The sequence below is a fragment of the Schistocerca gregaria genome, chromosome 1 (genome assembly GCF_023897955.1).
Source record: "Schistocerca gregaria isolate iqSchGreg1 chromosome 1, iqSchGreg1.2, whole genome shotgun sequence".
In the NCBI taxonomy this organism is placed as follows: domain Eukaryota; kingdom Metazoa; phylum Arthropoda; class Insecta; order Orthoptera; family Acrididae; genus Schistocerca; species Schistocerca gregaria.
In genome coordinates this window covers 377,059,116-377,347,473 of record NC_064920.1, presented here as the reverse complement: position 1 = coordinate 377,347,473, position 288,358 = coordinate 377,059,116, and the positions used below count along the sequence as shown (strand labels likewise).

The following is a 288,358-nucleotide window of genomic DNA, read 5'->3' as shown; positions in this document are numbered from 1 at the left end:
CACGAAATCACCTGGAATTGATTCCCATTGAGCATTTATGGGATGTAATAGAGAGGTCAGTTTGTGCACAAAATTCTACACTGGCAAGACATTCGCAGCTATGGACTGCTGTAGAGGCAGCATGGCTCAATGTTTCTTACTGGACGTCCAACGACTTGTTGAGTCCATGCCACATCGAGTTTCTGCACTACTCCGGGCAAAAGGAAGTCTGACACGGTATTAGGAGGAACCCCATGACTTGTGTCATCTCGGGGTACTTGTCTTTCGCCAAACAAGCTCATTTCCTGCCTCTGACAGTACAATTCTGCACAGACAAGTGGGCAATATATATATTATTGACCGCACACTCAATGACGCATCATAAGTGAGATTTCAAAGTGAGAGGTTGTGTAAATTACAGTGGAACCAATGCACTGACAATCTTTTTTCTTTAATATTTCACTCATATTTCACTTTGTTGACATGCACAATACGATAGTGTGCCTTGCTTCTTTCCTCATTGCATACGCTTATACCCTAACAAAGAACACACTCACCTAAGATTTTTGCAAACGTGAACATTAGAAATGTCGTGGATACGAGCTTGAAAACGTGACTAACAAGAAGCAGTATCAGCAAGCAAACAAGCATTAGCTTCGGAAATCCAGCTTCACTTGCTACCGATACAAATATAGTAAAACAGGAATAAAACCCACTATGAAAGTATCCTTTTTACGTCGCATCCTTCTCTTCTTGGTTATTCGAACTGCGACAACGAAAACAAGTTACATTCACAAGGCCAAATCTGTCGTGTTACTAGAGCAAATACTCATTCAAGAACAGAAAAACGATTGAAAGTCCTTCCTGACACTTATTCGAGTAAGAACTGTAATTTTAGTATTTACAATAGTTGTTGTATGCACAGGATGTAAATAATGGGCAACAAGCAATAGCAAACAGTAGTCTGCTAATGTTTTGGGCTACTTAGAATGGGCAGGCCCCGTTCACTCTGTCTTCAAAACAGCATACTGCGTAAGTCTGTGGTGCCATCTTCCTTCATTTTTTACGTCCATGGTTACGTTAGCACTGTGGTATGTACAATGATGATCCCCACAGACACTCTGCACAGGGAACGATATTGCTGCTTCCGCTGACGCGGCAGCAGAGAGACCGCCGATAATGGTATGCCCAGTAACACCACTGGACACACCAGGCGCCACATCGTTGTTTCGGACAATAGAATAATGGATGTATCCGATGCTGCCAGACTGCATTCGTCATCATCGTAATTTGGGCAGATGTTAAATTTCTGACGTTTTTAGGGCAGGGGTAGCGTCCAGTATTCAAGGTTTCCGAGACAGCATGTTGCTCGTGCTGCCCTGTCCTGGCACAAAGCGTGTTTGACTGTCGTTGTGATCAGCATGTTGATTCTCATCTTCTGACACTGGACACCGCCACTCACCAGCCAGCGTGCCTGGTGAATTTTCAGTAGAATTCAGTCAGCATTAGAGTTATAAAACTGCCGTGGACTACTGCAGATTACCACGAGTAAGTATAAACTATGGTAGTTTTCCTGATAACTTTGGTCAGTTAGGATTGTAATCGCGTTACCTATACATTTGGTGTGTTACATACCAATGCTAAAAACACAACACAAAAACGTGTCAAACATAGCTTACAGTGATTTAATACAGCCGCGAGTGATTAGCCGAGTGGTCTAAGGCGCTGCAGTCATGGGCTGTGAGGCTGGTCCCGGCACAGGTTCGAGTCCTCCCTCGGGCATGGCTGTGTGTGTTTGTCCTTAGGATAATTTAGGTTAAGTGGTGTGTAAGCTTAGGAACTGATGACCTTAGTAGTTAAGTCCCATAAGATTTCACACACATTTGAACATTTTTTTGATTTACTAGATACCCCTAGATACCGGAAGCAGTGAACCGTTTAGAAACTGAGTGAGAATATTAAAAGGGCTGCTTAATCTATGGAACATTTTCGTTCTACGAGGGTAACCCCAAAAGTAAGGTCTCCTAATTTTTTTATAAGTACAGAATTCTGTGTGGCAGTTGGTCACACTGTTATGAAGAGTGCTTCACGCGCAGTGTGTAAACATGCGCACGCCGCACTGAGGCGCTCAGTCTTGGCTTGGCAGCCGTTGAGAATGGAGCTCCCGTTGGATGTCACCGCCAAGTGCGAATTGCGCGCAGTTATTCAGTTTTTGAACGCAAAGGGCACTGCGCCGATTGAAATCCATCGCCAATTGACGGAAGTGTATGGTGAGTCGTGCATGGATGTCAAAAATGTTAGTAAGTAGTGTAGGGAGTTTGCAGCTGGTCGGACCGAAATTCACGACGAACAAAGGAGCGGGAGACCGTCAATTTCTGAGGAGACAGTGTTGAAGGTTGAGCAAACCATGTGTGAAGATCGGCGGATCACCCTGGATTATCTCTGCACGTTGGTTCCTGGGGTTTCCCGAAGCACCGCTCGCAGAATTTTAACGGAAACATTGAACTACCGGAAGGTGTGCGCAAGATGGGTGCCACGCATGCTGACTGAAGACCACATGTAGCAAAGTAGCAACGAGTTGATGCTTCCTGCGCATTTCTTCACCGCCTTGCAGCTGAACAGGACAACTTTCTGCACTCAATTGTCACAGGTGACGAGAACATTTGGCCGGGAAGCGATTCAGCTCAGGCAACGAGGTGAAAGAGGAGGTTCATAACTTTCTGAAGAGCATGGCGGCGAGCTGTTATGACAAGGGCATACAAAAACTGCCACAGCGTCTACAAAAATCCATCGACAGGAATGGTGATTACGTCGAAAAATAGCTAAATGTTCAAGCTGTAAACTGATGTAAACCATTGTAGAAATAAACAGGTCTATGTACTTATAAAGAAAAAGAGACCTTACTTTTGGGATTACCCTCGTACATAGTTATCTTCATATCTGTTACTTACAAATAAATAGTATTTATAGTAAAATTGAAATTCTCAATATTTCATTCAGGTTGAAACATGAAACAGAGATTTGTTGCACTGGTAGCAAATATAAAAAAAAAAAAAACATTGCAGATTTATCATACAGCGCTAGAAAATGTAATTTCTTCAAGAATGCTAAAAACACCAAACAAAAACGTGTCAAACAGCTTCAGGAATTAGTCAAGCTTATATAAAACATATTTCTGTACCTTTCACACTTGTGAATAATAATGGCAAACTCTTCCTCTTGATCATTATGAAAAACATTCTATTGAGTACAAAAGACAACAACAACAGTATAATTTTTTTATGTTTGTGCATGTAAACTGTACTTGCATCAAAAGTAATTGCTTTGGTTAGATAAAAGTGCAGAGGTTACATGATCAATTTATTTTTATTACTTGTAAAATGCAGTTTAAATTTTATAACAATATAGAATACACAACAGACTAACCCTGAACGATGTGCGATTCTAATTATGTGCAAAACAAACAGAAAACCAACGGGAAGTGGTCAGCTCTCAGTTTCGCTCTCACATTCATTTACATTTCTTTCACTACCAATGCTGCCAGTACTACTACCAGTAATCCTACCATTTACTACATAATTTGTGTATTCAGCGCCATATCAACGTTATCTCCGAACCGGGCCAAAAACTTGATGGTCCATCGAGCGTTTGAGATAGGACATTAAAAAAATCTATTTTTGAAAAATAAGTTAATTTTGTAATGCACGCCTTTCTGAAGAGTATAACATATAAAACAGATATGTTCGATGAAATGCAAGACGTGTTATTTGGTCTTAAATTCACCAAAATGTAGTGCTGCACCTCTTCACGCAGGATTCTCCTATGCCTCTACACACAGGATTCTTCTATCGCACGTCACTGTATTTCGCTGTGTGGAATTCAAACCTGTATGTTTGGTAATGTAACCCATCAAACCTATATTCAGGACAGTGGAAATTAAAATGTCCTGTGGTGCTTCTGTTGCTTCCAGTCGGCAGGTTTGACATCCTATTCCCCTTACAAAAAACTCACAAATAATGTTAAGTGGGATTATTTGTGACTGGGAAAATAAGAACTCTTCAGGATATGTGCCCTCTCTATTGCCTATTTGCTAATAACTTTCTTTTTTGTGTGACATAAAATTAAATATAGGAAACATAAAACCAGGAAAGAGAAGAGCAATGGCGGATACATCACCTTGCGGGAACGGCCGCATTGCCTCCCACACCGCCCCGCCAGTCAACCCGCACGTTATTCGTTCGTTTCTTTGGTCAGTCGACTCGACTGAATCCAGTTACCGAGTAGTTGTACTTCCCTATGTAGCACATACCATGTCAAAGACATCAGCTCAACCTCGTTGTTTCCCACAGTTGCAAATTTACAAGTGTGAAAAACTCACTTGGTGCTATTAAAGAAGTAGTATCGTTCTTTATTTCATAAGATGGCATTGTCTTGTATACGTGTGCAACCAGTTTAGATAAAACTTTCTTAAACTTTGCATGTGACTTGATTATTTTTTATTGCGGTAATAGTAAAGGTAGCTCACTATGTCTTTAGCGCCCACTCCACGAGGTCTTTCTCTATCTGCCACTGGACAAGAGACAAGCAACACAGCACCCATTTCTTCAATCCTTAGGTGTCAGAATTTTTCCTCTCTAATTTCGCTACAGCTTTACATGGTGTGCTTTCCGTTCTATGAAAGAATCTATTACCTCATCAAAGTTCGTCAAACGTTTTGTGTAATTCTGAAGAAGCTGTTCATTTATTTAGTACTCAAGTCTGGTGTGGTGTCTCGATTTGATTACGTCCATTTTGTCACTGTCTGCTAGATAAAACGAAATGCGGCTTTTTAATGTTGCAGCAATTGTAACAAACGCCAAATAAGTGACTCTTGTTTTGTCACAAATGGTCATTTTCGTGTACTCATTTACGTAACTAACACGACAGAATATAATTCTCGAAGTACCAATTTCAAATGCTACTTGGCCTAATACAAGCAAGAAGTTTTATGTTAGGAAACAAGTTTCATTTTTCATTCATATTCTCCAGGTTCTCAACTGTGAGATCGAAAAGTAGTAGTACGAAATTTTTATCTAAATTTGGAATTGTTGTATTCTGCCACATAATTTGTGTGATGTCTCCGTTTCTTCGCCTTCCTCGTTCTAACAAACAATCTTGTCATCACTAATTCTGTAACTACTCCTGCCATTGTGAAAACATATTCTCTGGTTAACTTTACTAACCCTGCCAGAATCACCGGTTCAGTTACCCCGCGTTTATTCTCCGTTTAGGCTTTATTACGAGTTCGTATAATGCGTTTTCCGCGCTATTCCCAGACCAGAACTTAAGCAGCTGCCAACCAGGGACTATACAACTGGCTCTTAGTAGTGAGGTGATCTGGCAAAAATTTTCTTTCAAAATTTCATTCTCTTGGATGCACCGAGAAGATAATATATTATCTTTCTTAAATTTTATTCCTGTTAATCATTTATTTCCATTCTGGATAATGATTATAACAACGCTGATTATTTGCACATCCTATCAACCACATAAACAAACAACGATTGGCATTAATCTATTTGGTTTTATTTGGCTCAGATCGTTTAGCCAGGTCCCTTTTTGTCTGCGTGACAGTTTTCTATTTCTAGAGGCTACGGGGATTCCTCTAACAGAGACATTACATACACTATGCATGCATTCAAAAATTAACGTTTGATTCGTTCGGAAATCAACTTGGAACGTGTTCAAAAATGTTCAAAAACTAACATGGATGCATCTCAAAATCATATGAATAAACAACTGACCAATGTGCGCTGAAACAAGATATGAATTTGTCGCCGCCTGAAATTGCTGCCCCCCCCCCCTCCCCCCCCCCCCCCCCCTTGATATGGGTCTGTATTGTACCAAAACGACCTAACTATAGTTTTGGTAGAGCGCAACTCTAATCAACGTAGAAAGAAGTACCCGTATCTCTCACCATAGCTCAGTTGGACTGGACAGCCAGGCAAGTTATTGCCGTTTCTTCCCACCACGGTTGGCAGCTCTGTGAAAGGCTTAATTTCGGCAGGAACGCTCTTGAACGTCGTTCTGGCACCTCCAGGTGATTTTCTTTAGCTCACTGGAATAAGTCGGCACCAGAGATTTGAAATTGCACAAATGTGTTAAATTGCATCTATAATTTGCCGTTCCGCCAGCATCAGTGAACGTAACAATGAGTGACTAACGTGAAACGACGGTCAACAGGGTGGGGCGAGCTACTGTAGGTGAAAGTTCGGCAGGCACCAGTAGAAAACATGACGTTCTAGTCACGAAAACTACCAACTTCTGCTGACAAACATCGAGCAGAACTAGGAAACTACGTTTTAAAAACCTAAATTTCAAGACACTATTTTGTAAAAAAGTGATTTCGCGTGATAAGTGTTATTGCAACTCTTAAAAAATCGATTTTTTTATGGTTTGGGGGTTGTTCATTGTGTGATTGAAGACGTGCGTTCAGGAACCTAAGATTTTAGAAATTAAGGACTTGCTCTATGTACTAAATTTCGCACTCTCTATATCTTCAAACCACCTATAATTTTAATTATGTGTTCTTCGTGCTATACTGTATACTCACGATGAATAAAATTTCTAAGCAAAGAAGGGAAAGCAGAAAGGTGGAAGGAGTATATGGAAGGTCTATACAAGGGCGATGTACTTGAGGACAATATTATGGAAATGGAAGAGAATGTAGATGAAGATGAAATGGGAGATAAGACACTGCGTGAAGAGTTTGACAGAGCACTGAAAGACCTGAGTCGAAACAAGGCCCCCGGAGTAGACAACATTCCATTGGAACTACTGACGGCCTTGGGAGAGCCAGTCCTGACAAAACTCTACCATCTGGTGAGCAAGATGTATGAGACAGGCGAAATACCCTCAGACTTCAAGAAGAATATAATAATTCCAATCCCAAAGAAAGCAGGTGTTGACAGATGTGAAAATTACCGAACTATCAGTTTAATAAGTCATAGCTGCAAAATACTAACGCAAATTCTTTACAGACGAATGGAAAAACTAGCAGAAGCCGACCTCGGGGAAGATCAGTTTGGATTCCGTAGAAATGTTGGAACACGTGAGGCAATACTGTCCCTACGACTTATCTTAGAAGCTAGACTAAGGAAGGGCAAACCTACATTTCTAGCATTTGTAGACTTAGAAAAATCTTTTGACAATGTTGATTGGAATACTCTCTTTCAAATTATGAAGGTAGCAGGGGTAAAATACAGGGAGCGAAAGGCTATTTAGAATTTGTACAGAAACCAGATGGCACTTATAAGAGTCGAGGGACATGAAAGGGAAGCAGTGGTTGGGAAGGGAGTGAGACAGCGTTGTAGTCTCTCCCCGATGTTATTCAATCTGTATATTGAGCATGCAGTGAAGGAAACAAAAGAAAAATTCGGAGTAGGTATTAAAATCCATGGAGAAGAAATAAAAATGTTGAGGTTCGCCGATGACATTGTAATTCTGTCAGAGACAGCAAAGGACTTGGAAGAGCAGTTGAACGGAATGGGTAGTGTCTTGAAAGGAGGATATAAGATTAACACCAACAAAAGCAAACGAGGATAATGGAATGTAGTCGAATAAAGTCGGGTGAGGCTGAGGGAATTAGATTAGGAAATGAGACAATTAAAGTAGTAAAGGAATTTTGCTATTTGGGGAGCAAAATAACTGATGATGGTCGAAGTAGAGAGGATATAAAATGTAGACTGGCAATGGCAAGGAAAGTGTTTCTGAAGAAGAGAAATTTGTTAACATCGAGTATAGATTTAAGTGTCAGGAAGTCGTTTCTGAAAGTATTTGTATGGAGTGTAGCCATCTCTGGAAGTGAAACATGGACGATAACTAGTTTGGACAAGAAGAGAATAGAAGCTTTCGAAATGTGGTGCTACAGAAGAATGTTGAAGATTAGATGGGTAGATCACATAACTAATGAGGAAGTATTGAATAGGATTGGAGAGAAGAGAAGTTTGTGGCACAACTTGACAAGAAGAAGGGATCGGTTGGTAGGACATGTTATGAGGCACCAAGGGATCACCAATTTAGTATTAGAGGGCAGCGTGGAGGGTAAAAATCGTAGAGGGAGACCAAGAGATGACTACACTAAGCAGATTCAGAAGGATGTAGGTTGCAGTAGGTACTGGGGGATGAAGAAGCTTGCACAAGATAGATTAGCGTTATTGCAATTTCACTGGCTGATAGTGAACTTAGGCATAAATGTAACTTTCGTTCTACGGATTATACCTAAGACTGAACTTTAATTTACTATACACTGCATAGGAGACAAAAAATTCTGTAATGGCGATATCATCTAATCCAGTTGACACCATATTGGTTGCCTAAGCGCCAATAGTTATTCTGGTGAAGTATTGCTCATCCTACACGCAGAGCATAGCAACATGTTACGAAAAAATATCTCGAAACTTTCTCTGCATAACTTGAGTTATCCTCGTGGAACTATGTGTAGTCTTAACTACATGTGTTCACAGTTGCCTGTGTGAAATGACAAAAGCAGTGGGCAATGTTAGGGTCGGCACTGCTGTAGTGTAACTGCAATTCTTTAGTAGCAGTAAGTGAGATGACTTTTTAATGTAATTCAAATAACGGGAGACAACGGTTACTCCTGATGTAAGTATGTCAAAAGAATCTATGCCAGCTGAACAGGTTCATTTTGCCCGAATGTCGACTGATTTGCCACGATAAATTGTTCGCAAAAGAACAGGAAACTGACAAGGCGTATTTTTATCTGAAGTAATCTGTCAGGTCCTGATGAGCTGAACTCCGGGAGTAAAGAACACTGCAGAAGCTCTGATAAGAAGAAAAGGCTGTAAACAAGTACGAGTGTCGTCACAAAACTTCATTTAACTTTTAAGAGCCCACAGCGAGCACATTAAGCACACTCCGCTCTCCCTGAATAAAGAAAAAGTAAGTCAGCAGTGTTTTGCCCCATGAGGCTTTTGCATGTTATGTTTCTACGTAAGTTCCTGCTAGCAAAAAAAAAAGGATAGTCACCTCTCATGTGTGGTTTTGGCCACTTATCAGGATAAGACGATTTTTGAAACTAAATAGAAATGATCACAGAACCTCATCCTCAATCAAAAGCTGTGGGTGATACGTTTTCCCAACAAAAAGGATCGTTCAGCTTTCTTCATGGGGAAATTACATTTCCTTAAGGTTCTTTCTATCAATGTTACCTTACTACAGTTATTTTGAAGTGGGCATTACACTTTAAATCGCACCAGATGAGTGCTCCTAGGTATTTATCGATTTTAACTATTTCTTGTCACTTATCCTGAAGTACTTGAACAAACAACAATGTGCCCTTCAACCCATTTATAGACGATAAGTTTCAGTTCAGGGTCAACTGCCAGTTATTGTACCAAGAGGTGATTCTCTCCAGGCCTTCCTGCAGTTGAACTGCCTCTTTGCTAGAAACAGTTCTTACTAAACTTTATAGAAACAATAGTAAAGTCATCATATGTAGTGACTTTAACATAAACTTACTCACAAAAAATAACTATCAGAAACTATTAGAATTGCTACTGTTAACCTTCAATTTGCTCCTCATGATCTCATTCCCAACAAGAGTATATGGGCACAGCAAGACCCTGATTGATAATCTGTTTCTAGATCCCACAAATTACAATGAAGTGATGACACTGGCAGAAACAAATGGTCTGTCTAATCACTATGTTCAAATTACAACCCTAAAACTTTCCAGCAGAAAAACAGCACATGGACATAGTAACATAGTTAAACATGTTAGAACAATAAATGCAGAATCTACTTGCTTGTTCAGAAGTAGTTTATGCCATGAACAATGGGAGGAAGTATACCACACTGACACAGTGAATGAGGAGTTCAACTCTTTCCTGAACTTATTCCTTAAATATATTGAAGTTTTTTTCTCCCAAAGACAGATTAAAATCAAACCAACCTGTAGTAAAAGGAAAGAGTGGCTAACTACTGGCATAAAAATATCATGTAACAAAAAGAGAAATCTGTATGCACAACAATGGTCTAGTACAGACCCAGCAGTAAAGTTACATTACAAGAAATACTGTAAAATTCTAACAATTGTTATCAAGAGGGCCAAACAGTTGCACTACACACAAAAAATTAGCAACTCAAACAATAAAATAAAAACCATATGGGGCATCATAAGAAGTGAGGCAAATAGGAACATAAAACCTGACAATAATAAACACAAAGTTGCAGCCTCAGATATCAACATTTTTTTCTCACTATAGCTGAAAAAAACAGTGAACCATAATAAACAGAGTCACACAGAATCTATTAAACTACTTAACCACATGCAAATAACATCTAAAGTAGCACTTCATTTCAGAAGTACAACCCCTGAAGAGATTGAAAAAAACCATAAAATTACGCAAAAACTCAGATTCCTATGGATACGGTGGCATATCAAGTAGGATTTTAAAATCATGTAAAGACTTAATCAGTTATATATTGTGCGATTTGTGCAACCAATCTATGGAAACTGGTGTGTTCCCAGATAGATTAAAACACGCAGTAGTAATGCCCCAATCCACAAAAGTGGAGCAAGGGATGAAATATCCAGCTTACGGCCCATCTCTCTGCTGCTAGTGTTTTCAAAGGTATTTGAGAGAATAGTTTATGATAGGATTTATAGTCACTCTACACAAAATGTCTTACTGGCTACTGCACAGTTTGAATTTCGTAAGGGCTCCTCCACAGACAGAGCTATATTTAACCTAACAGATGAAATTTTAGGTGAACTAAATTACAAAAGGTATCCAATAGGGATATTCTGTGACCTTGCCAAGGCATTTGATTGTGTAGATCACAACACACTCTTAAAAAAGCTTCCAAATTACGGCATTAAAGACAAATATTTGACTAGGAAAGAATTATAGTTACAGAACAGGAAGCAAAGGGCTCTCTTAAGAGGGACAGGTACAGCACTAAAATCAGACTGGGTAAATATAAAGTATGGAGTCCCACAGGGTTCGATTCTTGGGCCACTAATTTTCCTGATCTACATTAATGATCTACCAATCACAATTAATAACAGAGCAAAAATAGTAATGTTTGCCGATGATAAAAGTATCCGCGTAAAAGGACCCAACTCCACAATGCAGGTTACAGCAATGAGAGTCTCTACTCAAGTACACAGATGGTTCACTGCAAATAGCCTAATCTTAAATCTTTCAAAAACTAGTATGATACAGTGTCTGACAAAAAATAAAGTTCCTGAAATACATGTTAACAATCACAAAATTAATGAAACTACACATACAAAATTCCTAAGTATCCAGATAGACAGTCACCTAAGATGGAAGGAACAAATTGATCAGTTGGTCAAGAAACTCAGCTCATTGTGCTTTGCTCTAAGAGCTCTCCATCAGTTAGTGAACAGAGAAATAATGTTGTTGTCATATTTTGCATATTTCCATTCTGTTCTTTCCTATGGCATAATCTTCTGGGGAAATGCTGCAGGTGTTCAAAAAGTCTTCAGAATACAAAAGCAAGCAGTGAGGCTAATATGTGGGGTCCCTAATGGGGCATCTTGCATGGGTCTCTTCAAATCTCTCAGGATACTTACCATCACAGGTTAGTATATATACATACTGATGTTATTTGTAGTCAACAACAAGGAACTGTTTCAGAAAAATTGTGACACCCACAACCATGACAGAAGACAGGTGAAAAATTTCTGCAACTCTCATTAAAGTGCATTGGGGAGTTACTGAGTCATGTACAAAGGTCTTCAATAAGCTCCATATCAATATAAAAAAGGAAGTAAATAATGTACAGGTTTTCAAAACAAAACTAAAATTATTCCTCATTGAACAAACTTTCTATAAAATGAATGAATACTTAGAGTTATAAGGTATAAGAGTGGGGGAACCTGCCTAAGAAAAGCACTCCCTTAAAGATAAAGTGTGATGCTGTTACTTGTAGTTTAACTGAAATTGTCGTGATAAACTGTAAATTTATCTATGTCATTATGAGAAAATGTGAACTCCCATGTATCCCACACTCCTGAGCATTCACTTAAACCTCTTCTTAAGGAATGCAGTTAAAATTTGTATTCAATGCAAACCATGACCATGAAGCAAATTTACCTGCTTATATATGTCAGTAGCACAAAAATATGCACTATCACTTATTCTACTATTTTAAACAGTCACTTAAACTGTTTTCGGCATAATGCAGGCTGTAATACTGAATACAAGTAATTGTTCTTGTTAAATAAACAAATGTCTGTGCAATGTGATGAATAAATGTTCATGTACTACTGTAATTGTATCAACTGACTTGTCCTATATTACTTGTACACTGGTTGTATAACATGTAATCAACAGGACCAAATAAATAAATAAAAAAAATTGAATTTTGCATGTTATACACTGGGTTCCTACTCACGGCATCTTTACAGTGTCCTCAGAACATTGCATGTGTTAGTCGTTTTCAGAACAGTGTTCTTTGTAGCTGTGAGTACATTATGTTGGAACTAAGTGAATTCTAACGTGCACGAACTGTTGGTGCTTATGTGGTGGGTGCTTTCTGAATCAAGGTAGCCAAAGTGTATGGTATTTCAAGAGGCACCGTATCTATACAGCAGAGAGGAAAACGCTAAAACATCATCAGCTAAATCGTAACATGGACGACAGCGTGTGTTGCGTGATCTTGACAGAAGGTCATTGAAGAGGTTTGTGACGAAAAACAAGAGGACGACAGATTCAAATGTCAGTTGAGAACTAAAAGTCACACTCACGGACCCTGTCAGAACCAAAACAACCAAAGGGAGCTCCATAAGCAGGGAATTTCAGGGCAATTGTGAATTACTGAATCATCCATCAGTAATGCAAATGCCCATACAGGAAAATGTGGCACTGGAGCTATAAAACCCGTACTACAGAGCAATAGAGGAAAGCCATTAGGTCGAATGAATCTTGTTGCACATTGTTTCCAAATTTTGGACAAAAGTGAAACATGGCGGTGCTTAGCATTGATTTGGGCAGCCATATCATGGAATTCCGTGGTGTTCCATAAGTACTTTGCAACATCACATTATTGATGACCATTACGTAACCAATCCGGCTGATCGGGTCCACCCCATTCTACTATGTTTGTTCCCCAATGGTGAAGCTGTCACACAGCTCATATCATCCAGGACTGCACAACTGCCAGATGTCCCCCAGCTGTCACAGTCCCCAGATCTCAATATTATTGAGCCTTTGTGGTATGCTTTGGAGAGGAGGGCACATTATCACCGCTATCCACTTGTCTCATCATTATCTGAAGATGTCACAATTTTGCATGAAGAATAGTGTAGGATTCCCTTGAAAACCACACAGAACTTGTAATCATCCAGTCAGAAACGATATATGCAATGAAGGAAAAAGTTGCACCACCAACAGATAATTTAGAGTAATGAAGTTTCGTAAATACATTCGTCTCGGTAAAATACAAACATCAAAAAAAGTTTTGCATCACTCTGGTTCCCAGCACTCCTAAAGACTGACATTGACTGTGAATATTGTACCACAGAGACAGTCCCTTTGGCTGTTCAGAGATGTCACTGAACCTGGCCAAACAAGTAACCAACCGTGCAGGAGCAGCATCTATTAGATGGAGAGGGTCTGGCATCCAACCATTTCCAGTCATTCCACCAGGAAGGAAGGACATGGATCATGTTGTCTGTAGTTCAACCATGCGTGGATGGTCAATACTGCAGTTCGATCGTGTTCTCATTGTTACTTTGTGCCAGGAAGGGCTCTCAACAAGGGAAGCGTCCAGGCATCTCGGAGTGAACCAAAGCAATGCTGTTTGGACATAGAGGAGATACAGAGAGACAGGAACTATCGATGAAATGCCTTGCACAGGCCACCCAAGGGCTACTACTGCAGTGGATGACCGATACCTACAGATTAAGGTTCGGAGGAACCCTAACAGCAATGCCACCATGTTGAATAATGCTTTTTGTCAAGCCACAGCATGACGTGTTACGACTCAAACTGTGTGCAACAGGCTGCATGATGTGCAACTTCATTCCCAACGTCCATGGTGAGGTCCATCTTGGTAACCATGACACCATGCAGCACAGTACAGATGGGCCCAACAATATGCCGAATGGACCACTGGAAATTGGCATAATGTTCCCTTCAACAACAAGGGTCGCATATGCCTTCAACTAGACAATCATAGGAGACATGTTTGGAGGCAGCCCCGTCTGGCTGAACGTCTTAGGCCCACTGTTCAGCGCGTGCAGCTAGGTGGAGGTTTCCTGCTGTTTTGGAGTGGCATTATGTAGGGCCGACGTACACTGCTGGTGGTCATGGAAGGTGCAGTAATGGCTGTACGATATGTGAATGCCATTCTCTGACTGATAGTGCAACCATATTGGTAGCATATTGGCGAGGCATACGTCTTCAGGGATGACAATTCGCATCCCCATCATGCAAATCTTGTGAATGACTTCCGTCAGGTCAATGACATTGCTCGACTAGAGTGGCCAGCATGTTCTCCACACATGAACCCTATCAAACATGCCTGGGATGGATTGGAAGGGCTGTTTATGGACGACATGTCCCACCAACCAATCTGAGAGATCTGTGCCAAATCGCCATTGAGGAGTGGGACAATATATACCAACAGTGCCTTGATGAACTTGTGGATAGCATGCCATGATGAATACAGGCATGCATCAATGGAAGAGGATGTGCTACTGGGTATTAGAGGTACTGATGTGTACGGCAATCTGGACAACCACCTCTGAAGGTCTTGCTGTATGGTGCTACAACACGCAATGTGTAGTTTTCATGAACAATACAAAAGAGTGGAAATGATGTTTATGTTGATCTCTATCCCAATTCTCTGTGCAAGTTCCGGTACTCCTGGAAGTGAGGTGATGTAAAACTTTTTTTATGTGTATATTTAAGTGATTAGCTTTGCAAGATCACGGGTTAATGTATGTGCAAGAAAAGCTGGTACATTAATAACCAATGTAGCTGCCAGACTGTCATGCAACGAGCATGCATTGTGTTGTACAGGTGTCAGATGTCAGTTTGTGGGATGGAGTGCCATGCCTATTGTACTTGGTTGGTCAATACTGGGACAGTTAATGCTGTCTCTGGGTGATGCTGGAGTTGTCATCCAATGATGTCCCATGTGCTCGATTGGAGACAGATCTGCTGATAGAGCAGGCCAAGGTAACATGTTGACACTGTGGAGAGCAATTTGGATTACAACAGCGGTATTTAGGCAAGCGGAGTCCTGTTGGAAAACACCCCTGGAATGCTGTTCTTAAATGGCAACACAAAAGGTCAAAACACCAGACTGACATACAATATGGGATAACTACAAGAGTGTTCCTGCTGTCATACGAAATTGCAGGATGGATGGATGTGGGCCCTCAACTGCCCTCCTTCTAGCCAACACAAGGCAATCACTGGCACTGAGGCAGAATTAACTTTCATCAGAAAACACAACAGACCTCCACACTCCCCTCTCATGAACTCTTGCTTCTCACCAGTGAAATCTACCAATGCTAGGGTAACTTTTCAGAAATCAAGTGATTTTGAGCAAGAAATTTGTCAAGCCATGTTCAGAGTGCATTTTTATCCTGAACAAAATATCCTTGAAGGTTGTTCAATAGAGAGTGGAAAAGGGTGCAAATCAGGTGAATAAGGTGGGTGCAAAAGACTTCCCAACCCAACTTCCATATAGTGTTTTTTGCCAATCTAGCAGAATGCATGTGAACACCATCACGGAGTAGCATCACTTTATGCAGCCTTCCCAGTCATTGTTCTTAGATTGCAACTACAAGCCTTCTCAGTTGTTGACAATAAATGACAGAAGTGATGGTTACATCTCGGGGAAGCAATTTGAAGTATGCCACATCATTGTTGTTCCACCAGATACATAATATTATCTTTTGTGGATACAAGCCTGGAAATAGAGGGGCAAACTGGCTATCTACCCTGGGTGGCAATTTTTTCTTGAAGGAAAAACAAAAACAAAAAAAACAAAAAAAAATTACACAAAGCGCCTAGCAACCAGTGCATGTTGGCCTATTGACTATTCATATGATTTTGAAATGCGTCCTTGTTGGTCTCTGAACATGTTGAACACACCCTAGTTAATTTCTGAACAAATCATAAGTTGATTTTTGGATGCTTGCATAGTGTAGGCATACATGATGACTCTGTCAGGGGAACCTCATCACATTTAAAAGTGAAATCTTTCCTGCAGACAAAAGGGATGGGACTATAAGAGGTGAGCCAAATAAACCTGAGTGAGAGAATGCCAATTGCTGTTTGTCTGCATGGTTTACTGGGTTTGTGAATGATCAGTGTTGTTGTAATTACTAGTGAAATTCATAGGTTCAGACTAGCAGAACAGAAATAAACAAGAAACAAGAGTAACAAGTAAGAAATCCTACATATTAATCTTTTCAGTGTATTCAAGAAAATGAAATATTGTCAGAAAATTTTTGCCACGTCACTATACTACTAACGACCAACTGTACGGTGCCCGGTTATCAGCTGCTTAAGTTCTATTCTAGGAACAGTGCGGCAAAGGCTTTGTATGAAGATGTAATAACACCTTGCCAGAAAATAAATGTGGGGTAACTGAACCAGTAATTCTGGCAGGGTTAGTGAAGTTAACTGGAGAATAAGTATTGGCAGTGGCAGGAATAGTGACAGAACTAGTGATGACAATATTGTTTGTTAGAATGAAGAAGCAGAAGAAACAAGGAAATCACACAAATTATATGGAAGAATATGATTATTCCAAATTGATATAATAATTTTGTACTCCCACCACTTTTTGATCTCATGCTTGAGAAACTGGAGTTTATGAATGAAATGTGAAACTATTTCCTAACAAAAAATTTTGCTTGTAGTGGGTCTAATAGGCATTTGATATAGGTACTTTGTGAATTGTATTCTGTTGTTGTTTATGTAAAAGTATGTAAATGAGTAGATAAAAAGACCATTTGTGTCGAAAAAGTGTCACTTATTTGGAGTGTGTTTCAGTTGCTGCAATAAGAGAAAGGCCTGTTTCATTGTATCTAACAGACAGTGACAAAATAGACATAATCAAATTGAGAACCACACCAGCCTTTGATTCTTCATGTAACTAAATGTTTGACAAACTTCGATGTGGTAATAAATTCTTTTGCAGAGAGGAAAGCATGCTGTGGAAAGACGTAACAAGATTGGAGAGGAAAAAAGACTGGGACCTAAGGATTGAAGAAATGCGCACTGTCTTGCTTGTCTCTTGTCTTTACTTGTTTTATGTTTCCTATATTTAATTTTATGTCAAAAGAGAAAGTTATTAGCTAATAGGCAATAATGAGTGCAGATTTTCTGAAGATTTCTTAATTTTCTGGCTACAAACCATCCCACCCAGTATTAAGTGTGAACTTTTTAAGAGGTGTAGGATGTCAAACTGGCCAACTGTCCTGACTATAGGTTTGATAACTTCCATTACAAAATATAGACGTTTGAATTCAACAGAGCAAAATACAGTGATGTGCATTAGAAGAATGCTGTGTGAAGAGGTGTGGCACTTCATGGCGTCACACGTAAGACCAAATAACATGTCTTCCATTTCCTCGAACATATATGTCCTACATATCAAACTCTTCAGATAGATGTGCACTACAGAATGAACATATTTCTGAAAAATAGATTTTTTTAAAATCCTATCTCAGATACTTGATCAGGGGCTGGGTACCATTATCAACTTTTTGCCCTGGTTCAGAAATATCGTGGATCCAGGGCTGTGTGGATGCACACAGGTCTTTGTACGGGGAGTTGATGCATTCCTTTCTGTTACTTATGTTAGAATAAAGACACCATTTCTTGTCACCAGTAATGATACAGGATAGGAATGGTCGGTGTTGGTTATGAGCCAGTAAATGACAAGCAAACAGAGAGGCACATATTGTCACCCACAGATTTTTGTGATTTTGGCTTAGAGCATGTGGTAGACATACACTCAATTTTTGCACGTTGGTGGAATGATCACAGTTAATCATATTTTCCAGTTCTCAAGTACACTGACGTGGATAATTGTAGATTAATATGTTTACATGATCCTCATCAAACCCAAAAGTATTCTTGAACATGGAGAGTCATCAGTGTCAACATAATTCTCCTTAAAACCATTCTCTTGTTGTGTTCTGTCCAGTGGCATTATTCTCAATGACAGCAAAAGTTTTTTCTGGTTGTGTCCACAGCTGTCACCCCTCTATTGAACTCAAACACATGAGCCAGGTATCCTGCATTATGAAGTCCTAACTAATACACAGTTACAGATAAACTAGCCTCTGGCTGCAAGGATAGTTTTTAATTTCTTTAATGCATAATTGACTTCAGGACTGCCAGCTCATCTTCAGATGCACCTTGAAATACTCATCTACTCAACATTATGTATCAATTCATGTGATCATAGCTGGCTGTCATTACTGACCAGCAAACACGCATGATCCATGTCCACAACACCACACAAAAAGTCACCTCAGCAGTGAGCAGCAGATTGTTGTTCTTTGGGTCTTTAGTCCAAAGAATGGTTTGATACAGCTCTCCATGCAACTCTATCCTGTGAAAGCCTCTTCATCTCTGAATAACTGCTGCAACCTACATCCCTTTGAATCTGCTTACTATATTTGCCTCACCTCTTGGTCTCCCTCAACAATTTTTACCTCACTTCCCACCAGTACTGCTTTGGTGGTCCTTTGATATTTCTGAATGTGCCCTAACAAGCGGATCCATTATTTTAGTCAAGTGGACTAGTCTGTCAACATAAAAAAATTTAGAGACTAGATTACGACATATGGCGTGAGCTCCGAGTACATAGTCTTTACCCTGGGAGGGTATGTGACTACTAGAAAACTGTGTGACTCATTCCTCAGTAGGGGTTAGGTTGGACCTTGTCACCTTTTGGTCCGAATAACACTAAACTCATGTGGTGTGCAGACTAATCAGTCAAATTATAAACTTGATGGCCAGTACACAGATAAAGAATCAATAAAATAGTGATAAAAGAAAAATGTATCACAAAGGATAAATAATGTTGGTAAAATGCACTGAATTAAATATTACCTTGCAGTGTTCATTTCAAGTAAAAACACCCCCAAAAAAATCATGTACGAACTGTGGCTATGCAATTCCATTATGAATAAGAGTTTCTCAGTGACTGATGAAAATAAATAAAACAATGAGTAACAAGCAGAGTGATAAGAAAAGTTGTGTGTGCTATTGATTGTTGAAGTTTGTACCACAAATAAGTCGCTATAGTTACCACCAGCTACATAAGAAAAATGATATTCACACTCACAAATATAACATTACTGAAGTCTGTCACTAACAGAAGTACTACCATTCACATATGGAGCCTATAAAAGTTCAGTGCAATAACTGAAATTTACACAGAATTCAAAATATGCAAATCACACCAATCCTACCATCAGCGAAACACCTCAGTGAAACAACATCAGCCTAAGGCCTTAAGACTTGCTCTGCCTGATTATTTAAAGCCTTGGTAATATCATTTACTTCTGTGTGCAACACACAAGCTTCCTTATGCCACAGTATCATAACATTTGCAATTTTTCCGTACTCCATTTAACTTATATATACATATAATAAACATACTCACCATTTCTTACATACTTACATTGTTTTTATTATTCAAATAGTTGTAAGTTTCTGACAAAAATTATATAAAATTTCATTTGAAATGCGCCTATGTCCATCTCAGTATGACTAACTTCTCCACACTATTGCAATACCATACTGGACAAATCAAACACTGTTAACATTAATAATTACAACAAAATTTATTTGTACTAATAGTTACTACATGATACTTATTGAAAATGGAACAAGCTGCTGCCAATAATTTGTGTAAATGTGGATAATTCAGTTTTGGTCAGTGTTTCAACAACAACAAATAATGATTTGTTTAATAATTTGTACATACAATAATTGCATGAACTAGCTGTCTAATTTTGCAAATGATATCAACACCTTTTCATTGATGTGCCATATGTGCCCTTAATTTGTCTCTAAAAAGTTGTAACATATTTATAAATATTAAATGTTTAAACAATAATCGCTTATGCTGATTTTAAAACTGTCTTTAGATTCTCTCTAGCGCACTTGCAAGTAACATCGACAGTTTATGTGAATGTATAGTATTTTCAGCCTAACATTTCAATCATTAATCCATTATGGCTTCTGTGCCCCACTTACGCAGATCCTTTCAGCCAAGCAGGTACCTGTAAAATACTGTGGGAACTCAGTGGCTAGTCATTTGTCACCTCATATCCATCACACCTCTGCAACCAGATCTATATAATAATCCAAAGAAGCTACTCATAATGCCATATACAAATTATTAAAGCAGCAGGGACAGCATAAGAATTAGCCAAGAATAAAAAGGAAGACATGGTGTATGAAGAAGCAGAGAAAAAAAGACCTAAAAAATGGAGAAAATAGAGATGTTCAAGAAAAGAAAACCTAGAACAATTCAAACAAAAATGGAAAAATTAGAAAAACTTTTGTAAAATTTCAACTTAGAGAAATACAAAAAATGTAACTAAAAATAATACTAGAAAATTTTAACAAACATTTTAAACCCATTTGTAAAGGCTATCAAACCTGGCAATTTGTTTAAAGGGAAAAACAGACTTATACAAGGAAAATTGTGAAATATTAGCAACACTTTTTGACAGGCTCTTAAACTGTCCAGTTCCAACATTGAAATAAGTTTCTAGCAAAACTAGAATATCTTGAGTAAGATTTCTCACCAACAGAGCTATAAATTCATGAAGGCATCAACTCAAAAACAACGAAGAAAGTGGTGAAGACTCTGTTACAGCAGAATTATTGAAATGGTGAAAACCAAATGTTATATGTGATCTCCACTTGCTCTTTCAGAACATTTGGGAAACAGTAAAGATTTCAGAAGAGTTGAAAACTAATGGAAAAATGTTCCTATCAGAGCACAAGAAGGTGAATATGTTTCTGTTTATCTAAAGAGCTCTGACTGAAAAGTCGGGTACCAGGTACTTCATTCTACCTTCTTCAGGACCTTTATATATTTTCTGAAAATTTTGGCATGAGAACATATTCATACCCTTTTTAACATTCAACTCGCCTGTCACTCCCATAAGCTACTATAACTGTAACCCATTCACATTCACTAATCACTGATACCCATCCACTCCTAGCTGCTCATTCTCACCCTCTCATTCAGCCCATCACATTGTCATTATCTCTTTGTGTCTCACTGTCATTGTCCTCTCTTTCATAGCCACATATCCTTTGTTCTGTCCTACTCCTACTGTCTCCTCTCACTGTCATTGTCTTCTCTTGCTCTCTCTTACAGCTACTATCTCATGCATTCCTTCCCACTGCTGCTGCCTCTTCTCACAGTCACTATGTCTCTCTTCCTTGTTATCATTGTCATAGACCTTGTCTCTCATTATCACTGGCTCATGCCCACTTCCACTGTCCCCTTCTCTTTATTCCTCTCTCACTGGCACTGTCTCCTTCACTCTTTTCCTAGCATTGTTCCATCAGTGTCAACTATGTTCCTTGGTCACTGTGTCCATCTCTTTCTTTCACACTTCCACTGTCTGCTAGGATATCATACAGTATTTATTTCTTTTCTGTGTCTTTCTTACTGACACAGTCTCATTCTCTCTCAACAGAAAAAGAGCACAAATATGTTCGTACGACATAATTTTTAAAAATGACGAGGAAAGTGGAATGAGGCAGCTGTTATCCTGTTTCTCAGTCAGAGTCTTTTAAACTGCAACATACTCACCTTTTTGTGCTCTGATATGAGCATTTGTCTGCTGTTTCCATTTTTCCCTGTTGTAGCAAGGCATTTCACTCATATGAAAAGATCTTTATGGATCTGTAAAGTTTTGATTGTTTACTTGTCTGAAATTGAAATAACGCAAAACAAATTTTACACATCACTGGATTTTGTTACAAAACTCCCTCCAAAGTTCCATCTATGAATATGATATGTATATTTTTTGTCAAACATTCAAACATTGGAATTTGATACTAATTAATGTGTGAACTACACATCCATTAATAAGGAAGTTCTGGTTAGAAGCCAAATACAAAGCTCATGCCTACATCAGATTCAAGTATATTTAATATACAGACTCTGTAATTGACAGGAATATTTTTTGTTAATAATGATGCTAGTAATTAGCTAAATTCTTTAATGACTACCAATGTTCACTAGAATTCATATTTGACTATTATTGTGTTTATGTTGTGTGCATAATTTCTTCAAAGTCTGCAATATAATATGTCAGTAATGTAAAACACAACAGTGTTTGTAATTAATGAGAAATTATGCAGTCCTTTATTGTAAATGTAAATACATACTGATTTTCAGCCCTAGCAATCATTTTGACCGATGTGGCTACTGTTAAATGTAAGCATATTTAATTTGTGATTCCAATTTATGTTAGGAAAACGATGTAATTTATATTTTGCTTATAAATTAATCAAATATAATTAACATTGTTAATTTCTGTATATTCTCTTGTTTCACAATTCTAAATTGTTTATTTGACAAACTACCTATACATACTCATCAGGAAATAATGTACCTAAATTACGTTGTCCACAGTTTATCTCTGGGTATTAATTTTTTATTGTAATTTAGTAAATTTGTGTCTTAAGCAGTACTATCGATTGTTAGTAAAAGTATACATAGATGGGCAACAGCACTGTCATTATGCAAATTGTAGCCAGTTTTCAGAGCATCAAGATGTAGTGAGTATGTAATGCCAATTGTTCAGTGTTGCATGCCTCCCACACACTAATAAAAGAATTCATTGCAACTCCTGAGCTTTCATTCATGATTTCCATGATGTGACAAGATTGCTACAGCAGCAAAGAATAGATTGGGATCTAAAATTTGAGTAGTAAATTCTTCCACCAAGTTTACATCACCTAAGAACTTTATTGATATTTTCATTCTTATTAGTTTCTCTTGAAATTTTTGGTACAAGCTCATCATGTTCTGTATCTGGTGGACAAGTTGGGATCTGTATGAGACTGTTTGAGGGCTGATGTTGCCTGAAAGTTTCAGGTTTGCATATTTTTTAACGATTTTGACTGAGGACAGTTGTGAACAGTTACCGAAAGGACCTGTGGACCACTGCCTGACATCACAATGCAACAAGAAAGAAAAAGTACTTTCATTAATAATGGTTTGTTAGGGCTTGTTAGGCCACATGTAAACTTGTGTTGGAATTGCAGTGTGTTTTTAAAAGTTATAATATGATGAATTTGTGATTTTTTTTTTTTTTTTTTTTTCAAAATGAGCATCAACAATATAAGTGAGATAGGTGTGGGTGTTAGTGCAGATAATAATAACTACGAAGCACAGTAACTACAGTTGTCAAATTCAGAGTTAATTACCAGGGAGGAAGAGGATTGAGAAGATAATGCAAGCAGTATTTGTTTGTTGCTTAGGGATTTCAGTAACCAGATTCATTAAAAAGCTTTATGATACACTTGATAGGTACTCAGATAATATTGTAGAAACCCCCCCTGGCACCTGTGCTGTTCTAGAAAGCCAACATATAAATTGGCGAGCTTCTCAGTGACGGGACAGTAGCACCTGAGGATGGTGGGCAGTTGTCTTGCTGAAATATTGTGCGGTTTCTACCATATTATCCAGCATAATTCCCAAGAACCTATCAAGCAGATGCAATGCCGGGAAAGCCTCAAAGAGCACAATTCAACAAAACAAAATAAGAGCAGAAATAAAAATTTTGTGCAAGTGGGTATAGTTTAAAAGAAATAAAGGAAGACTTAACAAACGCTAAAAAAATGTAATTGTACTGCTGAGACAGTTGATAAAGTAGAAGCTGAACTAGCTGTGTTTCAGCTCCAAATCTATGATATTTTCAAACCGGAGCAAAGACTTGACGGTCCTCCCCCTCCCACCCACCCCCCTTTCCCACTCAAGCTATGAGACACGATGTCAAAAATTTAAAAAATATCAATGTTTCAAAAATATATTCATTTTGCAGTGCACATTTTTGTGAGGAGTTTGATATAAAAACTATAATCTTCGGGGAAGTGTAAGACATCTTATCTAGTCTCAAGTGTGCCAAACTGCAGTGCCATGCCTCTTCACACAGCATTCTTCTGTTGCACATCATTGTACTTTGTTCTGTGGAATTCAAATATGTATATTTTGTAATGAAATTTATCAAACCTACATACACAACAGTGGAAATTAAAATGTCCTGTGATGCCTCTCCTACTTCTGGTTGGCTGGTTTTACATTCTAACCCCCTTCAAAACCACTCACAGTTACTACTGAGTAGAATTAATTGAGACTGCGAAATAAGGACTCTTCAGAAAACCTGCACTCTGAATTGAATCATATTATTTTTTGTTGTTTTCTTTTCTTATATATAAACTATATGTAAGCTTAACGAGTTATAGACGCCACCAAAGGTAAATTAACAAGTTTTTTTGTGCCAAGGATAATGTTTTGATACATGAGTAAATATCTGTATGAAACAAAGTAAGAAATACGATCTTCATTTTATTAATTCCCGTATCTTCACACTTTTGTTTCAAGAAGTGGTAACTTACAGACATATGCTTCGATCTGTAGTACTGCCTAGTTAAAAATGTATATTTCAACTTTACTTTAAAGTGTTGTAAAAAGTTATTAGAAAAGTAAAATTTAATCACATCGTTAAGAGGTCAACACCTATATATTCATCATTTCACTCACCATCAAGATCCTGCATCAAGAAGAATTTATGCAGTATCTGGAGAAGCATTCCTGCATTGACATTGTCACAATCAAGACTAAACACACTTCATCCCTAGAGTATCTGTTTATTTATTTATTTATTTATTTATTTATTATTTGTCCCATAGATCACATCAGTACAATGGCTTGTACAACTGATATGGGATAAGTCAATACAAATATACAGTTTACAGGAGTCTAAAACAGTAAACAAGAACACAGAAGAATGATTATTTTACATTACTTACAAAATTATGTTACTTAAAGTTACGGCTTTACAGAGAATTGTTACATGATGTGACAAAATTGACTTAACAACATTCAGCTTTGATACATTATCATGCACTAAGACAATTTTGATTCCAAATATTCCTGGATGGTATAAAAGCAGTCTTTTATTAAAAGAGACTTCACTGTCTGTTTGAATTTATTTATTTCTTGGATTTCTTGTATAAAAGTTGGAAGATGATTATATAATTTTATTCCCATACACTTGACACCGTCACTGTACAGTTTTGTTGAGTGGGTAAGTATTCTTAGAGCTGTTGAGTGTCCAGACACCAGAATTCTTCAGTTTGAACCATACCCTATGCATAAGCATACTGAAGAGCACTGTGTAATGTGAAACATCCCATTTAACGTCCAATCTTTTCTCTCCAGCTTCTGAATTCACTTGTCCACATTGGTGCTGACATTCACCATTCATCACTGTATATTGCAACATTTGCGAATAATGTTAATTCAGTATATACAGTAGACACCCTATTCCTTTGTCAAGGACAGAGCTGGGACAGTATTAAATATCAAGTTTTTTTTAATGTTCATATACTCACTTGAGCAGTATGGAAAGGATAGATTGCTATTACCCTTAAAGATGATACACTGAATTGCAGACAGGCATGACAAAATGACTGTTACACATTACACTTTCAGCCAATTTTTCATCAGAAATGAGAAACACACACAGTTACACATGTAAACACCTCACACACACAACTGCTACTTCTGCCTGCTTAGACCAGTCTGGAGTTGAGTTTTGAATCATTGATGTTTTCAGAATGAATGTTGTTTGGCTTGGAACAGGTTTTAGGGATACCTCATTATAGTTGAGCTTAGGATATATTCTAAGATTCTGCAACAAACTGATGTCAAGGATATTGAATGATAGTTCCCTTCTGTAAATGGGTGTGACCTGTGCTTTCTTCCAACTACTGGGCACATTTTTTGTTTGAGGAAATTACAATGGATTATAGATAGAAGTGGGGCTAACACAATTCCAAATTCAGTCTACAGTCTTATAGGAATTCCATTGAGCCCTGGAACTTTGTTCAATTTTAACAGTTTCAGCTGTTTATTGACACCACTGACACTAATACACTAATACTTATTTCACTCGTGTTTACAGTGGTACAATGATTAAATTGGGACAATTCTCCTCAGTTTTCCTATGTCAAGAAACGTTTGAAAACAGAGTTAAGGATGTCAGCTTTTGCTTTGCTACTCTCAGTTTCAGTTCCTGTCTCATTCCTGGACACAAACTTTGATGCCACTAAAAGCCTTTACGTATGGCAAGGATTGCTTTGAATTTCCTGAAAGATCATTTGAAAATATTCTGCTGTGGTAGTTGACATTTGAGTTTAACGTCTGCAAATATTCCTTTACAAAGCAAACCATATCAAATCTAACAAAAACAAATTATGGAAGTGTTAAATAAAGTAACAGTATCCTAATGGTACAGTCTGAAACATTTGTAAAGTTTTTCATTTTGCAGATTATTTGTTTAATGTTGATGTAAATCATATTCTTTTCACTGTTCCATAATGTTTATGGATTATGATACACTTCTTTTGATTTATTAGTGTACAAATATATTCAGCTTCCTGGAATATTATGGTCTATTTTGAGATATTCTTTGATACTATTCATGCAAGTTTAATGTCAGTATCATTGAAATCTTTTTTTCAAGTCATTGATGATTATCTTTTAATGCTTTTAGTAGTTTATTGTCTTATATATATCCTGTATTTTCAGTAAAGAAGTAGTAAGTTAGGCCATTTTATTTCTATATGATAATCATTGATGCATCTTATACTATAATAATGTATATCTCTGTTTAGCAAAGTGCCCCAAGTAATATCAAAATGTATATTTATTTATAATGTGTGTGGTGGGGAATAGCTGACATATTTAGTTTCCTAAAAAAACTTTTGTAAACTTACAATAAAATCTATTGCTGTCTTCTGCAATTTTACACAAACCCCTATACATGTATCTGCAGCAGTTTCCAATATTAGAACACAATATTCAGTAGTGATCTACAAAAAACGTTATTTGTAACTGCCTAATTAATTCAGAATGGATTCTTTAAGCTCGAGACAGGTGTGATTTAAGTTAAGTGTTTCTGTATTTGAAACTGACCTTATCTTATTTGATAATTATAAAAAAATAGTATTCTCATTGAAGTACCTGTTTGCAAAACTTATAGCTACGAAAATATATTGTATTGCCTTCTCTACCTGGATCTGTGTTTGTATGAGATGTGTGTCGTCAGTATACATGAGTACAGCAGTACACAGAAACTGACTGCATGCAGTAACTCACCTGCTAAACTACAGGTGGAATGAAAGCTCAGTAGTTGTCAAGCTTTCTTCTCCTTAATTCTACCTCTGAACAACCCAGTAAAAACCTGCAGAAGGTGTCTATATTTTTAATTTTCATAATATTATTTCATTACCTTTAACTTTACATTCAATCCAATACAGTTAGGAGTGACCATATAACTATTATCTTTAATACACTATGAGCTAAATATGAATGTGAGTTTAGAACTTCATTGGTTAACTAGACATGATACTATTGTGATAGTAGGCCATTGCCTTCCTCCAACCTTTAAACTGACGACCCTATCCAGGTCTAGGCAACATACAGTTTAACATAGACTATGAGGCACAGTGTAGTTGGACATTTAACATGTACACAGGCTTTGCCATAGTAAAGGTTTAAATAGGCAACAGAAAAATTCTATGACAGATAGAGGATTGAACCCCACAACGTCACCGCAGTAGCCATACAGTTAACTTACTTAGCCACTAAGTCACACAAGTTACTAGTTTAAAAAAATCAAACACTTGTTTCCATACTATCCATATAATGCATTATCAATATGCACTGCCAAAAGATAACTTTAAATTTATGCTGTTCCCAATGTAACTAGGTTTCTCTTCCAATATAGCATGTCTGTCATGATACATACCGATTCCTAAGGAATTTCAGAAATAAATCATATTTGTGTTTTTTCTACTAATACCTGTGCAATAGATGCTGTAAAATCAGCTAGTGTTGTACTAAAAGCCCTACACTACTTACACATATGCAGGCTCACTCAGTGTTCTGTTCATTTCTGTAGCATTGATCATTACACCATGGAAGCGCTGTAAGAAATCTAAAAAGACTGCATGCAGAATTGGAGTTTTGGGGGGGTGGGGGAGGGGGGAGGGATAAAAAGTTTTTGATTTAACCCAAATAAGCAGTCATTTGTGCAGCCATTTGAACATCTTTGTGAACCTTCGGGAGTCCATCTAGTCTAGGCGGTACCGGACCTTGGGGTAACAATTGCTTAGCGCCTAGAACCGCTCGGCCACTCCACGCGGCTCAATCACATCACAATTATCGGCAGCGTGAGGTGCACGCTTGAGTGTTAGGACGTGCACTAGCTGTGCACTTCATTTATGCAATTAGTAACAGCAAACGATTCAGAGTTATTTCCCCAGAAAGTCATGCCTTATCCAATAAAAGGCTCCAATAGGGCATTGTACACAAGCTTTAAAGTGTCTACATTAGTTGCATTTCTTGTTAATTGCAGTAAACGTCTTTGACAGCATGATGGTATGCAGTTTCCACATTATTGTGTCATCCATGTACAATCCAAGACATTAGCTGTCTTTTACTGTGAATACTTTGTTTCCATCAATATGTACATCTCAAGAAGATGGACTGACTTTTTTTCTAGTTTGGAAGCTCATTTTTATTGCTTTTTGTGCATTTATATGTTTGCCTCAGACTAGGACTGCTGGTGAGCAGTGTTTTCCTGGACTGTTTCTTCGAGACTGTCCTCACTGTTGGTTATTAGTATATTATTGTTGTCTGAATACCGGAATGAATTTGGTTGGGCTATGTTTTCCGGAAGATCATTTACGAACACTGTAAAGAGAAATGGATACAGAATAGAACCCTGTGGGACACCATAACCTGCACTAAGTATTTTTGATCTGTAGGATGTATCTTCATTGTTCTGATTTTTATAAAAGTTTTTTTCTATTTTAGATAATCTCAAATTTAATTTTTAAATTTTATTTGCCCAACTTGATTGTACATGCTACTAATGTCTCCATAGTTTGCACAAAGTGAATGGTAAATAATATTAAGGAAAACAGTGTTAGATAGATGTAGTAATTGAAATTAAAAGAATCAGGCAGATTAACATACAATTACAAAGAGCAAAAATTGAAATTTTAGGTCATTTGTACAATCTAAGAATTCATCAATTGTATAAAATGACAATTTTGTATGGAATTCCTGAAAATATTTAATAAAACATTGAGTAATTGTAAAGGTAGTGTATTGAAAAGTTCCTGAGATATGTGAAATTATTTTCTGTTTTGTAAGTCTAGTAGTGGGCTGATCCATCATTTGTTTGTGAAATTTATTATGTTGATGAACTTGTGGTGACCACCAACATGGTGATCAGCTTTGAAAACTTCTTTGCTTCATAATTCTATGATCTTTGACTCAGTCTAGTATGAACATCAATGGTGTGTGCATGCTTGTAGCGGTGTATGTCATTTATATTAATAAAGTGCTTCATTTATAAGTTCAATCACGGTTTTCTCTGCCCAACGATTCACTGTAGTAATAGGAATTGCCATATTGGTGACCCCTGAAACTTTCATTCAATCATGTTTTTGTGTGGCACATTTATGCATTCACACTTAAACTTACACAATGGACCAGCTACAGTTTTTTGACTCGGTCTCTGCAATGGGCACATGGAGAGTGTTTTTTTGTTAGTGATACACCTTCTGTTCAGCCTATACTGATCACACCCTCATGTGGGCCTACCAGCTCACATCTGTCCATGAATATGAACTCAAACCTCTCCAGGTTGCTGACATCTCAGTGGTTACCACATGCATAATAAAGTATACACTTCCACAACATGCCAAAATGCCTCATTTTTATCTCATGCCAAATGAAGTAAGAGATGTCTTTGCCTTTCCCACTGCCACTGCCACAGTTGTATGCACATAACAGGACTAGCTTCTTCCTTCCACTAAACGTGGACTTGTCGTTTCATGCATTCCTCGCACTGACAACAATCTGAGTTGTCAATTAGTCACCACAGACACATCATCTGGGCCAATCATATGCTCCTCCACAACAACCACACTGTGTAACGTGTGCGAACAGAGCATCATTACACCTCCATTTAGAACTTGGGCGACATACCCCTTCATCAGCCCACACTACCATCACCATCACAACTCTGCCACTCATCCCTTCCTGTGATGCCACAACAGGTGCCTGACAGGCGTTTCCTTAAACTACCCTTCCTGTAGAAGGAGAATCCTAAAACATGATTTACCTTGGTCAATAGCCTGTTGGACATTCACAGAATTCTCACCGATGATGCACAATTCATAAACCTTGTTAGCTACTTAAATGATGAACCAGACTTCATCAGTGACCTTCTGCTGGAACCAGTATCTCAACACAAAGTTCGGCTGCACATTACTGAACAGTTGTCCTCCCTCCTGCTGAAGCAAATCATTACATCATCCATGACATACAGCTGCAGGATAGGACATCAACTTGATTTTTGCAGCATCTCTTCTCCCAAGTTGGATGGGAGGAGCTACCTGACATTGTGCTGAGGACTCTTTGGCTGGTTAAATTGCCATCTGATCTTCAACTATATTTCTTGTCCCACAAGGCTGCTGTTTTAGAAGAGAAGCTCAATCTTGCTTACCAAGCCTGCAGTATTATCTGGCATCACCATCTTCTTCCATCTGGCCGCTATCCCATGAATTCAAAGGTTGGCAACACTCCTCCGTCCTCCGTTTAGATGCCTCCACACCTGGCAGGTGGGGATCATGTGTGCATTCCACACTCCCAGTTGTTACCTCCAGTGCCATCTGCTGATTAAATTCCAGCATTACCTGTGTGTTTAAAGCCTGCATGCCACTCAACTCCTGTAGCTGAGCAAGCACACCAAGCAGCTCAGGTGAAGCACAGCAGATGTCGCAACCTGCGTACCCACTATTTTGGTACCATGTAACTATCAGTGACTCAGCAGTCTTCTTGTCCACCATGTGCATACCCCAATTTCAGCTGTTAGTCAGTCTACACACTGTGACTCACAGTGATGCTACAGCATGCTGCCCCTCTTATCAATAATGCAGTATGCTAAAATTTCCTGCTGGCAGACTCTACATTTTTTATTCTGCCAGCACTCTTCACTTCCTCATGCACATCAGGGCTGATGTCAGCATCATTCCTATATAGTGCACACCTTCAACTCTTCTTCCTGCAACGCTGTTCCTCCTTGCAACCAGCAACTCTCACTTACCTGTCCACAGCCCAGTGGACCTTCATCTCCAACTCCCACTTTTATATATTTATTTAGCCATCTGTGGACATTTTAAAATGCATGCATGTTGTCAGTTTGTGTGCAGTTATATATTTATACAGTTTGTTGTTACATGTAGTTAAACATTGTGACATATAAGTTATTTACAATCTTTTTTTCCTTATCAAAATGTTACATATAATGTTAAATATTGTGAAACAAAAGTCACTTACAATCATTTTGTCCTAAGGAATTCACTTATAGTGTAAAAGCAGTGTTCCTGCAAAAACAATTTATGATTTTTCCTAAAGCAGTACATGTTAACCGTTTCTTTTATTTTCTGTGGCAGTTTATTATACAGTTTTACACCTTCATACAAGAAGCTATTTTGAGTCTTATGCTTATTCTTGCTGTCTAGGTAGAGACAGTGACTTGCTTTTATACTATAGTTATGAAAACTGCTATTTGTGCTACGATTTTCTACATTTTTCTTGATGTACTCTATGGTTTGCAATATAGATTCACAAGGAACAGTTAGAATTTCTAACATTTTGAAAAGTTCTCTGCATTGGGCCCACTTGCTGTTTTTTGTTATAATTCTTACTGCTTTCATTTGCATTTTAAATACTGTTTGTAAATTATGAGCACTGTTTCTCCAGAAACTCATACCATAACTGATTACTGAATGAACATAATTAAAGTACACAGTTCTCAAATATTCATTACTGTATGCGGATACAAGGACTTCTTAAGTGCATAACATGTTTTGAATATCTTTTTTGAGAGATTCATAACATGTTCATTTCACTTCATATGGCTGTCAGTGTGCAGCCCCAAACAATTTTGTTCTAGGTACATCATCTATGGAAATGTTATCTAGTTTTAAATTCAAGGGACTCTGTTTTCTGTTCATTCTAAAGAATATTGTATTTATATTCTTTATGTCGAGAGTTACTTTGTTTTACTGAGACCATTTGTGTGCATCCCTCAGCACTTCAGTAGAATTTTCCAGTATTTGTCTAACTAGTAATTATTATGTTGCTGTCATCAGCAAACAATATCTTCTCTCCATGGTTGATATCCCCCCATGAACCATGGACCTTGCCATTGGTGGGGGGCTTGCGTGCCTCAACGATACAGATAGCCGTACCGTAGGTGCAACCACAACGGAGGGGTATCTGTTGAGAGGCCAGACAAACGTATGGTTCCTGAAGAGGGGCAGAAGCCTTTTCAGTAGTTGTAAGGCCAACAGTGTGGATGATTGACTGATCTGGCCTTGTAACAATAACCAAAACGACCTTGCTGTGCTGGTACTGTGAACGGCTGAAAGCAAGGGGAAACTACAGCTGTAATTTTTCCTGAGGGCATGCAGCTTTACTGTATGGTTAAATGATGATGGCATCCTCTTGGGTAAAATATTCCGGAGGTAAAATAGTCCCCCATTTGGATCTCAGGGCGGGGACTGCACAAGAGGACGTCGTTATCAGGAGAAAGAAAACTGGCGTTCTACGGATCGGAGCGTGGAATGTCAGATCCCTTGACCGGGCAGGTAGGTTAGAAAATTAAAAAAGGGAAATGGATAGGTTAAAGTTAGATATAGTGGGAATTAGTGAAGTTCGGTGGCAGGAGGAACAAGACTTTTGGTCAGGTGAATACAGGGTTATAAATACAAAATCAAATAGGGGTAATGCAGGAGTAGGTTCAATAATGAATTTAAAAAAATAGGAGTGCGGGTAAGCCACTACAAACAGCATAGTGAACGTATTATTGTGGCCAAGATATACACGAAGCCCATGCCTACTACAGTAGTACAAGTTTATATGCCAACTAGCTCTGCAGATGATGAAGAAATTGAAGAAATGTATGATGAAATAAAAGAAGGTATTCAGATAGTGAAGGGTGACGAAAATTTAATAGTCATAGGCGACTGGAATTCGGTAGTAGGGAAAGGGAGAGAAGAAACATAGTAGGTGAATATGGATTGGGGGTAAGAAATGAATGAGGAAGCCATCTGGTAGAATTTTGCACAGAGCATAACTTAATCATAGCTAACACTTGGTTCAAGAATTATAAAAGAAGGCTGTATACATGGAAGAATCCTGGAGATACTAAAAGGTATCAGATAGATTATATAATGGTAAGACAGAGATTTAGGAACCAGGTTTTAAATTGTAAGACATTTCTAGGGGAAGATATGGACTCTGACAACAATCTATTGGTTATGAACTGTAGATTAAAACTGAAGAAACTGCAAAAAGGTGGGAATTTAAGGAGATGGGACCTGGATAAACTGAAAGAACCAGAGGTTGTACAGAGTTTCAGGGAGAGCATAATGGAACAATTGGCAGGAATGGGGCAAAGAAATACAGTAGAAGAAGAATGGGTAGCTCTGAGGGATGAAGTAGTGAAGGCAGCAGAGGATCAAGTAGGTAAAAAGACGAGGGCTTCATCCAGTCCCAAACATGCTCAATGGGGGACAGATCCGGAGATCTTGCTGGCCAGGGTAGTTGACTTACACCTTCTAGAGCATGTTGGGTGGCACGGGATACATGCGGACGTGCATTGTCCTGTTGGAACAGCAAGTTCCCTTGCCAGTCTAGGAATGGTAGAACGATGGGTTTGATGACGGTTTGGATGTACCGTGCACTATTCAGTGTCCCCTCGACGATCACCAGTGTAGGAGATCGCTCCCCACACCATGATGCCGGGTGTTGGCCCTGTGTGCCTCGGTCGTATGCAGTCCTGATTGTGGCGCTCACCTGCACGGCGCCAAACACGCAGACGACCATCATTGGCACCAAGGCAGAAGCGACTCTCATCGCTGAAGACGACACGTCTCCATTCGTCCCTCCATTCACGCCTGTCGCGACACCACTGCAGGCGGGCTGCACAATGTTGGGGCGTGAGCGGAAGACGGCCTAACGGTGTGCGGGACCATAGCCCAGCTTCATGGAGACGGTTGCGAATGGTCCTCGCCGATACCCCAGGAGCAACCGTGTCCCTAATTAGCTGGGAAGTGGCGGTGCGGTCCCCTACGGCACTGCGTAGGATCCTACGGTCTTGGCGTGCATCCGTGCATCGCTGCGGTCCGGTCCCAGGTCGACGGGCACATCGATGTACTGTGGAGACCTCACGCCCCACGTGTTGAGCAATTCGGTGGTACGTCCACCCGGCCTCCCGCATGCCCACTATACGCCCTCGCTCAAAGTCCGTCAACTGCACGTACGGTTCATGTCCACGCTGTCGCGGCATGCTACCAGTGTTAAAGACTGCGATGGAGCTCCGTATGCCATGGCAAACTGGCTGACACTGACGGCGACGGTGCACAGATGCTGCGCAGCTAGAGCCATTCGACGGCCAACACCGCGGTTCCTGGTGTGTCCGCTGTGCCGTGCGTATGATCATTGCTTGTACAGCCCTATCGCAGCGTCCGGAGCAAGTATGGTGGGTCTGACACACCGGTGTCAATGTGTTCTTTTTTCCATTTCCAGGAGTGTATCATAGCAACTGCCTGTCCACAGCGATACTGGTAAACTGCCAATGCCTTACATCATCACTGTGTCTGCAGTTTGCGTGCTGATGCTACACTCAGCTAGTCCTCCTGCCAGGAAACCACTTGCAATAGCGACCAATTATGCTGCCTTGTGCTTTGTTGAGGTAGTAACTGCTGTCTGGGGACAAATTTTGCCCTTGCGTCACTGCTAACAGCAATTTTACCAGCATCTCAATGAATAAAGAATGTATTTGCTAATGGAGCATATCATATTCCATGACTGCTGAGTAATTGCTGGTATATACCCAACATACTGCACGCCATCAAGGAATATAATAGTGTCTGCATCTCCAAAACTATTACACTCTCAGAAGTAGCCAGAGACTGCAAGCAGTGTTGTGGGTCATCATTCAGCATCATCATCTCAACATGGTGAGCAGAACAAACAGTTTCTTACTGCTTCCATTTGAGTGATTGGCAATGGCAGAATGATTAGACTGGAGAGTTGGTTTGAAAGTTCAATTTGTGAAAGTGGAATTGTGCATTGCTTTGAGTGAATTTATGGGTAACACATATGCTGGTTTGCACCCAGTTAGGTTTGGGCAGTGTAATTTGCTGGAGCATAGTACCCCACGCACTCAAGAGCAAGTGGTGCAAATAAGGACAGATAACATAGACTTGCATAAGTAATTAGATGCATTAAAAAAGGACAGGATTTTGTCCAGTTTATTAGAGTCCATTATATATGCTAAACCACTACCATAATTTCTCCTTTTTCATAAAGCATGTGAGGATGTGTTAGCAATTGTGATCAGTCTGTTCATAATAATGAAACAGAGCTGTTGACCAGATGGTCATTTGTTACCTACAGATAGATTACATTTAGTAGGAGATGTGAAAATGTATAAGATGTAGCAAGAAGAATTAAGGAATGCTCAGACGTTTGAAGTTCTGGGGAAAGGCTTATTGCAACATTTAAATAGAATGAATAGTTGTAGGTATTATCAGGAGCAATGAAACAGTGTGTCATAAAGGCAGTGTGAATTTGTTGAAAGTTTTATAAATAGAACAAGAAACTTAATATCAGTAAGTATTAGTTGATGGGAAGATGACATGAATAAGCTCCTTCTGCCAGAAGAAGAACAAAGGGCATTTGATACATATTTGCTGGAGTTGCCACCTGATGTATTGAGAAAGTATGGGCAGAGTTTCTGAATGACTTATTAGGAGATTGCAGTGTCACCTACTGGTGAGTGCACAACCTATAGAAGGCTCATCTTCACAGGGGTTTGGTTGTACACCATTGCTTTGAGCTCTATACTAATTCATGAAATAATATGCCAGCCGCTGAACAGTCAATAAATAATTTAAAGTACATTTGAGTATGAAAACATCAAGTAATCTGGGAATAGTCTGTTTGTACAATGGTATATTTTGATACAAGACCAGATTCAAAATCAGTTTTATTTTAGTCAAAACATGTTCTCTCAGTTTGTGGCTGTGTTTCTACACTGCTAGCAAATAATTCCTACATATTCAGTATTTCACATTTGCAAAGGCATGCCAATGTAAGTTATTTCATCACAAATATTGGGTTAACACAGTCTAATATAAAGATCAGCAATTTTTGTTCAAGCTGCCTCAATGAATAAACACATCGTAATTGCAAACTGTTGAACCAATATTTAATAAGTCCAAACTATTGACCACATTATTACATGCTAACACCAGTTTCATAGTCTGCGCCATTCTTATCCTCATGACAAACACCAACAAAAGGCCGCGATCGTGCACTACATTCTCCCTTTACATCTTGGTCATGTGATCACTACTTGTGTATTAGCATTGTTTAGCTCCTAGACCACCAATTAAAACTGCTTACAGTTTTAAAACATATTTTACATGAAATACACAAGTTAGATTTCTACACTACTTTTGCAGTTCATTGTTATGTAGATTAACAGATTAATTCTACACCCAGCAGACACTTTCTTTTATATACTACTTTTTACACTATTAATCAGAACTGCAAGAACCTAGTGAAATTCACTGTGCATTTCTTTATGCTCTTAGGTTACTACTGTAGTCAAATAATGACTACACAACATATTTTACGAGAATGTCTCACTAATACATATAAACAATAAAGATAATTGTATAAATGCTTATGCAGATGCTAACCTTTGATTGAAAATTATATATTTGCAAGTAATTTTATCATAAACAACATATCTAAACTTTAATAACATAACTAATGTCTGCATTACATACTTGATGGAGAATTTATTGGACTTTTTATTTACTTCCTGTAGTTATTTCTGTTCTTTAGTGAATATATAGTTTAGCTGTAGACACACTCAGAATCTCGCCATGTTAACATGCCATCCACTAATGCTTAGCCATGCAGTGTATTTAATTATGAAGGATTTCCTGAAAGCATTCGCAGACTCAGCTGTGGCTCAGTCACCAGCAATACAGCACTCAACTTCACGCATTGATAGATCTGTACTTCCACAAACTTTAGAATTATATGCCACAAGAATGTTTTATGAAGTATCCCAATCACTATGATGGCTGTTTACATAATGATTTAATATCTTCCCTACCATACAATGCACTCACTCCATTCCTCCATTCATCTGTTGATGCAACGCACTAATCCCTAACTTACGAATATGCAATAGATGACAAAGTTGTTTCATTAATTTCCACATAAAATTGGTACCTTGATCATTAATTATCATTTCTGGACCATCATACTTCAACAATTAATTATTTATCATGCTCTGAGCTGCATGGTTGGTTTGCTGATTTGATGTAGCTGCCAATCCTAAAAAAAAATCTGTTATTGTTAGCACATATGGATTCCCTGCTGGCAATCATTCCAAATAGTAAAATTAGCGTCCAATAATCATTGCAGGAGAATATGCTGGTGGCTCCATTCAGCCTGCTGGGCACATAGCACACAGTTCTTCACATCCTGTTTACATGTATGCCACAAGTACTTCTTGGCTACAATCTGTTTCATTGCTCTTTGACTCCTGTGACTTGACAACTTATCATATGCCAGTATAAACACTTCCACACACATCATGGCTCATACCACAACAGGCAGGCCTAGTTTTGTCTTCTTGCATAACACCCAGTCATGCACAATGAAATGTGGCTTCATTGCAAATAGTTTACAGTTCTTGTCAGCTGGAAACACTTCCTGCCACTCCACAATAGTATGACTCTTTCTTCATAACATACAGACCCTCCTGCTAAGGCCATCTGCATTCCTGAGATTCTTGTATGTTCAATTTGCTACTTCAAAATCGAATTCGCTAAGTTAAAGTACCCAATACTTTAATCTACTTGATGGATCTTAAAACCATAGAGGTCATTTTAATATCACATGATCCATTACCATTTTAAACTTCTTACCAAACAGATAACATAGGAAGTAGGTCTTACCTCATATGAGACGCAGCATTTCCTCCTCTGTGGCAAAATAGTATCTCTCCACTTTATTTAATGGACTTGAGGCATAGGCAGCCAGATGCACCACCCCATACACCTGTTGGCTAGCCAAGCAAATGACTGCTATCATTACTGGCCAGTATGAATTCTTTCTCATAAGTTAAAGAGAGAGAGAGAGAGAGAGAGAGAGAGAGAGAGAGAGAGAGAGAGAATGGACCAGTTTTTCGTACAGTAAGTGAATGAGAGGTTGTGCTGTTGTTGTTGTTGTTGTTGTTGTGGTCTTTGGCCCCGAGACTAGTTTGATGCTACCCTATCCTGTGCAAGCCCTTTCATCTCCGAGTAACTACTGCAACCTACATCTTCCTGAATCTGCTTAGCATGTTCATCTCTTGGTCTCTCTCTATGATTTTTACCCTTCATGCTTCCCTCCAATACTAAATTGCTGATCCCTTGATGCCTCAGACCATGTCCTACCAACTGATCCCTTGTTTTAGTCAGGTTGTGCTACAAAGTCCTCTTCTCCCCAATTCTATTCAGTAGTTCCTCATTAATTACATGATTCACCCATCTAATCTTCAGCATTCTTCTGTGGCACCACATTTCAGAAACTTCTATTTTCTTCTTGTTTAAACTGTTCATCATCCATGCTACACTTCCAGACATGGCTATACCTGAAACAAATACCTTCAGAAAAGACTTCCTGACTCTTAAAAACTATACTCAATGTTAACAAATTTCTCTTCTTCAGAAAAGCTTCCCCTGCCATTGCAAGCCTACATTTTATATCCTCTCTACTTTGACCATCATTAGTTACTTTGCTCCACAAATAACAAAACTCGTCTACTAATTTAAGTGTCTCATTTCTGAATCTAATTCCCTCAGTATCACCTGGTTTAATTTGACTACATTCCATTATTCCCATTTTGCTTTTGTTGATGTTCATCTTATGTCCTCCTTTCAAGACACTGTCCATTCCATTCAACTGCACTTCCAAGTGCTAAGCTGTCTCTGACAGAATTGCAATGTCATAGGCAAATCTCAAAGATTTTATTCCTTCTGCGTGGATTTTAATTCCTGCTCCAAATTTTTTTCTTTTTTTTTGTTTCGTTTACTGCTTGCTCAATATACAGATTGAATAACATTGGAGATTGGCTACAACCCTGTCTTACTACCTTCTCAACCACTGCTTCCCTTTCATGCCCCACAACTGTAATAACTGCAGTCTGGTTTCTGTGTAAGTTGTTGTAAGTAGCCTTTTGCTCCTTTTATCAGTGCCATCTTCATAATTTGAAGGAGAGTATCCCAGTCAACATCATCAAAAGCTTTCCCCAAGCTTACAAACACTAGAAATGTAGGTGTGCCTTTCCTTAATTTAGCTTCTAAGATACGTCATAGGATCAGTATTGCCTCGCATGTTCCAACATTTCTACGGAATCCAAACTGATCTTCCCAGAGGTCAGCTTCTACCAGTTTTTCCATTTGCCTGTAAAGAATTCGTGTTAGTATTTTGCGGCCATGATTTATTAAACTGTTAGTTCAATAGTTTTCTCACCTATCAACACGTGCTTTGTTTGGGATTGGAATTATTATATTCTTCTTGAAGTCTGAGGGTATTTTGCCTGTCTCATACATCTTGCTGACCAGATGGTAGAGTTTTGAGATGGCTGGCTCTCCCAAGACTATCAGTAGTTCTAATGGAATATAGTCTACTCCCAGGGCCCTTTTTTTTACTTAAGTCTTTCAGTGCTGTGTCAGATTCTTCATACAGTATAAGATCTCCCATTTCATCTTCAGCTACGTCCTCTTCTGTTTCCATAATCTTTGTCTCAAGTACGTTGCCCTTGTATAGATCCTTTATATACTCCTTCCACATTTCTGTTTTCCCTTCTTTGCTTAGGACTGGTTTCCCATTTGAGCTCTTGATATTCATACAGGTGGTTCTCTTTTCTGCAAAGGTCTCTTTAATTTTCCTGTAGGCAGTATTTATCTTGCCTCTAGTGACATATGCCTCTACATCCTTACATTTGTCCTCTAGCCATCCTTGCTTAGCCATTTTGCACTTCCTGTCGATCTCATTTTTGTGACATTTGTATTTGTGTTCACCTACTTTTTTTACTGCATTTTTATATTTTCTGCATTATCAGTATCTCTTCTGTTACCCAATTATTTCTAATAGTCCTCATCTTTTTACCTACTTGATCCTCTGCTGCCTTCACTATTTCATCTCTCAAAGCTACTGTATTTCTTTCCCCTGTATTTGTCATTCATTCCCTAATACTCTCTCTGAAACTCTCTACAACCTCTGGTTCTTTCAGTTTATCCTGGTCCCTTCTCCTTAAATTCCTACCCTTTTCAGTTTCTTTAGTTTTAACCTACAGTTCATAACCAATAAATTGTGGTCAGAGTCCACGTCTGTCCCTGGAAATGTCTTACAATTTAAAACCTGGTTCCTAAATCTCTGTCTTACCATTATATAATCCATCTGAAATCTTCAAGTGTCTCCTAGCCTCTTTCACCTCTACAGCCTTTTTTCATGATTCTTAAACCAAGTGTTAGCTTTGATTAATCTATGCTCAGTGCAAAATTCTACCAGGTGGCTTCCTCTTTCATTCCTTACCCCAGACCGTATTCACCTACTACTTTTCCTTCTCTTCCTCTCCCTACTATCAAATTCTAGTCCTCCATGTGTGTTAAATTTTTGTCTCCCTTAACTATCTGGATAATTTGTCTTATTGCATTATATATTTCTTCAATCTCTTCAACATCTGTGGAGCTAGTTGCCATATCAACTTGTACTATTATGGTAGGTGTGGGCTTCATGTCTATCTTGGCTACAATAATGCATTCACTATGCTGTTCGTAGTAGCTTATCCAAGCTTCTATTTTTTTATTCATTATTAAACCTAATCCTGCATTACCTCTATATGATTGTGTATTTCTAATCCTGTATTCACCTGACCAGAAGTTTTGTTCCTCCTGCCACCAAACTTCACTAGTTTCCACTATATCTAACTTTAACCTATCTATTTCCCCCTTTTTTTATTTTCTAACCTACCAGTCTGATTAAGCGATCTGACATTCAATTCTCCGATCTGTAGAAGGCCAGTTTTCTTTCTCCTAATAACGCCATCCTCCTGAGTAGTACCTGCCTGGAGATCCAAATGGGGGACTATTTTACCTCTGGAATTTTTATCCAAGAGGACACCTTAACCAACCGGTAAAGCTGCATGCCATCAGGAAAAATTACAGCTGTTGTTTCCCCTTTCAGCCATTCGCAGTACCAGCACAGCAAGTCAGTTTTGATTAATGTTACAAGGCCAGATCAATCATTCAGACTGTTGCCCTTGCAACTACTGAAAAGGTTGCTGCCCCTCTTTAGGAACCACATGTCTGTCTGGCCTCTTACCAGATTCCCCTCCATTGTGGTTGCAACTATGGTATGGCTATCTGTATTGCTGAGGCACGCAAGCCTCCCCACCAAGAGCAAGGTCCATGGTTCATGGGAAGGAGGGTTGCGCTATCTCTGCAGACAAACTTCCTATATTAACTGGCTAACCCTAACAACGACTGTAACTTCCTCTATGCATGAGACATTTGAAAATTCTGTATGGCTCTCACTAATTCAAAATCCGTCTGAACTTCATCACAACTAATCATACTACCTACTGTAACTACTGTACTTCTTGAAGCACGAAGTGGCAGTTCTCTCTACTAGGAGTCAACCTCTTAAATACCTCGCTTAATCACAGCACTTGCTCCTTTATGTCATTTGTAAAGACAGTTCTCCTTTATGTCATTTGTAAAGACAGGTATGTCAACGAGGTATACCAAATTTTGCCTTGGTTTCAACCCTCACAAGACAAATGCTGAAATGTGTTCAGTATATTCTTAAACACAAAGTGGCATATGATGATAATGGTAGCATCCTGAGAGAACTGTAAATAATGTTTTGGCTGGTTCTCTTGGGCCACTTCTAATTGATAATAGTCACTCCACAGACCCAGGGTGGAAAAGTACTCGTACATTCCCAAATTGTCCTAAGTCTGTATTATATTTGGTATGAGATATACATCCATAATTGTACAATTATTAAAATGTCTCTAGTCACAGAAAAACTGGTACACTTTGGTTCCGTTCCTACTCTTCTTCAACAGAATTACTAGTTGTGCTCCCCAAGTAGTGATAATTTCCTGACATGTGCCATACTGCAAATGTTGGTTAATGAACTCCTCCATCATCGTTTATAGGTGATAAGATTCACAGTACGGTATACCAACACATATGGCTTATTTTAGCTAGGATATTGTGTTGGATCGCTACGGTCACTTGGAAAAGATCCACAAGAATTAAACACATCCTTAGAAATCTAAGAACAGCTCCTCGATTGCCAATTTTTCTTCCATTTCTTCCAACTGTTTCTCTCTATCCCATAACGCAGTTATTCTGGTGGCTTGCTTATTCTTAGGATCTGAATTCATCATGTCCAGAATCATCTTCCAAAATCTTCAAATTGGTGGCCAAACTCCAAAGACAAGTTCATGTCTTTGGTCTCAAAATTGTTTGTACCCTAGATGACTGAAAAAACATGGCCTGCTCAGATGAGTCTGAATTTCGGTTGGTAAGAATTGATGGTAGAATTCAAGTGTGACACAGGCCCCACAAAGCCATGCTTCCAATTTGTCAACAAGGTGCTGTGCAACTAGTGGTGGCTCTGTAATGGTGTGATCTGTGTTTACATGGAATGGACAGGGTCCTCCAGTCCCAGTGAATTGATCACTGACTAGAAATGGTTATGTTCAGCTATTTGCTGAACTTCAAGTTCCTAAACAAAGATAGAAATTTTATGGATGACAATGTGCAATTTCTCTGGGCCATAAATGTTCGTATTTGGTATGAAGAACATTCTGGACAATTTGAGCAAATGATTTGACCCTCCCAGATCACTCAACATAAATCCCATCAAATACATGTGAGACATAATCAAAAGGTTAGTTCATGCACAAAATTCTGCACTTGCATTACTTTCGCAGTTATTGACGGCTATACTGTAGGGGAAACATGGCTCAGTATTTCTGCAGGGACTTCCAGCGACTTATTGAGGCCAAGTATTGAGTTCCTGTACTACACCAACATCATATTATGAGGTATCCCATGAATTTTTGTCACCCCACTGTATGAAAAGAAGTCTTATCAACTACCACAATGTACTGAACAATGCCAATTTTAGCGTGATGTTTACAGGAAATGTAACCCAAAGATTGCACAGTAACCATTAAAAATATGTGGCCAAACTTTCATACATTCATGGAAATGTTTTGTCCCCACCTAAAAACTCAATAATATCACTGATTCCCATGAACAGGTGTCAATATTACTCACAGCATATAACATATCATAGCAAGCCCAAACCTCCCCCCATGAACCATGGACCTTGCCGCTAGTGGGGAGGCTTGCGTGCCTCAGCGATACACATGGCCGTACCATAGGTGCAACCACAATGGAGGGGTATCTGTTGAGAGGCCAGACAAACGTTTGGTTCCTGAAGAGGGACAACAGCCTTTTCAGCAGTTGCAAGGGCAACAGTCTGGATGATTGACTGATCTGGCCTTGCAACAATAACCAAAACGGCCTTGCTGTGCTGGTACTGCGAACGGCTGAAAGCAAGGGGAAACTACGGCAGTAATTTTTCCCGAGGGCATGCAGCTTTACTGTATGATTAAAAGATGATGGCGTTCTCTTGGGTAAAATATTCTGGAGGTAAAATATTCTCCCATTCGGATCTCCGGGCAGGGACTACTCAAGAGGATGTCGTTATCAGGAGAAAGAAAACTGGCGTTATACGGATTGGAGTGTGGAATGTCAGATCCCTTAATCGGGCAGGTAGGTTAGAAAATTAAAAAGGGAAATGGATAGGTTAAAATTAGATATAGTGGGAATTAGTGAAGTTCGGTGGCAGGAGGAACAAGACTTCTGGTCAGGTGACTACAGCGTTATAAACACCAAATCAAATAAGGGTAATGCAGGAGTAGGTTTAATACTGAATAGGAAAATAGGAATGCGGGTAAGCTACAACAAACAGCATAGTGTACATATAATTGTAGCCAAGATAGATACGAAGCCCAAACCTACTAAAGTAGTACAAGTTTATATGCCAACTACCTCTGCAGATGACGAAGAAATTGAAGAAATGTATGATGAAATAAAAGAAGTTATTCAGATAGTGAAGGGTGACGAAAATTTAATAGTCATGGGCGGCTGGAATTCGGTAGTAGGAAAAGGGAGAGAAGGAAACGTAGTAGGTGAATATGGATTGGGGGAGAGAAATGAAAGAGGAAGCCGCCTGGTAGAATTTTGCACAGAGCATAACTTAATCATAGCTAACACTTGGTTCAAGAGTCATAAAAGAAGGCTGCATACATGGAAGAAGCCTGGAGGTACTGACAGGTTTCATACAGATTATATAATGGTAAGACAGAGATTTAGGAACCAGGTTTTAAACTGTAAGACGTTTCCAGGGGCAGATGTGGACTCTGACCATAATCTATTGATTATGACCTGTAGATTAAAAGTGGAGAAACTGCAAAAAGGTGGGAATTTAAGGAGATGGGACCTGGATAAACTGAAAGAACCAGAGGTTGTACAGAGTTTCAGGGAGAGCATAAGGGAACAATTTACAGGAATGGGGGAAAGAAATACAGTAGAAGAAGAATGGGTAGCTTTGAGGGATGAAGTAGTGAAGGCAGCAGAGCATCAAGTAGGTAAAAAGACGAGGGTTAGTAGAAATCCTTGAGTAACAGAAGAAATATTGAATTTAATTGATGAAAGGAGAAAATATAAATATGTAGTAAATGAAGCACGCAAAAAGGAATACAAACATCTCAAAAATGAGATCGACAGGAAGTGCAAAATGGCTAAGCAGGGATGGCTAGAGGACAAATGTAAGGATGTAGAGGCTTACCTCACTAGGGGTAAGATATATACTGCCTACAGGAAAATTAAAGAGACCTATGGAGATAAGAGAACCACTTGTATGAACATCAAGAGCTCAGACGAAAACCCAGTTCTAAGCAAAGAAGGGAAAGCAGAAAGGTGGAAGGAGTATATAGAGGGTGTATACAGGGGCGATGTACTTGAGGACAATATTATGGAAATGGAAGACGATGTAGATGAAGATGAAATGGGAGATACGATACTGCGTGAAGAGTTTGACATAGCACTGAAAGACCTGAGTCGAAACAAGGCCCCCAGAGTAGACAACATTCTATTGGAACTACTGACGGCCTTGGGAGAGCCAGTCCTGACAAAACTGTACCATCTGGTGAGCAAGATGTATGAAACAGGCGAAATACGCTCAGATTTCAAGAAGAATATAATAATTCCAATCCCAAAGAAAGCAGGTGTTGACAGATGTGAAAATTACCGAACTATCAGTTTAATAAGTCACAGCTGCAAAATACTAACGCGAATTCTTTACAGACGAATGAAAAAACTGGTAGAAGCCGACCTCAGGGAAAATCAGTTCGGATTCCGTAGAAATGTTGGAACACGTGAGGCAATACTGACCCTATGACTTATCTTAGAAGCTACATTTAGGAAGGGTAAACCTACGTTGCTAGCATTTGTAGACTTAGAGAAAGCTTTTGACAATGTTGACTGGAATACTCTCTTTCAAATTCTGAAGGTGGCAGGGGTAAAATACAGGGAGCGAAAGGCTATTTACAATTTGTGCAGAAACCAGATGGCAGTTACAAGAGGCGAGGGACATGAAAGGGAAGCAGTGGTTGGGAAGGGAGTGAGACAGCGTTGTAGTCTCTCCCCGATGTTATTCAATCTGTATATTGAGCAAGCAGTAAAAGAAACAAAAGAAAAATTTGGAGTAGGTATTAAAATCCATGGAGAAGAAATAAAAACTTTGAGGTTCGCCGATGACATCATAATTCTGTCAGGGACAGCAAAGGACTTGGAAGAGCAGTTGAACGGAATGGAGAGTGTCTTGAAAGGAGGATATAAGATGAACATCAACAAAAGCAAAACGAGGATAATGGAATGGAGTCGAATTAAGTCAGGTGATGCTGAGGGAATTAGATTAGGTACTGAGACACTTAAAGTAGTAAAGGAGTTTTGCTATTTGGGAGCAAAATAACTGATGATGGTCGAAGTAGAGAGGATATAAAATGTAGACTGGAAATGGCTAGGAAAGCGTTTCTGAAGAAGAGAAATTTGTTAACATCGAGTATAGATTTAAGTGTCAGGAAGTCATTTCTGCAAGTATTTGTAAGGAGTGTAGCCATGTCTGGAAGTGAAACATGGACGATAAATAGTTTGGACAAGAAGAGGATACAAGCTTTCGAAATGTGGTGCTACAGAAGCATGCTGAAGATTAGATGGGTAGATCACATAACTAATGAGGAAGTATTGAATAGGATTGGGGAGAAGAGAAGTTTGTGGCACAACTTGACCAGAAGAAGGGATCGGTTGGTAGGACATGTTCTGAGGCATCAACGGATCACCAATTTATTACTGGAGGGCAGCGTGGAGGGTAAAAATCGTAGACGGGGACCAAGAGATGAATACACTAAGCAGATTCAGAACGGTGTAGGTTGCAGTAGGTACTGGGAGATGAAGAGGCTTGCAAAGGAAAGGGTAGCGTGGAGAGCTGCATCAAACCAGTCCAGGACTGAAGACCACAACAACAACAGTAAACCCAACTGCCTCTTTCCCGTGAAGTCAAAACTTGTCACAGACATGTGCAACACAAGTGTCCAACAAAAACTTGTGTATGTTCCATCCACAAAAACTTGTGTTTCCTTCCATCCTCAAAGACAACTGAACGGAATACCGCCTCTGCACATGTTTCAGTTGTGCTAAAATTTAGTGGGAGTGCCACTTCAGGCCATGGAGCCCCCATTTTTGTTTCAGGCCCGGATCTACGGGGTGGCAACTTCAGGGGGCGTCAAATTCATAGCACAAGTGACACCCAATCACCTGACCACGTTCGAAGTGCATGAATTGCGCGGAGCGCCCTATGCTGCTTTCTCGAGGTGTCTAATGACTCCTGAGGTCGCTGATATGGGGTTCGTGGCAGTAGGTGGCAGCAAAATGCACCTAACAGGCGTATACCAACTGATGTTTGTTTCTGTGGTTGATTGGGCGTGCAAAATGACCAGCTTCGTCATAATTATTAGCGAAATCCATAGATTCAAGACTGCCAGAATGGAAATAAACAACTAACAGGAATGACAGATAAGAAAGATTACATATTACCTTCTAAGTGAACCTAAAAAAGTGAAATTTTGACAGAAAACTTTGCCAGATCGCTACACCACTTGTAAAATCTCTGATTAGCAGTTCCTTAGTTCTATTGTCGGAATATCGCGGAAAACGCGTTGTACGAACACGTTTAACGCCAAACCCTACAATAAACACGGAAAACTAAACGGTGATTCTGGCAGGGTTAGTGATGTTAACTGGAGAACTAGTTTTGACAATAGCAGGCATAGTTACAGAATTCGTGGTGACAAGATTGGCAGAACAAGGAAGGAGAGGAAAAGGGGACATCACACAAAATATATAGAAGAACATGACAATTCCAAATTTATATAAAAATTTCATATTACTACTACTATTTTTCGGTCTGTGCTTGAGAAACTGGAGCATACGAATTAAATGTGAAATGTTTTCCTAAATAAAAGTTTTAGCTTGTTGTAGGCCTATAGGCATTTGATGTTGGTACTTCATGTTATTTATGTAAATGAGGTAGATAAAAATGACTATTTCTGCCCAAACAGCCTCTGTTATCAGGCGTGTGTTACAACTGCTGCAATGTTAGAAAGGCCTGTTTCGTTTTATCTAGCTGATAGTGACAAAACAGACGTAATTAAACCACATCAGTCGTTGGTACTATTCATAGCCGGCACCGTAGCTCAGCGTGTTCGGTCAGAGGGTTTAGCCACCCTCTGTAACAAAAAAACTGCGTGAACGAATCAAAGTTCAACCTGTACAGGCGCCATCAAACGTCCGCCACGAACCAATTCAACGAACAATCTAGAACAAAATGGGATTTAAAAAAATCGTATTAACAGCATCTTCAATATTAGACACATTTCGATTTTTCGTGTAGCAAAATGTTTGACGAACCTTGACGAGGTAATAGATTCTTTTGCAGAGAAGAAAGCACGCCGTGTGAATCTATAGCAAGATTAAAGAGAAAAAGTTCTGGTACCTAAGGATTGAAGAAACATGTAGTGTTTTGCTTGTCTCTTGTGTTTATTGGTCTTATGTTTCCTATGTTTCACTTTATGTCACACAAAAGAGAAATTTATTAGCTAATGGGCAATAAAGAGTGAAAATTTTATGAAAAATTCTTATTCTCTCGATCACAAATAACCCCACCCATTATTAACTGCATTTTTTTTATTTTTTACGGGGGCTAGGATGCTAACCCGGCCGACTGGGAGCAGGGAGGCACCATGGGACATCTTAATTTTCAATGTCCTATGTACACATTGAAGTGCGATGGATGAATGCTGTGTGAAGAGATGTGGCACTACACTTTAGCATACTTAGGATCAAATAACATGTCTTACGTATCATACTCTTCAGTAAGATGTACGCTACCAAATGAACATATTTTTGAAAATCGATTTTTTTTTCATTTTAACGTCCCTATTTTCAAACGCTCTAGTGTTGGGGAGCGCCACTATCAACTTTTTGTCCCGATTCGAAAATATCGTAGATCCGTAACGATGCGTTACTCACATCCTGTACTTTCCTATATTGTCCTCCATTCTGTCAACAGTTCCATTATTGGTGCCCTACAACGATGTTGCCGTCCTTACAGCTTGTAACGCTACAGGCTGTGGGTTTATACGCGTACACCAGTCATGAAATGTGAAGGCTAGGTTCAGTGGCGTGGTACCGTGGCTGCTGAGCGAGATGGCTATGACCACGCTACAGCTGGCTGTCCAACCGTTTCCTGGAAATCCCGCATCATTAATACCTAGCATGGCCAAGTGTTAGCAGATGGCGTCCTAATCATTGCTACATTCTGAATGTTTTACGGTCAAATTATATAATCACCAAAGAACACAAATAACTACAAAGAGCAAATAAAAAAGTCCAAGAAAGTCTCCATCGACCACGTAATACAGGTAGTAGTTATGTTATTTAAGTTTAGATATGTTGTTTATAATAAAATTCCTTGCGACTACGTACTTTCCACGAAACAAAAAAAATATCGTAATATAAAGGTTATGCCAAGGCAAAGGTTAGCCTCTGCATAAACAGTTATATAATTATCTTTATCGTTTATTTTTATTAGTAAGACGTCATAGTAAAAAAAAGTTGTGCTATAGTCATTTGAGTACATTAGTAACCTACGAGCATAAAGAATTAAACTAGACTAGTTTCCTGCAGTTCCAAACTTCGGAATATTCGCAAAATATATCGGTAATAATAAAAATTTAAATAGAAATTTGGGGAAAACAATTTCTGTAAATGATAAAATATTGTGAGAACTTACAGAATCAAAAATTTAGGTTGTAACTGTAAATTTTGTGTGAATTACATTACGCGCTGCACTCCAAGATGTGAATTAATTCGCAAGAGTAAGATGCACACATAATGGCACATACGTGAACACACATTTTTTAGCAGCCAAACAAATGATAACAAAGATATAGGTGTACTCTTAACTACTTCGCAAGACGATAGGACACTATTTTTAAGCAAATTTGTTAGACCGTTAAAGTGGCAAGGGATGTTTGTGGGTGCGCTCTAGCCTTTAGAAGTCAGTTGAGATATCTACCTCTGTTGGGTCCCAGACTGATGATCAAGACTCAAGAATCAATCTGATTGTATTTAAGCTTTCATCTCCGTAGGAATGTTAAATTTCCGAGATTCATCCAGTGGTTCTTAATCTGACATGCCTTTTTCGTACGACTTGTTTTATGTTGTTGTTTCCCTTTACGTCGCTACAGACGTGTAGTCGTACATATTTTACAGTTACGGATTTTTTCCCTGACTAATGGCCTGCAGTACAGTAGAACAATGCTGTGACTTTTCGTATATTTATGTGCAATATAGTTCCTCCATCATGCGACGATCCTCTGTCTTCATGCAGTTCGTTACAACTTTGTGGCATCGCATACAACACGATCATCTGTGAAAGCCTCACTTTAGTTCCCGACGTTACAAGAAATATCAAATTTATTAGTGTAACCAGGAGACTTTTCAGGGGCGTATAGACTACGTGGAGAAGTCTCAGCAGTTTTCAGTCCAGTCCGGTCTCCTTACAAAGAAAGAGAGTTGAATAAAATTATAATCGAGTTTCCGGTCAAAGAGTTCATTGTTAGCACACACTGATCTGTAAATGAATTAATCAAAAAGTCAGTGAAATTAATCTGCCAATTTATGCATTTAAATCAATTTTCCTCGGTCAGCCGGAACCGGCGACATCTTACGTGACTAGAGGACTATCGAATGGTGGGAGTGAAGCCATTTTCATTACTACAATTGGTTATAATTCATACTTATTATAAACATGTATGTATGTATGTGTGTGTGTTCCACACCTTCTACTAAACCATTAGACCGATTTCAACCAGACTTGGTACACATGTCCCTTACCGTCAGGCAACAATGGCTATTGGGGAACCACCTGCCAAACATAGTTCAGAAGACATGACTTCATAAACAATAAGATGGGTAAAAAACTGCCACATTTTGCACGACGTTTAAAGTTATTATTTCTTTGGTGCTACCTCTATTTGCATTATAATCCGTGGACAGTATCCACATATGCCGGTAAATGAACGTACACAAATATATCATTGTACGGCAGATAATTCAAGAGATGTGGATTTATAAACACAACGATGCGTGAAAAATTGCTGCATTATGCACGAAATCTTAATACATTTATCCTATAATACTGAGCCACTCGTATAGTCGAGTCAGCTTAAGGAAATCCCTGATACCTGGCAGCGCCATTGACATTTTTCAATTGCAAGGGCAAATCACCGCCGAAGGCCATACAATAGCTGTCTATAGAGCGATGAAGAGGCGTTGACTTAGAGAAGTTGTAAACACGCGAAGCAGCTGCGCCCAGCATTCAGAAATTGCTTTACAGTTTCAAATGTGATTTCATGAATACGTGGATATAAATTTTTTCTGTATTACAATATAAACATAGTCATTTTTTGTTTTAACTTGGAACAGAAAATCGGCAGAATCAATAGACGGACAATGCGAAGTTTGTCAGCTAGTTTAATTCATAAAATACACAAGACGGCGAAAATCAGCTGAAGTTATTGGAGCACTGCTTTCAAATTCAAGCCACACCAACACCAGCGCATAGGAACACTGATCCTCGCACGTTCGGAGAGCTGTCTCCAGCACGGGATCACAACAGGAGGCCGAGTGGCCCCCACGGCTGGTATCAGCGGGAATGGCTTGCACTGCCTCCCCACTCAGGGTGGCTACAGGTACCTTTTTCTATCGGAGGACGAGCACTTCTGTGCTGAGTCAGAGGTTACAAAATAATGAGAGACGCCGTCTCAGCTCCATTTCATTGCCGTTCTTAGTCGGCCTCACTTCGTGACTACTAGTAGCAGTGGCGTAGCGAACGTAACTGATGCCCGGAGCAAAACAGTTCCTCACAAGCGACTTCTAATCAAGCTGCGGAGCTATGGGGTATCGTCTCAGTTGTGCGACTGGATTCGTGATTTCCTGTCAGGAAGGTCGCAGTTCGTAGTAATAGACGGCAAATCATCGAGTAAAACTGAAGTGATATCAGGTGTTCCCCAGGGAAGCGTCCTGGGACCTCTACTGTTCCTGATCTATATAAATGACCTGGGTGACAATCTGAGCAGTTCTCTTAGACTGTTCGCAGACGATGCTGTAATTTACCGTCTAGTAAGGTCATCCGAAGACCAGTATCAGTTGCAAAGCGATTTAGAAAAGATTGCTGTATGGTGTGTCAGGTGGCAGTTGACGCTAAATAACGAAAAGTGTGAGATGATCCACATGAGTTCCAAAAGAAATCCGTTGAAATTCGATTACTCGATAAATAGTACAATTCTCAAGGCTGTCAATTCAACTAAGTACCTGGGTGTTAAAATTACGAACAACTTCAGTTGGAAGGACCACATAGATAATATTGTCGGGAAGGCGAGCCAAAGGTTGCGTTTCATTGGCAGGACACTTAGAAAATGCAACAAGTCCACTAAAGAGACAGCTTACACTACACTCGTTCGTCCTCTGTTAGAATATTGCTGCGCGGTGTGGGATCCTTACCAGGTGGGATTGACGGAGGACATCGAAAGGGTGCAAAAAAGGGCAGCTCGTTTTGTATTATCGCGTTATAGGGGAGAGAGTGTGGCAGATATGATACACGAGTTGGGATGGAAGTCATTACAGCATAGACGTTTTTCGTCGCGGCGAGACCTTTTTACGAAATTTCAGTCACCAACCTTCTCTTCCGAATGCGAAAATATTTTGTTGAGCCCAACCTACATAGGTAGTTATGATCATCAAAATAAAATAAGAGAAATCAGAGCTCGAACAGAAAGGTTTAGGTGTTCGTTTTTCCCGCTCGCTGTTCGGGAGTGGAATAGTAGAGAGATAGTATGATTGTGGTTCGATGAACCCTCTGCCAAGCACTTAAATGTGAATTGCAGAGTAGTCATGTAGATGTAGATGTAGATTCTGCACTGCATTACATGAATATGAACACGCTGGATATATAATTTTAAACAGAAGATGTTATAAATTCTGTTCAACGTCCAATAAAACTAAAAAAAAAAACATAGCAATTCAACATAAACTTTCCGTAAGCCCATTTCAGTTAACGTCTTCTTTCAATTAAATAGAGAAATTCGCGCTCGTCTTCTCCGTGTGAGAGAATGTTGGCAGCAACGGCTCCCATGTGACTGTGTAGGAGTGGACTTTCAACAGGCACAACATGAGCTTCTCCAGTCGGGAAGCACGCTGATAGGAACATTAGCACAGTGTGTGTTACACTTGACAACAGTTCCGTGCTGCCGGGTGACGTCACGGTAACCTATAGGAGCTGCGAACAGACACTCTCACAATCAAAGAAAAACGGTAAGCCCTTTTTCTTTATTGTCATAGTACAATAGCAAGACTAGAATTGTTCACATGAAGAATCTGTGTGAATTTCAACAGTGCTGAATCGTATAGGAAGGCAATATGTGTAGTTTGCGGTGACTGATAGTTCTGAAATGCACCGCAGAGGGAACACTTATCGCAATGAACTTGGCCTTGACGTAATTAATAGGAGGCTTGGCTGTTCCAAGGCTGCACTCCGAAAAGCCGGCGTCATTGTGCGAATTAAATACTCGAATCGCAACACTAATTTTTATTTTTTTAATGTAGCTACTGCCCATGGGAAGCTGAAAAATAGTTTTAGTGAAACGTCTCAGCTTGTTTTACTATACCTTGTGTTCCCTAACACCCTTGTTTCTGTCACGTACATTATGCAACCAGCGAAAACACATGATAAAAATAAGCAGCGCTGATAAGCTACTCTCACGCTTGCCGCACACAGAAGTGGAAACGAAGCCGTTCTTGTCAGTATCCGACAAGTGAGCAACACGGTGTTGTGCCATAAACATCGTCGGTCACTTTGTGTGGATTATCTCAGAGGTATGGAGCGCTACAAAGACTGTAAATATTTGGAAAAAATCATTAATAGTTAATTTACCTGGCGCTTATATTTCTCATTTATGTAGCTTAGCTGTGTTTTATAGTAATTTATCAAGGTTACTGCAAAAATTAGTGTAGTGTAGTATAGCACGCACGCTACATATAGGCGCAAACAACTACTACAAAAGTTTTTGTAGATTTCGTTAGACAAACTCGTACACAAATTATTGACTCAGGGTAAATTTCAAAAGATCTTCTGTCATATAGTTAATAAGACGCAAAGAGGATGTACCGGCATTGTAGAATTTAACAGCACTAGTCCAATAACTATGTTGGATAAATGCTCACATAAAAAGCAAATAAGTCGGGTTACAATTATGGTTATTAATGTTCGATATTCTCATCACCTTCCATCTGCCAGTATTAGGGGGAAAACACCAAGTTTACCTCTAGTAACTCAACCAGAAATGCCCCCATCAATATAGAGTGTTATGGTAAAGACTGTATAACTTTCAAAATATTCAGAAATATACAAATATAACTTCTAATATAACTGGTTGAAGTAACATGACTTTCTTCATAGATCATAATTTTCCTTTCCCTTCAGTAACATTTACATAGCGACGTCCCGCTTTATTACAATTTTTAACCACACTCTTCTGGACACATCGGATATAACTTCCTTAAATTCGAATGAGTAGGCATCTTTAATACATAGGCACTACTCTCTTCCTGTATTGAAGAATCATAACAAACCCAACGAAGAAACGAAGGATTTTGACCTACTCAAAGCATATAGGTGCAACATAGCACCGCGTGGTCTTAGGCGTCTTGTCACGGTTCGCGCGGCTCCCCCGTCGGAGGTTTGAGTCCTCCCTCGGTCATGCGTAAGTTAGTTTAATTTAGATAACGTATTCGTTAAGCTTGGGGACCGATGACCTCAGCAGTTTGGTGCCATAAGATCTTGCCACAATTTTCCAAATTTTTCAAAACACAGCGTCACATGCAGTCACAGAGCTACACGTTCTGTTTTCCAGCTGGTACGCTGCGCAACAGCGTAACAAGATGGACAGACGAGGATTACCTTAGTGCTGTCCTAGGCTGCTGAAAGTTCTCAGTAATAGCAAATTTAAGGCTGTTTTCGGAGGTTTCCCACATCTATCAGGTTTTATATTGGCCCAAAAAATATAGCTTTCAAAACACGCTTTATTCACTTCAGTTATTCCAGACGACACTAAAAATGAGAAACCATGGAATAGATGTGTAGTTTTATAAATAAATAAAGTGTTCCAGATCGCTTCAAAGTTGGATCAGATTTTTTAAAAAGTTTATTCCCTGTTTCTCTACTTCGAAGGCAATTAATGCGTCATTTCCTGATTCCGCATTCAGTTTTACACGACTGGCCGGTTGTAGTACATTCGGAAGTATTGTCATGCTTCTTTGTACATGTTTACATCTATACTTAATCTCAAACACATAGTCGAAAACAGAAAAAATAATTGTCTGCGCAAGCATTTTCTCGATCATCCTTTTTTATCCTATTTCACAGTTTTAATTGTTTTGTTCAGCCTAACATTATGGGGTACGAATAAAATATTTTTATGGATATTTTCTAGCTTTATTTCATAACGCATTGTATTCCCTGGACTTAACCATATGTGAATATAATTTCAAATGATTGAATCAAAAGTTGTACCAATATCCATCTTAATAACATAAAATTAAGTACATTGCATGTACAATTGAAATTTGCTTACGGTTTAGGCACAAAGATAATGTACCTTAAAAGAACTAAGTAGATAACTATCAATCGTTTAAGAAAGAAGTTTGTGTGTACTTCTCGCCATTCTGTGTTCTTGGAAGACGACACAGTTTCAAACTCATCGAATCAATTATATATAATAAATGACAAGCTTTCAATTTGGTCCCCACTTGGAAAAATGTTTGCGGACGCCCATGTGCCTATGCCGGCCGGAGTGACCGAGCGATTCTAGGCTCTACAGTCTGGAACCGCGCGACCGCTACGGTCGCAGGTTCGAATCCTGCCTCGGGCATGGATGCGTGTGATGTCGTTAGGTTAGTTAGGTTTAAGTAGTTCTAAGTTCTAGGGGACTGATGACCACAGCAGTGAAGTCCCACAGTGCTCAGAGCCATTTGAACCCATGTGCTTTGGAGATAGTGTGATACACGCTGCTGATATTCCGTATCCAGAAGGTACAAACCACTTTCCAGGCACTCTCAGAGAACTGTAGTAGGTGCGAATTTTAATGATAGACTTACAAATCCCACTCAGAAGTATCAATTTTTCAGCGCGTACGTACATGTCTGCGCTTTTTGAGACATAGCGCGACGCGTAATGAAAAGTACTTACATGGTGTTACAGAATCGTCTTTTCTCTTCAATGTAGTTCTCAACATTGTCCGGCATTTTATGTGGGTGATTTTGCTGATGTTTCGGTTTTAGGGGACTTAACTTTCACAAATGGATGTACAGATCGTTGCCGATACATTTTATGTGGGGATGTTAGATAATGTTACTAACTGGTTGCTAATGTGAAGTATGTTTGTTGTCCTTCTGAAGAAACCATCAGGCAAGGCGCCCAATGTGGCGTCGACTGAAATAAGACTCACTTGGGGACCGAACTTCCCCGGATGGGGTCTCCCGGGCAGCAATGCCATACGATCATTTCATTTTCTTCCGAAGAAGACGGGTTTAAATCCGCTGAAACCGTGCTTAAGGTTAACTGAATCTCACCCCTTATTGCAACTGATTTGCCGACTTATTCATCTCGTATTGTGTACCGTAGATAAAGTGCAGCCAAGTTCAGAATAATGTAACTATGAAGGCTGTCCACGTCCTGTCGTATACAATTTTTTTCCGCGTATGAAAGATCATGTTATTGGGTTGGTTCATAAGTTCCTAGAGTTTTTCCGTAAGTTTAATAAAGACAACAGATACACATAACAGACACTTTAGACATCGTTAATGGATTCTACTTTACTATTTACACAATAGTCTGCCAAGGTTGGGGTAACTTTTCGACTTCGCTACTGTAGGGATCACGTGGTTTTGAGGCGAGATTTCGCCGAGTCATGTTCGGAGAGCATTTTCATGCGGAAAGGAACGTTGGAGATTGTTCCATAGAGAGCGAAAAGGTGAACATCTTATGATGATGATGATGATGATGATTTATGGTGGTGGGCGCTAAACAGCGCCCTTGCATTAATGTTATACTGAAGAAGGTTTTCATAATCTGTGGAAGGAGATCACTAAACTGGAAAACTACGTTTGATCCCACCACGGGAAACGTAAAGCAACACCACGAAGGTGAGGTTCAGAAAAGCCTGTAATAAAACCCCAGCGAGACACAGCGGGATAGCTAAACGAAATCATGGAGAAAATACTTGTAAGGATGCTGCTAAAAAAGCGATAAATAACCGTGGCTGGATGACCACTTAGAAATAATACGTGACCCAGACACTCTGTAACACTTTAACATCTCACACCCAGTATTTTGGGAAGAATTCCGGACACCACACAAAATGTTAAGACACGAGTAACACTCGCCTCGTTATCAGTTAAAATAGAGGGAAGATCCTGTGGGAGACCAGTTCAGTCCTCAGGTCGTCAGATAAAACGCACTCACTTAATATATGTCGCGCTGACAACAGTGTACCGCATCGTAAGAGGAAGCCGTGTGACAATGGACAATGTCTCACTCTAAGCCGAGTAAGGGCTACTTCTTCATACCGTCGCTATCGGACGGAGGTGATCCATGGTAGCACTGAAGTATTGATGGAACGTAGTTTATTGTTCCTAACTTCCAGCCACTGTGACTCCCACCAACATATGGCCTTCCTGGACACAAATGAAGTGACAGCCCGCAGAGGGACCGAACAGCTGGCAGGAGGGGGAAGGGAGCAAGCCTCCTAAGCAGCAGCATAAGCGAGTTCGCTGCCTTGGATGCATATGACCCTGGAACTCAGCAAAAAGTGATTTCCTTGTTTTTCCCGTGCAAGAGAGGGAGAGCGTCCTGCTCTTGTTGCACCATCCGATCTGCTGGGTACATCTGTCCAACAGCGAGAAGGGCACTTAGAGAATCAGAACAGATGATAAATTTTTTGTCACGGTGCCTTCTCATCTGCTCCATTGCCCTCAGGACAGCACACAATTCCGCGTAATAAACTGAAAACTGCTCTGGGAGCCCCATTCTGAGGATAGTGTCGGGGAACTCGACAGAACAATTGAAAACGCCCCCCTGCTTAAAACCATCCGTCTATACGGTAATAAAATCTGGGAGGCTACGTAAAATTTCATTAAATTTAAGGGCACAAGACCAGGTGAATAAGGCTGGTGCGGGATGCCTTCCCAACAAAATTCCTGTTTATTGTTTTTGGTCAGTCTAGTAGAATGCGGGTGGGCATTATTGTGGAATAGCATCACTTCATGCACTCTTCCTGGTCGTTGTTCTTGGACTGAGTCTGCAAGACATCTCAGATGTTGATAATAAATGTCAGCAGTGATGTTTACACCTCGGGGGAGAAATTCGTAGTACACCAAACAATCGCTGCTCCACTAGATGCATAACATTATCCTTTGTGGATGTACGCAGGTCTTCATATGGGGAGTTGTTGCTTTGTTTGGGCTCAACCGTTCCTGTCTTTTCCTTATGTTAGCATAAAGATACCATTTATCGTCACCAATAACGATACACGATGGGAATGGTTGGTGTTATTGACGAGCAAATTGATGACGAGCAAGCAGGTATACACATATAGCCGGCTACCCGCTAATTTTTTGATTTTGGCTTAGAGCATGCAGTACCCACACATTTGATTTCTGAAACTTACCCATTGCATGCCACTGCCACGCGATGTTTGAATGATCATATCGCACGATGTTTGAATGATCATGGTTCATCACATTCCTCGCGTACGCTGACGTGGATCATTGTAGATTAATGATTTAAACGATCCTCATCAAACCACAAAGATCTTCGTAACGTGGAGAGTCACTAATGTCGAAACGATTGTCCTTCAAACGAGAAAACAATTTTCTAAGCATGTTCTGTCCAATAGCATTATCCCCATACACAGCGAAAATGTTTCTGGCTGCCTCTGCTGCTGTCGTCCTTCTATCGAACTCAAACAGAAGAATATGTCGAAAATGTTCTGATATCTTCACTTGGCACTCCATTTTATAGCCTTCGCAGCTCCACTCATTATCTCCAAATGACAAAATGAGAATATGTAAACTCATATAGCAACAGTGAACTACAAATAAAATGACACTCGATAAATAAACTCATAGCAACCGGAATTCCAACATACAAAACTGAAGCTCTACGGACTATTGCACCAACCTAATATTTTGTCACATAAAATTAAATGTATGTCCTGCTGTTTCCGCTATTAACTTCGTTGCGGACCAGAATTTGCATTCGCCTCTTTCAGCAACAAGCTTTCTACTAAAACAACATAGAATCATTTAACGTTGTGACATAATCTTTGCTTAACTAAGGAGTAGATCCTCTCACTGTCGCATCGATCGCTGTTGTCAACATAGAACGAGGTACGTCGCCAAGTTCCACACTACATGAAAACGACCGAATTGCAAGCAATGATGACAATGACTCACTTATAAAAGCCTTCATTAGTATGTATGACAATGATTCTAACAGCATGACAATGCACCCTGTCATAAAGCAGCATCAGATAGGCAATGGTTTGTGGACCATAACATTTCTGAAATGAACTGGGCAAAAGAGTTCCGAACTGAATCCAATAGAACACCTATGGGACGAGATAGAACGTCAACTTCGCTCCAAACCCCCAGCGTCCAATATTTCTGCCCTCTGTGATTTCGGCTCTTGAGGACGAATGAACTATCATTCTTCCATATACATTCAGACATCTCATTGGAAGGGTTCCCAACCGAGCTCAAGCCATCATAGAGGCATATGATGGAAAAGCCCATATTAATTTCCACTAACAGATGTCCAGATTCTTTTGATCAGATAGTATTTATGCATTTAGTAACTTGTATTTCTAAATCTTTTCTCGAATGCCGGAATAGTTGGTCAGAAAGAGTGCTTCCCACTCATAGCTTGTGCTCTATCCCTAATGAACTCTCCAATGATGGGGCATTAATATTGTTTTCTTTTTTCATCTGTTTTCTTAAGTGCTGAGTCAGAAAGGCACAAGCTCGTTCTTGCATTTCTTAATCTTTAAGGGTCCTTTATGCACGACCGTGCACTCATCTAGTGATGAAAACACTTTCGTCGGAGGTATGCTGAGCCTCGCTTAAGGACGAGGTTTTTTTAATTACAATAAAGTTATATCTGTCAGCATACTCTATATGCACTCCGAGTTATAAATAATCTTTGATCTGGCGCACTTGTCCCACTGACTTGCCCACTAAATATCTTTGTTCTTGTTGAAATATCGTGCCTATTAGTGATGGGCTTAACTGCGATTTTCCGATATCAGTGATTTCTGTGAATGCTACTTTTCAGTATCTGTTATTCTTAACTGTGATTTGTCGCAGTTAAAGAACGTAGGTCGTGTATCCCTCCGCCACTGCTATTTCTGCGATTTCTGCTACTTCCGCGATTTCTGTGACTTCTGCTACTTCTGCGATTTCTGCGACTTCTGCTACTTCTGCGATTTCTGTGATTCCTGCGATTTCTGCGACTTACCACCGTATGAAAAAGTTACATCTGCCCACACAGAAAACTGCATCTCAACAAACCTGTCATTGGTAAGTAAGTTTTACGTTTGTTCTTCCGTTGGCTTTAATTATGTATTAAAGAAAAAACTGTGAAAATATTAATAGTGTAATTAATATGTAAGTAGCCATACAGTAGCGTAATAGTTCGTGTTTAGAAAATGAATTCTAACATATTGTTATGTTCACAGGTACCCGAACTACATTTCAATCACTCAGTAAATTGATAACTCAAAATATCATTGTCACCAGATCTGGAGAAATTGCCACTGCGTCTTTAGACAGTTTTCGTCAGACGAGAGGTTAGTTTCTAAGTGTTTCGATGGACTTAATTACTTCAGTGAGATCGTTCTTGCAAATGTGAAATATACCCCACTGAGTGGCTTTCATTACAGCAAATATTAGCAATCTACTCTGTCAATTATATTTCTTGTAATTAGTGACAGCAAAATTTGTTTAATAATTCTTGTGATTTTGCAGACACAGTTCTGGCTCTTGATTACTGGCTGCTGTACGTATTTATCCACATCAAGGCTGTTGAGAGAGACTTGTGAAGATTCAAGACAGCTCTTAGAGGATTTGCAGTTTAAAAGTGACATAATTGTGAAATAAGTGTGCAGATGAGTGATTAAACTGTGTTTTATTGAAGTTGTTATGCAATTTTAAAGGAATAATAAATGTAAAATAGAGTGAGTGAATAATGAAAATCTCATTTTCCACATGTTTAAGCCGTCCTATACCCGTAATTTTCTGCCACTTATTTGCTGGTAAACACTAGTTGGAGAGTGACATGCCCCCCGTCCCATGGTGTGACACTGACCTGTAACATGCATTTTGAGGCTGTTGATATGAAGGTGGGAAGTACAGATCTTCAGTTAAATCAGTAACAGCTTAAGTGCAGTACTTGAAAGTAACACAGGAAAAGCTAACTTGTGTAGGTGGTAGTAGTGTCGGCAAAAAGTTCGTGTGTGTGAAGTTGCCATGTAGAACAACAGGTGTAAAACTTTTATCCCGAGTCTTGAACTGTGTTGGAATAAAAGTGAGGCATTCATATGACTCAATAATACTGTTTTCATTTCGCTACACTTATACAGATGTCTGAGTTCTGCTGTGTTAACATTGGAAAGTCCTGTAGGCATATGGAGTATTAACCAAAACTGTCATATTGGAAGCAGAATCACATTTGTTACGTTACTTGATATTTTCAGGAGAAAAAGGCAATGTTGCTTCTTATTAATATAATACATTCAGAGTCACAGCTGTGTTTGACCAACAATAACTGATGCTGAATGTGCATGTCGTCATATAATGTGAAGGGCTTATTTCAATAGTGGCACATGTCCATTTCCTCCACTTTTCTATCTATACATAATGCTTCTGAAACTAATGATCCAAACAAACATTAATAAAGGTTCATTTCTAGCAAGAAGCCATATGCTTGAATATTTCTGGTATCTCAACTGCAGATTTTTCAGCGCTCATTTAACTTTACGACTCCGTATCTCAAAATGAACAAAAATGGACTTGTACCACTAATGAAATAAGTCATTCATATGCACACACAGCACACCGATCTCGTGAGGCACAAGGCTCTCATGACGAAGTATGTACGTCGTTCAAACAGATGGCACTAGGAAAAGAATGTTAGCTGCGCTTTTTAGTTGCTACTTGCGACTCTTTGTTGCGATTTGTCACGAAAATCGCAGTTTGACTCGATAGTGAATAGTATAGTATGAGCTTTGCTCAACAGGTGGCACTGCTAACTGCGCTTTTTAGTTGCTACTTGCGACTTCTAGCCGCGACTTGTCACTGAAATCGCAGAAACCAGTATGGAATTCGGCCAACAGATGGCTCACGCGTTGAATGTGAAATGCTACTTGCGACTGCTAACTGTGACTGAAATCGCAGTTAGATTTTGTAAAGTTGTTATTGTGATATCTGTGACTTCTCAATCACTGTGATTTCTAACAGATACGCGATTTCCTGCACACCACTAGTGCCTATACGTTTAGCTTTCACTTGTGCGTCTTGTTGATGTGTTTGTCCTCATATGCCACAACAGAAGACAATTTCGCTGCACAACGTGTAAGTAAAAAAAAAAACAAAAAAAAACAGTAAGGTCATTTTATTTTTGGAAACCAACTGATGTGTATTGCTCTTATCGTTGTGTGTTTCTTTTCTGAGCGATGTCTTCGAGACTCGAAAATATCTCACAGCTGACATGTAAAAAGAAATGTAAGTGTAGTACCATCTCACTAATGTGAAATTAATGTAGGGGCAATTGAGATTGGCAGACTGCACTAAAAACTAAAGAATGGGGTACAACCCGTCGAGTTTGAAAAATGACGGCACAAGTTACCACAGATGATTCATTGGAAAGACATAGAGAAACTATGAAATGTAGCACAGAAAAAACAGATCGTAGACATATATAACTTATATCCATATTTCGAAGGTATTTTTACACATATCACTTTTTCGCAGTAGAAAGTTCTAGCATCATATTCTTCGGTTGATCTATATTGTTCACCTGAAAAAAAAACCGACATACGAAACACTGGAATGAAATACGGCATTTGATATATATACGCTATTTACCGTACTTAAGTTGCCCTATTCCAACTGAAGTGTAGGATGCAAATTTTACGTATGTTGGTTTTTCCATCTTCGCTAGTACTAGTACCAACTGAAGAATAGGATGCTAATAGTAGCGAAGGCGAAAAAAGCGAAAAACGTAACATTTGTATCCCGTACTTCAGTTGACCTATATAGGTCAACTGAAGGGCAGGATACTAGTACTCGCAAAAAAAGCCGCTTACACAACACTGTCATCATGTATCCCAGTTGAACTACGAAGCTTGTATCCCACTCCTCAGTTGCCGTGTATAGGTCAACTGAAGTACAAGATATAAATTTTACGTATGTCGGTTTTCTCACCTTTGGGAGTACTACTATCAGCTGAAGAATGAGACACTAATCCTAGAGAAGGCGAGAGAGCGATAAACATAAAATTCGTATCTCGTACTTAGTTGACTTTTATAGGTCAACTGAAGAATAGGGTACTAGTACTAGCGAAGGTAAAAAACGGGAACAAACACAAAATTTGTATCCCCTACTTCAGTTGACCTATATAACATACTAGTACTAGCGAAGGCGAAAAATACGATAAACTTAAAATCTGTATCTTATGCTTCAGTTGACCTGCATAGTACAGGATACGAATCAACTGCAAATTAAACAGCAATTCGAACGACCCACTATCAGCAAAAGGTATAATTCAAAATGTGTACACAAATGATTTAGAAATTCCCATAAGCGACAAAAAGCAGATACAATATCTATCTCTTAATAACACATTCATTTATTATTATTTATGATTATGATGCCTTGCCACAGAAGATAACCGATTTATTATCTACAGCTCGAAAATAAACAACTAATATGTACGACTAAAATACGATATTGTTGATCAAACGCGACGAGTTGTCTCTCATACTTCAGTTGACCCTTCTTCTCCGAGCTATGTCTTCGAGAAGAGAAAATATCTCACAGCTGAAATTACGTTAAAACTGAAATTACGTTAAAAGAAATGTAAGTGTAGTGCCGTCTCACAAATGTGAAATTAATGTAAAGGCAATTGAACCTGGGAGACTGCTCGAAAAACGCATAGTGCTATGAAGAATTGTAATTGAAACAAAACAAACATTTATATTCTGCAGGGGATATAAATTCAGCCATTGTCATACTCCATTCCCATAAAATGAGGTTATTAAGATTAAATGACTTGTCGTTCTGCGATTTTGCAGCACACGTAGAAAGCATACATGCGTTTAGACCACCAATGATATTAGTTTTGAAGAATACCTGGGCTTCGTTTCCTAATGTCTGAGTTTGATTCTTGAGTGTCTTCTTTTGAAAGCATTCTTCATTTTTTTAATTATTCTAAATTGCGAGTGGGCCCTTACCACTGCACAGCGCGTCCCCAGGTTGCGGATGAGGGATACGGCTTTCAGATATGAAGTGTAGCTGCGAATACAAAAAAATAAGCAGTCGCGGACAGCCGGTGGGGTGCAGGCGATGACATGAACCATCCCTGTTTCTTCTTCTCTTACTATCAAATCTATTCATCAAGAATCAGCAACATTAATGGGCATGGAACCCTTTGAAGTAAAATATTCCGGAGGTAAACTAGATTCCCATTCGGATCTCCGGGCGGAACCTACTTCGAAGAGATTCAGGCCGAAACGAACTTTCAGGTTGGGAACATGGAACGTTAAAAGTTTGAACAGGCCAGGAACGTTCCAGACATTATTAGACGAATTAGATAGATACGATGTATACATTACAGCTATTCAAGAAACTCGGTGGCAGGGGGAAGGTAGCATAAAGAGAGGTAACTATACATTTTTCTATGGAGGTGCGGAAGCCCACAGTTTCGGAACAGGTTTCGCAGTACAGAGAAAAGTGCTTCACGCAATCAGAGATATAAGGGTCATTAGTGACCGACTATCAGTTATAGTGTTGACAGAATGAGATTTTCACTCTGCAGTGGAGTGTGCGCTGATATGAAACTTCCTGGCAGATTAAAACTGTGTGCCCGACCGAGACTCGAACTCGGGACCTTTGCCTTTCGCGGGCAAGTGCTCTACCAACTGAGCTACCGAAGCACGACTCACGACCGCTACTCACAGCTTTACTTCTGCCAGTATTCGTCTGCTACCTTCCAAACTTTACAGAAGCTCTTCTGCGAACCATGCAGAACTAGCACTTCTGAAAGAAAAGATATTGCGGAGACATGGCTTAGCCACAGCCTAGGGGATGTTTCCAGAATGAGATTTTCACTCTGCAGCAGAGTGTGCGCTGATATGAAACTTCCTGGCAGATTAAAACTGTGTGCCCGACCGAGACTCGAACTCGGGACCTTTGCCTTTCGCGGGCAAGTGCTCTACCAACTGAGCTACCGAAGCACGACTCACGACCGGTATACTGTCAGAAGTAAAGCTGTGAGTACCGGTCGTGAGTCGTGCTTCGGTAGCTCAGTTGGTAGAGCACTTGCCCGCGAAAGGCAAAGGTCCCGAGTTCGAGTCTCGGTCGGGCACACAGTTTTAATCTGCCAAGAAGTTTCAGTTATAGTGTTGTCCGGCAGGTGGAATAGGCTAGTAGTAATTAATGTACACGCACCAACTGAGGACACTGAAGAAGTTGTTAAAGACGGCTTTTAAGAAGAACTAGAGCAACTGTGGGATGAGTTCTCCTCGTACGATACAAAATTAATCATAGGTGATTTTAATGCGAAGATAGGGAAGGAGGAAGCATTCCGGCCTACAGTTGGGAAAGAAAGTTTGCATAACATTTCGAATGATAATGGCACAAGGGTGGTTAATTTGGCTGTTTCAAAAGATATGATTGTTGAAAGCACATATTTCAAAAGGAAGGACATTCATACAGCAACTTGGGTCTCTCCGGATGGACACACCCGAAACCAAGTTGATCATGTTCTTGTAGATTGGAGATGGCACACTACTATAGAAAATGTTAGGACTTTCAGGGAAGCAGACTGCGATTCTGATCATTTTCTTGTAGTAGCCAAAGTTCACCAGCGACTATCTACAGCAACATCAAGGTGTCACAATGCAGAACTTGTTAGGTTCGACACTGACAAGCTAAATGATGAAAAGTTTAGAAGAAGGTACATGATAGAAATTTCAAATAGGTTTGATGCTCTCAGGACACACGAAGATCAAGACGAAGACGTAAATAAACAGTGGCCCACCATGTGGAATAATATCAAAGAAGCTGCGGTCACAATAGGTACAATTAAGAAGAACAGGAGGAAACCTTCGTTTGACGAGGAATACAAGAAATTAGTAGAAGAAAGGAGAAAAGCGCGATTAGATTGGGATAGAATGGGAGACACAAAACGAGAGGAGTTCATGAACATGAGAAGGGAAGTTGGCCGTAGGCTACGGGCAAAGAAGAGGGATTATTTGAACAATCAAATTTAAAAAAAATGGAAACAAACAGTAAAACAAAAAACATTAGGGAACTTTACCTAGACATAAATGGGTATAGGAAGGGGTTTACGGCTAGGACAAATGCACTTCGAGGGGGTGCCAGGAGAACACTGATAGACCCCAGTGCTATATTAAGGAAATGGAGGGCGTATTTTGAGCATCTATTAAATGTACACCAGGGAGCAGGAAATGAGCAGGCGTACGAAACACATACAGCAGAACCCCAGATACCTGAGCCAACGTTAAAGGAAGTAAGAGATGCAATCAACAAATTGAAAACCATAAAGCACCTGGATCAGATTGCATAACTGCACAATTAGTTAAAAATGGGGGACAGAAATTGGTGGAAGTAGTTCACAAAGTGATAACTAAAGTATGGAACTCAGAGATGATACCTGAAGAGTGGAAGGAGTCGATTCTGATCTCAATTTTTAAGAAGGGCGACAAAATGGATTGTAGTAATTATAGAGGGACATCGCTATTACCAGTATGTTCCAAAAGTTTCTCGGATATTCTGCTAAGCAGGCTTACACCATATGCAGATGAAATTGTGGGTGATTACCAAGCCGGATTTCGGAGGAACAGATCAACTATAGACCAAATACTCACCCTGCGTCAAATTTTGGAAAAGAAATGGGAATACAATAAATTAGTTCATAATCTTTTCATAGATTTTACAAAAGCATATGATTCAGTATTGCAATCAAAATTGTACAGAATTCTTTTGGAACTTGGAATACCAAAGAAGTATGTTAGACTTATAGAAGCGAGCTTGAAAAACACAAAAGGTAGAGTACTCGTGGGGAAATTGGAGTCAGAAGAATTTGTAATAAAGAACGGACTTAAGCAGGGAGGTGCCCTGTATCCATTACTTTTTTAATTTAGTCCTAAAATATATTGTACGAATGGCAGCAGATAATTTAGAGGGTGTGGAGTTAAATGGAAATATTAAGATATTATGGTATGCAGATGATCTGAACATCATTAGCGATAGGAACGAATCTGTAACAGCAAATGCGAATGCGTTAATCAAGGCTAGTGAAGATGTAGGTCTAAGGATAAGTGAAGACAAAACTAAATATCCTTTTACTACTAGAATGCCAACAGCAGTAGATCAGGAAATGTTAAGAGTTGGAGACATGCAGTTTGAAAAAGTGAACACATTTAAGTATCCAAGCGTGGACATCACTTCGAGAAATGAGATGAATCCGAACTGAAGAAGAGATTACGAGCGGGAAATGCGTGCTACTTCTCACTGAATAGATTACTTTCATCATGGATATTGTCTAGGAATTTAAAGATTAGAATATACAAAACTGTTATTCTGCCAGTTATGCTGTATGGGTGTGAGACTTCGTCTCTCATTGTGCAAAATGAAAAGCCGTTTAGAGTATCTGAAAACAAAATTTTGAGGAAAATTTTCGGAGCAAAAAGGGATGACATTAGCGGAGAGTGGCAAAAACTGCATAACGAAGAGGTTCACGAACTCTGTTCAAGCTCTGACATAATCAGTATTATTAAATCACGTAGGCTGCGATGGGCGGTTCACGTAGCTCGAATGGATGAGGGCAGGGCAGCGTGCAGAGTACTGGTAGGGTACTTAAAGGGGAAACGTTCTGTGGGGAGACCGAGGCGTAGATCGGAGGACAATGTGAAGGCTGATTTGAGGAGCCTAGGTATTGAAGGTGAATGGAAGGAAATAGCCCAAGACAGTGACAGATGGCGAAAATACGTTGCTGCGGTAATGGTCTCTCGAGTCCGGTATGACCGGTGAGTGAGTCTAAATTGCGAGTGAACGTTGCATTGCTATTTGGTCTGAAAGGCGTAATGTTAGTAGAGAGAAATCCACTATAAAAATATTTAAATCACCCAAAACGTGAAGAAAAGATGAAACGAGTAATCTCATGGATAAAACGATATGCCATTTTCTGACATTTTGAATCAAAAGCTACTTTTACTGGGAAAAGCGGAACGAATATGGCAAACGTAAAAAAAAGTGCAATAGACAAGCGTTGGGTGTGGTGGCATATCAAGTCGTACAAACACTTAACAATAGCCTCTATTCCTTGGCTGAAGCAAATAAGGACTGCAATGACTTCTATTACGTACTGGTAGAATGCCAACATTCGGGTGAAATCTTTGAAAAAATGTGACAGTCCAAGAATACTGTCACAGTTCGATCCTTCACCTTTTTACATGATACTGTTGCGAGCTAGAATCGCACCATACCATTTGACACTTGGTTTAGCAAAGTCTGTGGCGAAAGCCCGTGAACGGGATATTAGCAAGACTGTAAGCACAATGAGACTGCAAGCACAATGCTTCATCGGCCGGTCGCCTTTTACCCCGCGTTAAGAACCCTGCGTCTCATTGGACAGCAGGCGAAGTTGGCCTGCAGCTGCCTTGGAGGGACTGAAACAAGAAAAATTCCCACCCTGATCCAGGATTGAACTAGGGGCCTCCAGAGCCAGAGTCTAGTGCTTTATCCGTTTTTTTGTTTTTTTTTAAATCTTATTCTTCCAGTCCTAAGCTACTCCAGTTTTCTCACTGAATTATATTGTTCCTACTGTGTGAATGCTGAGGCACTTTTCTGCTGCAACTGTCCGTTTCTATTAACTGCTACGGCATACTTATCCAGAGGAGCTTTGTTTGTTGTAAAGGAAATTAAAAAGTTGTTGTTGCTTGGGATGTCCTAATCATCTACAGCTAAGTAATTTTCCTTGAATCTCCTTGATGAAACTGCACTATTAGGATATTCATGTAATACCTCTTTGTTTACGCTCCTTTTTCCTGTTATGCGTCTTTCATCTTAATGTTTTTCACTACCCGCTAGACCACCACGGCCACATTTGGCACTTGGAAGCGTGTAAAAGTAACTGCACACAGAGAAATAAGAGTATATAAGGGATGCAAACACTAGATCATGTTGACAGTGATGCGTGAACATTGACATAACTGCAGATGCCTGGAAATTTTGTAATAACTGGTTTATTATATAAATAAATGTCAATAACCACTTATATAAATAATATTAACGTGCCCCAGAAACATCGCCAATAGTTTCACATGAAATGAAACTTATGTTTAAAATTTCTTTTCAACCATTTATCTCACACAGTAAAGTTCATAAGCCAACGGAAACATTTGCTTCTCCCACTTAAGACATCCCGAAACAAAAGTATTACAGTATTATATACGTTTTTACTCAATGTTACCTTATAGGATAGTGAAAGCAATGCAAAAAACAACATAAAGTATTTAGTCTGCAAAAATGAACTGTAAAAATTTTGAATGAAGTCCATAACAGAACGTTTTTTGAGTCTTCTTGAAGAACCTTAGTGTTCTGGCAGGAGTACTATTGTTCTTAAGTGACAATTATGCATTATAATGACAAGCCAGTTGCAAAAGAATTGTGATATTTATAATTAACGTCATGAGATATAACAACAATTTCCACATAAGGTTTGCGTTCTCGCATAAGATTGAGGGAGGCTCTGCATTCTGGTACAATTCGCAGTTAGCGTCTATTACGGGCCGATTATGATATGTTGATACTTACTACTTTGAGACCATCTGATTACAGCTGAATAAAAAACATTTTTTGTGGCACACCTTTCGCTTTTATTCTTTGTAAGGCTTCTTCAGTGGCCTGGAATATGTACATATTTTTGTTGACACTTTTTAGTTTGCATTTAGGACGTTGTATTATAGTTGTAAAAAGCGCTGGCACTTACTGCTTCTATGACGTAATAATAATTTGAAGTTCTACTCACAGATTTGTGGATATTAATCTACGTGCTGTGTTCTTGTTCGTTTGCAATAGCTTTTTCTGACATTTACCATTTGAAATTTCGTTTTCTGCGCTTCACAAAATTAGGAATTGGACAGATGTTTTGATATCATGTTATGGATGATATTGCCAAATATTGACTATTATTGCGAACTACTGAATGTGTTTTTGTGGTGTCTGTGAACTGAAACTTCCTGGCACTCCGCTGCAGAGTGAAAATCTCATTCTGTCTGTGAACTGTTTGTCTGTGTGTTTATGTATGTGCATGTCACACACACATACATATATAAAAATGTACACATACATATGTATATTCCAGGCCACTAAGATGCCTCACAAAGAATAAAGGCAAAACGCGCATGGCCCAAAAATTGTGTTTTATTAAATACACACACACACACACACACATACACACACACACACATACAAACACAAACAGCTCAGATACCACAAAACACATCCAGTAGCTGACAATAACATTCAACAGTTGGCAGGATCATAAAAAAAATCCATCAAAACGTGTGTTCTATTCCCAATGCTCTGAAGCGTAAACAACAAATTTCAAAAGGCAGTTAACGGAAGGACTACTGTAACAAAGGAACAAGAACAAGCATGTACTTTGTAAATCAACAACTACGAAATCTGTGAGTAGAACTTTAAATTATTATTGTTACATCACATAAAAACAAAAAGTGCCAGAACTGTTTGTAACCTATAATACAACGTCTGTAACGTCCTAAATGCAAACTAAAAAGTATAAACTAAAATATGTATATGTTGCAGGTCATTGAAGATGCCTTGCAAAGAATAAAGGTGAAACGCGCACGGCACAAAAACGGTGTTTTACTAAGTTACAATTAGACAGTCCCACAGTAATAATTATCAAAATACCGTAATATTATACGCAACTGAGGTTGGAGACGGTCACGGACCGATGCTTTATGGGCGCGAAGCTGGTGCCTGATAGCATCTTAGACGTGTTCCTTCAGATTCATATAATATGAGATCACTATCAAACTCTTAAAACCATTGTAGCCCGATTCTGAGCTTGTGACACGGACAGTTATCCTGCTGGACGATGCCATCGCCATCGAAAAAAACAGAATCTGTAATACACTACTGGCCATTAAAATTGCTACACCAAGAAGAAATGCAGATGATAAACGGGTATTCATTGGACAAATATATTATACTAGAACTGACATGTGATTACATTTTCACGCAGTTTTTAATCAGTACCCAGAACAACCACCTCTGGCTGTAATAACGTCTCCAACCTCACTTGCGTATAATATTACGGTATTTTGATAATTATTACTGTGGGACTGTCTAGTGACTGGCGTATTGTGGCGAGCCAGTTGCTCGGCCACCATTGACCAGATGTTTTCAATTGGTGAGAGATCTGGAGAATGTGCTGGTCAGGGCAGCAGTCGAAGATTTTCTGTGTCCAGAAAGGCCCGTACAGGACCTGCAACATGCGGTCGTGCATTATCCTGCTGAAATGTAGAGTTTTCAGGGATCAAATGAAGGGTAGAGCCACGGGTCGTAACACATCTGAAATGTAACGTCCACTGTTCTGTCAGTGCGAACAAGAGGTGACGGAGACGTGTAACCAATGGCACCCCATACCATCGCCCCGGGTGATACGCCAGTATGACGATGACGAATACACGCTTCCAATGTGCGTTCACCGCGTTGTCGCTAAACACGGTTGCGACCATCATGATGCTGTAAACAGAACCTGGATTCATCCGAAAAAATGACTTTTTGCAATTCGTGCTCCCAGGTTCGTCGTTGAGGACACCATCGCAGGCCCTCCTGTTTGTGATGCAGCGTCAAGGGTAACGGCAAACGTGGTCTTCGAGCTGATAGTCCGTGCTGCTGCAAACGTCGTCGAACTGTTCGTTCAGATGGTTGTTGTCTTGCAAACGTCCCCATCTGCTGACTCAGGGATCGAGACATGGCTGCACGATCCTTTACAGCCATGCGGATAAGATGCCTGTCATCTCGACTGCTAGTGATACGAGGCCGTTGGGATCCAACACGGCGTTCCTTATGACCCCCCTGAACCCACCGTTACCATATTCTGCTACAGTCATCGATCTCGACCAACGCGAGCAGCAATGTCGCGATACGCTAAACCGCAATCGCGATAGGCTACGATCCGACCTTTATCAAGGTCGGAAACGTGATGGTACGCTTTTCTCCTCCTTACACGAGGCATCACAACAACGTTTTACCAGGCAACACCGGTCAACTGCTGTTTGTGTATGAGAAATCGGTTGGAAACTTTCCTCACGTCAACACGTTGTAGGTGTCGCCACCGGCGCCAACCTTGTGTGAGTGGTCTGAAAAGCTAATCATTTGCGTATCACAGCGGCTTCTTCCTGTCCGTTAAATTTCGCGTCTGTAGCACGTCATCTTCGTGGTGTAGCAATTTTAATGGCCAGTGGTGTAATATTCACGTAGTTCACAGCTGTCACGGTGCTTTCAGTCCCACGGAAGACCAGGTGAACGTCCTCTACAGCATCATACTGCCCCACTAGCCTGCGTCCATGACTCGTTTTACATATCGAACAGCTGTTCGCTTGCATGACGCCATATCCGCACACTATCTTCGACCTGGTGCACCGAGAAACGCGATTAACTATCCAAGCGATGTGTTTTCCATTGATCCACGGCCCAGTCATTTTCCGTGCCCACTGAAATCCCAACTGACGATGTCTCTGGGTCAACATGTTGGGGGACTACTTGTTCAAAAATATGCGTTGAACGCTGTCTTCCGAAACATTTATGCCTGCATCAGCATTGTATCTACCGCAGATCCCCACCTATCCTGTTTTACAGATCAGACAGGCCTTCGACCTCTGTGGTCTGTATTATGGTGTGAACGTCCAGCATCTTGTCGTCTACTCATGGTTTCGCCATCCTTCAACCAGTTTTCACAGATGCTGAAAACAGTAGAATGCGAACAGCCGATCAGCATCGCCTTTTCCGAAATGATGGTTCCCAGGCGTCGGGCTGTAACAACGTGCCCTTTCTCAAAGTGATTTATGCAGTCTGTATCGTTACTAGAATTATTCCTCATTCGTCTCTGTTCCGTTTACAGATTTTCCTCAAAGCACCACGTCATCACGACGCCACCAGGCGTCGTTCAGTTTCGCTGTGTGCAGAGTTCATAACATTCTGTCTCATCAGTGTATATGCTTGTACGAAAAGCATGTGGAAGTCAGCATAAACGTCTACAAGGGTGGTGGTGGGGGGGGGGGGGGGGGGGGAGGGGGCAGGAGCACTTGCTACCTCCTGCCTCTGGGATCTGGAGTGCAGAGTTTTCGATCACATATTGAATGGACAATCATCAGTCCTCTGAGATATGTACTGCCTGGCAATTGCTAAGAAACAGAGGCATTATTGTACAGGAATAATCATCATCTGATGGATGACATGAAACACAGTACATATATAACAGAGATGGACTCATATGTTTATAACGGAAAATGGTAGAGATTTCACCACATGGGAAAGCATGATAACAGACATAAATAACGTTCAGATTTGATACAGGTCAGACTTTCAACATAACTACCAAATTGTTGAGGAGTCCTTGGGGGCTATTGCCCAACTCGTCTCCCAAGGAGGCTTTCTGCATGGTTTGGGTAGGGGGTGTTAGTGGAGAAACACGTCTGCCAAGAGCATATCAGGCATGCTCTGTAGGGTTTAGGTGCAGTGAGTATGTAGGCCATTCCATACATTCAGTATCTTCACTTTCTGGTATGTCCAACAACACTGTGGTCATTGGTGGGCGAGCATAGTCGTCCATAAGCGGAAGGTCGGGACCTACGGACATGATGCAGATTAATCTATCAGCAATGCCGCTGAGCTGTAACAGTACCTCGCCCAAAGATGTGCAACGGAGTTCGGCCGTAGTGTATAATGCCTGCTCACATCATACTGCCTAGGTTATATCGATGACGCTCACAAACATTCTGTGGTGTATAATAAGTTCCTCTCTCTCTCTCTCCAGTCTAATTGTTAGAGAGAATCACTAGCCATAGTTAAGCAGGATTCGTCAGAAAACATCACTTTGGGACACTGTTGCTGACCCTAAGAAACATGCTCCCTGTGCCAATGAACTCTTTCTCAGCGATGTCGTCGTTGAAGTGGGATGCATTTCACAGGGTTCTGGGCATACAAATCAGCCTGATTTAGTGTCAGCGTAATGGTTCTGGCAAAGACGGGTACTGTTAGTGCTTGGAAGGTCTGCATGGATCTGCCTAGGAGTGCGATGTCTAGGGCTACTTATCGATCCTCTTGTCCGTCTGCGACCATCGGAATGCTTTCTCAAAGCATTTCCACCTTCAGCGGCCCTTTTTAACCGCGAGACGACGCTTTTGGACGCACCCATTACTGTGGCCGGCCACTGTAGTGACACATCGACTGGCTTCGAGTCGTTCAACTGCTTGTCCATGATCGGAAGCAATCAAATGATGTCTTGCAGATATGTTGCCGTACCACAAGGAATGTCGCACTAATCAGTTCCACAATAAACTTCGTCAAACACAGCACTGCATGAATTGTCGAATGCGTACAGAACGTTCATGGACGTCCACATTTCCTTTTACTAGCACTGGTCGGTTGCTCCGCAGCAACTGTAAGTTATACGTAGCAATTTGCAGTTGTTCTTCAGAAATTGTCAGTTTTTAACAGGTCTCACAACTTACCAACTCATTTAATATAAAAAATGGCAATTTTAGAGTCGTGCCCCCCCCCCCCCCTCTCCACCTCCTTTTCCCTTCCCTGGAAAAAATTCTTCATATTATGCCCTTGGAAGTCAGGTAATTTTGTTCTGTATACCATGACCAAATCAGCAAATGGTATCGTCGGCTACATAAGACAAGTGGGCTGCTGGTTGCCTACAACTGTTAGCGACCATTCAGTATCGTAGTTAATAATCCAAATCAGTACCTATCCATACATGATATAGAAACTAATACAAACGTGTATGTATGTCTGTATGTATGTTCTACATCTCCTCTTAGACCACTGGACCAGTTTCAACCAAACTTGATACACACATCACTTGCTGTCTGGAAACCATTACTGTGGTGGTGAGAACCACCTACGTGTCAAAGGGGTGAGAGCAATGATGAAAAAACAGTGTGGCCCAGGACACGCCAATACCCATGCTTCAGTCATCTACACTCATGCTCATAAATTAAGGATAATTGCAGAATGTGGTGCCACACAACGTGGCACTACACAAAACAGGCGCTAATAACATACGCATATAGGAAACATACACGACATAGATCTGTAAGTCCACGGTATTGGTGATAAGTTGAGAAAGCCGTCCCGAAACACATATGCTACAAAACGCAACAGTTTCCTGCGCATGTACCCCGACATCAATATGGGATATGATCACCATGCACACATACACAGGCCACACAACGGGTTGGCATACTCTGGATCAAGTGGTCGAGCAGCTACTGGGGTATAGCCTCCCATTCTAGCACCAGGGCCTGTCGGAGTTCCCGAAGTGTCGTCGGGGTTTGAAGAGGTGCAGCGATACGTCGACTGAGAGCATCCCAGACGTGCTCGATGGGGTTTAGGTCTGGAGAACAGGCGAGCCACAACTAGGTGGGCCGTGCGTTATCACCCATCAGGAGGAATGTTGGACCCATTGCACCCCTGAAAAAGCGGACGTACTGATGCAAAATGGCGTCCCAATACACCTGACCTGTTACAGTTCCTCTGTCCAAAACATGCATGGGTGTACGTGCACCAATCATAATCCCACCCCACACCATCAAACCACGACCTCCATACAGGTCCCTTTCAAGGACATTAAAGGGCTGGTATCTGGTTCCTGGTTCACGCCAGATGAAAACCCGACGGGAATCACTGTTCAGACTATACCTGGACTCGTCCGTGATCATAACCTGCGACCACTGTTCCAATGACCATGTACTGTGTTCTTGACACTAGACCTTACGGGCTCTCCTGTGACCAGGGGTCAGTGGAATGCACCTTGCAGGTCTCCGGGCGAATAAACCATGTCTGTTCAGTCGCCTGTAGACTGTTTGTCTGGAGACAACTGTTCCAGTGGCTGCGACACGGTCCCGAGCAAGGCTACCTGCAGTACTCCGTGGCCATCAGCGGGCACTGATGGTGAGATATCGGTCTTCTTGTGGTGTTGTAAACTGTGGACGTACCGTAGTGTAGCGCCTGGACACATTTCCTGTCTGCTGGAACCGTTGCCATAATCCTGAGATCACACTTTGTGGCACACAGAGGGCCGTGCTCCGACCTGCTGTGTTTGACCAGCCACCAGTCGCCCTAGTATTCTACCCCTCATAACGTCATCAATATGTTTTCTAGCACGTCTGAAAACGTCTGCACACTTACTCGCTGCACCGTACTCTGACATGCACCAACACACCTCTGCGTATGTGGACTGCTGCCAGCGCCACGGTGCGACAACCGCAGGTCAAAAGCACCGCATGGCCGTACCCCGAGCTGATTTAAACCCGCAAACGGCCCATGTATCATTAAATCCCGCCCACGTATCAGTATTATTATTAATTTATGAGCATGAGTGTAATATTTGAGAATGAAAACACTTACTGACTTGCAACAAACATTACACACACTTTCAAACGTTTAGGAAATCTTTTCTCGCTGACAGCCCCCTCATAATGACGAAGGGAAAAACGTTTATCGCTTACTGAATTTCATGCAGTAAAACTGCCGCATGAAGCACGACGTTTTCATTCTACTAACTGCTTTCGTGACACATTTTTCAGACAGTATTCACATATGCCACTGAAAGTACCAGCAAAATTATGTCATTGTATGAAACATAGTTCTGGAGAGATGACGTCATAAATACTTACATGCGTGAAAAACTGCAGCGTCGTGCAATACGTTTTAATTTATTACTTCATTGCTACTTACTCTACTCGCGACACATTTCGCAGGCAGTATCTACTAGGCTGCTAAATGTACCGAAAAAAATATATCATTGTACGACACATACTTCAAGAGATACGACGTCATAAATATTGAGATGCGTAAAAACTACCGCGTGATATAATACGTTTTAATTTATCACTCCTTTGCTACTCACTCTACCAGAACACTTTTCGCTGACAGTATCCACATATACCGCTGTACGTTCCCACAAAAACACCCTGTTGTACGGCACATGCTTCAGGAGGTACTAAGTCATAAACATTAAGCTGCGTAAAAATGAAACTGCACGGCGAAATTCGTTACAGGTATGTGCACAAAAACGTTTGAAATTTGTTAAATATATAGGGCCCATGAAATGTATTTGACATTTGAGTACACAGGTAAAGTCATGGGTGAGAAGAGAGAGTGGAAAGAGGAAGAGATGGATAGAGACAGGGGGAGGAAGAGATAGGGAGAGAGAGAGGGGGAGGATGGGATGAACAGAGGGAGGAGGAAATGTGACAGAGAAAGGGAAGAGGAGGAGATGGACAGAGTAAGGGGAGAGAAGGAGATCGGTAGAGAAAGGAAATGAGAGGATATGAACAGGGAAAGGGAAGAGAGGGAGATGGAGAGAGAGGGCGTGAAGGATTAGATAGACTGAGAGAGGAGGAAGGAGGAGATGGACAAATAGAAGACTGGAGTAAATACATGTCTGGGCAACGCCTGGTTCTCAGTTAGTCTTTACATAAAGAATGACAAAATCGACAATCAGTCTGAGAGTATCCTTCATTTCTTTTGACAGAATGTGAGGATACTACTTCTCAAAAATTAGCGTAAGTCACAGAAAAATCAGTGACCAGTGAAGACGTGTGTCAGTTGACACTTGCGGACGTTATTATCACAGGAATTCTACGGAAAATTTCCGTACACATACTAGCGACACCTGCTTCCGTAAGTGAGATCGCAAATACACCCTTGCACGGTGGTGCTCGACTCAGAGATAGGCCAGTTCGAATCCTAGCGGTGGATCGAATTTTCATTGCCAGTAATTGACCCGTAAGGGGAGGAGAGGTAAAGGCGTAAAGTTCCTAATCGCCAGTCTTTGCCCCAATGTCCTGGAATAAATTCCAAACCTCTCCACAGTGTCTCATGAAGTGAGGGCATGTGACAATGTTGACGGTCAGAGGGAGACGTTAAGCTCGGCCTTACCCTCGGTGCTACTCGAGAGGAGTAGGCCAATTGCCGGCACCAGGTTTCACCCTCTCCCCTCCCTTTATCCGTAACGGCACAAATCTAGCACTACGCTGTGCAGGTACTCACATTTTTCCATCGGCACTTCATAACAGGTCGGAGATAAGCAATGGCAAATCCTCCTTCACTGGGACCTAGCCTAGAACGGCGGTGCAGGATTCCTGCATCTGGTGCCTTGCTTTTCATTACGTGGGTACAGCACTACTGTGACTTCCATAACAGTGACGCTATAATTGTACTCAGCAGATATCTGTGGCAGAACCACAGCTGCTGCTGTGCGTGTAAGAGTAGAATAGGTAACGTGGTGCGTCGGCGTCGATGTAAATTTGGCATGCAGAAGGCGCAGCTAGAGAAGGGTAGGGCCAGAAAGCGCGCAGTGACTCACATTTGCTAGTATTACCTCGACTGGAATGTCGATTCATGAGTGATCATTTCCTCCAAAACCACAGTGACAAGTGTTGACTATGCTTGAGGATGAATAGAAACAAATTCCTCTTGAGTATGTTGGAAATTAGTAGAAATATTTTCGTGAAAATTAATCGCCCTAATGGTAGAAAAAAGAGGCTCCACACGTTATTAGTTACATGACTCATGACTGACGCCTTTGCGACAGCGAGCTATGGTTGTCTGGAAAGCTGTGGACATACAGTATTAGTAAAGTTGACTGTTTTAGTTGTTTTTCATTTGCAGTGGATCATAACTGCTATCTCTATATGATGTGGGACCAGTCTGTTTTATACTTACACCACAGAACACTTTCTCAGTGACAGGCGTGTATAATGCTGACATGATTTTCTTAAGCTGTGTTTTTCAGTTGCGTATGTTCAGTCTTTCCCTTTGTCATCGTCAGCCACCCAATCTCTCTCTCTCTCTCTCTCTCTCTCTCTCTCTCTCTCTCTCTCCCTCCCTCCGCCCCCTCCCTCAGTCTCCCCTCTCTAAAACACACTCACAGTATTTAGAAACACCTTCGACTAATCTTAGGAGACACACCGAAGAAAGGCAAACCTATGTTTATATCATTTGTAGTCTCAGTCTAAGTTCAGATCCAATGCGCGTTGACTCATGCATGCGATCGGAGTTCAAATGAGTCCGGATGACAAGCCGCTAGCGTTGGTCGCTGCAGTTACTCTCTCGCAGCTGTTTCGGTTTCAGATATTTTGCAAGCGAATGTTCAGTAGCGTAGCTACACTACTCGTATGATATTGGAAGATCTAATATACAGGGTGAGTCGCGTAAGACGTAACACACCCATTATTCCGTTGCCGATTGCACGTATCGACAAGCGGTGTTCGGCGAATCATAGCCGACTATGGGGCACATACTTTGGTACAGGCACAATAATCACAACGTTCATATTGACCGAGATAATGAGGCAAGTACATGTTTTTTAAATGGGGCGCTGTGCCTTTTTTACCATCATTCGAACGCTCTGGAAAAGACGCGTATAGTGATGTAACGCATGTTGCTATTGTGATTCAAACTTCGCTTAAAAGACGCTGGGTAATATTGTACGATTGAAGGTCGAGGCGGTCGGAAGCGGCTGCAGACTGTAAACACGCCTCGCGCGACCCACAGGGCGAGTAGCCGTGCTCTATGCAGCATGGCACGGCCTACGCTACGTAGGTAAATCCTCATCCACCCTCTTTTAAGCAAAGTTTGAATCACAATAGCAACATGCGTTACATCACTATACGCGTCTTTTCCAGAGTGTTCGAATGATGGTAAAATAACTATAGCGTCCCATTTAAAAAAAACATGTACTTGCCTCATTATCTTGGTCAATATAAACGTTGTGATTATTGTGCATGTACCCCATAGTCCGCTATGATTCGCCAAAAACCGCATGCCGATACGTGCAATCGCCCCTGGAAAAAAGGAGGTGTTACGCCTTACGCAACTCACCCAGTATGTGGGATAATTCGTCAAGTATGCGAAGTTATCTGGATGAAATTAAAACACATTTTTATGCAACACCAGATGAAGAAAATCGACTGAAATATCTGAAGGATTGTAACAGTGCGTAATGTTTGCTCATTGAATCGGAGTCCTCACTGGTAAACATATCACAATACAAAATTCAGGTATTTCTAGTCGCTTATACTTATAAATATGGTTTCCTCTATTGCTGTTGGCGACGCTATGCGACTTTGACCATCCCTTTATCTGGTTAGACATTCGCCCTTACGGGAAAGACAGAGAATCAGGAATTTTCAAAATATTCACTTCCGTATGAGAAACGCACTGAAAGAAAGACTTTTAACAGTAAAACACGACATGGCACTTCCTTACGTGATTGTAGGTGAAGCATTTGTCCTGGTGAAAGATTTAATGATACCTTACGATCGAAATTAGCTGACTTACGAAAACAAAGATTTTTGACTATAAATTAAGTTTAGTAAGTAGGAATATTAGGCATACTTCTGGTAAAGCGTGTAATAAGTAGAGAATGCTACATCGCCCATTAGATGTAAGTGTGGATTACACATTGTAAAGGATGAGAGATGGATTTAAACACGAGGACAACTTATAAGTAAACCTCACAAGCATAAATGCTACCCAGAATGGACGACCCACTTTATCAACGGATAACGTTCGGGCTAAATTTGCCAGTTGTTTTGTTAATGGATTTAGGCTTGAACAAGCAGATTGTATTATATGAACGAAAGTGTACTTATTAGCAACGATGTTTTTCTTACCTATATTTTTCTGTATTTCATGAGATTCGTTTCCGGTACAAAAGATCAAAACGAATTCTTTCCAAAGCTCGACGTCTCAACATTTTATTCAGTTTCGACGCTATATTACAAAATGATTGTTTTCTAGTCCGACAATTAAGAGCTCTATGACAATATTGCCGCCTTTGGTTTTACTCGTTCATTCACTCTGGTCAAGACGGAAACGCGTGGTCATCTGAACAGCACCGCTCATACAGGGTCGCAGTTACTTCACTATATGAAAAAAAAAAACGTAAATTAGTTACAAACTAGGGCGTGCATACACTTTATTCATCATGTAGACGTCACTGCAGATATTCGGATTTAGGTTATTACATGTTCGATATGCCTGCCATCATTGTCGATGATGTGGCGCAGAGGAATAGCGAAATTTTGCATGTCATGCTAAAGTGCCGGAACATCGATGGTGTCGATGACCTCCTGAATGGTTTTACGGTTGTTGCTATGCACCTCGTCTTTAATGTAGCCCCAGGAAAAGGAGCCACATGTGGAGAATATGACGGCCTATCGAGGTCCATCCCAGTGGTCTCTGCATACCCCACAGCTAGAATGCGATCCCCATATAAGTGCTCCTCCAGGACATCGAACACTCTCCTGCTTCGACGCTGTCGAGCTCCGTCTTGCATGAACCACATCTTCTCGAAATCAGGGTCACTTTGAATAATAGGGATGAAATCATCTTCCAAAACCTTCAAGTATCGTTCGGTAGTCACCGTGCCATCAAGGAATATCGCGACGATTATTCCTTGACTGGACACTGCACACCACACAATCACCTGTTGTGGGTGAATGAACAGACTTCTCGATCGCGCAATGCGGATTCTCAGACCCCCAAATGCGCCAATTGTGTTTATTTACGAACCCATCCAAATGAAAGTGGGCTTCGTCGCTAAACAAAACCATACTGATTCCCATCATGCCCCGCGGCCAACCGTGCAGTTTGAACGTTCTAACGCAAACCGTTCAGAAGTTATGACCATTTTATTTCAAATAGTTCAATAATTGTTACCCTGTATGACCGGTTGTAAGTTGAATGTTAGAGATTATATGAATACTTATTATATGAATGTTATATATCTAAACGAGTGATCTGAAAAATGTGCGTCAGACTTCCATCGTCTGAAATGAAGCCTTAAAGGAAGCTTTTCACAATGTTGACCAGAATACACTCTTTAAAATTCTGAAAGAACCAGGGATAAAATATAGGGAGCGAAAAGTTATCTAAAACTTGCACAGGAGACAGACTACATTTATAAGACTCGAAGTGCATGAAAGGGAAGTAGTAGGCGAAAAGGGAATGAGACAGGCTTGTAGCTAATTCCCGGTGTTATTTAATCTGCACACTGAACAAGCAGCGTAATTTGGAAAGGAAATTAAAGTTCAGGGAGAAGAAATAAAAATTCTAAAATTTTCCGGTGACACTGCAATTCTGTCAGAGACGGCGAAGGGCTTAGAAGTTTGTCGATGACACTGTTAATCTGTCAGAGAGGCGAAGAACTTAGAAGACCAGCTGAACAGGGTGGACAGGATCCTGCAAAAAGGAAATAGGATTAATATTAAAACTAAATTTGGTTAGGAAACGGTACGCTACAAGTAGTCGACGAGTTTTACTATTTAGACCGCAAAATAACCGAATAAGGCCGAAGTGGAGAGGATACAAAGCGCAGAATGGCGACCACAAGAGAAGCGTTTCCGAGGAAGAGAATGTTAACACCGAATATAAATTTAAGGGTTAAGCACCCTTTCGCGGAAGTGTTTGCCCGTAGCTTAACGTTGTAGGGAAATGAAACGTGGACAATAAGCAGTTCAGACAAGAAGAGGATAGCAAGCGTTTGAAATGTAGTTTTAAAGAAAAATATTCAAAATAAGTTGGGTAGAGCAATAATTAGCGTGGAGGTACTGCATAGAACTGGGGAAAAAATATGTGGCATAACTTGACAAAAAGACGTGATAAATTGGTATGACAGATCAGGAGGCATCAAGGAATTGTCAGTTTAGGAGAGAGAGTGTGGTTCGTAAAAACTGTGTACGGAGACCAAGATCTGGCAGAGATTAAGTGACCACCACAAGCTAGACTAATTGTAAGTTGAGGGGCTGCATCAAACCAGTCTTTGGACTTGACGCCCACATCAACAAGCAACTGTGGAGTGAAAGGAGCTGTCAAGCAGATGATTTCAGTTTGCGTTTGATGTTAATTTTATTATCTCTCTCTCTCGTTTGAGTATGATATACTGTTTGCAACGATCAAGCCTCTGAAGAATCTTGGAATGACCTGATAGTGAAAGGCAGTTGATTAGTTTCAGACGGGTCAAGATATAACCATTGAAGGTACCGTGATGAAACAGACAAAAACCATAACTTTACGATTGAAGAAATCTATTGCTGCTAGGGAAACAACTGCGGATGTACACACTGGAAACTTCCAGAAGGAGCACAATACGCAGAAAACTCGCTTCCGTGGCCGAGATCGCTAACACACGCTTGTGTGGTGGCGCGCAATCGGGGGTAATCCGGTTCGCATCCTGGAGATGGAAAAAGTTTTCATTGCCAGCATTTGGCCGGCAAGCGGAGGAGAGGCGGTGGTGTAAAATTCTTGATCGCCAGACTTCGTACCAGTGCCCTGGTTTAAATGCCAATCCTCTTCGCAGTGTCTTATGAAACGTGGGCATGTGACACTGTTGATGGTGATCAGTCCGTCGGATGTGGAGGTTAAGTTTGGCGGCCCTCTTGGTACTATTCACGATAAGTGGGCTATGCGCTGGCACAGGGCTTCACCACCTCCCTTCTCTCATCATCATACAGCACAAACATAACACTACACTACACACACACACACACACACACACACACACACAATATGTACTTGTGCTATTACAAATATTGTAATGGTCGAAGTTTAAGTACGAGGTCTGTTCAAAAAATTCCGGAACTTTGTTCACAAAATTCTTCTACGCTTACCTTCTACTTATTGCGCATGATCTTCGAAATATTCTCCGTCACAATTTATACACCGCTCCCAACGCCGTTTCCACTTCCGGAAGCAGTCTTGGTACGCCTCTTACTGGATTGCGGGATGCGCCGTCTGCGAATTTTCTTTTATCTCTTCTATTGTGGCAAATCTTCGCCCTTTCAACGGGGTTTTCCGGTCTGGAAATAAAAAAAAAAAACGTCCCCAAGGACCAGATCTGGAGAGTACAGAGGATGAGGCAGCACAGTGGTTTCGTTTTCTATGCAATAGTCACACTCCAACAGGGATGAATATGTGGGTGCGTTATCGTGATACAAGAGCCACGAATTGTCTCGCCACATTTCAGGCCATTTACTTCTAGATGGTATCTGTTCTGTCGGACATATCCGAAAAAAACAGATACCATCTTCATATAGTTAAGGCCCACCGGCCATTTGACCATCTTATTCTGTGCAGATGCACAAACAGTGCCCGAACTCTTGTGGGAATCGGCAAAAAGCCGCGTGTAATGAGTATAATGGCAGGGGCACTTTGAATATAGTGAGGGACAACAAGTTGGGAATATTGGTATCGCGGTAGGCGTGCCAGAGATAAATCCCCGCAGTCGCACTATCCTCTGTGTCCTCGGTGGCTCAGATGGATAGAGCGTCTGCCTTGTAAGCGGGAGATCCCGGGTTCGAGTTCCGGTCGGGGCACACGTTTTCATCTGTCCCCATTGACTTATATCAAAGCCTGTATGCAGCTAGGGGTATTCATTTCATTGCAATTTCATTTACTTCTCACATTTGCTCGCAGCCATGACGACACGCCTCGATAGTACCTTCGATTAACAGTTTATCCCTGTAGCACGAATTCATGATAAACTAATCAAAGTCAAAGAAAACTATCCCCATGGCTTGTCACGTGACGAGCTTTCTTGGCGTTGAAGAATCCTGGCCCATTGTGAAGGTCATACGACATAACTGTAGAGTGGGTCTTACCATCAGTTTTGATTCTCTTAAGGAACAAACATCTCGTTCTTATTTGCGCGACCCAAATCTTCTCACAGATTTCGAGGCGAAGATCTTTCTGATGTTGAATCATTAGCAGTGGGACGAACTTGGCTACGACACCTTGCATTCCAAGATGATGTGTCAGGATTTCATTACATGATCCAACTGAAATGTTACGTTCCCTGTCCCTGGGCAGTCAATATGCGAATGGCACGCACTATTTCGTTGACGTTACTGACATGAGTGTCGTCGATACACGTCGAAGGGTGTCCTGAACGAGAGTCTTCTTCCGTCCGACCATTTTTAAACTCTGTGAACCATTCGTAACACCGAGTACGGCTTAAGTCATCACGTAGGCTTCATGCATCACTTGGTGTGACTCTGTAAAGGTTTCCCTGAGTTTCACGCAAAATTTAAAGCAGATGCACAGGCGCATTGCTCCATTAACTCTGTCACCTCGTAATTCGGCAACTGTGCGACACAACGTTCTACTCAATACAGCACTGAACAATAAATAACAGATATTCAACAATGAAACACATTAAACACAGGGGTGTGCAGGGATGCCAACCGCATTTTGCTCCAATAAACCATTGGTGGGAAATTACGAATGATCCGAAATTTCTTGAACAGACCTCTTAAATAAAAAGAATAATGAATAGGCAGACAAGAGAGGAGCACAAGTCAACTGGCGATGAGGAACAATTCCACTACTCTTGCACATTTCATTCAGGAATTGCTAATGCTTTAGATTCCCACATTCCTTCTTCCCCCCCCCCCCCCCCTCCCTCATACCCCCCCCCGCCCCCGAACGATTTCAAGACGACTTCGAAACGTCATATTGCGTATCTGCAAGCTTTCTCATTGTGTTGACCATCAAAGGGACTGCTAGCATATTTTGCATGTTCTCATTCAATACTGTTTCATGATACAGTCTTCTGATGAAAAGATGCAAAACATATTTATTCTGTGTTTCATGGTGTGGTGTTCTGAAGAAATGAAGCTCAAATCTGCACAGAGTGCGAAATTTACTACACACAGCAACAATGGCAGTAACCTGGGTCGGCATCGAGTCAAACTAAGCTTGAATGACAGATACATCGTCCCATGCTCTCCCAACTCTGTACCAGAGAACATCTATCGATGTAGCTGGCGTGTGGTGGCGTGCCAATTACTCAATCCACAACCCGTTATAAGATAATTTAAATTTGTGAGAGATGTGGAGGACATGCCGGCCAGGGACTGACGAGCGCCCTCTGTATCGAGACAGGCCAGGACAGCACGGGAAACAAGCAGTACCGTGTTTTCTTGTTGAAACATAACGTTACGGAGCCAACGAAGATAGAGCGCTGTCACCAGTATTACACGCCAGAAACGTTACTGCTGCTGTCCAAATTACCGGGTATGCCAACGAGAGGTGATCGTGTTGCGTACCCAGCTGCACACCACACCATTGTGCCAGACGCCGGGACTATGATGATGATGAATGCCATCTGATACTCTTCGTCTCCTCGAAGCTCCATCGTCATCGTCGTGCTGTACAATGGTCTTGAACTCGTCTGAAAATACGACGTCGTACCACTCCTGTGTCCAGTGTTGTTGGGCGTCTCTTTCTCTCCTGGTGTATCAAAGGGAGCCAAAACACCGCTCTCCCTACTGCTCCGCACGTTCTCGCCCTGTCAATGTAGAGTTTTCTCTTGCTGTGAACGACCCCATTGCCTGACTGAAGGTACGTGACGTGGTAGTACGATCTTCCATGGCCTATCGAGCATTATGTCTGCCCTCTCGGACGCTAGTCAGGTGGGGTTGTTGAGGTGGTGCATGGTGCTGACTATGGTTCTTTCGATTCCATGAGTCCCATGACATTCGTAGGATTCCGACCAATGTGACCAGCAATGATTGTGAAAAGGGGTTTTGCATCCGATGTACCTAAACAGTACCATGTACTGGATGTTTTATACTTTATGGTTACCGATTTGGGATTTCGAAATGCAGGCAGTGCATATTTGGTAAAACGTCATTTTGTATATTTTCGTAACAGTTATTACACAATTACTTATGTTATCTTTGAAAAATACAGTATTTTTTTAGTTTCGTGGATGAACAACATCGAACAAGTGCAGTGACAACGTTGTACTTGTTTTTCTGTGTTATTTACTGCAGAAATATGGAGCTTGTTTTGAGGCAATACAGCAACACACGCCAAAGCACATAATGTTTACTGCAAAACAAATCTGCACAAGCAACAGCAGAAGCTAAGGAAAATTTAGCACTAATACCTTTGCAGTTGCACTAAACGTGTACAGTCAGCAGTACATTATCTGCGGGTTTTGCCAAACAGATGTGCAAACTCATTCTGCACTTGATACTTGCTCACTGAAATTCCGTGTTTCAGCTGGGAGATACTGTCACATGTCAGATAAGGTTTTCGTCTTGGCACTTTTTACTTGCATAAGTTTATCACAAAATTTAGGGAAAACTGTAATATTATCTAGCGGCAGATTTATTTTCCCAGTACGCCTCAGTTTCTTTGCAATGCTTCGATGAATCCACTGTTGCCTGATATTATTACGTTTCGTTCCCCTTATTGTAGTGACGTTGTCAGGTGAAATGTGATCTGTTATTTTGAAAGAGCCTCTGTGCAACCCTAGGTGAAGTGCGCCAAGATCCCTGAAATCCTGTTTCCGCCTTGCAAAAATGGAATCCGCCGTCCTCGGCGTTGGCAGTGACTGGAACCGGATGTCTGAACGAAAGGATACTTTGTTCCTCTCTATACGAGCAAAATCTCTATCTCATGGTACGAAACGATGCCCAGTAATGAGGATTTCTTGTATACAGTAGTGAAATATTTACGTATGATCAGATTTTGGAAACGCATCCTAATGTTGTGAACATCTCTCACAAAGTCTGCTATATTTATGCTTACATTCAAATGATAGAGACTTTTTTGAGACAGTGTGTAAAAATCCTGGAAAAGTTCGGCATGCATGTTCAATGGTTTCATTACGTCGAATGTGTCACATTTATTCCCTTTTTGCAGCCGTGGTGTACTAAATATTTTCATCGCTACTCAACATTAAGGGGTACAAAAGAAACCGTGCATGAATATTCTCCTCGGATGAAGACATCATAATCTGATCCGTCTCTCTGACAGCACCACTTCAATGTGAATTGCTCACATCCCGCCCGCACCCTGTACCAGGGTCGCCGCCATCAGGCGTCAGCGCCACGCCATTTCTGTGTGAACTGAGACTTACGGCTTACGCGACCACCTTGTCTCCTGGAAGTGACTGAGTTCTTGTGCGGTGTGATTATAATCCTTTCGGAATATGGATTCTCTCGCCCATCTACAGAGTGATCTAAAACTCCAACGACAAACCTTTAAATGTTGCTCAGAGATACCATCAGAGTATTTTGGTATAAAAGGCACACGGTCTTCAAGTGTTCGTTACAGAGTTACCGCACCTCGTTTCGTTTTTGCCCTTTCTTACCCCAATTACTTGGATCTGTTCAAATGGTTCTGAGCACTATGGGACTTAACATCTATGGTCATCAGTCCCCTAGAACTTAGAACTACTTAAACCTAACTAACCTAAGGACATCACACAACACCCAGCCATCCGAGGCAGAGAAAATCCCTGACCCCGCCAGCAATCGAACCAGGGAACTCGGGCTCTGAAAATAGTGCAAATGTCGATGTTATACGCTAGTAGTGGAGCTAGAAGAGCGTCAGTCTATTTTGTTAGTGCAAAGTGCGTACATCAGGGGCAGGTATGCACTCTCCTCACCATCTTCTGGTACACTTTTCGAATTTCACATGCTTTCTGGCGCATTCTAATTTGTCACCCACCCACTTAAACTATTGTACTGCATTTTACATGAAAATTATGCAAATTAATGTAGTGTTCTGCACGTAACCTGCTGTTCTGCTCCATGGTACCCACTCATTCACGCCCTCCCATTAACAACTGTACGGCTAACTCCACATTGATATAAGAAATTAATTAAATCCATATTCTTCATATGTACGGGGTAATTTTTTTAAAAAAATTCACAGCATCCTATTGGCCAGTCAAATCGATGGAATATAGTTTAAACAAAACATTGCTACATTACTAATAAAAACAGGCTCCAATATACGCAGGCACCGCCCACCACCTCCTGTCCACTGGACCGCACAGGAGGCTACTGCACACGCTCCCAGAACTCAGGATGCACTGGCAGCTGCCAAGCCACGCACAGGTGCCCGTTCTGGTCCCTCGAGCACGATGTGGTGTCATCCCTTTCATACTTGACACCTAAGAAATTCCTCTCGAAATATGCGATCACCTTGACACCATTGATGATGCAACCAGATGGGAACGCTGATCTATTTGCTGAGTGCATACGCTCCATGGGCATGCACACGTCGACGCCCCCGCGAGCCACCATTGTATGCAGGAAAGTGTTAGCCACCGCTCTCACGCTGCTGCTGCCTACAGCAAGCAGCTGAAAGTTGGGTCTAATTTTGGGTACACGGTTAGAGTTCTTTGAGTGTTATACTGACGTCACAGAACTCCAAGGTGTGCTCATGCTGGTCCCATACACGAGACGCCTCTGGGCAGCTCGTGTGTTTACCATTGCTGACACCTGCAGATACTAACATCACAGAATAGCACAGGGTGCATTGTTCCTCGCAATCCTAACAGAGCTGCATCTAGCCATGCACGCGTACCCAGCATGGGTGACGCATCACGTAAATGTTCGTCCTGCTATCAATATACGTCTCAGAAACGTTAAATGTTCTCACCGCTAAAAGCCTGCGCACACTCGCAAAACACCGTTAATCATAAAAGCGCAAAACACCGTTAATAATAAAAGCATTCTTGTTCTTTGGAAAGAGAGCACTCTCTGAGCACAGAGGGGAGGGTGGGGGGGGGGGGGGGGAATCAGAACAATCATGCAAACAAAATTCGAAACACGGAAGAGAAAAAATGGCCGGAATTTTCGATATCCTACAACTACAGGTCTGGAGATGTCCTAATGGCACAGCGGTGGATGAGTGATGGCATCCCCGCCAGAGATGCATGGTCTGCTTCATCTTGTCTCTGAACACTTGCTTTCTAAGAACTTTCCATACATACCTTGCCCCCATCTTGTTCGAATCAGTTTGTAGACGATTTTACATCCCTTCACAAAGGATGTCTTGTGAATGAATAGAGCATTATGATTGTATTTTGTACCAATCACCATACTGCACTGACAATTAAACTCTGCAAAGTGGCCTACAGATTGTCAAATACAGAAAGGCTCTTATTCAATTACACTGCTCTCCCACTGAGGACAGGAACTTGAATATTAGAGCGTGAAATAGGTCTCCAACCCCGCATCATATCACCGTGTACCATGTCGATGTAGTAAACATACAATTCGTATCCTGTGCCATAAAAAATCAGCCCTTTTACATCATTCGTATATATACCGCAAAGACAAACAGCACTGTATACACTCCTCACAGCACTAGATATTTTCCTGCGAGGGTTGTGTTCATCCATCTCTGATGGGTGACCAGAGCACCTCAGCGGACCAAAGTCACTCTCAGAACTGTTTTACAAATTCGGACTTTTTCCCTCTCGGTACAAATGCGTTGCTGTTTCTGGTCCAAAACAACTTGCTTGCTTGCTTTTTCTACACCCATCTCCAGACTCTGGGATTACAAAAATACATGCATTTTCACATGGTTTGCTATAGTATTATACCATTTTCGCAGTACTTCTCGATATCAAGCACACAGCAGTATCCTACTGATCGCTCACGCAACATAATTCCGAATATATAGACGGGAAATTATTTATCTACAAACCCAAAATTACCGTCTAGTAAGGTCATCCGAAGACAGTATCAGTTGCAAAGCGATTTAGAAAAGATTGCTGTATGGTGTGTCAGGTGGCAGTTGACGCTAAATAACGAAAAGTGTGAGATGATCCACATGAGTTCCAAAAGAAATCCGTTGGAATTCGATTACTCGATAAATAGTACAATTCTCAAGGCTGTCAATTCAACTAAGTACCTGGGTGTTAAAATTACGAACAACTTCAGTTGGAAGGACCACATAGATAATATTGTCGGGAAGGCGAGCCAAAGGTTGCGTTTCATTGGCAGGACACTTAGAAGATGCAACAAGTCCACTAAAGAGACAGCTTACACTACACTCGTTCGTCCTCTGTTAGAATATTGCTGCGCGGTGTGGGATCCTTACCAGGTGGGATTGACGGAGGACATCGAAAGGGTGCAAAAAAGGGCAGCTCGTTTTGTATTATCACGTTATAGGGGAGAGAATGTGGCAGATATGATACACGAGTTGGGATGGAAGTCATTACAGCATAGACGTTTTTCGTCGCGGCGAGACCTTTTTACGAAATTTCAGTCACCAACTTTCTCTTCCGAATGCGAAAATATTTTGCTGAGCCCAACCTACATAGGTAGGAATGATCATCAAAATAAAATAAGAGAAATCAGAGCTCGAACAGAAAGGTTTAGGTGTTCGTTTTTCCCGCTCGCTGTTAGGGAGTGGAATAGTAGAGAGATAGTATGATTGTGGTTCGATGAACCCTCTGCCAAGCACTTAAATGTGAATTGCAGAGTAGTCATGTATATGTAGATAGCTAGGTGGGGCGTGCTGTAAACCACTGACTAACTAGAAACTTGTCACATCTGCGAAGACATGTACACGGAAATTCGACTTGTCACATCTGCGAAGACATGTACACGAAAATTCGAAAAAAAAACAACAACAGAGAAAACTGATATTTCCACTTGCAAATACCAATGTCGGTGATGTAGCACATTCCAAATCATCCCTATAATTTACAATGTGAACTAAAGTGTCTCTCATCTCTAGAGAACAAGCAAACATGTCTTCCACATGCTAGATGCACACACCACAATCGATCTTCTCTCAACTAAATAAAGGCGTGAAATGTGCAGAAGCAGTCAACCAAAAAATTTACATGGGAAGAAATAATGGTCCAGCGCAAACACACCTCCATATTCAATCTTCCCAAATGAAATTTATTCAACACCTACTAAATAGTAGTTCGCTATTCGGTCATCTAGAGGACAACATGGTTAAGTCATCTACATTCGTACACTCCAACAGGCCTCTCCATTCAGACAGCTTCTGCTGTTAACGCGAAACGTGAATCATCCCCACACAGGTCGCCAGCGCTGCATGCCAATCACGCACAGGTAGAATCATCATCCTAAGAAATCGGTCACATATATATTTTATCCCTGTACTTACAACTAAATGTTACAATTGCGGTCTCAGTTGAACGACATTCGACAATGAGTGAAGTATGGAAATACACCCTGTTGATGGCTGTGGCTCTGGAAATAGAAATATCAGTACCATTATGACTTGACTTACTCTTCCTTTTGCTGTCACAGTACTCTACGTCTAATTCATACCTTCCTTACAAATGGACATAGCCATTTCCCTTGCACATGTCAGAACACAAGCACACACTTTATAAGCCTGAAGCTCAAGGCAAACCTATTCCACACCCCTACTAAGTATAATACTTCGTCAATAACTGATCACTGGCCATATGAAATAATACTGACTGAAAATCAGCGATGGGTGAACATGTCTCGTAACTTTTTGAAAGTGATTCGGCTAAGGAACGTGGTATAAAACCGCTATTTGCAACCCCCTCACGCCACCACTAGATATTTCTCCGGTATTTGTAACGTATTCTGTCTCGATACCATGCCAGAGGTTCTCCGATATATCAACTGAGTTATAGGCGATGACTGATTGAGGAGGATCGCAAACGGTAGTAGATGGTGTACTGATTGAGGTCATAAAAAATGTAGACTAGATTTTCAGCTCTCTAGTGCTACACTATCAGCTAGAAATGATGTCTATGATTTGGAATCAAGTCTCTCCATTCAACCACATACGTGCTTTGGATCCTATGGAGAAGTCTTCTGATTACAGCCACAAGTGAATCATATTTCTGCCATTGTCATAACTCAAAACGAGTCACCTTTCTCGAACCTATCTGCTACAGTAAAATTCCCGCCTCATTTTAGGTGGCTTCTACGCATCCTGCAACTGCCCCCTCAGGCTCAGTGCTACCATCCCTGCAGCTCTGCACACATGATCATTCCAATATAAGTTGGAACTGAGTAGGGGTCGGAGGTAAACTATATTTACCACCTTCTGCAACCCGTGTAGAAACAGGTGAAGCTGATATACTGCGACAGAACTGTGGTGTGACCATTCCACGGAAATGGAGCCTGCTCCTGCAACATGAGGTAGTATGAAAGACAGTACAGGAACTGCGCGAAGGACATAAATTTTGCTATTGCATTGTGGTTTTTGTCCAAGTTACAAGCAGCTACTATAGATCCATGTCTCTCAGGTCCCATTCACGTCTATCACTGCAACATTCTATCATCGTTATTCTATTCCATGCACCAGAGAAATTTACTAACTATAAAAGCTCCACTAACTTAATCCGATAGAGAACTCGATAAGATTTTTACCGCATCTCTCCCCTCCCATATATCAAAAAGAAATACCACATGCATGCCGGCTTCAGGCACATAAGATCATCCTGTTAAATATACAGGTATTGATCCACTGCACAAACCAGTTTAAAGTTTCATCACCTGTACTGTAGGAGGATGACCGTACTGTAAGTTGCAAGGGACGCTCCCTGTGACCCTGCGTCGTTGTTTGAAGCATTGTTTTCTTCCTCTGTAACACGCTTTGTACACTGTCATACATTTTGTTTTTCGCCACGACTTTGAGGTCTGTGTCAGGTTATAACCCGACATTAACGCGTTCTGATCCATTGCCTCTCGCAGAAAACCAGATGTTGGGCGGTGTAAATTTTCTTGTTACTCCAGCTATCATAACACGCTGCACACACTGGATGATTTTAAATAAAAGACAGTTACAAGATAAGGAAACTGGAAGAGTTTTGCGGCATTGTAGAGAGTTTTCAAACTGTTGTCTGAAAGTGATTGACGAGCTCTACATTTAAACTCATCTGTCACAGTGACGGAATAGCTGATGGCTCCGCATTCCATTTCGACTGATTCCTCATATTGCAGACATGTACGCGATCAATGTTTCGGTACTATCCGTCCCCAGAAGGTGTTGTCCCTTCACCAAAACTCTTTCTCCACCTCAAACAAGTTTTGTCAGTCAATCATTTTTTGGTAACCAACAGCGGACCAGTGGACAGATGGGATGGAAAAGACAGCCTCGGTGCACTGAAATAATAAGCATTTCAGTTGATTGTGTAAACAATTTTACAGTAATTTCAACATCGACTAATAATGTGACAGCATGTTTCCCAATTTCAGTATCATAGCTAAACCACCCCCTCTCCACTTTGCAAGTATCTTTGCGAATGTGGATAGATGACTGTGCAGTACATCCATGCATTGTTAATTCTCGAACACATCCATCACCAAAGTATATCAGACAGCGCACTACATATTTCTAAGACTTCGAGCATAGTGCTTAATTTACGATCTATCTCTGTGCTGATGGTGTCATAGAGCATTCTCGCAATCTTAGGGTAAAATTAGATACTGAAAGACCCCCTCACACTGTCAGTGACCAACCCGCCCTGCAGCACCATTACCGATTTAATCTGCAATCGACCAGAAGTAGACCGCTACATTCTATGTCTCAATGAATGTAGCTTGCAGAGACCTCGCCCATTCAAGTGCACAGGATGTTGAGGAGGTTAGCACTCCTTATCGATGTATAGTAACAGATTTGAAAGTGTTGTGGTGTAATAGCAAACGGTGAAGAAGAACAAGAAACGGGTGATTTTTATGCGCGATGGAGCTCCAGGCGAATGGAATTCAAAGCATTTTTATGTAAATCAACCAAGCTATCAATTTTAAAGTATTATTCCAGAGACTAGGATCAGTACCTGGAAAGTATCGGTAAGAGAGAACGTAAACACATGCAGTCCTAAGGCTACAACGTTCTGCACTTAAAACGAGCTATAATATTAGATCGCTTGCATTTCCAACCTATCAGCCGTATGTAAAGTTAATATTCCGATGTAACAAACATATTTCAAGCATGTGACATACATCCTTTGAAACGTCCCCTTAGAAAAATTATACATAACTGTGCTTAAACTGACATAATATTTTTTAGCGCAATGCAATCTGACTTAAAAATCCCTACGAAAGAATGGCCCTGACTAACATTAACCTATACCTTTCACACTTACCTCACAAAAATCTTCGTTACTCAAGCTACTGCAATACAGCGAGCGCCACTACTGCCAGCTAAACAAAAGATTCGAAATACTGAAGGCACTAACTACTGATAGGCATAGTTAGCAAATGAAAGATTTTAATACAGAACAAACAATGTATCAATGTATTTACCTTAATAGTCATTATATATATATATATATATATAGAGCAGTTCATGACATCCAGTCTTACAAATTTCAAAACTCCGCCATCTCTCTCCATACGTCCACCACTGCTGGCGGCTAACCTCCAACTGCGCAACGCTACGCGCTGTTCACATCCAGCTGCCGCAGCCCAACACTACAATGGCAGACAACAATGCAAACCAGCCACAGACTGCACACAGCACAGCCAGTGATTTTCATACAGAGCGCTACGTGGCGGCGGCGTTACCAGGATAAGAACCTAAACAGCCTACTTACACCTTCTTCCCGTTTTCTCTCTTATAAACTATGTTATGGAACCGTTAAACGAGAAAAGTACTTCCTCAAAACATTGGCTCTGTGTGATACGAGCACACTATAGCTTTCCAAAGATGTATAGCGTCCACTGTTCACATCCGATCACGCTTCAGAAATTATACTATGCCTACATCAGCCCTATATAAAATTATGGTTAGTAACGGAGAATACTTCTTACAAGGAAACAGATAAACGCATAGTAGCAGCGCCCGACATGTGAAAATTACAAGTCATTCCGCCACTAACTCTGTAAACAGCACATCTGTCATGCAAATGTATACACGGGGATTCCAGTGCCCCACAAGCACCTATCACTAACTAAGTTATGAAGCTGAAGTCTTAATTTTAAACCCAAGATGCGACCGAGGGATGGAGTACATCGCATAAATCATAGTTCGCTTAGAGGAATGTTTCACGTTTCGTCACACATGAGATGGAAATCCTCTGATGACTGACAGGTTTACCATTAACGATCACAAGTAGACAGTGGTTTGAATCACATACAGAACACGTGGCTGTATACGAGTCGAACGCAGGCTATGTCATGCGACTGATGCATCCTGACAAAACAGTGAAAAAATTGACCTACAGTAATTTGTCCCTCTACAGAATACATCATCAGTCTGCCACTAAATCGTACATCGTTACAGCTCCATCTCAATCGATCATCCTGTCCACTCTGTGTCATAGTTTAACGGAGATGCATGTAAGTTTAGAGGTGGATGGTTCTCTGTCTTCCTGAAAAGCGTCAAATCCAGTAGTCGACTCGTGTGTATCACTGGTACCTCAACAGACACACAGTATAATGCTGCCTCGACAGAAAAAAAATTTACTGCTTCCTTGATTCCCTTCGCTTCCATGTAGACGTTTTCTCGGATTCCTCTTGGTGTCGCATACTTTTCCATGTACAAATTGCTCTGCACCAACCAGAAGGTACGCAAGTACTTCCTCAATTTCCCCTCATTTCGGTGTATATTCGGTCAATTTATACCTATCCCCCTGTCATTTTTCGCAATTCTGTCATGTTATGTCAGTTCCATCCATGCGATCATGACATAACCTTTCGTTCTGTGTTCTAAAATTGCCTGTAAATGTATTACATCTGCCAACACTTAGCCCAAATACACTGATCAGGAGGCATAGTATAGCAATGTACTCGATTGCATCCAGTCACCTCCACCTTTGGAGAGCCTTTGCTCTGTTTACTGTATGTCTATGTACAGCCATGTGTCGTGAATGGCTCCCAGGACCCGCAGTAGACCCAAGTTAGCACTGGAGTGTGGATCCGACATGTGTTATATCCAGAACGATATTGGGATGCGGATCCACAATATGCCATGCACAGGAAAAGGCTTGAATGTGGCTCTGCCAAGCAGATCCACAATATACCGCATTCGAGTTAGTCTTCGAGTGTGGATATGCTGCGCACTATATATATCAGTACCGATGTTCGGAGGCAGATCCACCACACGTCACATCTGGGATACGGCTTGCAGATGGACCAATCACGTTACGTCCGAACATGTGCTCTGTGTTTGGTCCACTAGCAGGGGGACAGGGTCGTAAACTAGCTTTTCTGAAAACGGTGCTGTTTTGATGGAGAGGAATTTCGCCTTATTAGAAAGGCTGCCACGTCCAAATGTAATTATTTCTACACCAAGCCCGGACTGAATAGAAATGGAAATGCCGTGTGGCTAGGGCCTCCCGTCGGGTAGACCGTACACCTGTTGCAAGTCTTTCGAGTTGACGACACTTCGCGACTTGCAAGTTGGTGGGGATGAAATGATGATGGTAAGACAACACAACACCCAATCCCTGAGCGGAGAAAATCCCCGACCCAGCCAGGAATCTAACCCGAGCCGTAAGGTATGACATTCCGTTGTGCTGACCTCGCAGCTACCAGGGGCGGATGGGCTGAATAGATAAGGGTTCGATTCTGTACAGGTTCGAGGATGGGGGAGCAGGGGGTTCTGATATTAGGTAAGGCTAGACGGAGACCAGAATGGATCAATCTAACATTCTCGTGGACGATGAAGGTCCTGCAGCGTACAACGGGCATACTCCTTACTGATCTGTTTGCTTGCATGCAATAATGAAAGTTTCTTTTCATAACACGATACTGCTCAGAGTGTTGCTTTGTTTTTCCTTTTCTGTTTCTCTTGTTGTAAGAGATGTCTGCTTTGTTATGTAATTAAAACTCGCACATTCTCCGTGCATCCTTATAGTATTTTAATGTCCTAGAACTCACGTTAACGAAAACTACAATACAGTACTTCACCGTTCTTTGACAATTTCAAAGCTGTGCAGTTACATCGTCATTGGATATCACAACTTTAACCGAACCGGTGTGCTGCTAATTATCTCATTGTAGAAGGGTGTTTGCGAGTGCTGGAGTAAACCATTCGTACAGATTAGATATGGAACGTGGGAAATCAATAGACGATTGAGAATTTCCAAATGAGGCATCAAGACCTCGAGAGAACTGCTTTTAGAGTGTTCCAAAGGCGATTATTCCTTATAATAATATGATTACGGTATACAATATGTATGTGTGTATACGTGTATATTATATACAATCAGATGATCAGACTCTGCTGTACGACTTCTGAGTCTTTTCCCATAACTTATTTCCCAGAATTAAATAAACGTAAATATATGACTATCGATTTCTCCCAAATTCTCTGATTTAACGTTTACCATTGGCTGACATAAGACCTTGTTCATTACTGTAACGACCTTTTTGTTTAATAGAAGATGAATCATTTCTTCTTGGGCTTTTATTTTCTGTTTTTTCCCTCTCTTCTTCTCCGAAAATATGTAATGTGACTAGTCAATAGTGAGCCTACAGCAATCAGTCGTTGCAAATTACATTTACCTGTAAAACTAATTTTAGTAGCGGGACTAATCGTGATTTTTTAATTGCCTGGATATTCAAGGATTGTCTGACGCAAGGAGTATTGTTACTTGTTTAGTAGCATCCAAGGGACACGTGCAGATTATACTGGAATGCTGTAGACATTTGTAACATTGTCCCCAGTTCGATGCAACAGCGATTGTGCCAAACATGTTGATACGAAGTTACATTATCACAGGAATGCTCAGAGATACTCATCCTTGGCCACATAGCTCCTCCACCCTGTGATGAGAGCACGACGGAAATTCGTAATGACACCTGCATCAACAAGAAAACAAGCTCCATTTCCGACGTGCTTCTCTACGTACATTAAGAGAAATAACTCAGTAAACAGGTAGAATAAATGAATGATGGACGGAAAGAGACGGTCTAATGCCGCAACAGAGCAGCTCAAGTAGCCTTTGCCTCAAACACTCATTTCGGGAGTGTTGCAAACTCTGGCTGACGTACTATCTAGCACATCGTCCAGACGAACTCACTCCAAGCAATACACATGGTCCACTTACAAAACCCTTGAGTGACCAGTGTTAACTATAATTTCCACTTGTAAGTTCAGTGGTAATCCGTGTTCCTCTTCTAAATTGTGCTACCATCTCTGTTAGAGTGTGCTAACAATGTGTAGATTGTCAACAGTTAGGCGAAAGCTGTTGTATTTCTACTTTGTGAGTCAATCAATGCAGAAGCGCAGTTTCCTCGGGAAAACGAGCCACTGTTTCGACCGCTACAGCGTTTTTTGGATAGTGTGCTTTCCTTTTGCGTGTGAAGTGACTTGTGTTGTATTTATCTACTTTTATTTTTATGAGGGAGATAGTATTCGTGTATATTTGCTGGATTTGACAGAAAATAACATAAATATTACAAGGTAAGTTAGTGGAAGCAGAAGTGAAGTATTCTGCCCATTGGCTGTAGCAGAATATAGTAAAATAATGGGAGGAGTGGATAAATTTGATCAGCTGCGTGAACGGTATGCTGTAGGCCGTCGTTCTGGAAGTGGTGGCACAAACTGTTTTTCTTTCTTGTGGATTTGGCGGTTGTCAATTCCTACGTTATGTGGAAGCTACAGAAGACAGAAGCAGATCAGCTAACATTTAGATTGCACTTAGCGAGGCAGCTTATCTTTGGCTTATCAAGTGGTAAGAGATGAGGAAGGCCTGTTCATTTTCAAACACGAAAAAGAGGTGTGTATGGAGTACCAGATGAAGTCTGTCTGGAGAAAGTTGGAACTCATTTCCCTACAAAAGGTACAACAAACAGAAGATGCCGCCAATGTAGCATGAAGAACAAAGGAAAGAGAACAAAAATAATGTTTATCAACTGTCGTGTACCTTTGTGTGTAGCACCATGCTTTTCTAAGTTCCATTGTACATCACCTTAGTGGACTCAAAGGACAGTATGAACTAACACAAATATAAATGTAATGTTTAACATGTTTTTGTACTAAAAAATAAAGGAAATATATATATATATATATATATATATATATTTTAATTAGTAAGTGAAGTTACTCCAGAGTTCGGTGAGAACAATAGTTCCCACACTAATTTTTTTATACTCATGGCTAAACTCTCACTTTCAAGATTTGAACAATGATTTTATGAACGGTTTCTTAGCCCAATAAAGTGTTCATAAAGAGTCTACAACTTCCGGAAATAATTTGGTCACTAAAGGGTTAATGTGACTAACGCCGACGTCAACGCACTATCTCCACTCACAGACAGCAGGTGTCAGCACTAGCAGTGGGGGTATATAACTCGAGTAGTGGGGAGAGAGGGCAGGACGCGGACAACGTACAGTAATGCGGAAACGAAACGATTTATCTGACGTCAAAAAGAGTATGATCATTGGCTTGCGGACCGAGGGTGTAAGCATTTTCAAAGCCACTAAGTTCGTGAACTGTTCGTATGCCTCCGAGGTTTAGGTACACCGTGCATGGCAAAATGGCGCTAGCCAAACTCGGCGCCAAAGCAACTGTAGTGCACCGCGGGCCGTGTTAACAGGCGTGAACGAAAGCTACAGAGGTGAATACAGGCGAATAGACGTGCAACTGTTGAGCAATTGACCTGCCAGGTGAACCAAGACGCTACCAACTGTGTCTCATCAACGACCGTTCTGCGAACGTAGCTGCTTCCGGACCTCTGCAACATACACCTGGTTCATGCACCTATGATAGCAGCTGTTAATTGGCGTCGAAGGCTGGAATTTCCACGCCAGTATCGCGACTGGGCGTCATGTGAACGGCGACAGGGGCGTTATCAGACAAATCACGTTTTATTTTATCTTCAGAGGAGAGAGCATTATGGTCTGTGGAATGTTTTCATTGCATTCTCTGGGTGCACCTCCTCGTGGAAGGCACAACGGAGAAACACAAGTATGCATCTATCCTTGGCGACCATGTGCAATCCTCCAAGCAGTTTGTTTTCCCCTGGCACAATGGCATTTACCAGTAAGACAATATTACGTGTCACACAACTCGCAGTATATGTGTGTCCCCGCATTTAAAACCAATCGATAATCAGTGGGACTGTCTCATCGGGGTGTTCCTGCAACAGATTCTCAACCGAGAAACGCAGCGCAGTTGGCTGTGGCCCTGGAGTTGGCATAGCTCCATATTCCTATCGGGAGCTTCCAAAACTTCACTGACTCTCCTCCTGCACGTCTTACAGCGGACAGGGCCGCAAAAGGTTTTTATTCAGGTTTGTGACAGGTGGTCACATTATGTGACCACCATTGACCTAATGCAGTGACTGGCAAACTCATTTGTCAAAGGCGCCATACAGCAACAGTACAACTACTGCAGTTTCTTTCGAGATTCAGTTTTATATAGATAGATAAATTGTTATTAACTTAATTGGGGTATTCCTAAGCTGGGCTTTGCTGAAAACGTACTCTGTGTGACTGAACAAAACCGGATAGTTTGTTTTGTAATGGTGTAACTGCTTCTAACACCGAAAAATATGTTTCCTTGCCTCTGCAATTGACTTTTGAACTTGATTGGATGATATGTAATGTCTACCATCAAATAAAATATTTGGATACACTGATAGTTCGTTCTTTATGGATAGTGGAGAAATGCTTTAATTTCTGTTAATAAGGATGTGCCCAAGGTATCTTGTTATGCAGCAGAAGAACTGCTTACTCACTCTCCATTTCAACTCAAAATTCTGTAGCTTACGATGATTATGAACTTTAGTTGTCATGGGGTTGATAACCTTAATCTTGAATTGCATAACTTTGGAAATTTCTTCTGGAAATATCTGCGTACAACGCTCTATGTATTTGACAAGTGATACGATGGTATGGAAGTATCTCGTCAATGTTTCTCTTTTAAAATAACAACAAACCCGTTTCTTACGCCGGTCTAACTTTCCGACTCCACTGTTGAAATGAAGACAATTTTATCGAGTAGTATATGATGTACTCTCAGTTACACCTTTTGCTGTATACTCTCCCTAAGTTTAACCTTTGAATGGCAATAATCCTAAAAGTTTTTCTTTGGGGTATACAGGTGAAAAAAATCCTACAAAAAGCGAAACCCGTGCTGTATGATTTGCCACAAGGCTCATCGACAGGTGCCAATTAAAGCTGAAACTAATTTAAGAGCTTCGATTTGCTGGTTGGCTATATTCAGAGACATTTTGACTGTTCCATTTTCACTGTTTTAGCAGACGCCAGCATCTTTTTAGTTTCTTTTAGAATATCTGCTTCATTCTCAAAATCCCGAAATAGCTCTTCGGGTGGATTTCTGGAACAACTTACTTCAAGAAGTAAATTACACATTATTATGGCAAGCCAAGTAACTTTTATTGAATGATGCACTGCATTTCAAAGTCACACATACACTATTTTTCAACATGGTCACTAAGTGCTTGTAAATAACGGTCGGAACTTTCTACCAGTCATTCAGTTTCTCGACGATGCTAATCAGCTCCTTGGTTATAGAGCCATTCGAGAACCGCAGTGTTAAGAGTCGTCATCGTCGGAAAACCTGGGGTTGCTGCATATCAGTTCCCCAATTGTCTGGACGACGTCGTTTGTGGTCATTGTCGACGGCCTTTCTTCACGAACCGCATCACCCACGTCTCTGCGCCCTTCGTCGAATTGTTCGAACACCATCACTACAGCTGGACGGCCCACGCAGTGCCAGATTTTCTCGATGCATCTTTGTGCAATTTAGGCATTTTTCTCACAGGAAGCGTACTTTCCATCGTATTTCAATTTTAGAGTACGTTTCTAGTTACCGCGCCATTGTTATTTCCACACTGTGAAGCACTTTAGCGCAGCAGAACTGTGTCTGCAGGATACTGGGGACATGTACACTCTTCTGATAATGCACCATTATACACTGTGGCGCAGATAAAAGTAGCCTGTATAAGTATAAAGGAAATGCAGTGAAATTCAGGTGAAAAATACATAAAAAATACATTTATAGGAGATGCTGACATTGACCCTCTGCAACATCAGTACACAGCTTTGCACGTCTAAGAATATTCGGATACAACCGGCGTAATGTTCGGATATCGATGGCGGCACCTTCACGGCTCATATTGTCTTTCAGTTCCTGTATTGTGTGTAGATTTGTTTCATACGCCTTGCTTTTCAAGTGTCCCCTCAGGAAAAATCACATGTCGTTAGACCCGGCGAATGTGGTAGCCATAAAGGTTTGCTGAGAATTCGTTCCTCAGTTAAGACATCATGGACTCATCCTTAGACATGTAGCATATGGTCCCATCTTGCTGGAAGAAGCAGTATTGTCTTTCATATTCAGTGAGTGGAGCACAAACTGTATCATAAATTTCCATGTATGTAACCGTGTTAAGGGTAGTATCAAAAAAATATCGGTCCAGTGATGCGCGTTCCTATTACACTGCACCAAACGCCGATTTTTTCATGAAGGAGTGGTTAGGAGTGTTTATTGCCACGCAGTGTTACGACTTCGTGTTCCGTGAATTCACATGACCGGAAAGATGAAACAATGTTTCATCACTCACGATGTAATAGAAAGGGTCTGATAAACAGTCGTTGATGTTATTCAAAATCCGCGTGCAGTAATCTACACGTTTCTGTCATCCACCTGTAACTGATTCACAACCATCACACGATATGGCTTCAAATTAAAACTCTTCAATATCCGCTGTTATCTCCTCCTACTTAATGCGCCTGTTGGGCAAAATTACATCTAGACTTCTTGGGGCTCTGAATAATTCTTCGGCGAATGTCTGCAATAACTTATGGTGTGCGGTAGGTGTATCCATTTTTTACAGACTCTGTGCTGAGGTCATCGGTTCCTAAGCCTACACACTACTTAACCTACTTTAAACTAACTTACGCTAAGGACAACACAAACACCCATGCCCGATGTAGGACTCGAACCTCCGACGGGGTGATCCGTGCGAACCGTGACAAGGCGCCCTAGACATCGCGGCTGCTCCTTTTGCTGATCTCCTCCATACAGGTACCTGACCTCGAAAATTTCACGAATTTCCTTACTCGAACCTGTTTTCAAATATGTTTCCACAATTTCAATTCTTTCTTCCATCGAGAAAGTCATTTTGCAGACCGCAGAGAGACACGTCTAACTTCACTGATGATATAAAATCAGATGCTGAGAGAAGGATGCGAACAAAGTATTATTGCATCCTAAAACTGTCCATTGTTGTTGCTGTTTATTTCAGAATTCGAAATATTGCATTCGCACTCAAAGAAGAGGCGGGCTATTAACTGCGCCACTGTGTTTGTGAAATACTCTTAGTGCGGGACGTATGTAACTTACTTTCTAAAGTCCCCTAGTATGCCGGGTATCTCTCCTAAGAATCGCCAGGAGCATTTTCTCTGATATTTCGTCAGATATTTGTATTTTCGTTTTTGCTTTGTGTAGTTGGAGCCAGCCGGTACAAATTACTGCTCGTCCGGTCGTTTATGGGACGCCCATTGTGAAGCATCGGTTTGTTTCCCATTAGACACAACATTATTTTTGAATCGGAATTCACCAATACAGCAGCGACTCACAGTGATAGGTGTGCATCGAGCCTGCGCAGGCCGCCCGTGATCTTAGCCTCGACTCGGGCTGGCCTGTTAGCCGGTGGAACCGTACCGAGACAAGCAGTTTTTTACTTCGCACAGTATTTACTGACAACAGCGCTTTACCTCCTGTCCCATTGAAATAACTCACGGCTGTAACATAACGAACAAGACAGTTACTTAAATCTCCACCGTTGCTTGTAATTGTTACATCAAGTTGTTGTTACACGCATATGAAAAAAACTGAGCCTTACGACGCGGCGAAAATATAAATAATTTTACTAAAGGTCACCCTACTATTGAATTTTTGTAATACTGCATGAGAAAATAGCAACTATTAAAAAGTCTTTATTGAGACACACGCGGAATTTAAATCGTTACATCACAACGGAACTGTTCTCATAGAGTAAGAAGTTTATCTTTCTCTCACCAGGTTCACCTTTCCCAAGGTAACGTCTGGCTTCAGACTGCGGCTTATTTGACACACATTTTGTTAAAAATTAACAGCTTACGTTTATTACTTCAGGGACCAAATACAAGCAGGTGTCATGTGCAAAACTATATCGAATCGTTCATTAAAAACCTTTCAGTTTGGGAAATATTTAAATTCAAATCAAATTGAGTGCTTCGATACCCTTCACTATTTCCTAGTAGGAGTTCATCTTACTTGGGACGAAAATGTCGAGAAAACAATTAAGGAACATTTGAAGGATTCTGAAAAACTTTCAAACACTGTTTCGCTGCTCTGTCTAGTAATAACAAATGGATTCGCAGTCGGTTGGAAGAGACAATAACTTTAAAACCCTGATAAAGTGTAAATTAAAACTAGCAGTTACTCGAAGTTTCCAGTGACTAAATTACAAAAAATAAATATTTGTCAACGATAAGTTTCTGGTTAAGCTTAAAGACAGAATCTCCAGAGCTATCAAATAAAGCGGTAACAAATTTATCACCTGTCTAATCCAAATATTTGTTTGAAAGGGGTTTTTCTTCTTACAGTGATATAAAAAATAAATAAAGAAACAAACTACTCAGCGAAAGTAATATGAGACGGTGTTTTACTTCTGTGGTTTCTTATTTCAAAGTTATGTGACATGCAAAGCAGGGGGATTCTTCTCATCGAATTCTAAGGAAGGATTGAGACAGTTAATACCATAATTAAAATTTGTAGGTCAACAGCAAAGTGTAAAATAGTTTAATATTGCATACTGGACCAGCCTATTGTGCAAACGTTTTCATCAGTCCTTTTACTGTGGTACAACTGAAATGTAAAGCAAACTAAAAGCTATTAAACCATTTCCTTGCAATTCGATTACTTTTATGTTACAGTTTAAGTACCTTTTTCTCTTATAAGGTGGGGGTTTCGCTCATATCAGATCTTTCTGAAAGTAGGTTATAGGCCGAAAAAGTTTAGGGAACACCGCTCTTTGCTATGAGCAAAAATATGTACATGACATCACACACATACAATAGAGAAACTAAATTACTTTTTGGGTGCAAATATATTTGTAACAATTAAAAGCAAAATAATGAAGGAACACAAACTTCAGACTAGAAAGATATAATAAGTTTATTGAAAACATTCTTGCTGCAGTAAATACCCTCCCGCTAGAGACACTAGAGCCAGGTGTACATAGAACTTCTCGTGCCACTGGTGAAGTTGTTGCTTTTGACCTCCACGACTCCAGGAGCGACTGTCCGTCATCTGTTTTTCCCTTCAACAGGAACATGGAAATTTCATCAACAGTTTACTCCTCCTCCAACCACGATGTAAAGACATTCTTTGAACGTTTTGAAGGCGTCGATGCTGAGGCTTCATTCTTTTTCAGACGTTCTGCAAATAAATCAGAGTGTTACAAAAAGGTACAGTCAAACTTTCAGGAAACATTCCTCACACACAAAGAAAGAAAATATGTTATGTGGACATGTGTCCGGAAACACTTACTTTCCATGTTACAGATCATTTTATTGCTTCTCTTCAAATCACATTAATCATGGAATGGAAACACACAGCAACAGAACGTACCAGCGTGACTTCAAACACTTTGTTACAGGAAATGTTCAAAATGTCCTACTTTAGCGAGGATACATGCATCCACCCTCCGTCGCATGGAATCCCTGATGCACTGGTGCAGCCCTGGAGAATGGCGTATTGTATCACAGCCGTCCACAATACGAGCACGAAGAGTCTCTACATTTGGTATCGGGGTTGCGTAGACAAGAGCTTTCAAATGCCCCCATAAATGAAAGTCAAGAGGGTTGAGGTCAGGAGAGCGTGGAGGCCATGGAATTGGTCCGCCTCTACCAATCCATCGGTAACCGAATCTGTTGTTGGGAAGCGTTCGAACACTTCGACTGAAATGTGCAGGAGCTCCATCGTGCATGAACCACATGTTGTGTCATACTTGTAAAGGCACATGTTCTAGCAGCACAGGTAGAGTATCCCGTATGAAATCATGATAACGTGCTCCATTGAGCGTATGTGGAAGAACATGGTGCCCAATCAAGACATCACCAACAATGCCTGCCCAAACGTTCACAGAAAATCTGTGTTGATGAAGTGATTGCACAATTGCGTGCGGATTCTCGTCAGCCCACACATGTTGACTGAAAATTTCCAATTTTATCACGTTGGAATGAAGCCTCATCCGTAAAGAGACCATGTGCACTGAAGTGAGGATTGACACATTGTTGGATGAACCATTCGCAGAAGTGTACCCGTGGAGGCCAATCAGCTGCTGTTAGTGCTTGCACACGCTGTACATGGTGCGGAAACAACTGGTTCTCCCGTAGCACTCTCCATACAGCGACGTGGTCAACGTTACCTTGTACAGCAGCAACTTCTCTGACGCTGACATTAGGGTTATCGTCAACTGCACGAAGAATTGCCTAGTCCATTGCAGGTGTCCTCGTCGTTCTAGGTCTTCCCCAGTCGCGAGTCATAGACTGGAATGTTCCGTGCTCCCTAAGACGCCGATCAGTTGCTTCGAACGTCTTCCTGTCGGGACACCTTCGTTCTGGAAATCTGTCTCGATACAAACATACCGCGCCACGGCTATTGCCCCGTGCTAATCCATATATCAAATGGGCATGTGCCAACTCCGCATTTGTAAACATTGCACTGACTGCAAAACCACGTTCGTGATGAACACTAACCTGTTGATGCTACGTACTGATGTGCTTGATGCTAGTACTGTAGAGCAATGAATCGCATGTCAACACAAGCACCGAAGTCAACATTACCTTCCGTCATTTGGGCCAACTGGCAGTGAATCGCGGAAGTACAGTACATACTGACGAAGCTAAAATGAGCTCTAACATGGAAATTAAGCGTTTCCGGACACATGTCCACATAAAATCTTTTCTTTATTTGCGTGTGAGGAATGTTTCCTGAAAGACTGGCCGTACCTTTTTGTAACACCCTGTATATGCCTTCATAGAGAACGAATATGTTATCGCGCGGAACTGCTAATAAATCTAATCTTTTCACTACCATACGATCAAACATGGAGGGAGTGAGTACATATTTACTTAACATTTACCTTGAAGTGCAGTACATGTGAAACGTGCAGAGGCGTAAACTTCTTTTTACTGAGTGTTGCTTTGGATGACGCGCCTATGGTACTAAGCTAATACACTGGCTTTATTTCCATTTTTTCGTTTAAGTAATTTCGAGCACTTGCGTTCAACAGTGCTGTTTCCCGCAAGTGTTGACAATACTGGGGCATACCACCTTCTATAAATGCGATTCTTATCCAGTACTCGGTGTTTAAAATTTTTAATCAAAATATAAATCTAATTTTTTATAAGTGTGTCGTTTTACATGTACCGGAGTGCTTACGCCACTGTCAGCCGCATAGCATAGTCTTCCTGTACCTAGAACACCGATGGCACGAGCCAACTGCAGCGTCAGATCGCTGTCGGCTTCCATAGCCTTGTTAGCTTCTTGAAATACTTAGATAAACTTAATTACTTTGTCAGCTACCTGGTAATCTCAGTCCCAAACAAATGTATTTTCTCGAACTCACGTAAAACTTCAACAATTTCTTCATACTGCATAAACACGGATCTTAGCATGACGACGAAGTATTCCAGCGAAGTCTCAGCGTGCTGTTTTACGGTAAACTACAACCGCGAGACTTTCACATGACCATTCTTTTTTAGATAAGTTACGGCATTTTTTATTGGTTCCAATGATGCATATAGGACAATATTCCTGTGACCATTTATCCTCAAGGGTGTGGCGTAAGACAGTGCTGAAGGAGTGCTTGTTGTATGGAAGACAATAGTTCTCTAGTGTCTTTCCCAGATTTGCCCTTTGATCGGCAACGAACGTAACCATTTAAGGTGGCTTGTAAATATCCCTAATTTGCTTATATTAGTTTCAATTTCGCCCTGTATACCAGTAGCACTTTTCTCCCTATCAGATGGGAGCCTTGAAACAAACAAGATCAGATTTTTACACTGCAACTCTCGCTAGATTGAATGCGCAGTAATAGTTGAAAAATGCGTTTTAGTGTACATGTCTGTCCACACATGAGCTGTACATTCGCACGCACCATCTTCCAAATCCGGCGACGCTTGAGAGAAATTGTTGATGGGTGAGGAAGCGCATCTCTTGCACTTGCAGTGGTGTTCTGTGGTCCTATTTTTGGCAATGTCTGTGCAAGATCTGGAAACATTTCCCTGTAACTTCGCTGAACGGCCGCGCAGATCTCTTGCGCGCATTATTACACACTTCTCCAGGACAATGGATTTTGCTGACGCCTAAGTTGTCACTGTTATTGATGTATTAGGAGAAGCTTCGCAGGTATTCAAGTGTCTCTACAGCCAATACACTCTGAAAAACGTTTAGGCTTATTTTGATCATCTACAGCCTGTGTAAAATTTTGACATTCTGTTTTCTTCAGATGAGTGTAGGTACCCTCCTCCAGTTTAAGGACCTTTGCTGTTCGATTTATATTTTTGACATAATAATAATATACGATAACCCAAAAGGTGCATGTGACGGTGTCTCATGATAAACTGTCTGTGTAGGGCTGCGTTAGCGTTGCCACGTTCTGAAAGTCCATGAGTTTCCTATGATTTCCACGTGAGAGCAAATTCTAGCTGCTTTCAATATGACGAAGGAGTGAAACCCAACTTGCACTTTTTTCACGTGACATACTGAAAACTTTGGATTAAGGCAACCAGTTAGATGCAGTATTTCTTGATTTCCGAAAAGCATTTGACTCGTACCGCACCTACATTTGTTGTGAAAAGTACAATCACTTGAGGTATCAAATCAAATTTGTTACTAAATTAATGACTTTTTGGTAGGAAGGACGCAGCATGTTATATCTTGGATGGAGAGTCATCGTCAGATGTAGAAGTACCTTCAGGTGAGCCTCAGGGAAGTGTGTTGGGACCTTCGCTGTTCATACTGCATATTAATGACCTTGCACCCTATATTAATAGTAAAACAAGGTACTTTTTTTAAAGATGATGCAGTTATCTGTAACGAAGTACTATCTGAAAGAAGATGCATAAATATTTAGTCAGATCCCCATAAGATTTCAACGAGGTGCAGAGATTGGCAACTTCCTCTAAATGTTCAGAAATTTAAAATTTTGGCACTTCACAAAACGGAAAACGTAGTATCCTGTGACTATGATATCAATGATTCACTCTTGGAATCGGCCATCTCATACAAATATCTGGTGTAACACTTTGTAGGGATATGAAATGGAATGACCAAATAGGTTCAGTAGTGGGAAAAAGCAGAAGTATGGGAAGAATACTGGGGAAGTGCAATCAGTCTCCAAAGGATACTGTCGGCAAATTAATCGTGCGACCGGTTCCAGAATATTGTTCAAGTGTGTAGGACCCGTACAAGATAGGAATAACAGGGGATATTGAACGTACACAGAGAAGGGCAGCACAAATGCTCGCAGGTTTGTTTAATCCGTTGGAGATACCGAAGGAACTGAACTGGGAGGCTCTTGAAGGTAGGCGTAAAGTATTCCGAGAAAGTCTGTTACGAAAGTTTCAAGAACCGGCTTTGAGTAATTACTCTAGGCATGTACTACAACCCCCTACGTACCTCTTACATAGGGATAGTGAGGACAAAATTAGGATAATTACTTTATGCACAGGGGCACTCAATCATTTTTCCCGCGCTCCATTCGCGAATGGAATAGGAAGAAACCTAACAACTGGTGCAATGGGACGTACCCTCTGCCGTGCACATCGCGGTTGTTTGCAGAGTTATAGATGTATATTTAGACGTAGATGTAGGTTTAGAGTGGACCACTGACCACATCGAAGAACTTACATAATTATGCCGCAAAAGTCCTTTTTTAGGAAAACGACCCAGGAACATTACACGAAGAAGAGTATAAAAAGTAGGGTGTACGAAGAGATTTATGAAATATTCCTTGCCGACATTCCAACTTTTGACCAAAGTGTAATCAACAGTTACATAATCTGAGATCAAGTTCCATGAAAGAGCAGAGAAACATGGGGGCTTTAGACAGAAGCGGAAAAGGAAAGGATGAATTGTATAAACCAATAAAAGGTTGCTTGTACTACGCTACACATTAGTGTGCTACATCCATTATTTTACATTACCAGTTATTTTTCTTTGAAAAGGATCAAGAACACCTCGTTACCACATACCAAACGTTCGCTAATTCTCATAGTGCTGCATGCTTGGCGGTAGCGGTCAGCGCGGGCCAGGGCAGTGCTGTCACTGCTAGAATACTAGTAATTCTTCTAGTTTTACAATTCCTGTTTATACATATCGATAAAACAAATATCACACTAGAGACTAGACTAATCACTGACCGCTCTGTCGATTGAGCGCGTACAATTGCGCTCCGACAAACAATTAGTTTGTAACGAGAAACAAATCGACGCTTTTCGCCGACATTGGGCACCTTAAAAATGACGTAATGAGGTAAAAGAGCTGCTCTAACTCAACTTACCTAAAGGTTATAGTCATTTAGAAAGGCAGTAATCTTGTTTGACACAATAGCAACCATATGAGTGGCGCAGAGTCGTATGATACAAGTCAATGGCGAATGGCAGTGCAAGATAAGTGTCGTAGGCAAGACTATGTGCTTGCTGTGAATACCTTCGCATCACAGAGCTGCAGAGACTAAGTGGTAAATGAAATGACCAACGAAGGATCATAGATCCTTCTCTCTAAAGCTGATTAATTTTCGTACACCAGAGCAAGTGTCAACATTTACTGTCGAGGGAGGGAATATTACTGCCGATCTGGAACTGTAAATGAAGGACAAATCTAGAAAAAGTGTCCTATAATCACTACTCGCACAATGGACCAGAAAGTAAACTGTTGTGGGATTTTGAAGCACAATTGAACATAAGTGCCTCGGCAGCTATTTTCACCACCTAGTTAACTCTGCCAGACCAAACGGAATTCTACACAATATCTCAGATGCCACGAACGCCAGAGACATAATGATTTGCCCTATATTGTTTCCAAAAAAAGAAAAAAATGCATGTGGTTATTGAGAGAAGGTGTGATTCATGTGTCTATCCTGTATGGTCATACCACACGAGGAACTGTCTATAAACGGATGTTTCCGATAACAGATTACTAAATTCCGGAAACATTCAGTGTAATGAAAAGGACTGTTTTTCAGTTTCCCTAGGGCATATATTTCTGAAAAACAAAACTGCCAAATAATTACAAATGCTACAGCAACAGTTGGCAGAAAAGCAATAAACTGTCAGCTTAAACAGCAGAAAGTGTGAAAATCAACAGCATTTGTACTTTATCATAAAAACTTAAGGTGTCTGTTATATAAGAAAGATGAACTTCAGCATCTGTACAGGAACTTAAAAATGAAAATATATCTCTACATGTGTTTTATGCATTGGAGAACTTAATTGGAAGTTCAGAAATTGAATTAATGTACCTTGATATGCAAAAGTTATTATCGAATTATTGTAGTCACCCTGTATCTCATAATTTTATATTATCTCGTGCATCAATAAAATTTTTGAAAGGAGAATGCCGTTTTTAGGTGTGGTTGCGGTATTCAGTTATCACTTAACGATGGCGTAGGACGACGAAAAGCGGTTCTTCATTAAGTAATTGACAGTTGCAGTCATAGACATCTGTAGAGGAGGGTGAGGTGGGGGTGAGAGGTGACAAGAGGGGACGCTTAACACCTAATTAAATTTGGAATACACAGTTTTTATTCATTGAAAAGGAGAGAGTATTTTCCTTTCTAAACGTGAGGACTAAATTCAAGTAGAAAATTATCTTTATTCCATAAATTAGGACCTTCTCATATCCATAGGATGCAACACAGTGTAACATGTAGTAACAGAATTACGAATTCAATAGTCCAGTTGACAGGGCTGCAGAGTGATATGCCAACTTGGGGAATCAAAGACAATATTGGCTCAGTCGTAGGCTGATAAAAGTCGTTTCTACCGGGCAACTTCAGCTTGTTTTGAAAGATTTCCCACTTTTGTCTTGTCAAATGTTGGCCCTGATTACACTTAAACCAAATAAACAAAAAATGTAGTTTTCGAAACACATTTTTGTAAACTGTAATTATTCCAGTCAACTTCAAACATAAAAGGCATAGAAATAACTCTGTAATATGATCAGCTGTGAAGTTTTGTAAAGGAAGCATATGTTATGGGATCGAAGTTGAATAAGTGTTTTGAAAGTTTATTTTCTGTTTCTTCACTTTGTGGTGTGTGAATAAGTGATTTTTTGTTGATTATTTTTTTAAGTAACCCATAGGAGTTTCTCATCTGTTCTGATCTCTTTTTCCTGTTTCAGAATTCTAATTTTCAGAGTCAGACTAACATTATTAGAACATAAACAAAGAATTTTTGTGAATATTTTTTAGATTTACTTCATAACTCGTTGGATACATTGAGTTTAACCCCATGGGGATGTAATTTCAGACCAGCAAATCAAAAAGTTAGCATCCATTTTCCCACTAGTAATACAAAAAGATTTACTTTCCATATACACTAATGAAGTATGGTTGCACTTAAGGTATGAAAGTAATCTATCTCCAAACAATGATGAGTTACGGTCTTCCGTAAGGCGGTGAGGAACCAAGCGGACACACACCTTTGAGTAGCGAGAACCCCAACTGGTGGGCAAGTAAAGCAGTGTTATCAACAGAGACGTCCAGTTGCGCAGCGACCACCACATGTGAGAGTGTCCGCACGTCCCACATAGCAGAAGTCACAGCTGTGCGTGGCCGACCGGCGTGCAGGACATTGGATAGACGAGCGCGACCTTGTTGCCGTGATAACAGACACCTCGCCTGCTTTTGTTCACTGCCATATCTCCGTAAACATTCTGCAAGCCGCTGTGAATATCTGCGATACTCCAGTTTTACGCTAAAAGAAAATCAGTGACAGCTCTCTGCTTGGGACGCATAGTGTTGTCCCTTTTAGTTGCTGTTTTAACCTTGTGCCTCGCAGTGCATTCCTAACTTAGTCTGGACGCTAATGTCCATTGTAGTTGTGGGCCCTAAAACCACAAAAAACAGACGCCATTTTGAAAGCTGTGTATAGCGCCGCCGTCTATCGGAACTTCGTGAAGCTATAGGGGCTGAAGTGGGACTATTCCGCGACGTCCCACAACAAATTCCACATTTTTTCAAGTGAAACTGGCCGAGGGAAAAAAAATTGTAACATTATTTACTGAACGCCCCTCTTAGTAAGCCTTGTTGCTATCAGCTGGAGGATGAAATCGTCTATTACTGTCTGCAGAAGGCTCGAGGAAGGCAGTATGCATATAAGTCGAGCAGTCTGTTTTGTACAACACACTCTTCGTCATAGTGAAGCCTCTGCAGCGAGAGCGATAAAATTATAGGCCTACACTTGATTTCACATCAATGGATGACTTTACTCTTCACAGATGACACCCCGTTTGAGCTTGCAGATTAGCAGCAGATGTGTTTTGATGTGGCAAGAAGCTGTAATCTATTAGCATTTCATTACACATTTCTTTCGATTACCTTCTGTAGTATACTGTAGCAGTTCTTTCTCTGTATCGTCCGGGTTTCATCGAGCTATGTTGCTTGGCAATGACACATCATGCGAAAATCCCTAAGTTTAGTGCGCAATTGCACACACATACTTCATAACCTACCATGCAATGCATGGTGGAGGATACAACGTTCCCTTTCCTATTCCGCTAGCAAATGGAACGAAGGAAAAACTACTGTCTATATGCTACCCTACGAGCCCTGATTTCTTGTAACTTCTCTTCGCGGTCTTTATGCAAGATGTAGGTTGGAGGTAATACCGGTAGAATCACCCTGCAGTTTTTCGCAAATGCATACTTTCTCAATATACAAGAGATGTAAGAAATTTGGACCATAGGAAAGGAAGTACTGGCGAAAGTGAAGGTGTGAGCACAGATTATGAGTCGTGCTTGGATGGCTTAGTTGACAGAGCACTTGTCTGCGAAAGCCAAATGTTTTGAGTCCCAGTACGGCACATAGTTTTAATCTGCCATTAAGTTTCTCAGTCAATAGTGTTTCGCGAGAGAGAGAGAGAGAGAGAGAGAAACAGATATCTTCTCTCCAGAGGTGCCAATTTGTGTTTACGGAGCATTTCAGTAATACTCTGTACTTCGAGCAGCACAGCTCTGAATTGCTCAGATACAATCCTTTAATCCGACCTGATATGGATCCAAAACACTCGAGCAGTACTCAAGAAAGAGTCGCACAAGTGTGCTGTACGAGGTCTCATTTATAAGTGAGATACATTTCCCTAGAATTCTCTCAATAAACATAAGTCGAGCACTCTCGAACCCTAAAACCGACCTTAGATCATCATTCCATTTCATGTCACTTTTCAACGTAACACCTAGATATGTAATCCGCGTCACTGTGTCAGGCAGAACACTACTAGTTCTGTATTAGAATATTACATAATTATCAGTTTTCCTAGTCATCCACGTTACATTTTTCTACCATTGAAGCAAGCTGTCATTCATCGTACCAAATCATCCTGTGTCTTTCTAAAGTCACTCAACGACGACACTCTTCCGTACATCAACAGCATCATTAGCAAAACAGTCACAGATTGCTGTTCAAGCTGTCTGACACGTCATTTATGTTCGTAGGGAACAAGATCGGTCCTGTCACACTTAGCCAGGGCACTCCAAAAGATACCTTCATCGCAGATTAACACTCGCCGTGCAGTGCAACGTACTGGGTTATGTTTGTTAAATAGACCTCACGCCACTCACACGTTTGAGAACCTATTGTGTTTTCTCCATTTCACATGATTGGATGATTGTAGCGAGTATTGACTATTCTTGACTGACCTTTATGTGCATGCAGTGTCCCGACCCCTGTTAGTTAACGTTCCTGTACAACAATTTCCACTGTAATTTACGCTTATGAAAATATGTTGAAAATATTTATTTTATATGTTTGGGGATGTACTAATGTTGCATGTGAAGGTGTTTATTTCCGAAAATAACTGACAGATTAAAACTGTATGACTGAGATCGAATCCGGGATCTTTTTGCCTTTTATGGGCTAGTGTTGTACTAACTGAGCTACCAAGAACGACTGACGATCCGTCCTCACAGCCTTACTTCCTCAGGTACCTCATCTCCTACCTTCCACACTTCACGGAAGTTCTTCCACGAAACTTGCAGGATTAGCATTCGTGGAAGGAAAGATATTGCGGAGACATTGCTTTGTCACAGTCTGGGAAATGTTTCCAGGATGAATTTTTCAACCTGCAACAGAGTGCGCGCTGATATGAAACTTTCTGGCAGATTAAAACTGTGTGTTGGACCAAGACCCGAGCCCAGGACCTTTGGCTTTTGTGGGTAAATGCTCTACCAACTGCGTTACCCAAGCACAACTCGTGACACATCCTTATACCTTTACTTCTGCTGGTACAACATGTTCTACGTTCCAAACTTCACATACGTTCTTCCATGAAACTTGTGGGAGTAGCACTCCTGGAAGAAAGGAAATTATTGATCATGAGTTGTGCTTGAGTAGCTCAGCTGGAAGCATACTTGTCCGCGAAAGCAAAGGTTCGAGTTCGCATCTTGCTTCAGCACACCGTTTTAATCCGCTAGGAAGTTTCATACCAGCAGCACACTCTGCTGCCTCCGCAGCTCGTGGTCTAGTGCCTAGCGTTGCTGCCTCTGGATCACAGGGTCCCAGGTTCGATTCCCGGCCTTGTCGGTGATTTTCTCTGCCCAGGGACTGCGTGTTTGTGTTGTCATCATCATCATCATTTCTGACAGTGGCTAGATTAGATTGTGAAAAAATTGGACTGTGGAAAATTTGGGGTTTTGTACGGACGTTGATGACTATGCAGATGAGCGCCCTACAAACCAAACATCATCATCAACACTCTGCTGCAGAGAGAATAGTTCTCCTGGGAATTTGCTTCAAGGAAGCATATCTTCGCAATATTCTTTCTTCCAGGAGTGCTAGTCTCGAAAGTTATGTGGGAGAATTTCCGTGCAGTTTGGAATTTAGGAGATGAGGTACCGGTGGAAGTAAAGCTATTAGGGCGGGTCCTGACTCGTTTTTGCGCAGCTCAGTCGCTGGACCACTTTCTCGCGAAGGGCGAAAGGCAAACGTCCACCCCCCCCCCCCCCCTCCACCCATTTCGAGGCTCAGTCCTGCACACAGTTTTAATTTGATGGGAAGTTGCGTATCAGTGGGCACTCAGCTGCACAGTAAAAAAATCTGTCTGGCATTTATTTCCCCGCTCGGTGGCGATATCCGGTGGTGATATAAGATCAGTGATGTTAACTTTGCATTGCAAGTGAAAGTCTTGGCCGATGAAAAGGAGGAGTTTTACGACCACGCTGTGGACTGCGTCTCCTCTACTGGCGTCCACCAGGTAGGAGGGGCCATGTTCCCCCTCCTGGAATCAGGGATATGGTCTTTTTATTCATCACAGAATTATAGTGCATTCCTAGAAATGATTGTCTGTAATTTATACTAAACTGCAGGCAATATTGTTGGCCGTGATAGGAAATATTGCAGCTTTAGCAATTCTGCAGTCCAGTTGGCATGGGTGCACAACAAAACTGAAACGTTCCTGTCTCCCGTATCTCGGAACTTCGTTCGTGGCCCATGTGAAATCACACCTACTGCTCCACTGATTTAATCAGAAACGTTTATTGTCGGGTCTGGATTAATTCTCTGCCATTCCAAACATGTAACATTGTAACATCAATCTAGGTAATGGTCGCCAGCCTCACTTTAATCCACCAGACAGGATTAAATTACTTAATTATTAAAACCACTGTAGCTATTGTGAGGTTACTGCTGAGCAATCGACATATCCCTTTGGATGCAAGAATGACCTGTACTGAAAAATCTTAGTGACAAACGAATTACTCTTCATAAGAACTCATGAGTTAACCTAAGACGTTGTGCAACGGATAACTTAATGAATTGAATTAATGAACAGGGGCGGCCCTAACGTACATTAAGCGTGGATACTGTAACTCACAAAGATGATAAAGACAGGAAATTCTTCAAACAACTGGATGAAACAACTGTCGCTGTAAATCCCTATATATGACAAGTCTCTGCAGACTTCGTATTAAACAACAGTTCTCAAAGTCAGGGAGTCGTTATCTTCATTAAATATTAGTGCAGGTTACTATCGATTAAAAATATTAACACCTTGGCAAAGATCGGATAATGAGCCTGAGCTGAATACGTTAGAGTCAGCACAACATTTGGGGAGACAACTAAGTTCGCGGAAGTCGTACAATGGTTTCAGAGTGTGAATCAAGGAGGATAGGAGGAACTACTGAAAGAATCAGGCATGATAAGGCAAGTTGAGACTGCGATTCCTGATAATGACAAGTCGATTCGAAGTGAATATGTGAAAGTCTTAACATTAATCTGAAGTCTTCGTGTGCTTTCTACAACTCGATTATGGACGCTGCAGTTGCTCACCCTGCTTAGTATTACCAGTGGACGCAAGTAGCTATGGTGGTGCCTGGAAAGCTCTTGAAGTCATCTGTTTTTCACAGAAGGCTGCTCGCCCTCAGAGCTCGGAATCGAAGTCACTCTCTCAGCTGAAGTGTCGCCTATCGAGTGACGGATTGAAGACGTTCTGCAGAGCGTTCCCAGCAAGAAGCTAATTTTACTCTTTCTTAGTGAGTGTGAGGCTTGTGCATGATTTTGCGCAGACCAATCAGCAATGTTCTAATAACGCAGCAGTCTCCCTCTCATACCTAGTTTTAAGATAATTAACCAATAGTGAGGATTTTTAGTGCCGGAGATCAGAAATAGACAACCTCTGGCTCCTACTATCCTTCCTACTTCACTTTTCAGCCAATAATGCCTCCTCCTTGAAGTACAATCGAGCGATTCTGTTGTTCCACTCTAGAACTGTTACCTGCTGTTACTGTTTCTTAGCAGATTCAATAAAAATTCAGTTAGCTTGACCCAAGACTGGTGGCTGCGCCCCCGAACACAAAAGAGCTGGATGGTCTCTTCTCACTCCAACCTACAGTTCTTATCTCTTAACCATTCTGTGTCCAGCAGTCCCCAGAATACGAGCTTCCTTCAGAGCACAGTGCATAACGATAAAGTAGACATTACTGTTAGCTCGCGACCCACTTCACTGGGGCTGGTGGATTCTCCACATTCAAAACAGTCTTTCGTTACTCGTCAGCTCCCCGTTGTTTAGGATGCAAACACAGAGGGCGCCCGTTTGGCAGACATCGGCCCGCATACAGCATACTGTGCCCGGTGGTTTACCTGCCTTCTCTTCCCCCCATCGCAGTGGCGGCGCATGTGTATTGAAAAGCACTATAGCCCCCTAGTGACGCGACGCTGGCACTCTCTCCCTTATTTTGCAAGCCTCCGCTTAACATCCATTCAACAGGATTTCCAACTACTCATTTAAGCAATTAATGTGGAATTCTAGTAGTTATTTTTGGCACTCATTGATATTAACTGTCCATACTCGTTTTCTCTCTTATAACTGGGAATTAATTTAGATTAGATGGATTTTTCAAATTAATGGAAGTCGATTACGATATGTTTCAGATCACTAGATTGGAATATGTTTTTCGCTAGCAGTTCAATTCACCGCCTTCAACTAGCTTCCAGTATGTCCCGCCAATAATCACCACAACAAAACAGAAATACAGTTCCAAGTCAATAGGGAATGAGTCACTCAAGAACATAAATCTCAAGTTTACGCGGTCACAAATATAGTCCACTGGCTTCTTTAAATCTTGCCAAGTCCGTCTCGTACACTAACACATTACACGGCCCATCTAACTACTGGCTCCGTGATCTGATGTAAAATATAACTTTCTATTTATATTACTTGAAAGAATGTTAAACCTTGTTAAATAGAGAGGAGATTTCATAATTGAGATGACTTCTATTGACAGTAAATAGTAACTTTTATAAGTTAAGTTAGCAACATGACATTTACCTTTTGTAGTTTCTTCAGCAAAGTTCTGGAAGAAATCGTTCAGCGGTAAATATATCGCTTTGGTTTGTACGATGGCTATCTTTTAAAGATCGGGGAAAAACTTTGCAAAGGAAAGTATTTTTTCTTATTAATGTCCAGAAGTGGACTCAACTAATGATGAAATATAGAATATCTGAGGCTCTCGAAATCTAACTACTAAATAATTTTGTGTGAATCCCTTTTTCTTTACAACAATTCAGGTTATTATTTAGAAAAATTATTTCGTACATTTACAAATTTCATGACAGACATCTTCTGCAAAGAAAACACAATGGAATCGGCCAACTTACGGCGAAAATCAGCTATCCGATCACAGTAAGCTTGGCATTAACACTCAATCAGCGTTACATGATCGCTTCAGTTACGCAAAATATATCTTTCTTTAGACATAAATAATTAATTACTTGTACCGAGTCACGGGGGGCGTTATTTCACAGATGTCAGCCCCGCACCTGTCGAGCCTAGGCACGCCCGCGTAAAGGCAACATTTACTAGTTTTCTGTACTGCAAGAAATAACTAGGTTAATCACCCTCACTTAGCTTCTGAAATACGTTGGGAAAACACCACCACCCCACCCCGTCCCAGAGCGCACACGGATTCTGTACCCCAGGAGGCCTGCCGGCTAAGCTCCAAACTACTCCACGAAATTATTTAATGTTTAATCCTTTTAGCCAATAGGCATGAAGAGCTGAATGTAGACATCGTCGTTGCCTTTTCCTGCTCCCACTTATATCGCTCCTAAAACGTGCTACTTTGTGCAGGAACTTTAGAACATACTTTGCATTGAGTTTTGGAAAACACTGATGCGACCGTAGCGGTCGCGCTGTTCCAGATAGTCTAATATTTCCTGTGTAGAAATCAGAATGCCCATCAGAAGAGCAAATCATTGTGGGAAATAACAATATCGCGGTAACTGCGATGAACAATACGTCATAAGACAAAAATAATAATTAAAACATTTAGAAACAGAGCTCGTCAGAGCAAAATGTCTGACAAGACAGAACCTGATAATTCGAGAGGCTAACAGAAAAGCGCTAGAAGAATAGAGAGCGCAAAATTGGTCACGCATCATAATTAATAGTAGTAACCACAGTCTAACGTGACTGTTATGTTAGATTGTGGTAGTATCAGAGATGTTGTTAATGCCGCGCCGATCACATTAAGCTTGACACTAACACCCTTGACAATCAGCGCTGCATGATCGCTGCAGTTAACGAAAAATATATCTTTCCCTTGACATAAATAGTTAATTATTTCTACAGTCACGGGAGACGTTATTTCACACCGCCCCCCCGGACTGGTATTTTAAAATTGTATTTGTAATTGAAAGCCGGCCGGTTGTGGCCGTGCGGTTCTAGGCGCTTCAGTCTGGAACCGCCTGACCGTAACGGTCACAGGTTCGAATCCTGCCTCGGGCATGGATGTGTGTGATGTCCTGAGGTTAGTTAGGTTTAAGTAGTTCTAAGTTCTAGGGGACTGATGACCACAGATGTTAAGTCCCATAGTGCTCAGAGCCATTTGAACAATTTTTGTAATTGAAATTTTAAAATAACATGTCCTAGTATAGACGATTGCAAATCTTTTTCGGGTTTACATGTCTTTAGTCACTTGTACATACGAGCCTTCATTGGCTGCTCATACCTACTATGTGTGTCCTCATATTAACTTGCCTGTTTTGTTATCGTGATGGGCTCACCCATTTGGCACAGGGGGAACCGGGAAAAGCAAAACCGGATATGAGAGAAAAAAAAAACGTCCCCGTGAGCCGAGGAACACACATCTCACAAAGATCGTTTGATTTTTCGTTGTGGATTCCATTTTGTTTAAAAAATTATATAATCCACTAATTTACTTAGTTGTTAAAAAAAACAGTTTCTCTAGTACGGTAGTTATAATAGTTACATAATATTTCGGAAGCATAGGTGTCATATACAACGTTATGCTTTCTCAACAAATCTAAATATTTTCCTATTACTCTATGATACAACATTCTTAGTTTGGTTAAAGCTGTAAATGCGAGTGAGTTAAATAATTCAAGTATTTTATATGTTATAGACGAATCATACACCTTTCACCTTAAGATAGCGAATTGTTATTGCAAAAAAGAAAATCTTGATTGTAAATATTTCAATTACGATAATACTGTATAAAATGTTAACTACATTTTTGTACTCGCTAATGTCTCAGTTAATTTGAAGATAACTTAAGTAAATTTCATAAGTATTTCAGTTTAGTATTGTTAATAGTAATACATGTGACAGTTTATTACGGCTTAAACAAGAAAATTTAAATATTTCAGGTATTTTATGCAATGCAAAAACATTATTAGAATCGATGTTAGTGTTATACAAGGTACTTGTTACAGAAAATATTTTTTGTCAAATAAAAGCGTTCATGAATTTAACTGCGTGTCTACTGCATAATTTGCGTTAGGTGTTAGTTTTCTTTATAGACAGCTTATTAGTTAAATGGAGTTTGATTTTTACAATGACTCTATATAATGCAAAGCATACTCGATGTCTTCATGACGTTGGTTGCTTGTAGGATGTTGATTGCTGTGCTGATACAAAGGTTATGAAGCATAGAATCGTTGTCCGGGGGCCTACATATAAAGGTACTAAAGATGTATTTGCCTTGCGGATGCTGGATAGGTGGTGATGAATCGGCTGCAATTCACCCTCGGCTCCCGTATGCAACCTTCCTTCCTTCCTTCGGAATGGACCGGAACTCTTGCACTTCTCTGCATAGCGGCCCAGGAAGGAGGGATGGCAGCAAGGTGGCGATGTACATCAAATAGGTCGGGTACATGTTATAAAAAATGTATTTTCAGATGTTAGTGTCCTGTAAGGTAAGACAGGTGGCTAAACAAATCCAGAGTCCTGAACTTAGTCTACCTCGCGGTGCATTTTAAGTTAAGCGGGGCGCGTCAGATAAAGAAGTTACGCACGGAGCCGCACTACAAGCGGTTGTGCGAATATTGGTTTGCTCTGCGCGCCACTGCGGTAATTTTTCAATAATGGTTCTCGCGACGCAGACTGCGGCTGATATGTGAATGTTCATGCCGAAGCAGAAACGTCGACCCAGTGTTCCGATGCACTTACGAAACACAGTCTGCAGTTCCGGTACGGATTCTGTTCTATTATCATACTTGTCTTCGGTTCGTCACACTAACGTACAAGCATCAGAGATCAATATCTGGTTTTCACACAGTCTTTGCTCACTGAAACAAGCACTTCACACAATTTACACGTAGCAATGTATGGAGGAATGTTACCACATAAAACCAAGCGTGATTACGCTGTTCACAAGTCTAAAACTTTTATAACACAATACACAGTTAGTTGTGATAAACTTTGCCTTGTTGTAAAGTTCTCAGACAATCACAACGTTTGTCCATACGAAAATACGTCAACGTGCTTTATGGTGGAAATCTTTATTGACGTATTCGCCGTGAATCGTCCCCTGTAAGTTCCACTGAAAGTTTAGTTAACACTGTCCACGTGAAAGTGCCTTGCTGTGCACAAAATTTACACACACGATGGAGGTTTCATCGTTAAGTTTCACAGTAACAAATGCTAATCATTAGACCATCATTACTGTCCAGAATTAACATGAATTTCACACAAGAGGTTTACAGAATTCAGTCATTTGAAGATTACACTCACTTACATATTTACGCGAGAAAGCATAACTTTACTCACACAAATGAAGTTTCTTTTGCTCAGCCAAGAGAGGAAAACATCTCGCGTCTTTATAGCTACTGGCAGAAAGCAAAAAGAAAGAAAGGAAAAGCCAATTGGTTATCATGTACACATGTGAAGCATGTATATTCTGAGAAGTAAAAAGGAAGTCATTTCCTTTGATTCTCCAGGCTAAGACAAATACAAAACATACTTAGAACTATACATCGCCATAAATTGAGAATCTACTTGTAAATGACTATAGAAAATGGAAACGTTCATCAGGACCATTAAACTCTTTAAGAACTAATAATTGATTTTAAAAGAAAAGCAAAAGATCTATTATTTCTTTCTTTAACTTCTAAGTTTATCTTTATGAAAAACAGACAAGTAATGCCTATGCAAATCTCGTGAAGAAACTGAATATAATGACTTGGCTTGTTAAATGATTAATCACTTCTCTAAGTAGTAAATATTTCACTCTATTCAAAAAATACAAACTTAAAATCTAAGTACTGAAAAATAGAATGCATTAGTAACATACAGGTCGTTAGCTATGTACACTATAATTATACACTTCATAAAAATGAATCACATTTCAGTAATAAAGTTCACTTCACGAAGTGTGGAAGGGTTTGTTCTCCTATGTACACCTTATCATTCATAGTACTTTCTGAAGTCCATGTGGTTATATAACCCTTTAACTTTATTTGTAAATGGCACTTTTAACAAATAACGACCTTCGTGAGGCATCTCACTTATTATATAGGATCCAATAAAAAGTCTTTGCCACTTTTTATTCATCTTTTAAGGCGTGATGACTTACGGTGGTTTTTTACTAATACCTTCTCATCAGTTTAAAAAGTAACAACATTTGCACACACGCTTCGTGGTGTTTCTTGCATTGCGCTGCATGCTTCAATAAGTTTTGCAAGGCTTCTTTAACTTTATCATCGTGAGACAATGTAGTTTGAGCTATTCTTGGTAGAAGTTCGATCCAATGTTCTTTCTGTGGCTTGTCAAACATCAGTTCGTGTGGCGTGAAATGTGTGGAAGAACGTGGGATGTGACTATAAATTTTCTGAAATGGTTTCACGTGATGTATCCACTTGGTTTGTTGTTGAGGAATGTATGTCCTTATGTGTCTATTAAATTCACGGAAAATTCTTTCTTCCAGGTTCGACTGGGGGTAGTAGAAAGATACTAGTGTGTGATTGATTTCATTTTCTTGTAGAAAATTTATCAAATAGAATGAAGTGAAATAAGATGCATTGTCAGAAACGGTGGTTTCAGGTTTCCGACGTTTGGAATGTAGTCAGTGGCTAATTTTATACTGGTGGTTTTTGAAGTTGCTGCTCTCACAGTATACATTCTCGGATATTTCGTAAAAATATCGTACAAAGGTACTAAGTACTTTACACATTCTCTGCTGGTTGGTAATGTACCATTTACATCCAGTGAGATGGTTTGCAATGGTTTCTTAGGCAGAGTGGATTGCAAAATTTTGTTGCTGTAGTTGTTTGGTTTACACTTTCGACATATTGTACACATTTTCAGCTGGCCAAGAACAATACGATTTATATTAGGAAAATAACAGTAATCTTGTAACTAACTTTTCAGAACCATAGTGCCCCCAAACACTGTGAGTATACCACATTAGGTCTGTTAGGTGGCTGCTGGGAACGCAAATACACCATTTATCACTATTTTCCACTACAAGGGTGATATAGTATTCCATTCTTTAGTGAGTAATGCTTGGTAAAACCATAATGTGTATTTTGTTTAAAAAAATTTAAAATTTCTCCCACTGTGGGTCGGAATCCTGTAACAGACGGAATTTTTAAAGAGATGCAAAAATTTATTTCGGTACTGTTTAGTATCAACCAGAAGAATTTTATAGTCCTGTGCCTTATTTATCCAGTTTGAAAAGTCGGTTATGCCCTGTTGTAAACGCGATGGCGCATCCGCTATGACATTGTCCTGTCCTTCAACATGCATTATTTCCAGGCAGTATTCTTGCCCAGCGCGCAAGTCTAGCGTGTAGCAATTTGCATGACAATAAAAAGCTGAGCGCCTTATGCTCACAATAGATCCTCACACGCTTTCCATATACATAATAATCGAACTTTTTAAGGGCCGACACGACTGCCAGAGCTTCCAGTTCTGTTACAGTATATGACCTTTCTCAAGCTGACAGTGTCCTGCTCGCAAAACCAATTATCTTGATTTCCGATTTATTTCCAGAGCTAATGGTTTGAAACAAACAACAGCCCAATCCAAAAAATGAGGCATCAGTAGCAATACAAAAGTCCTGTTTCATATCTCGTTGGTGCTACCAGTCTGCATTTATCAGGGCGGACTTTATTTTATTGAATGCTTCCTCGTGATTCACTCCACACCTAAGTGTTATTCTTGCATAGTAGAGACAAAAAGATTTTCATCAACTGGTTTGGCACAAAACTTCTGAAAAATGAAGCAAGGCCGAGAAAAGACTAACTGATTCTTGGTCGTGGGTTCTGCAAATTGTTCAATTGCATCGAGCTTTCCCGGCTCAGGAACAATTCCATCGGGTAAGATGATATTCCCAAGAAATTTTAAGTCCGAACAGCCAAATTTAGACTTGGCGAGGTTCACTGTTACTCCCACGTCGACAAACTTTATGAAAATTCTACGCAATAGATCAACATGTTCTTTCCACGTAGTTGTGGCAATTAACAAATCATTCACATACACTGTTACTTTATCTAACATAGCTGGTCCTCAAACCTTGTCCAGAGCGGAAATAAATACGCCAGCACTGACATTCAAACTGAATGGAAGCACTCGAAATTGATAACTGCGTCTAGCAAATATAAAGGCAGTATACTTCCTTGACCTTTCACTGAGTAAAATTTGCCAATAGGACGATCAGAGGTCAATACTACAAAAATATTTAGCTTCATGAAAATGTTGAAGCAATTCTTCCAAGTTTTCAGTCTTAGTTTGTAATGGTATTATAGGTTTGTTGATGTTGCGTGTGTCTAGTACTGATCTTATTGTACTCCCCCCCCCCCCCCCTTCCAGCACAATTTAGAAACCGCTAAAATTGGACTACTGTATGGTGAGTATGAGGCTTCCATGATTCCCCACTCTAACATTTGACGAATTTCCGCCTTTACAGCCTCCTCTTTAGTCCATGGTGCGGCATACGATGTTCTGCAAAATGTCTCATTTGGGGAAACTTCCATGTCATACTCAATTTTTTTATTACGCCAGGTTTATCTGCAAAAACATTATCGTACTCCTCAATGAGATTCGCCAGCTCTTCCTTCTGTATGTTTTCCAGATTGGATGATTCTGATACTTTAGCTTTTATAGTGGCACGATTACTGCGTATGGCTGCTTCTGAATCACCTGAGTGCAGGAATTTTGTCTTCTCAAATCGTTCCACACTATATAGTATGCGTGGACCTACTAATTTTACAACAACGTTACGACAGTATCTGTCGTGCACGCTTGGAATTTGAATGAGCTGCAGTGCAATTCTTTTACCATCATTTGTAACTACACATTTTCCCGCCTGTAGATCGATCATTGCCTCCCTACTGCTCAGAAAATCCCAGCCAAGAATGCAGGAAACCGACAAATTTTTTTATGAGTAAGCAAGTGGCATTGTATGTGCTCGTCTTCTACTATTAAATCGGCCTGCACCTGTTGCTTCACACACTGTGAAGATGCGCCTAATGCACCAGAAACGCAGCAGTTTTGCGCAGGCAGAACAGGAAGTCTCCTTATGCCATTTACTTCGTTGTATAATGCGTAATTCATGATACTGGTTGTTGCTCCTGTGTCTATTATAGCTTCCACACTGACACCGTTTATAGAAACTTTCGTTGCAGCTTGCACAACATAATCTTCCGTATGTTTGCATGTGTTCGGCCCTTGTAAAAGTTCTTCCCTGATATCCACACCATCGTTGTACCTCAATGTGTTCGGGTCAGATCTGAAATTGCCCCCATTTTCGAATACGACTGCACTTAAAAGGCTGTTTAGAACGGTCAGTTCGGGTTCGGAATAACAGGCATGGCTTGCATCATGTTTTGCGTTGCATTCCGAAACAATAAAATGGGCTGCTGGTTAGGCCAACCATTTCCATGATTAGGATTTTGCTGACTACTTTTGTTTCTGTCATTTGCACCTTGCTGGATCGGTACATTACTGCTATCATTCAAGGAATTTCCCGATTGTTTTATCCATGGTGTTTTCCTACCGTGGTTGGAATCATTGTAACCATTTCCGTTACCATCCTTCCGTTTTCTATTGGAACTATTTGTCGGATAACCGTTGTTATGATACCACTTATTATTTCCGTAATTCGTGTTTGGTTCATTTGCTGAGTGGCTATTTTGACTTTAGGCAACCGCGTTCACTTTTGCGTACTGGTTCTTTCCACTCTGGTGTTGTTTGTTACAGTCACCGACGTTAGTGTTATCACTATTGTGATAGCTATTGCAGGTCTTGGAATAAGCCCTGATACGAATTAGCGCCTTCTTGGATGAGATCCACTGAGACGATCACGGACAGAAACTGTTCCAAGTCATCATCCGGTACATTAATCAACTTTTCTCTTAGGTGGATACGAAGTTTTGCCTTCAGTATGCGGAGCATTTCTTTGTGAGAGGTTGGCTCCGACCAATATCTCGTCTTCGCAGTATATCTTTCGAAGTAATTCCGCAAGCTTCCCTTACGCGGGTTGTACAATTCGGGCGAATACACTTCTTTGCGCAATCGCTCCTAAATATCCGCGGACCAGTATTTAGAACGAAACGCTCTTTCAAAATCTGCTAATGTGTTACATACTTCTGATGTTTCGCTCGCCCACAAAGCTGCATCACCTGTGATGTGCGACATAACGAACTGTATCTTCTGATACTCCGTCCAACGTTGTGGTAAGATGTTCTTGAGCGCTCGTATGAAGACAATGGGGTGGACTGACTTCTTGTCTTCAGAGGAAGTTTGGAAATGACGATGTTTCAACAAACTTTGTTCTATCTTTGTGATAGCACACGGTTCATTTTCGTGTTTAGCTTGAACGGGCGCTATACCGGGTGGTTGAAATATTTTTTCATTCCCTGAAGTAGGTTTAATGTCAATGATAGGATTTTCACAATGTGATGGAAAATTATTCTCCGATCTGGTATCACTTGACATAATCTTTTCCAGGTTCCTTATGCTGGTTTTTATCCCTTGCTCCCCGTTGGATTTTCTTCGTCGCTGTCTTTTTATCGGAATGTACATTACGCACTTCGTCGTAATTTTCTTCCGCACCGGAACACATCTCTGCGCGTACATGCTGCACAGCATTGTTGATTGCTACATTTATTTTTGAATCAATTTCAGATTCCTTGTCCGCTATCCAATAGGATATGTCTTTATTTAATTGTCTTCTGTGACTTTCTAATTGTTCGGCCAGGATTATCTGGTTGTTGAGCTTAATGTGGCGACTGCAGAAGTTAAAGTTTCTACATTCATCTTTACTTCATCGTGAGAGGTTTTCAACTCGCTCACATCAGTTTCAAGCTTTCGTGATTTGATTTAAAATTGGAGCATAAGCTGCCTTCATTTTATTAGCTCGGATTTAATTGTGCGTAGTTCAGCTTTAATTTCACGATCGCGTTTTTCCTGCTGCTTGCGATCGCGCTCGCGATCACGCATTTCAAGTTTTTGTAAGAAAGCGGTAAGCCTTTCGAGCGAAATGCTTGCATCCGTTACTGCTGAGATTGCATCTTTTTCTGTCTCTCGTTCGCTCTGCTTGGCGCCTAAATTAGCGTCGACATTGGGCTGCGCATTTTCTAAATTCGCTGTCATGTTCGGATAAGTAGTGGGTTTTCTAATGGGTCAAAGTTCAGATCCATTAAAGAAGCATTATTATTTTCTGCTTCGCTATCAATATTAGCTGGTGAAGCCATTACTTTAGCGGGAAAATTATCTTTCTTTCCTACTTTTACCATTACCAAAAATTATTCAAAGTCAGAAGAATCTTCACACGGATATTTGCCTATAAAATTAACACAAAATAATCACAGCAATAATAATTCACAAGAATGAATAAATTAATTTTCCTCGATGCGACGTTCATTTATCAGTGATCGGACAAGTCGGCCATTTCGTGTTCCCTTTTGCACACGAAAAAACAATCATGCGTCGCTTTTGAAAATTCTGATTCTCCGTAGCACTCCCTTCCAAAATTCACTGATTAGTACCACTTCTAACCACGATTTGAAAGGAAGAAAAAACTACGAACTTGAAAGAGCAAAAGTAAAAATTCATTTGTGTGATTTTACCTTGTTGTTTGCTATTTTGCTTCGAATACATGGAATTGATGATTACAACAGTTCGTAACGGAGTACATCAGATTGTAGTATGAGAAAAGATAAAATTTTCATATTAAATTCAAAACCACACCTTCTGCTGCAAAAGTTATGGCTACTGTGTTTTTCGATTCCGAAGGACTCTTGCTTGTGGACATCGTGCCAAGTGGAGCCACCATAAATTCTGGTGCATATGTGACGACACTGAAGAAACTTCAGGCTCGACTGAGTCGTGTTCGACCACATCGGCAAAAGCACGATGTTTTGATGTTGCACGGCCACATGTCAGTCAAAAAAACCATGGAAGCGATCACAAAACTCGGACGGACAATACTGAAACACCCGCCTTACAGTCCTGGCCTGGCTCTATGTGACTATCATCTTTTTGGGAAACTGAAAGACTCTCTTCGTGGAACAAGGTTTGAAGATGATGACTCCCTTCTGCACGCTGCCAAACAGTGGCTCCAACAGGTTGGTCCAGAATTTAACCGTGTGGGTATACAGGCGCTGGTTCCAAGATGGCGTAAGGCAGTTGCGAGGGATGGAAATTATGTAAAGAAATGAAAATATTGTTCCTAAAGGATGTATCTACACACTGTAAAACTTTCAAACACGTGGAATAAAAGCTGGATTAAAAAAAAAAATAGTGTGTATTTCTTTTGGAGTGACCCTTCTACTAAGGAAGTCCCAAAAAGTGTTAACAATGATAACATGAAAAAAATTATATAGATAGACTTACAGAGAAGACAACAGCAACCAGCCACTTTTTACAGACAGGCATAGAATTTAAGTTTTCGACAAAAAAGCAAAAAAAAATTTTTGCATGTGGTGGGATGTGAACCTACGTTAGCACATAATCATGTGACATTTGTCTCCTGGCTTGGTTATCGTACTCTCTCGTGAAGTCTTTATTTTTGATGCATTTAATGATAATGGTAACGTGTTTGTGATAAATTTTCAGTGCTTCAAAATGTTCAAAAGGTTTTAAGCACTATGGGACTTGACATCTGAGGTCATCTGTCCCCTAAACTTAGAACTATTTTAACCTAACAAACCTAAGGACATCATGCCTGAGGCAGGATTCGAACCTCCGACCGTAGCAGCAGCGCGGTTCCGGACTAAAGCGCCTAGAACCGCTAGGTCACGGCGACCGGCTTTTCGGTGCTCCGTTACCTTGAAACGGCATACTGGAAATTATAAAACAAGTTTGTTTCATGCTTAATTTGTAAATGATTGATGATATTAATACACTTCTGAGAGAGTAATCTTATCTTATATGAAGGCATTAACCATCGATAAATCATTTTTGTAACATTTTATTATGGCAATAATTATGATAAATCATTCCAAGAATAACGTGTATTTTTGTAAATCTCCGGTAAGCGCACATTACCCTGGGTTCATACATACAACTAATGTGGCGTCGCAACTTATGGCTTATGGCTTTCTGTAGTGACAGCGTGAGCCGCCATTCACACAGGACACCACAAATTCTAGTACTTGCACACCTTTCAGTACGGCGTCAACTGAAATCATATGGGTGGGTATGAATGTTATAGCGCAGGTTATGGCCTTAGAGGTGTGACAAGAGCTAAATACAAGGAAGACGGAACACAAACATTGGACCCGAAAATAGATTTCGCACAAGGATAAATCAGAAGCCGCAAACAAATTAATACACCCAGAGACGAAAATATAGTCTGCAATAGCAAAATAATCAACAATTGGCATGTAAATGTCATCTGCAGACTCGTCTTTCTTCCAAGATTTTAAACTCTTATTGTATTCGTTGATATAAGCATTTCGAATACCTAATTTTTAATTTAACAACTGCCATATCACACTAGGAAGCTATTTCTTACATGAAATTTTTACCCTGGACAGCTGACGCCAGTAAGAACCAAAATTACTAATGTTGTGTAGGTCGACAACGCACGATTTTTAAACTTCGGAAACTTGGCGCCACGCGCTCCGATAGGCTGTGGGATTGCCCTGTTGTCCTCTAGAGACTCCCACCCGAGTTCCTAAAGCATTTACGTAACACTCGCGTATGATCAAACCTACCAGTAACAAATCTAGCAGCCCGTCTCTGAATTGCTTCTATGTCCTCCCTCAGTGCGACCTGATAGGGATCCCAAACGCTCGAGGAGCAGTACTCAAGAATAGGTCGTATTAGTGTTTTATAAGCGGTCTGCTCTACAGATGAACCACATCTTCCCAAAATTCTACCAATGAACCGAAGAAGACTATCTGCCTTCCCCATAACTGCCATTACATGCTTGTCCCACCTCATATCACTCTGCAATGTTACCGCCAGATATTTGATCGACAAGACTGTGTCAAACGCTACACTACTAATGGAATATTCAAACAGTACGGGATTCTTTTTCCTATTCATCTGCATTAATTTACATTTATCTACATTTAGAGTTAGCTGCCATTCTTTTCACCAATCACAAATCCTGTCCAAGTCATCTTGTATCCTCCTACAGTCACTCAACGACGACACCTTCCCGTACACCACAGCATCATCAGCAAACAACCGCACATTGCTATCCACCCTATCCAAAAGATCATTTATGTAGATAGAAAACAACAGCGGACCTACCACACTTCCCTGGGGCACTCCAGATTATACCCTCACCTCTGATGAACACTCACCATCGAGGACAACGTACTGGGTTCTATTACTTAAGAATCCCATATGCTCGTACCTTAGTTAGGAGTCTGCAGTGGGGCACCAAGTCAAACGCTTTCCGGAAGTCAAGGAATATGGCATCCGTCTGATACCCTTCATCCATGGCTCGCAAGATATCGTGTGAAGAGGGGGCGAGTTGCGTTTCACAGGAGCGATGATTTCTAAAGCCGTGGTGATGCCTGGATAGCAACTTCTATGTCGCAAGGAAATTCATTATATTCGAACTGAGAATATGTTCGAGAATCCTGCAACAAACCGATGTTAAGGATATTGGTCAGTAATTTTGAAGATCCGTCCTTCTACCCTTCTTGTATACAGGAGTCTCCTGAGCTTTTTTCCAGTCGCTCGGGACTTTACGTTAGGCAAGAGATTCGTAATAAATGCAAGCTAAGTAAGGAACCAATGCAGTAGAGTACTCTCTGTAAAACCGAATTGGAATCCCATCAGGCCTTGGCGATTTATTTATTTTCAACCAATTCAGCTGCTTCACAATCCCAGGGATGTCTATCATTATGCCCTCCATACGGGAATCTGTACGAGACTCAAACGACGGTATATTTGTACGATCCTACTGCGTGAAAGATTTCTCAAATGCTAAATTTAAAATTTCAGCTTTCATTTTGCTGTCTTCCGTTGCCATCGGATCAGCGAGTGACTGGATGGAAGCCTTCGACCCGCTTACCGAGTTTACGTAAGACCAGAATTTCCTTGGGTTTTCAGCAAGATCTTTTGCTAAGGTATGACGGTGGTAGTGGTTGAATGGTTCGCGCATCGCTCTTTTTACAGCAGCACGAATCCCTACTAACTTTTGCCTGTCCTCATTCTCCCGATCTTTCTTGTACCGCAAGTGCAACTGCTTTTGCTTCCTGAGCATTCTCCGAATTGCGCCGTTAAACCACGGTGGGTCTTTTCCGTCTGTAACCCACTTTTTCGGCACATACTTGTCCAATGCGTGATTGACAATGTGTTTAAAATTTGCCCATAATTCTTCCACGTCCATCGTACCGGAAGTGAATGAAATCGATTCTTTTACTAAATGGGATGCTAACAACTGCTTATCTGCTCTTTCTAGTAAGAATACTCTCTTAGCCTTCTTGACCGACTTTTTAACTTTCGCAACCATAGTTGTAACGATAACATCATGATCACTAATCCCTGTCTCAACACTGACACCGTCGATGAGGTCTGGTCTGTTCGTGGGGAATAATTCGAAATGTTCAAAAATGATTCAAATGGCTCTGAACACTATGGGACTTAACATCTGAGGCCATCAGTCCCCTAGAATTTAAAACTACTTAAATCTAACTACCTAAGGACATCACACACGTCTATGCCCGAGGCAGGATTCGAAATGTACTGGCATTGAAGTACTGTACGAGGTATGTCCAAAAAGTGCTGGAACTTCTGCCACAAAATTTTTCTACCTTTACCTTTTACTTATTGTGCATGATCTCCTTCCAAATACTCTCGTTCACAACACCTCTCCCAACACCGTTTCCACTGCCGGAAAAAGTCTTGCTATGACTTGCTGGATCACGCAAAGCGCCGTCTGCGAATTTCCTTTTATCTCGTCTATCATTGCAAATCTTCGTCCTATCAATGGGGCTTTGAACTCTGGGAATAAAAAAAACTTTGGAAATAAAAGAGAAGTCCACAGGGGCCAGGCCTGGAGAGTACGGAGGACGAGACAGCCCAGTGATTGCGGTTTTTGTGCAATAGTCACACACCAACAGGGATGAATGTGTGGGTGCATTATTGTGATGCCAGATCCATGAATTGCCTCGCCACATTTCAGGCCATTTCCTTCTCACATTTTCTCATAGGCGTCGCATTACATCCCGATAGTACCATCGATTGACAGTTTGTCCCTGTGGCACCAATTCATTATTAACTAATCTTTCAAAGCCAAAGAAAACTGTTGGCACGGCTTTGACATTTGACCTGACCTGATCTGACGAGCTTTTTTGCTCTTGGAGAACCTTTCCCAACCCTTTGTGAAGATTGAACCTTGGTCTCAACATCACAACTGTAGAACCACGTCTCATCATCAGTTATGAATCTCGTAAGGAACATCTCGTTCTCATTTGCGTTATCCAAAAGCTCTTGACTGATTGCGAGACGAAAGTCTTTCTGGTCTTGACTCATGAGGCATGAGATGAACTTAGCAGCGACATGATGCATTCCAAGATGCTGTGTGAGGATTTCATGACATGATGCAACTAAAATGTTACATTCCTCTGCAATCTCTCGGATAGTCAGTATTTGATTGGCATGCACAATTTCGTTAACGTTTCTGACATGAGCTTCGTCTACATCTACATCTACATCTACCTCTACATTTATACTCCGCAAGCCACCCAACGGTGTGTGGCGGAGGGCACTTTACGTGCCATTGTCATTACCTCCGTTTTCTGTTCCAGTCGCGTATGGTTCGCGGGAAGAACGACTGTCTGAAAGCCTCCGTGCGCGCTCGAATCTCTATAATTTTACATTCGTGACCTCCTCGGGAGGTATTAGTAGGGGGAAGCAATATATTCGATACCTCATCCAGAAACGCACCCTCTCGAAACCTGGCAAGCAAGCTACACCGCGATGCAGAGCGCCTCTCTTGCAGAGTCTGCCACTTGAGTTTGCTAAACATCTCCGTAACGCTATCACGCTTACCAAATAACCCCAGTAGATGTCGAAGAGCGTCCTGAACGAGGGTCATCTGTAACTTTAAACCGTGTGAAACATTCATAACACCGAGTATGGCTTGAGCACTCATCACTGTAGGCTTCCTGCATCATTTCGCGTGTCCCTGTAAAGGTTTTCTCAAGTTTCACGCAAAATCTAATGGAGGCATGTTACTCCTCTTAACTCTGCTCTCTGCGATACAAGGTTCTACTCAATACAGCACTGATCAATAACTAACAGACATACAGCAAAGAAACTTGCGGCAGTTACACATTAAACACAGGGGTGTGCAGGGATGTCAACCACATTTTGCTCCAACACAGCTGTCACGCCGGGCTTGGTGGCCGAGCGGTTCAGTCTGGAACCGCGTGACTGCTGCGGTTGCAGGTTCGAATCCTGCCTCGGGCATGGGTATGTGATGTCCTTAGGTTAGTTAGGTTTAAGCAGTAGAACGCAGCATGTCATTCTCAATGGAGAGAAGTCTTCCGAAGTAAGAGTGATTTCAGGTGTGCCGCAGGGGAGTGTCGTAGGACCGTTGCTATTCACAATATACATAAATGACCTTGTGGATAACGTCAGAAGTTCACTGAGGCTTTTTGAAGATGATGCTGTGGTATATCGAGAGGTTGTAACAATGGAAAATTGTACTGAAATGTAGGAGGATCTGCAGTGAATTGACGGATGGTGCAGGGAATGGCAATTGAATCTCAGTGTGGACAAGTGTAATGTGCTGCGAATACATAGAAAGATAGATCCCTTATCATTTAGCTACCATATAGCAGGTCAGCAACTGGAAGCAGTTAATTCCATAAATTATCTGGGAGTACGCATTAGGATTGATTTAAAATGGAATGATCATATAAAGTTGATCATCGGTAAAGCAGATGCCAGACTGAGATTCATTGGAAGAGTCCTAAGGAAATGCAATCCGAAAACAAAGGAAGTAGGTTACAGTACGCTTGTTCACCCACTGCTTGAATACTGCTCAGCAGTGTGGGATCCATACCAGACAGGGTTGATAGAAGAGATAGAGAAGATCCAATGGAGAGCAGCGCACTTTATTACAGGATCATTTAGTAATCGCGAAAGTGTTACGGAGATGATAAACTCCAGGGGAAGACTCTGCAAGAGAGATGCTCAGTAGCTTGGTACAGGCTTTTGTTGAAGTTTCGAGAACATACCTTCACCGAGGGGTCAAGCAGTATATTGCTCCCTCCTACGTATATCTCGCTAAGAGACTATGAGGATAAAATCAGAGAGATTAGAGCCCACACAGGGGCATACCAACAATCTTTACTTCCATGAACAATACGAGACTGGACTAGAAGGGAGAACCGATAGAGGTATTCAAGGTACCGTCCACCACACACTGTCAGGTGGCTTGCGGAGTATGGATGTAGATGTAGATGTAGATGTAGTTCTAAGTTCTAGGGGACTGATGACCTCAGATGTTAAGTCCCACAGTGCTCAGAGCCATTTGAGCCATTTGGACCATTTGAACAGCAGTCATACAAAATTACAAATGTTCTGGAATTTTTTGAACAGACCTCGTATACAGCTATGCCAGAGAGTGGATTCTGGTATTGGGAGCTTTCTGCTTTGGTGATGTAAGAAAACAGCTGCAATATGCAAAATTCCCAACATTATGCTAAGAAATAGTACACTCCAAGCAAAAATCTTAGAACTGATGAACATTAAGTCACCTTTGTGGGATGGCTATACCATACATTAATATAGAAGAATGTGCAACACAGAGACCAGTGCTGAAAAGGCTACTCATAATTGAGCCTAAAAATGATGGATCTAATTTTTTCAGTTTTTCCAACAGCACTAAATGTGCTAAACACACACACACACACACACACACACACACACACACACACACACACACACACAATGAAAGTGACACAGTATACGAATAGGAGAATATATTACTCAATTTTGTTTATGCTGATTACAGCAGTTGTGGAATGCAGGTTTGGCCTATCTGTCCTGTGTTGACTACAGTTCAATTAACACAAACTAAATAATGTTCTCTGAACTAAAATGAGAGGACAACTAATCTTCCGTCTTGATATATTATTCAAAGAATAGTTCCACACTAACACTACTCAGTTAAATCTCTAGACAGGTGGTCTCCTTCCATACATGATAATTCTATTCACTGTTCCATTTCTACTGATGACTAACAACTGTCCGTCTATTGGCCACGGTTTCTATCTCACTCGACAACTTGAAAACACTATGAACATTCTGCAGGAAACCCCTAGCAAGACTCGGCTGACTTACAGCTTGCAATTGACAATTTCTGCGTGTGCACGGTTACTTAAGCAAGTGTCTTTGTTCCTGGTGGTGCTGCTGCTCCAAGGAACATGATTCTTGTCGACGGTGTAATTGGTTTGCGTGCAGTGATGTTCCTGCTGTGGGTGGATGTCCACAGTACTACTGGTACTAACTGTTGCAAGCTCTTCTTGTGTGTTATCTCAGTACACTATAGCACATTCAACTTACGAGTCTCCAAAAGGACCATGCCAGCCACCTGGAAGGCATTTGACCCCTTTCTACTTCACTCAGTTGGCTGTAGGAAGCGTGAGTGAGTCTGTATGGCATAGTTGCCTGCTTGCTTCTCTTCACACATTTGCATCACACCGAGCCTTCTGGCTGCGAGCATTCTCAATTAAAGGATAGGCACAGGTGGTGCTCAGGTAGCTAAGCCCCTGCACTATCTGTCTGCAGATGGCCGTGAAACGATTATCAGTACAACTACTATCTCCTAGGTGATACATGCTATCATCAGATCAAAATCAATGTCATTTTTCAAGATGTATTAATTTTTTTCCCGGAATTGTCTATGCCTGGAAAAGATGTGAGACCTCTACCATTTTGATAACTGCCACTGCTATTTTGTTTTTATCATTGATTGTAGCTTCCATAGTTGTTAAACTCATGATACAGTGAGATAAATAGTAATTAAACAATTTTTTGTAAACATATGCACCATAACATCTTGTCAAACCTTCCATTAATCAAAATGTCAAAACTGGTCTTTGCTTGACAAACACATCAAATAGCATTATAAACATTCAGATGTTTTGCAAACATAGTACAGTTTGAAAAATTGCTTGATCATACTATGAAGATCTTAACATGGGATTCTGATGTTCTGTGGAACGCACTAAAGTCTCTGGTCAGATCACAGATATTTGACTTATTGTACATAAGTGATGTATATCAGAGGATGTTCTCACATACTTATTACTCTGTTAAATATTTTAAAGCACTCTAATGCCAACAGTCTCACTTCAGCCCTAAGTCAGCAAAAATCAGATGCCTTCAGCTAAATAACACACTTGCTCCAGTATCCGCTCACAGGCATTTGAGATCCTACAATACCATAGTAAAGTTACAGAGAGAGCTCCATTGTTGAAAATCAGCAAGCTACGTGGGTGGCAGCTGTGCAAACCAAGAACACTGTCCTCACATAAACCGTATTACTGATAAATGTGTCTTTGGTAATAGTCATTTCTTCATCAGTCTGCTTCGACAAAATGCCGTTGTAGAAATGACACTCTCATTACTTCCTTTAGATGTTTTCTTCTTTTACTTATTCTTCTTTTAAGTGGTCCCTTGTTCATCATTCTAAGTTTCCATTTCACTTGAAGCATTTTCTTCACATTTCATAGCTGTTAGCATTTAGCTGATCTGATGGAATTAAATTTTTCTGGGTACATGTGGGTCTCAACTTTATCTTCAATAAGGTTAAAAGCCAAAGAAATGAAATAAAATGTGTTCTAAGATTAGGACATGAACCCAGGTCTCATGCGTACTAGGAAGATGTGCTAACCACTATCTCACCATAACATTGTGGCTGACAAAGCTGCATCTACTATCCTATTTCAGTGCCCTCCCTAACACAAACTTCAGTTCACATCTTCAGCCCATTTTGCCTTTCATAAATCATTGGTATTGCCTAGGCTCTCCAGAAAATGTAATTCCATCAGATCTATAGATCACTTATGCCTGAGATAGAGCACGGTTTCCCCATTATGTACAAAGCTGGGGTGCTATTCCAATACAGAGAGCCTCAGCAATACTGATGATTTACTGGACTGAAGGCATGATTGAAGTTTGTGTTAGGGAGGGCATTGGACCAGCTTAGTCCTTGAAGCTGTATTAGCTACAGTGCTGTAGTGATGTAGTGGTTACCACATTTGCCTAGTAAGCAGGACAGCCGGGTTCAAATCCTAGTCTCTGTACAAATTTTAATTCATTTCTTCGGTTTCTGTCCATATTAACTTTCTGTTTGGTTTTCCATGCATCACTGTCATATAATTAGGGGCAAATTTAGCGAACCTTAGTAGAGATAGAGAGAGCTTAGAGAGCCCAAATACAAAATCTGTGTGCAGCGTCTATCATAATTAATAGCAAAAACTGACACACGTGAAAGTACACAAGAGTAGAAGCAAAAATGTTGCAGTAAATGTGAATCCACTGACTTGTGAACTGTTTGCACAATAATTGTGAATGTGTAGTTTTGAGCCACCACAAACTTCAGTATGAAATATACGTATTGCCTTAGCTACCACAAATGTGTTGTAAATGTAATCCTCCTGTGTAGCTGAGGTTGCTAATGCAAACTTGTGTGGTGGCACTCAACTCAAATGTTGGTTGTTTTGAAAATTTTTCACTGCCTGTATTTGACTGGCAAGGGAAGGAGAGGTGGTAGCATACAGCTCACAATTTGTGTGAATGTTGTGAATTAAATTTGAAAGCTCTCTTCTGTGCCTCATGAAGTGAAGGCATACGACACATTGGATGCAGATGCTGAGGTCATCAGAATTTTTGGTGTTAGTCAGAAGGAATAGACTATGTGCCAGCAACTAGTTTCAGCCTTTCCCTTCCATCTGACCTGAACAACAGAAATTCAACATTACACTGTACAAGCACTCATCACAGTTAACCACTTGTGGGCTATTGAGATACCACACAAGAAGAGTTTGGAACAGTTGGTAACAGAAGTACCGTGGACCTCTATCCATAGTAGGAACATCGCTAAGTACAAACAAATCATGTTGCTTTTGAGAAACATGCCCCTGGAATGACAGCACCACCAGGAAGAGACACGCATGCTGAAGTAACTGTGCACGAGCAAAAGCTGTCAGTTGCAAGTTGTAAGTCAGTCTGTGTCTTGCTAGGGAATTACTGTAGAATGTTTGTCATGTCTTCAAGTCGTTGAGTAAGATGGAAGCAGTGGCCAATAGATAGACTGTAGTTAGTCCTCAGTAGAAACAGATGGTGAATGGAATTGATCGTATATGAACAGAGACCACCTGTCTAGAGATGTAACTGAGTACTGCTAGTTTATAACTGTTCTTTGAATAGTACATCAAGAGAGAAGATTGGTTTTCTTCCAAATTTAGTTGAGAGAGCATTATTTGATTTGTGTTCATGGGTGTAGTCAATGCAGGACAGTTAGGCTAAAGCAGTGTCCCACAATTGCTGTAATCAGCATTACTAAAGTTGAGTAATATGTTTTACCATAATTCTGTGTTACTTTTATTGTGTGTGTAGTGCCCAAGAATGCATGCATCCATCCTACCAGGACACTTTTATTAGTATTTTTCAGTGCCCACAAAATTTTCATCAAAGGAGATGTCCACAACATAGATACACACTTGACACTTCATATCACCTCACAGGAGGGCAATGGCAAACCACTGCCACTAGGTTCTTGGTTAGATGGCTATGCAGGATGCTCCACTGTGCTCATTCCCTGAGTATGAGACTACTTTTTTTTATTTGAATTGTTAAGTTTTGATTAAATCTCCATATAACTGGGCTCATATTACTCATATGGCCAACTTTAACAAGAAATACAAAACTACTTCAGCTCGTTACAATTTACTGTGCACTCATGGCTGTTCGGGGAGTCATTCCATATGTCATTCTCACATTTTGGGGCAATAGTGCACTTGTCTCTGCTGTAAATTAAGATTTCTTTCAAACATCCCAGGAACATCTCAAATATAAGGACAATACTGTTCAGTTCACGAATCCTCTTTTTTTGAGCATATCATTGGGAGTCAGATTACCCTTGACAGAAAAGTCTAGAGGAAGGTACAGGCTGTGCTTGACCCATCTATCTTGGACCATATTAATGCATTAATTGTCACGATTTTATATCAATAGCAAAATGTGCCTGTGCCTTACCATGCATGTACCAAATTCCCTGTGTTGCTCAAGGTAAAGTCGATGATGGGTGAAATTTGAGCCTGGTTTGATGCAGAATTAATTTAAAAGGTTACATTTCAAATACGTTTGTACTTCTTAGGACAATATTTCATACCAAAATCAGTAGTAGCTCATAACCAAAGATTGGGAGCTATCTTGCACGTGGCTCATTTAATAACCCATGTTTACTGAAATATTTCTACTTCTGTTTTCATATACTTTTGCATGTACCACTTAATCGTGATCCAGCATGTATGTACAATAACAAAACTTTATTTTCATATTGGTATAATGACTATAAATAAAAAAATAATAAACCTCTGATGGTTTCCTACTGCTTGAAAATATTTTTTTAACAGATGCTATTTCAGTGACGGGCGTGCCAGGTTAAATTAGTACTGTCACCAACGACTGAATTCAGGCCCATTGCATGAAAATTCTGAAAGCAACCATATAGACACAGAGGGGAATATTATCTTTATGACATGAGTAAAATGCTTCTTGTTGTATGTTGTTAACTGCAAGGCACTGCAACTGCTTTTCACAGCAATATACTGAGCACTTTGTCAGTGCTGAGTGATGACAAATAAATTTTCTTATGAGATATTATCCTACGCCCAAAGGCATTACTGCACTGGGGCATCAAGACAGGTCTTCTGGTAGTTCTTCCAGCAATGCTTGCTCGGTCTACCAGTACAATGCATCAGAATAATTTCTTCAGTCCACACACAATATCAAAATGGATATAAAAGAGCTAGTAGCTGCGCTTCGTGTGTGAAATTGAAATAAAAAGATAATGCATCAAAGGAAGCAGTTCTGGGTATGTTCCTTCATTACTGATTGTGACATAAATGGGTTATTGCACACACTGCACAACAATTTAAGAAACTACTGTGATAAATTTTTCATTGAAGTGAGAATGTCGGTATGTTCATTCAATGAGTTATTGGAAATCTACTGAGATGAACTGAAAAAAAAGTTGGAAGGAACCATTTTTGTGACATTAATGTCTAATCAGTTGCTGTTTATTTGTTGTTTACAGTGATTTTTACAATTTTAGTTATAACTGCAATGTATACATGGAAGTGATTTTTTAGTTTTTTATTTCAAAAACAAACATTCTTTATTACAAACATTTGAAACAAAAAGTAGAAGACCCACATCATTTGTTTGCATGTCTTATTACTTAAAATACAGTAATTCTCTCACATGCAATTAATTGGACCTATTTTTTGTGACATGTGCTGTAGCAGGAGTCATAGCTGCACCGTTTTGCTCCATGAGTAGGTGTTGAAGAAAACTTCCATAAAAGAGATAGTAATGTGCTTTGTCTGAGTTGTGAAGTTCTTGTGACTGGAGTGATACACCAGGAACAGGTTGTGAGGAAACTGTTGTTGTTGTGATGATTTTCTGTCAAAAGACTTGTCTGATGCAGCTCTCCATGCTACTCTATCTTGCATGAGTCTCCTCATCTATGAATAACTACTGCAAACTATGTTTTTCTGAATCTGCTTACTATATCCAACTCTTGGTCTCCCTCTTCAATTTTTAACCTCCCAGCTTCTCTCCAATACTAAATTGGTGATCGCTTGATGTCTCAGAACATGGCACATCAATTGATCTCTTCTTTTGGTTGTGTTGTGCCACAAATTCCCTGTCTCCCCAACTCTGTTCAGTATCTTCTCATTAGTTACGTGATTGACCCATCTAATATTCAGCATTCTTTTGTAGCATCACATTTCAAAAGCTTCTATTCTCTTCTTGTCTAAACTATTCATCATCCTTCTTTCACTTCCAGACATGGCTACACTTGAAACAAATACCTTCAGAAAAGACTTCCTAACACTTAAATCTATATTTTATATTAACAAATTTCTCTTCTTCAGAAATGTTTTTCTTGCCATTGCCAATCTGCATTTTATATCCTCTCTACTTTGACCATCATCAGTTATATTGCTGCCTAAATAGCAAAACTCATCTACTATTTTAAGTGTCTCATTTCCTAATCTAATTCCCTTAGCATCACCTGTTTTAATTCCACTACATTCATTATCCTTGTTTTGCTTTTGCTGATGTTTATTTTATATTCTCATTTCAAGACACTGCCCATTGTGTTTAAATGCTCTTCCAAGTTCTTTGCTATCTATGACAGAATTATAATGTCATTGACAAACCTCAAAGTTTTTACTTCTTCCTGAATTTTAATTCCTAATTCAAATTTTTCTTTATTTTCCTTTACTGCTTGTTTAATGGACACTCAGAAATGATAATTTCCACATTTTGAAACTGGCCATTGTCGTGAAAGTGTATTGTTATAAGTAGTTTGAATGTGAGTATGAGGAGTGCATTATTGAACTGGGCTTCATTTTGACACTAATGGTTCTAACTTTAGTGTTCGTATTCTTTTCTTTCAGAATGCTTGGAAATAGGTTCAGTAGAAAGAATAAAAATTTTTGGCTTCATCCTCGTCTACTCACTGCTCATGTAATTTCCTTTGCTGTATACCTGAATTAAGCACCTTAATTAATGGGACATCATTGTCTTCTTTCTGATTTATTTTTTAATGTTTCTTAATGCAGCCATACAATGTATGGCTGTTTTTTGTATTCATGTGCATTTTCAGTTTGTTCTTGTTCTCTTATTCTGGTAACAATCCTGTGAAACATCAACTGGCTTAACATATATATTCACTCTTCCTTATGGATGCACTTGGCCCTGACTTTACGGATTTCCTGTGGTGCAGTTCATGACGAAAAGAACCCCTGAGATTCTTCCTCTGCTTCTGTAACGAATAATGAATATGTTGGGTATTAAGAAAGAGGAGGACAATGTGTGCTTGTTCTGAGAGACAGATTTACAGAATATTTTTGTTAAGTATTATCCTCTTAATTTGCAAAATACCTATGTTCATTAAAATGAAGTAAATTGAAATAAAATGTTTTTGAGAGAGACAGATTTTCTTACCTTCCAAAGTCTATTTTTTTCTAAAGATTTTCAGGATTAGTTCCCAACATGTTTTTTTTTCAGTTTGCAGTACTGAGATAAAGTCTCTCAGATTGCTGACCTCATCTGAATCTTACAAATAAAAGATTCAGTATCAAAACTTTCCACAAAGCACACATGGAGTTTGAAGGAAACCATATATGGGTGAGCAGCAGGTTGTGTGTGGTGGTTTGGGTGGTGTTCTGCTGTGGAAATGGCCATAAGCCACTGTGTCTTCAATTGGTAGTGCTGCCCACAGGCAGACCTGCTGGCAAAAACTTTTGGCAGCCAGTCTGCTAGCAGAGCTGCCACACTCTGGCAGATGCCAGCTGCGGGAGGCTCCATTGTGTGATATGCATTGCGTCTGATGTCTCTGCCAGCAGAGCTGTCATGGCATCCCAGTGTGGTAGAATGCAACCAATTTGGCTATCCTTCTATTCTTCTCAACTTCATAGGCAACTTCAATGTCACTACCAAGTTTTTTGTGAAATTAATAGGAAGTGTTAAGAAAGCTACTGTGAAGCCTTGCAATAACTGCCGCAGACTGGTAGCTGTAGTGTGGTGACATGTAGGTCAGAATAACAGACACACAGACTAATTGTGAGATAGGGCAGCTGCACTCAGCAGGTAACTACTCCAAGCAGAGGTAATAGTTGTAACGGAGAGATTCTCGTTAATGGACCGCGTGACTAGGTACTGGGCTTTTTATGCAACAAACGCATGCCAGAGGCTTACAAATGGCTCAAAATTTTGTGGCAGGAGCATTTCAGAGTCCAGCAGCACCACCACAATCATGCAGTACGGTGAAATGACTGGGCGTCGTCAGTAGCAGCGATGAGCTCAAGTCCGGGTGGGGCCACCCACTGGCAGCACTGAGCTGATTGCAGGACTTGCTCCCAGTGCTACTGGTCTACCTTATGAGCCAGCCACTATCTGGCTCCTGCTGGTTGGAAGTGGATTGCATCAGTCACCACACGCCACTATGGTGAACTCGTGTGTTTCCGAGCCACAAGAAGGAGCCATTCACCAAGTGGAATGCTGTTTAGCACACATGCAGTGCTACCAACATCACAGCCAGGGCCTAATGGGGCTGCCAGTCATCCTCAGCCTGCCGTCAACATTGCCAGGCACCTATGTGAGCATCTTTTTGACTGGCGGAAGCAGATGACAATAAGCCAGCACTGGCAAGGGTCAACAGAGTGAGTCGTGTTTGCCTCATGGAGCAGTAACACAGTTTGTAATGGAAGTTGAAAAAACACTTTACTTTTGGTCAGCAGCGCATCTACTGGGCCTCCTGGCCTGTTTTCACCATCCTCACCCCCATAAGTGCAACTCCACTCAAAAGAGTGTTGCCGGTATTTGGCACCACTTATACAACAATGTGGTAGCAATACTTGATTCTAGACCTCAGTGTAGAGATGGGTTAAAATGAGAATATTAATACATCAAGAACTTTGTTCTCGAGAACCAAAATTGAATGAATACACATTGAGAACTGAAACTGTAATGAGCACAGCAGCTTATCTCCTTTCCCCACTCCCCCCCCCCCCCCTTTCTCTCTATCTCTTTTTTTTTTTTTTAAGTGATCAATGTGTGTCTCTTTGTTATAAGAAGGATACAGGCTATACCTTCCAGATTCTAACTGCCCACTGTAGTGCCAAAAACAAAGATGAAATTCTACTGCATTATGAACTAGTGTTCAGCAAAGATACATAATAAGTCTTTTTATGTCAAGCAGTCATTGTAACTACGGTCTCCATATGTTTTCAGTGTGTTTTAATTTGGAAACTGTTGCAAAAAGTTTGCTAATTTACTGTAATCACTCCCACTTGTGACAAAGCAAGCTGGGATATTTTTACTTCCCCTCTTGTTTTGCCATTTGCCTCCTTAAACTCATTTTTTTTCATTTTTGACTAATTACTATTAACGTACGTGACTATAATTTGCATTTTCATAAAAGAAAAAGGTTGGCACTCAGTTTTAAAGGATATAACACCAGATCTAATTTTGTGCTTAGTTTTAGGTATATAATAGATATAATAGATTTTCTAATTTATTTTGACTATTCCTACCTTTCATTATAGGGTGAAATCAGTAATTGTTTACATATTGATATATGATGAGTTAAGTTTTAATTGTATTTTCTGTAAATTAAACTTCAAATGATGTGTAGTTTCAGCACCTATTATTGTGACGATATAAATAAGGGCTCAGTTTTTGGTCACGAGTTAGTCAGTCCATGGCTGAGTTTCAGACGAGAAACCTGTGTTGATTAGCACAACAACAATGCTTTGACTTAACTGTGAAATAAGTGTTACACTATTAGGCCGTGTGTTAAAACAAGGACAGCGTCTGCTCCGTATGTACCTTTGTATTCTTCAAGAGCAGTGATCTTTGTGGTTAGGTTTTTACTGCTTGTAGATGTTCAACAGTTAACTAGTGTATCAGTATGTGGATGTTTGTCTGCAAACTATTAATGAAGCTTATGGAAAGTTTAACCAACAGTGCGCTGAGTATTATAAGGGATTGTGAACAGTGAACATGAATCATGACGCACGTGCGGCCGCACGTGTGCGTCGATTCGTTGACTAGTTGACCATACACTCGATCCCCCCCCCCAGGGATAATACCTGATATATGAAGAAATATACATTTATTTTAATCTGCACATAATTGGGAACTACATTCAAATAGGAAATCCTTTTTCCATTGGAACTTAGTTTGTGTTATGAACAACACATCCATTTTAAATCTATCATTGCTTGCACTATCATTATTATCCCTATAGAAGTCACACTCAGCAATGGCAACTCGTACTTTCCACCATAACCATACCAGTCACTGACTCTGCACTGAGAAGTTTTAGAGATGGAGAGCCCCTCCATCACTGCACTGGGCATGATGATGAGCACCAAACGCTCTACTGTCACATCTACATCTACATTCACATCTATACTCTGCAAACCACTGTGAGGTGCATGGCAGATGGTATGTCCCATTGTATCAGTTATTAGGGTTTCTTCCTGTTGCTTTCATGTAGGGAGTGTGTGAAGAATGATTGTTTGAATGCATCTGTGCTCACACTAATTATTCTAATCTTATCCTCATGATCCCTTTGTGAGTGATACATAGGTGGTTTTAGTATATTCCTAGAGTAATCATTTAAAGCCAGTTCTTGAAACTTTGTCAATAGACTTTCTTGGGTTATTTTACGTTTATCTTGAAGAGTCTACCAGTTCAGTTCCTTCAGTATATCTGTGACACTCTCCTACAAATTAAACAAACTTGTGACCATTCATGATGCTCTTCTCCATATACACTCAACATCCCCTGTTAATCCTATCTGGGACAGGTCCCACACACTTGAGCAATATTCTAGAACTGGTCACACAAGTGATTTGTAAGCAACCTCCTTTGTAAACTGATGGAACTTCCACAGTATCCTACCAATAAACTTGCTTTACCCATGACTGAACCTATGTGATCATTCAGTTTCATATCCTTACAACGTGTTACAACCAGGTATTTGTATGAATTGACCAATTCCAACATTGGCTCATTGATATTATAGTCATAGGGTACTACGTTTTTCAATTTGTGGAGTGCACAATTTTACATTTTTTAATACTTAGAGCAAGTTGCCACTCTCCACACCACACTGAAATCTTATCAAGATCTGACTGTATGTATCCAGCTTCTTTCATGTAGTACTTCATTATAGGTAACTGAATTGTCTACAAAAAGCATGATTTTACTATCAGTATTATCTGAAAGGTCATTAATTCAAGTGGGAATAGCAGAGGACCCAACACACTTCCCTGGGGCACACCTGAAGTTACTTCTACATCTGACAATGACTCTCCGTCCAAGATGACATGCTAAATCCTCCCTACCAAAAAGTCCTCAATCCAGTCACAAATTACACTCGATACCCCATATGGTCGCACTTTTGACAATAAGCATAGGTGCGATACTGAGTCAAATGCATTTCAAAAACCAAAAAGTACTGCATCTATCTGGTTGCCTTGATACGGAACTTTCAGTATGTCATGTGAGAAAAATGCAAGTTGTGTTTCACATGATTGATGTTTTCAAAATCCATGCTGGTTGGCACTGAGAATGCCATTCTGTTCAAGATATCTCATTATGTTTAAGCTCATAATATGCTGCAAGTTTCCACAACACGCTGATGTCAAGGATATTGGACAGTAGTTTTGTGGATCACTTCTACTACCCTTATTGTAGACAGGTGTCACCAGTATCTTTTTTTGAGAATTGGGCACAGTTTTTTGTTTGAGGGATCTACAATAGATTACAATTAGGGTCTAACTCAGTTGCAAATTCAATATAGAATCTGAAAGGGATACCATCAGGATCTGGAGCTTTATTCAATTTTAATGATTTCAGCTGTTCCTCAATACCAACGAGACTAATTCTTCTTTCTATGTAAAGCATTTGTGTGCTAATCAAGGTGTCTCAAGATGCAGGTCTATGTTATTGTCCTATATCTGGTTGCAATCAACCACTAACATGGAATCATCAAGGAGATGGTGGGGTGGGGGGAGGATAGCAGTTTTAAAGATACTGGGGTGGGGGGAATGCTATGGCAAGTGTAATGGGTCATAAACCCTGTGACAATCTGGGCAAGAAGTAGGGTTACTGACAAATTTGCACCAATAATGACAGTTCATGAGCGGATCTTAGGAAATATTTGTAGAGAGGTGTTATCATTATAGCTGGACTCTGACAATATCTCCTGGGACTGCTGCAGCATGAGTGTAACTGTAACATGCCAAAGTAATCATGAGAGAGGTCAGTTTGGTTATCTAATTCACCACTCATTGTGTAGGGTCATCTGGGGTTTGTTTGTGATTGTGCTGGTTAGTAGACTGTACGAGCACAGCTAGCAAGGCCACTAAAGTTTGCTGTATTACAGGGGTTTGTTGATACTGTGTTACCTGTGCGCTTAGTTTAAGTATACCATAGATAGTTAATTTTCCCTAAGAAAAAGTGATTTAGGTGATTACACTTCCACCTGTGGTTGTCATCATAGTTCCCCAGATTCAGGACAAACCTCGACAAGTGTATTGAGTCAGAATTCATTATGTAAGTCTGTGGTACATGTGTATCTTGGGGCATTGTTCTGTATGACTTACGGGTAGCGCTGATGTGTTAGAGCTGCATAACACCAGGTTGGAGCTGCATATAACATCAGTAGTCTGTAATGAGGCCTGTCTAAAAAGTATCCGACCTTTGGCTAGAAAAAATATTTCGAATACCTGACAGGGCTGGGACACTAATCCCCTTCAAAGTATGCCCCTTGTGCTTACACACACTTAGCCCACCGATCCTTCCACTGCCAGAAACACCTCTGGAAGTCCTCTTTTGGAATGGTGTTCAGCTCTGTTATCGTGTTCCACATTATGTCTTCTCTACTCTCAATATGCAATCCTTTCAGCAGCGTCTTAAATTTAGGAAACAATGAGAAATCACAAGGAGCCATGTCTGGAGAGTAGGGAGGTTGGTGAATGGCTGTAATTCCATGTTTGGCCAAGAAAGTTTGGATCAAGTGGGATGAATGCACAGGAGCATTGTTGTGATGCAGTTGCCAGTTTTTTTTTTTTTTTTTTTTTTGTCATCCGCATGTCTGGTCTTTTGCTTCAAACTGCATCACGGAGTTACCAGAGAACATCTTGATAGTACTCCTTTGTCACTGTTTGTCCTTCGGTGCATATTTGTCATGCACAATTCCACGGACATCAAAGAAAACAGTCAGCATCACCTTGATTTTGCTTTGCACCTGCTCCACTTTCTTCGGCCTTGGAGACTCGGGATGCTTCCATTGCAACAACTGTCTTTTTGTTTCTGGGTCATACCTGTACACCCATGACTCATTTCCAGTTATCATGGTGCTTGAAAACCCAGGATTAGTGTTGGTGGTCTCCAGAAGGTCCAGTGCAACTTCAAAACGGAGGTCTGCTTGTTCCGGCGACAACAACTTGGCACAAATTTCACAGCCACTCGGTGCATGTTCAAATCATCATGCAAAATTGCATGTGCAGAATCTTCACTCACTCCAACCTCTTGGGCAATCTCCCACATGGTCAAGCAACAATCTGCCATGACCAAATTTTTCACACTCTCAACAACAGCTGCACTCTGAGCAGTTTGGGCCCTGCCAGAATGCTGGTCACTCTCCGCTGATGTGCAGCCATTTTCAAATCAGTTGAACCACTCTTTAATTTGTGTTGCACCCACCGCATCTTCTCCAAACACCTGCTGAATTTTATGAATTGTTATGCTTTGAGGATCACCAAGCTTTTGACAACATTTGATGCAGTATCTTTGCTCAACACATTTAGTCATCTTGAGAGAATCGGTATTCCAATGAACACTCAGCAACCGACAGGCAGCAACTAATGCACTGGAAGGCAGGGACAAAATTCATGCATGTGCATAAAGGTGTCTTCCTTTACTGTGTACAGTGGCACCGTGCTATCGTCTTTATTTTGCACAAGAAAATCTAAGGTTGGATACTTTTTAGACAGACCTCATATGTGTTATATACATGGACCTTGACAGCTTTCTATTCCATGTGCTTTGCTTGTTAAGCATAGGACACACTTGTTTGAGTATCATATGCACTTTGTTGGCAAGGTGTCGTATGTGGTCTAGCCAAGTGAGTTTCCAGTTCAGCCAGACACTGAGGTATCCCTCTTTCTCATGGAAACATATTGAGCATGTTTGTAGTGCAATTTGTCTGCAGTATTGTTGTTTATGCAGCTATTTCAGTCCACGTGCAAACAGAACTGCCTCACACTTGTTAGCATTAAACTTGATACTCCATTTCTGCAACCAGAGCTCAGCAGTTTTGAGTGGTGTCTGTAGACATAAGTTAATGTTTGATGTTTTTCAATATTGCACTAGGATGGCAGCATATCTGTGTAGATGGCAACCAACATATTATATGTTTCTGAAATATCATTAATATGGAGTTTAAACAACAGGTGCCCCAGCATGTTGCCTTGGAATAGTTCAACTTGAATGCCTTGTCATGTTAATTGCTTACCATCAGTGTCAGTGTTGAAACTACTGTTTGTGTGGAATTATTGTATGAGACACATTTGTCTGATGGGGTAACTAGCATTACTGAGTGGGTGGATGATGCCGTAGTACCAGACATAATCGGAGGCTTTTTTGATGTCCAGGAATGAAGTCCCCATTGCTTTGCTGGTGTTGTAGCCGCCTTTATGTGTTCTATTACATGGATGAGTTGTTGTGTTGTAGAAGTGAAATTGTTCTGGTCCCAAGCTCTGTTGATGCAGTGGCTAGTGAGTCATTTTAGAATCACCTTCTCAATAGTCTTACTGAGTGAGTTAATCAGGCAGGGAATTGTTATTGTTGTTGGTTGGCATTTATGTGTGTTAAATATTTTATAGCTTCAACTCCTTGAGGACACAGTTTTGAATGTCATCAGGGCCAGAAGCTTTCCTAACTGAGGAATGCTTAACAGCCAGTATTATTTCAAATACCTCCAAGACCACGAAAGCCGGGTCCAAGGGCAGTTTACCACACTGGGGTATACTGAAACCTAAATGTTCCTAGGTTCCTTAGCTGCATCTACCCCTATTTCCAGTATACTGACAAAGATTGTTGTGACATCCACAACCCCCAGCGTATGTTTTCAATTTTTTCTCTTGGATTTTGATAATTATTGTTGAAAGCCAGTGGAACATTTCTTAGGATAATTCCACACTATTATTATGAAAGTAAAGTACATTTTTAAATACATACATCTTTCAATGCAACATTGTATTTTGTACATCAAATGAACTAGGTAAGGTTCAGCAGGCACAAAGTGGATGTGATTACTAATCCAGAACTTTGGTGTCATTTCCTAGACTTGCACACGTACAAGAACTGAGAAGTGAGTCCTGAGAGGCAGAATTTGAGCAGCAAGAATGGAGAAGTGAGGATTAATAACTGAAGACTGAGGCGTGAGGTCAATTCTCCAGAACACCGAGAACTCATTGGAATCGAGAACTATCACTACAGCAGTGTCCAACTGGTCTGTTAGAATGCTGTTGCCCCATACTAGTACAATGTTCTAAGTCTGTTTGTCTACCACCTTTGTGAAGTTACTCTGTGTTTTTTATTGACTTTGTAACAGTAAACAAAAAGACCTAAATATGTCTGAAAAAGAAAAAGAAACTATCTGGTGCACATTATCAAAAAAGAAAACCACAAGAAAAGAAGGAAAATGAAAAAAAAGCTAAAGCTATGAAAGTTTCTTTTTTATGTTGGCTCCTACAATTGCTGAAAACTGTGGAAAGAGGTTATTTCTCCAAACAGAAACATTGTGGGTTTAGAATATGGCTTCCCTGCTGTCACAATGGTCTCTTCAAGCACTGAACTTTTGCTGGTGCAGATAAGAACTTATTTTAATTAATGGTTGCCACCCTGAGTTTCTTGTTTCTAAAAAATATGGATTTTATATGAAAAATTGAATTTGAGACTGCTTTCATGGCCAAATTATTAGTGTTGCTGCCTTCAATGCAGAAGGACCCAGGTTTGATTCCTGGCACTGCCTCAAATTTTTTTTCTGAGCTAGGGGGTCTGGTACAGGCCGAACGAGGAATTGCTTGAATAAAGGAGCATTGGCATCATCAGAATCATCTACTTGCAAGAAACAAGTGCAGGGATTGGTGACATGATGATCACACATGTCACAATCATAGATCACTCCTTGTATGTATGTTAGCCAATTGGAACAGCCCTAAGGCCAGTCCTTGAGTGGTATGTTTTCCTTGAATTTTATTACAAATGTCGTTCAAAAAGTTTTGCACAGCCGTCTCTATTTTTTTTTTTATTTTGTGCAGGAGGAGAATTAAATTTTTTGTGAAGATACTTGGAACATTTAGCTATACATTGAGCCTACACAATGTAGCCTCCATCAGCTTGACGCATCTGACCCAATGCTCTTTCCATGATGTGAATGCACTTTGGTAAAATTCTGGGGATTGAATTTTACACTATCGCCTGACACAGGAAATAAGGTCTTTCTCACTATCAAATGTTTTACCATGCAGGTGGGCCTTCAGACAACCAGAGGTAAAAATCAGACAGAACCAGTCCGGACTGCAGGGAGGATGAGGAACAACCCATTTTCCTCATTTTCTGCTGTGTCATAAGGGTTGTATGGGGTTTGGAATTGTCATGGTGTAGTCTGATGAGCTGACCCTGAAGCTGTGGTCTGTGGGTCTTGATGGCATGTCACAGCTTGTCCAATGACAAACAGTAATGGCCCCAGTTAATTGTGGAGCCAGGTTCCAAAAATTAAATGAAAATAACACCACACAGATCCCAGAAGAAGGAAACCATCACCTTTTGTCGTGCTCTTTGTGAAAGTCTTGGTTTCTTCATCCGAGGGGAGCCCAGATGACACCACTCCATGGATTGGGTTTTGCTCTCAGGTTCGGACAAAAAAATCATGTTTCATCCTGGATAATGACGCCATCAAAACACTATTGCCACTCTTCAGTAAAGGTCTTCATGAGACCCTCGCACACATTCTTCCTCATTATTTTCATTTCTCTTGTCAATAATCTAGTCACCCAAAGTGCACAGAATTTTCTGTACCCTAGTTACTGTACCAGTGATCCCACACTATCCAATGACAAATGTGTTATTTCAGCAATCTGTCATGTTGTCACACATCTGTCATTTTGGATGGTTTGATCAGTGGTCTCCATATTCACATGCGGTAGTCGATAGTCTACCGCATCTTGAATTGTTCAGTAGAGAGAAGTCACCTCCTTTAAATCTCTGCAACCACTGCTGGATACTGCTGCGATCCACTGTGTCCTTCCCATAAACAGGAAGCAACTTCCTGTGAATCGATGTGGCAGAGACATCGCCAGTATTGAAGAGGATCTCCATCACCGACCATTGTCGCAACTAGACATCTACTTCACAGTCAATTATGGCTCATCTGTAAATAAAAGAAAATACTTGTATATACCCACTTATAGCTAAATGTTCCAAGTATGTTCACAAAAAAATTCATTCTCCTCCTGAAAAAAATAAAAAAATTACAGACGACTGTAAAAAACTTTTTGAATTCCCTTTGTCATATAGTCATCAGATGGCTCTGTATTCAAATAAGTAAAAGTAATTGGACCTTTAAAAATGACAAAACACAGCAAAGCCTTGAATCACAACGATCCACCTCTCCATACCATAAAGCCTTGACAGAAATGGAGTTTTTTCAACTGCATTGTAAGTGGGTGTCTGTCTTGATCCTGCTAAGTACCATGTGCAAATTCCTGTTGCATAATGAGAAATGTGGATTTCCTTCTGTACCATTTGCATTATTTCGCTTTTTGAGTAATTAAGTAAATATTACAACATTTATCTTAAAATAGTCTTAACAAGAGTTCAAGTAATGACAACTAATGTCTAAGGAAAAAGGAGGGGTGGGAGCACAAAATGATAAATCTTTTGTGTGGAAAAATGTCCTCAAAGCAGCTCTGCATATAATGCAACACCTATTCAAAATTGTTCAGTTCAGGCCACTGGTCTTGCATTAGTACACTTACTAATTGAGTGTAAAGTGTGGGAAGTCTCACTGTCCTACTTTCTCTCAAATAATATGCCACAAGATGTTTGATGCAAAAACCACACTTATTATACCAAACAGTAATATGTAATGTTTTCCACACTCTGTGGGTGTTGCAAGTGAGACACACATTCACTCACTGTGGTGTTCCCAAGTTACCAGTGGCGCTTAATGAAGGGCCGAATACTCCAGGTAGTTACACCCAACAAAACTGTAACAATTCTCGATAAAGAGCACATTATACTGGACAGTCTGACCTGTTTAGTTGCAAAATGCACCACTAGATGCCACTATGAGTGACAAAAATGAGTGACAGTACTCAACCACAACTTTTTTAGAAGTCACTGTAATCATCCACATCTGACCTCAGAGTACAGATGACAGGCACTGTTTGTTACAGAGCCACAATCTGCAGCTGATTGCACCCTACTCCCTCAGTGGCTGTAGGGACAGCCTTTCAGCGTGTTAACTGAGGCCTTCAGGCCTATACACTGAGTTCACAAAGTGATCCTTTGTTAGGTTCTCTTTTGGTTATTTTAATTTACCATAACATAAACCCAACATGCAATGGGGGTTAATCTCTATTGCTTCAGTCAGTAACTGACTGCTTGAATTAGCAAGGCATCATTACCATTGCATTAGTTCTCCTACGGGTCACATCAGGAGAGCTAATTGCTGCTCAAGGTTGAACTTGTACTATTGGTTGGTTCTTTCTTTACTCATCTTACTTTCATTTGACTTTACCAATCAGTTGTACACATCAAAATTAACATTGGTAATTACGGCACAAATAGCTCTGTTCATGACCATACAACAAGAGCTAGACTCAACTTACATTTACCAAGAAAAAATAAACATAAAACTCAAAACAGCATTTTTACCAAGGAATAAAACTATACAATAAATGATCAAAAGAGATTAAAGAAACTGCAAAAATACTCTTATTTAAAAAGGCAGCTAAAAAGTACCTGTTATGCAATACATTTTATGCATTGAAGGATTACTTAGATAAAACAGAGTAGGGGTTTGATGAAAAATGTTATACAAATAAATGATAAAAATGATTATAAAACATCTAACATTCCACTTAACACCTTCACATTATGTTTCTTTCCTTATTTTCTCCTTTCTAGAAATACTTACCCCTAAGCTGTGCATAGCTCAATACTAATATCTCTTCCTCTTTCTGATCTCAACATCTCATTCATTATAGAGGGATGCTGACTCAGTTTTTCAGGATAGCAAATGGGAAGTTGTGGTACAGAAAATGGTCCAGACAGCACCAGTGTGTGTGTGTTTGTGTGTAGTGAGTGAAATGTTATGAAACAATGTGTGTATAGTGAGATATGAGTGAACAGTGTGGCATTACATTATTTAATAAGTTATTTGTAAAAAAAGTATTGTATACCAGGAGTAAATCTAATGATTGTCTCTAACTAGAAATCTGTAAATGTATGTGTATATTAATTAGCTTATTTTAAATTGATCTAAAGTTGTAAATACTTTGACATGTCGTATATCCTTGCAAAAAGAGATCTACAGATGAATAAAGCTACTACTACTACTATAAGTGTACATTTATTTTGAGGGCATATGTACACAAACACAAGGAATTATGTTGTATCTGCTGATAACAACATTTTAAATCGTTACACTCCTGCTATTGCACTTCCTCAGCAATGGATCACTCTCACCATACTTCCCTGTTCGTAATGACTTTTTTTTTTTTTAAAAAAACAAAAAAAAAAGAACTAAGTCTACTCAAGCTGAAAATTACATATGTCACAAACTGATTGCACATATTTAGACAAACTGATTTTGCTGCTAGGTTGCAAAAAAATGTCAGAAGCTTCTTTACCAAAGACTATATTTAACATGAATACATAATTGGCATTTAGTTAATAAAACATTCTACATTTAAAGCCACAAATAATAATATTCAAACTTTGCTTTTTTCTTTCTCCTTTGATTTGTTTTAATAAAATCAGAATGATTTTATTTTCATTAACATTTTGTCTCATATTGGCTTAAAATTGTAATAATGTAAAACCCTGTTTCTTTTACAGTCGTATTGTTGAAAAAAAAAGCTATGAGTCCACATAGTTTTTACAATTCAATGCTAGAAATCCAGGATTGCTAGCTACTTACTGAACAGCCTATCTTTTTTATTTTAAGCTAATTTATCCTGCCTTTTTATGGCAATAGCATATTGTCTTCAGACATACTTAAATATTCCATATCCCTGTTTACCTACATTCTTTGCCCAGTAGTTTCCACAAAATAATAAAATATAAACAACTTCTACTCCAAGGAGCATTTTAAACTATGGAACAAAAATACTCTTCTACTTTGTGTATGATATTTCTGTCCTTATATCATCCCAGTATACAGCTACACACATTATTCAGAAGCTACCCACTATAATTTGGGATAGATCAAGCCTTGTATTTTTGAAAAATGTATCTAAAAGTGCTATATAAGAACAACTCTCATTAGCTCCATGTCTTCCTCAGACGTAAGGCAATAGACCATAGACCCAGACTAACTCTCAACTACCTCAACATATCAAATTAAACCATGCCTCAGTCCCCTTTCAATAGTGTACTTAATTATAATGTCATTTAAATCCATTGCAATTTGTTGTCTGATAGCTTCTTAATTTATGCATATCATTCTAGTTCAGGTTGCTTCTCTTAGATGTGACAATTTCTAGTTTTCATACTGCCCACCAGTCACTGCAACCTCTCCAGCCAAGGAGGTTCCAGTTCCTGTCAGAGCCATTAAATGTCTCTCTATATATCTTCAGACACACTTACAACACATTTATCATTTCAATGACAGTATCCACTCTTCACTTGAACATTACTTGATGTATTGTAATCCTGGTGTGAATTGCTTATATATAGCATTTTCACCCAAGCAGGTGAAGGGTGTGGCACTGTCATTCTCAGCAGTGACAGCATCTCATATTTGTTCTGCATGGGAATGAATGTACAAACCTGAGTTCTGAGTGAGCCCTTCCATCCCCATACAGGATCTGTGGACTTACTGCTGACACATTATACACAGTCAAGTAACAAGCCATGATAAGCTCTTTATTTCCTGATGAGGAGACAGTATCCATGGGAGAGGATAGTTCATACACTCAGAGAAAGGTAATGGGGAGATGACACCAAACAGCATATTTAATTTCTGTATAACATTTTATTTTATTTGTCAACAGCTAATCTTTTAATTTGTTATTGACACTAGACTGTTTTTGCTTACCTGATTTTCTATTGAGATCAGATGTATAACCTCACATGATAATTCCCTCAGCTGCAAGTATTTTCATATACTGGTCAAAATAATCAAAGTTATTTGTAAGTGTAAAGCAAAATGAAGTATGTTACTTCCATTTAAAATCCAAGTGTGTGCATGTGCATACAAACACACACACACACACACACACACACACACACACACACACACACACACACACACACACATGCTGATAACCACAATACAATAGGTGTACCATTATACATTCAGCCCTGCAGGAAATATACCTTAATTATTATTTTATGTAAAGTAAAATATATAATTCATTTTTCCTTTCAGAATTGCATAAGGAAGCCATGCATACAAGGAATATTATTCAAGGGCCTTCTGAATTCCAGCCAGTGCCACAGTGTTCTCTTGGCCAACACCTTTATGAACGGTTACAGCTCCATGGTGGTAATGTTGCTCAGGTAGGACTAATGAGATATAATAATGTATTCTGTGAATCTCATCATGAAAGAAGATTTGCGAAATATGCAAATGTTAAAGAAAGCAAACAAAATTGTATTTTGTATTGTGAATTACTGTAACACATTGTACATGTAATCAGATCATTGTGACAGTCAGCCTCTTGTATTTTAGAAACGCTGCTACTGTTTTGATTTTAGGTTCTGCTGCTTACATTTAAGAATAAATAAACAGTTTCATGCTACACCATATACTTTTTTCTGCACAGGCAGAGGTAAATATTTCTGTAGCTAAGCTGCATTCCATGTACAATCACATGAACATTGTATGTGATTAATTTTTTGAACTTCTTGAATAGATTTTAAAATGTCTGTCTGGCTGGGGCTTAAATGTAGATCATAATTTAGGACCAGATGAAAAGACTGAATTGTAGGAATGTCTGCCAAATCAGTGGTAACACTGATGAGATGTTTTTAAGTTTGATAGCTCCAGTGCTTTTGAGACTAGACAAAAGTTATTAGATAACCTGAGTAAGTCAGAAGCAATCTTGTAGTACAGGCCATAAGATCCCAGCTAAGGTTGAAAAGGAAAAGGTTAAGAAGACCAAGAGGGTTTTAACGATAGCCGGTAGTTAAGGAAAAATAGGAGCCATAACTGGTACAGTACTCTATGGCTGATGATCACAAGTTAACTGTTTCCTTGACACTGAGTATAGGACTCAGTTAAGCTACATGTGATTTAAGTTTGTGGCGTCGACACACGGATCGATACGCCAAAACATGATACGTGTATAGTATCTTCGATTGATGTTCTTTGTAGGTTGACTTCCGGGGATCAGTTCCCATCTGTACCCCGTGCTGTACAGTTGATTATGAATAAAGTATTGTGATAGGAAGCGAGAGACGTGGTTATTACCTTCCCACCCTTGTGCCTTCCTCAAGTTCTTTGGAGGAAGGTCTTGAAAAATATGTTCTTGTAACTATAGACCTTTTTGTCCTGTGAATCATTTTAATACATTGTTTATAGATATGCTATAGGACAAATCAGAGGTAACACAATTAATTTATAATAATCATAGTTATTAACTGAGATTACTAATCAACACAATCAAAATAAATAATAATATAAAGTGACATAACTATACAATTAACAATATTTAGTAAATCAGATTTACTTATGCTCAAGGAAGAACTGTTTAACTTGATCTAATACTGATAAGTATTTTAAGTAAGAAGGCATATGGTTATACAATATATCTCCAATATAATATACTCCTATTTTCCATACGTTTCTACTTACTGTGTCTAAATGCAGGTTAAACTTCTGGCTAGTTTTATATGTTTGAGGATGATTTCTTTTCTTTAAAAAAAATTATCCCTTTTGTGAAGATAGTATTCCTTTAAGGCAAAGGCAGTATTTTCAGACTTTTAAAAAGGGGCCTATAGAAACCCCTAAATTTTGCTTGCGTTATACCTTTAATATTCTTTTGTTGTATTTAAATTTCTTTTTTTTAAATTTGGAGTTCCTAAAAACTGATTTCACATGTCCATAGTAGCTGTATACTGCCATGGATCATTGTCACCACTGACAAGCAGCTTGTATTCTGAGTGAGAATTCTAACACCATACATAAGGGTATTGAATTTTTTATTAAGAGTGTTAAGTTTTATCTCCCACTTAAAATCCTCTTGAATACATATGGCCAAAAATTTTATACAACTCACATTTAAGCCATTTCTTCCTTCAGTGATGAAAACAAGATTTTCAGGCTAGATGTATATGTGCTGTGAAAGTTAACTGCTACTCTTACTTCAGAATTTATAGTGAGCCATTGTGCTAAACTTTGCACCACCAGTGATGCAGTTTCCTGCAGATGTTTCTCACTGTGTGATCTGATTACAATATTGGTGCCATCTGCAAAAAATACTGTTGTTCCATCATCTGTTTTGTTGGCCAAGTTATTTACATACAACAGAAATAGGGTCTGGTCCCAGTACTGTTCTTTGATGGATCCATACTTGATTTTCTGTTCATTACTGAAAGCTGGAAATTCTGTGTGTTTCACTGTCTTCATATTTTATTTCTGTAATCTGCTGATCATTGTTGAGGTATGACTGGATCCATTGTTTAGACTGGAATCTAATTCCATAATTACTTAACCTATGCAATAGAATGTCATTATTAATAACACTGAAGGTGTGATGTTCTGCTGGTTCTGTAACATGATATAGGATGGTGATGTAAAGTCTGAACAGGAGCTAAGACTTCCAATTACATAGTCTTGTTCATCTTACAGTCTCAGTGCACTTGCCAACCTCTCCCAGTCAGACTTTGTTTCTTGAAGTGCTGTAGTTACTGCTGGAAGTTAAGTGTGCAAACCCAGCATCCAATTCTCATAATAAATTTGATGCTTCTGATAGTCAACCTATTATATTTTGTACTCTTGGGTGCATTGACCATTAATTGTAAAGTTGTTTTAACATTTGAAACATCACAATTGTGTTGATGAGGACTAAGTCCACAAATTGTCTCTCTTGCTTAATAGATTCCAATTGAGTGGATATATAACAAGTTTTCTCTTGTCCCTATGACATCGTAGGCATTGTTGCAGCTGCTCTTCCTCTATGACCCACATCGTACCTCCAAGGCAGGAACCAACAACATGGAATAAATCACCCTACCATCAGGTTCTGTGAACATGGTATGATGTTTATCTTTATCCTGGCTTGCAGATACATTGTGTCCATCCATTTCATTATACATGCACATAAACAAAACATTAATCCATAACAGTTCATTATCTAATTCATTAGGAGAAATAAGCTTTTTTGTGTTACAGTACAGATTCCTCCCCTGAGGTGAATAATGTGATCACTCCTATGAAATACTAACAAAACAGTAAACATTCAAAGTTAAAAACTAGTTTTAACATTTTCACTGCAACTATTAATACATGTGTCTCTTTTATGTAAAATCAAAGATGTACCTGTATCTCATTTATAATAAACAACTTACTCTTGTTTGCCATGTGTGGAATGCTCCACAGTGAACTGTAAACCACCAATTGTAGGCAAATATTTGCCCCAGCTTCACTATAATTAAGTTTCTTAACATTCTTACCAGATCATAATTCTTTCACTATGGATATGGGATGACAAATAATTATTACTCATACAGATCTTTTAACAGTTGTTTATAATATTTCTTGGATTTCTCTCATGAACTACTCATTACCAGCAGTCATTTAGTAGAATTTCCCATATTTTATTCAATCTAATATGTTGCTTGTAGAACTCAGACTTTATTAGCAATGCTCATAAAACTTTTCAAAACCTCAGAGCAAGTGCTACACCTTGGTTAAGCCAGTGAAAACAGTTTTTAATAAACAGATACAAGGAGGGTTCCATGTGGATGACTACTGAATTTAGTAAAGATGGAAGATAGTCAAGGTGCTACAAGAGGAAAAGAAAGAAAGGAAATGAAATACTGAAGGTGTTAGAACCTAAGAGGGAAAGAAGACAGACCCTAAAGACTGATACCCATTCCACCCCCCATCCCTGGATTTCCTCCCTTACAGATTGTTCACTGAGGGGCCAGAGAATGAAGTTGTTTGGCCTGTCCTACAGAACAGCCTTCCCCAGTTTCACCCAGACAGGCCCAAAAAGTGATTCTATCACCTTTCTATTGAAGCCAAGTGGAGATGGTAGCAACCTGACACAGTAATCACCTTTGCGTTTGTAAACTCTACATTCAAATTAAAACCAATTCCATTGACCAAATAACCAAAATCTCGCCTTAGAAAATCCTTATAAACCCATCAGTATTACTTATCATTTCCTCTAGGAGTATACAAGACTCTACAAAACTCCCAGAGCTATACTAGGATATGGCCCTGTTTAGTTATTACAGGGAATATCACATTCATTGTTATGAGGCCAGTTGCCTCACCAAATACCTCCAGCATCTATAAACTGCCTCCAAACCAGAGGAGTTACATGGTTTGAACAGTTAACAACTATTTGGTGTCAGGCATTCCATAATCAGTTTCCTATCTTTCCAAACATGGACAATAGCACAAAAAAGTCATACACTTGTGTGTTTTTTGCCATAATTAAGATAGTGTATGGTACATTCATCTACTTTGCTACTCTGGAGGAACTTCAGAATTAACTGTACCAACTTCTGTAGTAACCTTCAATATACAGTTCTTTCTGCAGAAAGATTATCTCTACACAATCACTTAATTATGAAATAGCATCCCTATTTATCTACCCTCTTTTTTCTCTTAGGTATATGTTATCCTTTTCCTCTAGGTCCACTTATCCTTCCTATCAGATCGTACACACATACATATTGCGGTACAATACTCTGTTAATAGTGTTTACAACTCTACCTTCTCCTTTTATACATTTATATTGAGGTAGCTACACCTAGTGTAGCCGGTATTCATACTGTTTTTTAATCTGTCTTGTGAGCTATAAGTATTTTACTCCTCTGTACATAGTCTTTCACTATTGTAACTTTGAATGTTTCAATACATGCCCTCCTATTACATGGTGTAATAGTCATAGCTGGATGTTATCCCACCATGCTTACAATATACAGGAGCGAACATCCAGCTCCACTTAGAAAAAGAAGTAACTAGTCTAGGTTCTGTAATCTGTTTGCTGGCTACTGTTTGTTAATTCCTATTGTTTGCCACACACTAATGTAAAACTACATTAGTTGTAAAAGGATGTTTATTACGACATTTTTATGACTTATATCTTTTGATCTCATCTGTATTATAGAGACTTTTTTCCTTCCACTCAAAGGGTGTAACAAAAAACAGCCTTTGGATGTGGGGTCCCTATAATTTTGTATAGAACTTCATAATGATAGAAAAACTTGCTCATTTCTTTATTTAACTATGAACTGTGGTGAAAGAGATTCTCTTGCACTGTGTTAAAATTAGGGACACTTGCTTTTAAATTATGCTCTTGCATGTGACATTGTGCATGTCTATTTAAAATTACTTTTTGTGCTATTGTTAGATTTATTTCTACCTTTTCTTGTAATTCACCAGTGGTACATCTTCCATTTCACACCAAGAAACAAATTAACAGTGGTTTCCTATGAGATTTGTATCCAACACTTCTACTGTAGAAAATCTAATTGAGAAGTAAGTAATACAGTAAGGACAACTTGAAACTCTGGAACCATCTGCACCTGCTCATGTGTTTTATAAAATAATATGAATGACATAATCTTCCTAGGTCTTTTCTAACTCTTTCAGGAAACAATAAATAAATAATAATCAAGGCTTCACTGCTACAATTACATATACTCAACATAAATATTCTATTCAACAAAATATCACTGTAGTAATTTAGTGAATTAACATGCTTAAACTTTAACACTCTAAGGGAAAAACTTAATTAATATTATACCTTGTCACTGACTAGCAGTTATACTGAAAGTCCACATTTTCTGCAGTAGCAGACAAAACAGTTGATTTGTCAACAATTTTTCTAACATTAAACAGTGATGTAAATTCATGTTAACACTGTTTTCACTACTCTTCTCTGTAAACCAATATCTCTTTAGATAATTCCATTTTCCTCATGTGAGTAAATCAGAGTAAGTAATATAAATAAAATAGAAAGAAACTTCCACATGGGAAAAATATATTAAAAACAAAGATTCCAAGACTTACCAAGCGGGAAAGTGCCGGCAGACAGGCACATGAACAAAACACACAAACACACACACAGAATTACTAGCTTTCGCAACCGATGGTTGCTTCTTCAGGAAGGAGAGGGAAAGACGAAAGGATGTGGGTTTTAAGGGAGAGGGTAAGGAGTCATTCCAATCCCGGGAGCGGAAAGACTTGTACACCTGTCCTTTTTTTCCCCTAAGGGAAGTCTTTCCACTCCCGGCAGCGGAAAGACTTGTACACCTGTCCTTTTTTTCCCCTAAGGGAAGTCTTTCCACTCCCGGGATTGGAATGACTCCTTACCCTCTCCCTTAAAACCCACATCCTTTCGTCTTTCCCTCTCCTTCCTGAAGAAGCAACCCTCGGTTGCGGAAGCTAGTAATTCTGTGTGTGTGTTTGTGTGTTTTGTTCATGTGCCTGTCTGCCGGCGCTTGCCCGCTTGGTAAGAGTAAGTAATATTGTAGCAATCTTAACCAATATTGTAAACTAAATAAAAATGCTTCCAGTTTAGACACTAGTTTTGGGGTGACACACTGCATCGGGCATACCCTATGGTATGGTAGCATAAAATAATTAAATCACCTCTGGACTTTGGGCACTAGACACATCTTAAACCTAGTCTTCTGACTCTCTCACTGAACACTACAGCACCAAGCATCTACATAAAGTAGCATGCCTAGAATTATGCAGTGTACATTACTAATAAAGCTTAGCTTTTCAATAGATAAAAAATTGCATAATAGTTTACTCAAAACACTCTATTCAAATACAGATTCCTGTACAAATACTTCTTACAGTAACAATAAAAATCACAATATGCTTTGGTACATTCGCTCGTAGTCCACCTTCCTTGACAACAGACTGTGAGCAAAGTTTAAATCTTCATCAAGACACTCATTATAGCTTAATTACCTGTAAAATATAGATTTACAAGCATGGTATACTTTAGAACACATTCAAAGACATGTAAATGTTTCTTTAAAATCTAGTTCATAAGAATTTGTTACTTTAGAAACTTCCATTATTAGGGTATCAATAGCCTCCTTTTGTTCCTTCCTCAACCTCTCCATCTGTGCCATGATATCAATGCTTAGATTATTAAGGTCTCAGATAGTCCTTCATCCTTAGTGTTAGTTTGTTCCTCCAAATTTTCAGTCGTTCAATCTCTGATCTACCTGTTTCCACATTAGAATGAGGTGTATCTACAGATGACTCAGATGTTTCTCATGTTTTATTACTGACTAGGTCAACTAGCAAGTGTAAAGCCTGAAACAGTGCCTACATCCAAATCTTTGCTTTGTTCCGGTGCTCTCAGTCTTACTTGTATGCCCGTTATTTGATCGTGTATTGTGTTAAATTCCTGCTCAGTTAATTATTTTGTTTCAAGTCTTTTTCACATATTGAATTTGCTCACTTGCCTTCATTTTGAACTGTTTCAGTATTTCCAAAGTTAGCTTCTCTGGTAAGGTGTTTGTCACATGTCACTGCGGGGTGCTATTTTGTATTTCCTCCTTTTCCCTCTATGACTCATTGCTATGCTGTTCTAGTGTAGTGTTTGTCCAAGTATGGTAGTTAACTCTTTTATATGACACAGGAATGACACAGTTGCTCACAAAATGTTTTGAACCAAACTGGGACATCTGCATCCAGTTTTCTCATCACCAAGGGCATGCAGTATCTGCTGTAACATGCATCAGCTTAATATTGTAACAAGGCTAGCTATTCCATTATAGTACATCCACAAACTCTGGTTGTGAAACCACTTGCAGTTTATCCCACAGCACAAAAAAAGAAAAAAGAAAAAAAGAAACTATTGGAAACTATATCAACTTGGATTTTATGCAGCTCACCAGAAACTCATTGTGTATAGATGCCAATGGGAAGCTGGATCAGTGTGTAGGTTGAGCTGCATCATCAGAAATGGGCGTGCCATTGACACTTCTGCTGCTGCTGCCACCTGTTGACAAGCCACAGCTGCAATCCGCAACTGCTGTTGTTGACGCATCGTGGGATGAGTACAGTCAAAGCCCTTCAGAGTTGTAGTCGAAATCTTCCAACTCATGGACTAATTATTTTCTTCTCCATCTTGTTTGTAGTCAAAGGTGTAATAACTGTCCATCTACTACCCAAACTTCAAAATTCTTGATTCTCAGTGCTTGCTAGCAACTGATTTTGCACTACAGTGTATGGTGAGAAATATGGGTTTGCAGTGGTGTATGAATAGTGGCAGAATATGGGGGGGGGGGGGGGGGGTGGGGGGTGGGGGGGGGGGGATGGGGGTGTGGGGAGGATAATATAATGGAATAATGGAAGCTGATTAATAATTGCTGATTGAAAAATTAAAAAATTAATTGGAAAGAATAATTGAAAGAAATTGGAAGGTACACATATCCTGAGTGAACTTTAACTGGCCCTAAATTCAACAGACCTTCAATATCAATATATTTAAGACCAATAGTCATTATTTAAAGTTATGTACTTCTTCTCAATAGTCCCATTGTGCATAGAGTTGATTATGAAAATAATGATGCAGTATCACCCCTCTACTGCTCATGCAAATTCTTCTTGTCTGCTTTGATCCTCTTGATGCAGGATTCTTGGCATGGGCTAAATGATGAACAGCTGGGTTTTATTGGCACAACTATATACATAAATAAACTTGGTCTTCCTAGTACCTTTCATAACACTTTTTAATATAAGATCGGAATGCATATTTTGGACAATCCTGATACAGCAGTGCTAGTTGTACGTGCGACCGCTACCACTTATAGAAATAAAAATATGAAGATCAGAAATTGATCAGTTGAAGAGCATATGTCTCCTTTTTTGGTTTGTATTGCAACATTATCACTGGCACAAAAAAACTTGTTACTTTACCACTGATTGTGTATGGCTTGCATGTATAACAAGAAAAGAACGAAGAAAGAGAAAATAATGTGATCCATTACATTTACTTCATCTGCTGTCTGCACTTGGTACATTCTCAATATGTTGGTTCTTTCAATTGCCTGCTATAAATTTTGCTGATGAACTGAACTCTCATTTTCACTTCTCTGTATTTAAAGTCTTCAAGTCTCACAGTGACAGATCCCAATGATTGTAACTCAAAATAGTCTAGCCAAACATTAACACATTCTGATACATAATGTCTGACTAATAGGCCAGACATCAAAGTTTTTTTTTCTTTTAACATAAAAGTGATTCATTTGTTGTGCATTCCAGTTGACACTGTTGGCAGCCCTCTTACTTCTAGCCATCCATGATACTGCCAACTCAGAATGCCAAACCATACATATAGCCTTGTACAACAAGTGAACACCATGCATAGCATGACCACTTGCAGCTGCCATTTAGTTATGATACATGCACTCTTTGTATAAGCACATACCAGGGTGTACAGTATCCTTACTTATTCACTACTTAACAAAAATTTGCTATCATGATCATCTTTAGCTGGTACTACTACCAATAGTGAAATGGGGTATTTGATAAAATGCTCTGTTAAATGACAAGCATAATTTTGGCTGTTGATCTTGGTAACTATTGACAACAGATATCAGCTCATGCAAATTTGAATAATCAGAATTCACTAATGCTCTTTAAAATTACAAAATTTTGTTTATTGTTCCTGTTCTCCATGAATTTTATTCACTCCACACTGTACATGTTCTGAGTCAGATCACTGTAGGCATGTACAATGTTCCACTGGTTCTTTACCACAATATCAGGAAGTGAAGTAAAGTCTGATCAGGAACTGAGACTTCCTTTTATTTAATCTTGCTCACCTTACTGTTTCAGTACACTTGTCAACCTCAAATTGCTGTAATTACTGCTTGAAATTGAGAGTACATATTCCACATACAATTCTCAAAATAAATTCAGTGCCTTTGATAATCAATATACTGTACATTGCACTCTTGTGTATAGTGACCACTAATTATACAGTAATTACATTGAAAAGGACTAAGTACCCAAACAGTCTGACATATTTAACAGATTCCAATCGAAAGAATGGATACAAGTTTTCTCATGTCCTTGTGATATAATAAGCATTGTTAAAGCCAATCTTCCTCTATGGCCCATACCATACCTCCAAGGCAGGACCCAATGATATAGAATGAACGGCCTGACCAGCAGGTACCATGAATGTGGTATGAACTTATTGTCATCAAGGCTTGCAAGTATGCAGCATCCATCCATTTGATGATACCTGAGTGTGAATAGAAACAGTAGATTATGTAATTCATTACAAAAGTAAACTTTTTAAAGTGGCAATCATCATTCGATGATTCAAAAAATGCTTTTGCAACACATCACTTTACTAAAGTGACATATTGCTTTACTAGGATCAAGAAATAGATACATGTCATTCATCATCCACTGCTGTTAGTGTTTCATTTAAAATGGCTAAAGTTGCTGACTGGATTGACTGTCCAGCTCTCAACCCCAGCTGTGAGTTAATTATGAGCATTTCATTATTTAAGAAGGCTGTTGATCTTGTAACATACCTTTTTTCCATAATTTTGCTGAAGCCTGAAAACTAAAATTAGCCTATAATTACCACTTTTACATTGGCACATTTCTGATCTAGCATTGTTACTTTTGTAGGTTTTAGTCTGGAAATGCATCATTCTCAACTGATAAATGTACTGTTTCTGCTAGTGATTCAACAATAAATATTGAACTAACTTTGATGATAGCATTTGGTATCTCATCAGCACCTTTTTTTTTTTTTATCTGGCTGCTTGTCATGGTATGTATTTATCAACTGTTGTGCTATGTCATGGTTGAAATTACTAGCTACTTGTCACGGGTCAGTTAGTTTATTGTTTTCTTAATCAACTCTGTATTCCTGTGATAAAATGGTCTTGTACCTATTTCTCTTATTGTCATGATTAACTGGCCTTGTACCTGTTTCCTTTTATAACTTGCCAGGTTGCTTTAGTTTTATTGCTGGAATTAAATGTCAATGAGTCATTGTCTAGCATTTCTTTTTATTTTGATTTTTTTAAAATAACTTGTTTTAGTATTCATTTGTATCTTTTGAAGTAGGTAATGAAATCTCATTTTGATGTGGTATCTTTATCACCTGTTTGTTTTTGGAACAGAGTTAAGTATAGTTGTATTCTTGGGAAAAGCTATTTAAAAAGATGCTTAAAAGTGATCATAAACCTGTCATATTTGTCATTGGTATCATTACAGTTGTACACATCATTCCAATTTTTTCCATTGAGGAGAGAACAAAAATATTCCACATCTTCAGTACTGAAGTTCCTTATAGTGCATCTTACTCTTATAGCAAGAACCAACATGATTTATGGAACATGGTACTTTATAGAGCCAAAGTAAGACACAAGTAAGTACAGGTTGTGCGTAGCACTGAACACATTGATTGTATAATGGTAATACAGGTTACAGAATAAGCCACACACTCCTTTGTGATCACTTATGTAATCCTGTTTCTTTGACAGCTCACTGGAGCATGCTACGGGGTCAACCGATGTGGCCTCTATAAGCGAGCCCATGAATTGTATGGATGCATGATCTCTGAAATCATGATGTGTGAAGATATACCAATCCTCCCTTCTAGGGGTTGGGAAAATCACACAAAACATAAAAATACTATGCACAAAAAATACATGGAAGAGAAAAAAATGCATGGTACATAAAACAATGCATTGTACAGAAAAAAGGTACTGATATCGAAAAAAGCATTGGTATCGAAAAAAAGCACTGCTACTGAAAAAGAGCAGTGGTTCTGAAAAAGAACACTGGTGCTGAAAAAGAGGTACTGGTATCAAAAAAATTGCTGGCACTGAAAAAGTGCAGGTACTGGGGGAAAAAAATTACTGCTCTCATGAGGCACTGAGATTACTAGTCACAGAAAACTCCAACAGTGCTGGCATCCATTTCATTACCTGACAATGAATGTCAGCTGCTGCCGCAGTATGTTGTGGGTGGCACTAGCGAATAGAGGTGGAAGTGGTGATGGGTCAGTTTGGCATGGTGTCCCCCCTGTCATGAGAGGCCATAGGACCTCATTGAGGTCAGTGGTCGGCACAGGAGGTGGCAGCAGGGTTGTCGGAGGCAATGGCCATGCGTGACCCAGCAAAAGTGGTGGTGGTCACTGTGGTTTCAGGTGCAGCAGTGGCTGCACTGGTGACAGCAGTTGAGGAGTGGGGCAGAGGCAGGAACCCCAGACAGCGATCTGCCAGGCAGTGACTCCCACTGCCCACTGTGGCACGAACTTGACTATTTGTGATACAGGAACAGGAGCAGGCATCAACAGAGGTGGGGCTGGGAGAGGAGGGGGCCCCTCAGGAACAGACCTCACCATGTGTGGCTACAGGTGGTCAAAGTGATGCTATGTCCACCCATCAGGAGTGCAGGATGGTGAACACCACTAACCTGACAAAAAGATGAAAATTCTTGAGAAGTAAACTGAGGGTCATTATTGGTAACCAAGGTATACGGAATTGCAAAAATCTTAGACAGGGCTGAAATAGTGGCAGCCACAGATGAGGATGGACAATACACTATGTAGGGAAACTTGGAACAGGTGTCCACTACAATGAGACAATGCTGATTTAGGAAGAGCTAAGCAAAATCAGTATGTAGACACTCTGATGGACATTGCAGCATTAGCCAGGTGGAAAAAGACAGCCTTGCAGTCACCTGTTGCTGAACACAGATTTTTACATAAAAGCACGTGAAGGGGCTGAGCAACAGTGTATGCATCTGGTTAAAACTTATAGAAGTATGCAACTTTACCTGTAAATGCCTGCCATTCCTTAATAGACGTCGGCTGCAGCAAAGCCACAATTGCTTCAACATAGTGATGCAATGGCTTGATCCTTGCATGAGGAACCTGAAAACCTAGTTACTCAACTGACGGCTGAAAAAATTAAGATTGGGCAAGATTGCACATGAGACCTGCAGAATGCAATACAGGAAACAATGATCAGAGACTGCTATGGCGGTCTGTGGTGGAAGAGCCAGACACAGAGGCTGTCAGTGACACCAAAAGGCAAGCTTTGATATTGTTATAGGCCAACAGGTGTATTAGCCAGGGGGAAAAAGACAGCCATGTGGCCACCTGTTGCTGAACACAGTGAATGCAACCTGTGATAAGCCACATGGTGTCCTCATCTATACTCTACCATTACACATACTGTCAGGCCAAAACTTTGGTGCAAGAGGTCCTCCAATGACCAACATGCAGAAGCCACATTACATTACAGCATAAGGAAGTGAGATTCACAATCTGGGCAGCAGCGCTCACTGTAACTAACAAAAGAACCCCATCAAACACAGAAAGGTGGTGCTGGATGGAGGAGTAATTATCCAAGGGATCTGAAGCAAGGATGGGTTTTTTTATGGCCACCCATGTTGCACAAAAGAAAGGATCCGACTAAGTACAGGATCTGTGGTGACAGCCAGTGCTATTGTGGCACTAGTGATAGGAAAACCATTGACCATGTTCTGGTTCTCAATTTCTAAATATAAACAAAGCAGCTAATCCTGACTGAACACCAGGTCCAGCCTGTTTGGAAGGTGAGGTAATGTAACCGGCATCGGTGTGTTGCACCATTGGCCAGTAATGGATCTAATTATGATAATACAAGAGAAGAGAGACTGCTGCTGCAAATGATGTGTTGTCTTGCCCGGCGTGGAAGCCAAAGGGTTGAAAAGAACAACCAAAGACTTCTGATCTGTGATTAAATGGAACTTAAAACCATGCAAGAAGATGTGAAATTTCTAGAGGGCAAACACAATTGCTAAAGCCTCCTTTTCAATGTGAGAAAAATACTGTTGCTGAATGGGAGGTAAAAACTGAGAAGCATAAGCAAAAGGTTGTTCAGACTCATCTGCATATTTTTATGCTAACAGTGCACCAAGACCACACTGAGAGGTATCTGTAGCCAACACCTGGTTGCAAAATGGCCAGACAAAGGACACATTGAAGCTTTTTTTAATTTAAAAAAATTGCACAATCACAAGCCAGGGACCAGAAAAAAAGGCAGCTCATTACATAAAAGTATGTGAAGGGGCTGAGAAACAGTGTATGCACCTGGTTAAAACTTATAGTAGTATGCAACTTTACCTGTAAATGCGTGCCATTCCTTAAAAGAAGTCGGCTGCAGCAAAGCCACAATTGCTTCAACATAATGATGCAATGGCTTGACCCCTGCATGAGGAACCTGAAAACTGAGCTACTCAACTGATGGCTGAAAAAATTAAGATTTGGCAAGATTGCACTTGAGACCCGCAGAATGCAATACAGAACACAATGATCAGAGATTGCTGAAGAGCCAGACACAGAGGCTGTCAGTGACACCAAAAGGCGAGCTTTGATATTGGTATAGACCGACAGGTGTACTGACATGAGAAGGTGCCTAGTAGTCTTATCCAAAGGGAGCTGGAGGTACATTTCCAACAAATGTCTTGGAAAAGTAGTGATCACCTGACAATTTTGCAAGCAGCCTGTCAGGGTGGGGCAAAGGGTATGTATCTATCATAGATGGTGCATTAATCATGACACTGAAGTCACCTCAGAGGTAAAGTATACCCATTGGCTTCTTAATGATGACCAGTAATGTAGCCCATTCACTGGAAGAAATGAGCCAAATGACATCGAGCGTTGTCAAATGGTCTAATTCAGCGTTGACAGAGTCACACAATGTGACAGGCACCCACCATGCCCAAAAAACAGAGGGTGGGTGGATTCTTCCATGATAATGTGGGCCTAAAAACTGGTAGCACAACCAAGTCCAGGGGAAAACAGTGACGAAAATTAAGAGCAGAGGGACTGCAGTTGCTGATATGGAACTTGATCTGACACTAAATTTATCTAATCAGCAGTGGAGAAACTGAAAGTGTTAAACACACCTAACCCAGACAGGTCTGTGATATGGGAATGATCCACGACAAGGAAGGTGAGAGGGAGAACAACAGATTTGTAAGATACAGGAGAGGAGAACTGAGCTAGGATTGGAATCTGCTGTTTATTGTAGCTAACCAACTTCTATGTAACCTGTGAGAGAGAGGGACCTCATGTCCACGTTCATTTGTGCTGATACCAAAGTTACTGCAGCTCCTGTGTCCACTTGCATTTTTAGCAGTTTATGAATCACATACAATTGTTAAACAATTTGTTTGAGAAGACAACTGCTATAAAGATATAGTTTATGCCCATTGGTACTACTGTGTCTGGCATGTTTGAAGAGATACTGATTCAATGTGGCCTTTCTTTTGACACTTGTTGCAAACAGCCTGACATGCAGGGCAGGCAGTGTACTCCTGTTGGATGAAGCAGTATGGGTTTGTGCAAGATGGAAGGGGGCATGCAGACACTGTTGTGACACAGCCTGTTGCTGCTGTGGCCGTAACCAATGCTGCCCCATGCAATGCTGTGATGAAGGTTGTACTACTGCAGTGGCTTCCTGGTCATCCAGATCACCTGAGTATGCCTAACAGGAGTGAACTGAGCAACTTCCAGTACATCCATCCATGCAGAAATCTGATTTCCTGTGCATTGTGCCATTTGATGGGACTGTGCTGTATTGAGCACACCTGTAAGCATTAGATTCTCACATTGAAGTGTTTTTTCATGGACTTCTTTATCAGGGGACCAGACAAGTAATAACATCACACACCATGTGATCAGCAAAGGATTCGTGATGTGTACTAGTGACAAATTTACAACAATGTAACAACCTGTGTAATTCTGCTGCCCAGCTTTGTAAGATTGGTTTGGGCATTTCTGACAATGGTAAAATTCTACATGCATTTCAATGACATGCATTCTGCCACAGTAAGATTGAGAGAATCTTGCATATTTCATCAAATGATAAGCTGGACGGTTCTTGCAAAGGTGCAAGTTGGCATAACAACTGATGCAAGCATGGCAAAAGCCAGGAAAGAAAGAAAACCCTGCACAGGTTTGCCTAATTCATGTGAAAAATCTGGGAATGTTGGCATAACTGTGTCTCATAGGAGTCTCAGTCTTCGTAACCCTCACTTATCACCAAGTTTGTTATACAAAGAACAAACATGATTTATGGAACATAGTGCTTTATAGAGCCAACATAAGATACAATGAAGTACAGGTTGTGCTTAGCAATGAACACATGAAATGGAAAATAGTAATCAGGTTACAGAATGGGCCAAGCACTAGTTTGTGATCAATTAAATAACACTCTTTCTTTGGTGGCTCACCAGAGAGTGCTAGGGAGCCAATCAGGTGGTCTCTATAAGTGAGCCTGTGAACTGTATGGATGCATGATCTCTGGAATTGGTGTGCATCATGAATGAAGGTGCATGAGTATATTTGCATGTGTTTATCAACATCTGGTCAGTGATAGGTGCAGAAGTTGCTGTTTTCCAAATTGATTCCGTTACAGTTGGGCTTATGTTGAATGACTGTATTAAATCTATAAATAGTCTTTGAATTTCTTGGATTTCAAGAAATTAGGATTGAAGTCACCACATTTGATTATACTTTTCTTGGTAGAGTTAATTTATTTCAGAAGTTCCTCCAGGTGATTATAAAAAGGCCAGAGACCGTGCCATGTGTGTGTGTCTCAGCTGCATTTGCATGAGAATGTGTGTGTGTGGACTATTTCAGAAGAAGGCCTTCTGGTTGAAAGTTTATGTATTTAGTAGTCTTTTTGTTATGCCTGTCTGCGAGTCAGCATCTCCATTGTATGACAGGCAGCAATCAGACCTTTCCATAATATTGTCATAAATGGAATATATTATTTCATGCTTGCCCATGCACCTCATTTTTTGCACTAGTGTCTCTAATGAAAAAAATCCTGAATATTTCTGGGCATGGGATTCTTGATGTTTAACTTTTGGCTTATTGGTTCACTAGATGTGCATTTCTGCCTTTCTTCTGTTGAGATGTATCAGTTTCCACAGAGGTAAATAAAGCATTACTTTTAGAACAAAATAATGTCAGTAGATGCTTCACCAGCCATTTGAAACAAAAATAGTAAGTGGTACAAAGATACCTCAACTGCTGAAAACCTATCCAGTTGACTGTGGGCTTTTCTTCAGCAATTTCTTGAAAACGTCAGTTTTGAAATAAACAGAATTACACTTGAAATAACTAGTAGCAAAACAGGATACTGCAGATTTGTTCAGTTGTGGACCTGAAAGAAAATCCATTTAGTGTCTTCCAGGAAAACATAAGAAGCCTTGTAAGTAACAAGGATGAACATCTGATAAGAATATTTTACTTTTTGAATGTGAAATTCTATTAGATGTTTTAGGTTAGCAATTAACTTGAGGAAATATTAATTTACTTTCTAATTACAAAATAACTTTCATTGCTAATATTTAATCTGAATATTGATTTAGCAATGAACATTACACATCTGATATTCCCAAAACAAGTAATTTCAGAGTGCAATTTCAGGAACAGGTGTCAAGCTGATATTCTGGAAATTTCTATTAAAGCAAATTTACATAAAATACTGATAATCTGAGAACCAGAAACAAACCTATCTACCACATCAGTCTAAAAAGTATCAAGACAGGATTAGTAAAAAATAAAGAAAAGTTAAGACAGTGAGTTTAATGTTTCATGTCTTCTATATAGTCTCCTCTCATTTGACTGCAAAGCACAGAACATTCATATAACCATGCAAGCAGTCAGAAAAGTCCTTCTTTCGGATGTTGTTCAACTTTTGCATCACACTGACTTGAATATCAGTTACATCTTTAAAGCAATGACCCTTCATATGATTTCTGGACTTCATCATTTTATGGTAGGTTCATACTAATAACACCAGGTCTCATCACTCATGATGTTTTTTTTCTAGAAAAAAATTATCTGCATTTTACATTTCTCTGAAGGTGCAGCAGACATCCATATGTTACTTTTTTGTTCGGGAGTCAGGGGCTTTGGAACAAACTTCGCAGATAGTCTTCCCTTCTTTAAAACATTCTGGAAACTCTCTTGAACACTTGATTCACTTGATTTAGAGATATTACTCCACTGCAGTTTGTGACACAACATTGATGCATCCTCTATGTAATGCTACCTACTCACAACTGACTGATTGAATGCACATAACTTGTTTTCAGTTGCTAGTTCGAGCTTCCATTATAATTACTGTGCTGATGTTGCTTATATGCTATGAATGAAATCTGTCTTGAAATGTTTTGCATGGATGATGTACGTGAAAATATAATTATAAAATTGTATTCAAGTGGAATCAAGAGCTGTCATATTAGCAGTCATTTACCAAATACGTGTTTTATACGCAGCTTGTGTTTCGAAATGTGCATTAGTCCTGACATTGATAACTTCAATATATTGTTCCTGGTCTGCTACATTGCAAGGAAATATTGAATTTATACAAAGAAGGAGAGCATGATTGGTCACAGGTGTGTTTGATTCATGATGGACTGCCACAGCGATGCTGAGAAAGGTGAAGTGGCAAGAACTTGAGATAGATGCAAATCATCCTGACAGAGGTTACTTACAAAGTTTCAAGAATCAACTTTAACTAATGAATCTGGGAATATACTACAATCTCCTACATATTGCTCCCATAGGGATTATGAAGACAAGACTGAACTGATTACTGCACACACAGATGCATTTAAGTAATCATTCTTCATGGTAAGTATCCTGTGCTATGCACTTCACAGTGGTTCACAGTGTATGGCTGTAGACGTAGATGACATGGTATTTGGTTTTCCAGTGATTCAAAGATGTGAACATTTTTATGAACTTAATAGCACTTTGAATCTTGCTTAATATCATTGCTGAAAATAAATTTTGGCTTATGATCTGGTTTCTGAATTAATATTCTCAAATAGGGTGCATCTGTTTCTTTGTATATCACATATTACCATCATAGATTGGGCTTTCAAGTATATATTCTGTTTAGTTTCTAGAGAACACTTAGAGACTAGTGACAGGGAAATTTTTCCTTGATTGCCTCTTAGGTAACTAAAATTTTCATGAGATACTCCTGGATGATTAAAGTCTTTTCTAACTATTGAAGATTCAACAGCAAATATATTTATCAAATATATTTTTCACCTCTTATGTCCACATTCATAGTCATCAATTTGGAAGTTCTATGTGAGATGTGGTGCATGTGATGTGAAGTGACTGTTCTCTGCAGCAGACAATATTGATGTTCTACGTATTGTGTGGTTACTACACCTATTTCTCTAAGGATGTAGCGTATGATGTACCACAACACCATCACAACATTCGTACAGTGTGTTAACTGTAAGTTGGCTAACTGCTTTCTATATCTAAATTGGTAGAAGTCAGTATATGTCAGAAGGCCTTGGCCAGTAGTCATTCGTTTTTTGGCTGCAGCCAATATTAGGTAGCTGATGGTACTGTCCAAGGTAGTCATTGTCATCTGCTGTGGCGCTGTTTTGCTCTTCACTGTCTCAAATGTTTTTTAGAGTTTAATATTTTATCAAAATTATAATTTTTGGAGTCATCTACAATTCCTACTAGTTGGCCTATTGCTAGGAGAATATCAGTGCTATGCAGCGATTCTTGCAAAATTATGTTGTGTGTGATTTAATGGTTCAAAACAGAAAAGGAGTGGAAAGAAGTACTGCACTCAAATGAACTACACATATTTTGCATGAATTGTAAGCCATGAATATTCTTTTAAATCAAATATTTCCAGAAGATTGAATTTTACTATCATTAGGAGTCTGAATACGATACATTGAATAATAATGATAAATTAAATAAGGCATGAACAAGAAATTAATCTTTTGTGTAATTATCATATATGTGCTATTAACAAAATGAAATCAAATAATGGGAAAAAAATATGTAAATGCCAGGAGTAGGATGGTCCCACCTTGCTCTGTTACAAGAGGTCAAAACATACAGTACATCCAAAAAATTGTGTGGTTGCTGATTAATGGGAGACTGAATACTTGCCAAAAATATGAGACAAAATACAGTTTCATCCAGGTTATGTATCTGAGATTGTTCTTCATACTGTTACCTCTGCCCACACTATAATTATAAGATCATTTTTTCAATATTTTCCCCAAAAGACTAAATCAGATAAAACTAGTGACCATAATACTTTGCTTAAAGCCACTAGCTACATGGTAATTATTACCCAAAGAAATCAGTACTCATTCAGACATTCCATTCTCATGTTACTACTTAACAGCAAGACCTTCCTATTCTGTGTAATACTTTCACTTTTAGCCTTGTCTTGTAACTTACCCCCTCAGTTTCAACTTGTTGGGTTGTCCAGTCTCCAAGCCACTGATATCTAGAGTATACCTATCAGACTTGCATTGTGTGTTGGACCTTTTCATGGATGTGGCAGTGATGGTCAAAATATGGTAATCTGACAGATTCTAAACATTGCAGCTGCCAACAACATCTAATAAGTGTGCAATCTCCTCCTCTGCTAGTTCTAAATCAACCTGATGTTTCAAGACTTGTGATAGATTAAAATATTTATTTTAATTTAAAAAAGAAAGATCTGAACATTTGAGATAGATTAAAACATTTATTTTAATTTAAAAAAGAAAGATCTGAACATTTGTTTATAATTAAAACTATGTACTGATCTAATACATGAGCATAGATCCTTGTTTTTTTACAGGTTGTAACTTACACATCATGTAATTTCAATGAATTTAATGCACATTACTGACACCATGAGAATGAGAAGTGCAATAAAAATCATAAAGAATTATTTTGATTGGCTATTTGGATCAAACTTAATTCTTTGTGTTTCTTTTTGTTTTTTCTATGTCCATAATTCAAAAATTACAAGTTCTCATTTTGGGTTAGCAATACAATAAAAAAATTGCCACAAATTAACATCTAATGACAGTCTTAGTACTAGGTTGTTATAATTAAAGCACAGCTGCTAACAGAGGTCCAATGTATGTTGTATTTGTATTTCTTTATTGGTCCTGTAAATCGTGTTTAGGTACATATTTTGCACAAACGATGTAGGACAAGTCAGGTTGGTACAGTATATAGATCATCATACACATTGTTATTTTGAAAGGACAAATAATTAAAAACTATTCAATAGATGTTGAATATTGATGACAAATTTAATAAAATAAAATAAAATGATAGGCTTATTAAGAATATTTGAGCAATTACACTACACTTTTCTGGTACTCTAAAAACTCGGAAACAGAATAGAAGCAGTGGTCAAGCAAGTACTCTTTCAGTTTCACTTTAAACTTTTGTAAATCTTGCGTATGTTTCAAATATACTCCTCTCTTACAAATGTTTCTACTTACTTGCGTATGTTTCAAATATACTCCTCTCTTACAAATGTTTGTACTTACTGTATTGACATGCAAGTAATGTTCCTGTCTAGCATCATGAGGGTGGTAATCACAGCTATACTTGAAGATGTTTCTATCTTTAAAAATACTTCCGATTGTGAAATTTAATCATGTTGTTGTTGTTGTCTTCAGTCCTGAGACTGGTTTGATGCAGCTCTCCATGCTACTCTATCCTGTGCAAGCTGCTTCATCTCCCAGTACCTACTGCAACCTACATCCTTCTGAATCTGCTTAGTGTACTCATCTCTCAGTCTCCCTCTACGATTTTTACCCTCCACGCTGCCCTCCAATGCTAAATTTGTGATCCCTTGATGCCTCAAAACATGTCCTACCAACCGATCCCTTCTTCTAGTCAAGTTGTGCCACAAACTTCTCTTCTCCCCAATCCTATTCAATACCTCCTCATTAGTTACGTGATCTATCATCATATGGAAGCAAAACTTGGTAGCTATGTTAATGCTTTAATGTGGAATCAATTTATGCTGGAAAAACATTACATTCCATTTTGACCACCAGGTGCAAATCTGGCACCATGAATGCAAGAAGAATATATAGATATGTTGCCATATGTAATGGATTAGGAATGGGTTGTTGCCAGAAAAGGACAAAGAAGTAAGTAAGGCATAATGTAGATTTTATAATTAACCACTGCTTACACAATGTGTTCAGTACTATCACCAGAGACATTGATTGGTTACTGCATCCTTAAAGTGACATGATCAGCTGTTGCTGACAGCAGTTGTGGTGGAATCTTAGTAATGTTTTCCTGTGCACTGGCCTTTAGATCAGGTAGAAACTGAACTTGTCCTTGGTAAAATGAATTCTTTATAGACATTCCCAGAGCCAAAAGTCATATGGATTCAGATCAGGTGATCTCAGAGACCACACATCTCGAAAACCTCTGGAGATAACATGTTCGTGGAAGGTTGCATTAAGCAGATCATTCACAGGGTGAGCAACATGAGGTGTTGCCCCATTTTGCATGAAAACAATGTATTCCGCAACAGTTGTGCTCTTCCAAAGCAGGAACCATGTGCTGTAAAAAGAGGTCTTGACACAGGCAAATGTAATGGTTTACCTGACAGGTCCTCTGGGTATATTCTCTTCAAAGGTGAATGGACCAAGAATAAAGGTGCTTATGAATCCACACCATGCAGTCACATATGGTAAGTGCAGTGGTTCTTCATGCAGAAAAAATGGTTTAATAGCACCCCAAATTTGGTAGTTGTTTGTATTTCCTGCACTCTGTAGTGTAAAATGTACCTCGTCACTCTATAGATTATTGTGTGGCCACATATTATCAAGTATGATCCATGCCAGAAACTGAAGAGCAAATTCTGAATGTTACTGCATATCATTATGTTTCAGTTGGTGCACTGTCTGTATCTTGTATGGGTACCAGTGTGAAACTTACTGTAGTGTTGACCATGGGATGGACAATTCTTGTAAACTGCAGGAGCACTAGCACTACCGGGGCACCTGCTGTATGGTCAGTTACACCAATAGCAACCTCATCAATAACTTCCAATTCATTAGGATGCCTTCCTCTTGCAGGTTCCACTCAAAGCTTACTGGTGTTTTTGAATTTCATTATCACCTCCATTAAACAATTTAATGATATTGGGCCTCTCTTCAGATCTTTCAGTAGTTGATACTCACTCAGTGCAGTGCTGTAATTGCTGCTGTTCACATAAAACAGTTTCACTATCAGCACATGGCCTATCTTCTTGAAAGACACATTGCTCACTCATTTTCTGGCTTGTCAAATAACAGCATGAATGACACACTGTCATACAAACGGTGTGCAGCACCAGAGAGGCATGTGGTGTCCAAAATTGGAACTAATTTTTTTCCAGTATTAATTGGTTCTATATTAATGCAACTAATGTATCTATCAAGTTTTACTGCCATACAATAGTTAAAACACACACTGGACCTCTGTAAGTAGCTGCAGTTTAATAATAAATGCCCAGTATTTGTAATTTACAGATTTGTATCAATGACAGTGCTTTTCTTGTTAAAAATGTTCTTTAATAGATTACTTTTATTCGCTTACATCTTTCTTATTTATTTTTATATAATGTTAATTTGACTTTTTCTCCAACATAAACAAATATATCCATACAATTTCTTACTTTCCATATAGACACTGAGTCCCAGACAGGCACAACAAAAAGACTGCTGTTATTTTAAGCTTTCAGACAAAAGGCCTTCTTCCAAAAATAGAAAACACACACACACATTCATAAAAGCACAACTCTCTCTCTCTCTCTCTCTCTCTCTGTCACACACACACACACACACACACACACACACACACACACACAATGGAAGTAGTGTTGCTTGTAGAAGTGTGCAGCTATGTTGGGGTTATGGGATAGAGTTATTAGGTGCAGTCAGGATGTTGGGGGGGAGGGGGGGGGGGAATTGGAGGAGGGGGGGGGGGGAAAGTTGGAGGAAGGGGGGGGGGATGTGTGATGTGTGGAAGGGAGAGGGAAAGGAGAGAAGTAGAAAAGGGAAAAATGCCAAGTGGGTGTGCTGGCAGAATAGAAGACTATGTAGTATTGGAGGGTATAATGACCCATAGGTCTTTGTACATCCTATCTGAATATACTACCTACTCACTTATCAGTTGTTACTGCTGTAATGCTGTAGCTCATACAACAGGTGCACACCATTGGATAGTTATGGAGATACAATTAATTATGCCGCAAGTCATTGGGGTTTACTCTTTTGATGATTAATAGTAGTTGTAATGTTCAATATTTGGACTACCTTATCACTGTCTCATTTAATCGATGTTCTTTTCAGAGGTTCACTTCACGTGAAATATTCAGTTTTGAATTGTCTAGAACCAACTCACAAAATATAGACCCATTTAAAATTGTGCCATCACTGATGATACTCAGCAGTAATATCACAGCTGTTCTAATCTACAGCATCCAATGATATTAGTAATGTACCTTGTTTAAGCTTATCATTATTCACAAAAGTAGTCTCTGGATTGTTATTTCAGAACCCTCACTCAAATACTTCTTCACAGTTAAATTTATGTTTCTTCAGATCAAAATTCAAATATGCTTTGAAAAGTACCATTCATAACTCTTTCATCCACGTGTTGTGAAATAAAATCACCTCAAACTTAGTAGCATAACTTCATTAATTCAAAGATGTTACTATTTGGTATCAGTCCTTGTGAGATACATTTTAAATGTTATTTCAGCTTAGGCAACTTCTCTTGATGTGAAAAAACTTTCAGATAAGCAATGATTCATGAAGATGCCCTTAAGGTAGGATTAAAATCTTCAAAATACTTTTCCTCTCTTTTGAATCTTTGATAGACAACTTTTACACCCACTGATAATATCATCACATCTCAAGTATTAATGAAATGCATCAATTCCTTCCAACTAATTGTGGTCAAATCCAAACATGAATTGAATACATATTTAATTTTACTATTCAAATTGCAAGTATTTTCTTTTGTCATCATTACTGATGCAAGGGTGGGCAAATTGTTTCAGGATGTCCTTTCAGATAAATGGCAGTCAATTCAACTTACAACTCCAGTATGGCCCTGTGACAATGGCTGTCTCTTGACAGAAAGGCTGTTGCTTTTACCACTACCATGCCCCATGTTCATAACGTGAAACATAAGAAGTAATACACATTTTTAAAGTATCACATATTTATACAAAATATGACAAATATTTCCTTTTATTAATATCGAAACATATGGCTATTTGCTATCCATGTATCATGTGCTGGAGAAGTATTGATGATGTGGCCTACAAACTACTATATCATTGCAAATAGGAACAAGGAAGTAGGTACATAAGTAGAGGACATGATGAGAAGTAGTCGAAAATCTGGCTGAGAATGAGATCCTGTTGCTCCAATCCTTGGGGGGCGGGGGGGGGGGGGGGGGGGTTCTGAGTCATGGGATGAGTGCTCTTTTGCAGCTGGGCAGTGAGTACGTGGAAGGTGGTAGGTGACTGGAGTGACAAGACTCTGGACATCAGTTTCTGTACAAGGTTGGAATGTAATTCAGCATATGAAGGCCTCAGTGAGACCCTTGGTATATTTGGAGACGGACGGCTCATCACTAGAGATACTATGACCATGAGTGGCAGGGCTGTAAAGTGGTTGGTATGGCTGATATGGTTGGAGCTTGAGGTGGAGGTCAACATCAAGAAATGTGGCTTGTTGGTTTGAGGAGGACCAGGTGAAGTAAACGGGGGGGGGGGGGGGGGGGGGGGGGGTGTTCAGGTTTTTGAAGGATATGTGCATACAGTGTTCTCACCCTTGATCCAGATCATGAAGATGTCATAAATAAATCTGAATCAGGTGAGGGGTTTGGGATTCTGGGTGGTTAGGAAGGATTCCCCTACATGGCCTATGTAAAGTATGGTGTTACTTTGCTTTTGAAGGCATCACCCACTAACAAATCCATGTTACAGCAATGAGCACCCACATAGCACCATTCTATGCCAACCTATTCAAGGGTCAGCTAGAGGAATCTTTCCTAACCACCCAGAATACCAAAACCCTCATCTGGTTCATATTTATTGATGACATCTTCCCGTTTTGAGCCACGGATGAGGAAACTCTATCCACATCCTTCCAGAACCTCAACACCTTCTCCCTCATTTGTTTCACCTGGTTCCCCTCCGCCCAACCAGGCACCTTTCTCAATGTCAATCTCCACCTCAGAGGTAGCTTCATTAGCTCTCTTTCCATATCAAACACCAGAAATACCTTCTCTTTTATAGCCGCTACCAATTCCTTACCAAGAAGTTCCTTCCATACAGCCTAGTCACCAATGGTCATTGCATCTGTACTGACAAGCATTCCCTCTCCAAATATACCAAGGGTCTCACTGAGGCCTTCCCAGACTGAAATATCCTCCCAGCCTTGTATAGAAATAGACTTCCCATGCCTTGTCTCTACCTTTACTTCCCACCTACCACATGCCCACTCTCGAGCCACAAAGGAGTACTCGTTTCATGTCTCAGTACCACCCGTGTTAGGAACAGCAGAATCACATTCTCCACCAGGCTTTCGAGTATGTCTTGTCATACCCTGAAATGAGGAATATTCTACCCACTATCCTTCCGACACCTCCCACAGTGGTATTCCACTGCCCACCAAACACATGCATTGTCCTTGTCCATTCCTACTCAACCTCTGCTCTCAACCTCTTGCCTCATCACCCATATTCCTACAATAGGCCTAGATGTGAGACACACATATACATCCTCCCACCAACGACACTAGTGTGGTCACAGGCATCAGCTATCATCTCAAAAGCCACCATGTGATCTACAAATTAAGCTGCAACCACTGTGCTGCTTCTTATTTCAACATGACAGGTAACAAATTGTTTGTCCACATGAATGGCCACCAACAAACTGTGGCTGAGAGACAGCTGGACCACCCAGTTGGTGAACTTGCCCAACATGATGTGCTTCCCCTTAATGACTGCTTCACAGCCTGTGCCATCTGGATCCTCCCCACCAATACCAGCTTTTCTGAGGTGCATAGGTGGGAACTGTCTCTGCAACATATCCTACATTCCAGTAACTTCCCTGGCCTCAACCTCTGCTAATCCATGTCCTCTACCTATCTGTTCCCTTCTGTGCTTCCACTCAGCATTATACCACTTTCTATTCCGCCAATGCACGCACTAGCTGTTTTCCTCTTCTCTACTTCTCTCCTTCTCCATTCCCTCTCACACCTCCCCTCTTTTCTGGCCCCTAAACCTCCCAAATGCACTGAACCGCCCTATCCTGTCATCACCCTGTCACTGTATGCCCCCACAAGCAACACTACACTGTTCCTCACCCCTACCTTTCGATTTCTCCCAATTCCCACTACACGCCTCCTCCTTCCCTCCTCATCCACACAGACTGCTGCTTTTGACAGGCACAGATGCAGTCCAGTCACAGTAGTCGGAGACAGTGGTCATAATTGCATGAGTTTTTCTTATTTGAATGTGTGTGTGGTTTTCTATTTTGGTAGGAGACCTTTTGGATGAAAGCTTAAATGTATTTCAGTCTTTTCACTGTACCTGTCTGCGACTCGACATCTCCTGTATACAGTAAGTAGCAATCTGTTGTTGCATAATATTGTTCTTATTCCACCCTGGACTTCAGTATGAAGAAAATTCTCTGGGAGATTCATTATACAGATCATATCCATGACACACTTCAATTAAACTTTAAAAATAGAAGCATTTTATACAAACAGGCACAATTTATACATCTACTACCAAAACTTATACCGGGACTAAACTGTATTAGATCAACAGAACTACACTTATCTCAGCATGTTCCCACCGAAATGAATGTCATTATACTAATAGCTGTCTGCCAATTCTAATGCTATACACAGCTAAACTAGGCATTTACATCACAAAGTAGTGCTTCTGAGAAAACACAGAAAGATGTATATCTTCAGTCAGCTACTTCTCTCCTATTAAAAGTACTGTGTACTATTAATGCTCACAAAATCAGCACACACTGAGTTATGGGTAATATTTTTATAAAAAAATGAAGTGTTTACTTCCTTGATAAGCATCACATATGTATATTCATTACATCACTTCTTAAATGCCATGTTCAGTGATCACATTCCCATAAGCTTCATGTGAGCGATATCAGTCCCTACACAAATCACAGTAACAAAAACTGAACAAAAATAAATATTTTATTTTAGGCTGTGTATTGGCATTAAGTTAATTGAAAATAAAATAAAAAATTAAAATTGCAGCAGAATATTTGCATTTTAGTGTTGTTTGGAATCTTTTCTGCAGAAATTATTGTTTAACTACAGTGATAAGTGTGGAGAAACAGAAAAGCATTATGGATTTTTGTTGCTGCAACACACTTCTATAAATCCTATTGAACCTTGTAAATGCTTTTTATTCATCTGTTTGCAGGTGAATGCTGTGACTGGAGAAACGAGAACTTTTTCAGAGATTTTGAAAAGAAGCTTGAGCCTGGCAGACAGTCTACGAACAATAGGCATTAAGTCTGGAGATGCACTTACCATATTAAGTGAAAACTCTCTTGATTTTTGCTTACCAGTTCTGGCAGCTCTATACATGGGTGTTGCATGTGCACCCCTAAATCCCACATATACTGAAAGTAAGCAAAAATTAACAGTTGCATTTCTTGGTATCATATTTACTATTTCAACTACAATGTGACATACAAATATTTGTGTACAAAGCTAATTCATCTGTCTCAAGATGTCTTGTGTGTGTGTGTGTGTGTGTGTGTCTGTGTGTGTTTAGACAAGTTCTTCATGGTGCTCTGAGACAGTGCTCTGAGTGAACAGATATGTGACACAATCATGCCTGAGAACAAAATTCTTCCAGTCTTGGTGCAGTATTCTGTCAGCAGTGTGACACCATTTATTGTATTGTACTGTCATACACAAAATTACAAGGCTCAAACTGCAGTGATCACAGTCTGGTTGATGGCAGCAAACACAAGTCCTTTCTGAGTAAGTTCGAAGCCCAATTGGATAACCAGTACATAAATAGTCCAACCATAAAATATACAACTGAAGAAACAGAATGCACCTAAGTTTTTTGAAAAAGAATTATCCAGTGTATACTTGAGAGCAGCATTTTGAGTGCTGAGAGATACACATCTGATCATACTGTGACATCAGAGGGACAGAGAGCACCATTCACTTAACTGTCTTCTGAAGGAAACTTCTCCTAGCTGCATCAGTGTCCAAGTCCATTCATGAGATATTAAAAAAAAAGTTCAAAAAGAAATTGGATGATAATTATTACAACTTTTCTATCCCCTTTCTTACAATGATGTTTAACGGTGATATGTTTTAATTTATCTGAAAATATTTCCTGTTCTTGTAAGGCATTGATACATTGAAACATATCACTAATTATGTGAAATAACTCTTCACATTTCAGTTTGAAAGTCCATCAACATCATGCGAGCTTTTATTTCTGAGAATTTTTATATTTTGCTTAAATTCAGAAAATAATGCTTGTGCTGGTTATAGGTACTTAAAATTTTTGGAATGATTGTTTCAATATTGAATTTTACTTCTTCAGGTGCACAATTTGACTCTAATTTATTTACTAAATATATCAGATGATCATTAAAAATGCTTATAGCTGTAACTTATAAGTGACACTGCACTCATTTAGTTGAAACAAATACTATCTTATGCTCTTGTCTGTTTGCTTGTATGACTGTTGTTTTATAATACAAATCTACATCTATACCCTGCAAACCAGTGTGTGTATCATGGTGGGTGCTTTCCATTATGCTATGTATCAGGATTTCTTCTCATACCATTCATATACAGAGTGCAAGAAGAATGATTTCTTAAATGCTTATGGGCACACCTTAATATATGTACACTTGTTTTTGCCCATGCAGGAGCAATATGCAGGAGGTTCTAATAGATGTGTCACTTAATGCCAGCTCTTGAAACATTTTATGTAGGCTTTTGTGGGATAGATGGCATGTACCTACAACAGTCTGCCAGTTCAGGTTTTCCAGCATTTTTATGCTCTTCCATGGGTCAAAACAAACCTGTGACCATTTGTGTTACCCTTCTTTGTATATAATCAGTATTCCATGTTGAAGCAGGAGATGTCAGACACAATGAAAGAACTTAAACCAAAATCCTTGTGTAGTGTTGGCAAAGAAACTAGATTTTCTCATACAGAAATATGCTCCTTTAATAGTAAAGCCTATTGCAGGCATCTGCAATTGCTCAAGGACAGAAAGAATCTTTCCAGAAAAGGTAAAAACACTGGAGGTGAAGTCTCTTTTCAAGAAAGGATCTACAGCTAACACATAAAACTATAGATTCAATGTAACTGCTGTCTGTTTTTTTTTTTAAAAGTAACTAAAAAGTTTTTTCACATTGAGCTTGTGGTGTCTATAGAAAAAACAATTATTTTTCAAACATGTGGAGTCTATAGAAAAACGAATTTGTTTTCAAGAAACCAGTATGGCTTCTGCAAATGTAAATCAACTCAATCTACTAGTTCTGCCTGTGTAAGCTAATTGATTAACAAAACTAGAACATGTAGTGGGAATATTCCTTGACATTACAATAGCTTTCAATTTTATAGATTCCATCTTTTTGACAAGACTGGAAGGTTTCATAGCTATGCAACTGAGGTACCAATGGATGAACTTGGCTCTGTGGAACAGAAAATGAATAGTTAAACTTACACACCAAGATGAAAGCAGTATAATCCTCTACTAAGTACAAGTAATTGATATAATTAAAGCAACCTCTAAATTAGGATACTCCACATCTGAAGATGGTTATGGCCTGCCGAACTTTGTAATTAAAAAAATTGTAGATCTCATATCATATCCTCTTCGTATACTGATAAACTGGATGCTCTCTAGTTGACACATTCCAGAATGTCTCAAAAATACAATTGTCATACAATTTTACAAAAAGGGTGACAAGTCCTGTATCAATAATTACTGACCAATTTCACTTGTGCCTATTCTCTCAAAAATAATAGAATATTGCATACTACAGAAAATTTGCATACACCTGTCAGACAATAATATATTAAATTTTCTCAGTATGGATTTAGGTCAAACTTATCAACAGTCAAAGCAGTTGAAAACCTTATCTATTTTGTACTAAGCTCATTCGAATCAGAATTATCTGCTGAAGCCATTCAAACAGATTTGAGTAAGACGTTTGACTCAGTTAACCACAAATTATTATGAGATAAACTGTTTTACTATGGAATCAAACACTTGGAACTCTCACTAATTGAATCATACCTCAACAATAGAAAACAAATTGTAAAGCATAATGGCCAGAGGTCACAGACTCTAAGTATAAAACGAGGTGTTCCTCAGGCCTCAGTGCTTGGCCCTCTACTATTTATATTATTTGTAAATTATTTTCCGAGTTACTTACCCTGTAGATCTATCGTCTATGCTGATGACACAATATTAGCTAATTCCACAAAGGATATAAACAAATTGAAACAGGAAAATGAAGAATCTCTCAAAAATATCTAATATCAGGTTTAAAGCTAATGAGTTGCCTATGAACCATGAAAAGACTGTCAAGATAATCTTCAGTCTATCAAAAAGCAACACTGATTTATCATCTGCTAAATGTGGGACACTCATGCAGATTATGTATGTCGAAAGTTATCATGAGTTATCTACCTACGAGCCAATCTACACACATGTTACACAAGATTCATAACTTCATTCATACTCTGCATTCTTTCAGTGCCATCTACAATATAGCATTCTTTTATGAGGGAACTCCCCCGTAGCCAAAAAAATTTTCACTTGGCTGAAAAAAGCAATTAGACGTCTTTATGGCATTCTGCGGATCGGAGCGTGGAATATCAGATCCCTTAATCGGGCAGGTAGGTTAGAAAATTTAAAAAGGGAAATGGATAGGTTAAAGTTAGATATAGTGGGAATTAGTGAAGTTTGGTGGCAGGAGCAACAAGATTTTTGGTCAGGCGAATACAGGATTATAAATACAAAATCAAAGAGGGGTAAGACAGGAGTAGGTTTAATAATGAACAAAAAAAATAGGAATGAGGGGAAGCTACTACAAACACCATAGTGAATGCATTATTGTGGCCAACATAGACACGAAGCCCACACCTACTACAGTAGTACAAGTTTATATGCCAACTAGCTCTGCAGATGACGAAGAAATTGAAGAAATATATGATGAAATCAAATAAATTATTCAGATAGTGAAGAGAGTCAAAAATTTAGTAGTCATGGGGGACTGGAATTCAGTAGTAGGAAAAGGAAGAGAAGGAAACGTAGTAGGCGAATATCGATTGGGGCTAAGAAATGAAAGAGGAAGCCGTCTGGTAGAATTTTGCACAGAGCACAACTTAATCATAGCTAACACTTGGTTCAAGAATCATAAAAGAAGACTGTATACATGGAAGAAGCCTGGAGATACTGATAGGTTTCAGATAAATTATATAATGGTAAGACAGAGGTTTAGGAACCAGGTTTTAAATTGTAAGACATTTCCAGGGGCAGATGTGGTCTCTGACCACAATCTATTGGTTATGAACTGTAGATTAAAACTGAAGAAACTGCAAAAAGGTGGGAATTTAAGGAGATGGGACCTGGATAAAATGAAAGAACCAGAGGTTGTACGGAGTTTCAGGGAGAGCATAAGGGAGCAATTGACAGGAATGGGGGAAAGAAATACAGTAGAAGAAGAATGGGTAGCTTTGAGGGATGAAGTAGTGAAGGCAGCAGAGGATCAAGTAGGTAAAAAGACGAGGGCTAGTAGAAATCCTTGGGCAATTAGAAGAAATATTGAATTTAATTGATGAAAGGAGAAAATATAAAAATGCAGTAAATGAAGCAGGCAAACAGGAATACATACGTCTCAAAAATGAGATCGACGGGAAGTGCAAAATGGCTAAGCAGGCATGGCTAGAGGACAAATGTAAGGATGTAGAGGCTTATCTCACTGGGTGTATGATAGATACTGCCTACAGGAAAATTAAAGAGACTTTTGGAGATAAGAGAACCACTTGTATGAATATCAACAGCTCAGATGGAAACCGAGTTCTAAGCAAAGAAGGGAAAGTAGAAAGGTGGAAGGAGTAAATAGAGGGTCTATACAAGGGCGATGTACTTGACAACAATATTATGGAAATGGGAGAGGATGTAGATGAAGATGAAATGGGAGATATGATACTGCATGAATAGTTTGACAGAGCACTGAAAGACCTGAGTCGAAACAAGGCCCCAGGAGTAGACAACATTCCATTAGAACTACTGACAGTCTTGGGAGAGCCAGCCCTGACGAAAATCTACCATCTGGTGAGCAAGATGTATGAAACAGGCGAAATACCCTCAGACTTCAAGAAGAATGTAATAATTCCAATCCCAAAGAAAGCAGGTGTTGACAATTGTGAAAATTAACGAACAATCAGTTTAATAAGCCACAGCTGTAAAATACTAATGTGAATTCTTTACAGATGAATGAAAAAGCTGGTAGAAGCCAACCAGCCTCGGGGAAGATCAGTTTGGATTCCATAGAAATACTGGAACATGTGAGGCAATACTGACACTACAACTTATCTTAGAATCTAGATTAAGGAAAGGCAAACCTTCGTTTCTAGCATTTGTAGACGTAGAGAAAGCTTTTGACAATGTTGACTGGAATACTCTCTTTCTAATTCTGAAGATGGCAGGGGTAAAATACAGGGAGTGAAAGGCTACTTACAATTTGTACAGAAACCAGATGAGAGTTATAAGAGTTGAGGCGCATGAAAGGGAAACAGTGGTTGGGAAGGGAGTGAGACAGGGTTTTTAGCCTCTCCCTGATGTTTTTCAATCTGTACATTGAGCAAGCAGTGAAGGAAACAAAAGAAAAATTTGGAGTAGGTATTAAAATCCATGGAGAAGAAATAAAAAAAATTTGAGGTTTGCGGATGACATCGTAATTCTGTCAGAGACAGCAAAGGACTTGGATGAGCAGTTGAACAGAATGGATAGTGTCTTGAAAGTAGGATATAAGATGATGATCAACAAAAGCAAAATGATGATAATGGAATGTAGTCGAATTAAGTCAGGTGATACTGAGGGAATTAGGTTAGGAAATGAGACACTTAAATTTGTAAAGGAGTTTTGCTATTTGGGGAGCAAAATAACTTATGATGGTCGAAGTAGATAGGACATAAAATGTAGACTGGAAATGGCAAGGAAAGTGTTTCTGAATAAGAGAAATTTGTTAACATCGAGTATAGATTTAAGTGTCAGGAAGTCATTTCTGAATGTATTTGTATGTAGAATAGCCATGTACGGAAGTGAAACATGGACGACAAATAGTTTGGACAAGAAGAGAATAGAAGCTTTCAAAATTTAGTATTGGAGGTCAGTGTGGAGGGTAAAAATCATAGAGGGGGACCAAGAGATGAATACACTAAGCAGATTCAGAAGGATGTAGGTTGCAGTAGGTACTGGGAGATGAAGAAGCTTGCACAGGATAGAATAGCGTGGAGAGCTGCATCAAACCAGTCTCAGGACTGAAGACCACAACAACAACATGGAATCATTGACAACAAGACCTCATGTAGACTTTATTTTAAAGACTTAAAAATTCTCACAGTCCCATCTCTTTACATATATTGTTGCCTGTTAAACATAAAAGAATACTTAAACCACTACACTATAAGGAAACCTGTTCATCAATACAATACTCAACAAACAAATATGATTTGATATACCCACAACCAGGCTTAAGAAAACCCAGTCTAGCTATGAATACATAGGCATAAAATTATGCATCACTTTATCCATACAGGCTCAACTGGTTTCACTGGATATTTTCAAAACTAAAACCAAAGTGTGGATTAAGGATAATGCTTTCTATAGTATAGAAGAATTTCGGAGTTGTAAAGTGACCTAATTTATTGATAAATGAAGGCTTACTGTTATGTATAGATATGGGTGTAGAGGCAACTATAAGCTAATAAGGTACAACACTGCTATATTTTTTACCATGTAATATTTTGTTATAGAAACATAATACACAAATAGCAATAATTCTTCTGACGACATCGATTGCATGTCAATGCTAATAAATTAAGGCTTACTGTTATGTATAGATATGGGTGTAGAGGCAGTTATAAGCTAATAGGATACAACACTGCCATATTTTTACCATGTAATATTTTGTTATATAAAACGTAATGTACAAATAGCTATAATACTTCTGACAACATTGATTGCATGTTAATACTGAAAGATGGGTAAAAAATTAATAAATAAATTAAATAAATATTCTCGTGAACAAAATCTAATATATGGTATCCCACAAGGCAAGGTCATAAAGTCTTTCTTCTGTCTATAAATGATTTAGACCTACTCAGCTTCTACCATAAATATATTGAACTTGCAAATTACACCAGTGCACTGGCCAGTGGAAGAGCTATAAAGATTTCCAGAATGAAGCTCAGAAGTACACCTCACATATTGAAAATTAGTTATCACAACTGTAAACATGCCATATCTATCAGAAACCTAGTTCTTTGGGACATAGACATCCATTGGATATTTTGGTACTAAAATTCATCTGAATTATAAATCATGAGCATTCTGTTACGTACTTGAATTAAAAAGGTACAATAACTAAGTTGTATTTAAATCAAACAGGCACATGAGATGGTTACTATATAGGCACATGGACACAGCTCTTAACTTTCTCTTGTTTACCTGTATGTACATGTGAGTATCCCCCTGGCCAACTCCTCCCTCTCTCCATCATCCCTCTGCCTCCAACTAAATAATTTCCAATTTACTTTCATTAAATTTGAAATGAAACACTGAATGGGGGGGGGGGGGGGGAGCAAACTTACACAATGCACAGGCAAGCTGCAAAACCAGCCAGATACACCAAACCAGCACATATTCTTCTCCAGCCCAATTACAGACTTCTCATGTCCTAGCAGAGGCAAGGCCACCTGTAAAAGCAGTTTCTTCACAGAATTTTATGTGGGCAGGATCACCAACCAGCTGTCCAACCAAATAAATGGCCACAGCTAAACTATGGCCAGAAGAAGAATTTATCACCTAGGAGTGGAACATGCTGCTGAGCACAATGTGTTCAGTTTCAATTTGTGCTTCATAATCTGTGCCATTTAGATCCTTTCCCCTGTACCAGCTTCTCTAAATTAAATAAATGGGAGTTGTCCTAGCAACACATCCCTCAGTCCCGTTGTCCTCCTGGCCCATGTCTCTACTAGACCCCTGCCCACACCTGCCTCGACCCCTGCCCCAGGACCCTAACTTCACTCATCTTGCATCCACACTCTCTTCCCCATTGTCTCCTCCTTCCTCTGCTCTGTCACCACCTAACAAACCACTGTTCAGTATCATGATCATGTTGTACTGCATGAACACACAGACACTGGTGTCTGTGTCATTTGTAGGGAAATTCACCTGCCAGCAAAAGCTGCTCTAGAGAAAGAAGGGGGATTGTAAGAGTCTTTGAATCTGAAACATCAAAAATCTTCTGAAAACCTTTGCTAACAAACTTACTCCCCTAATTCCAGAAAAGTAAGAAGGAAACCTGACCTAAAATGACTCGTGCATATCAGAGATGCTGCACATCAGGCATAGAAACTATGCTCCAGGCCTGAAAATCATGTTGCTTACAAGCAGAAGCCAAACAAAGTCAGTCAAGTTGTGAGAATTCTGAAACTCAGGCATGCCCATACATTATCTGACTATAGAAATAGACCAACTGTAACTATAGAAAAACATTTGTGGTCTTGGCATAGGCAAAGTTAAAGTGCCACCTGAGCCCATCGTCCCACCTGAAGAACTAAACTGCTATTTCACATTATCTAGAACCACAATTCAACCACAAATGAAACAGACTTATTGATTACTTCGTGAGGGTTAACAACTGTAGCCATGAAATATTCTATCTAAAGCACATTATTTGCATTACCACAAAAAAGCCATCATGCATATCAGACCAGCATCTACTGCTCATGATGGCATCATAGTCCAAATGATGGAACTTATTGGCCCACTACAGCCCACTATACCATGTCTTCAACTCCATAAACACAAGTGTTTTCCCTGAGGCCTGGAAACAGGGGTTAAGCCACTACCTAAAAAAGGATGTTGCCGTGGCACCCCCTGATTATCTACCAATTTCGATTCTTCCTGCACTGTCCAAGGCCTTAAAAAATACAGTCCATGTCCAGCTAACAAACTACTTAACTAAAAACAACCTACTAGATGAATACCAGTTACATTTCTGTAAACATCCCAACATGACATCCATCTAAATAAAGGTAACATATAACCTGAAACTTGCCACGGATACACAGGAGGCAATGATCATGTGCTTCTAAGGCTTCACCAAAGCCATTGACACTGTTTACTTTAACATTTTACTTGCTAACTTAGTAGCTTCAATTTCTCACATAGTGCAGTGCTATGGTTTTACTCATGCCTGATGTCTCACCAGCAACGCATCATTTCCGGCACCATAAACACACAATGGACGTAGATAGTATCAGGTATCCCTCAAGGTTCAGTTTTAGGTCCTATACCCTCTTCATTGTATATAAATGATGTGTCATCACATTTGTCCTACTACAAATATCACATGTATGCTGATGACCTCCTGTTGTATTTAAGTGCAAAACCTGTAAACTTGAAGAAGGCTATTGAGACTCTCAGTACCAAACTGTGTGCACTATCAAAATGGGTGCAGGGTAGAGGGTTAAAGCTCACCCCATCCAAATTCCAAGTGGTGGTGGTTAGTAATTCTAGGTTCATTGGCCCGAAATATTGGGATTCCCTACCATCATTAGCTCTAAATGGGGACGATATCAGCTTTTCACCATCAGCAAAGAATCCCATAGTAATAATATGTGAAAATCTAAATGGGACTAAGCACATAACTGCAGTGTGCAAGAAGGTATCAGCATCTCTCCATGCCCTACAAAAATATAAAAAGGTTTTCCCTCTTGATGTGAGCAGAAATTTTACAGATACTTATACTTTCAATTATTGTTATCCTGCAAAACCATTCTCAGGAAAGCTCACAGTGTTTGGCTATGAATGCCTGTGTCCATTATGTGATGTGTGACTTTTTGATCATATTTCACAAACATATGCACAGCTATCTTGGCTGTGTGCACACAAGCACAGAGATTTACATACCCTCTGTCTTCTCTACTGCATTGTCAGTATACGCTATCCCTCATATATCTACTCAACCTTAGGGCTCTTGTCTGAAGAACATGGCAGGAACACATGCTCTCACCAGAGCAAAATTGTTTCTATCCCACTACATCATTCACCCATTTTCTCTAAGTCCTTCTTGGTAGCAGGACCCCAGTTCTGGTAACCTTCTGTATTACATTAGAGAGCTGAATAACATCAACAGCTTCACAAGACAGTTAATGACATATTTACTAATGCAACAATAAGGATTACCAGTGTCACTGTGCACACTTGTTATTCTTGTACATCCTTCTTCCCATCCAGGTCTTCATTTTTCCTCACTATTCTTAGCTGGTGCAGTCTCCTTAACCTTCCTTTCTCCAGAAGTCACTGTATCAGAAAACATCCATCCTGTCACTTATAAATTTTTAGTATATATACCGCTATTTTTATTGTTATTATTGTCATTACTACTACTACTACTACTACTACTACTATTAGTTGCAGCAGCTGCAATTCAAGTACTGCCAGCATTAACTTTATTAGTTCATAGTCAGTATAATTTACTCACATTGCCACTTCAGTCACTGAAATTATTTTAATACTATTTGTTATGTTAAAAACGTTATTTATCAGGAAACTATGATTAAAAACAAAAGGTACCATATGTGTGAAATCTGGTCTGATGTAAGAGTGGACCTGATAGACATGATCAGGTTAAATAAATAAATAAAAATATACATTCTTCCATTGCATTGTTTGTATATTCTAGCAGTAGTGTTGTTAATTAGGAAAAGTTTAAATGGAAGGAGCCAACTTGATTTTACAAATGACACTGCAGGCCTTAGACATTCAGTAGACCATACAGTATAATGACAACATGAAGCTGTGCAAAAGATGAAAGGTTGAATAATACATTACAACAAAGTATAAAGTCAGAAGTGGGTTTAATAAAATTTCAAGTACCAGATAAAACTTATTCTACAAAAATGCTTCTACCTGGTGTGAAGGGAACTCTTGAGATCTAATTATCATCTCGAAAAAATCGAGCTGTGACTGTGAAAGTTTGTGATAATGTCTGTCCTTCCCTGTACATTTGCTCTGCAATATGACACATTTTTCCCAATGGTGAATGTCTTAATGGAGACCTTGTTGCATTTTGATTGCAAGGGGAATGTTCTACATGAACAACCACCTTATGAGCAGTCTGGCAATGCTTGCTATACAACAGTTTCTTCTTGTGAGGAAAGAGGAAGAAGTCATTGGTGGCCATGTCAGAAAAATACATTTGAGAGTGGGGGAAGGAGTGGCGGGGAAAGAACAAGGCAAAATGTGATGATGCATAGAAGCAACATGTGTGGCTGTGTCCTCTGCAGCATGTGTGACCATGTCCTGTGGACAATGAAGTGGCAGGTTTTTATGGAGGAAAAACACCCCTTTGGACAGCTTCCCACAACATTTTATCTTGACAACCTTCCTTGCTCTTGTAAGAAAATTCAGTAGTATACTTCTATATGATAGTTTGCACCATACCATGACAGTTGCACAAGACACTCAGCTACATATTACCGGTGATGGTTGGGTCTTTTCCTTTTTCAGCAATGGTGCATCCACATGTTTCCACTGCTTGGTCTACTACTTTGTTTATAGTAATAAACAGAGACACATTCATGATGATAAGCAGCTAAGGAAGTTTTCTGGATTGGCCTGACACAGCTGAAACATTTCTACAGCTACTTTGGTTCAGTGAGCTTTTTGAATGGGAGTTAGCAGTTGTAGTATAAAGCAGTTGGTGATTTTTGTCATAAATATAATGACACCATCAACAGACTTCTCTGTAAATAGGCACATTTCCCAAATCTTCAGAAACATCTAAAGTCATTTGTGTGTACAGTCATGTTATAAAGCATGACGAATAATTTGAGGCTGATCAGTACTTCCTCTAGTATAGTTAAATGTGTAAATATGAAGACAATCTGAAATCATTCATAAATAATAATACATTATCTAGATCACAGCATAATTTCGGAAGGACAAATTCTACATAGACGGGAATATGTGAATGTTTCAAACCAAATGAACCATCTGCTTCAAGTAGTAATGAACCAATGATAAGAAATTCAGAAAAACAATTCTTAAGCATGTGGATGCGAGATAACCTAAAATGGGTTAACATGTTGAGTACTGGTATTTATTTGGTGATTCACTCACCTTTAAGCATTTACATGACACTCATTTCTCATGAGAGTAAAGTTAATGGTAAGCTTAGAAGAGAGTGTCATGTCTTCATAGCTCTGAAAACTTGCACCAAAATGGTTGTAGTAGTGGTAGCTGCTGTTATACACTAGTGGCCATTAAAATTGGTACACCAAGAAGAAATGCAGATGATAAACGGGTATTCATCGGACAAATAAATTATACTAGAACTGACATGTGGTTACATTTTCACGCAATTTGGGTGCATAGATCCTGAGAAATCAGTACCCAGAACAACCACCTCTGGCCGTAATAACGCCCTTGATACGCCTGGGCATTGAGTCAAACAGAGCTTGCATGGCGTGTACAGGTACAGCTGCCCATGCAGCTTCAACACGATACCACAGTTCATCAAGAGTAGTGACTGGCGTATTGTGACGAGCCAATTGCTTGGCCACCATTGACCAGATGTTTTCAATTGGTGAGAGATCTGGAGAATGTGCTGGCCAGGGCAGCAGTCGAACATTTTCTGTATCCAGAAAGGCCTGTACAGAACCTGCAACATGCGGTTGTGCATTATCCTGCTGAAATGTAGGGTTTCACAGGGATCGAATGTAGGGTAGAGCCACAGGTGGTGACACATCTGAAATGTAATGTTCACTGTTCAAAGTACCATCAATGCGAAAAAGAGGTGACCGAGACGTGTAACCAATGACACCCCATACCACCACACTGGGTGATACGCCAGTATGGCGATGACGAATACACGCTTCCAATGTGCGTTCACTGTGATGTCACCAATCGTGGATGTGACCATCATGATGCTGTAAACAGAACCTGGATTCATCTGAAAAAATGGCATTTTCCCATTCGTGCACACCGGTTCGTCATTGAGTACACCATCGCAGACGCTCCTGTCTGTTATGCAGCATCTAAGGTAACTGCAGCCATGGTGTCTGAGCTGATAGACCATGCTGCTGCAAATGTCATCAAACTGTTCATGCAGATGGTTGTTGTCTTGCAAACATCCCCATCTGTTGACTCTGGGATCGAGACGTGGCAGCATGATCCATTACAGCCATGTGGATAAGATGCCTGTCATCTCGACTGCTAGTGATACGAGGCTGTTGGGATCCAGCACAGCATTCCGTATTACCCTCCTGAACCCACCGTTTCCATATTCTGCTAACAGTCATTGGATCTCAACCAACACGAGCAGCAATGTCGCGATACGATAAACCGCAATCGCGATAGGCTACAATCTGACCTTTATCAAAGTCGGAAATGTGATGGTACGCATTTCTCCTCCTTACACGAGGCATCACAACAACGTTTTAATCAGGCAACACCGGTCAATTGCTGTTTGTGTATGAGAAATAGGTTGGAAACTTTCTTCATTTCGGCACGTTGCATGTGTCGCCACCGGCACCAACCTTGTGTGAATGCTCTGAAAAGCTAATCATTTGCATATCACAGCATCTTCTCCCTGTCGTTTAAATTTCTCATCTGTAGCACGTCATCTTCGTGGTGTAGCAATTTTAATGGCCAGTAGTGTAGTAGTGGTATTTTTATTCATCTATAGATCACTTTTACAAGGATATTGGACATGGAAACCACTATAAATGCCCACCATGGGTAAGTTCACTTCCATCTAAATTATGGTGTAACATTGTGCAAAACTCTTGCTGGTTAATTGTAAATAAAATCAGAAACAATGTAACAAAAACTAAAATTAATAATGTAGAATGAACTGTGAATAATAATGTCATTTCTGATCCCCTTATAGTTAGCAGTATTTTGAATAACTACTTTATAGATACTGTTGAAAATTATGTTTGCATGAAACAAGATCCTCAGCATACATTTGACTCCACTAATGAACAGAACTGCAGTAATTTACCTATAGTTTACACAGACAACATTCTGCACTTATTGATAGCCTCAGAAAAAAAAATCAGCAGGATTAGATGAAATTTCTCCATATCTATTGAAGAAATGGAAACATGAACTAGTGAAACCATTAGTCCATTCAGTGCTTAATTTCTAAAATCTTAGGTGCTGGAATCCACCTCTTCAATCATACAAGCAGTGTAATGATCACACCTTTGGATGGTAAATTAGAGTTACATCACAAATAATACACATACTCTATTTTAAATCTCTGGGGCTGACTTTTCCAGTGAGTTCCAAAATATTAAAATTCCCTGGGAGGTGCCAGAATGCTGTTCCAGCATTTTCTGGCCAAAATTAAGCTCTGAGTACATCTAATAAATGGTCTTCTTCAATATGGTGTATTCCCTGACAAGTTAAAACTGGCTGTAGTCAAACCGCCGACCACGGTGGTCTCGCATGGATGTGTGTGATGTCTTTAGGTTAGTTAGGTGTAAGTAGTTCTAAGTTCTAGGGGACTAATCACCACAGCAGTTGAGTCCCATAGTGCTCAGAGCCATTTGAACCATTTTTGTAGTCAAAGCAGTGATCAACATGGGACATTCGACTGACGTATCCATTAGGGCAGTGCTGCGAAACGTGGCCTTAATGGGCTATGGCAGCAGACGACCGACACGAGTGCCTTTGCTAACAGCACGAAATCGCCTGCACCACAGCAGTTGAGTCCCATAGTGCTCAGAGCCATTTGAACCATTTTTGTAGTCAAACCCTTACACAAAAATGGGGAAATAAGGCATGTTCAAAACTACAGATACATTCTCCTAATCTCCACACTGGGCAAAATAATTGAAAAAAATAGTGTTAAAAGAAATCCTGGAACATTACAGTAGTGTTGACATATTAAGTGATTTCCAACGTAGTATCAGAAGGGGTCAGAGTACCATGTCAGCAGCAGTCCATTGTGTATTGGAAAAAGAAAGAAAGAAAGAAAGAAAAGAAAAGTGTCAAACAGCAAGAGAATTCCTGGACCTCTCAAAAGCTTGCAACAGAGTACATTGTGTCACATTCTTATCAAAACTTATGATGGGTGGCATCTCTGTAAGACATTTACAATTGCTCAAAAAATATTTAAAAGGTAGACAGCAGCGTACAAAAATTATATGTGATAATGAAGGGAATACTGGAGAGAAGAGGAAGAAGACTGAGAAAAGTATATTTTGGTGTTACCCTGGAGTTCCATTTTTGGTTAGTTTGTACTCATGTGTCATGTAAATGATTTCAGAACCCCTGTAGATAATAAGCAGGTATGTCAATGACACATCTGGTGTCTGCTGTGGAGACAGTGAGCCCAGCCTAACTGAAGAGAGTCAAGACATTACTGGAAAGCAGGTGCTCATTTTGAAAGAGACAACTTATAAGTAAACATAGAAAAAAACATATATTAAACTATGTGGTTCAGTTAGACAAAATATTGTGATTTGTAAGATTTTGTCAGGAACCTGTTCAGAATGTAAATGTTTGGGTTTGTGCCTAGATGAGCGAATTTTATGGAAGCAGCAAGTTGACCAAGCCTGCAAAGAAAATAATGCCCAATCTATGTGCATTAAGGAGATTATCACCATAACTTAATTCTTAAATCCTAAGGACTATTTTGGATTGTGTATCCTTTCTTGTCTTTCCTTATGGAATAGTACTGTGGGGTGGGATGTGCAACACTAGTATGAAAAGGATTTGCATACTGCAAAAGAGAGCCTTGAGGATCATAGCAAAAGTAAAACAAGAAACATCTTGCAGAAGCTTATTTGCTGGATACAATATTCTCACAGTTTATGCCATTCATATACTAGAAAGCATTATGCTAGTGAAAGAACACACTAAGATCATACCGTATATAGAAACATGGAAATTCACAACCATGATACAAGGCACAAAAATACTGTCACATGGTTAACAGAAGGTTAACAGCAAAAAGTCTGTATGTCAAAGGATCTATTTTTCATAATTCCTTACCAAATGAATTTAAGATGTTGAAAGAAGATACTTTCAAAAAGCAATTCAAGCAGTAGCTTAACCAAAATTGCCAGTATGACTTGGATTTAATTGAATTATAATGTAAGAAACAATTCTGTCACAGAAATAAGTATAGTACTGTAACTGTACCATATTGTAAATCTGTGCAGTAAGTAGTAGTTCTGGCCAACTTTCCCAAAATCTACTTCTTTTCCTCCTCCCCTCTTCCTTCCACATCAACTCTTCTGCCAGAAGAAAGAGCCACTGGCTCTGAAAGCTTCCCAATTACAACCGTTTTTTATGTGTATGTTCTGCCACCACTTGGTGAGTAGATTTTTTATATACTCAATTAAATTATTTTGTCAATAATTGATTATTTTTGCTGTTATTAAAATGTAATTTGTAACTGTAAAAAAAATTATAATTTGTTGACAGTGCCAATGCATGTAGAATTAGATGTTATGAGCATAAAATAACTTGAAATAATTTCAGAATGCAGGAGAAGGTTTTAGAACCAAAAAAGTAAAATAAGAGAAGACGAAAATCCAGACAAAAATTTTGTTAAATTGTTTGCAATATCCACATCATATAATTGTGGTTCTTGCAAAACCATAAAAAAAAAATTGTCAGAGGAAATCCTGAGATGATTTTCTTGGATTATTCCATATTCTTATGCAATTGTGAGGATTTTACTTAGTACAAAAATTATTGTTATCACTCAGTTGTATAATATCCTTTCTTTATTTATAATAACTCTTTGTAACATACAGATCAAAGTCAGACTCAGTGATTACATGGTTCTTTGCCTGTGGCCTCAAGACTGATAAAACTTCACAAAGATTGCCTGCTGCAATTGCAACCACAATCACTTTTATAATTTGTTGACAATCAAAAAAGTTTACGTCATTGTTGAGGCTTACAATATAATTAAATTTTCATAATCCAAATGATTTCACCACAAGATTTACGTTTAAATTTACTTGAAATTTTAAATTTTTGTCAGCATTTTACTTTTTGAGAAATTACTAGACTTTTCGCTGTTTATATTACTTTGGGTTTTGATATTTGCCTATTAGAATTAGAACATTAATTAATATGAACATTCTTGCAATAATTGTAACTGTTTCATAATTAATGTCTTTTATGAAAATTACATGAATAATGGAACATTAACCCCACTCATCTCACCACAACCCTCCCCCCACCCCCTCACACACACACACACACACACACACTCACACACACACACACACACACACACACACACACACACACACACACACACACACACACACACACACGTGTGTGTGTGTGTGTGTGTGTGTGTGTGTGTGTGTGTGTGTGAGTGTGTGTGTGTGTGTGTGTGTGTGTGTGTGTGTGTGAGGGGGTGGGGGGAGGGTTGTGGTGAGATGAGTGGGGTTAATGTTGCATTATTCATGTAATTTTCATAAAAGACAAAAGATTCCAAGACTTACCAAGCGGGAAAGCGCCGGTAGATAGGCACAGTGAATAAAACATATATATGTCTGCTTGTGTCTGTGTATGTATGGATGGATATGTGTGTGTGTGTGTGTGTGTGTGTGTGCGCGAGTATTTACCTATCCTTTTTTCCCCCTAAGGTAAGTCTTTCCGCTCCCGGGATTGGAATGACTCCTTACCCTCTCCCTTAAAACCCACATCCTTTCATCTTTCCTTTTCCTTCCCTCTTTCCTGACGAAGCAGCCGCTGGTTGCGAAAGCTCAAATTCTGTGTGTGTGTTTGTGTGTTTTATTCATTGTGCCTATCTACCGGCGCTTTCCCGCTTGGTAAGTCTTTGAATCTTTGTTTTTTAATATATTTTTCCCATGTGGAAGTTTCTTTCTATATATGTATGTATGGATATGTGTGTGTGTGTGTGTGTGTGCAAGTATATACCTATCCTTTTTTCCCCCTAAGGCAAGTCTTTCCGCTCCCGGGAATGGAATGACTCCTTAGCCTCTCCCTTAAAACCCACATCCTTTCATTTTTCCTTTTCCTTCCCTCTTCCCGATGAAGCAACTGCCGATTGTGAAAGCTCATAATTTTGTGTGTGTGTTTGTGTTTTATTTTACTGTGCCTGTCTACCGGCGCTTTCCCGCTTGGTAAGTCTTGGATTCTTTGTTTTTAATATAACACTCAAACACACACACAAAATTTCTAGCTTTCGCAACCAACGGTTGCTTCTTCAGGAAAGAGGGAAGAAGAGGGAAAGACGAAAGGATGTGGGTTTTAAGGGAGAGGGTAAGGATTTATTCCAATCCCGGGAGCGGTAAGACTTACCTTAGGGGGAAAAAAGGATAGGTATATACTCGAGCACACACACACACATATATATATCCATACATATACAGTCACAAGCAGACATATTTACAGGCAAAGAGTTTGGGCAGAGATGTCAGTCAAGGCGGAAGTACAGAGGCAAAGAAGTTGTTGAAAGACAGGTGAGGTATGAGTGGCAGCAACTTGAAATTAGCGGAGATTGAGGCCTGGAGGATAACAAGAAGAGAGGATATATTTAAGGGCAAGTTCCCATCTCTGGAGTTCGGATAGGTTGGTGTTGGTGGGAAGTATCCAGATAACCTGGACGGTGTAACACTGTGCCAAGATGTGCTGACCATGCACCAAGGAATGTTTAGCCACAGGGTGATCCTCATTACCAACAAACACTGTCTGCCTGTGTCCATTCATGTGAATGGACAGTTTGTTGCTGGTCATTCCCACATAGAAAGTGTCACGGTGTAGGCAGGTCAGTTGGTAAATCACGTGGGTGCTTTCACACGTGGCTCTGCCTTTGATCGTGTACACCTTCCGGGTTACAGGACTGGAGTAGGTGGTGATGGGAGGGTGCATGGGACAGGTTTTACACCAGGGGCAGTTACAAGGGTAGGAGCCCGAGGGTAGGGAAGGTGGTTTGGGGATTTCATAGGGATGAACCAAGAGGTTACGAAGGTTAGGTGGACGGCAGAAAGACACTCTTGGTGGAGTGGGGAGGATTTCATGAAGGATGGATCTCATTTCGGGGCAGGATTTTAGGAAGTCGTATCCCTGCTGGAGAGCCACATTCAGAGTCTGATCCAGTCCCGGGAAGTATCCTGTCACAAGTGGGGCACTTCTGGGTTCTCCTGTGAGAGGTTCTGGGTTTGAGGGGATGAGGAAGTGGCTCTGGTTATTTGCTTCTGTACCAGGTTGGGAGGGTAGTTGTGGGATGCGAAAGCTGTTTTCAGGTTGTTGGTGTAATGGTTCAGGGATTCAGGACTGGAGCAGATTCGTTTGCCACGAAGGCCTAGGCTGTAGGGAAGGGACTGTTTGATATGGAATGGGTGGCAGCTGTCATAATGGAGGTACTGTTGCTTGTTGGTGGGTTTGATGTGGACGGATGTGTGAATCTGGCCATTGGACAGATGGAGGTCAATGTCAAGGAAAGTGGCATGGGATTTTGAGTAGGACCAGGTGAATCTGATGGAACCAAAGGAGTTGAGATTGGAGAGGAAATTCTGGAGTCTTTCTTCACTGTGAGTCCAGATCATAAAGATGTCATCAATAAATCTGTACCAAACTTTGGGTTGGCAGGCTTGGGTAACCAAGAAGGCTTCCTCTAAGTGACCCATAAATAGGTTGGCATATGAGGGGGCCATCCTGGTACCCATTGCTGTTCCCTTTAATTGTTGGTATGTCTGGCCTTCAAAAGTGAAGAAGTTGTGGGTCAGGATGAAGCTGGCTAAGGTGATGAGGAAAGAGGTTTTAAGTAGGGTGGCAGGTGACCGGCGTGAAAGGAAGTGCTCCATTGCAGCGAGGCCCTGGACGTGCGGGATATTTGTGTATAGGGAAGTGGCATCAATGGTTACAAGGATGGTTTCTGGGGGTAACAGACTGGGTACGGATTCCAGGCGTTCGAGAAAGTAGTTGGTGTCTTTGATGAAGGATGGGAGACTGCATGTAATGGGTTGAAGGTGTTGATCCACTTAGGCAGAGATACGTTCTGTGGGGACTTGGTAACCAGCTACAATGGTGCGGCCGGAATGTTTGGGTTTGTGAATTTTAGGAAGTAGGTAGAAGGTAGGAGTGTGAGGTGTCGGTGGGGTCAGGAGTTTGATGGAGTCAGATGAAAGGTTTTGTAGGGGGCCTAAGGTTCTGAGGATTCCTTGAAACTCTGCCTGGAAATCAGGAATGCGATTACCTTGGCAAACTTTGTTTTAAACTTCCACATGGGAAAAATATATTAAAAACAAAGATTCCAAGACTTACCAAGCGGGAAAGCACCAGTAGACAGGCACAATAAAATAACACACAAACACACACACATAATTTCTAGCTTTCGCAACCAGCGGTTGCTTCTTCAGGTAAGAGGGAAGGAGAGGAATAGACGAAAGGATGTGGGTTTCAAGGGAGAGGGTAAGAAGTCATTCCAATCCCGGGAGTGGAAAGACTTACCTTAGGGGGGAAAAAAGGATAGGTATATGCTCGCGCACATATACAGACACAAGCAGACATATGCTTGTGTCTGTATATGTATGGATATGTGTGTGTGTGTGTGTGTGTGTGTGTGTGTGTGTGTGTGTGTGTGTGTGTGTGCACGAGTATATACCTATCCTTTCCTGACGAAGCAACTGTTAGTTGCGAAAGCTTGAATTTTGTGTGTATGTTTGTGTTTGTTTGTGTGTCTATTGACCTGCCAGAGCTTTCGTTTGGTGAGTCACATCATCTTTGTTTTTAGTTTTTAGATATATTTTTCCCACATGGAATGTTTCCGAGCATATTGGGAGGGAGAGACAGAGCAGAGGAAAGGGGCGCCTGTGTGGTGAGGGAGAGGAGTGGAGGGGAGGGGGGAGTTTGCAAGATGAGTGAAGTTTAGGTTCCGAGGCAGAGGTTGAGGTGTGTTGGGGGCAGGAGATAACAGAGATTGAGGCTAGGAGGATACAGGATCGAAGGATGTATTGCAAAGAAAACATATGTCTATGTAATTAAGAGAAGCTGGTATTGAGGGGTAGGATCCAAGTAGGACAGGTTGGGAGCAGCCACTAAAGCTGAACTATGCTCAGTAGCCATGTTCTGCAACTGGCTGGTTAACTCTGCTCTTGATTACAGTTTAGAGGTGGCCATTCATTTGGATGGACAGCCAGATGAATATCATGTCCACACTAAATGCTGTGCAGGAATTGCAGTAAAGCTGGTGTATGACATGCCTGCTTTCACAGGTGGCTCTGCCTCTGGTAGAACAGGATAAACTTGTGATGGGACTGGAAATGGAGGTGCTAGTTGGGTGTAATAGTCAGGCCTTGATAAGATTAACAAACTTCCAGCATGCTGGAGTAATTGCAGGGCAGCAACATGTGTTAATTAATACAGCAGAAAAACAGCCAAAGTTGCAAATTTCTCTTTTATTTACTTGATGATTAGTTTTGGGTCTTACAGATATCTGTATGCTCTGTAATTGTCACTTTGCACTTTGTGATTAGCATGTATTTGTTATCTTGACATGGTTTTCATATTTTGGGAAATACCATTTTGAGTATCTGGATTATTGGTGAATGGGTCATGACTCAAAACTAGTCATGAAGTAAATAAAAGTGAAATTTACAATGTCAGCTGTTTTTGCATTATATTGGATAAGGTTCAGTTGTTCCAGTCTGGGGTGTTATTGGGTGATGAAGTGGGAGCTCCTTTGAAGTTAATTTTTGTGGTTAGTTGGAGAATTAGGGATATGATGATATGGTATGGTAAATGAACATCTAGATGTTAACTTCCTAGCTACCCAAAATCCGAAACCCATTGTCTGGTTCAGGTTCACTGATGATGTCTTCACGATCTGGAGTCAGAACCACAAAACCCTCTCCTCATTCGTCCACAGCCTCAGCACCTTACCTCCACTCCTTCAACTGGTGCTCCTCAGCCTGAAGGTATTTGTGGGGTGTTCACAAACAGGAACTATTCCTCAAATCTACTCTATGGACAGATTTCCTGCATCATATCCTCACACACCTCTAAACCTCCAACTATCCCCACGAATTAGATACAAAGAAGCAACACCTTCATCACTGATTAATCATCACAGATTGGAACAACTTGAACTGTGTTCTTTGCCAGGTTTCAGCTGTTTATCATTGTGCCTAGGAATGAGGAACATCGTCAGTGTGTGCTGCACAAACTGATTGGTGCCTTTACCTGTGTTGCTATCCTCTCCTGGCATCATCTGCCTCTCACTCACACCCTTCCACGGTCCTCTCTCTTGCTCCCTACCTACTTTCTCCTCTTGCCCATTCCATCGGACACGATCCCTCACACTGGTCGAGCTGCAGAACTGCTGTTCTAACACACTGTATTCAGGTGGCCAAGTGTAGCCATGATAACTCAATATCTGTACTATGTTGCTAGTTTTTAATCTTTATTTCTTAAATTATTTACATTCCATCAAGACTTCCCTTGCCTTTCACTAATGGCCAATTAAATACATAGTTCTGCTCTTATTAATAATATCATGTTAATTATTTTGTTCTTTGTGTTATGTTTTTTTTTCTATTTACTTTACAGGAGAAATGATGCATGCACTGAATATATCAAAACCAAAAATTGTATTTTGCTCAGAAGCAACAGTTCAGGCACTGGAAAATGTTGCAAAAGAACTAAGTTTTATAAAGCACATAGTAGTTTTTGGAAATATTGTATGTCACAGATACATTCCATTCTCCACTCTTGTCAGAGACACATCTCTGTGTTTTAAGCCTGTTAAGGTAAACCCAAGAGAACAAGTGGCTTGTATACTTTGCTCAAGTGGAACCACTGGACTACCTAAGGGAGTTATGCTTACCCATTCCAACATCTTGCATTCAGTCAATCATTTAAGGTGAATATACATTACATGAATGACACACATTTGGCTAAAAAGTAGAGAACTTGAGTTTTTAATATTAACATATTTTTATTTTCTTAGTATGAAAACCATTTTTCAGAGATCCAAGATATGGTAATTTGACGTCAGAAATTACACACCTTGGATTGTTGCCATTTTTCCATGCATATGCCTTCATCTATCAGATAGGAAATTTTTGTGCTGGTTCAAAATGTGTAGTGATGCCAAAATTTGATGAGGTACTTTTTCTGAAGGCGATACAGGACCACAAGGTAAATTTGTGATTATTATAAGATAGTTCTGTCTTAAATTCATAACAGTAAATATTGCTGAGGAAGCTTCAATGATCCCTTAATTCCTACACGCACACAACAGTTTACTTATTATTTAATGGCATTAATAAGTATCAGGTTCAGAATGACAAACACAATACCAGGTATAAGAGTATTTATCATGCAATCTTTGGAGACTGCTCTGTCATTCAGGACAGAGAACTGTGTTTTCCAAAAAAATACTTTACCATGTTTCCAACAGTTATATTCTCCTAAGCAAGTTTGTATGTACAGTATTCGGTACCTACCAGATAAATAGATACATTCATTTCAAACATCACAGGCAAAAAATAAACATGAGACACTTGGAAATAAAATTACAAGTACCTTCTCAATGTATATCAGGAAAAGGCTCAGTCACCTATAGTGTCTCCAATGGGTCAGTACTAGCACCCATTGTTTTTCTTATTTATATCAGTGATCTGAACTTTGATGCTAATTCACTCAAAATAATGACTCCATTTAATAATAGCCCTGTTTGATAATGACTTAATAATATTAAAGAGTGGCATCATGAACCACTGAAAACTCTAGTAATGTTTATTCATTCACAGACAACTAATTTCAGGAAAGCAACCATCATCAAGTTACAGATTAACACAATAATAAGTTTAAGAGATGTTTCTTGGCATCGAATATTTAATTGCTTCTAGTTGTAGCATCTGGTCCATGTATGTGTCTATTACCTTATACATTTTGTATCAGTCTCTAAATACATGAATCAACAGTCCACCGCAGCACTAAGCATCCTGTCTGGCCAAAGTCATACCACAAATTGGCTCTAGATCAAAGGTCTATTGTCAACCATGTTTACACAGACTATTATACTATTTCCTAAATCAGTATTATCCGTATAGCTTGGAAGCATGCTTCCACACCAAGAATGTAGCCAGGATTTTGTCAAAAGGGGGGAGGGGGGGGGTCTGATTTGTACAAAATTTGCATCTGAGAGTCATCATACAAGTAGGATTTGGTCTATAAAATTAAGCAAGAAAATCTTTTGTCGAAAAATTTTAACATGCATTCTCTACAGTATTTCTCAGAGCTTGTATGTGTCCAAATGTACAATTAAATATTGCTTTATTTGGCCATATGATTTTGCCATTTGCACTACTGATAATAGAATTTTGAGCAATTTTTTTTAAAGAAATGCAACTATCAATGTTCGGGTGATGTTTTTGTTGATCAGTATGATTTTCAGGTGACATGTGCAGATCCAAGAATACTCTACTTTTATGCACTGACTTCAATTTAGTGTTACTTTTATTTAGTTTACTGCTCCACTGCCTTTTGAAATAATGAAATATTGCGACTCCAGTGTCCTGCCAGTTTCCAAATAACAACTACAGTTCTAAAATTTAACTGCTATAGATTGGTAATTAGTCTATTATAGTAGTGCATGCATATTTTTAACTTACTATATTAGTAGTGGACAAATCAAAATCAGCTTTCCTCATGATTCTTTTCACAAACTTATCCATGATTAGAAACTGTCGCAGCAGCACATAGCATGTAAACAATAAATGGCAGCACTTACATTAAATTTAATTGCTAGTAAGAATTGGATTGATTAACTAAACAAGAACTGAGCTCAAGTACAATGTACAGCAGTTTGTATTGACTAAAGTAGGGGTGGGCAGTGTGTTTAAATCTAAAGAGATAGTCCTATTTACTATTGATAGTGTATATTCCATTCTCGTATGACTGAAAATCATAATATCTGCCAATTTCACTTCATGCACCTGGGTCATGTGTAATTTCATTCAGGTGATATGGAGGGTCCAGATTTCGTGCCCCCACCCTCCCCCTTTTTGGCTTTGTCCTTGTCCACATTCGTACGAGAATAGTGGGAACTCCTCATCTGAATAATATTTCTGAAAGACAATAATAATCAGTAGGATGGAAAGAAAAATTGCTTTGGTTCTCAAAAAATCACTATCAGGGTAGGATATGAATATTCCATATATTTTAGTCATCTTTCCCATCATCAAAAAAGTGATGAAAGCTACATAACACATACTTTAATGCTGTAAGAGCAGTGTTCAACCCTTTCATTAGGAGAAGTAGGTATCATATATTGCTCTCTGGGCTTCATTGGGTTTTCAGTAAAATGCTGGCTGGAGGCTAGTAGCCTCATTGATAGTTTTCTTATAGGTAGCTGCTATCAAAAAATTTGAGACTTTCATAGTAGAACTTTTTAGATGCTTTTTATTGCTACTTACTTTCTGATGAGTGTATAACACTTTCTGTTCTATGTGTAACACTACCTACAATTTGGGGACTGTAAGTAGCTCCCACCATTTCTGATGACTAATGCCGCCAAAGCATGTAGACAGGCTGCGTATTTATTATCTTGCTTGCATGCTCTCCAGACTCTATTCTGCTCTAAACAAGTTGCAATATAGTAATGCAGATGCAGAATGTGTATTTAACATACTTATTTGAGGGATGGCATGTGGAAACACGGTGTCTAACTTAAACTACAATGCCTGACTACCAGCACATGTTAAAATGTCCTTAATCACTGTATTTCAGTGTCATGCTGAGTAAATTAATGCGGGACTGGCATAATTTCCAAACAGGAGAGTTTATTAATGAAGAAGAAGAAATGATATGCCCATAAAGATGGATATTCAGTTTTCCCATTCCAGGATCAATCGTGCAGAAATTTGTGATACTACCACTGTCATCATTTTATTTATTTACCAAACAGTTTGTAGTTGTTCATATTATTTAGTGCCTATGCATATAACTGTATGGTATTCACAGTACAAAGTACATTTATGGCAACTTTTAAGGGCTATTAAGTAAAACAACGCTGGAAGTACTTGATTTGGCATGATTTACATGTTTCCTGTGTGTAATGGCTCACAATAATTATTTGATACAGATTAATGTAATAATATGTGATGACACACTTTCCATATGCACAGGTGACAAGACTTACACTCGTACCCCCATTGCTTGTGTTCCTTGCTAAACATCCAATGGTTAGCCAATATGATCTGTCCTCTTTGACTGACATAAAATGTGGAGCTGCTCCTATAAGCAGAGAAATCCAGGAACAAGTAACAAAACGACTTGGAATAAATAATATCAGGCAGGGCTATGGCATGACAGAGACAACTCTGGCTTCACTGATGACACCAAGTGGAGAAAATAAATATGGATCATCTGGCATAGTTGTACCTTCAACTGAAGTGAAGGTGAGTATAATATAAACTTGTTCTTGACTCTTTAAAACCCCTTGAATTCATAGAGCACTTAATAATTATTCTGCTATTTTGAGCTCTAATACCACTTATAAAATTTGAGACATGATCAAAGAATTAATAAGCTTTTGTTTGTAAGAAAGCATTTATATTTTCTAATTATACAAAAAAATCATTTGTAGTTCATTAGCTAAAGTAAAAGAACTTAGGTAGAGGAACTTTATTACCAAGAGTGCCTATATTTCTGCCTCTATTAATAACATTTAAACCACATTCTAGAAAAGCAAGGCTCAAATCCTTATCCAGCAATCCAGAATTAATGTTTTTTAGGTATTTGACAAATGTCTGCTTGTGTCTGTGTATGTGCAGATGGATATGTGTGTGTCTGCGAGTAAGTCTTGGAATCTTTGTTCTTTGTTTTTAATATATTTTTCCCATGTAGAAGTTTATGTGCTCTACCTCCTCAGAATATCTTTTGTGCTGCTATGCAACCACTGAGCATCTGTCTTCCCTGTTCTACCTCACATTATCCTATTATCCCCTCCTTCCTCATTTATCCTTCCCTATGTTCTATCCAATTCCATAGCCCAGGCAACTGCTTTCTAATAATTGTGTTACCAAGGCAGAGTGTGTTTGGGTATCTGTGTGGTTGTGTTTGTGAGTTTTTGTACTTTTAGCCAGTAGAAGAGCCGGGGCAGGAAAGCTAGTTAATGCTGCATTCTGTTAAATGCTGTAATGTTCCCTTCCCTCATGTCACCAGTTGATTTTCACTCTCGTCATAATTGACTCGTTTCATAAGCTTAGAGAGGAGTAAGATGTCCAAATAACTGAGATAATATTAACCTGTTTAAAAGATAGAGAGTATCTTTGGTATCAATAACTTCTGTTCAATAAAGTTAATGTTAGCACATATATGCCCCATACATTAGTTTACCTTGTAACATTATTTAATTTGCAACTTGATTATTAAGTATGATTGATGAAAAATCTTAGAAATTTCACTTTTTAAAGCATTTGAGGTAGGTTCTAAAAATTGTCATAAAACAATTTGTATATGCCAGTAAAATCTTCTAGAACCATTAGTGAGTGATTCCATAGTATGACTCCTTGGGATTGTTGTTCAAGAAAGCTTTGTATGCAGACACTGATTCCAGGATCTCAAAATTACACCCGCAGATGATTCCATCCATTTTCAAGAGACACTGTTAAGTCACATGGAGCTAGATTGCAAATATGTGGATTTGGACTTATCTGCGTTTAGATTTCTCAATAAATGTATGTCATTTGGTCAACTCATTCTCTTTCCAACATACTTCACTATCTTTTCTTTATTTTGATGGACATTGTGAAGGACAAAACAGACAGACACTTTATCTTTTGGGTCAAATAAGAACTAATTACAACATTCAACACATAATTTGACTGCTAGAATTAAACCAGTCAAACTCATATTGACAAAATATTAAATGCTGAGCCATTTGTTCCTGGATTGGATCATGTGTTATGTACCTTGCTGACATAAATATGGTACCCCAGAAGATTGCAGACTTTACCTCAAGAGTACCCTGGATGTAATTGTAGTCACAATCATCTCTCAGGGGCCTCATGACTCTGTCATTAGTGTGTATGTGGTAAGCATGGGACCGAAGCGATTGCAGCATTCCCTTTCTTTCTTGTGTTGCGATCTTCCATTTCCAATCATCCTTACTTATACTATTGAATCCATGGTGACAATCCTCAGCACTGACCCAGTTATTTCTAGGTTGTTCTTTCTCTGTTCTTTGCTCTGTACATAATTCCCCTATACTTTTCACCAATGTTTTGGTTCATGTAATTTTTGGTCCCCTTTTGCATTTGACCTGCATTTTCTTAAATTTTTCCTGTAGTGAAGACCAGTTGGGAAGGACACTTAAGATACTGCCAACTTATGTACAACATAGAAGATGAGCTACACCCAATAAGTAATTAGACCAAAAAATGTGCTTGAAAGCCACTGCATTAAAAAGTATGTCTTGGTGGGATCATCATGGATCCTCTCACTAGGGATACCTGATGATACAGGGATGGCAGATTAGATTAAATTAGATTTACTTTCATTCCAGTTGGTTGGTATTGAGGAGGTCCTCCAGGATGTATATGAGGCCAGAGCTGTTATGTACTCTCATATGCCAATTGAATAGTGGCAGGGGGAATAAAATGTGATATAATATTGAAAACTGATTAAAAATTGCCGCTTAAATAATGTAAAAAAAGCATTTTTGAAAGAATAATTGAAAAAAATTGGAAAATACACATATCCTGAGTGAACTTTAATAGGCACTAATATAAACAGATCTTCAATATTCACTACATTTATTCAGCATTTAAATGTACATACCTCTTTTTCTTGTTACCACCATTGTGCATAGAGCTTGGTATGACAATACTGGTTCCGGGTCACCCGTCTTCTGCTCACACAAATTATTCTTGTCTGCTTCGATCCTCTTGATGCAGGATTCTTGGCGCATCACACAGAGACAAACAGACAGGTATAGTCATTGTTAATGTACGAATGAACTTTGCTATCTTGATAACTTTTTATAAGACTTTTTAATGTACAATTGGAATATGGTACACACTTTCTAACAACATTCACTCAGCAGAACTCGCCATACGTCCATCTGCCACCACTTATAGAGAAAAAGAGATTAATCTAAAGCAATTAAAAAGTTGAAGAGCCTCTCTCTACCTGTTTTGCTTCTATTCGTAATAATATGTTACATTACAATTGCCCCCCACTGTGCACTGATGTCATATGGAAGTGCACAGTGTGTGAGCTTATTTCTCTTTTTATGGGTTGATAACCCTGACCGATATGGGCATAGCCTTTATTTTTCAGCCATTGGAGTTATCCTATATGGTTACCAATTTATAAAAGCCATTAAGCTCCATTAACACATACACACGTAAGTTTTCCTTCATAACAAAGTGCTTGCTGTAAGTGCATAGACACATTATTGTCAGTCAGTATTTACCCAGTGTTTAGCTTGCAAAGCATGTGTGTGCAGCTCAATGTTCGTTACTGTCCCTGCTCACTTCCATGTATTTAATAAAAAGTCAGAGTGCCTGTGTCATCCGTTCACATAGTCTTCATTGCATAAATTCGTGACCAATGAAGGTATCCAACTTATCTAAAAGCATAGGTTTGCTGCTTCATCTACATTTACATCCATACTCCACAAGCCACCTGGTGGTGTGTGGCGGAGGGTACTTTGAGTACCTCTATCGGTTCTCCCTTCTATTCCAGTCTCGTATTGTTAATGGAAAGAAGGATTGTCGGTATGCTTCTGTGTGGGCTCTAATCTCTCTGATTTTATCCTCATGGTCTCTTTGCGAGATATACGTAGGAGGGAGCAATATACTGCTTGACTCTTCGGTGAAGGTTAGTTCTCGAAACTTTACCAAAAGCCCGTACGAAGCTACTGAGCGTCTCTCTTGCAGAGTCTTCCCCTGGAGTTTATCATCTCCGTAACACTTTCACGATTACTAAATGATCCTGTAATGAAGTGCGCTGCTCTCCGTTGGATCTTCTCTATCTCTTCTATCAACCCTATCTGGTATGGATCCCACACTGCTGAGCAGTATTCAAGCAGTGGGCGAACAAGTGTACTGTAACCTACTTCCTTTGTTTTCGGATTGCATTTCCTTAGGACTCTTCCAATGAATCTCAGTCTGGCATCTACTTTACCGACGATCAACTTTATATGATCATTCCATTTTAAATCACTCCTAATGTGTACTCCCAGATAATTTGTGGAATTAACTGCTTCCAGTTGCTGACCTGCTGTATTGTAGCCAAATGATAAGGGATCTTTCTTTCTATGTATTCACAGCACATTACACTTGTCTACATTGAGATTCAATTGCCATTCCCTGCACCATGCATCAGTTCGCTGCAGATCCTCCTGCATTTCAGTACAATTTTCCATTGTTACAACCTCTCCATATACTACAGCATCATCCACAAAAAGCCTCAGTGAACTTCTGATGTCATCCACAACGTTATTTATGTATATTGTGAATAGCAACGGTCCTACGACACTCCCCTGCGGCACACCTGAAATCACCCTTACTTCGGAAGACTTCTCTCCATTGAGAATGACATGCTGCATTCTGTTATCTAGGAACTCTTCAATCCAATCACACAATTGGTCTGATAGTTCATATGCTCTTACTTTGTTCATTAAACGACTGTGGGGAACTGTATGGAACACTTTGCAGAAGTCAAGAAACACGGCATCTACCTGTGAACCCGTGTCTATGGCCCCGTGAGTCTCGTGGATGAATAGCGCAAGCTGGGTTTCACACAATCATCTTTTTCAAAACCCATGCTGATTCCTACAGAGTAGATTTCTAATCTCCAGAAAAGTCATTATACTCAACATAATATGTGTTCCAAAATTCTACGACTGATCGACGTTAGAGATATAGGTCTATAGTTCTGCACATCTGTCTGACGTCCTTTCTTGAAAACAGGGGTGACCTGTGCCCTTTTCCAATCCTTTGCAATGCTATGCTCTTCTAGAGACCCACGGTACACCACTGTAAAAAGGGGGGCAAGTTCCTTCATGTACTCTGTGTAAAATCAAACTGGTATCCCATCAGATCCAGCGGCCTTTCCTCTTTTGAGTGATTTTAATTGTTTCTCTATCCCTCTGTCATCTATTTTGATATCTACCATTTTGTCATCTGTGCGACAATGTAGAGAAGGAACTACAGTGCAGTCTTCCTCTGTGAAACAGCTTTGGAAAAAGACATTTAGTATTTCGCCCTTTAGTCTGTCATCCTCTGTTTCAGTACCATTTTGGTCACAGAGTGTCTGGACATTTTGTTTTGATCCACCTACCGCTTTGACATAAGACCAAATTTTCTTAGGATTTTCTGCCAAGTCAGTACATAGAACTTTACTTTCGAATTCATTCAACACCTCTCGCATAGCCCTCCTCACACTACATTTCGCTTCGCGTAATTTTTGTTTGTCTGCAAGTCTTTGGATATGTTTATGTTTGCTGTGAAGTTCCCTTAGCTTCTGCAGCAGTTTTCTAACTTAGTTGTTGTACCATGGTGGCTCTTTTCCAGCTCTTACAATCTTGCTTGGCACGTACTCATCTAACGCATATTGTACGATGGTTTTGAACTTTGTCGACAGATCCTCAACACTATCTGATCTAGAGACAAAACTTTTGTGTTGAGCCATTAGGTACTCTGAAAACTGCTTTCTGTCACTTTTGCTAAACAAAAAAATCTTCCTACCTTTTTTAATATTTCTATTTATGGCTGAAATCATTGATGCAGTAACCGCTTTATGATCGCTTATTCCCTCTTCTGTGTTAACTGTTTCAAATAGTTCGGGTCTATTTGTCACCAGAAGGTCTAATATGTTATCAGCATGAGTTGGTTCTCTGTTTAACTGCACAATGTAGTTTTCAGATAAAATACTTAAAAAAATTTCACTGGATTCTTTGTCCTTGCCACCCGTTATGAATGTTTGAGTCTCCCAGTCTATGTCCGGCAAATTAAAATCTCCACCCAGAACTATAACACAGTGGGGGAAATATACTAGAAATATTTTCCAAATTATCCTTCAGGTGCTCAGCCATAACAGTTGCTGAGCCAGGGGGCCTATAGAGACATGCAATTACCATGTCTGAGCCTGCTTTAACTGTGACCTTCACCCAAATTATTTCACATTTCGGATCTCTGTCAATTTCCTTCGATACTATTGCACTTCTTATCACTATAAACACAACTCCCCCTTCACTGTCCAGCCTGTCTCTGCAGTATACATTCCAATCTGAGTTTAGAATTTCATTTCTGTTTACATGTGGTTTAGCCAACTTTCTGTCCCTAGTACTATGTGGGCATTGTGACCGTTTATTAATGAGAGCAGTTCTGGGACCTTTCTATATATGTCTATGTATTCTGACACTACCTTTTCAGCAAGGGGTCTGCCCTTATCCATCATCCCGGCCTCAGATTTCACTTATTTCCTGTACATCTGCACATAACTTATCTCTCTGTTTTTTGACAAATCTGACTCTAAACTTATCTGATCTACTTTTAGACTCAACTTGTTTATTTTTGTAGGTATATTTTTGTATATGTCTTGCAGCTTGTTGACTGCATTCGTCACATTTTTACCAACGCATCCACTTGGGATTGTGTCTCCTGAATTTGAGAATATGCTTCACTAAAGATTTGTAACTCACCTCCAAGTTGTTCCTGTTTATGGTCTACGGATATTACTTTTTCTGTTAATGTATTTATAATGCGGAACATGTCGGTAATTATTTCTCGTTTTAGTTGTTTACTGAGCTCTGTGAACTTACCAGATAATTCGACAGATAATTCAGTGTGTATAGTTTTGCCCACGTCACTGAACTGTTGACTAGTACTATTCTTTAAATTGTTAAATCTCTGATTTTGCTGTGCAAACTGTTGTCCTTAATTTTCCTGAAATTCCTGTTGTTTTGTAAGCTGTTGTGTTATTAGTTGCATGAGTTGTGTCAAATTGTGGGTGTCACTGGTATTGACATTGCTTTTTTGAACTATTTCCTGCTCTTCCATTCATGATGTAGTGAGCAAATAGTCAGAGGAATTTTCGCTGTCGTGCGCTTCAGTTTCACTATTTGGAAAAATGTTTCCTGTTGAGAACTGAGAAATTGTCTCACAAAAGTGTCATTATGATCAGTTATATCACCAGTGCCATCATTTTTTTATTGTGGCCCACCAAGCTGGTTGTTTTGGTAGTCATCGGCCAGTTCACAAGTTGGCGCATTACTTTCAACTTTTGCCAAGCTTGGATTTCCAACATCTTGGCATATTGTATTTTGTAATGAGTTTTCAACAATGGCCATTTCCTTTGACTCCATTGTGAACAATGTTTAACAAAAGTATGAAAAAAATTATTTTCAAAAAATGAAATTTTATTTCAATTCAAGCAGTTTTATATGCACATTCATTAATGAACCTGATTATTCTCTGATACAGTCTTTCAGAATTTGAATGAATTATTTTGCACTTTGATGTTGACTTTAAACAAATTTTCATCTTTTCTGTAGAAATGCACTTTCTGTAAAAGATATCAATTGAAGGAAAGAAGATTATTACTGTGAGAGAGACAGTGCCATATAAGCATACAGTGTAGCACCTTCCTACCTTTACCGCTGAAATCAGCATTCCTGGTGCATCTCGTTTGTAGGCAGTATTTAATTTTAATTTGCTCCTTCAAGTTGTTGATAGTTCCAATCTCATGGACATATAACAAATGCAACAAAGGCCTCATTAATTTCATGTAATGATAAAATGTTTCATTTATCTAAAAAAAAATTTATCTCAGCAATTGAAAGGTCTGTTCATATTCCGCTCGGCACTGTCCTTTGAGCGATTGCCATTGAATAGTGGTGGGGGGAATAGAATGTGATATATATTGAAAACTGATTAAAAATTGCTGCTTAAATAATTTAAAAAATGGAATTTTTGAAAGAATGATTTAAAAAAATTGGAAGGTACACGTATCCTGAGTGAACTTCAGCTGGCACTAATATAAACAGACCTTCAATATTCAGTACATTTATTCAGGATATAATTTATGTACTTCTTTTTCTTGTTACCACCATTGTGTGTAGAGCTTGGTATGACAATACTGGCTCTGGATCGCCCCTCTTCTGCTCACGCAAATTATTCTTGTATGATTCGATCCTCTTGATGCAGAATTCTTGGTGCGTCACGGAGAGATGAACAGACGGGTATGGTCATTGTGAATGTATGAATAAACTTTTCTATCTCACTAACTTTTTATAAGACTTTTTAATGTACAATTGGAATACACATTTTTTTAACAATATTTACTTGGTGGAACTTATTATATGTCCACCTGCTACCACTTATAGAGACAGACAGATGAATCTAAAGCAGTTAAAAAATTGAAAAGCATATCTCTACCTGTTTTATTTCTATGCCAATGTTATCTATGATACAAAATTATTAAAAACAAAGATTCCAAGACTTACCAAGCGGGAAAGCGCCGGCAGACAGGCACATGAACAAAACACACAAACACACACACAGAATTGCTAGCTTTCGCAACCGATGGTTGCTTCTTCAGGAAGGAGAGGGAAAGACGAAAGGATGTAGGTTTTAAGGGAGAGGGTAAGGAGTCATTCCAATCCCGGGAGCGGAAAGACTTCCCTTAGGGGAAAAAAAGGACAGATGTACACTCGCGCACACACACACACACACACACACACACACACATATCCATCCACACATACACAGACACCAAAATTATTATTATATTATATTATTATTATATTATTATAATATTATTATATTATATTATATTATTATTATTATTATTATTATTATAAAAGAAAAGAATGAAGGAGAAAAGAAAAGAAAAGAATTAATAATATGTTACATTACACAAGGAGTAAGTGCCCATCTCTACAGATGATCATTACTATGGCTGGGTGGCACCTGTGATGAGGACTCTCGATCAGAGTAAGCGCTACCAGGGCAAACATTTAACAGATAAAGTGAATCAAATTAACTCTAAATAGCTGCTTATTGACTTGGCTAATATCATAGACAGAGAGACCCTTTAATGCAGGAACTTATAACCCCATTGCATTCCCTTTAGATGCTGTATAAACAGCACAATACTGTGCCCAGAATACAGGTACTATTTTTCCCCAACAAAATGATGTTACATGCATTTTTGCAGATTTTGCTCTGTATATCCTCATCTCGAGCTTTATGAGGGAGACCAGCTACTTTAAGTAGTTGGCAAATTTCACTTTTTATATTTTTATTTTGATTGTAAACTAGCAAGGTTACCAACATATGATAACTGAAAGGTAATTGCATGAGGATATGAAGCAGTCTCTGTTTTCACAGCAACACCTTTTAGGTTCAGATTGAGTGGTTTTATTAAGGTTTTATAGAATGTTGATTTTATCTTACTTAGACTATGTATGTGACATTTATGGTATAGCATCACCATCTGTACTATGTTTCTTAGACCATGTACATCATAATGGAGTAAAATTAGCAACTGGAGTCTTTCATGCCAGACCAGCCAGCAGTCTCTTTGCAGAAGCAGGTATCACATATTTGAAAGCATCATTCTAACTCCTCCTGATCAGTTATGTGATCACTGTCAAACAGAAACCTAAAATCCGTTGTTACTTTTCTCTGTTACAAAATGAAAGGATCAATCTACCTATGAACCACCTCCAAACTGTTAGGCCATCTAACGTATGTCTTGAGAATCTATGTAGAGAACTACAATTCTTCCAACTCACTCATATGCAAAGAACTTCATCTTGAACTCCCCTGTGCTGTGTCCTCAACCCAATAATACAGATGTAAATGCATGGTGGTACCAAGGAATGATAAATCTCACCACTTATTGGCAGATACTTAGTTCTGTATATCATGATTGTCTACATAATGAAATCATACAGTAATACAGTTGTGAATAAGGTCAATAACCATATCAGTTATGCATATGTCTGAGTAGGAGGTTACGAGAAACACTCTCTACCAAATATGTGCAATACATTTACTGCATAACTGACAGTTACAATTTGAGTCTCCAACATGTCAGAACTCTCCCAAACCTGTACCTCCTGGTATATAGTGAATCCTTGAGTAAACAGTAGACCATGAAATGTGATAGTCTCCAACATAAACCATAAACAACCTTCTGTACAACTTCCACAGAATGGGAATTCCCATAACTTTTCTTTGAATACTGAATATTCCAGACAATGAACTTTCCTGCAGTCTCACTAAGGTTGAACCCACAGTGATAACATGACAACTGAGAGCATCAGGCACTGATGTTTGATCACTTCCTTGAACCACACCCTGTGGGCTAGATATTGCACACACAAACAATCTGAATGATCAAAGAGGCTACTAGAGAGTGTGGACCTTTGTTCCAGGCCCCTCACAAATCAGCTTTCACCTCATGCTGTGTACTTTAGTAACCTCAGACTTTTCACAGATAATGCCATTGTCTGTAATGAAGACTCTCTGAAAAAAGTTACACAAAATACTCAGTCAGATCTTGTTAAAGTTTCAAATGGTGCAAAAATAGGAAACTTGCTTTAAATACCATAAATGTAAAACTTTGCACTTTTCAACATTAAGGAAAAAAATAGTATTCTGCAACTAAAGAGTCAACCAGTCACAGCTGGAATCGGTCAACTCATACATACATTGAGATGTGACACTTCGTAGGCATATGGAATGGAACCATCACGTAGGCTCAGTCATAGGTTAAGCGGGTGGCAGGCTTTGACTTATTCATAGAAATTCAATCAGTCTAGAGAGGAGATTGGTTACAAATCACCTGTGCAACCCATCCTGCAAATGCCCAAGTGTGTGGGACTTATACCAAATACGACTAACAGGGGGCACTGAATATACACAGAGAAGGGCAGCGCAAATGGACTCAAGTTTTATTGACCCATAGGAGAGTGTCACAGAGATGCTGAAGAAACCAACAGCCACTTGAAACTAAATGCAAACTTTCCCAAGAAAGCTTGCTTACAGTGTTTCAAGAGCCATCTCTAATCCTAGCATTACTAATGGAGGAGGGAGGTTGGGAGGGATACTTTATACCCACTTTGTGCAAATGTTGTTATCTAGTTCGGTACTTTGTATTTTAAAATTTTCAAAAAATTTTAATTGTTTTTAAGCAATTATTCTACAAGATTCTATAATTGTTTTAAATTTTTTCAGGTAAACTTCATCAAAAATTTAAGTAGTAGTGGTAGTAGTAGTAGTAGTAGTAGTAGTAATTGTTGTTGTAGATGCAACTTTTTTCAGTGAATCCCATATTCAATATTTTCAAGTTCTGGACCTCACTTACACATCATCATCTCTTTAAAAAGCCTGCTATTAATAAAAGTGAGCCATAAATAATGAAATTTGTGACTTCTTTAATTTTTTATTATGATCATAAATTATCCCCCTCATTGGTAGTACACATTATTGAACTCATGTTGGTAATGTATTTTCAAGTTTTGGACACTACATACACATAAGTAAATCCTCAAAAAATATGTTGTTAATAAAAGTCAAAAACAAGTAAAGAAATTAGTATTTTTTAAATTTTTTGTGGTGACCATAAAGTAACCCCCCCCCCCCCCTCCTCCCTACTACCGGTAGTGTGTGTTATGGAACATGTCGGTATTGCTACGAGTAAATGGAACATACTGCAACTGCCAATGTATCACCCTCGTAGGGATTGTGAGTATAAGATTAGATTAATTACAGCATATGATGAGGCATTCCAGCAGTCATCTTTCCCATAACCCATACACAGCCTGTGAATGGAATGGGAGTAAACCCTAATACCTATTATGATATGAAGTACTCTCTGCCACGCACTTTGCAGTGGCTTGCAGAGTATGAACATAGATGTAAAAGTAGTCATATTGACCACACCAAACTCGCACATGAATTTCTCTTGCAATAAAAGAACCCTTCCAAGTGCACGTGTGGTGCATCTTTAACAGTACTTCATATATTCAAAGAATGCAACGTCCTGACTGACTTTTGTCATAAACTGAAATTAGACGTACCCCTATCTCAAATGGTAGCCAAGGCAGAACACCTGCCAACCATGCTTCACTCTCTTTATTTTTAAAAGAAAGAAAGAAAGGGTGGACATTGCAATTAAGATATAAAGCCTTTACAAATCACATTGGCTTAGGGAGTGGGTGCAGCAGTGGTGCTATTCACTGGTAGCCTATTCTGATAGGCCCTCAACTTCACTGCACTTTTGAATTGACACATGCAACTACCTTTTATTCCTTGAGCCTACACATTTATTTCCTATACCTTTTTCATGTCAAACTTTTTTAAGCATATCCCTACATATATTTTATGTATTGACATGAATTACCAATTGTCCCAACTGTCCTCACACCCTCCACACAACAGTTTCTCATTCCTCCATCCCATCGCACCCTTACAATATACATCCCCATGCTACCCACCTTCAGTTTGCAATGCTCCCCACTGGCTCCGACAACTGTGCATCACATGTCTAGCCTGTGCATCTGCCACCTATCCATCCTGCATTCTAAGCCAGCAAACTGGCTTTCTCCCTCTGAGCCACTAGCCACACACCCCTAGTCCTTCTTCCTGCATCTTACCCCTTTCTCCCTCTACCCCCACCACCTGACACAACCCCACCACATCCTAGACCACCTGCCAAAATGCAGCATTGGTACTGTTTGTCTACCCACCCTATCAGTCAAACTCCCAACACGTCCTAGCCCATCTGCCAAAATTCACCACTGACACTGTTTGTGCAGCTGGTACTATGTGGGGGAAGTTTTTCTTTCTTTTTCCATGTGCTTATTCATGACTCAATGTTTTTGCTTTTCAGTGAATGATCTCCTGTAACCCAAAAGTATTTACATTCTGCCAGAACTTCCCTCAACATTTACATAGTATCTAGGCACATGCTAACTACCATTTTGTGGTTGTCATAAGCTATCAACAACAATTTGGATTCAATCTGTACTGAAGTATTACCACCTGATCACCCCATATATGTTACCTCACTAACTGAACAGACCATTGTACTTGGCCCTCCTGACAATGGTGCTACCTGTAATAATAGAAAATGTGCTCTTAACAGTTCAGTGTCCTATCTGGTCTGTGTGTGAGAGGGCTCCAGTGCACTTAATTTTTGTTGTACAGCAGTTTCTGAACATCACCTTCCCTAGACAGTGAATTGGGTGGCCACTGCATTCTCCTGCTAGGACTCCTGACCTTAAGACATTGGCCTTTTCGCTGTACAATCTCAAAAAATGTGGGGCAGGTTACTTTAGACGATGATAAAAATGACCTGGAACAAAATACATAAAATCCCTGTGCAACTGTTTGACATGAACCAGGTGTCATCAAGCGCTTGTTAAGGCATTGCTATTTATGGATTATGCCTCACAGTGGACGTTTTGAACAGCTCTTACAATGTGGCCCTGATTAACTTGTAGTGCTGTAGAATTGCAACAATGCTTTGTCTGACTTATAGAGTCTCTTGAACGGATCCTAGGATTCACCCCCTGATATCTCATACAATTGTTTAGAAATGTTTCATATATTTGAAATTTGTAAACTTCATGATCTGAAGTAGAAGGTTTGAAAGCCTGCTTATCATACCAATAGCATTTCATCATATAACAATTTTCACTTATATCAACTTTTGTAGTAACAAGTGAGTTACTTGAATAGATCAGAAATGCATCTGTCGCGAAATAGATGATATCTGTGGTGCACTGGAAGGACTTATATTTAATTTGCATTATATTAACTAATTATCAGAGGCTATCTGTGGATGTTTGCTTTGTATGACTTCAGTAAAGTTGCTTTTATTTTAGGTTATTGATGTGGAAACGGGAGTCGCTCTTGGACCATACCAGAAAGGAGAGCTTTGTTTCAAGGGTCCAATAATTATGAAAGGATACTGTGGTGATAATGCTGCCACAGGAGAAACAATTGATAGTGAAGGATGGCTTCATACTGGTGACATAGGTTATTTTGACAGTGATAATTATTTTTTTATTGTTGACAGAGTTAAGGAGCTAATAAAGTACAAAGGCTTTCAGGTATGTTAACAAATTGTTTTTTATTCCATATTTCAATGTATAATCTCCCTCTAGGAGAAAATGAATAATTGTGATTTTTCATTCTATTTTTATAGCAGTAATGTCATTGATTTATGATCCAAATGATAAATGTAATCAAGAATTGAAAACATATGTTTTTAACAGAATGTCAAAAAGGTTACAAATTAAGGTAAATGTTAATAAAAAGACCTGACTTACAACACTGTCCAAAACATAACATTAGAGAAATTCTGAAACTGAAAATATCCTTTTAAAAACCAGTAATAAAACCAAACAAACTGCTCCACAGCAACAGAACTATTAGCAGGAGATGTACAGGGTGATTATAATTAAACTTTCAGTACTTGAGGGAAAACTATTTACTATATTGGCAGATTACTTTATAGGAGTGATGTTCACTCTGTGCACTGCAGGATTTATACTGTTAATAGTATTGAGTGTCATGACTTGTGGTTAGATAATGGCACTGGTATGGTGACGTGGGAGGAACTTAGACCCCAAGGACCAAGAAGATGCAGCATGAATGGCACATGTTACTGTGATCTGTTTCAACAACGTGTGATCCCTGCTCTATGGGAGAGAGATACTTTGGGCTCAACTGCTTTGATGCATAATGGAGCTCCATATCACATTGCTCATGAGCTCACTTGGTTACTCTGTAACACATTTAGAGAAAATCGAACCATTGGATCATTACAAACTGCATAGTGACAAAGATCACCAGATTTGAGCCCATGTGATTTATGGCTGTGGGATTACCTGAACGACAGGGTTTATCAGTGGGACTCAAACACACATTGGAGACTGAACATAAGCATAACAAGGGAGGTAGTCAACATCTCACCTGAAATGTTTCAGGCAGCAGTACAGAAATCTGAAGTTCAGTTCCAGTCTGTTGTGGATGCAGATGGTCATCACATTGAGCAATGATTGTAATCCGGAATGTAAACGTGGTATGCAATTAACATATGTTATCTCATGTGGAAATTAAAATGTGTTCCTTTCAGTGGTTTATTCATTATTTCTGTTTCACATGTCCTTACAAATGTTTCTACAAAGTTTCATTGTCCTATGATCTCTAGTTTTTCATGGGGACCCTCTCAAGTAACGAAAGTTTAATTATAACCACCCCTATATACAGGGTGTTTCAAAAAGGTACGGCCAGACTTTCAGGAAACATTTCTCACCCACAAATAAAGAAAAGATGTATGTGGACATGTGTCCAGAAATGCTTAATTTCCATGTTAGAGCTCATTTTAGTTTCATCAGTATGTACTGTACAACGTGATCAAATTGTAAATTTTCACAATCAACATGTGTGGGTGGACGAGAATCCGCACGCAATTGTGCAATCACGTCATCAACACAGATTTTCTGTGAACGTTTGGGCAGGCATTGTTGGTGATGTTTTGATTGGGCCCCATGTTCTTCACCTACGCTCAATGGAGCACGTTATCATGATTTCATATGGGATACTCTTCCTGTGCTGCTAGAACATGTGCCTTTACAAGTACAACACAACATGTGGTTCATGCACAATGGAGCTCCTGCACATTTCAGTCGAAGTGTTCATATGCTTCTCAACAACAGATTCAGTGACCGATGGATTGGTAGAGGCAGACCAATTCCATGTCCTCCACGCTCTCCTGACCTCAACTTTCTTGACTTTCATTTATGGGGGCATTTGAAAGTTCTTGTCTATGCAACCCCGGTATCAAATGTAGAGACTCTTCGTGCTCGTATTGTGGACGGCTGTGATACAATATGCCATTCTCCAGGGCTGCGTCAGCACATCACGGATTCCATGTGATGGAGGATGGATGCATGTATCCTCGCTAACGGAGGACATTTTGAACATTTCCTATCACAAAGTGTTTGAAGTCATGCTGGTACGTTCTGTTGCTGTGTGTTTCCATTCCATGATTAATGTGATTTGAAGAGAAGTAATAAAATGAGTTCTAACATGGAAAGTAAGCGTTTCCGGACACATGTCCACATAACATATTTTCTTTCTTTGTGTGTGAGGAATGTTTCCTGAAAGTTTGGCCATACCTTTTTGTTACTCCCTGTATAGTGTGGCAGTTGACACCATTACCAAGCTTGAGCTGTGCAGAGATATGGAAGTGTCGTTGGTGATGACAAGTCTCTTTAGTGCACCCTGGACTTTCCATATTCAGTAAAGATTCAGAGATCCCAGTTGGCAATTTCATGCAATGGGTATCTTCACCTGCAAGAAATTCACTCATCAGAGCAGCCTAATATAGGGCAGCATTATTGTTCATGAACATAAAATCAGGAGCAAGCATGACAAACATATCACTGCAGTGTCTCACCTCCATACCTCAACTGCATTTATTTTTTTGTGAAGGTAATTTGCATGCAAAATGAATGAAGATTACAAAATGCTCCATGGGGCAATACAAGGCATTTTAAGTAAGCATTCCAATCAAAGTCCAGTTTGCACAGTATCAGAGTTCCACCAGTAACAAAGTCTGGGAGGAAAATGCTGAAGCCAAAGCAGTAGTATGATTGGGACACACTTCACTGATTGAGTTACAACTGGCTCAGGTCAATCCTGGGCTGGCTTATATGTGGGATCCATCAGAAGACGCTCCTGGTGAGACATGACCTCTGGGTAGTAGCCATGGCAGTTAACAGTAATATAGCACAACCTATTCCGTTTCTATAATGAAGTCGAGTGGCACCACCAAATCCCTCCCCCACCCCTCTTTCTCCTGCAGTAGCGACCATCCTGAGAGTAGATACAGGTGGTAAATGATCCACTGGAGCCACAACCAGAAAGATGGTGGTTTGATGTCGATAGGCATTCCTGCAGTGGAGAACAAGGCTCAGTGGAAGTCATGAGCTGCTACAGTATTGAAGTGGTCCCTTTGGGGTTGAGAAGCAGACAGCTGCTGAGCTGGATGGTGGAAATGAAGTTGATAGTCATCTGAGACACACAACAGAACCCTTTGGTTGATGTGCTGTTGATTTTACTGTGGCCATCCAGGGGAGAAAAATGGACCCAGGAGTTGTTCCCATCCACCAACGTTGCACAAAATGAGTGAACTGGCATAACATGTAGACCTTGCAGTAGGCAGCTGTGACATCACACAAATTTAAGGGGGAAATGAAAATGTCCAAATCTAGATCTGAATCAAGCTGGAAACACACCAATCCTTGTTTCTCAAAAGCTGACTCAGGTGCTGTGGGGAATCGAGTCATTGTGTAAGCATTAGCGTTCAGTATCTGCACGAACAGTTCGACTACATTTGCAGCAGCATGGACTCAGTGACCATGGCTGCGCTTACCCTTGACACTGCATCACAGACAGGAGTGCCTTCGATGGTGTACTCAATGACGAACCTGGGTGCATGAATGGCAAAACATCATTTTTTCGGGTGAATCCAAGTTCTGTTTACAGCATCATGATGGTTGCACCCGTGTTTGGTGACATCGCAGTGAATGCATATTGGAAGTGTGTATTTGTCATCACCATACTGGCGTATCACCCAGCGTGATGGTATGGGGTGCCATTGGTTACACGTCTCGGTCACTTCTTGTTCACATTGACGGCACTTTGAACAGTGGATGTTACATTTCAGATGTGTTACGATCCGTGGCTCTACCCTTCATTCGATCCCTGTGAAACCCTACATTTCAGCAGGATAATGCACGACCGCATATTGCAAGTCCTGTACTGGCCTTTCTGGATACAGAAAATGTTCGACTGCTGCCCTGGCCAGCACATTCTCCAGATCTCTCACCAGTTGAAAACGTCTGGTCAATGGTGGGTGAGCAACTGGCTCGTCACAACATGCCAGTCACTACTCTTGATGAACTGTGGTATCGTGTTGAAGCTGCATGGGCAGCTGTACCTGTACACACCATCCAAGCTCTGTTTGACTCAATGCCCAGGTGTATCAAGGCAATTATTATAGCCAGAGGTGGTTGTTCTGGATGCTGATTTCTCAGGATCTGTGCACCCAAATTTCTTGAAAATGTAATCACATGTCAGTTCTAGTATAATATATTTGTCCAATGAATACCCTTTTACATCTGCATTTCTTCTTCGCGTAGCAATTTTAATGGCCAGTAGTGTACGAAGAAGGCTGCATTGATAGTCACATATTTGCTTTACTCATGGAAGGCCATCACAGTGGTGCTGAAAACTCCGAAGATAGGGACCGTTTATCCTGCAAAATCCTACTTACAAAAATCCAAGAAAGAGTATTAAGTGAGTAAACTAGGAATATACTGTAGGCCCCTACATACTGCTCCCACAGGGATTACAAAGACAGGATCACACTAATTCCAGCACACATTGCAGTTTAAGCAATCATTCTTCCTGTGTTCCTTGTGTGGCTGGAATGAGAATAAAGTCTAGTACATGCTACAATAGGAAGTACCCTCTACCATGCACTTCACAGTATTTTGCCAAGTATAGGTGTAGATGAAATCACATTTGGTGGGGAAAATACGTTTAGACATAGTCTAGTACCCAGTATTTTAGAAACTAAATACAGAAAAATCAAGAAAGTTTTTTGTTTCAGATATTTACACAAGGCTGTTAAAGAGAAAATATAAATAACTGGTTATTTGTAGAAAACTTTATTTATGAAATAGAAAAGATTGGTTAAAAAATATTTTGCCGTGACATGGAAACACTCATGATACATACAAGACATTTACAACAAAAATACATCTCAAAATATACAGATCTGGAACATTACAACATGGTCATCAGTTCATAGTGCCTTTACAGGATTGAAACATCTGTTTAAACAGACATAGAGACATAAAAGAAATCTAAACAGAAAGAATGAAAAGCAATAAAACTGTAGGTCCAAAATAGACTTAAGAAGGAATGTACAGACTAATAGAAAATAAGTAAACAAAATAATATACAAACATTTCTTTATACGTGAAAAAATGCATGCTAAAATTCTATTAGTATATTGAAAGACTGGAACCAACCTGTGGAAACCCACATATTACTACAGCCTCAACACCACCAATGAAGCATGCATCACACATTTGAATAGCTTTCCGTTTAGCTGCTCCTGGCCCCTACCAGAGGCCATCGATTGTGATCCGGCACCTTGACTGCTTGCAGTTGATAGCCAGTGGACCCTGGTGGTCAAATGCTCTTTATATTGTTGTGGACTAGCTCTGGTCAGCTGCTTTGTACATGCCAATAAACTGTATTGTTCTACTTACCCCTGTGTTTATGACAGACTGTGTCCTAGAAAATAGTTGCTGGTTTCTTGAGACCATGTCTTTTATTCTGTCCAGAGCTAGAACACAGCCAGACGTACTAGACAAGTTGTGGAATTCCACTAAACTTGCAGTAAAGCTAACATTGAGATAATAAAATAGATCCCAGTAATAAAAGAAGCAGGGAGAAGACAATAAGCAAATTTCAGTCTTTATTGTAAATTGCGTAGTTGAGACTGTTCAAAAAGGATAATAATAAATTAAATGTTGAAAGTGTCATCAACAGTTGTGACACATTTTAAGAACATAGAATAATTTATAAATTCTGTAATTTTTTCCTTTAGTGCTAATAGAGAGTTTGTGGAAAGTGGCCAAAGCAAATTTTCCTAGCACATAGATTTTATTCATTCCTTCTTTGTTGTAATCTTGTTGATAATAACATTTTAGGGGTAATAAACATCATACCTCATTATTCCATGTGTAATTGAACTTATTGTTCTTTTCATATATACAAGTAGTAAGAGCATCCATCAACATTCTCAACTCGAGCTGACATATTCTGTTGAAATGTTAATGTGGTCAGCAAACACTCATTTGACCAAATACCTTTTAGGACCTCTGGGGGAGTGTCACAGAGATGCTGAAGAAACTGAACTGGCAGACTTTCAACAGAGATGAAACCATTCTGAGAAAGTCTACTAACAATGTTTCAAGAATCTGCTTTAAATGATGACACTAGGAATAGACTACAACCTTCTTTGTGTCTTTCACATGGTGATTGTGAGAACAAGATTAGGATAATTACAGCACATACAGAGGCATTCAAACAATCATTCTTCCCACATGCCCTACATAAATGGAACTGGAAAAAAACCCTAATAACTGGTACAATGGGATGTACCCTTTGCCTTGCACTTCACAATGGTTTGCAAAGTATTGATGTAGATGTAGATCTTGCTAAATTGGGACAAACTGCAGGAAATGTTCCATGAGAGGTTAAGGAGTAAAACGGATCATATGGCTGGAAATGCATTTCAAGGGAAGTACACCCATTTGAATGTGGAGATTCAATATCTTTGATAGTGGCCCTGGTATCAGCAACAGACAGGTGAACTGCCAGGATGGGCTAAGTCAATGGTCAGTGTGGAACATTCTCCATAACTGCTCCTATCCATATCACTTGAAACATGTGCAGGTTTTATTACCTACAGACATGTCACTACAGTGCTGTGATTTCTCTCATCCATCCTCTTCACAGATGAGGCTACCTTTATGAAGGGTGGTATCATCAACCTTCATAATACCCACCTGTGAGCTATGCAGAACTGTCACAGTATGGTGACAGCGAACCATTACCACAGGTTCAGCCTCACTTAGGCAGGGGTTACTGACAATGGTTGTGGGACCTGTCGTTCATCCACAACATCTCACTGGTAAGGCATATGTGCACATCCTATGGGTGATCCAGCCTCCCTGCTGGATCAGTGAGACTCTGGTGGCACAAAGGGTAATGTTCCTATTGTATTATGGTACCCCAGCTCACTGCCTTCAAGTGTGGAGATAAAACACTAGTACAAACAGAACATTCCCCCACCTTATCCTCTCAGCGATTGTTTCCTGCAGTATTCCCCATTTAACCAGATCACCCTGTACATGAATTGGTAGAAGCAGCCACAGTAGGCCACATTTGTAAAATATACAGTCAACAAATTAGGACTGGTACTAATCTGCTCACACTGCTATTACTGACAAGTGTAAGAACTATTCCTAGGTTATGTTACATAAATGAAAAAAAATAGCTACATACTTTAATGAAGTCACTGCTCTTACTGTTTTATTTATCTACTATTTCATACGGGACATTTATGTAAATCACTTAGAATACTATCAGCTAAGTCAAATCAGACATTTTTCCTATTTGTTCTCTGTCCCGGAGGGTAGGGGAGACAGTTTGAGATTGTAACCATTGTAGAGCCTAGTTCTTAATAACCAAATCTCAGACAGTTTCCAGTTCCATATTTGTCCTACAACCATGAGAAGCATTTCTAAAATCTTAGTCAGAAGCAGAGATTTGGAGCTTCGCCTGCATGTTCTTTGTGTAACTTAGTAAAGTTGATGACTTGTGCATTGATCTATTGTTAAGTCCTGCTCTCATAGTTCACAGTTATTGAATTTATATGGAATTAACTGTAGTTGTAGTCCACTTAAAAAATGATGAGTTCATTGCAGTGTCTTTAAAATTATTCAATAGCAGAAAGCAAAACGGTGATCATATTTAGCTTTAAGTATAAATGTTCTCTATGATTGTGTAACATAATCATTCTGTTAATTACAGAAAAGACATGTGTTTTAATTATTTTGAATACATCATGTGGAACAGTATTAGTAATTCCTGTGTTTATTCACATTCTAATGAATGTGAAAATGAAAACTGAACATTTTAAACACACCTTTTTCAGTCTGCTTCCGCAGCCACAATTTTACACACGTGATAGCTACTCAAACTATTTGCTATGCTCATACTGAGTTACAACATCTCCCACCAAAACTCCTGGCACAAAGTAAAAAACAGAGATATACTTTACACACAAAGAAAATGCAGTGCAAAGATCTATGTAAGTTAGAAATGTAGTAATCATTCTAATCATTACAAAAATTTTAATATCATGAAAATTAATTTTGTGAGATAAAATTATTATTCTGAAATCATTTTCATTGTATATTTTAATTAGGAAAGGTAAATAAAGTATTTACTAATGGACGTGAGAGGCTCATTTGCTGAATTTTTATTCATGTAATCTCTATTCCAAAAATAAATTTATAATAATTCCCCCCCCCCCATGAACCATGGACCTTGCCGTTGGTGGGGAGGCTTGCGTGCCTCAGCGATACAGATGGCCGTACCGTAGGTGCAACCACAACGGAGGGGTATCTGTTGAGAGGCCAGACAAACGTGTGGTTCCTGAAGAGGGGCAGCAGCCTTTTCAGTAGTTGCAGGGGCAACAGTCTGGATGATTGACTGATCTGGCCTTGCAACATTAACCAAAACGGCGTTGCTGTGCTGGTACTGCGAACGGCTGAAAGCAAGGGGAAACTACAGCCGTAATTTTTCCCAAGGACATGCAGCTTTACTGTATGATTAAATGATGATGGCATCCTCTTGGGTAAAATATTCCGGAGGTAAAATAGTCCCCCATTCGGATCTCCGGGCGGGGACTACTCAGGAGGATGTCGTTATCAGGAGAAAGAAAACTGGCGTTCTACGGATCGGAGCGTGGAATGTCAGATCCCTTAATCGGGCAGGTAGGTTAGAAAATTTAAAAAGGGAAATGGATAGGTTAAAGTTAGATATAGTGGGAATTAGTGAAGTTCGGTGGGAGGAGGAACAAGACTTCTGGTCAGGTGATTACAGGGTTATAAACACAAAATCAAATAGGGGTAATGCAGGAGTAGGTTTAATAATGAATAGGAAAATAGGAATGCAGGTAAGCTACTACAAAAAGCATAGTGAACGCATTATTGTGGCCAAGATAGATACGAAGCCCACACCTACTACAGTAGTACAAGTTTATATGCCAACTAGCTCTGCAGATGACGAAGAAATTGAAGAAATGTACGATGAAATAAAAGAAATTATTCAGATAGTGAAGGGAGACGAAAATTTAATAGTGATGGGTGACTGGAATTCGAGTGTAGGAAAAGGGAGAGAAGGAAACATAGTAGGTGAATATGGATTGGGGCTAAGAAATGAAAGAGGAAGCCGCCTAGTAGAATTTTGTACAGAGCACAACTTAGTCATAGGTAACACTTGGTTTAAGAATCATGAAAGAAGGTTGTATACGTGGAAGAACCCTGGAGATACTAAAAGGTATCAGATAGATTATATAATGGTAAGACAGAGATTTAGGAACCAGGTTTTAAGTTGTAAGACATTTCCAGGGGCAGATGTGGACTCTGACCACAATCTATTGGTTATGACCTGTAGATTAAAACTGAAGAAACTGCAAAAATGTGGGAAATTAAGGAGATGGGACCTGGATAAACTGAAAGAACCAGAGGTTGTACAGAGTTTCAGGAAGAGCATAAGGGAACAATTGACAGGAATAGGGGAAAGAAATACAGTAGAAGAAGAATGGGTAGCTCTGAGGGATGAAGTAGTGAAGGCAGCAGAGGATAAAGTAGGTAAAAAGACGAGGGCTGCTAGAAATCCTTGGGTAACAGAAGAAATATTGAATTTAATTGATGAAAGGAGAAAATATAAAAATGCAGTAAATGAAGCAGGCAAAAAGGAATACAAACGCCTCAATAATGAGATCGACAGGAAGTGCAAAATGGCTAAGCAGGGACGGCTAGAGGACAAATGTAAGGATGTAGAAGCTTATCTCATTAGGGGTAAGATAGATACTGCCTACAGGAAAATTAAAGAGACCTTTGGAGAGAAGAGAACCACGTGTATGAATATCAAGAGCTCAGATGACAACCCAGTTCTAAGCAAAGAAGGGAAAGCAGAAAGGTGGAAGGAGTATATAGAAGGTTTGTACAATGGTGATGTACTTGAGGACAATATTATGGAAACGGAAGAGGATGTAGATCAAGACGAAATGGGAGATCAGATACTGCGTGAAGAGTTTGACAGAGCACTGAAAGACCTGAGTCGAAACAAGGCGCCCGGAGTAGACAACATTCCATTAGAACTACTGACGGCCTTGGGAGAGCCAGTCATGACAAAACTCTACCAGCTGGTGAGCAAGATGTATGAGACAGGTGAAATATCCTCAGACTTCAAGAAGAATATAATAATTCCAATCCCAAAGAAAGCAGGTGCTGACAGATGTGAAAATTACCGAACTATCAGTTTAATAAGTCACAGCTGCAAAATACTAACGCGAATTCTTTACAGACGAATGGAAAAACTGATAGATGCGGACCTCGGGGAGGATCAGTTTGGATTCCGTCGAAATGTTGGAACACGTGAGGCAATACTGACCTTACGACTTATCTTAGAAGAAAGATTAAGAAAAGGCAAACCTACGTTTCTAGCATTTGTAGACTTAGAGAAAGCTTTTGACAATGTTGACTGGAATACTCTTTTTCAAATTCTAAAGGTGGCAGGGGTAAAATACAGGGAGCGAAAGGTATATTTACAATTTGTACAGAAACCAGATGGCAGTCATAAGAGTCGAGGGGCATGAAAGGGAAGCAGTGGTTGGGAAAGGAGTGAGACAGGGTTGTAGCCTCTCCCCGATGTTATTCAATCTGTATATTGAGCAAGCAGTAAAGGAAACAAAAGAAAAATTTGGAGTAGGTATTAAAATTCATGGAGACGAAGTAAAAACTTTGAGGTTCGCCGATGACATTGTAATTCTGTCACAGACGGCAAAGGACTTGGAAGAGCAGTTGAACGGAATGGACAGTGTCTTGAAAGGAGGATATAAGATGAACATCAACAAAAGCAAAACGAGGATAATGGAATGTAGTCCAATTAAATCGGGTGATGCTGAGGGAATTAGATTAGGAAATGAGACACTTAAAGTAGTAAAGGAGTTTTGCTATTTAGGAAGTAAAATAACTGATGATGGTCGAAGTAGAGAGGATATAAAATGTAGACTGGCAATGGCAAGGAAAGCGTTTCTGAAGAAGAGAAATTTGTTAACATCGAATATAGATTTAAGTGTCAGGAAGTCATTTCTGAAAATATTTGTTTGGAGTGTAGCCATGTATGGAAGTGAAACATGGACGATAACTAGTTTGGACAAGAAGAGAATAGAAGCTTTCGAAATGTGGTGCTACAGAAGAATACTGAAGATAAGGTGGATAGATCACGTAACTAATGAGGAGGTATTGAATAGGATTGGGGAGAAGAGAAGTTTGTGGCACAACTTGACTAGAAGAAGGGATCGGTTGGTAGGACATGTTTTGAGGCATCAAGGGATCACAAATTTAGCATTGGAGGGCAGTGTGGAGGGTAAAAATCGTAGAGGGAGACCGAGAGATGAGTACACTAAGCAGATTCAGAAGGATGTGGGTTGCGGTGGGTACTGGGAAATGAAGAGGCTTGCACAGGATAGAGTAGCATGGAGAGCTGCATCAAACCAGTCTCAGGACTGAAACCACAACAACAACAATAATTTTTTCTCAATTTTGCATGTGAAAATTATAAATTAAATATATTGATACCATGCCATGACATAAAATGAAGACGTATTGCCTGTTGGCTTCTGTCTTGGTATCTACAACCAACATTTGTTTAGTGATTTTCCTGCCATTTCACCAACATGAGGGGCTGGCATTGTCAAAGATTTACCCTCCATTCCTGGTGACAGACTAGAGTTGAGGACATGGCCAGAGATTATATGTACTTGCCACACCATTATCTGAAGGCTTTTCCCTGGGCTTTGCCATTGAGGTTTTCGCCTTGCTACCTGCAACAGTTGTTCATTGCAGTATGGGAATCCAGTGTCCATTTACTTTGAGGCTTTCTATTTCCTTGTTAAAATTATAGTAATGATAGTGTATTTCTGTGGGTAATCTGGAAGCGGTAGGTGTGGTAGGTCTTTTCCACAGTGTAAAAACTCTTTGATGGCAAAGTTTATAACGTGGTTGTTTGCACACAGTGTGTCTGTCATGTCTGATTTCTCCACCTGTCCCAACTTGCTATATTTTTTATATCCAGTGATTCTGGTGTTAATGGAGCATATAGTCAAGCCAATGTTGACTTTTCCACAAGTACACAATATGTAGTCCATTCCCAACATTGTGAGAGAGCCCATTTGACATTTGTAGATCTGAGATACTCTTTTATCATGGTCAGTTTGTAGACAGTTGTGCATGTTTGTGCAATATCCAGCTACGTATTGCTAATTCTGTCCATCAACCTGTGAATGTATGGCAGAGAGGCCATAGACAACATTTCCCCTTCTCATATGTCACTTCACCAAGTAAGGTTTGTGATTCTTCTTGTGCAAATGGTGGAGTAACCATTGCTTCTCAGAATGCATCTGAGATGCTGTGGCTCTCAAATTTCTCATGCACTTGTTACAAGTGGATTAATTATTCTTATTTTATGACTCAGGTGATGATTTGACAGTTTGTGCAGGTAATGGTCCATGTCTGTTAGTTTTTGACACACACTGGCCCAGGTTCTCACAATTTCTCATAACCAGCAGATCCAGTAATGGTAGTTGTTGGTGCTTTTCTATGTCCACAGTAAATTTTATGTTTGTGTGGAGACTATTCAGATACTTTAGGAAGCCGTTAAGCAGTTCCTCAGCATTTTTCCACATGCCAAGGTGCCACCAATGTACCTGTACCACACCTTAGTTTTACAGACTGTCAAGTCCAGCACTGATCTTTTGAAATGCTCCATGAAGAAATTGGTAACCACTATATTATGTTGACTACCATGGTGATGCCTTCAAGCTGGTCATACAAATTGTCATTCCATATAAAGTAGCTAATGGTAAGACATGCATGAAAGAGCTTGGTGGTGTCCTGTGGGAAAATGGAACCAACATGATCCACAGAGTCACTGAGAGACACTTGGTAAACAAAGAAACAACATTAAAGCTTAATGATTATACTTATGTATGGAGCAACAGTCATATAAAACTTTATGGAAGAAATAACCGTCATTTGTTTTCACAGTCTAGATTTTGGCCTTAGACCATTATCAAGTATTACAACTACAGCAGATTAAAGCACAATTGAAGTACAAGTACCAGGCAAAGTATCAGAAAAATAGAAGGGCAAACAGTTAAACCAATGTATGGGCTGCATGATTTTTTTCTCTTACTTATGTACTATAAATCATTAGACTTCAGTAGAAACCAAGTCTTCATCAAAATGTGTATCTTTAGTTATATAAAGCAATTTTGTCAAAATAAATGTGAGAAAATGTGTGTAATATGCTAATGTACTAGCAATTGGCATGACACAGTTGATATAGTTGTGGAAAAATAGATGACCAAAATACATGTTTTAAACTTTGCTACACTGTGTCTAAGCAGCCACTGACATAAACATAAGTGAAATGATGGTCAAAGGTCATCATAAAGACGTCCCAGTTTGCACCATGTGATCTGTGGTATATCATGAGTACAGGAAGTGGGATTATTATACAAGCTCATTACATTATCTTTCAAGTGGGCAGTGGTTGCCAGCATTTACATAATATGACATGAAGAGCCAACTTTCCATCATGCATGTAAAAATGTGACTTCCTCCATTGGAATTAATGATACATAAAAGTACAATCTTGGAAGAGTGAAATATTTGATACATGGTGAATTATAAAATAAGTAGTTATACATTGTTATGAATTACAGAGCTCTCTCTCTCTCTCTCTCTCTCTCTCACACACACACACACACACACACACACACACACACACACACACACTACTGACTGTTAAAATTACAACATGCGGAATGACAACATAATCCACTTCTGGCAGCAACAGTGACTCTAACCCAGTAGCGCACTGATTCAATCTGAGCTTGGATGACAGACAAGGGTCTATCATTTGTACAGCTTCGAACTTGTCAGAGTTCATCAGTCATACATATAGCTCATGAGTGGTGGCATGCCAGGCATTCAGCAATCAATGACCAGGCATTTTCAGTAAGTGAAAAATGAGGAGAAATTACTGACCAGGGTAACAGTTGAACATGCTCTGTATCAAGGTAGGTGAGGACACCATGGGCGACATGTAGTTTTATTCATTATTTTATTTTATTTATTTATTTATTTACTCACCCATAGACAATAAATATTGTTTGGATGTTGTACAAAAGTAAATGTCAATTTATGGGAAACAATTTACGGAAAATGAACAACCAAAATTTTACTTTAAGTAGTACAAAGAATAATACATACAAAATTGTACAAAAAGTGTATGAGGAATAATACAAGTGACACGAATATAACTTTTTATACATGTATACTACCAGTAGTAACACGGTTCACGTTTTACGTCGCACTTCAGAGTAGACTGGGAACTGTCTCATAGGCATGCCCAATGTGAACTGACTGGGCACAGCCCATGCTGCCTGAGTTGTTGTTGTTGTTCCACTGGCAGAGGTCATGGCCGAATTCTCGCGTGTCCTCTGGTGGACAGGACTCTATTTGCGGCAACTACCGTCCATGATGAGCCATGCTGATGTGCGCCTCCCGCGATCTTTCTGATGGCTACTGCACTCCTTCTCCTTCGGGGGGGTGAAGCCACTGTTATCCACTGCGTTGGAAGGTGGAGCGTCTTGCAGGAGTGATGACTTCCACGTCCATCGGAAGGCTGGAGTCGAGGGGATCTGCCAACCCTCGAGCCGGAACCTTCGAATATGGCTGGAAGTGACCCACACATGGAGGCCCCCGTCGTCCCACTACCGGAACCTGGGACAGAATGGGAGACAGGCCATTGAACTCTGGATCCTGGTACAGCCCAGGAGGGGCAAGACCCAGTGGCAGGGACGATGGGAAAGGGATGACCACAGGTGAACCAGCCTGATGAGAAACCGGGCCTGCGAGGGGGGCCAGCTCTCGCTGGGGCATCACTAACTATGGTGATGCCGGTGCTGGAGCTACTGGAGGCTGCCAAGAATGAGAGCCATCGCAGTGCAGCTGAATCACAGGGGGGAGGGGTGGTAGTGTCCCCTGAGAAACCAACACAGGTGTCGGCAATGGGGAAGCCGGTGCTCGAGGGGTCGGAGGGTGGGTGCCCAAATGTGGACGTAGCTGATTTTGGTGATGACGTACCTCCCGGTCCCCCGTCTGCAAGGTATAGAGCCGGTGGCCATTTCGGCGCAGGACCACCGCCGGTATCCAACGTGAATTGTGACCAAACCCACGTGCCCAGACCAACATACATTGTGGAAAGCCGGGTACTCTGTTTTGCAAAAGACTGGCATGGACCAGGTCGAAGGAGGTGCAGCAGAGTCTGAGGTTAGCGCCCATGGAGGGCTCTGCAAAACTGCGTTCTCCCATAGGTGTGGTCCGGTATGCCGTCAGGAAAAACGTCAACGCCCCCTCCACAGGAAATTCGTGCACATGCTTTTTCATCTGTGTATTAAATGAGCGCACCATGCGCTCGGCTTCCTCATTCAATTGTGGATGAAAGGGGGGAGAGCAAATGTGCCGAATACCGAAATGCCTACAAGAACTCTGGAAGGTCTGCGACATTAACTGAGGTCCATTGCCCAAGACGACAGTGACTGGCAGACCTTCCACAGAAAAGATTTTTGCTAGTGCCTGGATTACAACCTCTGAAGTGGTTGAGGAGCAGCGAACCACATAAGGAAATCGAGAATAAGCATCAAAGACAATGAGCCAAAAGCCATTGAGAAACGGGCCCGCAAAATCGATGTGAACACGTTCCCATGCCTGGGTTGCAGGTGGCCATGAAGAGAACGCTGACCTGGGAGATGCCTGTTGGCTCGCACACTGGGAACAGGCGGCCACCAAGTTTCTCTGTCAATACAGGGCCAGTACACATGCCTGCGAGCCAAGGTTTTAGTACAGGAAACACCCCAGTACCCCTCATGTAATAACGTGAGGACTTCCCTTCGCAAACTTGCAGGAACAACCACATGAGGAGCTGTATCATCGGTAGCCAGAAGGAGAACTCCTTCCAAGATGGAGAGGCGGTCTCATAGAACAAAATAATTACGAAGAGGGTCCAAGGCCCGGCCTGGAGGTTGGGATGACCACCCCTGCTGAATGAGGCAAACTACTTGCCGGAGAACCGGGTCAGCTGCCGTTTCCCTGGTGACTCTAGAACTAGTGATGAGGAAGCCATCAACTGCTTGGTGGGACACCACATCCAAATGAAAACACATAATCTCCTCTCGATCGAACTTAGGATCCGGGCCCACCGGAAGACGGGAAAGAGTGTCTGCATTGGCATGCTGTCCGGTAGGGCGAAAATGAATGTCATAATGGTACTTAGAGAGGAACAAGGCCCAGCACTGTAGTCTATGGGCCACCCTATCCGGAATCTGAGAGGCGGGGCCAAATAACGATATTAACGGCTTATGGTCAGTGATTAACTGAAACTTCGTGCCATACAAGAAAAGGTGAAACTTGGTAACAGCGTAGACAATGGCCAAAGCCTCTTTTTCCACCTGGGAGTAATGGGCCTGTGTGGGACTAAGAGTTTTAGACGCAAACGCCAGAGACTGCTCAGAACCATCTGCGTTGCGATGGGCCAGGACCGCCCCCATCCCTTACTGCGAAGCATCTGTAGCCAGGTCCAATGGCTTATGGAGAAAAGCAGCCAAACATGGCGCTGACATGAGGAGGCCTTTCAATGAGGTGAACGCTCACTCGCATGCAGGCAACCAATCAAAAGGAACACCCTTTCGCAGAAGGCAGTGCAGGGGGTGGGTGTTGGTGGAAGCCCTGGGAATGAACTGGTGGTAATAGGCAATGTTGCCTAAAAAAGCTTGTAACTCTTTCAGCAAAGCGGGCTGTGGAAGGTCGACGATACCTTGGACAAAAATTCCTAGTGGCTGGATACCTTGCCGAGAGATTGTGTAGCCCACATACTCAATGGATGGTTGGAAGAAGTTTGACTTACGCAGGTTGCAACGCAAGCCCATGGACCTGAATTTGAGAAAGAGGGTGCAAAGGTTGTGCAAGTGTTCCTTCGTGCTGCGGCCCATGAAAATTATGTCATCCAGGTAATTAATACAATGAAGGATTGTCGACGTGACATGCTCAAGATAACACTGGAATATCGCCGGGGCACTGGATATTCCAAAGGCCAACCGCTGGTATTGGTAAGGCCAAACGGGGTGTTGACAACCGCAGCCATTTAGAGTCCTCATCAAGAGGTATCTGATGATAAGCCTCCGAAAGATCGATTTTCGAAAAATATTGGCCTCGCTCTACAGCGGAGAACAATTCATCAGCCCGAGGCAAAGGATAGGTGTCCACCACCAATTGGGAATTAATGGTGGCCTTGAAATCGCCACAAAGACGTAATTTTCCCGAGGGTTTCCTGACAATAACGAGGGGCGAAGCCCACTCACTAGAAGAAATGGGAAGAACGACTCCTAGGGCTGTCAGCCGGTCTAGCTCTTCTTTTACCTGAGGGCGGAGAGCCAAGGGGATCTGCCTTGCATGTAGAAAACGCGGCCTTAAACGTTAAGTGAGCTTCAAAGTCTGAAACATGCCCCAGGCCCTCCTCAAAGATATCCGGAAAGTCAGAGATCAAAGATTCTAATGTTTGACCGGGAATGGCTTCGGAGACCTACTGTATGGTGTCAGTGATAGAAAACCCGAAAGCTTGAAAGGCATCCAAGCCAAAAAGGTTAGCTGAGCTCGCATCACTGACAACAACAAAAGTAATAGGCTGAGTGACTGATTTGTAAGCCACGTCGGTAGTGAATTGACCCAGTAGGGGAATGAACTGTTAACCATAAATGCGGAGACGCTGGTAAACTGGCACCAACAGGGGCGACCCAAGGTCGGAGTAAGTTTGTGCATTCAACAAAGAAACTGCCGTGCCCATATTGACTTGCAGTTGTAATCGGCGTGATCGAACCAACACCTCGATAAAGAGTTTGTGGACCGATGCGTCGAGAGCCTGGCGCAATGAAACTTCCTGAATGTCAACGTCCATGTCCACTGTAACTGCTTCCTTTGATTCTTTCGAGGCTGAGCGGCAAAGTTTAGCTGTGCTGTGTCCTTTTTTATTACATTTGCGACAAACGGCCCAATGCTGAGGGCACTCCGACCGATTGTGATGTATATATCAGGACGCACAGGACGGTAACAGGGGCCGGCGGCCAGAACTCTGTTTACGCGTCATGCTGGTGCGGCAATAACGGCCGGATTGTACCGTTCGCATGTTGTCCACTCCGGACGCAGTGGACGCGGCCGCGCCGCCCTGAAACGCCGCGACGTCACACCATGCTTCCAACTGTTGACCTGCGGCTTGAGAGACTTCATACGATTGAGCAATGGTCAGGACTTCCTCGAGGGAAGGGTCTTCTAACTGCAGGGCCCATTGCTGGACCTCCCTATCAGCAGCCGAACGCACAATGACGTCTCGCACCATAACGTGGGCATACGAATCTCGCGACTGCTCCGTGACAAAATGACACTTGCGACTAAGACTGTGCTGGGTGGCGTCCCACGCCCGGTAAGACTGATGGGGTTGCTTCTTGCATTGATAGAACTCCACCCTAGCCGCCACAACATGCGTGCGGCAGCGATAATATAAAGACAGTAATGAACACAAAGCGTCAAAAGACAAGGACGAGGGTTCCTGCAATGCTGCTAGCTGCCACAAAACTTGATACAGCGACAGAGATATCCAAGACAAGAAAAGAGCAAGACATACCTCTGCATCGGCAACATGAAACGCCTGGAAATGCTGCCGAAGGTGATGTTCATACGCGTCCCAATCCTCCGCCGTCTCGTCATACAGGGGAAAGGGAGGAGGGAACGGCGCTGGAGCAGACGGCGTGGAGAGCAATGCCGGAAGCACTTGTTTCATGGTGACCGTGAGCTCCGTCTGCCGCTCAACCGAAACCCGCACTAAATCCTCCATGCCGCAGATAAGCTGCGAACCCGGAACAACGATGCAACACGCGAAAGAACAACCCTACTCGTCACCTCCCGCGATCTTTCTGGTGGCTACTACACTAACAATATTGTAACTGCATAGTCTGTTTGCCCTAAGGCTTTATTTTTGTCTTCCCTAAACATTAAGCCCTTATATTCACTACAGTAAATCACTAAAGTTTTTATCACACTCAAAAGCTGTCCATCAGATATACAAAATTAACAGAAACTTTAGGGATGAAAGACAGTGTTTCCAGTTTTGTCTTAATATATACATTAACAGAATTATTTATTGGCCTACATAGTCATTTATTGAGTAAAAACATAGTTCAAGTAGAATTTTTTTAAAATTCTACTTTAAATCTATTTTCATCTTCTAACTTTCTGATGTTGGTTGGCAGTATGTTGTAGAGTTTTGTACCAATATGGTTCACATGCCTTGGTGTGTGTGTACTTTTTGTTCGCTGAGTATGGAGTACTGTGCTACACTCCTGGAAATGGAAAAAAGAACACATTGACACCGGTGTGTCAGACCCACCATACTTGCTCCGGACACTGTGAGAGGGCTGTACAAGCAATGATCACACGCACGGCACAGCGGACACACCAGGAACTGCGGTGTTGGCCGTCAAATGGCGCTAGCTGGGCAGCATTTGTGCACCGCCGCCGTCAGTGTCAGCCAGTTTGCCATGGCATACGGAGCTCCATCGCAGTCTTTAACACTGGTAGCATGCCGCGACAGTGTGGATGTGAACCGTATGTGCAGTTGACGGACTTTGAGCGAGGGCATATAGTGGGCATGCGGGAGGCCGGGTGGACGTACCGCCGAATTGCTCAACACGTGGGGCGTCAGGTCTCCACAGTACATCGATGTTGTCGCCAGTGGTCGGCGGAAGGTGCACGTGCCCGTCGACCTGGGACCGGACCGCAGCGATGCATGGATGCACGCCAAGACCGTAGGATCCTACGCAGTGCCATAGGGAACCGCACCGCCACTTCCCAGCAAATTAGGGACACTGTTGCTCCTGGGGTATCGGTGAGGACCATTCGCAACCGTCTCCATGAAGCTGAGCTACAGTCCCGCACACCGTTAGGCCGTCTTCCGCTCACGCCCCAACATCGTGCAGCCCGCCTCCAGTGGTGTCGCGACAGGTGTGAATGGAGGGATGAATGGAGACGTGTCGTCTTCAGCGATGAGAGTCGCTTCTGCCTTGGTGCCAATGATGGTCGTATGCGTGTTTGGCACCGTGCAGGTGAGCGCCACAATCAGGACTGCATACGACCGAGGCACACAGGGCCAACACCCGGCATCATGGTGTGGGTAGCGATCTCCTACACTGGCCGTACACCTCTGGTGATCGTCGAGGGGACACTGAATAGTGCACGGTACATCCAAACCGTCATCGAACCCATCGTTCTACCATTCCTAGACCGGCAAGGGAACTTGCTGTTCCAACAGGACAATGCACGTCCGCATGTATCCCGTGCCACCCAACGTGCTCTAGAAGGTGTAAGTCAACTACCCTGGCCAGCAAGATCTCCAGATCTGTCCCCCATTGAGCATGTTTGGGACTGGATGAAGTGTCGTCTCACACGGTCTGCACGTCCAGCACGAACGCTGGTCCAACTGAGGCGCCAGGTGGAAATGGCATGGCAAACCGTTCCACAGGACTACATCCAGCATCTCTACGATCGTCTCCATGGGAGAATAGCAGCCTGCATTGCTGCGAAAGGTGGATATACACTGTACTAGTGCCGACATTGCGCATGCTCTGTTGCCTGTGTCTATGTGCCTGTGGTTCTTTCAGTGTGATCATGTGATGTATTTGACCCTAGGAATGTATCAATAAAGTTTCCCCTTCCTGGGACAATGAATTCACGGTGTTCTTATTTCAATTTCCAGGAGTGTATTTAAGGTATTGTAGTTATGCAAGTCGGCATTTGTCTGAATATCTGCAAACTGGGCCCTAACATATAAAACAGATTTGTATATATATATATATATATATATATATATATATATATATATATATATATATATATATATATATATATATATAAGGAACATATTGTTAGAACTTTAAGTTTGTTGAATAAGGATTTGCATTGTGTCTGTGGAAGACTGTGTGTTATGGTTTGGATAGCCCTCTTTTGTGACAGAAAGATTTGTTTTAGACAGCAAGTGGGGAAACCCCAAAATATTATTCCGTATGTTGCAAGATACTGAAAATAGTCAAAATATGCCATCCTGGCATCCTCTGCAGTACAAATATTTGTAATAATTCTAGGAGCTAAACAGGTTGAGTTAAGTTTCTGCACAAGTTTCATTACATGGTCATTAAAATCAAGATTCTCATCTCCATGAATCCCCGCCAATTTTATTGATGCCTCTCTGTCTTTGGCCTTGTTACTCAACAACAGATGAAGCTTTACATTTTGACATATTTTCCCAAACTGCATATAATTTCTTTTGTTTGCATTTAATGTCAACCGGTTTGCATTGAACAAAGTGTGGACATTCTTTATTACTTGATCAGTAGTTGTTTGAAGCATTTGCTTTGGTGCACCTATTATTATGTTAGGGTCTTCTGCGAATAGTATAGCCTTTGCTGCCCCCCTGAGGCGTTACTGTCATTTATGTAGACAAGGAATAAAAAGGGACCTAAAATACTGCCTTGTGGCACTCCTATTTCCACTTCACTCTCTCTCTCTCTCTCTCTCTCTCTCTCTCTCTCTCTTCCATCTGATACTAAATTTATTTTGTGGTTGGAGCAATCTGACATCAGTCCTACAATCTATATTCTGTTTTGTAGATGTGATTCAAACCATGTCCATTATAATTATCTGGGCTGTTATGCTGCGGTCAGTTGATGAATATTGTCTCAATTCCCAACGTTTCGTCTCCAACTGCGGGAGACATCTTCAAGGGAGTCCGTAGGTCGATGGAAGGTCCAGCACACCCACTGGTTCACTACTGACTGCCGCTAAATTCCGTGTCCACGCGTTCCCGTTCCGCGGTGTGATGTCACGTGTTTTGACAACGTCAGTGCAATTGGCCGCTGTCCGTCGCCATCAATCGGTGTTGCCATCACCCAGTAGTGGACAGGTGGTACACATCCTCTTTAACACCAGCATCCATATACCATTTAATTTCGTGCCCTCCTCCTTTTGGTTGAAATTATTTGGGTGTTTAGCGATTTCGATTGCCTGCCTGTAGAGCCTTTCGTAATATCCGCTTGTGTCCGCTAGTACTTGCGTCTCCTCGAAACGAATATTGTGGTTCCCTGGCTGGAAAGCATGCTCCACAACAGCTGATCATTCCATTTCTCCTTTTCTACAATTTCCCTTGTGCTCTTCCAAGCGTTCAGAAACAGTTCTTTTAGTGGTACCCACATAAACATCACCACAGCTGCATGGGATCCTATACACTCCAGCTTTTTCCAATGGTTTGTGAGCGTCCTTGGGAGGCTTAAGGTATTCCTGTATCTTCCTAGTGGGCTTGTAAATGACAGTAATGTTATGCTTCATCAAGATCCTCCCTATTCTTTCCGTTACATTTTTAACGGCAGGAAAACCTTAGATTTTGCAGTAGCCTGTACGTCAGTATGATTTCTGCGTGGCTGCCTCAACACACATTTTATTTCAGTGGACGAATATCCATTCTTCATTAGTGCATTGTGGAGGTGTTTCATCTCAGTGTCGAGCAACTCAGGTTCACAAATATTTCTAGCTCTGTCTGCTAATGTCTTGATAACACCCCGCTTCTGTTGTGGGTGGTGGTTCGAATCCCGGTGCAAATAACGGTCTGTGTGCATGGGTTTGCAGTATACTGAGTGGCCCAAACTACCATTTTTGTTTCTAAAAACAAGCACATTGAGGAAATGTAATTTGCCAGCTACTTCCTCCTCCACTGTAAACTGAATTCTCGAGTTTATACTGTTCAGATGTTCGTGGATCTGGCTTAGTTCCTCCCTACCACGTCTCCACAGCACAAATGTGTCATCCACGTATCGGAACCATACATTTGGTTTTTTGCTGGCAGTACCTAAGGCCTGTTCTTCGAATTTCTCCATAAAGAAGTTTGCAATTACGGGACTTAGGGGCTTCCCATAGCCACGCCATCCGTTTGCTCATAAAACTGTTCATTCCACTTGAAGTATGTGGTGATCAACAGCCCGGATAATTATAATGGACATGATATTTCTGGCCGTGAAAGTCTACATTTTAGTGATTCAAACCAGTTTTTCCAGTCCCATGAATACGTAACACTTCCAGTTTTTCTAGAAGAATGCTACAATTGACAGTGTCAAATGCTTTTTAGAAATCTAAATTTATTTCTACTATGCTATTGTTTTTTCTATATTTTTGATTATTTGTTCAATGTAGCACATTAGTGCTGTTTCTATATTTACCTGCCTGGAAGCCGTGCTGATTTCTATATAGTAATTTAGGGTCATTTAGATAGTTGTTGATCGTATGCTTCATTAATTTTTCTATTCTTTTGGAAGGAAAGCTATTGGCTGATAGCTTCCTACCTTATGCTTGTCGCCATTTTTGAATAATGGCCTCACTTTTGACATTTTCATCCTTTCCGGAAACAATCCTTCACTAAATGATAAGTTGGTATGTATGCCAAAGGCCTTGCGATTTGTGCAACTGTCACTGTTATGATATAAATGGGTGCCTCATCTGCTCCTGCTGTCATTTTAGGTTTCAAGCTTTTTATTATTTTGAACACTTCATGTTCATCTATTGGATCTAGCCTCATGCTAAAAGCAGCTTTTAGAAATTCTGGTTTTTCTTGGTTTGTAAATTTTGAGCTTAATTAAGTTGTTACATTTATTAAATAATTGTTGATGTAATTTGGCAAATCTTGTTTTCTAATTTTGACATTTTCTGTGTTTTTGAGAATGATATCCTAGTCTTCACATCTCTTTCCTGTTTCAGTTTTCACAATATCCCATATGGCTTTTGATTTGTTATCAGACTGTCTTATTAAGTTGCCATTATTCATAAATTTTGCCTTGGCAATTATTTTTCGATACACCCTCTTCTAATTCTTGACATATTCTGTGAACTGTGGATCTGTAGCTTTTTTTTAAATTTTTAATTTAATCTTTTTAGAGTTCCACAAGAAGTTTTGATGCCAACTGTGATCCAAGAACTTGGCTTTTTATTGTGATGTGATGTGATTCTTGACAGCTTCTTTGGAAAGAACATTTTGAAATATCCCATGAAACTTGAAGAAAAAGTGTTATGTGCATCATTCATATTTGTTAGGGACAGCACTTCTGCCCAGGACTCACTATTAGGATATTTGTCAATTCTACTCAGTTTTCAGTGGAAAATTTTCTTTTATACATGAAGTACACTTTTTTTCTTGCATCGAAGGAATTTTGAGGACAAGAGCATTATGTTCTGGCAATCCCAAATCAGTATTTGTTACTTCTACTTCTGTGGATTGTGCATTTGAAAATATATTACCTATAAAACTGTTTGTATTATATGTCATTCTTGTGCATTTGTGTATGTGTGGAAACTGATTGAAGCTACATGCTAGATTTAGGAATCGATTTTTTAGCCTACTTTCATTCATAAGATTTATGTTGAAATCCTCACAGATGACTACAGTGGCACTTTCCCTAAAAAAGAATGTTAAGCAGTCTTTTTAATTGATTCAGGAACATGTCTGTATCTCCAGTAGGGGTCTGTATATTGCTATGATTATGACTTTTTCCTGTATTTCATACAACTGTATGGCTGCTGCTTCAAAATGATTTTCCACACTTAATGGTTCAGCTTTACACCTTCTTTTGTACCTGATACTTGATTTAGTAAAGATACATACACCTTCATTTTGGCATTTTTTCTAAAGTACTGACTTTCCAACTTATGTGGATGAATATTGATGCTACTTAGTTCAAAACTTCTGCACCAGTGCTCCGTGATGTACTGTGTCCTGGTGAGACACCAAAAATCCTTGAGAAGGACAGATTTCCTGCACCTCTTGGGTCATACCTGTACATTGGGCTGCACTGAGTTGTCTGTTGCTGTTATTGGTGCTGTTGCTGATGTACTTAATACTGCCATTTCTGTTGTTGTTGTTGTTCATGATGATGATGGGGGTGGGAGTGGTGGTGGTGGTGGCAGTGATGCTGTTTCTGACACTTCAAATCTTGTTTCTGCCATTTCTGCTCTGCTTTCTTGTGAACTTGGAGTGTTCTCATTTTTCTTGTTTTTGTCTAAAAAAAATATTTGGATGATGAAGAACTATAGTTCTCTTGCCATTCAAATCACTGCCCATTGTTCTTTCTATAAACACTTCATTTTTTTTTTTACATGCTTTGCTGTTGCTGATGATGGTTCTAATGCTTTTACCTCATTTTGAAGTGATTTTTTTATGGATTCTGGCAATGGTGATTCAATTATCATTTTTGTTTTGAATTTAGTTTGGTCATTTTTTATTTTCTTGGTTATCAGGATTGCCAGATATTCTTTCCCCAAGCCATTCAGGTGAAGTCCGTGTCGTGAGTGGAATCTACATCCAATATTGCTTATATAAACATATTTCATATTTTTAAAAGTCTGCAAATTTTTGCAAACTGATTGTTGGCACTTTTTATTTCCCTGTTGACACATGACCATCTTACAAGATCATAGTAATGTGGAATATTGACCATTACTACATTTGTATGCATAAGGTTTCTCAGACATTGTTTAAGATTGCGTGTAGCACTCACTATTTCATTTTTTTAGATATCATTTGCACCTCCCAGAAGTAAAACAAAGTCTTTATTGCACAGATTTTTTACCTCTGTGGATGCAGTCATTTTTTTTAGTTTTGCCAATGGGGGCTCCTGGTTTGAGTATAACACACAAATACACTCCTGGAAATTGAAATAAGAACACCGTGAATTCATTGTCCCAGGAAGGGAAAACTTTATTGACACATTCCTGGTGTCAGATACATCACATGATCACACTGACAGAACCACAGGCACATAGACACAGGCAACAGAGCATGCACAATGTCGGCACTAGTACAGTGTATATCCACCTTTCGCAGCAATGCAGGCTGCTATTCTCCCATGAAGACGATCGTAGAGATGCTGGATGTAGTCCTGTGGAACAGCTTGCCATGCCATTTCCACCTGGCGCCTCAGTTGGACCAGTGTTTGTGCTGGACGTGCAGACCGCGTGAGACGACACTTCATCCAGTCCCAAACATGCTCCATGGGGGACAGATCCGGAGATCTTGCTGGCCAGGGTAGTTGACTTTCACCTTCTAGAGCACGTTGGGTGGCAAGGGATACATGCGGACGTGCATTGTCCTGTTGGAACAGCAAGTTCCCTTGCCCACACCATGATGCCGGGTGTTGGCCCTGTGTGCCTCGGTCGTATGCAGTCCTGATTGTGGCGCTCACCTGCACGGTGCCAAACACGCATACGACCATCATTGGCACCAAGGCAGAAGCGACTCTCATCGCTGAAGACGACACGTCTCCATTCGTCCCTCCATTCACGCCTGTCGCGACACCACTGGAGGCGGGCTGCACGATGTTGGGGCGTGAGCGGAAGATGGACTAACGGTGTGCGGGACCGTAGCTCAGCTTCATGGAGACGGTTGCGAATGGTCCTCGCCGATACCCCAGGAGCAACAGTGTCCCTAATTTGCTGGGAAGTGGTGGTGCGGTTCCCTACGGCACTGCGTAGGATCCTACGGTCTTGGCGTGCATCCGTGCGTCGCTGTGGTCTGGTCCCAGGTCGATGGGCACGTGCACCTTCCACCGACCACTGGCGACAACATCGATGTACTGTGGAGACCTCACGCCCCATGTGTTGAGCAATTCGGCGGTACATCCACCCGGCCTCCCACATGCCCACTATATGCCCTCACTCTAAGTCCGTCAACTGCACATACGGTTCACATCCACGCTGTCGCGGCATGCTACCAGTGTTAAAGACTGCGATGGAGCTCCGTATGCCATGGCAAACTGGCTGACACTGACGGCGGCGGTGCACAAATGCTGCCCAGCTAGTGCCATTCGACGGCCAACACCGCGGTTCCTGGTGTGTCCGCTGTGCCGTGCGTGTGATCATTGCTTCTACAGCCCTCTCGCAGTGTCCGGAGCAAGTATGGTGGGTTTGACACACCGGTGTCAATGTGTTCTTTTTTCCATTTCCAGGAGTGTATGTTTTAGCTGTTTTTTTTTTTTTTAGCATCCTCTCAAGTTCATGACCCTGGTTGTCTGAAGGCACAAACAGTTTGCTGTTATTGGAGTTCACTCTGTGGGAATCATTTTGTATTGTTTTATTAAGCACTTTGGTACAGTTTTTGGTTGGCACATTTACATTTACCTCATTCACTCTTGTTTGCATAAAAAATTTCCTCATCCTATCTCATTCACAGTGCCTATTTGCTTTTCCCATCATTCATGTGAACTATATGTTACATTTTCACTATTGGCAGTTGAAAATACTTGAAATGTATTTTTGTGCACAAAGCTTGGCTTCATTTCACAGGTTTTCTGATTTTGCAGTTTGGTCTTGCTGTTATTGCACTTCACATTTGACCACTTTCTGTAACAGATGAACTATTTCACTCAAGTTTTAGCATGTTCAGCTCACTATTTTCTTGTTGTATTTTCAAAATATCCATTTTCAAACTACTGATTATGAACTGTAAGCTCATTATGTGTTCATTCAGTTTCATAATTTTGTCCTTACTGTTTTCACACATTTCTGTTTTACAGCAAAATTCATGTTTTTCTGGATGGACACTTGCTTAACTTTTATTCTAGCAGCCATCTTCATTGTCAGTGAAGTCTTTCATTATCTTGCGAGGAACATAATGTCACACACATGACAAACAGGGGCACATGCAGAAATTTAGCTGGGGATGGTGCTGGGGGTGAGAAGGTAATATCTGGGGACGGTGGTGAGGATGGGGTGCAAGTGGCGGTAGGTAGATGGTCGTTTTCAAGACTTATCATCCCACAAGAACTAAATTTTATTGGTAACACAAAAAACATATTATATCCCAGAAATTAACTCGTGGATATTCACTCAGTTCACTCTGTGCTCCAGATTCTGCAGGGAGTGGGAGGAGCAGGAAAAAGGGGGGGGGGGGGGGGGAGTGGTGCCCCTTGCGAATGCCTATGGTCACGGGGGGTCACTGGCCTTAACTTGTCAGAAAAGTAATGTCTGGTGTCCAAATTACTAACTACAAGAAACAGAGATGATCATGGCACATCATATCGTATCATCTCACCACATGTTGGATCCATACAACAGTGACAAATGCAGTTTGACAATGTTTGTTCTCCTCAGAGCGTTAACACGTGGATACACCCATCATGATTCTATACACAGAATTGACAAGGAACCTCATGAGTGCAAAGTTGCAAAAGGCCAATGATGTTTATGGCATTCGACGTGCCCCAACATATTGTATACCATGCAACCACAGTACTGGCTGCTAATGGCAACTGACGGCAGAACTAGAGGCATCCAACGGTAAGCACAGTAAGAGGCCATGGAGCATAGTTGAATTAAGTTGAACTACTTACACAATGAGTAACTCGTAACAGTGATACAGTGCTAGTTGTGTTGATACAAAGCAGAACATTGGCAACGATAAACAGTGCAAACATTGCATTATATCTAAAACAACAGTTGTCAAAGTTGACATTTCATCAAAAAGGAATCCAATGAATTTCACAGAGTGAGAAAGAAGTAGAAGATGAGAAATTAGCGTTTCTGCAAGATGAGTCAATGGGATGTGTGATATTGTACATGACTCGACTGTATGGACATGTACATGAGGAATACAATGATGATGATATATGCTTAACTAGTGAAAGTGATACTGAAACAGGTGTTGAGCCATGCAGTTCATTGCCCACAAATCCTATCTCTGTTAAACATAGTACAGACAATCATTGTCCAAGGAACAGATTCTAAACATAATTGTGTATATGGAACATCGTCTGCATCATATTAAAGAAACAGATTTAGAATAAGTCCCTAGCAATATGACCACATAGTGCATATGAAAAACTGTAGATATTCAAGGGGGGATAAGGCACACATGTTACAAAAACTGGCTTTTGCACATTTCAAGAATGATCGATACAATTTATAGGATGTGCATGATAGTGAGCAATTATGCTCTGCACATAAAATTGCTTGCAACATAGATTACAGTGATTTCAAGGGAAACAGTGGATTGTTGCATAACTTCAAACAGTGCTACAGAATTGGAAGACATGAGATAACGAAATTTCAAACAAAACATCAACTTGACGATGCACAGCAAACTGCAATATCAGCCTGGAAATTCTCATTTAGTAATGAATTTGTTTTCTACTGCAAGTATTTGTAATTTGAAGAGCAGATGCATATGAAAGGAACCCAGGAATTTAGAGGTACTGAGAGAGAAGTATTAAGATCAACTAACATCAATGACTTAACACATTCATATGCAATTATGCCATCTGTTAACCTGGACACTAAATTGACTGGAAAGTTGCTTATTATGTTGCAAGAAGTTGGCAGTGCTCTGACCTTATCTTTGTTTTTTGTGCTGTATGATATTGCAAGGGCATTAGGGAATATTTACATCACAGTAGCTGAAAATGGGAAAATGGGTGTAAGAGACCTACAACTATGGCACTGTCTTTGGGCAATAGCTGATCAAAACAGATTGCTTTTTCTCAATTTCTGCTCTATGTATATAAATAATATTCATTTAGAGTGAACTATCCCTCCTGAAAACTATGTGACATTGCATTTCACGCCACCTGGAACCACTGGACAAATTCAGCTCTGGGTGCTCATTTTTTTACATGCCTACAGAACTTGCTATAGCACTATCTGCTGCTAGACTTTAAGGAATAGTTATTTTTATGATAGGCCCCATGCCAGACTGTTTCACATTCAGTTGTATAACATCACATTCTATCATTTTTAATCACTGTGCTCCACCATTATGATTCTATATGCATTCTTTAAGAGTGGGTACTTAGCTGAACATCCTGCATAGTTTGTAACTCCCAAGGCGCTTGCAGTCAATCTCAATTGTGTGAACTTTTGTCATTACTGTGTCTTGCCATTTTTTATTTCATGTTCATGGTGCAAGTTAATGATTTGTTTTGAACATTTCTTGGATGTCGACATTGTCCATTTTGAAAAGTGTAATACATATATTTCTTAGAAGGTTGATCTCTGCACCTCCTGGACTCTCATTTTCTATCAACCTCCAGGGAACATGGTGAATCATTAGCAGCTAATATGTTTCCTGTCATAATTGTTAACACAACATTTTCACATGAACATTACTACAGGCAGAACTTGTGGCCTTGTACTCAAGGGGTTCTTTGTATGACTCATCCTAGAAAACAACATGGTTCTATTTGTGTATCATATGTTGTCATTTGATGCCCCATTGTTGATGTGTTTCTCTGCTATTATGTTGAAGGGAGTTAGCAACAACGGCCACTGCACTGACAGTCTGCTCCAGATATCTTCGCACTCATTGTGTGAATATTTCTCATTGGAAACAAGCCCATTTGTGGACTGAATGTGTGAGACATGGTTGTATGAGCCTGCACGAACAATGTGTCTGTTCTCTCTAGCCATTAACTGTACTGGGGCAATTTGGAGCTGGCATTTCACTAAGTATAGCCCTTCTGAACCAATTGATATCATATTTGCATGGTAGTCATGGAATTCTGACTACTGTTAGCAGCAATATTGTGGAATTATAAACCAGTTTTGATAGACCACAATCCTGCACATGCTGGTAGATCTTTCTCCTTGTTACACAAGGCACAACACAATTTTCTCACAAACAACTCATGTCCAAAAGCAATTTTTGAATGAAACAGCAGTTGCACAGTCTTCACTTATATACATTATTACATGGCATGGTTTTGCTGAAATGCTAATCACTTGCATAACAAGGCATGCAGTACACTTACGTCAACCTGACATTGTTGCCTGTCGTCTTCATGGTGTTCAAATTTTAGTGGTCAGCATTGTACATTCACAGGTAAACAACCAGATATTAGCATTTTTCATTTCAGTTATGTTGGCTAGGTAAAACATTAGGAATATTAGTCTATAATCTTTAAACACTGGAGAATCCAGGATTTAATAACAATAACAGTATGGATTACGATAGACTATTACTATTGGCCTTGGGAGAGCCAGTCCTGACAAAACTCTACCATCTGGTGAGCAAGATGTATGAGACAGAAGAAATACCCTCAGACTTCAAGAAGAATATAATAATTCCAATCCCAAAGAAAGCAGGTGTTGACAGATGTGAAAATAACCAAACTATCAGTTTAATAAGCCACAGCTGCAAAATACTAACGTGAATTATTTACAGACGAATGGAAAAACTGGTAGAAGCTGACCTCGTTGAAGATCAGTTTGGTTTCCCTAAAAATATTGGAACATGTGAGGCAATACTGACCTGATGACTTACCTTACAAGAAAGATTAACGAAAGGCAAACCTATGTTTCTAGCATTTGTAGACTTGAGAAAGCTTTTGACATTGTTGACTGGAATACTCTCAAATTCTAAAGGTGTCAGGGATAAAATACAGGGAGCGAAAGGCTATTTACAATTTGTGCAAAAACCAGATGGCAGTTATAAGAGTCGAGGGAAATGAAAGGGAAGCAGTGGTTGGGAAGGGAGTGAGACAGGGTTGTAGCCTCTCCCCGATGTTATTCAATCTGTATATTGAGCAAGCAGTGAAGGAAACAAAAGAAAAGTTCAGAGTAGGTATTAAAATCCATGGAGAAGAAATAAAAACTTTGAGGTTCCTTGTGTAATTCTGTCAGAGACAGCAAAGGACTTGGAAGAGCAGTTGAACGGAATGGATAGTGTCTTGAAAGTAGGATATAAGATGAACATCAACAAAAGCAAAATGAGGATAATGGAATGTAGTCGAATTAAGTCAGGTGATGCTGAGGGAATTAGATTACGAAATGAGACACTTAAAGTAGTAAAGGAGTTTTGCTATTTGGGGAGCAAAATAACTGATGATGGTCAAAGTAGAGAGGATATAAAATGTAGACTGGCAATGGAAAGGAAAGCGTTTCTGAAGAAGAGAAATTTGTTAACATCGAATATAGATTTATGTATCAGGAAGTCGTTTCTGAAAGTATTTGTATGGAGTGTAGCCATGTATGGAAGTGAAACATGGACGATAAATTGTTTGGACAAGAAGAGAATAGAAGCTTTCGAAATGTGGTGTTACAGAAGAATGTTGAAGATTAGATGGGTAGATCACATAACTAATGAGGAAGTATTGAATCGGATTGGGGAGACATGGGTAGGACATGTTCTGAGGCATCAAGGTATCACCAATTTAGTATTGGAGGGCAGCGTGGAGGGTAAAAATCGTAGAGGGAGACCAAGAGATGACTACACTACGCAGATTCAGAAGGATGTAGGTTGCAGTGGGTACTGGGAGATGAAGAGGCTTGCACAGGATAGAGTAGCATGGAGAGCTGCATCAAACCAGTCTCAGGACTGAAGACTACAACAACAACATTACTTACCACATAGATGTGATGTTGAGCAGCCTACAGGGACATTTAAAAATGGACTTTTGGATATTATTTCTCTATCAGACAAAGTCCTTTATCATATGAAGAAACATGCACATGCACGTGCGTCCACACACACACACACACACACACACACACACACACACACACACACACACATTGTGGCGTAACGGATTCTATGGAGTAACATGCCCCACTTCTAAATAAAGGAAACTCCAGGTAGGAATATCAACAATGTAGGAAAAGACAGATTGCTGCTTACTGTAAACATAACACACAAACCTGCAGACAGGCACAATTAAATGACACTAACACATAAGCTTGCAGCTTCAGCCTTCATCGGAAAAAGAGAAAAACATACTATTTGTTCACACAAGCAAGCACACCTCATGTACATGTGACTGCCAACTCCAGCAGTTCAGGCCTTGTTGAGCTAAGTTGCAGACAGTCACACTTACAGACACTTGCACATAAATCTTTGGCTTCAGCTTTCATTGCAAAAAGAGAAATACACACCATTCATTCACATAAGTAAGCACACTTCTAGCATACATGACCACCTGGCCCGAGCTGTCAGAGTTGGCAGTCATGTGTGGGTGAGGTGCTCTTGCTTGCGTCGATGAATGGTGTGTACATCTCTTTTTCCGATGAAGGCTGAAGCTGAAGGCTTGTGTGTAAGAGTTTTTAATTGTGCCTGTCTGCAACTTAGCGTGTGTTCTTTACAGTAAGCAGCAATCTATCTTTTCCTACATAGTTTATGTTCCACTTCTAACCACATAGGCCAACAACTAAAGATGTAGTTTAGGTAGTTGCTAAGGGTAAAACTCCCACTGCACGTACTCTCATTTGATACACATGCAGATGGATGCAAAAGGAAGGCATCTCAGTATATCAACAAGACACAATGCCGAATGTGCATCTCCACTTCCTGTGGATGCACACTGACACTTTGGTGTCATGGCTTGGTGGTACCTTGGAAGCCACAGAGCAAAAAGCACTGACGATAATGTCAAAATCAAGAAACAATTGAAAAATCATTATGAGAGCTGTCATTTGGTTGTGTACTGACGTATAATGTAAAAGGAGTACGTGAATATATGTAGTAATCTTTTATGAGCTACATAGCAAAAGAGATCTGTTTAGCCATCATTGTAACTGCAGCTGTCCATGGAAAACATTGCACATAAAATACAGAAGAGCTACCACAAAACACGTTTATGTTACTTAGTAGGTTGGTCAGATCAGAGCTCTCTTTCAGTATCCACCCACACTTCAGAAGGCAAAGAAGTCACACATCATGGTCTAGTGGCACTGCATAGCAGTCAAAAAAAGTAATTAACTTCAAGAATGACAATCACAGATTATTAATAATGGAAACCTGGTATGCACATGCATCCGGATGATGTACATAGAGTAGAACACATCATAATTAAAAACCTTCCAAGCAATAAGTATAAAAAATAGATATATGATGCATCAGTTGTTGTACGTAACATAATTTGTAAGTATAAATATTTTGACACTATTACCTCTGACATTTGCAAAAGCCATCATGCAAAACATTAAAATAAATAAATAAAATAGTACAATGCAAAGTACCCTCTGCCATGCACTTCACAGTTATTTCCAGAGTACAAATGCAGATGTAGACGGAGAGTTCACAAAGCATCAACATCAATTAATAGGAGAACATGATGGATAAGTTTCTAACTGATGATATCCCAGATATGTTTGATGAACAAAATATCAGGTGAACAAGCATATCAATGAAGCAGTGGTGCCTGTCATTTGAAGAAGAATTGTATATTTCTTTCCACACATGGGTCAGCACTGTATTGCTGATATATCAAATCTGAAGTTACCTGAAGGAGGAGGAATAGCTAGAGCTCTAAAATATGTTGTGTAGTTGTTTTATTTCAGATTTCTGTCAATATGTTAGAGTCAAGATCACATGTTGTATACAGAGACACCTGAGATCATCACACTTGAAATTTATCTGGAGAGCCACTCACCAGTCAATGCTGCCAAGCTGTGATCACAATAACATCCACAAGAAGGTGGCCATATTTGTAGGGCAGGCTGCAAGGTGACTTCTCCAGAAGCACAATATTGTGCTACTTAGAATGCCAGAAATGACACTGACATGCCATGTCAGTTTGACATTTTTCCCCCTTGTTTTCCACGTAATGGAAGTCATTGTAGTGGCATGCATAGCAACTGTCCATCCCACTGCAGACAATGCCAAACAGTTTGCATGAACATGAACACATCCACAACAGTGGTTTAGCATCAAGTCAGCATGGTGAACAAAGCTGGTTGGGCAGATATAGACACGGGGATAACATTGTAGTCATGATGTACTGGGATCTATAGCATAGATCAATACCTATTCATTGCTGCATGTGATCCTCTTCCATCTTGTGGTTTCATGCACATAACACTGGCTTGGTAGCATGCCTAGTATGAACTAAACTATCACATGTGACAAAGTTATTTCCTGGAGACCGGTTAGTATACTCTGTTTGATCTCACCAGTATAATGGTATTTTTTTCCATTTGACATCAGCTAGGGATACCGGCACTGGCATATACATTTAATTTACACTTCATCTAATGCCCCTTCACTAATGGAGAACTAGTATCTAAGAACAAACAAGATGGGGTACTGCTGGGCCTATATGTACACCACCTGTCTGAAATCTCAATTAGTTATTGCTTTTACATTGCTCTTGAACTCCTGTGGTGTTGGCTTTATTTGAACCATTCATTCTAAGTGTTACAATTTTCATAAATATTAGTGTCTATCTGTATTTCTGTTCTTTATGATACAAAATATTGCATATAGATAAATTTTTATGTTAACTGTCAGTAAGCAAAGAATAAACTATTTTATAGGTACCACCAGCAGAGCTGGAGGCTGTACTACTATCACATCCAAAAATAAAAGATGCTGCAGTTACATCAGTACCAGATGTAGAGGCTGGTGAACTTCCTATGGCATATGTTGTCAAACAGCAGGGTGTATCATTAACAGAAGAGGAGGTTATATCATTTGTAGCTGGTAAGCTGGTAACACATTTGTCATAAAATTCAGAAACCAATCTGCAGTAAAAATAAATAAATAAATAAATCTGTACTGTGGCCAGCACACAGAACATATGGATTAGCTAGAAAGGAACCTGCAGATATGGCCAGTGCCGCCTCACAACTTAACTGAGCTACAGATTTATTGCTTATCAAGTGAAGTGGTGAAGAGCTTAAAACAGTGGACTTATTTTTGGGATAAGTGGAGTTCAAATCCACAGGTTGCCACTTTGCTTTCTGTAGTCTCACACCCTAAATTATCTGCAGCACATTCTACCATTTTTTATTTATTTTTTATAAAATTGTACATGTATATTGCTGCATGGCTTGCATCTCCATTCGTAATTATTTGCCTTACATTTTAGATGTTACAATATAGTGTCCTGGAGTACTTTATTGAGGTTGTTTTTCAGTTTTTCTGCTGTTATAACCCCTCATAAATTTATGTACGGTGCCCACTATCATATTTGGATCTGTATTTATTTGACATGAAAGCTTACTCCATTGATGCATATTTATATACAATGATTTTACATTCACAGTAATATTTCATTGTAAACATACATTTGTCAACATAATAAACTTTCATGTCAAACAAATGTAGGTGCAAATACAACAGAGAGCCCCATATTTAAATTTATTGTCCATGTTTCACTTCTGTACAAGTCTACACTCCAGACAAAAACCATCAGGAATGACTTTCTAACACCAAATTTATACCGCATGCTAACAATGTCCACTTTTCCAAAAATGCTTTTCTTGCTATTTCCAATCTGCATTATATATCCTCCCAATTTCACCCATCATCAGTTACTTTGCTGCCCAATTAATCTGATTTAATTTGCCTATACTCAGTTGCTCTTGTTTTACTTGTTTAACGTTCCCCTTATAATCATTTTAAAATACACTATCCATTCCATTCAGCTACTCTCCTAAGTATTTTGCTGTCTCTGACAGAATCACAATGTCATCAGCAATTCTCAAAATTTTTGTTTGTTCACCCTGAACTTTAATTCCCTTTCCAAACTTCTACTTTGTTTACTTTACTGTTTGCTCAATGTAGAAACTGAGTAACATTGGTAATAGGCTACAGCCCTGCTTAAGCCTTTCTCAGCTACTGCTCCCTCTTTCATGTCCTTCAATTCTTGTAACTTCAGGCTAGCTTTTATACAAGTTCTAAATAATCTTTCACTCCCTGTGTTTTATCCCTGCTAATTGAAAATTTCAAGTGTAGTCCAGTAAACTATGAAAAAAGCTTTCTTTGTATCTATAAATGTTGTAAGTGTCAGTTTGCCTTTCTTCAACATATCTTCTAAAATAAGACAAAGAGTCAGTATTGCCTTGTGTGTTCCTATTTATCTCTGGAACTGAAACTTCTACCAGTTTTTCCATTCTTCTGTAAATAATTCACGTCAAAATTTTGGAACCATGACTTAACAATCTCTTCTTCATCTAGCTAGTTGGCATATAAACTTGTGGTACTGTGGTAGGTGTTCAGTAGATATGGACCTCACAATAAAGTCACATCTCAAAATATAACAAGATTTCAAGGAAATGATGAGACATCTCCATATAGGAGGAAGTTACTTAGAGTAATGAGGGTCAGAAATGGAGGGGGGGGGGGGGGGGGGGGGGGGGGAGACTGGAGGATCACAGTTCTTTGGAAACATATTTCAGGCCACAACAATGGGTTAGACAGAATTACTTCATCATGTCTTGTCATTGTATTCTCTGTGGTGTGTATCTATATCTTTCTTCTTATTTACTTTCAGTTTAATCTATTATTTATTTCTTCTCCATTGGCTACCTATACCTGACCTCTCTTGTGCTGCTGTCCTCAGTCTCCCCTATCCCTTCACGTAACCTGTGTTTCTACTTCTTTTCTACTTAAATGTTCATTCTGCATCTCATACCCTGTACTTTCAAAATTTTCATACAGATTTTAAATTTGTGGTCTTTGTACTAAGAGTGCATAGGGAAACAGAAAGATCATAATGATTAAACAGAAGAAAGGAAGTTTTTGATCTAATACTTCATCTACATTGAGGCCATTAGACACAGAGCAGTAATTTGGTTGAAAGAAAGATGGGGAAGGAAGCAGCTGCAGGATTTTTAAGATACATGCCAGCATTTTTTTAAACCTATTTTGGAAAGACTGTGGTAAAACTAAATGAGGATCACTAGATGTGCATTTAAATCTCAGTCTTCCTCAGTGTAGTCATTGGTGGTATTAATGTCTGCACTCTTGAGAAACATCTGATAAAAACTGGAAAGATGAAATGGAGATTAAGAGCAAATTGAAAAAAGCTCCAGACTACAAAGGAACCTCTATCACATTCTATACAGAATTTAGAAATGAATTATCCCCTCTTTTAACCATAATACTCGTAGTTCCCCTCCACAAAAACTGTGCTGAGTAATTTGAAAAAAGCACAGGCACACCCTTCTATGAGGTAGGCCTCTAATGTGATCCACAAGATTATTATCCAATATGATTGACATCCATATGCTGTAGAAACTTAGAACACATTCTGAGCTAAAATGTAATGAGATACCTTTCACCATGGATTCTGAAAACATTAGTCATGTGAAACCCATTTCCTCAAAAGATATCCTGAAAGCCGTCAACCAAGGCAATCAGATGCAGTATTTCTTGATTTTCAAAAAGCATTTGAATCACCATCTCACCTACATTGAATAACAAAAGTACTATCATATGGTGTATCAAATTAAATTTTTGACTGTAGTGATGACTTGTTAGCAGGGATGATACAGCGTGTTATCTTGGGTGTAGAGTTAGTAGTGGTCTAGAAGTAATATCAAGAATGCCCCAAAGAAATGTGTTGGGGGCATTGCTGTTCATGTCATATAAAAACCTCACATGCTACATTAATAGTAACATCTGTCTGTTATTTATTTATGTTGATGTTGTGGTCTTCAGTCCAGAGAGTGGTTTGATGCAGCTCACCATCCTACTCTATCCTGTGCAATCTTCTTCATCGCTGAATAACTACTGTAACATACATCCTTCTGAATCTGCTTAGTGATTTAATCTCTTGTCTCTCTTTATGATTTTTACCCTCCAATACTAAATTGGTGATCCCTTGATTCCTCAGAACATGCCCTACCAACCGATCCTCTCTTCTAGCCAAGCTGTGCCACAAATACCTCTTCTCCCCAGTTCTACTCAGTACCTCCTCATTAGTTATGTGATCTACCCGTCTAATCTTCAAAATTCTTCTGTATCACCACATTACAAAAGCTTCTATTCTCTTTTTGTCTAAACTATTTATCGTCCGTATTTCACTTCCATTCATGGCTACACTCCATACAAATACTTTCAAAAAAGACCCCATGATATTTAAACCTGCACTCGAAGTTAACAAATTTCTCTTCTTAGGAACTATCAGTTATTTTTCTTCCCAAATAGCAAAACTCATATATTAGTTTAAGTGTCTCATTTCCTAATCTAATTCCCTCAGCATCACCTAATTTAATTTCACTATATTCCGTTATCCTCATTTAGCTTTTGTTGATGTTCATCTTATATCCTGCTTTCAAGATCCTGTCCATTCCGTTCAGCAGCTCTTCCAGGTCCTTTGCTGTTTCTGACAGAATTACAGTGTCACTGGAAAACCTCAAAGTTTTTATTTCTTCTCCGTGGATTTTAATTCCTACTCCTCATTTTTCTTTTGTTTCCTTTACTGCTTGCTCAGTTGTTGCTGTTGTTGTGGTCTTTAGTCCTGAGACTGGTTTGATGCAGCTCTCCAGGCTACTCTATCCTGTGCAAGCTTCTTCATCTCCCAGTACCTACTGCAACGTATATCCTTCTGTATCTGTTTAGTGTATTCGTCTCTTGGTCTCCCTCTACGATTTTTACCCTCCAAGCTGCCCTCCAATGCTAAAGTGGTGATCCCGTGATGCCTCAGAACATGTCCTACCAACCGATCCCTTCTTCTTGTCTTGTGCCACAAACTTCTCTTCTCCCCAATCCTATTCAATTCTTCCTCATTAGTTATGTGATCCACCCATCTAATCTTCAGCATTCTTCTGTAGCACCACATTTCAAAAGCTTCTATTCTCTTCTTGTCCAAACTATTTATCGTCCATGTTTCACTTCCATACATGGCTACACTCCAAACAAATACTTTCAGAAACGACTTCCTGTCACTTAAATCTATACTCCATGTTAAAAATTTCTCTTATTCAGAAACGCTTTCCTTGCCATTGCCAGTCTAAATTTTATATTCTCTCTACTTTGACCATCATCAGTTATTTTGTTCCCCAAATAGCAAAACTCCTTTACTATTTTAAGTGTCTCATTTCCTAATCTAATTCCCTCAGCATCACTCGACTTAATTCAACTACATTCCATTATCCTTGTTTTGCTTTTGTTGATGTTCATCTCATATCCTCTTTTCAAGACACTATCCATTCTGTTCAACTGCTCTTCCAAGTCCTTTGCTGTCTCTGACAGAATTACGATATCATCGGCGAACCTCAAAGTTTTTAATTATTCTCCATGGATTTTAATACCTACTCTGAATTTTTCTTTTGTTTCCTTCACTGATTGCTCAATATACAGATTGAATAACATCGGGAAGAGACTACAACCCTATCTCACTCCCTTTCCAACCACTGTCTCCCTTTCATGTCCCTCGATTCTTATAACTGCCATCTGATTTCTGTACAAATTGTAAATAACCTTTCACTCCCTGTACTTTACCCCTGCCATCTACAGAATTTGAAAGAGAGTATTCCAGTCAACATTGTCAAAAGCTTTCTCTAAGTCTACAAATGCTAGAAATGTAGGTTTGCCCTTCCTTAATCTAGCTTCTAAGATAAGCTGTAGGGTCAGTATTGCCTCACGTGTTCCAACATTTCTATGGAATACTAACTGATCTTCCCCAAGGTCGGCTTCTACCAGTTTTTCCATTTGTCTGTAAAGAATTCGCTTAGTATTTTGCAGCTGTGACTTATTAAACTGATAGTTCCATAATTTTTACTTCTGTCAACACCTGATTTCTTTGGGATTGGAATTATTCTATTCTTCTTGAAGTCTGAGGGTATTTCGCCTATTTCATACATCTTGCTCACCAGATGGTAGAGTTTTGTCAGGACTGGCTCACCCAAGGCCATCAGTAGTTCCAATGGAATGTTGTCTACTGCGGGGGCCTTGTTTCGACTCAGGTCTTTCAGTGCTCTGTCAAACTCTTCATGCAGTATCGTATCTCCCATTTCATCTTCATCTACATCCTCTTCCATTTCCATAATACTGCCCTCATGTACATCACACTAGTATAGATCCTTTATAAGCTCCTTCTATGCCCAGGACTGGTTTTCCATCTGTGCTCTTGATATTCATACAGGTGGTTCTTTTTTCTCCAAAAGCTCTCTTTAATTTTCTGTAAGCAGAATCTACCTTACATTTAGTGACATATGCCTCTAAATTCTTACATTTGTCCTCTAGCCATCTGTGCTTAGCCATTTTGCACTTCCTGTCGAACTCATTTTCAAGACATTTGTACACCTTTTCACCTGATTCATTTATCACATTTTTATATTTTCTCCTTTCATCAACCAAATTTAATATCTCTTCTGTTACCCAAGGGTTTCTACTAGTCCTCATCTTTTTACTTAGTTCACCCTCTGCTGCCTTCACTATTTCATCTTTCAAAGCTAACCATTCTTCTTCTATTGTATTTCTTCCCTCTTTCTTGTCAATCGTTCCCTAATGCTCTGTCTGAAACTCTACAACCTCTGGTTCTTTCAGTTTATCCAGGTCCTATCTCCTTAAATTCCTACCTATTTGCAGTTTCTTCGATTTTAATCTACTGTTCATAATCAATAAATTTTGTCCCTGGAAATGTCTTGCAATTTAAAACCTGTCTTGCCATTATATAATCTATCTGAAACCATCCAGTGTGTTCAGACCTCTTCCACATAAACAATCTTCTTTCATGATTCTTAAACCAAGTAATAGCTACGAGTAAGTTATGCTCTGTGGAAAATTCTACCAGGTGGCTTCCTCTTTCATTCCTTACCCTCAGTCCAAATTCACCTACTAATTTTCCTACTCTTCCTTTTCCTACTATCGAATTCCAGTCACCCATGACTATTAAATTTTCATCTCCCTTAACTATCTGAATAATTTCTTTTATTTCATCATACATTTCTTCAATCTCTTCATCATCTGCGGAGCTTATTAGCATATAAAATTTACTATTGTGGTAGGAATGGCCTTCTTGTCTATCTTGGCTACATTATTGCACTCACTGTGCTGTTCATAGCTGCTTATGTGTGCTCCTATTTTTTTTTAAATTCATTATTAAACCTACTCCAGCATTACCATTATTTGATTTTGTGTTTATAACCCTGTATTCACCTGACCACAAGTCTTGTTGCTTCTACCATCAAACTTCACTAATTCCCACTATATTTAACTTTAACGTATCCACTTCCCTTTTTAAATTTTCTAACATACCTGCCTGATTAAGCGATCTGATGTTCCAAGCTCAGATCTGTAGAAGGCCAGTTTTGTTTCTCTTGATAACGACGTCCTGTTGAGTAGTCCCCACCCAGAGATCCGAATGGAGGACTATTTTACCTCTGGAGTATTTTACCCAAGAGGATGCCATCATAATTTAACCATACAGTAAAGCTGCATGCCTTCAACAAAAATTACAGCTGTAGTTTCCCCTAGTTTTTAGCCATTTACAGTATCAACACAGCAAGGCCGTTTTGGTTAATGTTACTAGGCCAAAGATCAGTCAATCATTCAGAATGTTTCCTCTGCTACAACTGAAAAGCTGTTGCCCCTCTTCAGGATCCACATGTCCGTCTAGCCTCTCAACAGATTCCCCCCCTCCCCTGCCGCCACCTGTTGTGGCTGCACCTGTGGTACAGCAGTCTTTATTGCTGAGGTGTGCTTGTCTCCCCACCATGGTCTATGGTTAATAGGGGGAGACAGTTATCTATAACAAAGTACAATCCAAAAGCTCCATAAATATTCCATCAGATGATTTGAAGTGATGCAGAAGTTGGCAGTTTTGTTTAAAAGTTCAGAAATGTAAAATTGTGCACTTCATAATATGAAAAATTTATTGTATCCTATGACTACAATATCAGTAAAACCACAACTGGAATCTATCAACTCATACAAATATCTGGGTGTAACAGTATGTAAGGATATGAAATGTAATAATCACATAGGCAGAATCATAGATAAAGCAGACACTAGACTTCAGTCTATTGTGGGTATATTGGGAAAAATGTAGTTAGTCATAAAGGACATTGTTTACAAAATACTTGTGTGACCCCTCCTTGAATACTGTTCTAGTGTGTGAGACCCACATCAAACATATGTAAGAGGGATGTTGAATGTATACAGAGAAGGGGAGCATGAACCGCAGTAGCTTTTTTTTTTTTACTCATGGTAGAGCGTCAAGGAAATTATGATAAATCTGAACTGATGTACGCTTGAAGATAAATGCAAAATATTTGGCAAAATGGTTTCCACTACCAGTAATAAGTGAGGAATCTACCACAGAGACAAATTTAGACTAATTGCCATGCACACACAGAGGTATTTTAAGCAGTCATTCTCCACACATTCCATATGCAAATGGAGTGTTCAGAAACTTTAATATGTGATACAATAAGAAGTATTCTCTGCCATGCACTGCACAGTGGTTAGCAGAGAAAGATGTAGAGTCAAGCTTACTGATTTACATTTTGTGGGAGGTCATTTACATATAACATAAACAATGCTGTTCCATGTACTATACTTTTAAGGACATCGTGCTTTACTGTAAATAACTCTACCTGTATGCCAGATTCCAACATGTTGTTTCCTATTTGTTATACAGGGATTTACAACATTAATTCTTTTGAATTGCATCCCAATAAAGGTGATAATTATTAACACTATCAAATATAATTAAACATTTCCCTGAGACACTGAAGCAGAAGAAATGAATCAAAATTTGTGCTGCAGTCAGGACTTGAATCTGGGTCTTCTTGCTTGGCAGAAATGCTAACCATTACACCAATGCAGTACAATGGTCATCAGAGCTGCATAAACTACCCAAGATGAGTACCCTCCCCAACACAAACTTCAATTCATATCTTCTGCTTATTTTCCCTTACATTGTCACTAATCCCAAGGCTCTCTGACATTGGAATGGCAGCTTTTATCCTTATCGTAGATAATGAAGAGACTTAAATGTCTTGGGGAAACATTTAATTATAAGATCTCCTTTGGTGCAGGACTTCCCCATTTGTCCAATGCTGGGGTGCTGTTCCAGTGTTGGAGAGCCCTGGCATTAGTGACAATGTAAGGGAAAATAAGCAGAAGATATGAATTGAAGTTTGTGTTGAGGAGGGCACTCAGCTTGGTTAGTTCATGCAGCAATGTTGACCATTGTACTGCGGTGGTGTAATGGTTAGCATTTCTGCCTAGCAAGCAAGAAGACCCGGGTTCAAGTCTTGGCTGCAGCACAAGTTCTTATTCATTTATTCTGCTTTGATCGTTACCATAAAATATATTAGAGAGGTTAATAAAGATAATGCAATTTGGTTGAGAGAACTCAGAACATGGTCAAATAATACAATATGTTGTTCCCAATCTTTATTTTTTATAATTATTTCGTACATTTTAGCAAAAAGAAAATTACTGGTGTTGGCCTGGTGTGATTATTAAAACTGGGATTTTGCCTCTGTAGCACAAGGATGTCAAGGCTGGTTTAATGCCCAGGCAACATAAGCAAGGACTTGGGGCACCAAGCTGAGACGAGTGCCAGAGGTGCCCATGTGCAACTGGGTTATTAATTAGTAGCAAAAATTGTGTGAGGGCACAGAATTTTTATGTAGTCAAATTCTGGACCTCTCCTTTTAAAGACAGAGATGCAAAGCTTTCTGTACCATTGTTGTCTTATATAAATGAGGAATCATGTAGTCTGCTAATAGCAGGGTAAAGGAGAATGTTTGAAATAGAGTACATACCGCATTTATGAAGTATAAACTATATGGAAAAAGTCTATGAGGTTTGTAAGTGCAATTTATTCAAGCACATGACATAACAATTAATTACAACAGGTAGTCATAATCAGAAGACTGCTAAGAACATCTGTACCTATACTTTGTTTCTAGCTCAGAGACATTATGGAGAATCAAAGAATTTATACTGCACATGTGAAATATTTAGCAGATGATTCAGTGTTCATATCACTGTCCACATCATCCCCCCCCCCCCCCCCCCCCCCCCCCTCTCCTGAATGTCAATGGTGTTTGGAGTTGAAATGTATGTGGTGCACAAAACAAGTTGTGTCTTGCAGTTCACTTGGAGACACAGTTGGTAGCAGTGGAAGATAAGATGTGTCCAGTGTCCTCATAGAACTCACATCTCAATGTTAGCTGGGGTGAAAACTTGAGTCATAGATATCAATATTGATGTTGAATATTTTGTTACGGCATGCCAATACCATGTATGGGTCATCTTATGGTGGGTGAAGAGATTTATGAATAGCATTGTGTCAGATGAAAGCCTAATTGCATTATTTAAGCCACGGTCACTGAGTAGAATGTTCTTTGGAAATTGCAGGATGGAGCATGTGGATTTGTGAACGTTGCTGCACAAAATCCTATGCTTCAGAAATACTGTTTGGTATGTTGGTAAATAACTCTCTCAGCAATCAAAGTACATCACCATTCACTAACTCAGCCATTATAGTGTGAGAGCTTCTTTGACAGCTGTCTAGAGGCATTGTAGAATGATAGGTAGACTGTCAGTCCAATGCTCTGAGCCTTGGTTTCTGAGAAAGGCCATTAATTGCTGATGAAGCCCCATTCCACAAGACTGTTAACAGTGGCTTGGTAAGTGCAGGTTCGAATACAGCTCATAACGATCAATTCTGAGAGTGCTTTAAAGAGATATGACTTGAACTCTTGTCCTGATCAGTAGCAACATGGAGAGGAATGCCAAAGCACAGGACCCAGTCACACAAGAAGTTTTTGGCTATGGCTGCTTTCGTTGTGTCTTTCATAGGGTAGGCTTCAGGCCAACAATAAAAAAGTTCAATTGCTGTCAGGCAATATTGTTACCCTTCTGACAGTAGCAAAGGTCCAGTGATGTCAATGTGGAAATGTTCAAAGCTTTGACTCAGAGGAAGGGGGTGTTACATGCTGAGTGACTTTGTTGCAGTGACAAGCACTGCACTGGCAAACAAATGCCTCACAATCCTGTTTGATGTTTGGCCAAATAAATGCCTTCTTCGCCAGTCATTCACTAGTCCTCACTCCTGGTTGAGAGAGTCTGTGAGGAGGTGAAATTGCTTTGTTGCAAAAATCTGCTGTAATGAACAGTCACACTTGTGGTATTGATAATTCCCAGAATAGTGATATGTTCCAGCACTTGTGGTATTGATAATTCACAGAATAGTTATATGTTTGAGATCAGTATTTGGTTGGACTGGAGCTATAAGCCCCATGGTGGTTCAAGGCATACCTTTAGTTCACTGTTTCTTTATTGGGTGTTGGTAAGCACAATGAAGTCAATTTCCTTTAGTTCCTTTGTGACAGCATTAAAGTGAGATAGTGCATTTGTTGATCCATTTTGCTTATCGCCAAACATGCTGAATGGCTGTTGTAAGTTGCTCAATGAAGTCCAGATAACATAACTGGTGCGGTGATGCTTTGTCTGGCTTTTGATGGAAAGTAAACCCAAGTGTCTTATGGTCTTTGAGACGTGTAAAATGTCTACCATCAAGAGTATGCATAAATTTTTGATTGAGGCAAACACCACATAGAGCTCATGGCCATATATTGTCCAATTTGCTTGCAAAGGTGATGATTTATTGCTGAAGAAAACTACAGCTTGCCATTCATTTTGCACATATAGTAACACTGTTTCAATTGCAGTTGATGATGTATCTACCATAACTGAGAGAGGTGCATCAGGAAGAGAATTAGCCAACAATTCAACCTCTGCAGTGGCAGCTTTTACTTTTTCTAAGGATGCTTTCTTTTTTTCAATCCACCATAGATTGTCTTCAGGTTTAGGTGAACCTTTTAGCATTTCATTGAGAGGTGCTGCCTACAGTGCATGACTGCACACTGTAGCCTGGGGTAAATGAGAAATAGTTTACACTCTGTTTTGAAGTCATGGAATTCCTTGTGAATTGATAAAGTACCCTAAGAATTTTATTAGCACTGCTCTGAAGACACATTTCTGTGAGTTAATCACTAAACCATGTTCTTGTAGCCTAGTGAATAGTTGCTGTAGATGTGCTAGGTGATCTGGCTTGCTAGAGATCATTACAAGCAGGCCATCAGTGTAGATGTAACATAACACACTCAAAAGTCTTGCACAGCATTGAACAGTCAAAATGGCATTCACACAAATTTGTAAAATCTGAAAAGAGTGCAGACAACGGCTTTGAGCATATCGTCCAGTATTCTACCATGAAAACTGAGAAAAAGGGTAAACTGAGAGTTCAGCATCTGTGTCATTGAGTAATTGTAGCTTAGCAGAGTGCTCTGTTGTAAACTGTCAATAGTTTTCTGATTTGAAATTAGTCATAGTCACTACTGATTTCTGGTGGCATTTCCCTTGGCACAGCTGAGTCAACACTGCCGAGATTCAGGTCCAAATCTTTTGTGATACCAGCAGTTACTCTCCCTGTTGAGCAAATTTTCCTGGTGAGCTAATTTCTGCTGGAAGAGTGTCACTATTGTGCCATACATAACCCCAGGCAAATTAGTCAGAAAATCAGCAAATGGGAGAAAATTTTATAAAGTTTTGAATCTTCGGAAAATACTCATATGGGGTATAGTAATAAGAAACAGAATAGTTCCCCTTCGTAAGGGGGGGGGGGGGGGGGGGGGGGGCGCAGCACGTTCCCAGTTAACTCGTCCAAAGGTCAGTTTGTACCACATTTTAAACTTATACCCAAAAAGGCTCATTTTTCGGATGGAGCTCTTATCAATAAATATATTCCTCGCAAAACTGCACGTGAAAAAGATCTTTCCATTTATATGAATGGTATTTGAATTATAAGAATTGGAATAGAATTTTTTTAACATAATAGTTTGCAGTTATTTTTGCTTGGCTGAGTATTTAAATGAAAAGTTTATGGAAATATTTTGAAGCCTGTATATTATACTTGATGATATTTCTTTTGCAATCAGTATTGTTGAAATCAGGGGTACATGCCAACAAAGAAAACTCAAGTTCCCCTTCCCATTCACTCAATGCTCACCTACCTCTATTGTCACTGTCGTTTCTTCCTACCTAGTGTCCAGTTGAGTTGAGTTAATATAATGAACTGTCAAAGTAGTGCCAGAGTATTCTGTTTTTGTGGCAGTATTTATCAGTTTGTGATGTTATGAAGTGATTCTTCTTAGTCTCACTTCTTTTGTCTGGACTGAGGAAACAATAATGCTGGGCCCTACTACCTGTTTTATTTGTGGAAAATATGTTTCGGAAGGAGAGACATCAACAGTGATGAAGGACTTGGATACTCTGAAATGCGTCAGTAAGGAATGGAAGGAGGGGGCTCATAATCTAACAGTGTTTTCCCAAAGTTTCAAAACTTTATAAATTTTCCCCCCATTTTTCCTAATTTATCCGGACTACATGTGTAGTGCCATATCTGTAGGGCCATGAATTGCTTAACAGTTCAGCTACTTGTTCTTGCAGTGCTTCCAAAGAGCATTGAGGTCACCAGTGCAAACTGTAAGTATTTAATGTGCATCCACAGGTAAGCATGAGAGCCACATATTCCACAGAATATCATCATTAATTGCAGTAACTGCCAGTGTGCAAAGATGATGAAGTAGCTGAGATGGCACGTGGCCACTGAGTTCTTCATTGCAGAGCAGGTTTTCAAATCACTTAGCTTCTGACTGCGTCAAATGTGTGCTTAATGGAGCTGTATCTTTCAGTGCTTAGTGGAGAAGCTAGGATATCTTGTACTTCTGCAGCCATCTGTTCAAAAAGTGCAGCCATGATGTAACTGTATTTACAGTTTTCAACATTACCATCAGCTGTAATTTCATTATCAATTTATTGGCAACCAGTTTCAATGATACACTGTGTCACCATCAGGCCTTCTAAATACATAGTGGCTGAATTTTCCTGAAAGACATCAACAAGAAAGTTCCGTGTGAAAACAACTGGTATCCACATCAGCTCTTGTAAGCAACCACATATGTTGAGACCACAAACAGAAGTACAGCAAATGAGAATGTCTGTGTAGCATAATGTTTGTGTTGTATGATGATTACAATGATGATAATGATAAGAGAAGGTAGATAGTGAAACACAATGCCAGCGTATAGCCTAGCCAGCATATAGCCTACTGCTTGCGAATAGCACCAAGGGGGCTCCCAAGGTTAACGTCCCCATCCAACATGCAGTTCACCATCAACAGCATCACATGCCCTCGCTTCATGAGACATTCATCAAGAAAAGCACCAAGGGGTCCACTAACCTTAATGGCCCCATCCAATGGATGAATCAACATCAACATGCACCATCACATGCCCTCGCTTCATGAGACATGGTGGAGAGGTTTGATATTTAAACTGGGACATTGCTGCAAAGTTTGGTGTTCAGGAACTTCATGCCACCACCTCTCTCGCCTTTGCTGGCCAAATACTGGCAGTGAAAACTTTTTTCCACCACCAGGATTCAAACTGGCCTACCCCCCAGATTGAGTGCCACTACACAAGTGTGCATTAGCAACCTTGTCCATGGAGAAGGGTGTAATTGGACATAGGATCACAATTCTTGTTGGTAAGTCAGTGCTTGTTATGGTACGCATTGATTATGAAACGCAGTTGCTCATGAGTGATTGTGCACAATGCAATTGATATGAAAACTTACAGTCCAGCGCGCGACTCAATTCTTCTGGCATGGTATGTGATTTAATCATTCTGGTGCATGATTCAGAAAGGTGGGTCATTAAATGTTGTGTGTAAATGCAGTTTATTTAAACACACAACATACACTCTAAATACTGTGAGTAACTGTGATTGTAAGACTGCTAAGAAAGTGTACATCTATACTTCGTTTTTTGTCAGATGCAGTGTAGAGAATCAAAGAGTTTGCATTGCACACATGAAATACTTGCCAGATGATTCACTATCCATATATATGTAAAATATAAATAATAATAATAATATACATAAATGAAATAATATTTTCATGATTTTGTCACCATAATTCTTTGACATGGTGACTGTGGTGTGAAACAGGAATCTGAAAGCAAGAAGTTCTTGGTGGCAAAATCATAAAAAAATATTATTGAATCATTTTCCATTGTAATTTATCCCTTATTATTACACTCTTCCCTGATGGAAATGTTCATCCACAGGATTAAACAACAGTTTACATTTATAGCATGAATCTGTACATCATGCAGTCTGTGTGGACATACAAATTCCAATACTCAAACAAACTTGTAGCTTTTTGGAACAAGTTTTTACATACAAATTCTTGCATATAGTTTTCATTGATAGTCTTTAAAATCTGTTATTCCAAGGTAGTCCTTACAATGTCCAAACAGAGTTGGAAGCTCTGTCCCATACTTGCTGTGATGTAAAGACAGTTCTGGCGAACTTAAAATGCTGCACGCCACCGTAGGAGTACCTCAAGCAGAAGGCAGCACAAACAAATATTTGTACAAACCATGTAGTATCATGTTCAAAAATATGGAACTGTTCTTCGTTTGAAACATTCCCCTTCACCCCATCACAGATAAATTGTGCTATTATTCATTTATGTAAGATGACAACAGTACAGAAAAATTCAACCCCTTACTTCAAAAGGAGAGATCCCAAATTTAACTATGTAAAAATTCTGTACCCTCACAATTGATGTGAGTGAAAATGTACAAGCAGGGGGGAAGGGGGTGCCAAATGGTATGTTTCTTGTGAAGGAAAATGTTCTCTTACAGGATCTTTGAGCAAAAATTTAAATTTGAGAGCTTGAGGCTTTCATCTGATTATGGTTAGCAGCTTAATAAGATTTCAACTTGAGTTAAATAAGATCATTTCCATAACGGGGATGAAAGCAGTCCAGTGTACTGTTTGGCTTCATGCAAGTACCAGCTTGACATGCATGCAGAAAGTAAAGTTTACTATTTAAGGTGTGAAAACAAACTGATACATTAATTTTACTGTCTCAAGAAAGCAATAGTAGTAGTACTGACATAAATCATATAGTTGAAAAGTCTGGTCTGGTGCTACTGTTTATGGTAAGAATAATGATGATGAAGAATCAGTGTACTCACAAAAAGTAATAATGTGTTTTCACATCAAAATTACACTAATTTCATGAAATTGTTTTTATTGTATGTTAATTACAGAGATGCAGTACATTAACTGAATAATTTCATTATTACAGGTTTGGTTTCACCTCAGAAACGTTTACGTGGTGGTGTAAGATTTGTTAACGCTATCCCAAAAACTGCAAGTGGAAAAATTTTGAGACGTCTTTTGAAGGACATAACAGTTTCTAAACTATGATTCATTATATGCCATGATCATACCAATTTTTCAAGGGATGCACAAGCTGTCAAAGGTTGGCACCACCCAACATAGTTCATCATTGTCAGGGTCAATGACATTTAGCTAGGAAATCATAATACTTTGATTAACCAGAGCAATCAACAGTGTATTTACCAGTCATAAATACTTATCATATGCACTTGTGAAAAAAAGGATATATAATCTTACTTTAAAGACAACTAGTTTACCTTTTTGCTCCAGTTTGAAATATTCACAATAAACAGTTATTTTATATATTTTATTTTCAGTTCTTTATCACACATGTTAAAATGAAGCATTTTTCATAACAATGAATTGTTTTTCAAACTTTTAAACAGAGAGCTTTTGTTATCTTTGCATAACGTCATTATATAAACACTACAAAAAACCAGATCTCATAAATAGTACATACTTATTTAATATTTTAGAAGAAAAAAAAACATTTGTAGACCAGTCAATAAGCCAAATAGCATTCATTGTCTATTACACAGTGAAACTGGAACATTCTATTTTTGGCAAAGTAACAAGAGATGTATGACAACAGTGATACAGTCAAAATATTGAAAAAGGATGAAAGTACATACTCATTGACTGAATATTTTATGAAACAGAAAATTCATTCAGGAAATAATCATACACATTATTTACCAAAAATTAACTCATTAACTTTACAAAATATTAAGGTGTATTTGTAGAAAATAGCACAAACATATAGCTTACAAACTTATTATGTGCAAATGAAACACCTGAACAGAGTTCAAAATAAAAGTAATAAAACAGAGCCTCTTTTATATGTCTTATAGGATGCCTGAACATGATAGGCAAAGAACAGAAGGTCAGAATCCTTCATGGAGTTGACATAATGAGGAAGAAAGAGACCAAAACATAAATTCAACAGTAAGACACTGTGGCAGATAAAGAACTAATAACTGCAACAGCAGATATCAAATTACCAGCAGCAACTGCATAATGAACAAATGCATCAGGAACAATTTCTTGAAAAAGCCATATTCCAGCAAGCAATGTGTGGTAACAGTAAAATTTCCAGAGCAAGTAATTAGCACAGCAATATTGGCCCAGAGGATTACTTGCAAGGACAAGGGTAGACTGCAACAAAAACTTGGAAGATTGTTGACTTAATAAATACAGCACTTGTAGTTGAAGCTAAGGCAAAAAGAACTATTGCCAGTGCCATTAACTGTGTGGACAATAAAATTCTGCATCGGATATTGAAATATGAAGTAATTAATGGCACCCATTTTGTGTGTCGAGTCTCAGGGAACATTTACAATATGGCCTTGCTACTGGCTCATCACAATTTCCATGAATCTTGCTACTTGCCAGGAGCATTTACACAGTACTAGCTTAATACATTACTTGTAATGGTGTGAAGTGAAAAGCATGTTCTCTGTATCATCTGACATCAGTGACAGTGGTTTATTTGGTACAAAAAAGTGATTTTTGGGAAGAAATGGTGTTTTCATGCACTCTTTGAATGTAGATACTTTCGCCAGTTCTAAAAATAGACAACAGTTATCCAGAGCACATTTTCTGACATTTACTAACATTGCATCAAATTTTTCAGTTTATTGCAAATATTTCTGAACCAGAAATAGTTGTACAAATGAGGATTTGGCCCATCATTGTTAATGAAATACCTTTGCAGATTTTCATCCTCTTATTTCCAATATAAATATAAGTTATGTGATGCAAACAAATTGATTTACAGAAACTGTTATGTCTGATATTATCCAGTACGAAACTGTAATGATAATATGTAGGCCTCTGGTCCCAGGCAGTTTTACACCTAATTCTGGATAAAATAAATGCTTGTTTGAAAATGCCTCTTGTAGTTTCCATTCTTAAAATTATCTCCTGAGCTCACAATGAACACTGCCATCTACATATGATGGTTTCACAGGTAGGATACTGTGTATTGAATCATATTATTTTTTTAGTCTTTCCTTATATATAAGCTGTGTGTAAACTGAATAAGTTATAGACACCACCAAGGTAAATTAACGAGGTGTTTTGTGGTAAGGATAATGTTTTATGCATTATTAAATATCTGTATGAAACAAAGAAAAAAATACACTCTTCAATTTATTAATGCATGTATCTTCACCCTTTTGTTTCGGGAAGCAGTAGCATATGGATGTATGCTTGGATTGTTAACAATGTGTATTTTAACCATTCATGAAAAGTATTATAAAAGTTATTAGAAAAGGAATATTTATTCACACAGTTATAAGGTAATGTAATGATATTAAAGGTCTGTTGATATTGATTGCAGTTAAAGTTCAACCAAGATGGTGCACAGATTCATAAATTCCCTTCAAATTTTTTTCAACTATTCTTTCCAATCAATTTTTCCAATTATTCAAGCAATTATTAATCTATTTCCATTTCCACATAACTATTCACCTGGGAAAATGCAGCCAATTTACATAGGTGTAAATGTATATAATGTCCAAGAAACTGTGTAAATGAGGAAAAATTCTGTAAACAACAGTACAGCTAGAGTGATCTTGAAGCAGCCAATCACATTCAAGCCTCGCCCCAATAATGACTGTGGCTCGAAACTAGCACAGTGTGGGCAACAGTGCAGCAAGCAGCAGTGATGCAGGGTAAACATACCAGTCAGAGGCCATGGAGTTATTTCATCATTTCCAGGCCATGCCAGACATGTGTGAGAAGTGAATCTGTAGCACCTACATACCCTTACTTCCATAACAGGAAACAGAGAGTCACATTAATAAATGCTTGTATGATAATAAAACTGAATAAGGTTTGGGTCTCCACATATTCTTAATCCCCATACATGACTTTTGAACACCCACAAGTGTGGTAAACCACGTCTTACTATTTGTCTTGTACTGGTATCATCTCCGTGGCTACCACAACATTTCAGAAGGTGTTGATGCAAGCCATCGCTATTTAACACACTCGTGTAGGAACCAGGCTGTGTGGGGCCAGCCACCAGGTAGCAGCACAATCAAACATCAGAAGACAGCACCACATAAGGGCCTGTGCATACCACCAACATGTTGAGTAACAAACTAATTTCATATAACCCAGGAGAGGAGAGCACTCTCACTCGGTTCGATATTTTTCTTCCTCATAATAACTTGGACTCTGCTCTCAGGACCAATTGTGATTTGTATATTGGACTTGGCCTGGCTTGTACTCTGGATTTGTAAGGAATATCAGAACTATGCACACATTAAAATGCGTATGATGTTGTGCACATTCATATTTGTGTGTGAAATTATTATACAAGTGGTGACAAGGGCAGTGAGACTTTCATGTGTGTCTGTCACCAGTTTCATGATGTCTACCAGTGTGTCCTTGGAGGTGGTGCTTCAGTATTTACTGCAGCAGCAGCTGGAAAGCCATTGGCATTTGGTTTTATGATAGCAGGAACACTTGGCCATGTTGGACAGGATGTTGACCGCATTGCTGGCAGAGCCACAGCAACTGCCAGCCCATCTGCCTCCCACCCCCACCTACGACGAGTCTGCAGAGGACTGTGAGGCACATGAGAAGCGCTTTTGGCAATGCTTCGCAGCCTTCAAGGTAATGGACACTGATGCCATTAAGGCTCTTTTCCTGTTGTGGATTACACCCCACATGTATCACTCATAGTGAAAGTTGACGCACTCAGAACCCACTTCCTACTCATTTGACAAAATGTGACACTTTACTGATGTCTTATCATCACCAGCATACTCGTAAAAGAGGGTGCAGTTTTATCAGTGCAGGGAGCAATCTCACCAATCATATTGTGCTTGGGCTGTGACGTTGCAGGGTCTCAGTCAAGAGTGCCACTTTGTTACCTCCCAGTATAAGGAGCATGCTGATACCATGGTCAAGGATGCAACCATTAGCTCAGTCCTAGATAAAGAGGTCTGCCAATTGGCACCGCAATTTGAAGACCCCTACCTTGGAAGAGGTCCTTTTCATTGCTCAATCATTTGAAGTTTCTTGTGCAGCAGGCCACCAGTTGGATTCCTGGGTGGACAAGACCACTGTCAACTTGGACAATGGCACACACTCGGGTACAGACACATCCTCAGGAGAGGAAATCATGGTGGCACAGCATGCCTGTAAGCCATACACTGCACAAACATGCCAATGGCAAACTGTTTCCCGCAAGCCCCTTCCTTCATGGCCAGCTCGTATTGTTCACCTTGATCAGCCTGACTGCCCCAACTGTTGGTTTTCCTGCCAACATTGTTGGAAGAAAGGAGACATTGCAGCAATATGTCATGAACTGTCCACTCATGCCATATCTGAGGCCCCCTGCCAATGGTCATTAATGGCATGTGACACCCTTCAATAGTTTATGACAACCTGTGCATCAATGTGCATCTCAATGGGAAGTAGATACAAGTGTCCCAGTGTCTCTAATTAATTCTCACACATGTCTGCACCTCAGTTGTATCCCACTGCATGTTGTCTTCTAAGCTACAACAGACAACAGCTGCCTTTCCTCAAAAATTTATGGCTGACACAACATACAAGATGTTGGTCTGCCCATTGACCTTTCTTGCGATGGATAGTGCTTTTATGGAAACCTTGTTTGGCTTGGATGCTTCCATGGTGTTTGTTTTCATGATTCAGTTAATCTGGTTTCTGACCAAGTGCCATACTAGGAATTTAATGAACTTTGTATAGATTTATCTGACATTTGTGCCTCGGCTGAGCAAGGCTAGGAATTTTACTGTCCATATCATCCTTAAACTGATGGCACAGCATCTTTTTTTGGGCCAAGCCAATGCACTGGTATTTTGTGATCAAGTAAAGGAAAAACTAGACAGGTTGACAGTTTTCAAGGTGATTGAACCTATTTTGCCCAGCCAAAGGGCTATGCCGTTAGCAATTATCAAGAAACTGTCTGGTAAGCTTCATCTTTGTGGCGACTTTGAGGTGACAATCGACATAAAGGTTGTGACTGACAGGTACAACATCCAGCATCTGGAGGCATTGGTGGTGAAACTGATGCAGAGGTAGTATTTTTAAAAGGTGAATCTATTGCAGGCATATCTACAACTCCTGCTTGACAAGGCATCTTAGCTGTTACTTGTCATCAACACCCCCTAAGGTCTCACAAGTACAATGGTTGGTTTTTGGGGTAGCATATGCTCTCGTCCTTTTTCCAACATTTCTTAGAGCTGTTCAGACAATGTGTTCCTTGCTGTATCAACTATTTGGACAATGAGGAACATCTGTGGAACTGTTTTTTTTTCTTTTTTTGGCATCTATTTTAGACTTTTTTAGGATGCAGATCTCATATGCAATCTGCATAAATCACACTTCTTTCAGCCCTCCATTGGATACCTTGGAGACATCATTTTCCAGGGGATCAAGCTAATGAACAGTCACATCACTGATATTTATGCTCTTGATCGATCCACTAACCAGAAGGAGCTCCAGACTTTTCTGGGCAAATTTGCTTATTATCATAAATTCATCCCACAGACAGCTACCACTGCACATCTACTTAATCAGTTACTGAAAAGGGGTGCATGACTGCATGTGACCAAGCATTCACAAATTTGAGTAACAGTCTCCACTCACCCCTTGCCTCGCCATGTTTCAACCCGATAAGTAGCTAAGTAGCTTGATTTGGTTACTGAGGCATTTAAGTTTGGATTGGGGTCAGTGTTGGCACATCACAAACTTGATGGGTTGAAGCAGCCAGTAACATTCACCTCCAAGATGCTCAACACAGCACAGAAAATTATTTCCAAATAGGGATGGAAGCCCTCACTATTATTTATGCAATCAAGAAACTTCATTTATTTTTATATGGTGGTAAGTTTCACTTTGTCAAGAACCACAAGTCAGTAAACTACCATTTTTACCTTGTGGTGACCTGCCAGATAGGATAGCTTCGACTGCAATGGTGGTTTCAGTTCCTGAATGCGCTCTCATGTCTTCCTATGGGTCATGAACCCAGCTTTAACCAGGAGGCACTATTTTGCTTTTATGGTGACAAGGAAGCTCAGCAGAAATTGGATGGCTTTCCTATTACAAGCTCGTTTATGCTCATGCTATCAGCATGGATCCTGTTCTCCACCATGCATGGTAAAATACCTAGCAGAGCTGGCCAGAACAACATCTGGCCTGAATGTCAGATCCTGTCCATGATTATTCTGTGCCACACCACAGACTGATTCTCATTGATGGTGTTATCTTATTGACAATGAAACATGCCTTGACACACCGATCAGTGAACTAACTTTGGTAACTTGGAATCTGCTTTTGGGATGAACTGTGATTTGTATCTTGCACTCGGCCTGGTTTGTACTGTTGAATATCGGAATTATGTTCACATTAAGCAGTTAAAACTTTGTACTTGTCTTCTTTGTGTGTGAAATTACTACAATAAGAACTCTTTAAAAACTGCAGTGATTGCTGAAGTCACAAACCAAATAATCAGTGACAGTAACTCCACAATATTAGGAGACTGACGACCTCAGATGTTAAGTCCCATAGTGCTTAGAGCCATTTGAACTCCACAATATTCGACACAGCTAAGATGATAACTAAACAGTTCTTTAAGTAATCAGTTCCATTCTTTACTAATGTGCCTCTGAGTGTTCTGCCGAGTTGTCATTTCCGTTTTATGTACAATACTTGGTGTCTACCATGCTGCACATAAAATTCTTGAAAGGTCTAAGAGGTGAACTGTGGTCCATTATCTGTCACCATGGTGTGGGGAAAGCCTTCAGTTGAGAAGATCAGGGTGAAGGCTCATACAGTAGACTACCCCATTATGGAGTGGCAGCTGATATATGAAATTGGGAGTTTGCTTCAATGATGAGCAACCAAAACGCATCCAACAAAGGGTCCACAAAATCAAGGTGGACATATTTCCATGGTTGTGTGGGTACTGGCCACAGCAACTAACGATGCTTTTTGATTGTGCTGCCTTACAGCCAGTTCCATGCCACCTGGTGCAGGTGAGCTGAACAGCTTGCATCAGCACTGAAGTGTTGTAGCAGTAGCCATGGTGAGGGTGCCGATAAAAGATAAGTGGTTAGGAAATTCCTCTCCTTTTGGGAAATGGGGAGGGAGGGGGGGGGGGGGGGTGATGCCGAGTCATTGCTACCATGTCTTCTCTCCACCATATTGTGGGCTGCTTTAGGATACACAGCAACGCAATTTCCATGGCTTCCCGGGCATCATACATTGATATCTGTGGTACGGACAGAAGCTTTTTGTTTACAGTGACCAGAGACTAGGGCTTAAGCAGCCCTGGCTATGATGACTCCTCTATGGGCAAATGCCTTGCTGTGTGATGTCAGCAGCCTGGAGCGTGACATTGGAGGAAGAATCATGAAAAACTCACGCACCTGAAGAAGAAGGTGGTTCAACACAACAAGCTCATAGAGAGCAAAGGCTGGGTTGAGTGACATATGGATGATGAGCAGAATGGCTGTATAATGTGAGTGATTTGTATGCCAGAAGGAATTTTGGGAGAAGCGAGCCACGGGCAACTGTGCAACCATTTCCAGGAAATAATAAGTATTTAGGACTACACTCTTTTCACAAACAACATGGCATACAAAGGAGAATGAAGGCACCTACAGAAAGAGGCTATATTACATATTACATATTACATACCCAGACAGGAATTAGCTATAAACATCACACTACTTTGGGTATGTGCCAAAACAGGAAATCTGCCACAGTTACACAATAAAAGTTAGCCTCTGCATAAATAGTTCTTATTATTGTCTTTTATTTATATGTATTGTTAGAAATTCTAATAATATAATGTTCTGGGTGTGTCATTTAACTAAACCAGTAACACAGAGGATGAAGAATTAAGTTGTGAACTTGACTAGGTTCCAGTAGTTCCAATTCATAGTGTAAAACATTTATTCAAAAGACATAATTTCAGATACGTCGAAAATTAATCTGGGTAATATTGGAATGAAACTTTGCAATGTACAAACAAAACTTATTTGTTTAACATAAAGTACATTCAAAAACTGTAAATAATTTTGAATGGTGGTCTAGAAGTTAAGAGCTAACCTGATTCAAGTAGGGGTCACGTGACCAAGTTGAGGAGGTAGATAGCAGGGCATGTGTATGGGTATTTTTTGGTGTTCTTGGTAGAGGTAAGAACTGTGCAGCCTAAGAGCCACTGGTGTTGGCTTATGATAACATGGTAGACAGTTTGAACTTACACATTTCCGGTAAAAACAGTTTGAAATTGTGGAGATGCATATTATTCGTTGTGAGTTAGCACAAACAACTGTATTGACACTCTGTTATTCAGTAGACTCTGAGAACTAGATAAATGTGGGGAATTAACTAACATTAGTGAGACAGAGTACTGGAACATGCCACTGCTAAAGTAAAACATTACCTATGTAGGAACTTACTGTTTGTTTGCACTGCTGTATATAAATTATGTTTAATTATTGTGAATATTAGTTTCTGTAATACCAATAAATTAGGAAACATGTTTGTTGACTGTTATAAAGCTAAAGTTGAGTCAAAATCTTTGTCAGGATACATCACTGTCCACAAGGACCATTCGCAGTTTCTAAATGTATTAAATGGTTATGTGCTTGCCAACCAGAGACAAAGTCATTGGTTGGTCTGCTTAAAAAAAAAAAAAAAAAAAAAACCAGCAGTAACATGTTATATTGCAAAGGCTGGCTCAATTGTTGAAACATTGTGCACAAAATTGAAAAAAAAAAAAACAACTCAGCAAAACACTCACAACACACTATTAACCAACTTCACTGAGAATATCTGAGAGATCACATATTTTCACTCTTAATTTCACAGTCCCATATTATATCATTTTGAAAAAGCAAAAAATAATCTGCTGATTTCTGAAACATGCATTAGTGACCTTATACTAAATAAAGCAATATGTGTAAAATTCACTGGAAACTTCCTGGATAGCAAAATAAAATGGCATCAACACATAGATAAACTAAGAAAGATTCAGTTCAGCATGTTTTATACTAATAAATTTCTATCTTTGTTGACTTGAAGACCAGAATACAGCCTGCTTTTGCCTACTTTCAATCCCTTTGACTTGAAGATTTAATTTTTGGAGGGATGCAGCTAAAGTGCACAAAGTAATCATTCAGCAAAAAGTGATATGTCAAACTACCTGTTATCAATATTATGAAAAGGGTAGTTGACTCACCTGAGTCGCAGATAGGCACAACAAAAAGATTGGCAGAAAATGAGCTTTTGGGCAACAAGGCCTTCGTTGAAGATAGAACATACACACACCGACTCATGCAAGCATTTATGTATGTGTGTGTGTGTGTGTGTGTGTGTGTGTGTGTGGGTGGGTGGGTGGGTGGGTGTGGGTGTGTGCGTGTGCATGTGCGCGCGTGCGTGTCTTCTATCCCCAATGAAGTCCTTGTTGGCCAAAAGCTCACTTTCCAAAAGTCTTTTTGTTGTGCCTACCTGTGACCCAGAATCTACGCTATATGGAGAATAGCAACTATCCGTTTCCATCCTGGATTTTCCATTATTAAATTTAAACTACCTTTTAAAGTAGATAACCCTGTATACTGTATGTACTTATTTAAATATCGTGAAGTTCTCCTACTCACTTCCCACAATATTTGCTCCTTAATTGCCTTTGTTGATAACAATAAAAATAAATTTCAGTTGAACTGTGATTTACACACCCACAATATAAGGCAAAAAAATAATTTTCACATAGGCTTTGCTTCCATGTCTATCATCCAGAAAAGGTCCTGTATTCCAGTGCTAGGTATTCAGTAGTCTCCCATCAGACAATAAAGACCTAATCGGCAACTTAAAAG

The 288,358-nt window shown here is 39.9% G+C and overlaps 1 protein-coding gene and 1 non-coding gene across 10 annotated transcripts; both read left to right on the top strand.

The window, feature by feature from the left end:
• Positions 1 to 53,319: 53,319 nt before the first annotated feature.
• On the top strand, positions 53,320 to 280,386 carry LOC126347783 (luciferin 4-monooxygenase). Of its 9 annotated transcripts, none has more exons than XM_050002305.1 (10): positions 53,320 to 53,495; positions 153,163 to 153,329; positions 159,480 to 159,610; positions 187,570 to 187,777; positions 209,990 to 210,302; positions 210,409 to 210,580; positions 213,574 to 213,846; positions 227,298 to 227,525; positions 262,806 to 262,971; positions 278,401 to 280,386. In XM_050002305.1, exons 3-10 carry the CDS (start codon positions 159,497 to 159,499, stop codon positions 278,520 to 278,522), a joined length of 1,596 nt encoding a protein of 531 aa, XP_049858262.1. In that variant the 5' UTR covers positions 53,320 to 53,495; positions 153,163 to 153,329; positions 159,480 to 159,496; the 3' UTR covers positions 278,523 to 280,386. The 9 variants fall into 9 exon arrangements, 6 of the variants coding, with proteins under 6 accessions (XP_049858262.1, XP_049858261.1, XP_049858259.1 ...); XR_007565168.1 differs by lacking the exon at positions 153,163 to 153,329 and having other exon boundaries at positions 53,342 to 53,495; positions 278,401 to 278,577; positions 279,347 to 280,386; XR_007565169.1 differs by lacking the exons at positions 53,320 to 53,495; positions 153,163 to 153,329 and adding an exon at positions 53,941 to 54,056 and having other exon boundaries at positions 278,401 to 278,577; positions 279,347 to 280,386.
• On the top strand, positions 85,116 to 85,189 carry Trnat-ugu (transfer RNA threonine (anticodon UGU)). The gene has a single exon. It is a non-coding gene; the product is annotated as a tRNA-Thr (tRNA).
• Positions 280,387 to 288,358: the final 7,972 nt, after the last annotated feature.

What these genes read in the sequence shown, in the direction of transcription:
- LOC126347783 (XM_050002304.1), top strand. Translation starts at nt 159,497, where the DNA reads ATGCATACAAGGAATATTATTCAAGGGCCTTCTGAATTCCAGCCAGTG. An exon ending in CATTCAGTCAATCATTTAAG is followed by an intron (nt 210,303 to 210,408) that starts GTGAATATACAT and finishes ACCATTTTTCAG; the next exon opens with AGATCCAAGATATGGTAATT. An exon ending in GGTTATATCATTTGTAGCTG is followed by an intron (nt 262,972 to 278,400) that starts GTAAGCTGGTAA and finishes TCATTATTACAG; the next exon opens with GTTTGGTTTCACCTCAGAAA.